The 288,017-nt window shown below is 38.7% G+C and overlaps 2 protein-coding genes, 1 long non-coding RNA gene and 1 pseudogene across 16 annotated transcripts; 2 read left to right on the forward strand and 2 right to left on the reverse strand.

The window, feature by feature from the left end:
- The first annotated feature begins 12,813 nt into the window (after window positions 1-12,813).
- On the forward strand, window positions 12,814-240,668 carry LOC309628550 (centrosomal protein of 78 kDa-like). The gene is given in 27 exon segments (XM_082391713.1): window positions 12,814-14,354; window positions 18,329-18,372; window positions 20,068-20,102; window positions 20,497-20,599; window positions 27,401-27,854; window positions 27,857-27,901; window positions 30,992-31,141; window positions 31,144-31,160; window positions 31,252-31,324; window positions 32,387-32,490; window positions 34,512-34,686; window positions 41,732-41,845; window positions 43,611-43,684; window positions 43,975-43,987; window positions 43,990-44,051; window positions 44,055-44,079; window positions 47,599-47,734; window positions 48,923-48,939; window positions 48,942-48,971; window positions 50,392-50,522; window positions 59,614-59,679; window positions 59,683-59,691; window positions 60,907-61,073; window positions 61,897-62,068; window positions 62,391-62,438; window positions 62,985-71,151; window positions 238,348-240,668. Coding segments are annotated over 26 exon segments (3,297 nt in total). The 5' UTR covers window positions 12,814-13,885; the 3' UTR covers window positions 63,549-71,151; window positions 238,348-240,668.
- On the reverse strand, window positions 125,519-132,312 carry LOC309628570. The gene is made up of 2 exons (XR_014244548.1): window positions 128,272-132,312; window positions 125,519-125,807 (listed from the first exon to the last, which is right to left on the reverse strand). It is a non-coding gene; the product is annotated as an uncharacterized lncRNA (long non-coding RNA).
- Window positions 136,791-188,418, forward strand: CD55 (CD55 molecule (Cromer blood group)). 13 transcript variants are annotated; one of them, XM_082391316.1, is made up of 12 exons: window positions 160,866-161,213; window positions 162,027-162,209; window positions 163,624-163,815; window positions 164,207-164,306; window positions 166,265-166,350; window positions 170,150-170,338; window positions 174,039-174,152; window positions 174,741-174,824; window positions 178,347-178,367; window positions 183,185-183,257; window positions 185,285-185,390; window positions 186,272-188,418. In XM_082391316.1, the coding sequence occupies exons 1-12, from the start codon at window positions 161,114-161,116 to the stop codon at window positions 186,284-186,286; spliced, it is 1,263 nt and encodes a 420-aa protein (XP_082247442.1). In that variant the 5' UTR covers window positions 160,866-161,113; the 3' UTR covers window positions 186,287-188,418. The 13 variants fall into 13 exon arrangements, 10 of the variants coding, with proteins under 10 accessions (XP_082247446.1, XP_082247445.1, XP_082247447.1 ...); XM_082391319.1 differs by having other exon boundaries at window positions 160,859-161,213; window positions 174,039-174,824; XM_082391317.1 differs by lacking the exon at window positions 174,039-174,152 and having other exon boundaries at window positions 160,865-161,213.
- On the reverse strand, window positions 164,313-166,256 carry LOC309606334 (DNA-directed RNA polymerase II subunit RPB11 pseudogene; annotated as a pseudogene). The gene is made up of 2 exons: window positions 166,240-166,256; window positions 164,313-166,076 (listed from the first exon to the last, which is right to left on the reverse strand). The product of its transcript is annotated as a DNA-directed RNA polymerase II subunit RPB11 pseudogene (transcript).
- Window positions 240,669-288,017: the final 47,349 nt, after the last annotated feature.

Genomic DNA, 288,017 nt, shown 5'->3' on the forward strand with positions numbered 1-288,017 from the left:
CTTTTTCTTCCTTCCTTCCTTCCTTCCTTTCTTTCTTTCTTTCTTTCTTTCTTTCTTTCTTTCTTTCTTTCTTTCTTTCCTTTCTTTCTTTCTTCCCCCCCCCTTTCTTTCTTTCTTTCTTCCTTTTTTGTCACACAGCATGTGAGATCTTAGTTCCCTGAGCAGAGATGGAACCCATGCCCCCTGCACTGGAAGCGCAGAGTCTTATCCACTGGACCACCAGGAAAATCCCAGGGGTGTATGTGTAGTTTTGAATTAGAGTTTTCTCCGGATCTATGCCCAGGAGTGGAATTGCGGGACCCTATGGCAGCTGTATCTGTTCCTGCACGTCTCACATCAACCACCTGCACTCCAACCCTTGCTCTCAATGTCATCTTCGGGGAACCCAACCTGCGACAGGGACCTTGACAAGAACAAATGGCTCAGGGAAAAGCTACCTGCACAGGGAGGAGATAGAGGCCATTGCCCCTGGGGTGCGGCGGGTAGAGTGGGCACAGAGATTTGTCATTTCACCCCCGATACTCATCTCAGCCCTCCTGGCTGCCCCACTCTAGGTCACCTCGGGATACAGAGGTGACCCGGTTAGAGTCCCTGCCTGTGCAGGAATCTGGGGGCGTCAGCGGGTCTGAATAATATTAGTGCAGGGTCTCCCCCGCGGCACTGGGGTTATTCGGGGCGGGTCATCCTCTGCTGAGGGCCCCTCCGGGGCACTGTGTGGGGTTTAGCAGCATCCCTGGCCGCACCCATTTGATTCCAGGGGCCCCTCCCCCCCAGTTGAGACAACCACAGATTTTCCCCACACATCACGGAAGAACTGGGTGAGGCGGGGGCGGGATGGCCCTGGGCAAGGACAGCTGTGTTGAAGCAACCAGCCTGGCCCAGGGCAAGGTCTGCCCCAATCCCGTCAGCGCCTGCATTTAGAACTGCCCCTTTCCTCTCCCACCTCCCCTGCCCTGCAGTGGTCTCCGAGACATCATCCCCATGTAATAAATCACACCTTCTCAGTTTACTGTTTGCTGCCCTCGCTAGAACGTGAGCTCTTTGAGGACAGGGATGCTGTTATGTCCCCAGCACCTAGAAGAGTGTCTGCTGTGTAGACACTCTTCTGAATACTTGCTGAATAAAGGAATTGAATAAAGGGATGAGTGGATGAATGAATGAAGGTTACAATGGAAGGAGGGGGGAGATTCCCTTTCTGGCTCTCGGGGGTTGGGAAATCAAGTGAAAGATCCATCCTAAATAGGCTGACCAGCCTTCTGGGGTTCCCCGGGACTAAGGGTTTCCCCAGAGTTCCAGCGCTCAAACCTGAGCGGTCCTGGGCAAACTGGGGGCGGGTGTTGGTCACCCTATCTAAACACAGTAACAATTCCAGCTGCAATAGCAATGGCCAATGACCTCTACGGTCTTATTGACCATGCACAGTTCTCTACCTGGCGGGGAAGGGTGGGCCGGGATTGGAATTCTGGTGATCCAGGGCGGGTGAGGGCACACCCCGGGCTTGTGGAGGGGAGTCCAGGAAGGTTCTGGAGGAAGTGACAGTGACACAGGAGGGAGGGAGGAGTCTAAGGAAGAACGTCCCACATGACAACGTGTGCCAATGGCCCTGGGCCCAAGGTCACACCTGACCAGGGCTTGCTTTTTTTTTTTTTCTAATTTACTTTTTCCCACATGGATATGCAATTGTCCTAATGCCATTTATTGAAAACTCCTTAATTTCCCCACTTTCTGTCATATCAAGTTCTCATATATGTGTTTCTGGACCTTTATTCTATACCATAGAGCTATACGTCCCATCCTTGCACCACTATGGCTGTTTCATCACTATAACTTTATTTTTTATTCATTTATTTTTTTTGGCCGTGCCGTGCGGCATGTGGGATCTTATTTCCCTGATCAGGGATCGAACCCGCGCCCCCTGCAGTGGAAGCTCGGAGTCTAATCACTGGACCTCCAGGGAAGTCCCCAGGGCTTGCTTTGACATCCATCGAATGGTGGCAGGTGGGCACGGGGAGCAGCTGTCTGTGAGCCATCCTGTGTAGAAATGCAGGGTGGAGGGGAGGACAGATGGAGCGGGAGGGGAAGAAGAGGAGGAGGGAGGGAGGGAGGGAGCGGGCGAGAGACAGACAGAGCATGAAAGCTGAAAATAGCTCCTAGTGCCGGGAGCCTTGGAGCCGGAGCCTGGAAGCCAGGGTGACTGGCTCTCCTCCCTGGTGTGTGTGTGTGTTGGGGGGTGGCTCTGGGCTTCTCAGGCTGGGAATGGGGTGCACAGAGCAGGGACGGAGCAGGGACCCTTCTTTTTGGGACCTCGTGGGCCATCCTCAGCTCACAAAGCTGAGCCACTCCTGGCCCTACGAGTGGGGGGCTTATCCTCCCTGTCCCCTGGATCATAACCCCTCACACACAGCTTCCCCGTGTGTGTTCCCAGCAACCAAGAGAATCTGTTTTTAAAAGATTTGGGGGAGGGGGGTAAACATACTAACAAGAGCAGAATGGATACTTTTTCAGAATGTGAATGGCTCTGTGTAAGCCCACCCCCAGGGTAACCACAGTCCTGACCTCTAACACCCTTGACGAGTCAGCCTTGGCCTGGGCTTGCGGACCCACGGAAGCTTCCTCATCCCCTCCTTCAGATCCCGTCTCTGCCTCGGTGTCTTTGTGAGAAGCACCCGGGGAAGTGGGACTGCTAGGCTGTACTGCTGCTAGAATTCCACCTGGGCTCCACCAGGCTCCAGCCCCCCGCCCTGTGCACCTAACTGACCCTGAGGCACCTCAACTGGTAGGAGCCGCATCCCCTTCCCTCCTGGGACTTGTGACACTTAAGGGAGACACCGAAAGGACAAGCCTTTGGCTCCCTGGCTGGCAAAGAGCAGGTGCTCAATTGTCATATGTGTCCGTATCAGTGAGGGTTCTCCAGACAAACAGAATCCATAGGGTGTGTGTGTGTATATACACACACACGTACATATGTACACGCATACAAAAATATACAGCTGTGTATATATGCAGTATGCATACACACATATACACATATAGTATATACAATACACACATACATATATACACACATATAAAATGCATAGTTTGTATATATACAGTATGCATACACACATATACACATAATATATACAATACACACATACATATACACTATACATACACACATATAAAATGCATAGTTTGTATATACAGTATGTACACATACGTATAACATATGCAATATACACACCTAGGTACATATATATCATACATACATACACACATACAAAGATATTTAGGTGTGTATACAGACAGTATACATACATACACATATAATATATGCAATACATACACGTACATACATATAGACACACATATACACCTACATATAAAAGCATATAACATAAAAATATATATGTACTGTATATATAAATTCATCGTATATATACATACATATATCATATATATAAGATATATACACATACATATAGACAATGTATACACACACATACACACCTATATGTAAATATGCGCATGTACATACACATATAAATACATACGCAAGTGTGTATATAATAGTATATACATATATACATATAATACCTAGAAATATATACACATACAGGTATACAACATATATACACACCTATATATAAATATACACTGTATACATACATACATACAGTGCACATATACTGTATATATACACACACCCATATATCAATATATGGGTGTGTGTATATATACAGCATGTTCACATTTATAATATGTATACTATATATATACACATACATACATGTATATATACAATATATACACACAAATATATAAGCTTGTATGTATACTGTATATAGTATTTACACATATACTACAAACGCACGCACATATAAACATATGTGTATACATATATATAATATGTATACACACATATACAAATTAATAGGCTTGTATATATTCAGTATTTTTACATATATAGTTTTGTTTTAAGGGGTTGACTCATGTGACCGTGAGGCAGGCAAGTCAGGGCAGGACTCTGGGCTGGAGACACTGGGAAGAGCTGATGTCCCAAGGCCATTGGAGGGACAGTTCCCTCTTTCTACGGAACCTCATTTTTCTCTCCAGTCCTTCAACTGATGGACGATGCCCACCCACGCCACGGCATTGACAATCTCCTTTACGCAAAGTGGACCAATTTCAGTGTTCATCTCTTCTGAAAAATACCTTCCTGGCCACATCTGGAATAATGTTTGTGGTTGCCGGGGCCCCACGCAGTGCGCACATGAGATTAACCATCCCCGTGGCGATGATGACACTTTATTTTCTCCCTTGACCATTGTCACTACTATTCCAATTAAAATGGCAGTGCCATGAGGGCAGGGCATTTCCTTTTTTTCCAGTACTGAGCTTCCAGGGTCTGGTGCCTAGCATAGGCTAAACACACGGCATTTTTGTGAACAGAAGCCGGGATTCTGGCTGTCATATTTAATGAGGAATTATAGTCTTATTATTGGGGGGGGGAGGTGTCACGGTACGTCAAGGGCGGGAGCCAAACCTGCCACCCCAGGGGTCTTCCCGGGTCCCCACTTCGGGCCGGTGGGGGTGGCAGGGGGCAGCCGAAGACGTGCGTGCGTGCTTGCGTGCGTGCGTGAGAGCGGGCGAGTCCACGGGGCGGGTGGCGCGCGCGCCGCGAGTGAGTGGTTCAGCCGGGCCTTGGCTCATTGTGCTCGCCTCACGCTGGCCCGAGTTGGCGGCAGCGCTGGAGGTCCCGGGCCTGTGAGCACAAAGAGGGAGCCGGGGGCTGGACGGGAGCGCGGCGGCGGCGGCGGCGGCTGAGGCCCAGGCCAGGCCCCCTCCCCTCAGCCTCCCACCCGCCCACCTGCCCCGCCCCCGCCGGCGGCGCCCCGCCCCTCCCCAAACCGCCAGACTAGCCTGGTGCGGGGGCCGCGCGCGAAAACATGGGGGAGAAGTTGGGGCTGAGGCTGGGGTCACCTGTGGGGGCCGAGCCCGCCGTTTACCCGTGGCCACTGCCGGTCTACGTGAGTGCCGCCCGTCCCCTCTTCCCGGACCCCGCCCCTCTTCCCCCACGGCGCGCGCTGAGCCCACCGAGAAACGGAGCGACTCGCGTCGCCAGACCTTCTTTGGAGTCCCCCTTTCCGCCCCGCCGTAGTTCTCCGCGGCTGTTTCCAGCCCCCGCGCGCATAGTGGGCAGAAGGGAGCCGGGGCCAGCCGGGGGCGCAGACTCGGCCGCGGGGACCCCGTGCTTCCGAGGGGCGCCTGAGCCGGGCTGCCGTTGGCTCTGTAGGGCTGGGGACCCCGGTCCCCCTGGGCCTGGACTGCCGGCGGGCTTGCCCTTCCGTACTTTATGATCTGACATGTAGGGTTTCTTTTTCCTGGTAGTTTATTCTTAGCGCTGTCAACGTGCTTAGCTTTTTTATTTTTGAGGACACCCTTTCCTCCCTCTCTCCAGTCTTTTGTGTTTTTGTTTTGTTTTGTTTTAGTTAGGCATTTTGTCCCTCTGATCTTGAGTGGGTGGGCTGGCTGGACCCTTGGAGAGGAGGCGTTGTCTCCCCTAATTTGAGTGGGTGGGCTGGCAGGCCCCTTGGAACGGAGGCATTGTGTCCCGTAATTTGAGTGGGTGGGCTGGCTGGACCCTTGGAGAGGAGGCATCCTGTCCCCTGATCTTGAGTGGCCTTTGGAAAATGACACGCCAAACAGAAATTTACACAGGCGTCTGGTGATTCCAGAAATGCAGGGTGTCCGGGCAGGTGGGAGCCTGGCCTCTCGTCCCCTGTGGCGGCGTGGTGCGCGTGTTCTTGTCTCAGGGTTTACGTTTGGGCCCCGCAGCCCACCTTCAGGAGGGAAAGCGCAGCGGGTGCCTTGGGCCAGCGCCTTTGGGGCGCCCTTTCGTGCGCTCGGCTTGCGGGGGACTGGCCTCCAGGGGCCCCGGCGGGGAAGCCCGCGCGACCCACCCCTCGCGCGGGCTCCGTGTGTGTCAGTTTGTGGAAACCGTGTCGCGGCCGGGAGCGGGGTCGGGACGCTGGGACCACCTGGGAGCCGTTGTTGACTCTGGTCCCGGTTCTCCGCAGTTCTCCGAGGTCGGAGGGTTTCCAGCCCGCCACTGCGCACTGGCACTTTCTATTTTTGCTCTTCCTGTGCCCGGAGGCGCGGCTGAGCCTGGGCTCTGGCTTTTCCGGTTGGGTAACTCTGGGTGGCCCGGGTGGGCGGCCTGAGCATTGGGCAGGGCGGGGAGACATCCCAGGGGTGGGAAACTGAAAGTGGGGACAACCTTCAGAACTCCAGCTGATCCACTTGCCTCGCCTCCCCGGCCCTCTTACTGCACTTGTCATGTACGGGTTGTCTGGCCGGCGCATTTTTCAAAATGTAATAATTTGTTTATCCTTAGTAGCCGTGAAGCATAGTTCACTTGTAGTGCACAGTTGTAGGAGTTTTGACAGATGATTGCCGTCAGGTGGCAGAGCAATCCCGTCATCCCATTTGCTGCCTTTTGGCGCCAGCGCGCCTCTAGCCTCTTGGCCACTAATCTCCTCTCTGTCCCTAAGGTTTTGGCTTTTCCAGAAAGTCAGATAAACGGAATAACAGCATGTAGCTTTTAGATTCTGGCTGCTTTGGCTCAGCAAAACCTATGCGAGGTTCATCCCTGGTTTGTTTGTTTTTGTTGTTGTTGTTGTTGTTTTAAATATTTATTTATTTAGTTATTTACTTGGCTGTGCTGTGTCTTAGTTGCGGCACATGGGATCTTCATTGCCGCGTGCAGTATGTTTTAGTTGTGGCGTGCGGGATCTAGTTCCCTGAGCAGGGTTGGACCCCGGGCCCCCTGCATTTGGAGCGCAGAGTCTTAGCCACTGGACCACCAGGGAAGTCCGTCATCCCTGTTGTTGCAGGTATGAGAAGTCACTCCTTTTTCTTGCTATGTTGTATTCCATTTTCCGTTTGTCCATTCACCAGCAGGTGGCAGGACTTGTGGGATGTTTCCAGTTTTGAGGGGATCAGGAATAAACCTGCAGTAAACATCCCAGGGCAGGTTTCCATGTGAACTTGGGTTTTTACCTGACTTGAGAAAATACCCAGGAGTGGGACTAGGGTCTGTGCTAAGTGTATGTTTAACAACCCTTCTGCATCTTAGAAATTGGTATTTTTGAGTATTGGAAGAGTTTAGAAATCCACTGTGACCCAGCACCCAGGCACTTGAAACGAAGTTGAAAGTTCATCTGGAGATGGTCACGTTGTCCCCATCACTGTCTTTTATTCGAGGCAGAGCAAGGCCACAGATTTGTAACCCTTGTAAGGGAGGCCTCGTGTGCCCAGGCCCTGGCAGGACCTGGCTTTCTAGTGGTGGGTGGTTCTGAAGTGGAGAGTGTCTTTCCCTTGCTGGCCGGACCTCGCTTGGCAGGGTGCGGGGTGTGCTGCCTGCCTGGCCGGGCGCTCTTTCTGCCGGTCAGCAGCCGTTCCTGGTGTGTCTGTCCTACTACCAGGCAGGCGGTCAGGGGCCCTAGTGAAGTGCTCAGCGAGCCGCAGCCTTCCTAAAGTTTTGTGGGTAACGTCTGTTACCCTCCCATTTCCCTGCTGAGGAATTTTGCTTTCTCATGGGAAGTGAGGGGGCAGTACTTTATAAGAGTTCATATTTTGTGATGACTCGATGCTGAATACATTAAGAAAATGGGCTCCTTCCAGAAGTTTAACTTCTGAGAAGGTCAGATTACTCATGTGACCGCACGTTTGAAATGAGTGAGCTTGTTTGTTCATTGATTCATTCATTCTGCAAGCACCTCCTGGATATTTACAGTGAGTGTTCCAGGGGGCGCTGAGGACAGTAGACAGTATTCTTTTTTTTTTTTTTTTTTGATTTTTGAATTTTACTTTATTTATTTTTTTATACAGCACGTTCTTATTAGTCATCAATTTTATACACATCAGTGTATACATGTCAATCCCAATCGCCCAATTCAGCACACCACCATCCCCACTCCCCCGTGGCTTTCCTCCCTTGGTGTCCATACGTTTGTTCTCTACATCTGTGCTGTGTCTCTACTTCTGCCCGGCATACCGGTTCATCTGTACCATTTTTCTAGGTTCCACATACATGCATTAATATACGATATTTGTTTTTCTCTTTCTGACTTACTTCACTCTGTATGACAGTCTCTAGATCCATCCACGTCTCGACAAATGACTCAATTTCGTTCCGTTGTATGGCTGAGTAATATTCCATTGTATATATGTACCACAACTTCTTTATCTATTCGTCTCTCGATGGGCATTTAGGTTGCTTCCATGACCTGGCTATTGTAAATAGTGCTGCAGTGAACATTGGGGTGCATGTGTCTTTTTGAATTACGGTTTTCTCTGGGTATATGCCCAGTAGTGGGATTGCTGGATCATATGTTAATTCTATTTTTAGTTTTTTAAGGAACCTCCATACTGTTCTCCATAGTGGCTGTATCAATTTACATTCCCACCAACAGTGCAAGAGGGTTCCCTTTTCTCCACACCCTCTCCAGCATTTGTTGTTTGTAGATTTTCTGATGATGCCCATTCTAACTGGTGTGAGGTGATACCTCATTGTAGTTTTGATTTGCATTTCTCTAATAATTAGTGATGTTGAGCAGCTTTTCACATGCTTCTTGGCCATCTGTATGTCTTCTTTGGAGAAATGTGTATTTAGGTCTTCTGCCCATTTTTGGATTGGGTTGTTTGTTTCTTTAATATTGAGCTGCATGAGCTGTTTATCTATTTTGGAGATTAATCCTTTGTCCGTTGATTGGTTTGCAAATATTTTCTCCCATTCTTAGGGTGACAGTATTCTTATTCTCAAGAAACTTATGAACTAAGGACGGTAGGTGATCTATAAACACAGAAGTTCAGCTGAGGTGTAGTGCCCCGTATATGGGATCAGCTGAGGTCCCAGAGGGTGGGGCTGCCAGATTTGCCCTGGGGGAGGTGTGGGTGGCTTCTCTGAGGAGGGGACACCCGCAGGAGGAAGTGCAAACAGCCACAACCGCCTGTACGCGGAAATGTCCAGCCTCCAAGATGGGCTTTTGCGCAATTGACAAATAGGAGGGCGGGGTGCAGGGCGAGTTTTGTTCCTTCTGTGACTGAGAGTTCCCAGATATCCACTTATAGCTCACGGTGGCATTTCTAAAGCAGGATGGCCCTTCTTTTGGTGGGAAAACCGGGTCTCAGCTCAGGAGGAAGCAGGTGGTATCTTCGGCTGCCTGATGGCAGGGCAGGAGCCAGCGAGGGTGTGCAGCGGTCCTTCCCCTCCGTGACTCACTGAGGCTGTGGGCGTGGAGCGGCCCCAGCGTGACTGTCCCCTCCTGCTTCTGGCTTCCTCCTGAGAGCCCACGAGTCTCTGATGAATGCCCACTGAGCAGTCACGCCCTTCACTCGACTGTGAGTAGTAGCTGAAGTGGGCGGCCAAGTGAGTCATCCCTCCCTGTGACTCAGAAAATATTTTCTGATCTGACCTCTGCTGGTGTGAGTCCTGCCTAATCTGAGCTCAGGTGGAAGGCAGGTTAACCCTTTGATGACGTTCCGTGGGTGAAGTAGCCTCTTTAAAGAGGAAGGGATCACCAGAAAAGCCTGGTATTCCTTACGTACGTGGCTGTTAGCTTTCGTACTTTGGTCTCTAACATCCAAATGCCGCCTGTATGCTTTGTTCCTGGTGGGAGGAGCCAGAGGCAGCCTGCCCTTTGGATATTCACTAGGCAGGAGGCGGCAGAGCTGCAGGGGACCCGCCCCCAGTCTACCTCTAGGAGCTGCGTCCTTTTTTCCTTAATTAAATTAAACTTTTTATTTTGAGATGATCATAGATTCTTGCACAGCCGTCAGAAATAAGTCGGACACATCCCACGTTCTCTTTACTCAGTTTCTCCCCATGGTGGCATCTTACAAAGCTACGCACCGATGTAATGATTCCATTGGTATTGGTACAATCAAGATACAGAGTGTTTGGTGTCCCTTTTGAATTCGGGGACCTGTAGGGTGCGACTGGCTGTGTCTGTGCATCCCTGGGTCCGAGGCCCGGCTCACGTCTCCCAGGAAACCCCTCTCCTCCCTCTTTCTTTCTGCCGTGTCCTCGTCTCGTGGTCCTGGCACTCTTCCCCCGTGCGTGCGCCTTGTCTCCCTGGCTGTGGGATGACAGTCCTGTTTCCTTCCTCCCACTCAGGGTGCTGCCTGGAGGCCTCTTTGGCATCTTCTCTGTCCCTTCAAGCTGTCCCTGCCGTTCCCACCAGCCGGGTCTCCTGCCGAGGCTGTTCACAGAGGACGTGCCGCGTGTCTGTCCGCGGTCCTCCGCAGCTCATGCGTGGCTCTGTAGTGCCTCCCTCACCGCCCGCCTTTCTCTTCCTTCCCGGACTCTCTCTCCCCACCCACGGCCGCTGTCGCGGTGCCTAGCCTGGGGCTCTGTTCCTCGGCGCACCCGTGTGGGACCGGGCCCTCTTCCTGTCCATGGCGCCTGGCAGGGCTGCCGAGTCACAGGTTCCCGTGAGCTGCAGTTGGGAGGTCGGAGGCTGTGTGCTTCACTGAGTATTGAACTTGGATGACGATGCCTCCTCATCTCTGAGGGGCTTCCGTTTGAATCCCCTCAGTTAGTCATGGGGTGTGCGGCCGATGCCCGGAAAGCACGTCAGACTCACACCAGGTGCACAGGCAGCCGGTGTGTGAGAGAGGTTACCTCTGAGAACGCTGGTCCTTTGAAAACCTGATGCGTCTTTTCCCAGGTGGGGAAGGGGTTTTGCAGGCTGTGTGCTGGGGGGTGGGGGGCCGCCACGGGGTGGTGCCCATGGGGACGGTGGGAGTCGTGGAGCTCGGGGCGGGGAGCTCTCGGGAAGGATTTCCACGTCGCGTGGTGGTGGTGGCTCACGTTTCCTCTGGTGTGCAGGTGGCTCCCTGGCGTCTGCTCTGTGCTCACCCTGCGCGCTGAGTGAGGCTCCCACCGGGGAGGAGGTGCTGGGGCCGCAGGACACGCTGGGCCCACACCTGGTCTGGGACAGACACCAGGTGAAGGGGCGGGACAAGGGGAGGAGGAGCCGCACTGGGTCTTGTGGGTTTTGTGTCTTTTTAAATAACAGCTTTGTTGAGATCGCATTCACACACCAGAGAACTCACCCATATGAAGTGTACAATTTAATGGCCTTTACTATATTCACAGAGCTGTGCAGCCATCACCTCTGTCTAATTCCAGAACATTCTATCAGCGCAAAGGGCCCGCAGTGCCTTGCCCCAGTCCCTGACACTAGGAACCCCCTCTCTGTGTCTGTGGATCTGCCTGTTCTGGACGTTTCCCATCAATGGAATCACACACTGTGTGTCCTTCTCTGTCTGGCTTCTCTCACTGAGCATCGTGTTCTCAGGGTCCGTCCACGTTGTTGTGCGTGGCAGGGCTTCACCCCTTTGCATGGCTGAGTGATGCTCCCGTGTGTGTGGCCCAGGTCGTGGGGTCTCGAGGCCCCTGGAGAGGCATTCGTTTGGCTTGGTCCTGGGGTGGGGTGATGCCAGTTGCACTGATACGGTGCTAACAGGACCCCTTGCTGGAGTGGGAGACAGCTGGAAGGCTGAGGGTGCGGCTCGCCTTGGCCTTTGAGACCGCGGGGTGGAGGCCGTGCTGCCGCTTGTCGCTCGGGGAGCACCGGGAGAGTCCTTCTCCAGCTGTGCCCCCTCGGAAGGGCCTCCTTCGTCCCTGGGCTTTCCCTCCCTTCCCTTCCCGGCCTCGGACTCGGCCTCAGGCCGGACTGCTCTGTGGCAGTAAAGTATTTTCTTTGGTGAGGGCGAGAAAAGTTCTGGTGGTGAACTTTTGGTCGTCGTGTTACCCCGTCCCACTGGGGTCACTCCACGACGGCCCCTCCACGCGGACCCCGGCGTCAGGCGCTCAGCACTTGCAGCGGCTCCTTGGGTGGCTGGGTGGCCTGGGCTCTTACAGGTGGGCTTGTTTGGATTGAAGCAACAGAAATGGTCTTGTCACCCCTGGAGCCCCCGTGGCGCCCCGTCCTCCTGTGGACACACCCCTGCCCATCCTGCAGAAGGACGGCTGCCCGGACAGCAGGATGTCCCGGCCGGTCCTGGCTCTGAGCAGACTGGCTTCCGTGAGCTGCGGACCCAGGCGTGGAGCTCAGGGTCAGGGGCAGGTCTGGAAACGCTCCCGCAGGTGTGGCGCTAGGTGAGGTGGCACACGAGCCACGTGCGTGCCCTCCTGGGAGCCACGTGATGAGTCAAAAGGAGGGGACGAGGTACGTTTTCATAGCATTGTATGTAAACGAGTTTTCAATGTGCCATTTAAAGAATTACTGAAGGGCACTTTTACTTTGTGTGTGTGTGCGCGCACGCTCTGTCTTAGAAATCTGCGTGCATCTTGTGCTCACAGCACATGTCACTGGAGTGGGCCAGCGCATACCATTGCCCCTCGTCCAGGTGGCCAGGGGCCGCTGTGGGCACAGTGAGGCTCTAGACCCCTCTCCCTCGTGGGGGCTCCTTCCTTGGACCCTGGTCATCGGGGCCCCTGTGTGCACAGCGGGTCCCACCCGCCCGGGTCAGGGCCACGGGCCCACCGTGTCCTGCACTGTGTCCATGCCCTGGGAGCCACAGGCCCACTCCCTCTTCTCTCTTCCTCCTCCAGCTGGACTTTGGCCTCATGGAGTCCCATCAGCCCCTTCCTGTTTTCCCATGTTGACGGTTCCTTGCAGTGCCGGTCTCGCGGGCAGTGTTTTGCGACGCGGCTCGGTCCTGAGACCAGCCTGGTTTGTCGCCTGGCCCTGCGGGGAGAGGGCCGGGTCCGTGATGGGAGGAGAGCCTCCTTCCTGGCTCTCTCCTTTGCATCGCTTTACCAGGCGGTTCCCATCCTTGGCCTGGCTTGTCCTCCGGTACGGTCCTGGAGCCAGGCAGCACCCCCTTGCTGAGGGCCTGCGGACGTCCGGGGCGGACTGTGGACGGGACCCGTGTGATGCTCCACAGCCAGTCTCTCTGCCACCCCCGCCCCTGTGTGAGATGCACTCATTTTCAAGTGAAAACCTGTTCGCTTCTTGAATACTCAGGCCCACCGCAGGCGCTGGCCCTCCCCCTCCCCCTTCACCCCCTGCTCCCTCTCCCTGGTGAGTGGGTGCTCCGCAGCGGGGCCGCAGGCTGAGAGGTGAGGCTGAGCGCCTTCGCTGGGCCTCGGGGCCCTCTGCTCACCCGCCTGGCTTTCCTCCCAGACGCAGAGCCTTCTGTGGATTTTCCACTCTTCCAGCCAGATCTCTGCTCTCAAAGCCCTGCCACTGGGAGAGGCAGAGAGACAGCCGGCAGACCTCCTGCCGTGTTCCATCTCCCCTGCCTTTGACCCTTCCCGCTGTGCTTCTCCACTTTGGGAAACAGTGCGTGCATCCCACCCTGGCCGCTCTGTCCCACTTGCCTTGGTCCCCACCCCAGGGCTCCGGAGGTGTGCAGAGCCGCGGGGAAGAAGGCAGCGACCCCCAGCCCGCAGGCCGTGCCCCCTGCAGCCTGCTGGGGAGTGAGGACCGCGGGCAGAGGCCCAGCGTGCTCCCCCTCGGCACCTCCTGGGCACTCGTGCCCTCAGCAGATGGTGATAGAGAGTGTGGTCCCTGCTTGCTTCAGGCCGGTGGTTCTCTGAGCGGGGCCCCTGGGCCAGCAGCTTCCCCACCAGCTGGAACTTGTTAGGAATGCGGGTTCCTGGGACCCAGACCTGCTGACTCTGAAAGTTTGCGGGTGGGCCCCAGAACTCCACTGTGACCAGGGATTCTGATGCTTGTCCCGGTGTGATGCCCCTGCCTCGGAGGCCCCCTGGGTCCCAGCGTCTTCCTGCTGCAAGTGGGAAGAGGAGGACGTAGTCCACGTCTTATCTCCTCCCTAGTCTCTGCCCCCTGCCTCTCGCCGGGTCCTCCAGGGACGATGTCTCCAGATGTCATGCCCCTGTCACCGTGAACCAGCCTGCGTGCTCAGGGGTTGGCCGTGCCCTGGCAGTGAGCACCCAGGAGGCCTCCTGTCCAGGTTCCTCACGCCGGGCGCAGGGCCTGCGGGGATGAGCGGGGGCAGAGCCAGACCTGCGGGCGTCCGGGTGGAGTTCCTGTTCCCACACCTGTCCTCACGGTCAAGGAGGAGGCAGGGGCCTGCCGAGTGGGACAGCCAGGCTCCCCCGCCCCGCGGGGAGGGGAGGGGGTGGACAGGACGGGCTTGGTGGCGGCTCAGGCCTGATGACAGCCTCCGGCTTCTGCACACGGTGCTTTTTCAGGTGGGAACGGTTGTGCTTATTGCGGTTGTTTTCCCAGGATCCCGGAGTGAGGCCGCCGGCTCTGTGGTGAGCAGCATTCCGCTAAGCCTCTGCGCGGCTTCCTGCGGAGGCTCTGACACCGTTAGTGAAAAGAGCCTGGGTGAGTCACTGACTCAGCAAGCAGCCAGCAGCGGGCCGGGGCTGTGGCTGGGACGGGGAGGCCGGGCGTCCCGTGCAGCGAGCCCAGGGCTGGCCTCAAACCCCGGAGTTCCAGGGCTCCCCCGGGGGAGGAGGTGCGGGTGCTCCTAAGTGCGGGCTTCCTCAGGGCTGTTGTCAGTCGGACCTTTCTGCGTCGGCTTCTGGCGTCGCTCTGTTCTGAAGGCCTGTGAAGCAGAAGAAGAGGCCACAGCCGGAAAGCTGTGAGAGCTTCTGAATCATCGATGGTGATCAGGGCATCTTAAATCATACGACTCAGGACGGTCGCTGGAAGCTGGCCAGTCCCTAAAGCAGCATCCTCAGATCGTAGGAGGCACGTCGTAAACTGTTTCCTTCCTTTCGTTCTGGTTGTAAAGCTTGGGAAAGCTTGAGTTCATCTCATCACAGATGAGACCACATTCCAGGCCCCTGTCTTCCCAGGTCAGCGTGATGCAGCCTGAGACGCGGTGGCTCAGCCAGGGCTGCGGCCCGCGTGCCGTGAGGGCCCCTGCTGCCCCTGCAGGAGGAGCGTCTCTGGGGCGCGTCCAGCCTCCTGGGGGCGCCGAGGGAGGGAGCGCAGCCTGAGCCGGCACGGGCCTGCCACGCGGCGCATGCTCAGGCACACGCGCGTGCTCACGGGGTCCTTTCAGAGCGCGCACGCTGTTTTGTAACTCCACAGTGGTGACCGGAATGAGACACTCCTGGGTACTATCACGTCCTCCTGTGGCTCTAGGACTTGTTCTTACGGGCCGTGCTTGCAGGGTAGTGTATTGGCCTAAACGCAGACATGAATTTAGCAGCTTGAGATGACGCACACTGATGACCTCCCATGGTTTCTGAGGGCAGGGATTAAGAGTAGGCAGGCTAGGGGATTCCGGCCGAGGGTCCCTCAGGAGGCTGCAGTAGGGGCTTCAGCCGGGGCTGCCCCATCCGAAGGCCGGACCGGGTGGGATGCCTGGCTTCCAGGAGGCCCCTCCCGTGGCTCCTCTGCACGTGGGCCCCCGCAGGGCTGCTGAGGCTCCTCAGTGCACGGGGGCCGGCTCCCCTCAGGAGGAGTGTGACGGGGGAGAGCGTTGGTGGAAAGTTCTAGACCCTCCTCCTCATCCTGTGACTACCTCAGCACCTTGTACACTGTGCTGTGTGCATTCGTCTCTGAGCAGACCCTGCGGGACAGCGTGGTGTCTTCTCTGCTTTCAGTGGGTACAGGAACCCAGGGAATTCTGGGCTGCCAGGACTGTCTGTCTGGAATCACTGAATGTTGTGGACCAGGAACAGAGTCTGTCGGCCACGTGAGTGTCTTAGATGCTCAGTATTTTCCTGCTGAGGTGGAGGTGCTTTTAACAATACCTTGCATTTCCTCCTGTAGATTTTGTTGTTGTTTTTTGTTTGTTTGTTTTCGCCACGTCGTGCAGCTCGTGGGTTCTTAGTTCCCCAACCAGGGATTGAACCTGGGCCCTCGGCAGTGAAAGCTCAGAGTCCTAACCACTGGACCGCCAGGGAAGTCCCTGTTGTTGTTGTTGTTGTTGTTGATAGCTGTTTTGAGGTGTAATTCCCATACTCTTCACATAATCCACCTAAAGCATGCCGTTCCTTGCTTTGTAGTGTATTTGTTGAGTGCAGTCGTCACTACTACCAATTTTAGAACATTCCATCACCCCGAGAGGAAACCCCATCCCCATTAGCATCCCTCCTATCCCCCTCCCCAGCCCCTGACAACCAGGAGCCCACTCCTCTCTGTGCACTTGCCTGTTCTGGACGTTTCCCATCAGTGGAATCACACCCTGTGTGTCCTTGTCCGTCTGGCTTCTCTCACTGAGCATCATGTTCTCAGGGTCCATCCACGTTGTAGCGAGGGTCAGTGCTTCACTCTTTTTCATGGATGGATAATATTTCAGTGTGTGGAGGGACACATTTGTTTATTCGTTCCTCTGTTGATGGACATTTGGGTGGTTTCCACCTTTTGGCGGTTGTGAATCACGCCTCTGTGAACGTTAATGTTCGGGTCTTTGGTGTGGGTTTTTTTTGGCTGCGTTGGGTCTTTGTTGCTACACGCGGGCTTTCTCTAGTTGTGGTGAGTGGGGTCTAGTTTTTGTTGCAGTGCACGGGTTTCTCATTGCGGTGGCTTCTCTTGTTGCGGAGCACAGGCTCTAGGCACGCGGGCTTCAGTAGTTGCAGCACGTGGGCTCTGTAGTTGTGGCACATGGGCTTCGTTGCTCTGCGGCATGTGGGATCTTCCCAGACTAGGGCTCGAACCTGTGTCCCCTACATTGGCAGGCGGATTCTTAACCACTGCGCCACCAGAGAAGCCCAATATTCAGGGTTTTGTGTGGACGAATAGTCTCATTTCTCTTGGGCAGACACCCAGAAGAGGAATTACTGGGTCATTTGCTAACTGTTTAACCTTTGAGGAGCTGCCAGAGTGTTTTCCAAACCCAGCTGTCCTCACTGTTTTCTGCCGTTTGCCAGGAGGCCTTGGGGCCGATTGTTCCCATCAGAGGTTCTTCCCCAGGGTTTCTGGGTCAGCAGTGGTGCTGATGTTGCAGGTCGGTTCCCCCGTGTCAGGAACCACTGGTCTGCAGGGCTGTCCTGTGCTGGACCGCGCGTGCTCCATCTCCCGCCCCCGGCCTTGTCTAAGCAATATGAGTTCAATGGATATTTACTACTCCGTCCTTGGTAAGTTGGAGGATATTATTAAGAACGATAGAAGATTGTTTTCTTCCTTTGCCTTAAAAAATAAGATTCTGGGCAAAAGGTCACATATCGTAATTCTATTTACAAACGTCCAGAACGGGCAAATCCACAGAAACAGAGAGTGGATTAGTGTTGTCAGGGGCTGGGGAGGGGATTGGGGCGCGTCTGATAATGGGGTGATGGGATGTTCTGGAACTAGATAGAGGTGATGGTTGCCCAGCTCTGAATGTATTAAAACCCACTGAACTGTATACTTGAAGCAGGGGCCCATTCTGTGTGAATTATATCTCAGTAGGGCTGCTGTTGCAAAGATGAGGCTTAGGACACAAAGGGTGTTTCCGGAGTTGTTTGACCTGTTAGGACCGCTGCGCCAGGGCGGGGGGACCCTGTCCTGGGACCCTCCGGGCATCCGTGTCCTGGCCCGTAGGGGCTCTGCCCGCATTGCCGTCCTCCACTGTGAAGCGTGGAAATGGTGGCCTGGTCTGAGAGGGGCAGTCGCTGTCCCGTGGCAGGGCTGGTAGCTCTGGGCCTGACCATCTCACCTCCGGCTTCAGCCCTTGCTCTTCGTGGCCCCTCCTCTCGCTGTGCGTCCTCTTCGAGGCCCCTCCTCACCGCGATAGGAACCTTCACCGGCGGGGCGGAGGTGCAGTCTGGAGTTACAGACCGTCCACACGATGCGTCGTCCTCACTTGGTTACTGCGGGGTCTTGGGTTAGCTGGCCGCCAAGACCCCGGCGAAAGGCCGGAGCGACCTCCGACGTGCTCCTCTGGGAAAGCGGCAAGGCCAGCCCGCCGGGCGCAGTGAGGCCAGGAGAGTGCCGCTGTGGCCGGGAGGGAGGATAGCTGCTCACCCGCTCCCGATGGTTGCAGGAGTGGTGTTTCTCCATTTTATAGATGGAAACCGAGGCCTGCGGTGGTTCAGGGACTCAGAGGCAGGCCTGTGGCTTCCAGGCTGCAGGAGTGCCCGGGGAAGTCCTGGGGAAGGAGAGTCAGGGGCTTTGAGTCCGTCCCGGTCCCTTCCCCGCAGCCCGCTGGGCGGCAGGGCGCTGCAGGAACAGGCGCTCCCGGAGCCAGCGTGTCCCACGTGGCAGGACATGGCCCCAGCGCTGGGGGTGGAGCTCTCTGGTGGGTCCTGCGGGTCGGGAAATGAGGCGGGGAGCCCCGGGGGCTGCAGCACCCGCCTCCTCTGGTAGCTCTAATCACTGGAGCGGGGAGGGACGGCTCTGAACCCTGTCCTGTTGTCTTTCAGGACAAACCCCACGATGCTGCTCACAAAATCAGCGAGACCATCCGGTGAGTGTGGCGCCTGCTGGGGCGGGGCCTCGGGGTGGGCCAGTCCTGAGTTCCCAGCAGCCCCCAAGCCGTGCGCTCCCCCATTCCTCAGTGCTGATCTGTGTCAGCATCGTCAGAATCGAGGAGGCTTGGGAAGTGGGGCTGTGGGGTCAGGGGGTCAAGTCCTCTGAGTGTGACCCAGGACAGGTATTGGTGCTTCGTGAGCTGGCTTCCTGTGGAAGAGGCTGGAAATCCTGAGTGGCCAGCTTCGCGAGGGACCCCTCCCCTCTCCCCTTATCATCTTGCTTTACTCTTCTCCCGTGGGGTTTGGTGTGACCTTTGGGTTTGGGCCGCTCTTCCCTCTGTGAGCCTGCCCCGTGCTGTGCAGAGGAGGCCGGCTGCCCGGGAGGCTGACCCGGGTGAGGTCTGGGAGGAGGGCCGCCTGCTGTGTTCTAGTGGGCTGTCTCCTCACGTGGGACCTGAGGGTCTGCGACGGCCTCCAGAGTGCCCTCGGGGGCCCATGCGTGGAATCCTGCAACCAACCACTCTTGGCTTTATAATGTTCCACGTGTGTGACTGTGGCCCTGGCATCTCGCTGCATTGTGCCTTAAAATCCTTAGCTGTGTAGCCACTGCCTGGGCCACATGCCATTACATCTGCTTGAATCTGGGGCGACCGGGCTGGCAGCAGTACAAAAGGCTGTTTGGTACATAGGGGTGGTACTCCCCCCTCTCCGTCCTGTCCTTCCTTCGGGAGGCGAGCATTTATCAGTTTCTTCTGCATTGTTTCAGGTTATATGTATGTATATATTACTGTAGTATATTAGTATAAAATCTATCTTAGGGTTCTCCAGAGAAACAGACCCAGTGACGTCTGTGTATATGAGATTAATTTAAGCAACTGAGTCACAGGACTTCAGGCTGGCGAGTCTGAAATATGCAGGACAGGCCAAGAGAGGCAGACCCAGGGAAGAGTTGATGTTGTAGCTCAAGTCTAAAGGCAGTCTGGAGGCAGAATTTTATGTATACACATACAGATGAATTCCGTATAATATAGTACAGAGGGGTTCTGTGTAGTTTACCCAACTTTCTCCAATGGTGACGTCTCACATAACTGTAATAGCAAAACCGGAAAATGGACATCGGCATAATCTACAGACTTTATTCACTGTGCATGTATGGTCACGTGTATGCACGCATGCATTCTTGTAACCTCCACCTCAAACAAGACGTAGATCGGTTTCATCACCACAATATTTTTATCCCTCTTAAATACATAAATACAGATATCCTGGAGTTGGCAAGTGTTGTGAACTTAGGGAAGTAGTGTACTAAGATGTTCATCAGAGAAGAGCTGGTGTCCAGTTTAGGTTGTCATCATCACTTCCTGATGTGAATCCCAAATTACTACTTTGGTTTTTTTCTAGTATTAACAAATTCCTGACATGAGGTGGATCTTTGACTTACGTAGCATCACTAGATGACCTCTAGTGCACAGACATGCGCCAGGCCAGCTTCTGGGCCTCTCTTTGTTTTGAGGGTGGTGGGACATCAACACCAGACTGAAGGTTGCCCAGATCTCCCCCAAACCCAGATTACCCCCCAACGCCTGTTTTTAACCACATCAAATGTATTTATTTAATACTTTGACTCATGCTTTTGGTTTTGATCTTCTTTTGAAAGATTGTTTTTCTCTTTTTCCCTTCTCTTCACATAGGAGGAAAAGAGACGTAGAGTTACATCCAGAGAACGGTAAGAATAATAAAGCTTTTTGTTCTGTGCAATATGTAATCTTGATGACTGAAATTACTTTTCTGATATCTTTTAAAAAGAAGACCTTTATAGTGAGTTGCCAGGGTGACCATAGATAGCTTAAGGATGCTGGGTTTGCAGTCAGGTTATTAACCTTGTGATTCAGGTAGAACTGTCTTACAAAGAGTGAATTGGGGGCAACTGGAAGTTATCAGAACTAGATCTAAAGGATGTATTAAATATTAAATGTTGAGGTAATATGTGCCTTTCAGGGCTCCTGAGATGAAGATTGATTTGGTGGGGGGCGGGGGTAGGAAGGAAGACCTTTTGAAAACTGCCTCCACGGGAGGAGTCTGTGAAGGTCATCCTTAGGGTGTGTGATTTTGCTTGACAGAGTTGCTGGACCACTCCCTGCAGAAGAACCAGGAAGAGTAAGACCAGGAACAGACATGGAAGAAGAAGAAAGGGATGATAAAGTAAAGCCTGGTCACCTCCAGGTTTGTCACTTCCACCTTAATCTCAGAACCCATTTGGTTCTAGGAAGGGGGGTCAGGGTGTGGGGAGCGTGTAGAAACAGAATGACTTCCACTAATGATCAAAATGACCTTGGATTTAACTAAAATGCTCTTCAAACTCATTTTTCTGCTGGTTCCCTATGTGGAAGGTGTGTTATGTGGCTCTGGTGATAGTAAATCAGCGGTAGGCCTGGAAGTCAGCTGGACCTCTGCTACTTGATCAGTCAGTCACAAAGCTTCAGTCTGTCCCCTCTCCTGCCTGCGTCTCCTGCCCATGAGGTCTTCGTGAAGGTCTCATTTTCAAACACATGAGGTGCTAAAGTGATCTAGTATCGTCCAGGTATAAAGTTGCATTCTTAACTGAGATCAGACCAGTTCTTTCCCCAGACCTCCAGCTCCTTTGTAAAATCAGAGTTTCAGGTTCTATGAAATACAGATGTACCCACTGAACCCCCATGGGAGGGGGTAGGAGAAGGGATTAGGGATCTGATACTGCAAGCTTTACCATTAGACAGCACTGCCCTGTATGACAAAGGGCTGACATTGGTCGGGCACAGGTGGTAGAACAATATCACGTCCCTTTTGGTTTTTTTTTTTTAAATCATTGTTTTTGTTTTTGTTTTTTTTATTAATTTATTTCTTTATTTTCGGCTGTGTTGGGTCTTCGTTTCTGTGCGAGGGCTTTCTCTAGTTGCGGCAAGCGGGGGCCACTCTTCATCGCAGTGTGCGGGCCTCTCACTATCGCGGCCTCTCTTGTTGCAGAGCACAAGCTCCAGATGCGCAGGCTCAGAAGTTGTGGCTCACGGGCCTAGTTGTTCCGCGGCATGTGGGATCTTCCCAGACCAGGGCTCGAACCCGTGTCCCCTGCATTGGCAGACAGATTCTCCACCACTGCGCCACCTGGGAAGCCCCCTTTTGGTTTTATTAAGACGTTGATTAGAAGTTTCAGCTCAGCAGAGGGGCAGCACCCTGGGCAGGCACTGGGCCTCCACCATCTATGGATCCTCTCCTCCAGCACCCAGGCTAGGTACTCAGTTACCAGCACCCCAAAGGGCAAGAACTGAGCTCTGCCAGGCTGGCCTTCCCAGAGGGCAAGTGTAAGCAGCACAGCCAGGAATGGGAGCAACAGGCTTTGCTGGGTTGTCCAGAAGGAGGGCGATGTCTGGTTTGGCACGGCTGGAGTCAGCGCTAGCCTCCCCTCGGACACGAGCACTGGGCCCCCTGGTCTCAGGCTCACACAGGCCTCCAAAGCCCTTCCCTCAGGATGATGCTCAGACCCTCCACCCAGCCCACCTTCCCGCCCCAAACACCAGCAGGTCAAGCACCACTCAGAGAAGGGGGCCTTTAAAGGGCTTTAGAAAATCTTAGAATCCGGATATGGCAGCTACTGTGTCTCACTTGTAGCTGAGAGCTCTGCTCCCAGAGCACAGGATGGCCGAGGGGGGCGAGATGGGAGGGTCTCGCTGTGACCCCCAGGCACTGCTGGCCTTTTCAGCCACATGCCTGCCTTCCTTGGAAATACATTTCATTAACAGCCAAAGGGAACACCCTGAGAAACAGGAGGAATTATTGGTTCGTTTCAACCCTTAGCAACAGTGAGTTTTCACCACCGGGTATTTCGTCTGCTCTCTGCAATGCGCTGGAACTTTCCTTTGGACTAAATGTGCCTCAGCTGTCCCAGGCACCCGACACACTTGGCGACTCCGCCTGACCCGGGAGTGCCCTGGGCCCCAGGGACAGGGTCCCTCCTTCCTGACCACCCCCTCGTGGGAGTGCTGAGGCCAGTCAGCCCCCAGCTCTGGGGGCTCAGGGTCCCCTTGGAAGTGACTGCGAGTCAAGCTCCCCACCGACCCCCTCTGCCCTGGTCTCCCTCCCGCCAGGGCCACTTTGTGCGCGGTGCCGTTCGCCCCTCCTCAGGGGTGAGGAGACCCAGGCCGACTCAGCTCCACTGACCTGCCGGTGCCCGGTGCCTGTCTGGGATATGGCCAAACAGCCTGTAGGTGTCAGGGAAGCCCTGAGGGCGGGCACCCTCCCGCACCCTCACGACGCGGTGCTGCTCCCGGTGGAGCCCACGGCCCGGGTGGCAAGAGGCGCGACAGGGGTGGGAAGGAGACGGGGCCACGGGAAGCCCACGCCGGGCCAGGGCGCAGAGGCAGGAGGCAGCTAGGGGCCCGGCCCAGCCGCGAAGCCCGTGCTTCCACCCAGCCTAGGCCCGAGCGGCCCTCAGACCTCCCTGCCAGCCCCTGGGCTCGGGATGGGTGACGGGTGCACCGAAGAAGCCGTACCGCTCGAGCCGTCCGGAAAGGCCGGCCCAGGGGTTGTGCCTGTTCCCGGCATGGGGCGAGCACCGGGGCCTGAGGGTGTGGAGCCGTCTGGCCGCAGGTCACAGGCTTTGGCTGTCGGAAAGGAGGGCTGCGATGGGGCTGTGCCGACAGAAGGGGAGGATGGAGCCGCCGACAGTCCCCGTTTGCCAGGCAGAGCTTCATCGTGGACCCTGTTCTCCGCAGCCGTGCGCAGCAGGGACACCCAGGCCTGGCGAGTCTGCGCCCCACCCAGGGCCGCTGGGTTCCTGCGCGGCAGCCCCGGCATCTCCTGCCGAGAAACCCCAGAGACCGTGCTCTGTCCCCCGAGCCCACCGCAGCGCTGCAGAGCCCAGGGGGACTGGGGCTTCACCCCAAACTTGAGGAAGCCACACCTGGGGGCCGCGGCACAAGCGCGGGTCCCACCATCCCCGCAGGAGCAGACCCCGCGGAGGGTCTATCTTTTGGAAGTAAATTTAGAGTAACAGGTTTTACACACAGAATCTTAGAGCTGGGAAAATCCTTTGTGTCATTCATGTAGCTTCATAAGATTTTTTTTTTAATGAGAGGATGGATTTCCTTGAGCAAGAGTGAATTTCCAGGAATGGGTCCCTGGATACCAAGGACTGTTTTGGGGAAGAAAGACGAATCTATTCTGTGAACGCCTTATAGAACTTATTCTATATTGTAGTTCTGTCTGGAAACACATGTACCGTTGATCTTTGTAGCAGCCCTTAATATCCTCAAGAGAAGCTCTCATTTCCCCATTAGTACTTGTTATAGATGGAATATTTGGGTCCCCCCAGCATTCACATGTTGACACCCTACCTCCAATGTGATGGTATTAGAAGGTGGGTCTTTTGGGATTTGATGAGGTCATCGGGATGGAGCTCTCAGGATGAGATTCTTACCCTTGTGAGAGTCATGAGAGAGCTGGCTTTTTCTCTCTGCTCTCTGCCCTGTGAGGACACAATGAGAAGTGGACAGTCTGCAACCCAGAAAAGAATCCTCACCAGAAGGTGATGATCCCGGCACCTAGATCTAGATCTCAGACTTCCAGCCTCCAGGATTGAGAAATACATTTTTGTTGTTTACAAGCCCACACCCCGCCCCGTTTATGGTACTTTGTGACAGCAGCCCAAACTGACTTAGCACTCTTTTCTTCAAGTAAATGAAAGAATTTGTGGAGCCCATCCATTTTATGACACAATTTCCGAAATAACCAATATTGTGTCTATACACTCTGATTTGTCAACTTTTTTATTTATCAAAATTGTTATAAAAGAAGTTTCCATATTTTTTCCTAATAAATTGTTTCCAATCCATGTTGTCACTATAATGGTTCTATGATATTAATAATTTGAGCCCTAATACCCTGCTTAAAATAATCATTTATTTGTCTTATGAATAAGTTCAGGGTTCAAATGCAAAAGTTTTAAAAGGATATACTGTGTAAAACATCTATGTCACCCCTCTGAAGGAAAGAAGGAGGGAAGAAAGGAAGGAAGGAAGGAAAAAACATTGAATTTGCCCTCAGTTTAGCTGCCACTTCCTAAGGGAAGCCCTTTCCAACTCCAGACCCCCAGGCATCACAAATAAGCTCTCATGGGACACTGTCCATACTGTTGCATGGCATGTTTCCTGAAAAGCTGATTCTGAGACAAAGACAGACTTTCAGGAAGTTTCTTGGGGTGTGTATTTTGGGATAAACATAGAATTACCATATGACTCAGCAATTCCACTCCTAAATCATTAAAAACAAACACTCAAACAAATCTGCATACAGACATGTTTATAGCAACACTATTCACAATAGAAAAATCATGGAAATAACCCAAATGTCCATCAATGGATGAACGAATAAACAAATTGTGGTATATACCTACAGTGGAATAGTAATTCAGTCATAAAAAGGAATGGAGCAATTAAATATCAAACAATTACACGGCCAAAAACATTCTTTAAAGAAATGAAATACTAATACATTTTACAGTGTGGATGACTCTCGCAAACATCATGCTAAGTGAAAGATGCCAGCCACAAAGGTCACACATTGTATGATTCCATTTATCTGAAATATCCAGAATAAGTAAATCGATAGAGAAAGAAAGCAGACTGGTGGTCTTCAGGGCCTGGCAGAGAGAGCGAAGTAGTATCTTCTTAATGGGTACAGAGTTTCTGTTTGGGGTGATAAAAATGTCTGTGGGAAGAAAAAAATTTTTAATTGGAAAATGATTGATTAAAAACAGAAGTCTGTGGGGTATTTCTTGGTACTGCCTTTCTCAATTTCGACAGTAAATGGTCAAGTACACAGTAAATGGTCAAGTGCAGCAGCCATGGTTTGAGAAAGAAATGATGACCAGGGCTCAGAACACTCACTCAGGGACGAGGGTGAGGGTCACCCCACCAAGTAAGCCATCCATTTTAGCAGAGATAATATCCAAGGATGAGGGGACTTGAGAATGGATAGCACAGGAGGGAGACAATGACTATCAGTTGTGGCCTTGAGGCCACCTACAGTAACAGAGGCTAGAGTTCGACCCATTGACGCTCCTTTCACTGGTAGTTCATCTCACTCACCCTCTCCCCTAAAAACGATCCATGGAAACTATGAAAGAGTTGTTTCCAGAACTTATGCAAAGACGTTGATCCAAGTAAAGGCAACAAAAGCAAAAATAAACAAGTGGGGCTATATCCAACTAAAAAGCACAACAAAGGAAACCAACAACAAAATGAAAAGGCAACCTACCGAATGGGAGAAAATTTTTACATATCATATATCCTATAAGGGGTTAGTATTCAAATTATATGAAGAACTCATACCAAAAAAATAGAAAAAATATCCAACTAAGAAATGGGCAGAGAGTCTGAATAGACTTTTTTACCGAGAAGATACAGAGATGGCCAGCAGATAATTAAGAAGACACCTAAAATCACTAATCAGCAGAGAAATGCAAATCAAACCACAAAGAGATGTCACCTCATACCTGTTAGAATGGCTAATATCAAAAAGACAGGAACTAACAAGTGTTGGCAAGGGTGTGGAGAACAGGGAAGCCTTGTGCACTGTTGGTAGGAATGTAAATTGTTGCAGCCACTATGGAAAACAGTATGGAGGTCCTCAAAAACTTAAAAATAAAACTATCATACGATCCGGCAATTCCACTACTTGGTATTTGTATGAAGGAAACAGAAACACTAATTCAAAATGAAATCTGTACCCCCATATTCGTTGCAGCATTATTTACAATATCCAAGACTTGGAAACCCTTGTGTTCATCGATGGATAAATGGATAAATGACATTAGGCATATATATATTCCAAATTTTATATATATATATATATATATATATATATATATATATATATATATATAAAATATATATATATATTATATATATATATATATATATATATATATATATATATATATATATATATAAAATTCAGCCATGAGAAAGAAACAAATCCTGCCATTTGTGACATGAATGGACCGTGAGGGCGTTATGCTAGGTAAAATATGTCAGACAGAGAAAGAAAAATCCTGTATGATCTCACTTTATATGGAATTTTAAAAAAGCTCATAGATACATAGACTGGTGGTTACCAGAGGCAGGGGGTGGAGGGTGGGTGAAATGGGTAAAGGTGGTCAATATGTACAAACTAGCAGTTATAAAATAAGTCCTGGGGATGTGGCTATAGTTAATAATATCGTATTGCATATTTAAAAGTTGCTAAGAAAGATCTTAAAAGTCCTCATCACAAGAAAAAAAGATTTCTACCATGTATGGTAATGGATGTTAACTAGACATACTGTGGTGATCATTTTTTAAATTGAAGTATAGTGGATTTACAGTATTATACTGTAATAGCAATATATTAGAACACAGTGATTCAATATTTTTATAGATTATACTCCATTTAAAGTTATTATAAAACATTGGTTATCCTTATAGCTTATTTATTTTATGCATAGTAGTTTGTGCCTCTTAATCCCCTCCCTTACCCCTATCTTGCCCCTCCCCCCTTTCCTCTACCCACTGGTAACCACTGCTTTGACGTCTATATCTGTGAGTTCATTTCCTTTCTGTTACATTTATTCTTTATTTTTTAGGTTCCACATAGGAGTGATAACATACCGTATTTGTCTTTCTGTGTTTGACTTATTTCAGTAAGCATAATAGTGTTGCAGCAAAAATAGAAATGAAGTTTTTCCTCTCCTGAAAATAAGGAAAGTAAAGGGGACAGTGAACAGGCTAGAGAAGACACATAAACTGGCCTGAAAGGGTTAATCGATCCTAGTTTTATTTAAACTGTTACTAATCTGTAGTGTCTGTAACTAGGTTTATCTTTCACAAAGCTAAATTACATTCTGTTCCTATCACTCCCTAGCTGTCTATGTAAATGACATCCTGCATCTGGTGCTTAAGCTCCCTGCCCTCTCTTGTAGCCAATCACCCTGTGTAGCTGTTTGCATTTCAGGAAGCAGATGGCAGGCAGATAACGCCGAGGCAAATGAACCCAATTACCGGTCCGCCGTACCCAATTACCGGACTGCCTGACGCCAGCGATGCCGGTTTTGAAATAATGCAAGAAGAAGAAGAATGCAGGACTTTTACCACTTTGCTCCTTATTGTGACTCCCTGGACTGCGGTGGCCGCCCGAGGGGCGGGGACGCCAGCTGGGATCTCCAGGCGTGTGTGGGCATCGTGTCTGCAGCCAGCGTCCCCGAGGCCACGCTCGGCCCATAATCACTCAGTGAAGCTGCGCCACGACAGCGCGGCCGACTTTTTCTGGCACTGTGAGGACCTGTGCGCATTGCAGGATTCTGTGCCTCTGCCCGCCTTGCGCGCCTCCCTGCGGGAGGGCCTGCTGGACTTCAACGCCGACCGCCTCCGCGGGGTGGACTGGGCGCCGCCCCTGAGCACCCTCTGTCCCCGATCTGTATCCAGAGCTTCTTCCAGCCACGACTTGGCGAGACAGGTTTGTAGTTCCCGCTTCCAGGGGTTTTCGTGTGGGCGCTGCGAAGCGGGGTTTTAGATGGTGCAAGGTGGAGGTGGGCACTAGAACCGGTGCCCAGTGCCCGGGTGTGCGTGCACTAGACGGGGCGTGCGGCCTAGGACTCCTGCCAGCTCGGTGACCCCGGCCGAGTGCTTTAAGTCTTCTAGGTCTCAGTGTTCTCATCTGTAGCATGGGCTGAACAGGACTCACTCTCTGTGGTGGTTACAAGGTCGCATTCTGTTAATGCTTGTAGACTCTACAATGTAGAACACTTAGCGCAGTTTGGAGCATCGTTAATTGTTTGACAGATGTTACCTGGTCTGTTGAACGACTTTGCCTGGTACACGCCAAAGCGTTTAGGAAATGGATATATCCCAGCTTCATTTCCTTTCCATTAAAACAGGGCTCAGGAAAAAAAAAAATCTTTTTTTCAATAGTCGTATCATATAGTGGAAAGAGCACTGGTGTGAAGGCAGCTTAGGGTTTGAATTCCAGGGCTTATGCTCTCTGTGGCCTGGGCAGGTTACTTTTGAACTACAATCCCCACACTTGTAAAATGACATGAAAAACCACTCTTTCTGTGGGTTCTTAGAATTAATTAAGCAGGTTATGTGTGTATAGTATCCTGGCACTTGAATGAGTTGTCAGAACCAAGGGCTGCTGGAGACGATGCTTCTGCCCTAGGTAATCTCCCCTTCTACTGGGCGGCAGGTAAACACAAGCACAGTAGTCAGTGCTCTGGAAGAAGTGAGATCTGGTGCTACAGAGCACAGAATCTTTTTTTTTAATTTAATTTTTATTTTATATTGGAGTATAGTTGATTTACAATATTGTGTTAGTTTCAGGTGTACACAAAGTGATTCAAAGTGATTCCGTTATACATATATCCATTCTTTTTCAGATTCTTTTCCCATACAGGTTGTTACAGGATATGGAGTAGAGTTCCTTGTGCTATGCAGTAGGTCCTTGTTGATTATCTATTTTATATAGAGTCGTGTGTATATGTTAATCCCAAACTCCTAATGTATCCCTCCCCCCACCTTTCCCCTTTGCAGAGCACAGAATCTTAGAAGGGAAAGTTCAGGGTAGGCTTCTTGGAGGAGGTGCCATCCTTTCTAAGGATATGTAGAAGCTCCTGGGGTGGCAGGAGGGAGCAGTGTGTGTCAAAGTTTGAGAAATATAAGAAAATATGGCAATACTAAGGTACAGGACTGGAACTCCGGGTTTGGGAAAGAAATGAGAGTTGATACTGGAAACCTAGTGGGGTCCAACAGAAAGGGGCCTTGTTTATCCTGTCAGAAGTTTAGATGTTTATCCTGAAGGCTGTGGGAAACCCTAAAGAACAGTGAGATGGACTTCTGGTTTAGAGACTCACTCGGACCTCCATGTGGAAAGCACTTGATTGGGTACAGGGTGAATTGTAATCTAAGGGTCCCACTTAAGTTATAAAATGTTGGACTGGATTTTGCAGATCCGAGAGAGAATGGGTGGGGCCTGGTGACCAGTTAGAAAAGGGAGGGCAGCAAGTGTGGGTGACAGTTTACAGCTGCATCTTTTTGTGAGATACAGAGCACAGTACGAAGGGATTGGCGGGGGGGAGAGGATCTTACTTCATCTTCAGTGCTTTAGAGGGACCTGGTAGACAGGTCTGGGCCCAAGGTACAGATCTGGGCTTTTTGGGAGGACAGATGTTTGAAGGCATGGGAGAGACTTAGGTTACCCACAAGAAGATCCAAAGAATCATAGGTCTGAGGGCTTTTTAAATGGGTATATTGAGGATGTTTATAAGCTGAAAGAAAGTAGCCAGCAGAGAAAGGGTGTGAAGATCTAGGAGAGGAAATGATTGTTATTTGTTTTCAAAAAGCTGAATACTTATCGTGTGGCTGGCCCTTTTCTAGGATCTGGGGTTCTCGCCATGAGTTATCTCTTCTGCAAGGACAGTTCAACTCATCCCCGGATGAAGAGAAGTCAGATTATTCTTTGCATCCCATTCAGGTGTAAGAACTGTTCTGTACCTCTGAAGGGACTTTACTTAACCAGGGTAGTAAGTTAGAAATCAAAAGAAATTAGAGCTGGAAGGGACCTTAAAGGCCACTGTACTTAATTTTGCCTAATATTTAACCTTGATTGTAAGAAAAATTTATTGCAGAGCCCATTCTCTTCAGAGTTCCTTCACTGAACTTTATGTCTTTCATCCAGTGGATCTAGCTTGTAGATTTTGGCCTCCTCCTTAATTTGCTTCTTCATCCACATTACATTTTGCCTGGACTATGGCAGAAGCTCCTGGGTGGTTTCGTGGCCCCTGGACTCAGTTCCTCTAAGTTCATCTGCCTACTCGGGTTGAGTGATCTTCTATCATGAAAAGATACGCCTAAAATAATGCTGCTAATGACTTGCCCACACAGAGTTAGTGCATACTAGCCCCCCAGCGTGTGCTCTGCACAGAGACGTGTAGTCTGAACTGTGCTCTGCCAAGCCTCCTGGGGCTCTTTGGCCCTGAGGAAGGAGAGCTTTTTGTGATCACTCCCTTTATCTAATTGGTCCTTCAGCAGCGGGGCACCTTTTTCTAATCAGCGGAGGCACCCTTACTCAGCCAGTGGTAGCCCCAGGGCTCATCACCTGTGGGATACAAGCCATGCTGTCTCCCAGGCTTGATTCGACCAACATCTCTATTTTCTGTCCCTTCTCACACTTGGACCCCTGGCGTTTAGTTATCCCCACCTGCAGTATTTACAGTGCGCAGCAGGTGTCAGGCTTGAGTGTCTTTGCACCTCCTCCTCCAACTCTGCATAGCCTCATCTTTCTGGATTGTGCTTCAGGGTTATCATGAAGCCGTCACTTAGATATAACTTTTTGCCTCCATAGGAACCTCTGTGCATAAAGGTTATGGTTCTTTATCTCATGTGATTGAAAATTTGAGTTTATACATGTCCCTCCTTAATGAGGCTTTAAGGGCAGTGGTCGTTTCTAATCCTTAGCACACAGCAGATGCTGTTTTTTCTTTTTAGATGCTTTTTAACGGTGATAAAATGTATGGTTTAAATCACTCATTTTACAATAATTTTGCTTTAGGTTCTGACAGAAATAAAGTTTCTGGAAGTTGTGTTCCTGCAATAAGAAATAAAGATGTGACCTTCCAGTTGTGTAAAGCTCTTAAATGCTGTGAAAGTGCGTCAGGTGTGCTAAGGAACCTGGAGCTAAATGGGCTAGTTGTGAGAGAGACTAAACTACGTTAACAAAGGTAAGCCTTCATTGTGTCCTGCCAACATTTGATAGTTGCGTTTGTGTCAAACTAAACGGTTAAAATTTTAAACTCTTCCTCCCCATTAAAGGGATTGAATAAATCGGCCACTTTGGGGCACCTGTGTCTTGCGAATTGTCCAATTGGAGATGGAGGTTTAGAAAGTGAGTTTCAGTCTTGTTTAAGCCTCTTCCCATCAGACTGGTCTCGTGATTTCCTACACACCATGTTACTTGCTGTCTACCTTTTCTTGGTGGTGTTCATGCCTGGATTGTCTCCTGTACCTGCTCAAACCTTGGTCCATTCTCATTTGTACCATGGAAGTTTGTCATGCTGGATACTGTCAGAATTAATTTTACTTAAGTTTGTGTTAAGCTGCAAAGCGCACATTTTGTATATTTTCTGTTTTTTGTGTTTGTTTATATTTTTATGGTTTCTCTTCAAGAAATATTATGAGAAGGGAAATAGCAAGATGTAAAGAGCAAAAAAGTCATCATTCTCTTTAAATTGTTAGAACATCTATCTGCAATCATAATTATAATGCACTGTGGTATGTGTTAAAATAGGAAATATATGTAATGTCCCGTAGGAGCAGCAAAGTCAGTGGTGTTAGTGGGGGTGTGTCATGGAAGTAATCACAAAGCAGGTGACTGTTGGTTGGGGTCCTGGAACATTAGTGTGTGTTCCCTGTGTCCAGTAGTGGCCTGGAGGGGTCAGGAAGCCTGCCTTTCAATTTGAGGGAAGAGAGGGTTTGAGGTCCTCTCTCTCATATTGCTCTAATATACTGCATAGCACTTCATAACATACTGGGTTTATAGTTGACATTTAAATCACTGATTGATCATCAAGGTTGGGATGTATCATTGGAAATGAAAATAGGAAGAGTCTTATGCTTTTCAGGTTTTTCCTTTTTTTCCTATGTCTCAAAAGGTACCTAGTACTTTACTGAGTGGTTGGGAATAAAGTTTCCAGTATTCAGTGTATTCACTTTTAGTATCTAAAAAGAATTAAACTGTTTCTGTAAAGTGGAATAACACTTTGTTACTGACAAGTTTTAGAATGCATCTGTTCATCAATTACCTGTTTGGGAAGATTGTAGTTAATGATTTTAAGAATGTGGCTATAAACTTCCAATTGACCTAAGAAAAGCAAATAAGTTAAGACTGACAAATGTATAGGCTCTTCATCTTATTGTGTGTGTGGTTTTTTTTTTTTTTTCCTTTCAGTTATTTGTCAAGGTATAAGGAACTCTATCACTCTTAAGACAGTAGACTTCACGGGCTATAATCTGAAATGGCAGGGAGCAGATCACAAGGTCAAGATCTTAAAGGTGATTTTATGTTTAAACTTCCATGAAAACATATGTGATTGAAGCACATTAACATATTGATACAAATGGCAGTTAATTTTTCTCTTTTAATACATGTGAGTGCAGCTTTCATTTTGTTGAAAGAATATGACCAGTTTTCAGTTTGGGATTCTACCATTTAGTAAAGATAGTCCACTTAATTTTAGAAATAAGAGATTTAATATATAATACATAATAATACTTTTATGTATTTTTAGTTACTGAAAACTTTGATTGTGATACTGTGAAGAAAGTATGCCATTATAGTCTTCAAGACTTAAATGAATCAAGTGTTTATTAGCTGCTGTAGTTTATAAAGTCATAAAAATCACTACATCAGCAATTTGTAAATACAGTTTTTAAAATAATGCCTTAACAACTTTACAGTGGTTATAATGACTGTATTTAGGCCTAAAGTTATTTAATAATTTGACATGAAGCCTTTTTAATAGTTTGATGGTGCAGATCAGGGATAGGTAAACTATGGCTGGTGGGCCAGATCCAGCCCGTCGCCTGGTTTTGTAAAGAAAGTGTTTTTGGAACATAGTCGCACCCTTTGTATACATGGTAGTTGTGGGTACTTCCACCCTACACCAGTGGGGCAGAGTAGTTACACCAGAAACTGTAAAGCCCAGAAAGCTGGAAATGTTTAGATTTAGATTTGAAAAATTGAAAAATTCTTTGAGCCTATACAGGCAAGTCCATTAACCCCTGGGGTAGAAAACAGTCAAGAACTTAGGTGCCAAAGCCAAATGGCCTAGGTTCAAATTCCCTTTCTCCCTTTTCATAGCATTTGACCATGGGCAAATCACTTAAGGTCTATGCCTCATTATGAGGTTTAAATGAACTCATTTGTGTAAATAGTTCCTGGCACATACTAAGCACTGTGTAAGTGATTGGTGTTATTTCTGCTTGGAGCTTTTATAAGTTATTGTTAATAGAAAAATGACACTAATGATTTTCCTTTTAGAGTATCAAAGGCACTTTGAGTCTTTTATTTTTTCAAGAATGTAATAAGACTTTTTCCATTTAAAGTCAGTGTTCCCTGTTACCCAAATTTATTTTATGAATATAAAGAATTGAATGTCTTTAAGACAAGACTTGTGGTTAAATGTCAAACCATTATTTTCCCAAGGCACATCAAACTGGCTCTGCATAGTCCAGGCCTCTAAAGTTTGTGTGCATACCCTAGGTAGCATGTGAGATCCATTTTGTAAATATAGTTTTTAAAATAACGCTTGGGACTTCCCTGGCGGTCCAGCAGTTAAGACTCTGCGCTCCCAATGAAGGGGGCCTGGGTTCGATCCCTGCTCAAGGAACTAGATCCCACGTGCCTGCCGTAACTAAGAGCCCACATGCCACAACTAAAAGATCCGGCTGCAACTAAATATGCTGCAACTAAAGACCCGGCACAGCCAAACAAACAAACAAATAAATAAATATTTTTTAAAAATAAATAAAATAATGCCTTAGGAGTTAGGAAAAGAAAATATTAGAACCTATTTAGCTTTGTATCATTTAAAAAATATCTGTGTAGTTTATAATGTACATACATTATATGTATAGAACTTCATGTATATAATTTGCTAAAAGCTAAGATGCATATTAAAAAGTTTTCTTAGGGGTTGCCCAGTCAGGTGTTTGGAGACCATTGGAGGACAGAATGATGAAATTTAGAGCCTCAGCAATGATAGAATTTAGAACCAGTTCCCTGACTTAGAAGATAAGGAAAATAATTCATAGACTGTAATTGAGTTGTCCAACTTTACATAACTGTTCAGAAGCAGGTCATCCAGTGGCTGGAATCTAATCACTGACCGACTAGAATCTGGGTCACTGGACTCATAAACCAGAACTGACTGTTTAATTTCTCAGGTTGATTCTCCTGGCATATATGCTTGTTATGTGTGTGTGTAAATCTCTGACATAATAAGCCATACTCAGTAGGCACACCCTGTTTCCTTATTCAAGCATCGTAATTTCATCCCATTAAATCTTTGAAGTATCAGACTACCAGAAGGCATGAAGAAACCTGGGCTGAGAGTCTTCATTCCAGGAGACCTGATCTTGACTGTATGGCTGGTTTGAGGCGCATCACTCTGAACTGCAGCACGCTCATTGGTGACCTGGGTGCAAGTGCTTTGGCAGAATCTCTTAGTGAGGATTTATGGCTTAGAGGTAAATTCTAAAATTGAAAATATTGAATTTTTAATATGATATATGCTTAGCTTTTGGCATGATACTATTGTGATAGGATTTTTTTAAAGCCTCATTTTACTGATAGCTTTTATTTTGCTTTTAAACTTTCTCTAAGAGTTGCATATATTCTTTACAGAAAATACAGAGTAACAAGAGAACAATTACCTATAATCTTAATACCCAGACATAATCACTGTTCATTTTGGTGCATACACTTTCAGTCTTTTATTTTTCTATAAATATATTTGTACACTTAGGGATTACAAAAATAGAATTGTAGTATACTTGCTATTTCATATTCCTGCTTTTTTCACTTAATGTTGTATCATGTAGTATTCCATCATATTGATGTCCCATAGTTTAATCAATTCTTTGCAATTAGATTTAGACAGTTTGCTTTTCCCTGTCAGAAACAATGTGAATACGTTTTATATACGTTTCTGTGTCCATTGGGATTACTTCTGTAGAATAAGGTCCTAGAAGTGGAATGACTAAGTGTGACATATTTTTAAGACTTTTTTTTTTTAATACTGCAAGTTCTTATTAGTCATCAATTTTATACACATCAGTGTATACATGTCAATCCCAATCACCCAATTCAGCACAGCACCATCCCCACCCCACCACGGTTATCCCCCCTTGGTGTCCATACGTTTGTTCTCTACATCTGTGTCTCAACTTCTGCCCTGCAAACTGGTTCATCTGTACCATTTTTCTAGGTTCCACATACATGTGTTAATATACAATATTTGTTTTTCTCTTTCTGACTTACTTCACTCTGTATGACAATCTGTAGATCCATCCACGTCTCAACAAATGACTCGATTTCGTTCCATTGTATGGCTGAGTAATATTCCATTGAATATATGTACCACAACTTCTTTATCCATTCGTCTCTTGATGGGCATTTAGGTTGCTTCCATGCCCTGGCTATTGTAAATAGCACTGCAATGAACACTGTGGTGCATGTGTCTTTTTGAATTATGGTTTTCTCTGGGTATATGCGCAGTAGTGGGATTGCTGGATCATATGGTAATTCTATATTTAGTTTTTTAAGGAACCTCCATACTGTTCTCCATAGTGGCTGTATCAATTTACATCCCCACCAACAGTGCAAGAGGGTTCCCTTTCCTCCACACCCTCTCCAGCATTTGTTGTTTGTAGATTTTCTGATGATGCCCATTCTAACTGGTGTGAGGTGATACCTCATTGTAGTTTTGATTTGCATTTCTCTAATAATTAGTGATGTTGAGCCGCTTTTCATGTGCTTCTTGGCCATCTGTATGTCTTCTTTGGAGAAATGTCTATTTAGGTCTTCTGCCCATTTTTGGATTGGGTTGTTTGTTTCTTTAATATTGAGCTGCTGTTTATCTATTTTGGAGATAAATCCTTTGTCCGTTGATTCATTTGCAAATATTTTCTCCCATTCTGAGGGTCGTCTTTTCGTCTTGTTTATGGTTTCCTTTGCTGTGCAAAAGCTTTGAAGTTTCATTAGGTCCCATTTGTTTATTTTTGTTTTTACTTCCATTACTCTAGGAGGTGGATCAAAAAAGATCTTGCTGTGATTTATGTCAAAGAGTGTTCTTCCTATGTTTTGCTCTAAGAGTTTTATAGTGTCCGGTCTTACATTTAGGTCTCGAATCCATTTTGAGTTTATTTTTGTGTATGGTGTTAGGGAGTGTTCTAATTTCATTCTTTTACATATAGCTGTCCAGTTTTCCCAACACCACTTATTGAAGAGACTGTCTTTTCTCCATTGTCTATCTTTGCCTCCTTTGTCATAGATTAGTTGACCATAGGTGTGTGGGTTTATCTCTGGGCTTTCTATCTTGTTTCATTGATCTATGTTTCTGTTTTTGTGCCAGTACCATATTGTCTTGATTACTGTAGCTTTGTAGTATAGTCTGAAGTCAGGGAGTCTGATTCCTCCAGCTCTGTTTTTTTCCCTCAAGACTGCTTTGGCTCTTCGGGGTCTTTTGTGTCTCCATACAAGTCTTAAGATTATTTGTTTTAGTTCTGTAAAAAATGCCATTGGTCATTTGATAGGGATTGCATTGAATCTGTAGATTGCTTTGGGTAGTATAGTCATTTTCACGATATTGATTCTTCCAATCCAAGAACATGGTGTATCTCTCCATCTGTTGGTATCATCTTTAATTTCTTTCATCAGTGTCTTATAGTTTTCTGCATACAGGTCTTTTGTCTCCTTAGGTAGGTTTATTCCTAGGTATTTTATTCTTTTGGTTGTAGTGGTAAATGGGAGTGCTTCCATAATTGCTCTTTCAGATTTTTCATCATTAGTGTATAGGAATGCAAGAGATTTCTGTGCATTAATTTTGTATCCTGCAACTTTACCAAATTCATTGATTAGCTCTAGTAGTTTTCTGGTGGCATCTTTAGGATTCTCTATGTATAGTATCATGTCATCTGCAAACAGTGACAGTTTTACTTCTTCTTTTCCAATTTGTATTCCTTTTATTTCTTTTTCTTCTCTGATTGCCGTGGCTAGGACTTCCAAAACTATGTTGAATAATAGTGGTGAGAATGGACATCCTTGTCTCGTTCCTGATCTTAGAGGAAATGCTTTCAGTTTTTCACCATTGAGAATGATGTTTGCTGTGGGTTTGTTGTATATGGCCTTTATTATGTTGAGGTAGGTTCCCTCTATACCCACTTTCTGGAGAGTTTTTATCATAAATGGGTGTTGAATTTTGTCAAAAGCTTTTTCTGAATCTATTGAGATGATCATATGGTTTTTATTCTTCAATTTGTTAATATGGTGTATCCCATTGATTGATTTGTGTATATTGAAGAATCCTTGCATCCCTGGCATAAATCCCACTTGATCATGGTGTATGATCCTTTTAATGTGTTGTTGGATTCTGTTTGCTAGTATTTTGTTGAGGATTTTTGCATCTATATTCATCAGTGATATTGGTCTGTAATTTTCTTTTTTTGTAGTATCTTTGTCTGGTTTTGGTATCAGGGTGATGATGGCTTCATAGAATGAGTTTGGGAGTGTTCCTTCCTCTGCAATTTTTTGGAAGAGTTTGAGAAGGATGGGTGTTAGCCCTTCTCTAAATGTTTGATAGAATTCACCTGTGAAGCCATCTGGTCCTGCACTTTTGTTTGTTGGAAGATTTTTAATCACAGTTTCAATTTCATTACTTGTGATTGGTCTGTTCATATTTTCTGTTTCTTCCTGGTTCAGTCTTGGAAGGTTATACCTTTCTAAGAATTTGTCCATTTCTTCCAGGTTGTCCATTTTATTGGCATAAAGTTGCTTGTAGTAGTCTCTTAGGATGCTCTGTATTTCTGCAGTGTCTGTTGTAAGTTCTCCTTTTTCATTTCTAATTTTATTGATTTGAGTCCTCTCCCTCTTTTTCTTGATGAGTCTGGCTAATGGTTTATCAATTTTGTTTATCTTCTCAAAGAACCAGCTTTTAGTTTTATTGATCTTTGCTATTGTTTTCTTTGTTTCTATTTCACTTATTTCTGCTCTGATCTTTATGATTTCTTTCCTCCTGCTAACTTTGGGTTTTGTTTGTTCTTCTTTCTCTAGTTCCTTTAGGTGTAAGGTTAGATTGTTTACTTGAGACTTTTCTTGTTTCTTGAGGTAGGCTTGTATAGTTATAAACTTCCCTCTTAGAACTGCTTTTGCTGCATCCCGCAGGTTTTGGATCATCGTGTTTTCATTGTCATTTGTCTCTAGGTATTTTTTGATTTCCTCTTTGATTTCTTCAGTGATCTCTTGGTTATTTAGTAACGTATTGTTTAGCCTCCATGTGTTTGTGTTTTTTACGTTTTTTTTCCCCTGTAATTGATTTCTAATCTCATAGTGCTGTGGTCAGAAAAGATGCTTGATATGATTTCAATTTTCTTAACTTTACTGAGGCTTGATTTGTGACCCAAGATGTGATCTATCCTGGAGAGTGTTCCGTGCGCACTTAAGAAGAAAGTTTAATCTGCAGTTTTTGGATGGAATCTCCTATAAATATCAGTTAAATCTATCTGGTCTATTGTGTCATTTAGAGCTTCTGTTTCCTTATTTATTTTCATTTTGGATGATCTGTCCATTCGTGTAAGTGAGGTGTTAAAGTCCCCCACTATTATTGTGTTACTGTCGATTTCCTCTGTTATAGCTGTTAGCAGTTGCCTTATGTATTGAGGTGCTCCTATGTTGGGTGCATATATATTTATAATTGTTATATCTTCTTCTTGGATTGATCCCTTGATCATTATGTAGTGTCCTTCCTTGTCTCTTGTAACATTCTTTATTTTAAAGTCTATTTTATGTGATATGGGTATAGCTACTCCAGCTTTCTTTTGATTTCCATTTGCATGGACTATCTTTTTCCATCCCCTCACTTTCAGTCTCTATGTGTCCCTAGGTCTGAAGTGGGTCTCTTGTAAACAGCATATTTTTGTGTCTTGTTTTTGTATCCATTCAGCAAGCCTGTGTCTTTTGGTTGGAGCATTTAATCCATTCACGTTTAAGGTAATTATCGATATGTATGTTCCTATGACCATTTTCTTAATTGTTTTGGGGTTGTTTTTGTAGATCCTTTTCTTCTCTTGTGTTTCTCACTTAGAGAAGTTCCTTTAGCATTTGTTGTAGAGCTGGTTTGGTGGTGCTGAATTCTCTTAGCTTTTGCTTGTCTGTAAAGCTTTTGATTTCTGCATCGAATCTGAATGAGATCCTTGCTGGGTAGAGTAATCTTGGTTGTAGGTTCTTCCCTTTCATCACTTTAAGTATATCATGCCACTGCCTTCTGGCTTGTAGAGTTTCTGCTGAGAAATCAGCTGTTAACCTTAAGGGAGTTCTCTTGTATGTTTTTTGTCGTTTTTCCCTCACTGCTTTCAGTAATTTTTCTTTGTCTTTAATTTTTGCCAATTTGATTACTATGTGTCTCACCGTGTTAATCCTTGGGTTTATCCTGTATGGGACTTGCTGCGCTTCCTGGACGTGGGTGGCTATTTCCTTTCCCATGCTAGGGAAGTTTTCGACTATAATCTCTTCAAATATTTTCTCTGGTCCTTTCTCTCTCTCTTCTCCTTCTGGGACCCCTAATGCGAATGTTGTTGCATTTAATGTTGTCCCAGAGGTCTCTTAGGCTGTCTTCATTTCTTTTCATTCTTTTTTCTTTAGTCTGTTCTGCAGCAGTGAATTCCACCATTCTGTCTTCCAGGTCAGTTATCCGTTCTTCTGCCTCAGTTATTCTGCTATTGATTCCTTCTAGTATTGTTTTCATTTCAGTTATTGTATTGTTCAGCTCTGTTTGTTTGTTCTTTAATTCTTCTAGGTCTTTGTTAAACATTTCTTGCATCTTCTCGATCTTTGCCTCTATTGTTTTTCTGAGGTCCTGGATCATCTTCACTATCATTATTCTGAATTCTTTTTCTGGAAAGTTGCCTATCTCCATTTCATTGTGTTGTTTTTCTGGGGTTTTAGCTTGTTCCTTCATCTGGTACCTAGCCCTCTGCCTTTTCATATTTTCTATCTTTCTGTGAATGTGGTTTTTGTTCCACAGGCTGCAGGATTGTAGTTCTTCTTGCTTCTGCCTTTTTAAGACTTTTGATACACATTGCCAAATTACCATCCAGAAATGCTATGCCAATTTGTAGTCCACCCCAACAATGGATGTGAAGCCTGCCTCACACAAACACTGGCTTGTAACACTTTAAAAAAAGTGTAACACTACAAAAGTGAGTACCTCTCCCTTTTTCATGCAAGTGGGATTACTCCAAATGTCATAACTTTTTTCAGTTAATTTAGTGTGAGCACCTTAGCAAGTCAGTAAATTTGCATCTACTGCATGATTTTTTGTGACTGTTCAGTGTTCCATTATATGAATATGCCACAGTACACATAGCTTATCCATTCTTGTATATAAGCTATGTCCAGTTTTTCAGTTCCAAATAGTATTCTGATATGTATCCTTGCCTATATCTCTGACTATTTCTTTTGGTTAAATACTTAGAAAGAGAGTTGTTGGATCAAAAGGGTGTACACATTTTAAAGGCTTGGCTTAATCTGATAGGAGAATAACCACATTTTGTTTTATTTTGTATTCGTTTGATTTACTGGTGGGTTTACTGGCTGTTTGTATTAATTTGGCTACTTGGTTAATTATACCCTGTGTCCATTCTTCTGTAGTGAGAGTTTGTAACGGTTGTATCCTATCTTGTCAGATCCATATTTCTGACTTTCGATTTCTGTGTGTCGTGGGGTGTTGAAAGTCTCCAGTTATTTTAATGTGATGGTCCACACAACACTTTAAAAAATGACTCATGATACTTGCCTTTCATGTAATATGTTTTAATACCTGTGCTTTTGTGATGATCCCTTTTGTTTAAATGAGTAGGTTGTTCCGCCTCAGAACTACTAGAATTCATGATCATTTGTTCTAGTTTTTGTCTGACCTTTTACTGAGAGAGTTCTTGACCATCATACTTTCATGATAGGTTTTTAGTATGTATTGTGTATTCACACATTGTTAGAATTTGTTATTATTTGTATCCCCTTAGACTTGTCTTTTTTGTACTAAACTAACAGTTATTACATTTCTTCTCTTTCGTTTTCCCCTTTTAACTAGTTTCAAGTGTGATTTGAAGCTCATGATCATGATCAAAAGAATGCAGTGCATTTCTGAGCTCCACCAGTTTTTGCTTGTGAGGTTTACATGCCACTGCCGCCCTTCCTAATTATGAACTGAGATTCATTTTGTGATGTTTTTTGCTCATAGGTTATATACAGTTATTTTTCAGTTCTATAATTGTAAAATATGTTGGATGATTTAATGGTACTAAAGGCAGGGTTATCATTGCACATCCAAAAAGAGGTTTTAGATTGGATTATGCATTGTGTGTGTGCATATACGTTTCTGTTTTTTTGCATACCCAAAATTACAAACCTGCCATGGCTGGTCTTGTGCAGGGCTCTTCCACACGTGAGAAAATGAGTGTTGTCTATATGTGAAATCTGTATAGACTTCGCAAGTGACCTTTTGTCTTTCATCGAAAGCACTTGACCTGCAGCAGTGTGGCCTCAGCAGTGAAGGAGTAAAGGCTTTACTAAAGGCCCTTGAAACCAACAGAACTCTGGTCATTCTGGATATAAGAAAAAATCCACTTGTTGGTATGTGGTCACTTTTTTTTTTTTTTAATTGATGAACACATAGCAAAACAAAAAGAGTTTGTCCACGTATTGACAGTTTTTAAAACTTAATGTGTTTAACTTTCCTCATCATATACAGTTGTCCCTTGAACAACGTGGGGGTCAGGGGTGCCAACCCCTACGCAGTTGAAAATCTGGATATAAGTTTATAGTCAGTGGTTCTGCATCTGTGGATTCAACCAACCTTGGATCGTGTAGGACGATAGTACATAGTTATTGAAAAATATCCGTGTGTCAATGGACCCGCGAGGTTCAAACCCATGTTGTTCAAGCGTCAACTGTACTTTTCTAATGTTGCACTTCCCTTATGTTTTTAGCAGATGATGTACTAATTAAAGGGAGTTATACCTTTAAATTGTTCTTATCTCTACTCTGAATAGAGGTGAGCCTAGATACTAAGCCTGCTTCCACCAAGAGCATTATTTCCTTCTCGTGCAACCTGTGACTTCTTGCAAGGAGTACTTTATTCATTTGTCAGTTTCACAAGTAATTTTTTTAATACCTTCTGTGTGCCAGATACGGCTCAGGCACTAGGGATAAAGCAGTGACCCAGACAGGCAAAAGTCTTGCCCTCATGGAGCTTACATTCTAGTGAAGGAGTTCAGATAGAAATGAGTAAACAGATAAGTAATATAATTTTAGATAGTAGGAAGTGCAAAGATATCTTAATGTAAGGAGAGTGGGGGGGGAGCAGGTAGGACTCCATTGGATAGGTTTGTTAGGGGACAGCTTCACTGGAGAAGTGGCAGTTGAACAGAGACCTGAATGAAGAGAGGAGCAAGCCATGGAAGATCTGGGGTAAGCACATTTCAGGACAAGGAGGCAATGCGTATGCAGGCATGTAGGCGGGTGGAGTATTTAAGGAAAAGCAAGGAGGCCATCGTGGCCAGAGTACTGAGTGAAGAAGAGTGTGGTATGACATGAGTTCAAGGAGCTAGCCAGGGGTCTGATCTTGTAAAGTCTTGAAGGCCAGAGTAAAGATGTGGATTATACTAAATGAGTAGAGGGTTTTGAACTGGAAAAAGGCATGATCCAAATAGTATCTGAATAAGATGACCTGTTATAGAGAATAGACTCGGGGTGGGGGGGAGGGTTAAAGAAGAGAAACAGGGAGACCAGTTAGTAGACTGTCACAGTGGCCCAAATAAGAGATGTTTATGGCTTAGCTTAGGTTGGAAGTTTGGAGCAAGTGAAAAGTGGTTGAATTCAGGTTGTGTTTTGAGAGTGTAGCTAACAAGAATTGTGGATAGATTAGATGTGAGGTATGAAGGAAATAGTAACAAGGAGACAAGTTGTTGATGATTATGTGTGCAACTGGGTGGTATCACTTAGAAGAAGGGGGCTGATGGGAGGAGCAGCTTTTGAGGGAATATCAGGACTTTGGTTTGATATCTTAGATGCCCTTTAGGCATCTAAGTGTCTGGACAGTGCTCAGACTGTACTTTCTATCCAGAGGTATCCAAAGCCACTTTAGATGCAAAATGTTTAAAGTTGACCTTTGCTGCTGCCAAAATAGTAGCCACTGGGGGCAGTCTGCAAGATGGCATGGTAGGTTTCTGAGGAAGAAATTAGAATACACAAAGGGGGAAATAAGTGTATAATTACATAATGAAGATTTCATGTTTAATTTTATGGGAAAAGCAATAATTAGTTGGCTTTTGGTTTTAAACGGAAATAGCCACTCATTGGGAAATAATTACTCTAATTTCAATTTATTTTACTTTAGATCATTCTGTGATGAAAGCAGTTATCAAAAAAGGTCTCCAGAATGGAAGGAGTGCCAAGTCAGAGGTATATAACGTGTTTTAGTTCTCTCAGAAGAATTTCTCTTTAATGGCTTGTTGTTTTTCTTTCTTTCTTAAAAGAAAATTATCAAGGTAATTTCTGCCATCTTAAAACTAAGTTTTTAGTCAAATCAAATGGCTTTTCTGTTTTTGAAAATATTGTGTGATGCTTTAATTTAGGTTCCCAGAAATGCAGATTGAAAACCTTTTATTAACTTAAAGTATCTTAATTTCCAATTAAGATCAAACCCTCATAAGTTACCTGTAACTGAAATGGCATATTTATCATTTCTGTCTCAGTACTAGTGGATAACTTCTCCATCGTGAAGGAACCATCCAAAGCTGCTAGACAGAAAAAGAAAACTATAATTTTGGGAAGTGGTTGAAAAGGAAAAGTTACTATTAGAATTGGTAACTCTTGTTTTTAATGCTACTAGAACTTATACCCCTTATGTTTTCCGGTGTGCTAAAATTAAAACAGCCAATATTAACCGCATGCATATTAGGAGGCCTAGAATTATTTTGATACTTATGAGAATTTATAGAATATAGATATAATAAATGAATTTAAAGAGATGTTAATATTAACCATATTAACCAACATTATTGTTTGAATTTCATAAAAAGTTCGTTATTTTGAAAATATTTCCTGGTTGATGATTACTTCTAATACTTTGCAATTGAAACTTGGGGTGCACTTTGATGATAATTTTAGTAGTGGTGCTTTTGAGGGATGATTTTTTTTTTTATATGAAGAATTACCTTTTGTGCTGTATGAAACAAAATTTCTTCCCAGTTCCAAACTTCCCATTGTTCCCTGCTTCTTTCTTAGGAATTCTTACCTAAATTTTTGAATCAGATAATATCTTGTTTCTCTCAATGATAAAAAAAACTTGAAATATGTATTACCCTTATAAAAGACTTCTACAGACAAGTTTATTGACCTAGATGGTACATTTTGGAAAAACATTTTCTAAATGTTTACTGTAATGTATATTTAAATTTCCAAATGATAGTTAACCCAGGATTTTACAACTAAGCCTAGAATTTTGTTACCAAATGTAATAAAAAGCTTTTAAAACCCTCTAACAATCAATGGTATAAGTTTCACATTCTCCTGAATATATAAATTTGGTATACTTCACTTCTCCTGATAACGTTTGTATTGTTTCTAAGAGACCTTAACTTTTAATTTTCTGGAATATATTATCGTTAAGTCACAAATAGTCCTTTTTTTTTTTTTTTTTGGTGATAAGAATGAATAGCAGGAGCAGCATTTGTTAAACCAAATCTAATATGAAACTGACTCTTTCTTGTGAGTAAATTTGAATTTTGAAATAGTAAAACAATAAGGTTTAATATAAAGCAAAATAAATTTTTTATGTTTATGATCTGCCAATTTCCCAGAAAAAGTTTTGTGGTGACTTTAGTTATATACCAGATATATTAAAATCACCAATGGACAGCACATATTTTACTCAGGTGCCATCTGAAAGTTTTAAAAGTTTGTTGACATAATATCACTGAACTGTCCACTTTAAAATGTTTGAAATGATAAATTTTCTGTTTTGTGTATTTTACCACAATTTTTTAAAAATGTGTTGTTTCAAGATTTTTAGGTTTTATAAAGGTATTGTATTAGCATAACAATGAAAAATTTAAAAGACCATCTCTAATCTCATTATCCTATCAAGCATTGTTTACATTTTTATTTTCTCTTCCTGTTGTCTATAAACATCATTCCATATAGCTTCAATATAATTTGCCATTCTTATCTTTTCATACTAAATTTAAATTTTATGATTCATAGTTATACTTTTTAACATTGGATTCAGAAGATTTCATTGAGTTGGTCCAGTTTTTAAATTGGTGAAACATTGGAAATAACCTAAAATAAACTATTGTAAACATCTTCATAAATACAACTTTTCTTTTTCTTCTTAAAGATGTATGTTTTTGATTCTCCATTAATCAACTTGCTTGGACAATAGTGTATTAAATAGAAGTTGTTAAGAGTGTTTATGAAGTCAAAAAAAAGCTTATGATTTGTCTGCCAATTGTTATTTCAAGACAGTGATATTTTAATAATCAAATAGTACATACAAAGAAGTTAAGATTTGTGGTATTACACTAATTACATATTATCATTAAAAATTTATATGATATGTAAAGCATTCTTACAATAGCTAAGTTGCCTTTTGCTATAATATTAGAAATGGAAATATGTATAAATAAAACATGTATATGTAAAACATATTAGGAATTCTGTAATATTAGTACCTGGTGGTATATAATACGGCATCATGGAATGAGAATAAAACAATTAAAATTTTTTTTTTATTTAGTGTGATTAAACAAAGTGGAAATGTAAGTGAAGTATACAAGCTGATTGAGCTATTTTAAGAGTAATTTTATTTCTTGGGCTATTTTTTGTATTTGCCTCAGTTATTTGGAGACATAGAGGTAAGCCAAATCAATAGCTGGGTATATACTTAGATCCAGGTGAGTATAGGGGTAACATAATGGTGTGAATTGTGTCACATTTATATTGTAATTATGTATGCCTAAAAAAGATGGGAACTTTTATTAGAAATTTTTTTTATCTCCTAACACGAAAAGTGTAATTAAAAAAAATTTTAATACAAATGTATTTGCATTAGTTTCTGAAAGTAAAGGAAGGGTATACACATACAAACCACATGCATACAGACATTTTTTTGGGAGGGTAATTAAGTTAAAAAACTAAATAAAATAGCACAAAATGAACTGAGCTCCTATATATTTTTAAGAGGCATGTTAAATCACACAGGATCATGTGTTGATTATCAATAAGCTACACTCTATGAAATAGTTATCCTATATTACCACATACACTCCATTTTACACTCCATCCTAATGCTGCTAAAATGTAGTAGAAAGCAGCAGCATAGCACAGGGAGATCAGCTCGGTGCTTTGCGATGACATAGAGGTGTGGGATAGGGAGGGTGGGAGGGAGGTTCAAGAGGGAGGGGATATGGGGACATGTGTATGCATATGGCTGATTCGTTTTGTTGTGCAACAGAACTAACGCAGAATTGTGAAGCAATTATACTCCAATAAAGATCTATTAAAATAAATAAATTAAATAACATGAAATATAATAGATTTGAAGGATAAATATAACCATTTTAACCTATGATGTTTGTTTTCAGTAAATTCAAATTAAATATTTAAATGTGAATTTTAATATATGGCTTGTTCTAAATAAAATATTAACACATAGGTCTAGTTTTTGCAACCAAATATTTCATATAAAGATACTTACCTCTTTACTACTGAAATATAGGATAAGTCTCCACATTTCACTCTTTTATCCAGTGGGTTTCATTTGTTTTTTTGTGTGTTTTCTATATGAAATCAAAGGAGCAGTGAAGGTTGACAGGCTTATAGGAGAGTAACATTGACTCACCTACCACCCAGCAACTTGCAGTCTTATAACTTTTATTGTTTTTACATAGAAAAATTCATCTTAAATTGAAATTTTGGTCTAATTCTGAAGATTCTGTTTGGCAGAAGTCATGGGTATACCTGTGTTTCGCTATCCTTGAGATTCAGAAATGCCAAAGGTGTTCTAAGATTCAATAAACTTGAGTGTTTCTGTATGATACATAAAATGTATCATACTTTGGGATATTTAAAAAATTTATTTTTCCATTTCTGCACATCTCAATACTTTTCTTTTAGTTAAAATAACTTGTTACTGTAGAGAACTTATATTTTTAAAAAATGCTGGCTTATGTAAAACCTTTTTACAAAACGATCTTTTTTTAATGGCCTTGGCATCATTGTACAGTGCCTGTTTGATTCCTTTCAAACTGTACACGTTTGAGAGTTGCTCTGTAGACCTTTGGTGCATCTTGATTCCTTCTTTCGTGCTTTGTCAAACATAGGATTGGCCACAAAGAAACCTGTAAGTAATGGAAGGAAACACTCTGCTGGTAAAGAATGTTATGGTCCTGAACCTCTACCACCTGGTGTGTCTGGTTTCCTGCCGTGGCGTACTGCAGAACGTGCAAAAAGCAACAGGTAATATGTTTGCATTCCCTGTCTTTATAGTCGCTCAGATTTCTTTATTTTGGAACTTCTATTACGTGGGCGGTCTCTGGTGCTTTCTACAGAGGTAAAAAGATAACTCACACATGGCTTCTGCCTAATGAGCCCTCTAAGGAAGAAAAACAAAAAGTAATTGGGAGTTTCAAGTTGTTTCTCAAGTGTCACAACAGAGGTAACCCCGTGGGAGTCATGAGGAGACTAAAATTATCTCCAATTGTGCAGGTGAGAAAAGTTTCACTAAAGGCAGGTGTAGTTGAGCCAAGCCCTACAGCACAGAAGTAGGAATTTGGATATGTACGAATGGGAAAAAGATATTTTAGACATGGGAAGTAGTTTAATGCAGAACGGATGAGAAATCTGCATTAGACCTATTCTAAATCAACTGGCTTATTAACTCAGTAAATCAGATTTAGTGATTCAAACTAGCTTTAGCTGATTACTTATCCAAGGGATAGCTGTTCATAGTAATTTTTGTCATAGAACAGTCAATAAAATTGTTGAATTATAGCTTTAGGCTTGCTAAGTGAAATAGATTGCTCTAGATGATTTTCAAGTGACTTACTTGGTAGTATTCATGAAATTGGGGGTTAACAGTTGCTTCAGAAAACAAAGAGAATTGATTTTAAATAGTACTTGAAGGAGTTACTGTGTAAAGTATCTGTTCAGTAGCTCATGTTAAATGGATGTTTATAATCCATGTTGGACAACCAACTAATTTTTTGCAAATGGTAATGTGAATTGCTGTTGCATAAACTATAGTGTTGAATCCCCAGTCTTTGCACTTGAGTTTAACAACTCTGTGGTTTCCTATCTTCTTGGTGAGACACTTAATCTCAGGTCCATCCTCGTCACACAGAGTGGTAAATTAGAGAACGATTAATATCACCATTTAAAGAAGTGAGACTGAAATCTCAACCATCCTGAACATAGGAACTGAAGGGGCCTCTCAGCAGTTCAGAGAGTTATCACCAAGCCAGTCGGCTGAATTCTGTTCAGTTTTCTCTGTAGCAGAGCCCTCCAGGTCCTTCTTTTGAGCTTATTTATTTTTATACACAATTCTGTATGGATACTGTACATAATACTAAATAGTTGTATTAACTGGATTTAACTGGTGATGTATTTACATCAAGATCTAACTTGGTTTTGTTGATATCCTTTTAGGGGCTTTCCATTCATCAAACTCGTGATGTATGTAATCAGGTGCAGGTATGTAGCTATCATATTTATGACATGTAGGGGTCGAATTGGGAAAGGTGGGTGGTCATTCTTTTTGCTTTTTAAACTGACAGAGCCTTACAAGAAGCATTTCCCTCTCTGAAATAAATCCATGTAAAACTTGTCTGGTTGCTCTCCCAATGCAACTGTGTAGTTGTGTGGATTTCGCACACAACTGGCAGCCTTGTGGTTATGTCTGTAAACAAGGAAGCCTGTTCTTCAGTCCGCAAATCAGCTGTTACCCAGTGAAACGAACTTGACTGCCATTTCTGACCCCTCACATGGAGCTGTCATACTCAAGAACGTTCATATGTTTTCAAGAAATGTTGTTTGCAGGCTATATGTACAAATTCCTGATCCGAAAGCCAATATAAAGCAACATCTCCCAAACCTCTGCTCTCTCACCAAGGCCACACACATTCCCTCGCTTATGGCCTCATGGCAAGCTAATACTGTCAGTATCAGATTCTCCTTCCCAGTGGTCTTGGGAGACTGCATAGTTGCTCTGTGAAAGGCACCACTGCTGAGATTGAGAGAAGAGCACCTTGGGTGTCAGTCCTGCCCTTGCATGCCCAGAGGGAGGGGTGTGCGCCTCGTTCTCCTGTTGGGAATTTCCCATGCTGCAGGTTTGCTGCTTGTTGTGAAAATGATGTCCTAGTGACTTGTCTTCTGCGTAGTTATATAATCCCAGCACACTTCTGTATGATCTGTAGACTTTTATGGGGTTGTGGCCAGGTCAATTTTTAAATGTTTGGAAATGTCCTATGGAACAACATTGCAGTGGCAGTGACGCTTGACAGGAGAATTGTATTACTCTTACCCTAGTTTTGGCTTACGGGTGACGAGAAGATGAAATTTTTGATGGGTCAGTTTTAGTTGTGTATGTGTATGTGATTTATTTTTTAAAATTCTAACGTCTGTTATTCACAGCTTAGATATGTTGACTTTCTGATTATTCATCAGTCCCTTTACTGATGTATTTTCCTCCGAAGAACTACATTTTCTTCCAGACTGTTTTCGTCTGATGGTAAAGAATACATTTTTCATTTGCAGTATAAAGTTGATCTGAGAAAAAATGTTTACCTTGGCTCTTCACTTGGCTTCTGTGAAAGAAACTTAATAAAATAATATGGGCAGTTCCCATTACTAATCCTAACCATGTACAACAGAGGTCTGTACAGTAACATAGCAAAAATAAGTTACTGTACTTTTACTTAGTCATTGCCTGTTTTAGACTAAGGAGCAGTGAGAGATATTTATAAATAATGATACCTCAGATCACTTTTGTTAAATGTCCTCTAATATTTGGATATTTGGTATCTGGCTTGTGTTATCTTTTATACAATCTTGTCTTCTTTCTTTGCACTTCAGTTTAACAACTCTGTGGTTTCCTATCTTCTTCTTGTGACACTCAGGTCCATCAGAATTTCCTGTGACTGTGGCAGTAGAGAGTCCTTCCTCTTCAGAAATCGAAGAGGTCGAAGATTCCTCAGAAAGTGTTCAGGAAGAGCCAGAGAAAATTAGTTTGAAACAAGAAGCATTGCAGGTACAAAGTTATCACTTTAAAGCTATAGAGGAGATTATTTTTCAAATGGAAGCCTGATTGCAACACTGCACAGCTTGAGTGAGGGTTCTGTTTTCTCCTCCCATCTGCATTGTATCCCCTTGAATGGTTCCTTAAGCTTAGACCAAGGTGAATGGTGGACATTTGAACTCTAAGGAATAAAAATCAAAACATGTCGTTAGTAATATAGTTTCCTTTCCTTAGAACCTTAGGATATTCAATTTAGGGAGAACCTTAGTGATCATAAGATAAAGAAATTGAGTTCTGAATGAATATAGTCAGCTGATTCAGTGCTCTTGTTTTACAAATGAGAAAATTGACAGTTCTAGTTGAACTCTCTTTTTATAAGAGGAAAATATGGCCTCATTTTAAATAAAAGTAAGGTTGAAAAAAGTTTTGATGTTAATATTCTCCTTTCCTAAAATAAAAAACATCAAGAAGCTACATTATATTCCCTAATAAACCTGGCATCTAATGTGATTCCATACTTTTGTTTGTATGGACAGAAAAGAAAAATTGATTTTCATAAGAAACTTTTGCACCTCAAAAATAATATATTTGTTTTATTTCAACTTTAATGCAGAGCTGAACATTTCTAGTAAATAAGGGAATACCATTTGGGGGACCTTGTCTTTGTGCTACAAAGTCCATGTTTAATTTTTAAAAATTATTTAATATGATTCTCTTTTCATATGAAACATGAAACTTGACAGTTTTCAGAACTAATTATCCCATTACTGTAGGACTATGGTAATTACTCTTTGATTTTCAAAAGAGAAAGTTAGATTTTTATGTTTTTAATTAAAATTAATGATAATATAGAGAAATTTTAAGAAAACTTAGAAAATTATGAAATGTTACAGTAGGAGAAATCTATAGTTCATGTAGAGTTACCCCCTTTCGTTTTATAAATGAGCACCTACAATTTGTAGCACATAAGTGGTTTCTTAGTAAATTGCAGAGTACAACAAGACCCTAGAGCATCTAAGCCGCATTCCTTGTTATTTTAGATGTGTTGTATTCATTTCCTTCATGAGTAGAACAGGAGATTGTATTTCTAAAAGCAGTGATAGACTGGGGAAGACCAAGAACTTTAAACACTGGGACCACAGAATAGCAGATTCAGAATGCACTGAGAACCCTTGCAGCTCTTCTCCGTTTTGACAAGACACTACAAGGATGGTATCAAAGTGTTTAAGTACATAAGCCAACAACAGTCAAGAGATTTCAACATAGTTTTGAAAGACAGAAGACAAGTGGAAGAGTGTGAAACTGAAGCAGTAGAACAGAGGAAAAGCATCACCTAGAATATGCACAGGGACCACCTGCAACTGAGGAGGATTCTGACCCCACCTGCAGAAGTAGCCCCATGCTCAGGTGCGCATGTAGGAGAGAGGGTGGAGTTAGTTAAAAGTGTGACTGAAATAGGGGAGCTCATTGAAGGGTTGTGTTTGGAGGAGTGGACTCCCAGCCCCGCCCTCACGCTCCTGAAATGAGATGATTTCATTTTGAAAACAGTGAAACTGGGGAGAACTAGGGCAGCTAGTGTGAGTTTTTACACCCTAGAAAAGAGTGTTTGGGGGGGATCCTATTACAGTCACTCCCCACTTCTTCCTGCATAAGAAGCCAATCAATCGTTGACTTCAGGGAGCTTTCTGCGCTCATTCTTAAATAGAAAATAACTGTCATTTGCCTGATAGCTGAGTAAAGCTTACAACATGAGAGAGGGGGAAAAAGAGTGAAAACATATCCTGGTAGGACCAGGGACAATTTAGGGAACAAAATAATTTAAGAAAAAACCCTAATTAGTATCCTGAGAGAGGTTTAAAAAGAGCTAGCAACTATAAAATAAGACTAGGGTGTTAATTAAAAAGAGAATGGTCAGAAAGCAAGAGAGGTGTCTTGGAAATGAAAATATGGTTGCAGAAACAAATTCAGTAGGAATTTTAAAAATTTCTCAGTATATAAAAAAGAACAACACATGGAAAATGTGATAGCAATATGTTAGAGAGGCTGCATCTGGGAGATCCAACATGTTACTATTAGAAACTCCAGACCCAGACAAAAAATGGAGGGAAGCTGTCAAAGGGCAACAAAATTCCCCACAGCTGAAAGTAGACATCAGGCCTCAGATTGAAAATAGTTACTCAAGTTTTGAGCAAGATGAACAAGAATAGACTCATACCTAGGCACCCTTCATTGTGACACTTTAAAATACTGAAAAAATAAATTAAAATAGAATAAAATACTGAGAGGATACATCCATTCCAGAGAGAAAAATACTGGTCACCTAAAAAAAAAAGTTAAAATCTGACTTTATCATAGTTGTCATCAGCACCATGGATGCTGGAAGGCATTAGAAAGATACCTCCAAACTTTTCCAGCACATAATTTTCACCCTAGGGTTTTGTATCCAGCCAAACTATCAGTCATAAGTGGAGGCTGAATGAGATATTTTGTACACAAAGAAATTTGAAAAATTTACCTCCTGTGCTACACCTTAAGCTATTTATAGAAATAATCCAGCAAAATAAGGCAATAAACCAAGAAGGAAGGTAATAGGGGATTCAGTGCAGAGAGCAGCTAGTCTAGATTGGAGAGGCTTCTATTGATTGTGTGATTGAGAGCTTAGAAACACCTTGAGGCATATTGTACTTACTAGGTATTAGGCACTGTTGGAAGGGAAGAGGGAGAGGAAGAGGAGAAGGAACTTGAACTCCAGAGGAGAAAAGCTATACTGACATAAACATGAAGCAAACTAAACTATGGTTGATTTTTCACCTACTATTGGTGAGGAAGAGAAGAATCCACTTAAACTTGACACTATAGATGCCCCCGTTTTCAGTGACACACAGGGGTAATGACCACCTATCTAATTTGTTGTCCAAACCAGAACTTGTCCAAACTCCTTACACTTCAATAGTGTAAGGAGGCGCTCTAATGCTGTAACATCAGGACAACAGGTATAAACTGGAACAGCCCACGGTGGCTTGGGGTATGTGGTCACCCGCACAAGGGCAGTGACACTGACACAGTATGGAATGAGGTGTAGTCTGTACACAGAGTCACAGTACATCTGCAGTGGGCAATATTAATTTAATTGTAAAAATGGCAATACTGTCTTGGTTTGCAGCTTTTATTGTCAACTTGCCTGTAATAACAAATAACTAACCTAAACTATACTTAGTATGTATTAGTATTAACTTGGTATGTACTGAAATGTATTGTGTACTAGTATGTACTTAGTATATGTTAGGCTCTAAGTGTTTTTGCATATATTAACTCATTTAATCCTCTGAATAGCCTTATGAGGTTGGTGCTAATATCATACCCACTTTTGAGAAAAGGATGCTAAGACAGGGAAGGAACTTGCCCAGGCTGTACCGAATTTAGGGTTGGATCGAGGCTTTGAGTTTAGGCTCTCTGCCTGTTCTCTTAAACCTTACTCCGTACTGACTCTCAAATAACAGAAGACTTAACTGCACATAGAACAGAATATAAATTTCAACTTTGACAACGTAAAAGCTAGGTTTGGAAGGTAGACAGGAGGTAGAAAAAAGGGAAGATGGTATGAATGTCCTCATTTTACAAAGCGTGATGTTGAGAGAGTTTATACTGGATCAACAGTGTAGGTTTTTAAGTATATCACTACAAGTCAAAGAGATCATGAGCAGTGGAATAACTAATGATGACATAACTTTACTGAGCAGTGTGGACATAGGAAAGAGTGTAAAGGAACTAAACCCTTACTTAGTAAATTAGAAAGTGAACAGATAATGCCTCAAATTTAGTCAGAAAATAGTCATGTAAGAATATTACTTGGAAATGGAGAAGAATTCAAAATAACAATAGTTGGACCTCCCTGGTGGCGCAGTGTTAAGAATCTGCCTGCCAAGGCAGGGGACATGGGTTCGAGCCCTGGTCCAGGAAGATCCCACATGCCGCGGAGCAACAAAGCCCATGCGCCACAAGTACGGAGCCTGCGCTCTAGAGCCTGCGAGCCACAACTACTGAGCCCACGTGCCACAGCTACTGAAACCCACGTGCCTAGATCCTGTGCTCCACGACAAGAGAAGCCACTGCAATGAAGAGTAGCCCCCGCTCGCCGCAACTAGAGAAAGCCTGCACACAGCAACGAAGACCCAACACAGCCAAAAATAAATAAATAATAATTAAAAAAATAAGAATAAAAAATAACAATAGTTGACGTAAACCTCATAAAAAAGGAAATCCAAACAGCCAGTAAACACAGAAAAGTGTACAACTTCATTAAGTAATAAGAGAAAAGTGAGCCAAAACCAATGAAACTACATGCCAATCAGATTGACAAATACATAAATAAAGTCTGGTAGTATCAGGTATTGTAGACCTGGAGTACTATGGGAATCTTCTACCCTGCTTATACTGGAGTATAAATCGACACAACTACTTTGGAAAGCATTTAGCACTCTCCATCAACTGAAGGTATATAAATAGCCTGTGACCCAGCAGCCCTCACTGCTGCCCTGTGTAAATGCACCATAATAACCGGTACAGCAGGATTCCTGTCCATGATTTGCATTAGCACAAACTGAAAACAACCCAAATGTCCATTAAGAGTCAAAAATTAAATAAATTATGTGTATTCGTACAGTGGGAACACTATCAAGCAATAAAATTGAATGAACTAGAGCTACAGGCTGCAATGTGGATGAATTTTTTAAACCAATGTTGAGTGAAAGAAATAAGATAGAAAAGACTTCATATACTATGATCCTCTACATAAAGTTAGATGTTGACAAAACTAAACTCTTTTGTTAGGGATGCATGCAGGTTAAAGGAAATGATTGTCGAGAAATGAGGATGGTGTTTAACCGGGAAGAGGGAAGGAGCTTGTGATGAGAAAATGATATGGGGGGTTTTTGAGATGCTGACAAGTATCAGTACTTTCAGATTCGAGTAGTGGTTATGTAAGTATTCTCTTTTGATTTGTCACATTGACAGTTTTGTCCTGTGCACTTCTCAGTACACATATCGTATTTTACAATTAAAAACCTGCATACAGAATCGGTTGCTTCTTGAGTGCTGGATGTGGGAGTGGGATGAGACTATTTTATTTTAAGCCCTTCACTACTGCTTGCGTTCACATGTTCATTCATTCAGCATTAATTGAACATATGCTGTGTACCAAGCACTCTTCTAATTTTATATGTGATTTAACTCATGTAATCCTCACAAGAGCTCTGTGATATGGGAGCTTATCTCCATTTTATAGATGAGGAAGTTGAGGCCTAGAGTTATAGAACTTGTCCAAGGTTATCTAGCTAATGGGTAGTGCCAGGCCCATTTGCCTCAGAGAATCTGAACTTTTACAATATAATCTAAAAGAGAAATTTAATTACTAATTATAAGCAAAAAAGTTGCACATTAAAGAAGATGACAAGTTTTCATCTATCCAGTTAGAGAAAAACACACAGTCTGTCTTTCACACACGTATATCTTGTATTGGCAGGGATTTTCCTTATTAAGCAATTATTTATTGACCGTCTACGTTGTGCTAGGCACAGGTGCTGGGGATAAACACTTAATAAAATACACCCCCTATCTTCAAATAACTTGCACTCTAGGTGAGGAAGTAAGCCAACAGTTATAGTAGAGGTTATATACCAAGTGATACATCGCTGATGGCAGTATAAAATCTCAGAAATCTTTTGGAAAGCGGTTTGGAGATAGGTACCTCAGAGCCTTAAAAATATTCATTTGCTTTGATCTCAAACTCATTTTTATGCATTTATTGTAAGAATGTTAGTCTCAATATGGAAAAAAGCCTTCATGCATAAAAACAGTTATTTTGTCTTATAATATTGAAAAGTTGGCAAGAATTTAAATGTGTAAAATGGTTAACCAGTAAACCCACTCAGTGCAATATTTTGTAGCCCACAAAAAAAAAAATCAAGGTTATGAATTCCCTGATTATATGAGAAATGATTGATTTCAATGTTAAATGGAGAAAAGTTGAACATAAAATTTGATATCCAATATGATGGGAGCTTTGTCCCAGAAAAATCACCCTAGCCAGTGTACAGAAGGGAGGAAGGAGAGCAGATGACAGGAAGGAAAATTATTCCAAAGCCTTATCATTAGTCTTACTTAAGTAATAGAATATCAAGCAATTTTACTTTCTAACTTTTTTGGTTCCATATTTCCATGTAAGGGACATGAATTATTAATACTTTGTAGGAGAGGGGTACACTTTTTCACAAAAATTTCACAATGTGTTCTAATTCCCTCCATTAAAGGGAGAAACTATTTCATGTAATTGCACTTTGATGTGCTATTTAGAACCAGTCAGGAATTTTAGTCTACTTTCCTCTGACTGTGGTGAGGGTTTTTTGTTTGTTTGCTTATTTGTTTAGAATTTCTTTGAAATCAGTTTTAGAAGATTGATTAAACCATTATATTAAAAGTAGAGGAATTTTGCAATTTTTTTCCCTTTTTCCCCATTGAAAACTTGACTGGCTTTAGTAGTGAAACATTAAAGAATTTGAAGTTCTTAGACTCTCAATTTTTTAAACATGTTCTGAATATAAAAATATATGTTCATTGAGCAAATCTTTGAAAACAGTGAACAACTTATTGAAGGAAATAAAAGCCACCTCTGCATGTACACACACCTAATCTGCTCTTTTGTCTTAAAAAAGTATCAAAAATATTTTGCCATGTCACTAAATACTCTTCTACATCAGAGAATTTGATTAAGCTTATGCATCATCTCCCAGGAGAAACGCACAGATATATTTTGAATGTAGAACTCCTGAAGCCCGTTCATTAACTCTGGTTGAGACCTCTTGTCATTCTTTTCTTAGTGGCTTCACAGCGCATTCCTTCATACGGTGAGCTATTTTTATTGAAACCAATCCCAATTTGGAGGCTCTTAGCTTTCTTCTAGGGTTTGGTTATAAACAATCTTATGACATCATGTTGGTAGATAAATCTTTGCCCACATCTTTAATTTTCTTAGGGTAAACTCCTGATGTAGGATTGTTGTTAGGTACCAAAAGCTACTCTCCAGAAAGTGATACCAGTTCCTCTCCCAATGATGGCATATAATAGAGTTCCTCATTCTTTAAGTGATTGTTCAAAGCAGTTAAAATGTATAAATATACCTTACTGTTTTCATAAGTATAGATATTCTGATTGTTTATCGCTGCATAAGAAACCACCCCGAAACAGTGGCCCAAAACAATGACAATCATTTATTTTGTCCATGAACCTGGAGGTTGAGTAGAATATTAATTCTTTTACTACACTCTCACTGACTGAAAACAATACCTATTTGACTAGCTCACAGTTCTGCAGGTCAGAAGTCCAGGCACAGCGTGACTGGGTTTCCTGCTCAGATACACATGGGAACATGTGGGTTCCCTCCTGAGAGTGTTAAAGCACGTGAAATTTAAGTGTAAACATTGAGCCCCAAACGTTGGATGTTCACCATAGTTTGTGTGGGTCACAGAGCTGAAATCAAGATGTCAGTCTGGCTGTGTTAGCATCCAGAGGCTCTGGGAAAGAATGCCTCCAAGCTTCTTTGGCTTGTTGGCATAATTCAGATTCTGCAGTTGCAGGACAGAGGTCCCCAATTCCTTGCTGGCTGTCAGTCGGGGGACGGTCTCAGCTCCTAGAGGCCTCTCGCTTGCCTTCCCTGCCGCAGCATTGGACTTCTTCAGAGCCAGCAATGGAGAGTCTCCCTCTTGTCCCTTTTGTACTTCAATTCAGGAAGAGTTCAAGTCCTTTTCATGGGGTGCCCGAGTAGGTCACATCCACCTAGAATAATCTCCCTATCTTAAAAAATCAACTGATTTTGAATCTTAATTCCGTCTGCAAAATCCCTTCACTACAGCACCCAGATTTAGGGTTTGATTGTTTAAGTGGAAGGTTTGTGTACTTCAGTAAGTAGGAGTCTTAGGGGCTCTGTTAGAATTCAGCCTATTGCAAGCAGTGTCCCCACTTCAAGGACCAAAGTGTCTTAGTTCCTAAAACTCCTAAGAGAGTTTATCAGTGTTCATTTTATTTGATTGACCTTGGTGAGTGGGAAGACTACCACCTCCGTGAACAGGAATGGCACCCAGCTTCCTGAGTCCACAGTGTGGCTCTGCTACTTAGTGGTGTCACCTCGGCTGTGCTGCTCTACTTACTCTACTTCTCTGCCTCCGTTTCCCTCATCTGTAAAATAACATGGAGTTAGTGATTGTTCTTTCCTCGTAGGTTTTTTTTTTTAATAAATTATTTTATTTATTTATTTTTGGCTGCGCTGGGTGTTTGATACTGCTCACGGGCTTTCTCTAGTTGCATCGAGCAGGGGCTACTCTTCGTGGTGGCGTGCGGGTTTCTCATTGCGGTGGTTTCTCTTGTTGCGGAGCACGGGCTCTAGGCACGCAGGCTTCAGTAGTTGTGACACGGGGGCTCTAGAGTGTAGGCTCAGTGGTCGTGGCGCATGGGCTTGGTTGCTCTGCGGCACGTGGGATCTTCCCGGACCAGGGCTCGAACCCGTGTTCCCTGCACTGGCAGACGGATTCTCAACCACTGCGCCACCAGGGAAGCCCCCCTCTTAGGGTTTTGATGATTGGATTATTTAATGCCCAGGGAACTCCAGGAACAGTGCTTGACTGTAAATTGCTTTAAAAGTGATTACTTTTTAAAAAAATGCTTTTGAATCTGCAATTATGCAATTCAGGTATATTAAGCATGTTCATTAATAGGACTTCCTACTATAAAGAGACTCACAAATACAAATAGAAGTTTTCTTTCTTGGTCTTAACTATTTATTTCTGACTTGCTATGTTATATGCATATGCCTTTTATGGTGTGCTGCCACAAATTTATGTTGGAAAAAGTGGAATTTAAATAAATCTTTATTATGCTAATTTGATAGATTTTGATAATTCATTTCACTAGCATGGTATGATATTACCAGTAGCAGACTAAAACCTGAGTTCACTTCTGGCTCTGCCCCCTAAATCTTGATGAGTCCTATAGCTGGAAAGGCTTTTGGATATTATACTACGAATTAGTTATAATATTTACTCTGTTTGTTTAGGAAAAACTGGAGGAGTGCCTAAAGCAGTTAAAGGAGGAAAGAGTAATAAGACTTAAGGCTGATAAATGAGTCAATGAGGCAAACAATTTCTTATACTTTTGAGAGTGTTTTCGTTTTATTTTGATTTGATTTTAAGCCATACACACATAGTTTGTAAACTTTAAAACTGTAATATGTTGCAAATTGGTTGTATCATATGGACTTTTGCATTTACTGGTATTTAGTGATCATATGATCTATATTCCAGAAAGCATGTTTTTAAAAATGTGAAAATCTCGTTTTGTGTGTGTGTGTGTGTGTGCTTTCTTATTACATTAGCTTATTTTCTGTTCATGATTCTTTGATTCAAGAAAGCACTTTTTGTGCATATACTGTATATACAGTAGCATAAAAGACATGATGAGACTCTCCTGGCAATGAATTAGGAAAGTGAATCATTTAAATAAATTTAAGATATTGGAAAACTTCTAAGAACGCAATGAAAGATAAAAATATATACTATAAGAATTTCATTAGGTAATGTGCATGAAAGCAGGGCATAATCTAGAAAGTTCTATATAAATATACTTTATCATAGGTTGAGCGTAGGGAGAAATTTTTCAAAGTGCATCCACTGGATTGGCGGACACTCATTCAATAAATGTTGAGCACCTGCTTATCTAAGGCAAAAGGGGCATCATGAACATAACAGCCTTTCTGAGAAATACTAGAGTTGAGCTTATAGGGGGTTTTAAGTGCATAGGTGGTGAGCGGAAGGGGAAGAGTGCACGGGAGTGAATATTTTCAAGAAGCCAAAGAAAATATTGGTGATCGTACATTTAATAAATTGGGTTGGGTATGATTTAGGACTTTTAAACGTAAGCATTAGATATTTTGCTCACTAAAGTTAATTCTTAACATTCATCAGAGTTGTAATATGTTTTGTTCAAATCAGATTCTATAATTCACTTTCTAATTTAAGGGAAACTTAAAGCAGGTAATTTTCTAATGTGGAATGAGGCTCCATTATGAATTTAACCAGTTAGAAATGGGATCTTTTGTGAAAGATCATTAATAAAACGGTAACTTTGGTTTATTTATATACCACCTAAGTGTTATATAGGAAACTTTGTTGGGTGCCTGGGGGTTTTGGTTATTATGTGATATGGTCTCTGTCTTTACTGGTGGAGAGTTAGGTTAATTACAGATTAATTACATTTTGAGTGTTTTAGTTTTGTTCCTTGAAACTAGACAAAACTACTTTTGATGACAATGAGAAAAATCATGTCAGGCATTTTCAGTCTTCTTTTATAGCTGGAACATGAAAATGCCCAGTTAAGAAATATAAATTTCTCTTTGTCTGAAGGCCTTCATGCCCACTCATTGACAAGCATGATCCTGGATGATGAAGGTGTTTTGGGCAGCACTGAGAATTCTTTTCAGAAGTTCCATGCTTTCTTGGATCTCCTTAAAGATGCTGGGTTAGTTCATTTCTCTTCATGGCGTTCTTCTCTTTGCGACTATAACGGTAGTTTGCTGAGGAACTGGAGCAATTTTCATCACTTACGTGGCCATATTTAGCCAAATTTAGGGGAATTATAGGTAATATAGTTGACGTTTTAAAATGAGGAATTAAATTTTTTAAGAAATGCAAATAGGGGAGCCTGCTTTGGTAGAGTGGGGAGCCCATTATAAAAGAGTAACCTGTAGACAGAGTAATTAGTAGGTATAGTTTTTTGTAAAGACTAAATTGAAGGCAGTTTTCATTGAAAATATTCGGGAATGGATAAGAATTTTCCTATCTTTCATTTATTTTGCTTGTTTGATAAGTTTGAATTAAAGTTATTTTTGTCTTAGACATAAAAATTATTATTAATCTTCAGGGAAGATATAGGTCAGTGGTTCTCAACCGGGAGCAATTTTGCTGAAAGAGGGAAGTAGAGATTACTAGTTGATGGAGTGGTGTTTTGTCAGTGAATGAATTGGTGTTGGGAAGGAAGGAACAAACACATTCTTGGAAACTGGAGGAAAGGTGGTAAAGAAGTGTGGGAATGGAGGTGTGACAGGCAGTGGACGAGGTGCGTGGTACTTGTTGAAGCTGCTAGTGAGACAGTGGGATGTCTCCTAGAGGATGAATCTGGAAAGGGTTGAGAATTTGGGGGAGAGAGAGGCTTGTAGTCCGGAGTAGGATGTTGGCTTTTAAGATTTTAGAAGTATTTCATGATTGTAGGTCTGGGGAAATCTAAACTGCTCTTATGTGATTATAATAACCTTTGTCTTTTCTCCTTTCCTCCTCTGGTCCAGGCTTGGGCAGCTGGCCACAATGGCTGGTATAGATCAGTCAGATTTTCGTTTACTAGGTCGTCCCCAGATGAATTCTACTGTTAGTAGTCCACCTAAAGAAGAAAAGAAGGCACTTGAAGAAGAAAAATCAGAATCAAAGCAGAGTGCCCCAGTACAAACGCAAAATCTCCAAGTAAGTGGACAGGACAGCACTTAATGATTCTAAGAGTGATTAGCAAAAAGGAAATGACCAAGTCAGAGAGAAAATAATAATGGTCAGTCTCTAATAGTTCACATGCTCGGGAGCTAGAAGACTGTGGAGTCCTCTCCAAATCTGAGATTAGTAAATGTGGGCCCATTTCATGATACTGTATTGTTGTACATAAGAAAACTGGAAGTTCTTTAGAAAATTTATGAGTTAAAGCAAACTCTCCTTAATGAAGAAAGAAAACATTACAGAAAATATTCCAAATTTTAAATTGAATAAATGTCTATTCTATTCATATTTTATCTAGGTTTCTATTTGTATGCAGTCAGCTTACAATGAAGGAACACTAATGAAGGTACACGTATTGACAGAATTTTTAAAATAAGTAATCTTGACATAGCTAATGCGTAAGATATTATAGTGACTCACCTGGTCATGGGAATGAGAGGGGAAACATGTCAGCTTTTCCTCTAGCCTTACTTGGAGCACCCTTCGCCCACCTCAGCCAATCTCAGACTGGTCTTGGGAACTGACAGCTTGAGAACACAGTCTGGTCACAAACTATATACTGTTTACATATGCCTGGAGGATAGAAAAGAAATTAATTTTCTTACAGAGTAGGGTTTCATTTTTAGTGAGGGAAAGGAAATGGGTAATAACTACCCCAATCACCAAAGTCTGAAAATGTAGCGGACATAGCCTTGGATATATAGCTAGGTTAAGTTGAGAATCACTTGGCAAGATAGAATTAGAAAAAAACTGGCTCTGAAATCTTCTGAATAATCAATTACTGTGTTAATAATAAGATCACAGAATAACATTGAAGTTTTGAACTCTACTGTTTAATGGTTGGCTTTGTTCATCACTGAATTTTTGTCTTGTCTTTTGTCTTTCCCTCCAGTTTCAGAAAATTACAGGTGATGCTGGGCTTCCTTTGCCTCTCGACTCCTTCCATGTCCCAGTCTCTACTCAGGAGGCCTTAGAAACTTCCAAAGACAACCTGGGGGTCCCAGTCACAGAGCAGCGGCAGGAGTCTTTTGAAGATTTCATTGCTAGAACATGTTCTCCTTCAGCAGATGTCATTTCTGGAACTGGAAGTCAAAGAAAAGAAGAGGAATTATCTAGAAATAGCAGGTCTTCTTCAGAGAAAATGAGCAAAGCAGGTGAATATACCAAAAAATACTCTGCTAAGAAACAACCTGGGAAGGACCTGCATTCCTGCTCTGACTCACCTGTAAAGCAGAAAATCAAAGGAATTGGGCAAAATAATTCTTTGCTTAATGAACCAATTAGAAGTGAGTCTTCAAAAAAACACATTTTTGTTAAGAAAGAGAGTAGAATAGTGACTGTTTCATCAAAGACAACTAAAAGTAAACTCAATCTACTAGAACATTCTGAAAGTGATACTCTTGGATCTGATTGTGAATTTCAAGAAAGCATCCATACTCCATCACACCTAACATAGGTATAAATCTTTTAAAATCTTTTAAAATTATGTTTTTGCCTTCAAATTTTAATAAATGACATGTTTTTATTATAGCATATGGTGTTTTAAAATACTTGACTGGAAGCCATTAGAGAAAGATTTATCTATACTTTTTATTAAATTGAAAGTTTTGGTGTATTTTTCCTTGTGACACTTTGCACCATTCATTCAGCTAGTGTTTACTGAGGGCTTCATATGTACCATACTTTTCTGGGTGTTATTGCTTTCAACAGTGAACAAAATAAAGCCTTTACTCTCCTGGACCTAACACTCTGTGGTGGGAGAAAACATAAACAACAAAACAGGGTAAGGGGTAAAAAGAGATGGGAATAATAAATGGAATAGTTTTACCATTTGGTTAAATGTCAAACTATTATGAATCATATGGCCAGAAGCCATTGACATATTTTAATTCACAATAACCAGAGAGCATCAAACATTTACCAAGGCACTTAACCGTGTTTATGGATTACAGCAACACTATGAGGTAGGGAACTATTACCATCCCCATTTTATAGATGAGGAGTCTGAGGAGACATTATGTGAGTTACCCAGAATTACACAGCTATAAGTAAGTGGTAAGCTGGGATGTGACCAGAACCCATGCTCTTTTTTTTTAATGTATGGACTTTTTATTTATTTATTTATGGCTGTGTTGGGTCTTCGTTGCTGCGCACGGGCTTTCTCTAGTTGTGGCAAGCGGGGGCCACTCTTCATTGCGGTGCGCGGGCTTCTCACTATCGCGGCCTCTCTTGTTGCGGAGCACAGGCTCCAGACGCGCAGGCTCAGTAATTGTGGCTCACGGGCCCAGTTGCTCTGCGGCATGTGGGATCTTCCCAGACCAGGGATCGAACCTGTGTCCCCTGCATTGGCAGGCAGATTCTCAACAACTGCGCCACCAGGGAATCCCTAATGTATGGACTTTATTATGTTTCATTTGTTTCTGATTTATGTGATTTTTTTTTTTAAAGATTTTTTTTGATGTTGACTATTTTTAAAGTCTTTATTGAATTTGTTACAGTATTGCTTCTGTTTTTTGTTTTGGTTTTTTGGCCGCAAGGCATGTGGGATCTTAGCTCCCCGACCAGGGATCGAACCCTCACCCCCTCCATTGGAAGGCGAAGTCTTAACCGCTGGACCACCAGGGAAGTCCCCCTTATGTGATTATTTTTATGGCACTTTTTTTAAATTTTATTTTTTATTAACATATAGTAGAATTACAGTGCTGTGTTAATTACTGCTGTACAGGAAAGTGACTCAGTTATACATTTATATACATTCTTTTTCATATTCTTTTCCATTACGGTTTATCACAGGATACTGAATATAGTTCCCTGTGCTATACAGTAGGACCTTTTTGGTTTTCTTTAAATACATCCACTTTTTAAAAATAAATGTATTTATTTAATTTTTTATTTTTGGCTGCATTGGGTCTTCGTTGCTACACGCGGGTTTTCTCTAGTTGCCGTGAGCGGGGGCTACTCTTCTTTGCAGTGCGTGGGCCTCTCATTGTGGTGGCTTCTCTTGTTGCGGAGCACGGGCTCTAGGTGCATGGACTTCAGTAGTTGTGGCACACGGGCTTCAGTAATTGTGACTCACAGGCTCTAGAGCACAGGCTCAGTAGTTGTGGTGCATGGGCTTAGTTGGTCTGCGGCATGTGGGATCTTCCCGGACCAGGGCTCGAACCCGTGTCCCCTGTATTGGCCGGCATATTCTTAACCACTGCACCACCACGGAAGTCACATGTAGGACCTTTTTGTTTATCCATCCTGTATATACACCAGTTTGCATCTGCTAATCCTAAACTCCCAATGCAACCCTCTCCCACGCCCTCCCCCCTTGGCAACCACCAGTCTATTCTCTATGTCCTTGGTTATGTTTCTGTTTCACGGATAGGCAGAACCCAGGCTCTTAATTACTTTGTTATCATGTTTCCTTGTTAAGAGAAGAAGGGTTTAAGGAAGGCACCGGGAGAGAAGCCAGTGAGCAGTGAGCAGTAGAAGTACAAAACAGTGGGGCTGTCAGAAAGCACACCTGTCTCCTTCCCCCATCTGAGCAGAATTTTTAAACAGCAGAGTATGTAAGAGCATGTGATGACACATCTCTGGATTAAATTATGTCTCCCTGGTAAAACATGCACAGATAAGTCTTTAGTTCAATCAGACTGAAAGGTGAGATCAGAGAAAAGCTAGAGTGTCAGATTTCTTCTAAAAGGTCCTGCCTGATTGTTACTAAGAGGACTGCTAGAGTACTAGTTAGTTCGTTAGTCATGGATTGAGTGTTAGAGGAGTGAAACAATGAGCAAGATGTAGCGTTGGCCCTTTAGCAGTGGAGTGAGAGGGGAAGACGCACAGCAGATGTCTCATCCTGCACGTGACATGCTGTGACGGGCATATTCAGGGCGTTTCGTCAGTGTTTGTGGAAGAAGAGGGGGAGCTGTGAGGCAAAGAAAAGTCATCGAAAGAGGCAGTCCCTAAGCTAAGTCTTAAAGGACTCGTGAATAACTGGTGAGTCAGCCGGTGAAGGGCAAGGACACTCAAGGCAGAGAAGACAGCGGATGTCCAGAGCCGTGAGTGTGCGAGGGGTGTGTTACGGAGCCACAGGCACAGGCTCTGGAGCATCAGTGCAGTGTCACCAGGCAGTGGCAAGCGCCCCTAAAGGAGGCAGCGAGGAGGAGAGCGGGTCTTAGCCATCCATGTGTGTGGAGCTGGTTTCCTCAGAAAATAGCTAAGAATGGAAAGGACAAGTTCAGGTGGCATTTTAGACCACTGACGTCAGTATGGATGAGGAATCTGAAGAAGCCTGGAGACAATTATGCCCCACTCTTCTGAGGAGCAGTTTTTTATTTTCGAGTGGGACTTTCATGCTGCCACCTCCTCTCCTGTCCCTACTGAAAGGTTTATAGGCCGGCAGAAGGGAGAACCTAGCCTAAGTAAAGTTAATCAGGTTTCTTTACTGTACAGCTTCTCGGGGCTGCTGTAGGCTAATGTTCATTCTGGATCGTCACAGCAGGCGTATGGTACACAGCCATCCTCAAAGCTATTTGACTCTAGAGTCCTTTTTTAATAGACGTGTGTAACAACTGGTTCCAGCAAACAGCAATTTGGTAACTTCTAGACCAGGTAATAGAAAGGGGTCTGAAATAAGGTATAGATGAAGGGAGGAAAGAAGTTCTAATTTTATTTAGGAAATTACAAGCAAGACTTGATCTTGGGAAGTAAGGAAGAAGTAGGAGGCGGAGGCTGAACCCCCATCTGTGTGACTAAGGTTGGGTGGTGGTATCATTGAGTTTGGAAATAGGGGATAAAGAACTGAATTGGGGAAAAGACTTTAGTTCTGGACATGTTGAATTTTAAAGCACCTGTAGAATTCAGGAGACAAACTGGTAGATAACTGGAACTGCACGTGAAGACATGGAAAGATAAAAATTTGAATGTCATCAGCACTTAGCAGTCATTAAAATCATGAAAATGGATGAGATTTCAGAGAATTGTGAGTACTGACAACGTTTAAGTAATAAGCAGAGAAAGAATTCTGAGAAGGAGAGAGGTGATAGAGTTTCAAGAAGGAGGAAGTAGATGACAGTGTCATCCTTCAGAGAATGTAAGTGTCCATTGGATTTGGGCAGTTAGGTCTCCAGTGACCTTAGAGCAGTTCAGTGAAGTGGTGGACAAGAAAGCCAGATTGCAATAAATTGAGGGTGTAGGGCTGCCTGTAGGGGCCAGGTGGGGCTAGTGAAGACAGTGGGAATAGGCTGCTCTGAAGGAGTTTGGATGAAAAGAGAAAATAATTAGCAAAAAAGAATTTTTTAGAATGAGAAGGACTTATATTTTATATGTTGAAATGAAGGAACCGATAAAGGAGATCCTGAAGATGTAGATAATAATTTAGAGAACTGGGGAAACATGGACATATGAATAAGAAAAAAACCTTGCACAGTATATAAAACTCACTTGTATCCTTTGAGTTGGATGGATACTGGTAAGTTTGTGAGGAAATAAAGGTAAGAAGACATAGAAGTTAAATGAGTTTATACTTATAGCCTCAGTTTTCTTTGACACAGTTTTTTCAGAGACACATATATACACATACATAATTACAGTTTTAAAATTCTTTCATAGTTACATGTTTTATTAATCATGTCTGAGAAAAGTCCTTGATTTTCATTTTGTACAGCATTATCTTGTAAGGACAAGATACAGTGACAACTTCCAAGCTTTTTGCATATCAGAGCTGAAACTGAAAGTATCTCCATAATTGAATTTTCACTTCTTATTTGTAATCAGTTTATCCTTAGGAGGATACTTCATAGTGTTTGATCACAGATGAGTTTGGGCATTGCTATCACTCAATAATGTTAAGGATCTGTCAGGTTCTCTCCTATACTATATATTAATTTTTTCTCCATTTAGCAAATATTTATTGGCGGCCTGTGGGAATAAGATACACCTAGGTCCTCTTTCCTTGGTATATTCAGAAAAGCCTCTGAAACTAAATTTTCACGTCAGGCCATACTAAGGCCTGGCATAATAAGTTTTCATCGTTAACAGTTTTTTTGTGTTTGTAGGGTTTTTTTATTTTTATGAAGCAAGGATAAGACACTGTCTTAACTCAGTGGTTGTCCATTGATGAATAAGTCAAAGAAGACATAGATGAAGCATGGTATTTTGAATATCCTTTCCACAGAATAGGGCCATCCTGAAACTCTGGTGAGATGCTTATCATTTTCAGATTTTGGAGTGGCAGAGAAAACCCTATTACACCTTGAATTATCTCTAGAAACATGAATTCAGCCAAATAAAAACAGTGCCTCTGCCTACTGAGGCTGTCAATTTCCATCTTAACAAAAGTGAACATTTCTCCTTTAGATTAAAATCAAGAAAATCCCCTCTGTCCAGGATGCAATAATGGGGTACCAGAAAGAGGAAAACTGAAGGTATTCCCTCTTTACACCTGAACAGTGAATTCATTCTGATATCAAATATTTGTTATGATTCTGCTATGACCAGGTGCTTCATTGTGTTTAGAGATCAAGTTACTGTTCATTCTTAGTAAGTAAGAAAAATCCATGTTTTAGGACTCTGAATAGTAACTTTATATATTTTATATATATATTAAAAATAAATATATATATTATATATAATATATATTCCACCTATTCAACAAAATTGTAATTTTCATCATCTCTTACGAATGATGAACTGTATTTACTCTTTGGAAAGGGCTTATAGAGAATTAAAGTCTCCATATACTTTTTATATAAGACCATGGAAACCAAATTCTCAACTGGGAGCAAACTTAGGTTTTGCTATGAAGGTTTATGCTTGCCTGGCCTTAGAGTGGTAGGCCAGGAACTCAAGGTGGAGTTTTCTTCCTCTAAGTTACTTTCATTGATGCCACCCTGAAAAAATTTGGAGGGAGTATTTTTTGAAATAGCTTTATCTCAGTAACCCTTTAAAAATGCTTCAGGGTATGGGGAACATAACTGTCAAAATGTTCAAGCAACTCTTGTTGATTTAAGTGTAATTGATCAGGAGCAATACAGGAGAGAGCTGGGGACAAAAGACAAAAGGCCCGAGGCTATTTCATGTATAGTTTTTGGCTTATTGTACAAAACAGAGAAAGTCTCATACACTCACACAGCCAAGGTCCCCTACTGTTCTCTCATTTTAACATAAATAAAAGAGAGCTAGTTTCTCAATAGCAGCATTCTATCCTTAAGTGGGTACACAGTGATATTCTAATGGTCTCTGGAGCAGGGAATAATTCCGTGGCAGCTCTGACCTCCAGTCACCAGGTTCTCTGTAACCAAGGACTATAATCATTATTTCGATTTCTATTTAGCATCTCAAAATTGAAAGGATTCCATGGACAACAAAACAGTAAGTGATTCATGAAGTGTTTTAGTATGGATAAAATAATAAACTATAAAAATACAAATAATCAGTAAAGCTTTTTCTTTCCGGGGAACTATATTCAGAAATTAATGCAAGCATCTAAGGTGCGCATGTGTGTTTTTTCACCCATGATCATGTTTGTGTGTGTGTGTGTGTGTGTGTGTGTGTGTGCATGCATTCCACTGCTACAGGAGACATGCAAAATAATATCAGATTTGCTACTATATGAAGTACTGGTTTCTCCCAAGAACTGTGTGCTCGCAGGGTTTGTTCAGGAAGGTGAGTGCCCTACCACCACATCGCAGTCATATCTCATCACCTTTGGCAGGAATAATTTACACTTTAACCTTACATGCAGGCGTATTAAATAAGTATTACTCATCAGAACTTGCTTATTAATAAAACAAGCTGAATTAGCCACTGCAGAATCATATTTGGAAATTCAATGACAATTTTACATTTTTAATAAAGGCTCAGAAATATTATTGCAGAGCAGGTGGTACAGAAAACTGTGGTCAAATTTGACATTCATTAATAATTGAAGTGTGGAACGTGACAGGTGAAAATTGATATTGATTTCTTTCCTCTGATATTTGGAAGAGTTCTAAAAGGTAAATAAAATGAGATAACAAGACATATCAAGTCTCACTGATTTCTTTGATCACCTCCTCCCCACATATCACTCCTTCGCCTACCATATTTTGAATAATTCAATGCCCATAGTCTTTTCAGTTCAGTGCATTATAAAACACACTCAAGCTGGGTTTCAATCATATTAGACTGAAAGCTGAACTTTTTATGAAGGATTATTTAAAACAAAATGCGTCTTGAGCCCAACAGCCTTTGAAACCAAACAATCCTGGGAGTTCAGTAAGGAAATGTCAACACTGTGGAGAACTTTTGGATTCAGAAAATTCAGTAATCCTATTTGATGTATGTTAACCGTATCAATGTTAACAACCTTCTGCTTGATTTCAGCATTGATTTGAGAGCTGAGTTACTACTGGTCTTGTATTTTAAATAGTGTGAAAGCACTGAGAGAGTTGTTCTTGGGTTGAACTTGACCTGCCTCTGGGAATGCTCTCTGTTCTATCCATCTTGAAAAGCTTTATTCAAGTGCATTTCTCTGCCTTCCTTCTTCTCATCTGCACCCCTTGGGAAAACGAAAGATGCTCAAATATAGATGTTAACACTGCAGATGCTCTGTTTGGCAATGGTGTCTTTCAGCTTCCCAATAAAGAATTATATTGCTGACCACCCATTTGACTGAAAAGTGACTCATTTTACTGACAGATATCTGGATTGAGATGCCAAAAGAAATAGGTCATTTCAAATTTCCTTTTTAATTTGAAGTCATAGCTTTGTGTTGCAACACTGCTTGTTCAAAAGTTAGATCATGAAGGTTCCTTCCTATGACCTCCAAATAATTAATCAGAATGTTCTTCAATCGGCTATACAAAAAGCAAGCAGAATATTCCTAATTATCAATCTTTCTCTTGAGTCAAATAGTTCTTGTAATTTCAAGGAAGAGAAACTCAAATGTAAAGTGTTACAATAGCCAAGCATACCAGCACTGTTATCTAACCATTCAGCAATTTTCTCTGCCAAGTCACTCTGAACCTTAGACTACTGAGAATGTTTTTTTAATTAATTTTTAAGGTTCTCCTCTTTTGAGTTAAAAAATGGTCACAATTTTATAAGTAAAATTAAAGAAAAAACACAAAATAGACCATCTGAGATATTTCCATTAGGCATTATATATATATAAATATATATACATATATATACATAATTTTAATATATATACATGTATAAATGCACTGGGATAAATCTCCATCTTCTGTGTCAGTCGGACATAGGTCCATTTTCTTAGGAATAGGGAACTCCTTTCACAATGGAAGTGAGGAAATTGGCTGGACCATCCTTCTTGAATATAATTCCATGAAGCCACCATTGAAGGTTGTCTGGATCTTAGTTCCTTCTAGCAATCCACTACTCCAACAGTGTGTAGTTCATCAAATTCAGGTCTTTCTGAAGCCAGGCTAGAAATACAAAGTGAGGTGGACGACTAAGGTAACTGACCAAAAAGGAGGAGGAAGCGAGCAAAACAATTTCCCAATTTCATTTTTTCCCATATTCTCTGTGCTTTACAAGGGAAAAAAATATTTGTGTCTGAGTTCCTTTCATTCTTAGCCATTGTTGGTTCAAAGTCTGAGAAAAAAAAAAGGTAGAAACAAAAATATGGAGTCCAGAATTCCGTTAGCTCTCTTGCGTGCAATATCACAACTTAAAAGCCCTTCCAAAATGAAGGGATAAACTTTTAAAAATATAGCCCAATCTTTTCAATCTAAACAAGTAAACACTAAAAATATATTTTAGAAATCCAGCAAACACACTAACCACAGTCAAAGCAAAGAAAGGCTTATGGCTTACCAAATGACAGTGGCTGTCTACAAGAGAGATAAAGAGTACTCCAAAATTCTATCTGACCTGGCAGAGCTCAGCACAGCTACTATTCTTCTTTCCTAAAATCAAGGCATAAAGAAATTGAATAAAACTTGCCAAAATGTCACCCGCTGCCTCCAAAAGCAGATTAAAGAAGGGAGTGTCCAGAAATCAGGATGAAGAAAACTACTTAGAGAAGCCCCTTCTCCTATCAGTGGACCACCAGGGTTTATCTGGGTAATAAAATGATAATAGGCCTTTTTGTCATCTTCTTTTTATAATTTATACATTTAAATTTCAGTTAACATTTTAAAAATATCCAATCAGAATGACAGGCATTTCCAGAAGTATCAGTTTTTTTAATCCTCACCCTTTTACAAATGTGAAAACTGAGGCTCAGTATAGCTGTCAAGAAATTTTCCTAAATCATTGAAGCTGTAAATTTGGGACCTAAGTCTAAATCAGTTTCTCATTTTATCTTGGCTAACTTCTTAAAATTCTGTTCAGGGACATGGGGAGGGGGAAGGGTAAGCTGGGATGAAGTGAGAGAGTGGCATGGACATATATACAGTACCAATGTAAACTAGATAGCTAGTGGGAAGCAGCCAAATTGCACAGGGAGATCAGCTCGGGGCTTTGTGACCACCTAGAGGGGTGGGATAGGGAGGGTGGGAGGGAGATGCAAAAAGGAGGGGATATGGGGATATATATATATATACGTATAGCTGATGCACTGTATACAGCAGAGACTAACACAACATGGTAAAGCAATTATACTCCAATAAACATGTTAAAAATATATATATATGAAAACTATACTATAAAATAGATACAGTGATAATATATCTGAGAGGTAGAATTTTGGCTGCTTTTTAATCTATTTTTGGATTATTTGATTACATGATTTCTCTATAAAGAATATGAATCCCTTGTGTAATAAAAGTTACTCAAAACAAAAACAAAAAAAAAACCAATTCTGTTTAGGAAGAGAGGATAGAATGAAGGTTTGAGCATAGAAATCATCTAGAAATCACTGAAGATACTGGGCCCGTAGTGCAGTTTTATTTGTAGTGGGTTTGGCTTACATTCTTATATTTAGCTTTATTTCTATACAACTATCAAAGAAAGAGAAAGAAGTTGGGTAATATTTGCATTTGCAACTAATCAAAGCAGAATTGCTTCTAGATTTAACAAAAAGATCGTTTTGTGATCTCAGATTAACATCTTTATTCTTAAATGGAGCATAAATAACATTTATTGGCTAAGATTATTTGCAATAAACAAGACTGTTTACTGTTTACCACCTAGCAGATGACTATTTGTAAGTCTCACTGAGTGTGCTAAAAGCTTATACTGAGCTCTCATTTTACCAGAGTGAATTTAAATTAACTTCAGCAGCCAGAATTAATGAAACCGTGTAAATGATGCAAAGATATTCCACAAGGTATTCTGTTTTAGTTAGAGATAGAAAATGTGAGTCATTAGAGGTTTTTAAAAATGTTGCATTCTATTACTTTCTCAAATTTTAAATCTAGGAATATAGATGAAAACTAAAAAATGTTAGCCACCTTAGTTCAGTTTTTAATGTATATCAGCTCTGAATTTATATTGAGTGAATAGTAAAGAGTCTGAATGAAGAACATAATCTGGAGGCATTCAGGTACAAGTCATAAATTTTATTAGAAGTTGAGTATCTGTTAATTAGCAGGCAGCTATATAACTTAAGTATAAAGCCACTACAATTCAAACATTGTAGCATTACTACATGAATGAACACATATACAAATTAAACAGAAAAGAATATCCACAAATAGTTCTAAGTATGTCTGGGAAGTTTGATTGTGATAAAGTCAAGTTATAATCTTTAAAACTGATGCCTAGAAAAGTACACACCCATTGAAAACTAAAGTCTGTACCTCACAGTACATACCAAAATAAATTACACCAGTTGCACATGTAAGAAGCTTGCAAATTGCCATTTTACCCTAACAAGATGTGTCTTTTACAAATGTTTTCTCCTGCTCTGTGGCTTGTCTTTTCATTATCTTCTTAGTGATTTTCACAGAGCAGAAATTTTCTATTTTAATGAAGTCTAGCTTATCAATTCTTTCTTTCATGGATTATGCCTTTGGTGTTATATTTTAAAAGTCATTGCCATACCCAAGGTCATCTAGGTTTTCTCCTATGTTATCTTCTGGGAGTTTTACAGTTTTGTGTTTTACATTTAGGTCTGTGGTTCATTTTGACTTAATTTTTATGAAGGATATAAAGTCTGTGTCTAGTTTTTTTTGGTTTTTTTTTTTTTACTATGGGCATCCAGTTGTTTCAGCACTATTTGATGAAAAGACTATCTTTGCTCCATTGTATTGCCTTTGTTCTTTTGCCAAAGATCAGTTGACTGTATTTATGTGAGTCTATTTTGGGGCTCTTTATTCTGTTCCATTGATCTATTTGTTCTTTCACCAATACAACCCTGTCTTGATTACTGCACCTTCATAATAAGTCTTCAAGCTGGGTAGTGTCATTCCTTCAACTTTGTCCTTCTTCATTGAGGTCACAGCTAATCTGGGTCTCTTGCCTCTTCATATGGACTTTAGAATCAGGTTGCCAATATCCATAAAATAACTTGCTGGGATTTTGATTGGGATCGCACTGAATTTCTATAGATTAAGTCGGAAAGAACTGACATTTTGATAATACCGAGTCTTCCTATTCATGAACATGCAATATCTCTCCACTTATTTAGTTATTCTTTGACTTCATTCATCACGGTTTTGTAGTTTTCCTCCTATAGAGGTTGTACTTATTTTATTAGATTTATACTGAAGTATTACATTTTTGGCAATGCTAATGTAAATAGTGTGGGGTTTTTTTAAACCTATTCCACTTGCTCATTATTGGTATATAGGAAAGCAATTGCCTTTTGTATATTAACCTTGGATCCTGCAACCTTCCTATAATCACTTATTAGTTACAGGAGTTTTGTGTCAACTCTTTAAGATTTTCTACATAGATGATCATGTCACCCGTGAACAAAGACAACTTTATGTCTTCCTTCTCAATCTGTATACCGTTTATTTCCTTTTCTTGCCTTATTGCATTAGCAAGGACTTGCAGCACAATACTGAAAAGTTATAATAAAGGAGGACATCCTTGCCTTGTGCTTAACCTTAGTGGGAAAGCATTGAGTTTCTCTCCAGTAAGTATGATGTTAGCTATTGGTTTTTTTGTAGATCGTATTTATCAAGTTAAGAAAGTCCCTCTCTATTCCTAGTTTACTGAGAGTTCTTCTCATGAGTGCATGCTGGATTTTGTCAAATGCTTCTTCTGAATGTATTTATATGTTTTTTTTTCCTTTTTTGTCTTGGATGGATTATATTAATTAATTTTCAAATGTTGAACCAGCCTTACATACCTGACACAAATCCCGTTTGGTCATGCAATATAATTGTTTTTATACTTTTTTGGCTTCAATTTGCTAACATTTTGTTGAGAATCTCTGACACAATTTTTATCACATTTCTACTATAAAAGGTTTGGGATTCTAACGAATTTAAGCTATTAATTAGTCTTATCAAATTGTGCTTTTTATTCAAAGATACACCATAGCAGAACCCTGAGGGAATGGATGGTGAATGGTAAGGCCTGAATTTACACTTCTTTTATTCTTTATACCCTGATCCCGTCTCTCAACAAGTGTTTATGGCTGATGTTTACTTTTTTGGAAATTAGACATAGCTCACTCCATTCATTCATTCAACAGATTCTACAGCAGAAGGGAGGCTTCTAAGGAGATAGGGTGTATTAGTGGGGCTGCAGGTTGTTACAGGGAATCCAAGCAAGGCCTCATAATGGAGACGGTGATATTTGAGAAAAGACCTTAAAAAGTGAGTGGATGAGTACTGTAGATAGTAAAGAGAACAGCAATTCAGGTAAAGGGAAGAGCAAGTGAAAATGTCTGCCTACTATACTTGTTGAACATCAAGGACTAAAGAGTATAAGGTGTTTGGAAAAGAGTGAGCAAGGAGTAGAGGTGGAGGAGATGAGATCAAATATATAATGTGGAGGGTAATCATGTAGCAACTTTCCAACATTTTAAGAACTTCAGCTTCAACTATGATGAAGGGGAAGACACTGAAGTCACATAATTCTTCTGACTTAGATTCTCAAAGGGTTCTCCGGCCACTGTGTTAAGGACACATTTCAGAGGGATAATAATTAAGATGACAGACAATGAAATCTTAATCCTGAGTGGTAACAGTGGAAAAATCAAGAAATTGTCAAATTCTGGTTCTATCTCAAAGATAGGGTTGACACATTTTGCTTCTGTATTGGATGTGAAAGGAGAGAGAAAGAAAATTCAAAGATGAATCACATTTTGTAACTGAGCACCAGGAAGAATGGAGCTGCCTTTTTCTGTTTTGGAAAGTATACAGGGAAAGCATGAGTGACTAAGTGTGTATTTGATGGCAAGGTATATTAAGTTTGGGATGTCTATTAAATGACAAAACAGAGATATTCCGTTAGTAAGCAGTCTTGTTAGGTGGACCCAGTCCGTAAAGGACAACCATCAACCTACCTAATCTGCTCAATTTGAAGACCCATAAAGGACTTTGGGGCATTAGTGTGAAGAGGCTTTCCTTTTGCGTTTGTGTGTATGTGTGTTATTTGCTTTGACACTGTGGTTAGGCTAAAGTAGCACTATTCTGGGCTTTCATCTTTGGCAACTTTTTTCTCACCAAGAAGCTTTTTTATTGGGTTGACGCCAAATGAGTATTTGCCTGACTCTTCATGTCCTGATTCTTTAACTATTTTCCTAGATTGGACAGCCAGAAATTTGGTAAGTATTTGTTCATTTCACCCTTCAACGTGGACACACTTGAAGCGAAGTGAACTCCCACCACACTGATGGTAGACTCCATCTGAGCATGCTCAAAAGGGCACAGAAGGTTGTCCACGGGGAGGGTACTATCAGAGGCTGATTGACAGTATCTGTGTTGTAGACCAACTTAAGGGCAAACACATATGGTTCTTATGCTTTCCTGCTCCTGATAATAGGCAATGGCAGGTTCTGGATCACAATGTTTGAACCCAGCAGGAATAGTTTTGCACTCTATGTGGCATGACTATGATAAGGGGTCTATATCTTATCTAGCATGTATCTTCTTTTTTATGCTACACAAATACAAGGTTGTCACTTTCTGAGACAATAAACTTTCTCTGGCTGGGACAGATTCAAAGCAGATGCCAAGTTAGAAACATTTCTGAATTAGGTGATTTGGGTTCCATGCCCAGGTTAAAAAAACAAAAACAAAACTTTTTCTTCTTGGTTTCACATTTAAACAATATGAGTTAGTCTAAACTATATGACCAAAAAATAGAACTACTAAAATAACAGGCCCTTATCATTATTATTTTGATATAATAAATAATAGAGGGATATTGTTTTACTAATAATTACCAGCATTTAGTAACGACAAGCCAAACATTAAGCCTTTAGGAAATTTGTGAACTCCTTCATTTCTTACAATACCTCTGTCAGATTGGTACCAGTATTTATCACCATTGATGAAGAAACAGGAAGACACTGAGGCACAGAGAGGTTAAATGTAACGTCCATAATTGCCCTAGCTGCTATGCTAGTCTGCTTCATCAACCACTATCACCACTATCACATTTCTTTAATTGGACTTTAGATTCAGATAAACAATTTTTCCTGGTTGCAAGGAAATCATTTAACAAGCCCAGATTGCAATGCTTGAAATGCAAGTCTGAGCCCAAATCTGAGAACCCTAAACCATGTGATCACTAAAAATACTGAGTATCAATTCTGAGCTTTCTAATATGACTTTGCATTTAAAATAACAAGTCCTATTAGGAATAAGTGTACAAATGGCATTCTAGGAGGGAAGATATCCAACAGGTGTTTTAAATTCCTTTAGTGGCAGTGAAAAAGTATGAAGGCATTTCCTGCAATACTAAATGAGCTGATTTGCTTTTGGTGGGTAAACACTGAACTTTGTTTACAAAACTTAACCTGAAAGTATTTTCTAAGTAGCCTGCTATTACTCTACTCAAAGTTAGCCTTGTTATCTCCTTTAACAAACAAGAATGCTAAGACAGTCTCAGTTAGTATAGTACGGATAAATCATTTGCAGTCTTGGGGAAACTTGTACCTTAACGAGTGTCTTCAATTTGGGGAAGACATGAATTCACAATTGCCATTCTCTATTCATATTATTGCCATATAAACTAATTCCAGCAAAGAAAGCTATAGTTAGGTAGATCCTTTCATAAAGTGATGCAGTCACTCAGGAATACTTTATAACCTAAACCGACTGGACAGTCAGTAACCAATGAATTATCCTAATGCTGATTCATCTGACAGGTCCTTTATTCCAATGACTTTCACTGCTATCCTTCTCTTTTCTTTTTGGGATTAAGAACTATGCATAAAGTCTTACTTACTCTAAGGTTCACCTTGTACCTCTCTTGTCACACAACTTGTCACTTTCCCCATCATATGGCACCAAAGGCCAAAAAGAAATCTGAGTACTCTGCGGTTGTGGCACAGGTATTTCTAAAGAGATGAACACCTGTTCAAAAATCACTAATTCGAGAATAAATATATGGGGAAATGAACTGGGGACGTGACTGGAATCAACTGAAACTGTGAGAGGCCAGCAGGGCAGATATGTGTGTCTGTATGTGTCTTAAAGAATAATGTTCTCTATGAGAAAAAATGCTTTATTGCCCCAAACTTTAATCCAATTAATATCTGGGAATATATTTCAAGACCACGTGTATATATGTGTATATACATAATGTTAGCATTGTATATTATTTGTGTTATGTTCTCCCTTCTATTCATGGGAATATGTTGCCTTTAACTTTTAACCTTTCTTGTTGATTTTGTACATGGATGAAGGTTCACACAGTAAGATAAATTCAAGGATTTCTTTCTCCAATACTATTGATATGAATTCCTATTACTTAATTTCTTTTTGATAGATTTTCAGATGACAGTCCAAGATAGTTCTGCCAATGGAAATCACAGGACTACCAAATATGGAAAAGACTTTGGAACACTTACAGTGTGTTTTCATGGTCTGCATCAGAATTCTACAGAAGGCTTTTGGCTGAATTGGCAGTGAAATGAGAATGGAAAGTTAGTGTATCAGTTATTTTTCAGTGTGGTATTTTTTCTTTTCTACTATTCTACTATGTATTAGAAATTACGTAAAAATCAGGAGAAGAGAAATGGTTAAGAAAAAATATAATCTGTCATGTTAAAGACATTCGGCACTTACCTAGACTCACAGGTAACATGAGAGAACATGAGAGCTGGCTTGTGAGAGCTAACCTTGTTCCAATTGCCTCACTGTCTTGATGAAAAGCTTTGAGGCTCAAAGAAGGAAGTGACCCTGCCAGAAGCATACCATGAATCAGTGATGAAAGGGAGACTCCTTGGCTTCTGTAGAGCCATGCCTCTGTGCACAAGGTGTTAAAGAAGCATTAATTAAATGCCCCTTTACCTAACAACGTGGAGCTTAATCATAGGGTTTGGGCTTCTTCTCTCTTCTTTTCTTTTGCTTTCTCTTTTACATCCTTGGGGACCTTAGTTTTAAGTTGCTCTCTTGAACTGGATTTACAAGACATTTATTTTCATTAGCCCTTATTTTTTTGCATTGTAGGCTGAATTTTTAAGAAGTTGGGGAAGGATACTGAACTGCCAAAAGTTAACAGATTATTGGCAAAGAAATAAAAATAATTATAATGCCAATTTCCCTGGGTATTCCCTGTGTACTTTAGGGGTAAAAATAGTATTTGTAAAGTGATTTCAAAATGTGCAAATATTACCTGTGGTACATAACCTACTGGTTAAGAGCACTAACTCTGAAATTAATTTGCCTGGATCTTTTTTCCCCAGCTCCACCATTTATTAGTGGTGGGACTTCAGGAGCGTTACTTCTTTGTGTTTCACTTCCTCGTTGAAAAACAAGGGCTTAATAACCTCACCCATTTTACAGAGCTGTGGCGTGGAGTTAATACACGTACAGTGGTTAGGAATCCATGCCACTCTTACGTCTTTAAAATCAATCTTACTATTGTTGTTGCTACTATTATTATTTTGTTAGCCGTCCTTGAAAAAGTTTGCCAGCAGTACTCACTTGCTTTTCTTTTTGTTGTATATTCTCTACATCCCACTTAAGCGTTCTACCAAACCCTAAAAGGCTCTTTTCAGATATTTTACACCTCTTTACTTGTTTGTCACAGCAAAAGTAAAAGGAGTGTGGCTCCCCTTGATTGAACAAACCAGAACTTTGGTTTTCTCCCATTCATACACATTGGTGAACAGATGTGAAAAAAAGGACTCCATGGGGCTTTCAGTCTGGAGCCAAACATCCAGGTTCTGTGTAACTTGACACTATTATGCACACATGTTGGTCCTTTAGGACCCAAAAGAATCTCAACTAAGCCCATCATTATTTCAGGAATATGAAGAATGCTTTTTGTGAAGTAGATGAACATAACAGAAATACAAGAAAAGGCAGAGGTGTTTCGTATCACAACTTTTTGAAAAATGCTCAGAGCTCTAAGATGTAGCTGACAATTCCCCCATCAGCTAATGCTTTCAAAATTACCATAAATTTCACCATAAATACATTTTTTCAGCAATGGCAATAACACCTTTACTATACTGCTCAATTCCTCACAGTGTCAGCATTAAGTACATTAAAAGGGTAAGTAAAAATATCTGTCTGATTGCTTCTGACATAACCCCGAGATCTCTTTTATTTCTGTACTACATCAATTATAATGTGGAACATTAAGACAAATTATTTCTAAACACTAACAAGCAATGTAGCAACAAGTGGCAGACAATCAAGGGGAATTTTGCCATAGCACGGTGCTTATTTTGTTGCAAGCAGGAATGCAAACCCAAAGGATGTAATTTAGAGGAAACTCTGTCCTGTCTATTCTCTAGGAACTAGAACAAGGAGACGGAGAGAAGATGATTCTGGGTAAATCAAACCGTTTTCTCCTAATTACGGCTGAATAATAGGGAGCAAACTCCCATGGAAGGTTGTGATCTGCTTGAAGAAAGCTAGGAGGTTGCCCTGGCTAGGGTCTTTCATATACAGTTATTCAAGCTCAGACTTGATCATCTGTCAGGGATGCTACAGTAGGGAGAGTTTTGCCATAGCTGTGAGACTCAGCAAGATCACTTCCAACTCTAAAACCTACAATTTTAATTTAATCACAAACACCAGCCATCATTAAGAGCAACCTCAAATAACTCCAAATCTGTTCATCTACTCACATATTCTTTACACAGTCAACAGACCTCGAGTGATTACTACATGCCAGACACAGTTCTAAGATACAGAATAAGGGATAAGAAAGGTAACAACCTCTGTCACTGTGGGGCTTGAGTTCTTTGGGAAGAAGTTCATCTAAATACAAAGAGACACCAAAGATAATATTTGTTTTTATTATTATTCTGTGAAAGATGTAAGGTAATCTGATAAACTGGGACTAAGTTAGGCTAGTAGGACAATCAAGGAAAAAATATTTTTAAGCGATGAGTGTCAAAGAATAGAAAGGAATCATTTATGGAAAATTTTTCTGGAAATAATATTTCTAAAACATGGGAACAACAAATACAAGGGCCCTGAGGCAAGATGAAGCTTAACTACAATCGAGGAACAAAAAGAAGCTACAAGGTTATGTCAGGAGATAATCACACAAATTTACACCAGCTGGTCCCTAACTTCAAGTCTACGTGGATATATTCTTGAGGTGAGTTAGACATATATATCATCCAAAAAACGAAAAAAAGTTGACTCCAAAATTACCCTGGAAATTCTGAGTGAGACTCTTTACAAAGGCACAACCATATTAAAGATCACAGCCATCATCCTCCAAACTCCCTTCTGGCCATCACTAGCAGGCATTTGACGGGGGTGTTTAATATCCTCTCTAAAATATTGGGCAGGAAGAACAAACATCCTAGCATGTCTGCACCGTGCACCTAGGGTCTCACAATTGAAAAGTAGCTGGAGCTCACTCTGCTGATGGCTTTTCCGGGTTTTTTTTACCTTTTATTAAGAGTCCCATCTCTTTTAAGAACTGGGATATATTTTTTGAGGGAAATAAACTATAGGAAAATTCAACTGACAGAGATCATACTGTATTTGACTTTTCTGTTCTTTGCTACATTTATTTGTTGAGACAAACATCTGTTCTTAGCCTTTTTGTAATGGCTCTGTTAAATAGAACGGACACACAGTACACTGCACATACTTAAAGAACACAATTTAAGTTCTGAAATATGCATATACCCATGGAACTGTCAACACAATCAAGAAAGGGAACATATCCATCACTTGCAAGTGTTTTTATGTCTCATTCATAAAGCTCCTTTTTTTCCCTCACATTCCACCCCTCCACATCCCCAAGTGACCACTGATATGCTTTCTATCGTTAGAGATGTGTTTGCATTTTTCTAGAAATTTATATAAATGGATTCACACAGTGAGGACTCTTTTATCTGGCTTCTTTCACTCAATGTAATTATTTTGAGAGTAATTCATATTTTTGTGGGTATCAATAGTTTATCACTTTGCTTTGCTGATAGTGTTTCATTGTATGAGTATACCACAGTATATTTATTCATTCGCCTGTTGATGGGTGCCCGAGGTTGTTACAATTCTGTCTATTAAAAATAAAGATGCTATGACGATCCACATACAAGTCTTTGTATGAACATATGCTTTCATTTTTCTTGCATAAATATCTAGGTGCAGAAAGGCTGGATCATACGGTAGGTGTATGTTCAACTTATAAAGAAACAGCCAAACTGTTGACTGAAGTGACTTTACTATTTTCCTTCCCACTAGCAGTGTAAAAGACTTCCAGTTCCTACACTGCCTCACCAATACTTGGTGTGCTTGGACTTTTCTAATTTTAGCCATTCAATAGGTGTGTAGTGGTAACTCCTGGGGCTTTCATTTTCATTTAGCTAATAATTGATTACATTGAGCAACTTCATGTGCTTATTTGCATCCGTACACTTCCTTGGAAGGATCTCTTTTAAAATATTGTTACCCATATTGTTAATTTAAAAATTTTTTCTAATTACTGAGTTTTGAGAGTTCTATACGTGTTAGAGACACAAGTCTTTTCAGGTATATAATTTGTAAGTATTTTCTTCCAACCTGTGGCTTTTCTTTTATTAATAATGGCTTCCAAAGATGAAACCCAATTTATCACTTTTTTTCTTTTATGGATCTTGTTTTTGGTGTCATCTCTAGGAAATCTTTGCTTAACCCAAGGTCAAAAAGATTTTGTCCAAGTTTTAGAGATTTATGTTTTGTTCTACATTTAGTTAATTCTTTATATGGTGTTAAGTAGGAATCAAAGTTCATACTTTTGCATATGGCTATCTAGGCACAATATCCATGTACTACGTGCTTCTAGCACCATTTGTCAAGAAGACTATCCTTTCTCCTCAAAATTGGCTTTGCACCTCTGTTGAAAAATCAATTGTCCTTATATGTGTGGATATGTTTCTGGGATCTACATTCTATTTGACTGACGTATTATATCTGACTCTTGGTTATAATATATTCTTTCACTGATTTCTTTTCACTTGCTCATGTAAATAGTCTCCCAGTAATATGGCCTTACCATTTGACTGGACATACCTAGGTATACCTGAAATGCATTTGATAAATCGATGGAACTTGCACTCAAACTAGGGTTACTTTCCAAAAACACTTAAAATGTTGAGGTGTAAAAACGATGTATTCTACAGCCTTCCTGCCTCAACCAAGTGTATGTTAACACATCCCCACGAGCTATTTTGCATGTGTATGGGGCTGTAGAGTCTGGGGAGTATGAGAGTGGTATGTGCTGTCTATCCCAAAAGATCATCATACAAGGCAAAGGAAACATTAAGGAAATAGATAAGAATAGTCAAATGCCAAATGTTAAAATATTTCTCATGCGTTTTAAATATTTACATTGAGATAAATAAGCAAATTATTATAAAATAAAATACAAAATTTTAGAGAATATTTCAAAATGCTCTTTTTTGCCAGATGCAACAAGACACTAGGAATAAATAGAGGAATTTTCTGGAACCAGCTTGTCTTTCCTTTTTTTATCACCATCGAGTGATGGGGTTGTATTTTATTCAGTCTATTGTACATGTGGGTGTGAGTAAGCTGGAACTTGTCTGAAAAAGAGAAATGAGCAAAGAATATATGTTGTCAACTTGTCTAAAACATTTTTTCATGTTCTGACTCATTTTTCTTTGTATTGGCATTTCAAGGGATTTCGTTTTTTAATTTGACTATTAAAAAACCTTGATAACTTCAGTGAAATCCCATGAAGATAATATAAACAACTGTAATGGAAAATGAAAAGATGATAATAGCAACCAGCACTGTGATATTTCTTGTCAGTGTTCTTTACTATATAGAATAGTAACAAATCCCATATTAATTTGACTTTTTGAACTTTGGCCTTTACTTTGGTGGAAGAAGTTCCTTTCACTTTGCTTATTATCTGTTTGCAATGAAAAACAATTAATGACCATACTTTGATATGATCATCTTAGAGTTGTATAGAGGGAGGATAGTTATGCAACTATTTATATATCTATGGGTTCAAGGAAGTTTAAAGGCTTGATATTTGAATCCTGTGGAAAGTAGCCTCCTTTCCCACACAGAAATGAACATATACATGTACTTAACGTAGTTTAAAATAAAGCAACACCTGTTCTTAGAGGCACCTTCTATTCCAGGCATGTTTAGGTATAGGGAAGGGGAACAAGAGCTATAAAACATAATTCTTGTCTATAAGGAGTTTACAGTTTAGAGGGCTTGAGGGCACTCAATGACTCAACGGGGATGAGCCTGATGCAGGTGGCTACAAGGTCACCCTTGGATAAACTCTGCTTTAGGAAAGAGCAGCCTACTCTTATTCTGTTAAACTCTTTAATGCGGTGTCCAATAAACCTGAATATCAAGCTCAAACACCACTTTAGAAATGTTTCCAGGGGTGCTAACAGCCATCAAGTTAATATGATTCCTACACACTTGACACAACTCACCAGAGGTCTTGAATTCGGTGAGCATATTGACTTCCTTTAAGAAAGATCACCATTGAAACTTCGAATGCTAAGTTCTAAGAGAATGAAGTAAGTAATAAGTGATATTCAGGTTCAGAGGTGGAAGAGAAAAGAGGTCTCACCTTGAGTAGAACATTTTGTTGTATTCTCCAAAGTGGCAAACAATAAGGAGAACACTAACCAACTAAGGCTCTCAATAAGTTTAGAAATAAGATGAAAGCCTAAGATGGAGGTCAAAATGTCCCCTAGATTGAAGTATACACTTAGGCTAAAAGGGAAACTATTGAAAAAGATGTAGAAAATGCTAAGTATTTCACAAAAAAATTATTAGAACAAAAAATCTATTAGAATAAACCAACTTAGCAAAGTTTATTTGCAGAATATGAAATCAATATACACGCATCACTTGCATTTCTGTACATTAACAATGAACAATCTGAAAAAGAAATTAGGAGAACAATTCCATTTACAATACCATCAAAAAGAATAAAATACTTAGGATATAAGCTTAACCAAAGACATGAAAGACTTGTACACTGAAAACTATAGCATTATTGAAAGAAATTAAGGAAGACATAAATAAATGGAAAGACATCTCATGTTCATGAACTATTGTTAAAATGTCCATGTTACACAAAGCTATCTACAGATTTAATGCAATGCCTATCAAAAATCCCCTATTTTTGCAGAAATAGAAGAAACTACTCCAAAATTGATATGTAACCACAAAGGACCCTCAATAATCAAAGCAAACTTGAAGACCTCACACTTTCTTTTGAAATGAAGTTTTCTTGTTATTGTGGGTTAAAAATCCAAAGTCCTAAGTGTCCATAAATTATCCTCCTAAATTGATATTTTGGTTCATTCTCAGTGACAGGGCTTTCAGTACCTGAGTGGCATTGGGGTTCCTTCAATATCTCTAGCTTGGACTCCTGTCACTGACATGGTGTGGGTATCTCAGAGCCTTGGCTGTTTCACCAGTTGATCAAGTCCCGCATGAACCATGCTCAGAAGGGCCCCACGCTTGCTTGGTGTCATGCTCTGCTATTGCTGTCTTGAAATTCTTACTGATTTTATCTTTGAACTTACGTTTTTTTTTTGTTTTTTTTTGTTTTTTTGTTTTTTGTTTTTTGTTTTTTGTTTTTTTGTTTTTTTTTAAACATCTTTATTGAAGTATAATTGCCTTACAATGGTGTGTTAGCTTCTGCTTTATAACAAAGTTAATCAGTTATACATATACAATATGTTCCCATTTCTCTTCCCTCTTGCATCTCCCTCCCTCCCACCCTCCCCATCCCACCCCTCTAGGTGGTCACAAAGCACCGAGCTGATCTCCCTGTGCTATGCGGCTGCTTCCCACTAGCTATCTATTTTACATTTGGTAGTGTATATATGTCCATGACACTCTCTCACCCGGTCACATCTCACCCCACCCCCTCCCCATATCCTCAAGTCCATTCTCTAGTAGGTCTGTGTCTTTATTCCCGTCTTGCCACTAGGTTCTTCATGGCCTTTTTTTTTTTTTTTTTGCCCCTTAGATTCCGTATATATGTGTTAGCATAATGTATTTGTTTTTCTCTTTCTGACTTACTTCACTCTGTATGACAGACTCTAACTCCATCCACCTCATTACAAATACCTCCATTTCATTTCTTTTTATGGCTGAGTAATATTCCATTGTATATATGTGCCACATCTTCTTTATCCATTCATCTGTCGATGGACATTTAGGTTGCTTCCATGTCCTGGCTATTGTAAATAGAGCTGCAATGAACATTTTGGTACATGACTCTTTTTGAACTATGGTTTTCTCAGGGTATATGCCCAGTAATGGGATTGCTGGATCGTATGGTAGTTCTATTTGTAGTTTTTTAAGGAACCTCCATACTGTTCTCCATAGTGGCTGTATCAATTTACATTCCCACCAACAGTGCAAGAGAGTTCCCTTTCCTCCACACCCTCTCCAGCATTTATTGTTTCTAGATTTTTTGATGATGGCCATTCTGACTGGTGTGAGATGATATCTCATTGTAGTTTTGATTTGCATTTCTCTAATGATTAATGATGTTGAGCATTCTTTCATGTGTCTGTAGGCCATCTGTATATCTTCTTTGGAGAAATGTCTATTTAAGTCTTCTGCCCATTTTTGGATTGGGTTGTTCGTTTTTTTATTATTGAGCTGCATGAGCTGCTTGTAAATCTTGGAGATTAATCCTTTGTCAGTTGCTTCATTTGCAAATATTTTCTCCCATTCTGATGGTTGTCTTTTGGTCTTGTTTATGGTTTCCTTTGCTGTGCAAAAGCTTTTAAGTTTCATTAGGTCCCATTTGTTTATTTGTGTTCTTATTTCCATTTCTCTGGGAGCTGGGTCAAAAAGAATCTTGCTGTGATGTATGTCATAGAGTGTTCTGCCTATGTTTTCCTCTAAGAGTTTGATAGTGTCTGGTCTTACACTTAGGTCTTTAATCCATTTTGAGTTTATTTTTGTGCATGGTGTCAGGGAGTGTTCTAATTTCATACTTTTACATGTACCTGTCCAATTTTCCCAGCACCACTTATTGAAGAGGCTGTCTTTTCTCCACTGTATATGCTTGCCTCCTTTATCAAATATAAGGTGACCATATGTGCGTGGGTTTATCTCTGAGCTTTCTATCCTGTTCCATTGATCTATATTTCTGTTTTTGTGCCAGTACCAAACTGTCTTGATTACTGTAGCTTTGTAATATAGTCTGAAGTCAGGGAGCCTGATTCCTCCAGCTCCATTTTTCGTTCTCAAGATTGCTTTGGCTATTCGGGGTCTTTTGTGTTTCCATACAAATTGTGAAATTTTTTGTTCTAGTTCTGTGAAAAATGCCAGTGGTAGTTTGATAGGGATTGCATTGAATCTGTAGATTGCTTTGGGTAGTAGAGTCATTTTCACAATGTTGATTCTTCCAATCCAGGAACATGGTATATCTTTCCATCTATTTGTATCATCTTTAATTTCTTTCATCAGTGTCTTATAATTTTCTCCATACAGGTCTTTTGTCTCCTTAGGTAGGTTTATTCCTAGATATTTTATTCTTTTTGTTGCAATGGTAAACGGGAGTGTTTTCTTAATTTCACTTTCAGATTTTTCGTCATTAGTGTATAGAAATGCAAGAGATTTCTGTGCATTAATTTTGTATCCTGCTACTTTACCAAATTCATTGATTAGCTCTAGGAGTTTTCTGGTAGCATCTTTAGGATTCTCTATATATAGTATATGTCATCTGCAAACAGTGACAGCTTTACTTCTTCTTTTCCGATTTGGATTCCTTTTATTTCTTTGTCTTCTCTGATTGCTTTGGCTAACACTTCCAAAACTATGTTGAATAATAGTGGTGAGAGTGGGCAACCTTGTCTTGTTCCTGATCTTAGTGGAAATGGTTTCAGTTTTTCACCATTGAGGACAATGTTGGCTGTGGGTGTGTCATATATGGCCTTTATTATGTTGAGGAAAGTTCCCTCTATGCCTACTTTCTGCAGGGCTTTTATCATAAATGGGTGTTGAATTTTGTCGAAAGCTTTCTCTGCATCTATTGAGATGATCATATGGTTTTTCTCCTTCAATTTGTTAATATGGTGTATCACATTGATTGATTTGCGTATATTGAAGAATCCTTGCATTCCTGGGATAAACCCCACTTGATCATGGTGTATGATCCTTTTAATGTGCTGTTGGATTCTGTTTGCGAGTATTTTGTTGAGGATTTTTGCATCTATGTTCATCAGTGATATTGGCCTGTAGTTTTCTTTCTTTGTGACATCTTTGTCTGGTTTTGGTATCAGGGTGATGGTGGCCTCGTAGAATGAGTTTGGGAGTGTTCCTCCCTCTGCAATATTTTGGGAGAGTTTGAGAAGGATAGGTGTTAGCTCTTCTCTAAATGTTTGATAGAATTCACCTGTGAAGCCATCTGGTCCTGGGCTTTTGTTTGTTGGAAGGTTTTTAATCACAGTTTCAATTTCAGTGCTTGTGATTGGTCTGTTCATATTTTCTATTTCTTCCTGGTTCAGTCTCGGCAGTTTGTGCATTTCTAAGAATCTGTCCATTTCTTCCAGGTTGTCCATTTTATTGGCGTAGAGCTGCTTGTAGTAATCTCTCATGATCTTTTGTATTTCTGCAGTGTCAGTGGTTACTTCTCCTTTTTCATTTCTAATTCTATTGATTTGAGTCTTCTCCCTTTTTCTCTTGATGAGTCTGGCTAATGGTTTATCAATTTTGTTTATCTTCTCAAAGAACCAGCTTTTAGTTTTATTGATCTTTGCTATTGTTTCCTTCATTTCTTTTTCATTTATTTCTGATCTGATCTTTATGATTTCTTTCCTTCTGCTAGCTTTGGGGTTTTTTGGTTCTTCTTTCTCTAATTGCTTTAGGTGCAAGGTTAGGTTGTTTATTCGAGATGTTTCCTGTTTCTTGAGGTAGGCTTGTATTGCTATAAACTTCCCTCTTAGCACTGCTTTTGCTGCGTCCCATAGGTTTTGGGTCGTCGTTTCTCCATTGTCATTTGTTTCTAGGTATTTTTTGATTTCTTCAGTGATCACTTCGTTATTAAGTAGTGTATTGTGTAGCCTCCATGTGTTTGTATTTTTTACACATCTTTTCCTGTAATTGATATCTAGTCTCATAGTGTTGTGGTCGGAAAAGATACTTGATACGATTTCAATTTTCTTAAATTTACCAAGGATTGATCTGTGACCCAAGATATGATCTATCCTGGAGAATGTTCCATGAGCACTTGAGAAAAATGTGTATTCTGTTGTTTTTGGGTGGAATGTCCTATAAATATCAATTAAGTCCATCTTGTTTAATGTATCATTTAAAGCTTGTGTTTCCTTATTTATTTTCATTTTGGATGATCTGTCCATTGGTGAAAGTGGGGTGTTAAAGTCCCCTACTATGATTGTGTTGCTGTCGATTTCCCCTTTTATGGCTGTTAGTATTTGCCTTATGTATTGAGGTGCTCCTATGTTGGGTGCATAAATATTTACAATTGTTATACCTTCCTCTTGGATCGATCCCTTGATCATTATATAGTGTCCTTCTTTGTCTCTTATAATAGTCTTTATTTTAAAGTCTATTTTGTCTGATATGAGAATTGCTACTCCAGCTTTCTTTTGATTTCCGTTTGCATGGAATATCTTTTTCCATCCCCTCACTTTCAGTCTGTATGTGTCTCTAGGTCTGAAGTGGGTCTCTTGTAGACAGCATATATATGGGTCTTGTTTTTGTATCCATTCAGCCAGTCTGTGTCTTTTGGTGGGAGCATTTAATCCATTTACATTCAAGGTAATTATAGATATGTATGTTCCTATTCCCATTTTCTTAAATGTTTTGGGTTTGTTATTGTAGGTGTTTTCCTTCTCTTGTGTTTCTTGCCTAGAGAAGTTCCTTTAGCATTTGTTGTAAAGCTGGTTTGGTGGTGCTGTACTCTCTCAGCTTTTGCTTGTCTGTAAAGGTTTTAATTTCTCCATCACATCTGAATAAGATCCTTGCTGGGTAGAGTAATCTTGGTTGTAGGTTTTTCTCCTTCATCACTGTAAGTATATCCTGCCACTCCCTTCTGGCTTGCAGAGTTTCTGCTGAAAGATCAGATGTTAACCTTATGGGGATTCCCTTGTGTGTTATTTGTTGTTTTTCCCTTGCTGCTTTTAATATGTTTTCTTTATATTTAATTTTTGACAGTTTGATTAATATGTGTCTTGGTGTGTTTCTCCTTGGGTTTATCCTGTATGGGACTCTCTGTGCTTCCTGGACTTGATTAACTATTTCCTTTCCCATATTAGGGAAGTTTTCAACTATAATCTCTTCAAATAATTTCTCAGTCCCTTTCTTTTTCTCTTCTTCCTCTGGGACCCCTATAATTCGAATGTTGGTGCATTTAATGTTGTCCCAGAGGTCTCTGAGACTGTCCTCAGTTCTTTTCATTCTTTTTTCTTTATCCTGCTCTGCAGTAGTTATTTCCACCATTTTATCTTCCAGGTCACTTATCCTTTCTTCTGCCTCAGTTATTCTGCTATTGATCCCATCTAGAGTATTTTTAATTTCATTTATTGTGTTTTTCATCGTTGCTTGGTTCCTCTTTAGTTCTTCTACGTCCTTGTTAAATGTTTCTTGCATTTTGTCTATTCTATTTCCAAGATTTTGGATCATCCTTACTATCATTATTCTGAATTCTTTTTCAGGTAGACTACCTATTTCCTCTTCATTTCTTAGGTCTGGTGTGTTTTGACCCTGCTCCTTCATGTGCTGTGTGTTTTTCTGTCGTCTCATTTTGCTTATCTTACTGTGTTTGGGGTCTCCTTTTCACAGGCTGCAGGTTCGTAGTTCCCGTTGTTTTTGGTATCTGTCCCCAGTGGGTAAGGTTGGTTCAGTGGGTTGTGTAGGCTTCCTGGTGGAGGGGACTATTGCCTCTGTTCTGGTGGATGAGGTTGAATCTTGTCTTTCTGGTGGGCACGTCCACGTCTGGTGGTGTGTTTTGGGGTGTCTGTGGCCTTATGATTTTAGGCAGCCTCCCTGCTAATGGATGGGGCTGTGTTCCTGTCTTGCTAGTTGTTTGGCATAGGGTGTCCAGCCCTGTAGCTTGCTGGTCGTTGAGTGAAGCTGGGTCTTGATGTTGAGATGGAGATCTCTGAGAGATTTTTGCCGTTTGGTATTACGTGGAGCTGGTAGGTCTCTTGTGGACCAGTGTCCTGAAGTTGGCTCTCCCACCTCAGAGGCACAGCCCTGATGCCTGGCAGGAGCACCAAGAGCCTTTCATCCACACAGCTCAGAATATAAGGGAGAAAAAAATAGAAAGAAAGAAAGAGGATAAAATAAAATAAAATAAAGCTATTATAATAAAAAATAAGAAAAAAAATTATTAAGAGTAAATGTATTCAGAAAAAATTTTTTTTAAAAATAGATTTATTAATTTTTTATAGTAAAAAATTAGAAAAAAATTTTTAAGAAAAAAATTTATTAAGAAAAAAAAATTTTAATTTTTTAAAATAAAAAATATGAAAAAACTTATTAAAAAAATTTTTAATTTCTAAAAATAGAAAATATGGAAAAAATTATTAAGAAAACATATATTAGGAAAAAAATTTTTTTTTAAGTAAAAAAAAAAAAAAAAAAAAAAAAAATGGACGGACCTAACCCAAGGTCTAATGGTGAAAGCAAAGCTATACAGACAAAATCTCACCCAGAAGCATACACATATACACTCACAAAAAAAAAGGAAAAGGGGAAATTAATATATCCTGCTCCTAAAGTCCACCTTTTGAATTTGGGATGATTCGTTGTCTATTCAGGTATTCAACAGATGCAGGCACATCAAGTTGTTTGTGGAGCTTTAATCTGCTGCTTCTGAGGCTGCTGGGAGAGATTTACCTTTCTCTTCTTTGTTCGTACAGCTCCCAGCATTCAGCTTTGCATTTGGACCCGCATCTGCATGTACGTCGCCTGAGGGCGTCCGTTCCCCGCCCAGACAGAACAGGGTTAAAGGAGCAGCTGCTTCGGGGGCTCTGGCTCACTCAGGCCGGGGGAGGGAGTGGTACGGAGGAGGCGGGGCGAGCCTGCGGAGTCAGAGGCATCGTGACTTTGCAGCAGCCTGAGGCGCACCGTGTGTTCTCCCGGGAGGGGCGGTGTGGAGAGTGACCTGTGCTCGCACACAGGCTTCTTGGTGGCGGCAGCAGCAGCCTTAGCATCTCCTACCAGTCTCTGGGGTCCGCGCTGATGGCTGCGGCTCGCGCCCGCCTCTGGAGTTCCTCTAGGCGGCGCTCTGAATCCCCTCTCCTTGCACGCCACTAAACAAAGAGGCAAGAAAAAGTCTCTTGCCTCTTCGGCGGCTGCAGACCTCCTCTTCGGCTCCCTCCCGGCTCGCCGCAGCACGCCAACCCCTTCAGGCTGTGTTCACGCCGCCAACCCCAGTCCTCTCCCTGCGATCCGACCGAAGCCCACGCCTCAGCTCCCAGCCCCGCCCGCCCCGGCGGGTGAGCAGACAAGCCTCTCGGGCTGGTGAGCGCTGCTCGGCGCTGAGCCTCTGTGCGGGAATCTCTCCGTTTTTCCCTCTGCTCCCCTGTTGCTGTGGGATCCGCGCTGATAGCCGCGGCTCGCACCCGTCTCTGGATTTCGTTTAGGCAGCGCTCTGAATCCCCTCGCCTTGCGCGTCACGAAACAAAGAGGCAAGAAAAAGTCTCTTGCCTCTTCGGCAGCTGCAGACTTTTTCCTGGACTCCCTCCCGGCTAGCACCAAAGCCCGAGCCTCAGCTCCCAGCCCCCGCCCTCCCCGGCGGGTGAGCAGACAAGCCTCTTGGGCTGGTGAGTGCTGCTCGGCGCCGAGCCTCTGTGCGGGAGTCTCTCCGCTTTGCCCTCCGCACCCCTGTGGCTGCGCTCTCCTCCGCGGCTCCGAAGCTTCCCCCCTCTGCCACCCGCAGTCTCTGCCCGCAAAGGGGCTTCCTAGTGCCTGGAAACCTTTCCTCCTTCACGGCTCCCTCCCACTGGCGCAGGTCCCGTCCCTATTCTTTTGTCTCTGTTATTTCTTTTTTCTTTTACCCTACCCAAGTGCGTGGGGATTTTCTTGCCTTTTGGGAGGTCTGACGTCTTCTGCCAGTGTTCAGTGGGTGTTCTGTAGGAGCAGTTCCACGTGTAGATGTATTTCTACTGTATCTGTGGGAAGGAAGGTGATCTCCGCGTCTTACTCTTCCGCCATCTTGCCCCTACTCCTGAACTTACGTTTTGTAAGTAAAGTTTATGGGACAATAAAATATATGCATGAGCAGAGGAGACATGTGCAATGTGTGTCTGCCACCATTCCTGCTGCCCCATTCACATCTAGTTTTCACCCTGCTTATGGAGTGCTTTCCATGACACGCTTTTTTGGTACCCATTTGGAGTCTTACTGAGTTCCACCAGAACTCTGTGCTACTGGTCACATCCAAGACTAAGTGAAGGTGTTAACAGCTCTGGGGGGCCACGCTTTCCATTTGAATCTGAACTTACTTCTAACATAGAAAGAAAGTAGCTGTTTTTTAAGAAACAAGAACGTCCAAGGAATCTTATCATATCCTTTCTTACTCGTTTTACTTCCCAATATTAGCCAAACAGTTCTCCTGAAAAAGATGACATATATGAAAAAGAGAAGAGAAAACAACCCACAGAACCCATTTAGGGCTCACCCTAATCTAGTATGATGTCATCTTATCTCAATTCTATCTGGAAAAAGAATTTACTTGGGCACATTCACAGGTTCCAGGTGAACATGAATTTGGGGAGGACACTATGCACCCCAGTACAAATACTTTCAACAACACTTTTTCTTTGCAGTTTGAACAAGAGGCACTATATTTTCATTTTGCACTGGAGCCCACACATTATGTCACTTTTTACTGTTAGAGCCCATGTTGGAAAATGGGGCTTCATGACATAGCCAAGTGAGTCTGTCAACTGAATTCTAGAATTATCCAGACTTACCCACTTTGTTGCAGCAAGTTGGTTTCAGGCAAACCCATGTGAAAGGGGCATGTCCACAGTGGAGCAGAGAACTTCACTCTCTATATCGCCAGACTCACTCCCAAGATGAAGAAAAGAGCTTAGCAAAGCATGGCCAGTTATTCTTCCTAACTTTGCCAGTCAAGTAGGTCACCTCACCCAGCCAGTGTCAGTGAATATAAGAGCAGGGAGGTTAAAAGTTATACTAATCAAATTCCCTTCACATGCTGGTACCATTAGGAATGAGAAGGGAAATTGTCACTAATGCTCCCCTGTTTTTTTCAATCTCTTAACCCACTCAACTATGCCTTTAAGCCTATAATTAATGGAATATGGCTCTCCCTTCAGGAAAAATAGACCTTTACCAGGACAGTCCTGCTCACACTTTTATGGGGCTACTCATTTGAGTGGCTTCCGGGAACTGCTGGTGGATGACTTAGAGTTTCATCCCAGAAGTCTCTGATATGGGTGAGAAATTGCATTAATTTAAATTAACTCACATCCAAAGATCAGAAACAACTTTTTGTTCTACCAGCCATCCACAGCACAGCTAACCATAAAAATTTGATGAGGTTAAATGACAAACTAAGATTAAATACATAAAAGCATCCAGTAATACAATTCAGAAATCATAGAAATGTTGCAAATTTAAAAGTACACCTTTGCCAGTATCAAATTCTTCACAGAGAAATTAAAAGGGCACACATTAAACGCTCTTATGAATTAAGGTCCCAAAGTATTAAAGCCCAATTTTGAAATCAAGTGTCCTTGGTACTGTGGGTTAAAAATCCAAAGTCCTAAATGTCCATAAACCATCCTCCCAAATGTACATTTGGTTCATTCTCAGTGACAGGGCTTTCATTGCCTGAATGGGACTGAGGGCTCCTTCAGTATCTGTAGCTTGGACTTCTGTCATTGACACGGGTGTGGGTCTCTCAGGGCCTTGGCTGTTTTATCAGTTTATCAAGCCTCTCATCAACCATGCTTTTAAAGAGTCTAAAGAGTTACTAAGATACAATTTGATTTTACAGCACTATCCCCAAAATTTGAAAACAATCTCAAAAGCAAGCCAATCCCCCACTCCTAGAAGAGTGAAACTAGGCACATTTTTGTTCCCAGAATCCAGTACAGAATTTGACCAAAGAACATAGCAGAAACTCAATGGCATTTGAGAGAAAGATAGTCTCTTTCATTTTAGCCTCACTAGGATGTCCATTAGTCTATGCCATTTATTTGAAATTTATGACCTGAGAACTTCTAACCAGGAGGAATCTTTTAGCCTGACGTTGATTTGTCACTATGAATTTGCCATGTGCAGTGCACAGCCCTGAGCATCTGTCACACATGGACTCTTGAGTTACCTTTCCTCCTTGATGACCTTGTGGTTCACACTGCAGTACTGAACTGATCATGGCTTCTGTCGAGTGACATTACACCTCCAGTTCTGATGCGTAGATTTGACAGTCCTATGCCGCCATGGCCATTTTCACTGCCTCCTGCTATGGAACTGCATAGACCAAAGGCGGCTGCCTTTAAGAGAACATTTCTTTCTCCAACATAATTGACAAATCCAGTGTCAGCTTGGGTCCACATGTAAAGGGAGTCACTTGAGCCTACGGTAGACCATATGTGTCAATGCCGACAAGTTCTACAAAACACGTTTTCCTTACAATTGAGTCTTTGTCTCAGTCAAGCCTGCTTGGGAAAAACTGTACCTGAAGAGTAAGGCAAGGTGGACGGCTGCCTGAGACTTTCTTGCCCTGTAAACTCTTGCACACTCTCAAGTCAAGTGCCAGGTAAAGGTCTCTGTATACTAAAGACCCTCCAGGTGCCTTATTCATTCCACTCCAGGTATTGCTCAGTCACCTGCAACTCCCTAATGCCCCTTTTCTTTATGTCAGATCTTTACTTAAGTGGCTCTAAAGAAACAGCCACTCTCCCACGCCATAAGCTGCAGCCATCAGCCAAAATCAAAACATCTTAAGGCTGGTGTAGTGGCTTGGATGGTGGCCCCCCAAAGGATATATCCATGTCCTAATCCTTGACTGTTACCTCATTTGAAAAAAAAAGGTTTTGCAAATGTCATTAAGGATCTTAAGATGGGATTTCCATCCTATATTATCTGGATGGGTCCTAAATAGAATGACAATTGCCCTTTTTATACAAGAAGGGCAGAGGGACATTTGAGACAGACAAAAGAGAAGATACAGACACAGAAAGGGGGTGATGTGAAGACAGAGACAAAAACTGAGTGATGTGGCCTCAAGCCAAGGAAGCTGGCAACCACCAGAAGCTGAAAGAGGCAAGGGATAGAATCTCCCCTAGAGCATCTGTAGGGAGAGCAGCCTTGCTGACACCTTGATATCACACTTCTGGCCTCTACAACTGTGAGATAGTAAATTTCTATTGTGTTAAGCCTCCAAGTTAATTAGTCTCCCAGCAAGCACGGAGGACACTTATACAGCATGCATTAAACCTTTTCTAGGCTTCAGCAGTTTACTGCACAAAGCTAAATATTTTCAAACAGTCAAAGGTCTCAACATCCCACCATACATTAAAGACCGAGGCACTAGACTACTTTCCTTGGCAGTACCAAAATATTTTCCACATGGACATTTTCCTCTCCAAAATGTCTGCTCCTTTCTTTTTATTTCTCAGTGTTCCCAGGTAATGCACTAAATGTTAGGGTCTTTTAATTACCTTCCAGCAAGTACAATGCCTTAATTCCATTTGGTTTGGAATAAATTAGGAAATAAGATAAAAGAGAAAAGATGGAGGGCCGAATATTCCTGTTACTGTTGAGAACCCTGGCTTGATAATCCAGTTTCAATGAAATGATCACATAACGGAACCTCAGAATTGGGCAGATTTACTAACTAGTAATACACAGAATGAGAGAAACAGAAGACACTCACTCACAATCTCAAGGGAGAGAACAGAATTAGTCAAGGCAAGCATGCTCACTTAATTCTTTTCAAGCTTTCTATATAAGTCACTTGATCACCCTGGGGCAGAGTCAGTAAAGAAGCAGGGCTGAAATGACCCTAAGAGCTCTCTTGACAGGACTGAAACATCAGGAGCAGGAAAGGAATATTCCCTCACTCCCCACCACCACCACTCCCAGCAGTAAAAAATGATCATCCACATTGACACTGTAAAAGAAATCAGAAACTACGCTAACTCTGATTCACTCTTAGTATACCAACAGCTAATCAGGAGCCTTGTGCAAAAGCATCTTGATTAGTTGCTAATAAAACTCTTTAGAAGCAGACCCCTCCACATGCCTCAAAGGGAAGATGCAGACCTGTATGCTTCAGGATTTTCTCACCAAAACCCCACACAATTTCTTTACTATTCCAGCCAAGTATGGCCTAGCCCTACCCTCATACCTGTTTTTCTTGGTTTAGTAATACAGAAACATAGATTGGAAATAAAGAAGAGATATCAGGTAGAAAGATATAAAATAGTGGGGAAAATAATATAAGTAAAGTCAAGTACCACCACCATTTACTAGAAGTGAACTTTCAGCACCAACATTAATATTTTTTCCTGTTATATCTGTAAAGTGATAATAAGTAATATGTACAAAACAATTTTCAATTTAATCAAATCTCATTTTTATAACTAACTACTTCACAACAAGTAACATGCTAAGGCAACATCAATAGATGAAAAACGTAGTCCCTGGCCCCAAGGAATGTTGCCCAGGAGACGACAGAGATATGTAAAAAATACAATTACAATACAGTGTAGCGAGTGCAACAATCAGGCATGCAGAAGTGCAAGGGTAGCAAAAAGGAGCGTGTGATCACAACACTAAAAAGAAGACTGCACAGAAGACATAATATGTAAACTGAGTTTTGAAAAATGAAGTGGGTTTCCCAGGTGCCCCTTAGGGAGAAAGGAATTCTTGGAGGAGGGAAAATGAAGACAGTGAATTGTTCATATAATCCAGAAGTGAAGTAGGCAATGGCAGGAGAAATAATTGGACACAGGCATCATGAATACTTGTGTGTCTGCATTTTAGCAAGTGTGAGTCTGCGTAGAACTGCACTGACTCAACCCCTCCCTCATTGTGTGACCTTGGTCAAGCTACTTCACCTCTTTGTGTTTCCTCATCTATAAAACGCGTATAATAATAATGCCTACCTCATAAGGTTGTTTAGGAGAATTAAATGAGTTAAAGTATTGCCTGACACTATAGTAAATGCTTATACACACATTCCATTAAATATTTAAATTTATTGAAAAAAAAATAGTTCTATACAAGGTGAGGAGTCAATTCTCTTTCCCCCAGATACCCATACATATACCCACTTTCCTTAATTTCCAGCCACATGGTGATAGAGGGGCACACTCCTACTTTGTGAATTATTCCAAGTTATCTTATGGTCAATGAAATTGATTGGGAAGGATGAAAGTCTTCCAATAGATTACCTTAGTTCAATGCTGTTTTGTTTAATGAGTCAGAAAAACACTCTCTCTTCTTCTCTCTCTCTCTTTTACCATCGAAGATTGCAGTTCATCATGTGGAATTAAACATGGACACTTTAGATATACTAGTGAACAAAAATTGTTCAATGCTGTGGTCGAGTATGAATGTCAGAAAGGATATATTCTGGTTGGAGAGGCTAAAATCTCCTGCACTCTTTTACAATGGTCATCACTGGCTCCTCAGTGTAAAGGTAATCCCAGTTCCCTGGGACAGAATAGCACTAAGCTGATAGAACAACTGTGGAGCGGTTCAGAAGTGATTCTGAGAGAAAGCATCCTCCCAGGCAGAGGCAGAGTTGTCATGAGCATGTGCTTGAGCCTGAGTGAGGTCCACTGGGGTTTAATTCCAAATATCCAAGAAATAGCCCCCTCAGATTCTTATACAGCCTGGAACCTTTCATGAGAAAGTTGACCGATGGGGTTGACCTCTTTATTGGGAGAGCAGCTATTATAGCAGAATAAGGAAAGTGTTCCTAAAGGTTACTTACATCATTTCACTCATAATAACTCTAGGAGCTGAGTTGCTGTCACTGTTTTCATTTTACAAAGGGGAAAACTGAGGCCAGAAGAGGGGTCCTTTAGTGCAGAAATAAAGAGCTCAGAACAACCCCTGGGTTTTCACTCTGGCTCTGCCACTTAAAAGCTGCTGTGCGACTTGGGGCAAAGCATTAAGCTTCTCTGTGTCTCAGTTGCCTCATCTCTAAGATGGAGATAGTGCCTCCCTCACAGAGTTGCTGAAAGCTTACATGAAATAATGTGTGTAATGTGTTCAGCATGTAGGCGACTGCAGCCAGAGCTCAAATAGTTGCCAGCGTTGGTAGAAGTAGTAGTAGTAGTGGATCAATAGTGTAGAAAGAAAAGATAGAATTCAACAATATTTTTTTATCCCTTTTTAATGATATTATCAGTGTTAAAATGTGTTCTCTCTGAGACACTCAAGATGCTAAGAAAATATGTCTTGATTACAGCTCTGTGCCTAAAACCAGAAATAATAAATGGAAAGCTGTCTGTGGAGAAGGATCAGTCCTGAAACTGTCACCATCAAGTGTGACCCTGGCTATAAGATGGTTGGTTCCCAGAATATCTCTTGCTCAGAGAAAAAATCTTGGAGTCTGGATGTGCCCAAGTGTGAGAAGGTGAATAATATTCAATGAATTTTATGTTGTATGACACTTCAAAATAAATGATAGGAAAATGGGATGGCTCATAAAATAGGAAAGAAATAATATGTCCTAAAGAACTATCTCAGTTGTGGGGTTAATTTATAAAGTGTTTACTGGCTCTTTCCACCTTATAACAGGTCTTTCCAGGTATGTGAACATGAGAGTCTTATTCACCAGATATCTAGCCTTTGGTTTTTTTCTCCAATAAATGATGTGCTTTTGCTCCATTTCTGGTTGGTCAGCTGAACTAACATACTCGTTGTTCTTTTGGATGTTTTTTTGGGATTCCCTTGCTGCTTACACTCTCTCTATGCTTGACACTGATATTGATTATTACTTAAGTACAGATATGGATTCACGTCTCAGGGAAATATTTTGCTAGGATCCAAAGTATTTTTCTGGAATTTCCTGCCCATCAATAAGTCCTGGGGTTATCCTTCATCTTCCAGTCTTCCTTCTGCCACAAGACTTCCTGAAGAAGCACACCCTTTACAAGGATGGGGAAACTTTCTGAAATCACACTATTGGTTTCTTCTTTCAGGTAGGCACTGAAGATTGTGAGATAGTCTTGAAAGGCCAAAAACTCTTACAGTGTCTTTCAAGTCCCCAGGACTCAAAAGCAACCCTGGAGTTACATAAATTGTCTTTGGAGATTGAAAAACTGGAGCGACAAAGAAACAAATAGAAAATTTCTTGAGGCTTTCTCTTGGATACACACTCAAGAAACAAGTTTCAGTATCAACATACTTCACTATACAGGAGAGTTCTTGCCACACTTGCACAAAATACAGTATCTTTTACCTTGCTAACTTTTACAGTTGTGTCTTTCTTATTATCCTTTGAATAGCTGTAGAATCTGTAGTGATGCTCATTCCTGATGCTGATAATTCATATCGTCTCTCTTTTTGCTTCCTGACCAGTCTGGCTTGGATTTATCAATTTTATTGATACGTATTTTATGGCTTAGAATGTGACACTTGTTAAATGTTTCATGTGTTCTTGTAAAGATTGTGTGTTTTGCTGCTGAGAGGCACTTCCTATAAATGTCAGTTAGGTAAAGTTCGTTGTTAATATGGTTCCAGTCTTCTCTTTCCTTGCTGATTTGCTGTCTACTTTTTCTATCAATTATTGGGAGAAGGGGTATCAAAATTCTCATTGTAGGTTTGTCTATTGTTCCTTGCATCTTTTAGTTTTTGCTTCATGTATTTTGAAGTACTGTTATTAGGGGTATAAATGTTTAGAATTTGTATGTATTCTTGATAAATTGATTCTTTTATTATTATGCAATAAACTTCTTTATCTTTCATTATGTTCTTTGTTCTCAAATACATTCAAACATAATTTGTCTGATATTAATATAACCACTTAAACTTTATTTTTCTGTAAATTTCTGGAATAAATTCTGAGAGACAAAAGTGTGTAATTTTCACTAGCTACACTTAAAAAGTAAAAATTTGAAATTAATTTCAGCAATATATTTTATTTAACCCAAGTTTGTGAAATATTCTCATTTTGACATGTAATCAATGTAAAATGCATTTGAAGTGCTCAATAACCACATGTGGCTAATAACTGTCATATTATACAATGCAATTCCAGATTTTCCACAATGTGGATGTTAACAAATATTAAAATAAAATATGTGTTTGTGTTTCATAATTCTAGTGATTGTATTTGACCTTTTTTAAGTATACCTTAGAATCTGGAAGCCATAAAGAAGAAAATTGCAAGAATGCAATGCCAGGTACAAGAGAGGAGGATGTTTACCTGTGAGTAAGTTATGAAATATTACACGAATGCTAATACTTGAAGTTAAGGAGTAATCGAGATTAAAATAACTCAATGCTCTAATTCCTCCAGCTCTTGAAAATTCACACCGTAATGGTGTGTTACCCAGATTTTAAATACTGAGTTCCTGATTCGGAAACCATTTCTATAATTTTGTACAAAAGTGGCAGACTTTTATCCCAAGCCATACGGAACAGCTGTTTTGTGCTATAGACACCAGTGCAGATTTGGGGAACTAGAGATGTTGCAGGACATGACTCAGGCTTCTGAAGGGTCCTGGTAGGAGTGGGATGAGTATATTAAGTGAGTACACCACCTCTGATCAGACAGCTATTTAGAGGAAGCCTCTTGTAACAGATGGCAAAAAATGGCCACAGGTGTTTTCTGTCCTTGTATCTATATCTTTAATAATCCCTCCCATTGGAGGTAGAGGCTTTCTTCATCCCTTGAGTTTGGGCTGCTTTGTCATTTGCTTTGACCAATGGGACAAAAAATAGCAAATATGATATAAGCAGAGGCTTGCAAATCATTTTGTGCATTAGGAACCCCCTGTTGCTGTTCTTGGATCACTGTGTCCACCACTGGGTGAATAAGTCCAGGCTAACTTGCTGGCTGTTGTAAGATATATGCTTCTTCTTTGCCTCAGCTGATAGCAGACATGTGAGGCCATGGCAACTAGTCAGTCTCCAGCCAACTCACCAACTGACCACAGGCACATGGGAGCTAGTCTAACTGAAATCAGCTGAGCTTGAGCCATACCAGAAAAACTGCCCAGAAGAATCCTTGCTTATAAATAGTTGTTTTAGGCAACTACATTTTGGGATTGTTTTGCAGAAAAAGCCAATCAAAATACTCTTCTAATGTGCCTGCAGTTTGTTAAGCTAAACCACAGAAAGGATTAAAGTTATCAACTTGGCAGTTATGTCAATTTGTCAACCCAAGGCATCTTGCAGGGCTTATTATATGTGGGACAGATTCAGCTTACAAAGGACTGATCTAGGCTTTGACACATGAAGTAATTCACTTTTTGTTGTTTTGATGAGGTGGCCCTTGGTCTGGCCTTTGTGATAGACTACTCAAGGAAAAACGACAGACCTTGGAGGAAGAGGCTGAAGTACTCACCTGATGCATTCTTTCCAACACATGGGAGTAAACCCCAACGCAGGACTTGAGTGGGGATGGAAAAGAAGGGTGACAGAAGGCTTGTTCTCCTAATGCTGCTACATACCCTCTGATACCAAGAGCTTCTCTCTGTAAGGGTGTGAGAGAAATGCCACAGTGAGAGTGCAGACTTCTCCATGGTCCTAACAAATCAGGTCAAGCAAGGAAGTAGGAAACAAGAAGGGTTTCATAGATGCTACATGCAATACCTTGGGAGAGCAGTGGTTCAGGGTGAGGACGAGGGAGATAAGGCTATGTCTCAAAATAACAATTATAGAAATATTAGCTCAAGATGACAGAGTAGAAGGGTATGTGCTCACCTCTTCTTGTGAGAGCACCGGAATCACAACTAACTGCTGAGCAACCATTGACAGAAAAACGCTGGAACCTACCAAAAATGATACCCTGCACCCCAAGACAAAGGAAAGACCACAGCGAGACAGTAGCAAGGTCAATATCATGATAGAATCAAATCCCATACCCACCAGGTGGGTGACCAACAAACTGGAAAACAATTATACCACAGAAGTTCTCCCACTGGAGTGAAGGTTCTGAGCCCCATGTTGGGTTTCCCAGCCTGGTCTGGCAATGGGAGGAGGAGTCACCAGAGAGTCTGGCTTTGAAGGCCAGCAGGATTTAATTGCAGGACTTCCATAGGACTGGTGGAAACAAAAACTCCACTCTTTGAGGGTACACACAAATACTTGTGTGCACCAGGACCCAGAGGAAAAAAGCAGTGACCCCATAGGAGAGTGGGCCAGACCTACCTGCTAGTATTGGAGGATCTCCTGCAGAGGAAGGAGGCAGCTGTGGCTCACTGTGGGGACAAAGACTCTGGCAGCAGCAGTTCTGGGAAGTACTCATTGCCATGAACCCTCACAGAGGCTGCCATTAGCCCTGCCAAACGGCCTGTAGGCTCCATTGCCAAGTCACCTCAGGCCAAATAATGAACAGGAAGGAACACAGACCCACCCATCAGCAGTCAGGTGGACTGAAGTTTTACTGAGCATGCCTCTGCCCACCAGAGGGACAAGACCCAGCTCTACCCACCACCAGTCCCTCCCATCAAGAAGATTGCACAAACCCTTAGATAACCTCATCCACCAGAGGACAAACAGCAGAAGCAAGAAGAACTACAATCCTTCAGCCTGTGGAATGAAAACCACAATCACAGCAAGTTAGACAAAATGAATTGGCAGAGGATTATGCCCCAGATAAAAGAAGAAGATAAAACCCCAGAAAAACTAATTCTTTTTCCAGAAAAAGAATTCAGAATAATGATAGTGAAGATGATCCAGGATCTTGGAGAAAGAATGGAGGCAAGGATCAGGAAGATGCAAGAAATGTTCAATAAAGACCTAGAAGAACTAAAGAACAAACAATCAGTGATGAATAACATAATAACTGAAATGAAAAATACACTAGAAGGAATCAATAGCAGAATAACTGAGGCAGAACGGATAAGTAACCTGGAAGACAGAATGGTGGAAATCACTGCCACCGAACAGAATAAAGATAAAAGAATGAAAAGAAATGAAGACAGTCTGAGAGACCTCTGGGACAACATTAAATGCACCAACATTCCCATTATAGGGGTCCGAGAAGGAGAATAGAGTGTGAAAGTCCTGAGAAAATATTTGAAGAGTTAATAGCTGAAAACTTCCTCAACATGGCAAAGGAAAGAGTCACCCAAGACCAGGAAGCACAGAGAGTCCCAGGCAGGAAAAACCCAAGGAGGAACACACCGAGACACATAGTAATCAAATTGACAAAAATTAAAGACAAAGAAAAACTATTAAAAGCAACAAAGGAAAAATAACAAATAATATACAAGGGAACTTCCATTAGGTTATCAGCTGATTTCTCAGCATAAACTCTACAGGCCAGAAGGAAGTGGCACAATATATTTAAAGTGATGAAAGGGAAGAATCTATAACCAGGAATATTCTACCCATCAAGGCTCTCATTCAAATTTGACAGAGAAATCAAAAGTTTTACAGACAAGCAAAAGTTAAGAGAATTCAGCACCATCAGACCAGCTTTGCAACAAATGCTAAAGGAACTCCTCTAGGCAGGGAAGAGACCACCAACTTAAAACAATCTTGTACACATATAGACTGCTCTATCAAAACCTCATGGGAACAGCAAACCCAAAAACTACAATAGATACACACACAAAAATGAAAAAGCAACCCAAACACATCACTAAAGATGGTCATCAAACCACAAGAGAAAAAAACAAAAGAGGAAGAGAAGAAAAAATAACCTACAAAAACAAACCCAAAACAATTAAGAAAATGGCAGTAGGAATATACATATTGACTATTATCTTAAATGTAAATGGATGACCATAAGACATAAACTGGCTGAATGAATACAAAACAAGACCCATATATATGCTGTCTACAAGAGACACACTTCAGACCTAGGGACACATACAGACTGAAAGTGAGGGGATGGAAGAAGCTATTTCATGCAAATGGAAATCAAAGGAAAGCTGGAGTAGCAATACTCATATCAGAAAAAAATAGGCTTTAAAATAAAGATTGTTGCAAGAGACAAAGAAGGACACTACATAATGATCAAGGGATCAATCCAAGAAGAAGATATAACAATTGTAAATATATATGCACCCAACATAGGAGTACCTCAATATACAAGGCAAATACTAACAGCCATAAAGGGAGAAATTGACAGTAACACAATAAGAGTGGAGGATTTTAACACCCCACTTTCATCAATGGACAGATCATCCAGGTAGAAAATCAATAAGGAAACACAGACCTTAAATGACACGTTAGACCAGATAGGCTTAAATGATATTTATAGAGTATTCCATCCAAAAGCAGCAGAATACACATTCTTCTCAAGTGCACAGGGAACATTCTCCAGGATTGACCACATGCTGGGTCACAAAGCAAGCCTCTGTAAATTTAAGAAAATTGAAATCATATTAAGCATCTTTTCTGACCACAACGTTATGAGATTAGAAACCAACTACAAGGAAAAAACTGAAAAAAACACAAACACATGGAGGCTAAACAATATGCTACTAAATAACCAATGGATCACTGAAGAAATCAAAAAGGAAATGATAAAATGCCTAGAGACAAATAAAAATGAAAGCACAATGATCCAAAGCCCATGGAATGCAGCAAGAGCAGTGCTAAGAGGGAAGTTTATAGCAATACAATCTTACCTCAGGAAACATGAAAAATCTCAAATAAACAACACGTAAAGCAACTAGAGAAAGAAGACAAACAAAACCGAAAGTTAGTAGAAGGAAAAAATCATAAAGATCCGAGCAGAAATAAATAAAATAGAGACAAAAAGAACAATAGCAAAGATCAATGAAACTAAAAGCTTGTTCTTTGTGAAGATAAACAAAATTGATAAACCTTTAGCCAGACACATCAAGAAAAAAAGGAAGAGGACTCAAATCAATAAAATTAGAAATGAAAAAGGAGAACTTACAATGGACACCACAGAAATACAAAACATCATATGAGACTACTACAAACAACTGTATGCCAATAAAATGGACAACCTGGAAGAAATGGACAAATTCTTAGAAAGGGAAAATCTCCCAACACTGAACCAGGAAGAAACAGAAAATATGAACAGACCAATCACAAGCACTGAAATTGAAACTGTGATTAAAAAACTCCCAACAAACAAAAGTCCAGGACCTGATGGCTTCACAGGCAAATTCTATCAAACATTTAGAGAAGAGAAAACACCTATCCTTCTGAAATTGTTCCCAAAAAATTGCAGATGAAGGAAAACCCCCAAACTCATTTCATGAGGACACAATCACCCTGATACCAAAACCCGACAAAGATACCACAAAAAAATGACAGGTCAATATCACTGATGAACATAGATGCAAAAATCCTCAACAAAATACTAGCAATGCCAACCCAACAGTACATTAAAAGGATCATACACAATGATCAAGTAGGATTTATTCCAAGGATGCAAGGATTTTTCCAATATCTGCAAATCAATCAGTGTGATACACCACATCGACAAAATGAAGAATAAAAACAATGTGAACATCTCAATAGCTGCAGAAAAAGCTTTTGACAAAATTCAGCACACATTTATGCTCAAAACTCTCCAGAAAGTGGGCATAGAGAGAACCTACCTCAGCATAATAAAGGCCATATATGACAAACCCACAGCAAACATCATTATCAATGGTGAAAAGCTGAAAACATTTCCTCTAACATCAGGAACAAGACAAGGATGTCCACTCTCACCACTTTTATTCCACATAGTTTTGAAAGTCCCAGTTATGGCAATCAGAGAAGGAAAAGAAATAAAAAGAGTCCAAATTGGAAAAGAAGAAGTTAAACTGTCACTGTTTGCAGATGACATGATACTGTACATAGAAAATCCTAAAGACACTACCAGAAAACTACTAGAGCTCATCCATGAATTTGGTAAAGTTGCAGGTTACAAAATTAATATACAAAAATCTGTTGCATATCTATACACTAACAATGAAAGGTCAGAAAGAGAAATTCAAGAAACAATGCCATTTACCACCGCATCAAAAAGAATAAAATACCTAGAAATAAACTTATCTAAGGAGACAAAAGACCTGTACTCTGAAAACTATAAGACGCTGCTGAAAGAAACTGAAGATGACACAAACAGATGGAGAAACATACTATGTTCTTGGATTGGAAGAATCAATATTGTCAAAATGACTATACTACCCAAGGCAATCTGCAGATTCAATGTAATCCCTATCAAATTACCAATGGCATTTTTCACAGAACTAGAAAGAAAAATCTTAAAATTTGTATGGAGACACAAAAGACGCTGAAAGCAATCTTAAGAAAGAAAAAAGGAGGAATCAGGCTCCCTGACTTCAGGCTATACTACAAAGCTATAGTCATCAAAACAGTAGGGTACTGGCACAAAAACAGACATATAGATCAATGGAACAGGATAGAAAGCACAGAAATAAACCCACACACCTATGGTCAATTAATCTACAATAAATGAGGTGAGACTATACAATGGTGCAAAGACAGTCTCCTTAACAAATGATGCTAGGAAAACTTGACAGCTACATGTAAAAAAATGAAATTAGAGCACCCTTTAACACCATATGCAAAAATAAGACCAAAATGGACTAAAGACGTAAATGTGAGACCAGACACTCTAAAACTCTTAGAGGAAAACATAGGCAGAACACTCTCTGACATAAATCATAGCAATATTTTTTTCAATCTGTCTCCCAGAATAATGGAAATAAAAACAAAATTAACAAATGGGACCTAATTAAACTCAAAAGCTTTTGCACATCAAAGGAAACCATAAACAAAATGAAAAGACAACCTGCAGATTGGGAGAAAATATTTACAAATGATGTGACCAACAAGGGATTAGTCTCCAAAATTTACAAATAGCTCATGCAACTTAATATCATCAAAACAAACAACCCAATCAAAAAATGGGCAAGCAACTATACTCCAATAAAGATTAATTTAAAAAAAGTGGCAGAAGACCTAAATAGACATTTCACCAAAGAAGACATACAGATGGCTAAGAGGCACATGAAAAGATGTTCAACATCGTTAATTATTAGAGAAATGCAAATCAAAATTACAATGAGATATCACCTCACACCAGTCAGAATGGCTATCATCAAAAAATCCACAGACAATAAATGTTGCAGAGGGTGTGGAGAGAAGGGAACCTTCCTACACTGTTGGTGGGAATGTAAATTGGTACAGTCTCTATGGAGAACAGTATGGAGGTTCCTTAAAAAAACTAAAAATAGAGCTACCATATGATCCTGCAATCCCACTCCTGGACATATATCTGGAGAAAAACATTGTCCGAAAAGATAAGTGTACCCCAATGTTCATTACAGCACTGTTTACAATCGCCAAGACATGGAAGTAACCTAAATGTCCATTGACAGAGGAATGGATAAAGAAGTTGTGGCACATATATATATGATGGAATATTACTCAGCCATTAAAAAGAATGAAGTAATGTCATTTGAAGCAACATGGACGGACCTAGAGATTGTCATACTGATTGAAGTAAGTCAGACAGAGAAAGAGAAATATCATATGATATCACTTATAAGCAGAATCTAAAAAGAAATGATGCAAATGAACTTACTCACAAAACAGAAACAGAGTCAGAGACTTAGAGAACGAATTTATGGTTACCAGTGGGGAAATGTGGGGTAAGGGATAGTTAGGGAGTTTGGGATTGACATGTACACACTGCTATGTTTAAAGTGGATAACCAACAGGGGAACTCTGCTCCTTGTAAAAACCTAAATGGGAAAAGAATTTGAAAAAGAATAGATACATGTATATGTATAACTGAATCACTTTGCTGTACACCTGAAAATATCACAACATTGTTAATCAACTATATTCCAATATAAAATAAAACATTTTAAAAAAGCCATAGTCCTATTTAAAAAACAATTGCAAAAATAAACAGATAAATAAAACTCTTCAGTTATAAGGCAAAAAAACCCACAAAAAAACCAACAATTACATTTTGTCTTCTTCCAATTTCTCTGAGAGAGACTGTGTACTAGATTTGTTGAATAACGAATAATTTTTTGGAGGGAGGTAGCCATGGATAGAGAAAAATTTTATCAGAAAAAGTCAGTCAGACGAGATGTGGACTGCACTTACAAGGATCATATCTCTGAAGCACGGGCCTTTGGAAGGGGCCCAGAGTGCCCAGCCCAGCCTTGGGGGAGGAATGAACCAGGGAGTCCACATGATGCCTTTGAAGCTGTGCAGCATAGGAATAAATTTAACCAAGGAGGTGAAAGACCTGTACTCTGAAAACTATAAGACTTTGAGGAAAGAAATGGAAGACAACACAAATAAATGGAAGGATATATGGTGCTCATGGATTAGAAGAATCAGTATTAAAATGTCTATACTACCCAAAGCAATCTACAGATTCAATGCAATCCTTATCAAAATAACCATGGCATTTTCACAGAACTAGAACAAATAATTTTAAAAATTGTGTGGAACAACAGAAGACCATGAGTAGCCAAAGTACTCTTGAGAAAGAAGAACAAAACTGGAGGTATCATGCTCCCAGACTTGGAACTATACTACAAAACTGTAGTAATCAAAACAGTATGATCCTGGCACAAAAACAGACCCATGGGTCAATGCAACAGAATAGAGTCCAGAAATAAAGCCATGCTCATAGGATCAATTAATCTATGACAAAGGAGGCAAGAATATACAATGGAGAAAAGACAGTCTCTTTAATAAATGGTGTTGGGAAAACTGAACAGCTACATGCAAAAGAATGAAGCTAGACCATTTTCTTATACTATATACCAAAATAAACTCAAGATGGATTAAGGACTGAAATGTAAGACCTGAAACCATAAAATTCCTAGAAGAAAACATAGGCAGTAACCTCTTTGACATCAGTCTTGGCAATTTTTTTTTGTATATGTCTCCTTAAGTAAGGAAAACAAAAGCAAAAATAAGCAAATGGGACTACATCAAACTAAAAAGCTTTTGCACAGCAAAGAAAACCACTAACAAAATTAAGAGGCAACCTACTGAATGGGAGAAGATATTTGCAAATGATATATTTGATAAGGGGTTGATATCCAAAATATATAAATAACTCATACAACTCAATTTCAAAAGAACAAAACAGAACAAAAACACCCAATCCGATTAAAAAATGGGCAGAGGACTTGAATAGACATTTTTCCAAAGAAGACATACAAATGGCCAATAGGTACATGAAAATGTGCTCAACCTCACTAATCATCAGGGAAATGCAAATCAAAACCACAATGAGATACCACCTCAGACCTCTCAGAATGGCTATTTTAAAAAGAAAAGAAACAAGTGTTGGCAAGGATGTGGAGAAAAGGGAACCCTTGTACACTGTTGGTGGGAATGTAAATTGGTTCAGCCATTATAAAAAACAGTATAGAAGTTCCTTGAAAAATTAAAAATAGAATGACCATACGATTCGGCAATTTCACTTCTGGGTATTTATTCAAAGAAAATGAAAACGCTAATTAGAAAAAGATATATGCATCCATATGTTCATTGCAGCAATATTTGCAATAGCCAAGATATGGAAGCAACCTAAGGGTCCATCAAATGATGAATGGATAAAGATGTGAGATATATATATATATGTGTGTATATATATATATATATATATTATATATATATATATAATATATATAATTAAGCCACAAAAAAAAATGAAATCTTGCCATTGCAGCAACAGGAATGGATCTGCAGCAACAGGAATGGATCTGCAGGGTACTATGCTAAGTGAAATAATTCAGACAGAGAAAAACAAATACCATATGCTTTCAGTTATATGTGGAATCTAAAAAACAAGACAAATATAGTCAGTAACACTAATAACTTTGTATGATGACGGATCGTAACTGGTCTTATTGATCATTTCATAATTTATAAAAGTATTAAATAACTATGTTGCACACATGAAACTAATATAATATTGTATGTTAATTATAACTCAATTTTTAAAATCCTTTATAAAAATAGAAGAAGCAGCTGCAAGAATTTGATGTGGTCCTTCCCTGGACCACAGGGAAGTTGGGAGGAGCTAGGTTGGCTTTCATAGCAAACAATCGCCAAATTTCAGGGGCTTTACAAACAAGATTTATTTCTTGCTATCACTGCATACCCATCTTGGGTTGGCAGGGAGAGCTCTGCTCTGGGACCTAAGCAAAAGAAACTTCTGCTGTAGGGGGAAGGAACAGGACAATCACGCTGACTCGTTAAGAGTGCACATTTTACTGGCAGAAGAAAGACACTTTAAGGGACCTTTAAAGGGAAAAAAGAACTATCCTACTCTGTGTCTGGAAGGAGAAGAGTCAGAATCATTGGTGAACCACACTAATGACTACCTTAGTAGGACTACAGAAATTTCCAGCAAATTCTGTAAATCACATATGCTCATTCTTTTTGGGTTTCTTGTGCATGCCAATCAAGGGCAATTTCTTAGCTGGTCACACATGAAGCAGAGACAATTTTAACAAAAATAGATGGAGAAGCACAGTCAAAGGGAGTCAGGAGGATGTATGGACAAGAAGATTCAACAGGAAGGGTGTGAACTGCTGTTTAGGCCAAGTTTATCTGTAAAAGCAATAAACTGAAGATAATTCAAATGTTTATCAATAGAGGACTCATTTCAACTATAGTGCACTTATAAACAGTGTACTTTATTCATTCACTTATTCTCCGAATATTCATAGAATGCCAACTATGTGCCAGACACTGTCCCAGGCTATGAAGATAGAGCAGTGAATATCAAAAAGCCATTAAAGTTAAATGTAGCTATTAAAAAGAAAGAGGTGTACTCATATGCACTGATGTGGAAAGATATCTAAAATGTATAAAATGAAAAAAGCATGTTGCAGGACAGCATGTATCATAGGATTCCATTTGTGTAAGAAATTCTTATACATCTATATATATTGCATACATATATACACAAACAATCTTATAGCGATTATCTCTGGGGTATGTATTTGGGAGATGGTTAGGAAGAGAAAGCAGTTATTTGACATTTTGTATTTAGGTAATGTGAGCATGTTTATATATATAATATATAACAATAATCATAATTTTTATATAAGCTTATAAAATAATAGTAATAGAAAACAGTATAATTCCAAAGACCAACAAAAATTACACTTGGCTGCTAAAGAAAGTAAAGACAAAGAGAAGGCAGTAGCTGAAGCAGGACGTCAGGTTAAGGGATAAATTGCTGATAGACAGAGGTGGCATAGAGGAGACTGGGATGGGAGAGTAGCCCAAGTTTCTCTGTGATAAAGCCATAGAAGATGAGATTCAGAGCTCAGGCAGAGAAAGTAACCTCAGATAGGAAGGTGGACATCTCCATTTAATGAGGGGAAAAAGGAAAGAATAGATGGGGATGCTGCTTGGTTGTATATGAGACGTCCTTTATTACAGCTTCTGTTTTCCCACTGAAGTAAGAAGTAAGCCCACCTCCTCAAACAGAGGGAAGAAGTAGGGAGGTCTGCATTTCAAGAAAGGTAGAGGAGGATTAAAAATATTGTAGAAAATGTAAGAGCGACCTTATTGAAGAGGGAATTTCCAGAGAGTCAGAGTTGAAGGCCCGGGTGAAGTTGGTGTCATAAATTTATAGTGGCACCATTCTGCTTAATTTTATGTTTTTGTTTTTCCCCAGAGCTCTGTTGGCATAGAACAACTGAGCCCTGATTCATTTAAGCATAGGATTTTGTTAGATGCATGTGATGAAAGGACAAAGGGGCAAACAGTTTAAGATACTGATAAAAAATTGAAATGTGCACCACTGACTCTCCATCTGAAGAGGGGTTGAGGATGTTGCTAAAAGATCTCAATAGCAGGAGACTATTCAGAATGAACAAACCAGAAAGACAAAAGGTTGTGGTCACAGAATGGCATATTTGAATTCTTCATTCTTTAGGTGAAACAGTTCTGAGTAATGACCAAGTCTAGGATGGCCATTGGAGAGGGTGCTGAATGTCACTGAGTGAGGAGCATGTCACTGCAGATACAGAGCTTGAGGAACTGAGAGGCCAGGTCCTGGCTCACGTCATTTCCTGACCTTATATCTCCCAATTTGGGAGCCAGGGCCAGGGAGCAGAGGTGGAGATAGAGTGATGGCAGGGAAGGAAGGTGAGGCATATTTGGCAAAGCATAATTCAGGTATTCCTGAGTCCCCTGGACATACTGCTATTTATTGCCACTCAATCCCTGTGTGGTCTCTAATAATGAGATCACTGGTCCCCTGGAGATCAGGGTTCTCTGCCTTAGATCCTGCCTCCTGGGACCTGAAATTCCATCACTGGCCTGATTGATCATTGCTCCAGGTCCTCCAAAGGCGAGGGCTCAGATATTTTGCTACAACTCTGTTTCCTTTATCATGCCATTTACTAGGTCTAGTTTGTGGCCATAGTGTATTTACAATGGGGTACCAAGAGAGGATCAAGCCTACTCCCTCCAGGAGGTAGCAACACTTGAGGACCGATTAGCAGAGGTTCTGCTGGACATGTTTTCCCTCTCTCACGGGTTCTGCTTTTCACAGCCCTCCCAACCGTCCCAGGGCTGCCCCTGTTCCAAACTTCAGAATTTGTACGAGAGCGTAATCTAAAGTCATTGTAAGGCTTGCTATGCAATTTCTATCTTTTGTGAGTAATATGGGTTCTTGGGATGATTAGAAGATATGATATTTTTAGTGTCCAGCCTGGTGGGGAAGGTGGAAGAAATTAGTGGTTATCCACGTGGAACCAAACATTCCTGCTGCTAAAGACCACAGAATGGTTCTGAATACTATTTGGGAGCATGTCTAACCAAGGCGTCTTAGCTAATGCTATTATTGCTTTTTTCTACCAAAGTAAAGAGGATCATGGTAAGCCATATTTGATGACTGCTTGCCAGAACCCATCTAGGGATAATCCAAGCAATTAGGGTGCGCTTCGAAAATGCTGAGCAGGACCCAGTGGGTCTCTGGTGATGTACTTACTACTGACATCCTTCAATTCACATTAACTTGTGACACGTGCACCCAGGCCAGGAATGCATTTGCCTACCCCTACCCATGTGTCCCAGGAAAACCATCACATTAGATTTCACAGTAGAACAAATACCCCTCCAGCCTACAATACCATTTTAGTGGTGTAGCTACCAGAGATGCACCCAGTAGCCTCAGTACTTGACCACAGTTTGCTATTCAGCTTTGTCATGTGGAAGGCCAAATAGCTGAATGTCTCTTGCAATGTAATTCCTGGCATTCCTGAAGGCCATATCTAATCACAGCTAATCAGAGTAACAGTGGTGGTAATGTCTAAAAAGAATGTCATTCAGATTTATAGGCACTACAGAACATTCTCTCCTAAGTATAGGTAGGTATTCTAGATGTAACTCAGGGTGAAAAGTCTGCTTGTGTGCTTTATACTAAGATCCTATCAGTCAGTTGAAGAATATATATATATATATACCATAGAGGTATTATCACAAATACACCCTGTGATTATTGATGATTGTTAAAGCTATTGATTGTTTATTAAAATTTTTTTTAACATTTAAATAAGTAGAGGAATAGTTTGATAGTTAATATAAATATTGAGAGTACATTATACAGATGACTTTATGGAAAACATAATTTTTCATCCAACAAACATCTCATAAATTAAGTAATTAATATATGGGCAGAATACAAGGCAGAATAATAGATTAAATTGTATCAAAGTGATCCTTTTTATAAAATTGCTTGATACAGTGGCACTCATTGTGTTAAACAAAATGACTTTTAATAGCTGAATTGAATTATTTTATTTCATTTAGTCCACTACATTTTAAAGAGCAAGTTCTATAAGGAGCTCACCAAAACAAATAGAGAGGAGAATGTCAAAGCTGGCCACTTCAAATGTGACAAAAAAAGAAAAATTCTAAATCATATGTAACATTCATGATATATTATCATCAATCTGTATATAATCACTTATTATAAGACATATGAAGGGGAGAAGAAATTGTTAAGGAAAAATGAAGTAGCCCCCAAATATCTTGCTCTTCTTCTGATGTCAGTTGAAAGTGAAGACCTACGAAGTATCACAAAGAAGTGGTTCAGTCAGCATAGATAGGAGCAATCGAGCAGCTGGCAGTGCTGATAAATTCTTGTTCCTACATGAGAATATCAAACTTAACAAATTTGACTATTAAATATTCATAATGTATTTGAAATAATTATGAAACTGATTTGGGTTAAAGTCTAATTTTTTCCTGCAGCATCCAATGCATTCCATGATACTGCTAGTAAGTGTTCGTCTCCCATTTGTTCAAATATTATACTTTAATACTTGGCCATTTGGCATTAGCGCAAAATGTATGTTTGATGTATCCTTAGAGATGCACTTTGCAGAGTGGTACACTTCTAACTTAAAACCAAACTTCCAGCTTTTCCAGGCATAGTTCATTCTGCTTCCAGGGGCCACCTTGCCATTTGGATGACTTCAGCTCCCACTGCTCAAAATCTACATCAAAATTCATTTTAAAATCTCTCTTCAGGGCTCTCCACATCTGTGTTCACTAAACAGGGTCAGACAAAATGTATGAACAGATCCTGGAAAAATAAAGTCTCCTAAAAATATTTCAAACAATAGTTGATGACTATATCCACAAAATTGACCTTTGTAAGTATGACTGATGATAATTTTTAAATAAACAATACTGTAATTTCAAATAAATTGCTGTGCTACATTCAATGTAATGTTAAGAATACAGAATCTGGAATCCACTGTCAATTCAAATTATGGGTCCTCCATCTACCTGCTGTGTGTCCTAACATTTTTCTGTCTCAATTTCCTTATTCATAAAATGAGGATTTAAAAATTATTTACCTTATAGAGTTGTGGCTACTAAAGAAACAAATATTTATAGACCACCTATTCTGCACTTTTATAATGAAGTGAAAAAAGCAGACAAATGTTGCTGCCTTGTGGAATTTATATTCTGGAAAGAAAAAATAGAGAATAAGCACAATAAGCAAGTAAATAGGAAGAAAAATAGGATGATAGATGAGTGGGCACCAGAGTCAAGCAAAATTGATTTCAGGTCATTGAGAGTTTTAAAGTTAAGAAAAGGTAGTTAGTGACAGGTTATAATGGAGGGACAAGGTCCAAGAGGAAGACAGAGAAGGGAAATAAGAGAAGTATGTCCACAAGAGCTAAGAGTGCCATATAAGAATATGGTTATAGACAGGAATAATCTGAAGAGGAATACGTTGGGGTTACACTGAATGCCTTCCACCTAGGTCAAGTGGGATGGGAGGTTATCCAAGGGTGGGTCAAGTGACTGGTGTGGAGCTATGCCATCTCTACATTCTCCAACAAGAAGTCATGAGATGGCTGCTGTGGACACTACCTTAGAAACCGAGCAGATGACTCTAGAAAATGCATAACCTCTGTCTCTAAAAGGGGGGAAAAGATGAAGAAAAAACAAAGGATTTATATTACAATTCTAGAAAAAACAGACGCATATTTTTAGTTTTTTGCTCCATAAAAGTGGTTTTCCTTCTAACCCTTCTCTCTCCCTCTTCCATTGGCTCCGACCATCTCTGATAAGGAACTGTAAGATGGCAGTCAGGACAGAGGGGAGAATACACCCAGGGGTTCTGATTGACCTTCCTTGTGTTGCTGTTTTCCTTGGCCTTACTTTCCTGTTGTTACATACTGACCACTACCCACCCAGTGTTAGCTCCGATTTCCTTCCTGGATGGTCACCATTATGTTGATTCCACTACAGTACTGCTCTGGTCACAGCTCTCAGTTTCCATCCTGCTAGAGGCTCCTGCTCCATACAGTTTCTCATCAACAACCCCACCACTGAGATCTGCAGTTCTCTTCACTCCAAGTGGATGAACATTTCCACAGGAAGTGTCACATCTTGTAGCCCAATTTAGATAATCCAGCCTCTAAGCAATCATATTTCTTTTGATCCCTGAAAGGGAGCCTAGCTTTTTAAAAACATCTAGCCCCTTCTGTCTATGACCAAATTCTCCTACAGACTGAGTCTGAGTGAGGGATCTTTGTGATATACCCCCTTGTGATAGAACTTGAACTTTCCTCCTACCTATGAGCAATGTTCCGGGCAGTGTTAATCTTTTTTTAATGTAGATAGTAAACCTAGGCATCCAGGAACCTTACGCTCAGTTTCCATCAATTCTTATGGCATTGACCATAAAAGGACTAAATGGTTTGTCTGGATGTCCCAGAGTTCCTACAAAAATATATAAATCAGGTCCCACTATAACTCCTGATACAAAAGATATTTAAGCAACAATCAAAGTCCAATGGGAAATGGATGTTAATTAAGTATGTTAAGGTATGCTAATGGCTATGACAAATAAGCTCTTAAATTTCAGTAGTTTAATAAGTTGAAGCTTCTTTCTTCATTTTGTAAATTCCTAAAAGGTCATTCCTGGTCAGCTTTCCTCCAGGCAGTGATTTGGGGACTTGGGCTCTTGCTCTTGTGTCTCCATCATCTTCAACAGGTAGTTTCCAAAGTCACCCTATTTATCTGCATCAAACTGTCAGGAGGGAAAAGAGAGAATATAAAGAAAGTAGGCTCACGTCTTAACCACCTTTTCTTGGAAGAATTATACCTCACCTATGCTCATATTCCCTTGTCTTTAAAGCTGTCTGAGCAGCTGCTTCATAGCTAAAACTGTTTTCTAAGAAAGAGGATTACAGATCTTTGGTGGGCAGTGAGCCTTCTCTGCCACACTTCCAGTGAGTCAGATTTTCATGGTTCTGGATCTTTCCTGAGGAGTACTGAAGCCTGGGCCCAATTGCAAAGTACATAGATGATACTAAAAGTGTTCCAGAGTTGGAAAATGGCAGGGCAGTTATGGCAGAGGGTGGGCAGGACTGCCTACTTGACATCTCCACTTGGAAATCTCATAGGCATCTCAAATTTAATGTGTACCAAGAGGAGTTCTTTACCTCCTCTGTCTCCCATGCCTGACCCGTAGATATTGTTAAAAAGAAACAACAGGCCCCAAATGGAGTCAGCTGTGCTAAGCTCTGTGTCAGTAAACCAAGTCTTAATACTTAACCTAACTGCATTTTCAGCCCCGTCCAGGAATGTGACTTTTAACCAGTTAGTCTTGAATTTCCTGGTCAGTACTAGTGAGGTAATCTGCCTTCCCCCAAAGGAAGGTGACCTTGTCTGAAATAGTCCGTTCTTTTCCTTATGATTTCCTTGTCTCATGCACCTTTTGACTATAAAAGACTTCCATTTTGTACAGCTCCTCAGAGCGTCTTTCTGTTTAATAGATGGGATGCTGCCCGATTCATGAATTGTTGAATAAAGTCAATTAGATATACAAATTTACTCAGTTGAATTTTGTTAACACTACCGAATCTCTCCCCTTCCCATCATGACTATAATATTATATACGAATGTAATATTATCACTTGCCCAGGGCCCAAGTAAGAATCTCAGGAACCACCCTTGATTTCTTCCCTGCTTTCAGATTCTCAATTTAATCTAGTCTTATATTCTGTTGAGTCTACTTCCAAAGTACATTTCTATCTCTTCCGCCATTTCTCTAGTCCAAACCATCATTATCTCTGATTTATAATAACTACAATAACCTCCTAACTGTTCTTCCTACTTCTACTCTTGCTCTCTTTAACTCATTTTCCACTGAAAAACCCAGAGACCTTTTTAAAATGCAAATTTTATTCTATTAATCTGCTTAAAACTGCTAATGACTTTCCATTGCACCTAGAACATATTTCATAAATTTATTTATTTATTTATTTTTGGCTGTGTTGGGGCTTCGTTGCTGCCTGCGGGCTTTCTCTAGTTGCGGCGAGCAGGGGCTACTCTTCGTTGCGGTGCAAGGGCTTCTTGTTGCAGTGGCTCCTCTTGTTGTGGAGCACGGGCTCTAGGCACATGGGCTTCAGTAGTTGTGGCTCAAGGGCTCTAGAGCGCAGGCTCAGTAGCTGTGGCACACGGGTTTAGTTGCTCCGCTGCATGTGGGATTTTCTGGGACCAGGGCACGAACCCGTGTCCCCTGCACTGTCAGGTGGGTTCTTAACCACTGCACCACCAGGGAAGTCCTAGAACATATTTCAAACACCATAACATGGTCTACAAAATCTTGCATGATTAGAATCCTATCTAGTCCTCCAACCTCATTTGGAGCCACTTTCTTGCTTGCTCCTGCCACACTGGCCTTTCCCCAGATATACCCAACACTTTCCTATCTCAGGCCCTACATTCATGTTATTCTTCCTCATTCATCATACATTAGCTTAAATGCCACTTCCTCAGAGAGCACTTTCATTACCCTCCCAATCTAAAGTGGGCCTTCCCCCATTATTTTCTCTTAGCACTTTTCATAAATCTTAATTTGTTATTTTGTAATTACAAATTTGTTCATTTACTTGTTTAATATGTCTCTCCTGATAGACTGCAAATTCCATGAAGGCCGAGGTCATGTCTATTTTCTTCCTCAATCATATCTCAGCATTTAGTGCATAGAGAATGTTTAAAACATATTTGTTGGAAGAATGAATGAATAGGCGGATTATGGGAAACTATTGAACTACCCGGATTCAGGGTTAAATTGGGAATTGTGCAATTATAACAGACTGAATGAAAAAAATTTTGATTGAAAGATTCTGGTGAGAGTCAAAAGTTGGTTCAGTGGTTATAGGAAAATGGAACATGTGTGGATAAAGATAGAAGACAGCAAGGCAATTGTTCAATAGGAGAGTATGGAGATGGAGTTCAGGGGTTTTGAGATGATTAGGGTCAGAGTGGAGACATGCTGGTGGGAAGTGCAGAGCCGATGAAGATCAGCAGAGCTGGAGAAACAGGAATTGGGGCATAAAGATGTCAAAGAGGCCAAAGCAGTAGATACAAATAGACCTGACACATAAATGTTTTAAAAAGGTTAGCTCACGAAATGAATGATAGTAGCAGGAATTTGGATGGAAAATAAAAATGGGAGAGCAAATATCATCAATAAAAGCCATGTGGGGGAATTCCCTGGTGGTCCAGTGGATAGGACTCTGTGCTTCCACTGCAGGGGACTCAATCCCTGGTTGGGAAACTAAGAACCTGCATCCCACATATTGTGCAGGGGGGCAGCCAAAAAAACCAAAACCAAAAGAAAACAAAACCATGTAAACAGTGGGTTAACATTCTGGAAGTTAGTAAGTGTAATGATCAAGGGTTGGAAAGACTTCTAATAAAAATAGATTAATGGGTTGAAAGGCACAAAAGGATAGAAATTTCTCTTCCATCAAAAAACAAGTGGGAGTGGAAGATGGGGATTTCACAAAGAAAGGCAAGCTGGGCATGAAGTAATATCAAGATAGCTACGTTTCTGTTAAGATAAGAGGCAATCAAGGTGAGCCTAACAAGGCCAGCTGTGGGTATAGGCCTAGTAGGAAAGTCTGACGATGGAGAGCAGAGTTGGATTATTTTGACGGGAAAGCAGAGGTGATGGTTTTGGTTTGTTTGTTTGTTTTAGGTTGGGTAGTAGAAGTAAATAGCAAGGATGAAGGAAATTGAAGGCTTAAGTAGTAGGCCGGGAACAAAATTCGGCACAAGGGCAGGGAGGAACAAGCTAGAGCACATCTTATTGGTAAAGGGGGCTGAGGTGGGTGGCAGGAAGGTACCAAATTGATAGCTTTATTCATGTAGGCATAGTTTATTCCAAATAAACACTCCTGAATTTAATTAGACATTCAAGAGCTGAGCAAAAAATGTTTTCTAGACCTGTTTCCTTTTCCAATAAATAGAAAACATTTTGTTTTTGTCTGAATTCATGTTTATGAACTCGGTGGAATCAATAGGTCAGAAGTCCATATCCTGCTTTTCTCAGGCTTCAGAGGCCAAATGATAAAAGTGGAGCCTTTAGTTTCAGCTCATTCACCATTCTTTTTAAAGAAGAGGAAGTTCTGGCCATAAGTCAGCAGGTTCCTTTTCCTATTCATTAGCTTCCTGACATTCATCATGAGGTTAGAATGACTGAACTTATAATGACAAACATTAATGACCAAATATCTAATCCTCTATTTTGGGAACTTGAGCTTGTCCATGGCAAGCCCAGTTTCTCCCAACTATCACCACATATCTTGTCATTGCAAAGACTCATGCAACCTTATCAAATATATTCAGGGTCTGTGTAGGTTTGGGCAAGCTGATCACATGAGACCAGCGTAAAGGAAAAACTTTATTGATGGAAATCTTATGCAGATAAATCAGTAGTTGTCATTGTATATAAACAGTATAGTGTTGGAAAAGTCATCAAGCCTCTTTGCTTCAATAAACACTCTAATGACATGAACCCAATGATAAGCTACTGGGACAGAAAAAACTTGGTAGTTTTCAATGTTAATTCAGGGGTTGGGGATAGCTTATTTGATTTTTATGGGGGAAGTACAGCTCTTGAACTGCCCCTATCTCCTCACCCACTCTCATTGTATGGACAGGGGAATGCTATATTAATTAATCATTTATGGTATCTTATATTATTGGACTTCTACAGGATGAAGGCATCTTCTGGTGTGTGGGAGTAGGAGTCTCTCACCTAAGGAATGGAGTCCTTCATGGCCATCAATCACTTGACTAAAATAGTGTTTCTCTGGTGTAGGGGTGGAAAGATTTTCCTCTACCCTTCTAGGTTTTTCTGGCTGGTCTGCGAATTAAATTGACGTGAGACAGCTCAATAAGAGAAAATCAAACAAAAGTTTAATAACATGTATACATGGAAGAGACACAGGAAAACTGAGTAACTCATCAAAAGGGCCTAAGCCCTCAATTTAGATACCATCTTCAGCTAAAGACAAAAGAGAATGTTGGAGGTAGTGGTTTGGGACTTCAAAGGGGACAAAGGCAATTTATATGGAGACGGAAAAGCAAACATTTGATAAACAAATGTTTGCTGGGCTTTGCAGAGACAATGGGACACAGAGTGGACTCTGATCTCTCCCACCACACCTAGCCCATATTCTTTGCAGATATCTCTGGTAATAGCTCTATTCCAAGAACAGGTCCTTTATCTAAATTCTTTTAGGCAGTTAAAGGGGAAGAGGTAACAAGAAAAACTTCCTGAATCTTCTATTTCTTAAAAATAATCAGTCTAAAGTAATCCTCATGCCAAAGAGAACATTTTGGGGTGGCAAATTTTGCTGCCTACAAGGATCAGAACATAGAAGGAGGCCCTGCTGGTGCTGGTAGAGAGGGGAGGCAGAAGCCCTGGGGACGGAGTGGAAACCCATCTCTCTTGATCTTGACCACAATGTAGTCAAGGTATCTAGAAGGTTATCAGCATGTTCAAATGATTTCGTCCATAGGAAGCTGAGCCAGAACTTTGTAAGTCAGAACACAGGTAGAAGGCTATAAATTTGTGTCAGCCATTTAGGGTTAAGTAAAACCGTCTCAGATAGGGTATAAAATAGGACAAGTTCTATAATTCCTGGATGCACACCCGCACATATAAAATTAGAAAATTGTAGTCTATATGCCACAGAGTTTTCATGTATTTTAGGTTCCTTTACTGTTTTGGTTTTAATTGGCATTTAGAAAAGACTTTTGTGAAAGTTCCACTCTGTCTTAGCTGTGCTAAGGGGGAAACAGAGAAATGAGTTTGTGTCCACACTTTGGCCAAAATGAAATGGCACAGAGTTCAAGTAGGGGTCAGTGTAGGGTGATAGAAACAACCAAAAGCTGAGAGCCTAGAGCAGAAGGTAGATTGGGAGGAGCAGAGCCACTTGCCTAGCTGTTGGACTCATTTGAAAATTCTCTTATAAAACGAAAGGTTAGAAGTACTGCATTTCCTTTTACTAATGGATTTGGCAGCTCCTTTCTAGGCAAACCCAGAACTCTAAAGTGAAAATATCATCACAGCCTTAGGCAAGACTTATTACTGACCTTTAGTTGTTTTCATTCCAGGATACTAGATCACCAAACAGCTGGGTGAGATGATCTCGCCCTTTAAAAACAACCCTAAGTGATTTGTGCAGAAATATTTGACCTCTTAGATCTGCAGGAGACATTTATGACAGAGCTGGTCTTATTAATACTTATGGTCAGTAGTTGCTTACCTTAAATTTAAAAATACATTTTATTTTTCACCTGGACTGGGCTAATGCTGGAATTTCTGTCATTAACAATGCATTTGTGTTGATCATCACTGCTTTTCTGCATCTTCTTAAAAGGATTTTTTCGCACAGAGAAAAGTTATTAAGCTCCATTTGTTTGTAACATGTTTTCTGAAGTCAGGAATAATAGTAAGCAACTGGCCAATTTGTGGTGGAGAATGCAATGGAATCAATCAGGGCAGGGGGCGAGGAGAGGGGGAGATATGGAAACATGAGCACAGGAGGCACACTTAGGACAAATGACCTATGTCTTTTCTGCTTACAATTGGTCATAGTTGTTTTTTCTGGCCAGATTTCCTTTCAGTTTGTAAATAGGCATGACCTTTAGGATTGTAATCGAAATGTCATAGGGTGAGTATCAGTTAACAAACTTTTAATCCCAATTTTCATCATAATTTATGTAACTTCACTGTATTATCTGTTTTACTTTGTATTCAATGACACTGTAGCTGGAAAATATGTTCTGTGCCCTCCTTCCTCTGAGGGTTGTTGCCAGGTTGAAGGATGAGAGTGGCGAGAGCAAACTGAGTGTTTTATGTTAAGAATATTACTGGCCAGCCCTTCCCAGATGATGACTGTTTGATTTTACTGCAGTGAGTCTCATGAAGACTGATAGCCAGAACCATACAAACAGCTTACTAGTGCTGTACTTGTTAAAAAACAAAATTCAACTGAGTAAACTTAAAGATCTAATTGACTTTATTAGGTGATTAATGAATCAGGCAGCATCCTATCCAGCAACTGGAAGGGTGCTCTGAGGGGTTGTACAAAACAGAAGGTTTTTATAGGAAAAAAGATGGGGCAAGGGAGCTATAAGCAAAAGAAAATAATTATTTTTATTCCAGGACATGTTTTTGGGGTGAAGAGATGGGAGGGGTTTTATCATGTAGATTGCTTCTTACCGGGCAGGGTTGGGGGGGATGGGGAAGTGGGGGATTGGAGGGTGGGGGGATGGGAATGAAGAGGGCCCAGGCAACAGATTACCCCATTGGTGGACCAGAAAATTCCAGAATGGCTGATCAAGATTATATTACTGGGTAAGGTTGAAACTGCAATTGAGTCAGGTATTAATTCTAAGTTTGGTATCATGGATTTTAGCACCATTGACACCATTTGGGGCCTGTAGTTTTTCTTTTTAACAGACTCTAGAGTGTAAAATGTTGGGGGAATCAATTTAGTCTAATGGGACTGCTGCAAGAGGAGAAGGGAGGAAGAATCCTTTATTCATCAAGCAAATATTTAATGAGTGCCTAATACAGGGTTATTGGAGCATGTGTTACTAGGAAATAAAGGGAAAGTTAAAACAAGGCCTCCTCCCTTTAACAATTCAAACTCCACCTGGAGAGATAAGACGTCAGTAGCAGAATAACTAAGTAGAAGGTCAGAGCTGTTTTGGTTAAATGTCAGTGCCATGTATAGGAATTCAGGGCTGAGACAGAGAGAGAGACCATTTTAGCTGGGAGGCTTTGCGGAGGTCGTGGTATTTCAGCCATGAAATTTACACTTAGTAATTGCCTCTGTCCATTGAGCTTGCCTAAGCATTTTGAATGTTGCAATTTTTCAAGACACATATTAACCAAGTTCAGGATGGAACAGAAGCCACATGGTACTCCCACAGGTCAGTAGGATTGGGAGAAGAGAATTAACCAGAACTGACATGAGTGTTTTACATTTATTGAGTTCTGTTGAGGCTCAACCTCAGGAGAAAAACGGATTTTTCTTCTGAGAGGGATTCAGAACAAAGCAAAAACCTGTCTTTGTGACTCTGGGAATATAATACAGCTGAAGCTTTTCCATCTCTGCTTTATCCAGCCATGCCTGGAGCTCAGCCAAAGGCATGTGAAGACACTCACAAGTGTCTAGTGCCATAGTTGGGAACTGAGTTCAGACATTTCTCTCCATTCTTTTCAGGATCCTGCCTCATGTGAAGCTGTGACAGGATCAAGCCTGCAAACAAGAACAAAAGTCAAACTCTTCAGATGTTGGAAAAAAATATGCAGAAAAGGAACATTTCTACCACACAAAATTTCAAAATGTGGTGGGCACAGGGATTGGAAATTATAAGGATGTAGAGCATGAAAGGAATTTGAAACACCAGAATGATGACTAGTCCAGTGGGGAATGACTGTGAATTACCTCTTACTCCTAGGACAATGATTGCAGGTAAGGCTGTCAGATGTATCTTAGTTCTTATCTGTGTACGTGTCTTTTAACTTCCCTTTTAACTTTCTCTTAGCTTTAATAAAGAAACCACATAAAGGTTTGAGTTATTCAGATGGGTGTGATATGTACCCAGCATGGTACATTTTGTAATCATTTTCCCGTAAGCAGGGGGAATCTCCCTCTCCACCTTCACCAGCAACTCGTATTTCTTTCCTGTACTGTTACTGGCATGCCCCAGAGGCGTGTGTGTGCCCAGAACTCACCAGCTTTAACATCGACTGAGCCACTATGAGATGCCTGGTTTACAGATTCTAGCCAGAATCTGCCCTCCCTAGAGCTTTGCATTGTAAATATTGTGGTAAGGAATTTCCCAGACACACAGTAAGATGTTTCCAGTTGAGAGAAAAACGTTAACTGAATCAGTGAAATGGAAGGATGTGGCCCTTGGTCAGTAGGGTTTTTGTGGCTCAGAGTCAATAGCAGTTTTCAGCTTTCTAGCAGTAAGACTGTTGATTCTAAAATATAACTTCATAAAACATTTAATACACACACAACATGGGTGTGCATCTCTTTCTTTAAATTCCCTCCTACAGAGTGCTTATTTTTCCTTACTCATCCTCTTTTGGATACAGGGGAGCAAAATTTGCCACCCCAAAATGTGTCTCTTTGGCATGATGATTATTTTAGGCTGATTATTTTTAAGAAACAGAAGACTCAGGAAGTTGTTTGTCTGTTTTACCTCCCCCTTAACTGCCTAAAAAACTTTAGATGAGGAGCCTGAACCAGAAGAGAGCCATCACCAAAGATAACTTTGTTGTACATAAGAAAGACTTCTCCAAGTGGCATGGCAAACATTTGTTTACCAAACTGCATGCTCTTCCCATCTCCCAGTGAACTGTTTTCCTCCCCTTTGAAGTCCCAGATCCCTACCCACATCTCCTTAGCTCAGAATAGCATATAAGCCTCAATTGCCTCATTGTCCTTTGGGGCCTCATATTCTTAAGGAGCCCCTTCTGTACAAGATTAAATTTGATTTTCTCCTGATAATCTGTTTTAATCATTATACCAGCCAGAAGAACCAGGAAGGGTAGAGGGAAATGTTTCCACCATGAATACTGGTGTATCTATTTTAAAAAACTATAAATTAAAAATCAAACCCTCCCCATGAATTAAACATAAAATTCGCAGTTTTTTTTTTTTTTTAATGGGAAGGATTTTTTTCCCACAGATTTTCATCTGGTTTACAAATGACAAAGGACTTGCTCAGCATAATTGTTGTCTTTGGGTGGGCTGGTCACATTCAGGGATGCCAGAGACAGGAAGAGGATGCTATTTCTGCTCTGAAATATATTGTATTTTGACTCTGCATCAGCTATGCTTAAATTAACAGGAAAATGAATGTTTTAGTGTCTTTAGCGTCTATAACTTTTTTCCTGCTCTAAACAAATAACGCCTCCAGATTTTGCAAAAACTTTCATCTGCAAGGCAGACGTGTTTTTTTGTGGAATGGAGAGAGTTTCCAAAGTCATTTAGTGTCAATAGTATGGATGATAGCATTGGTGTTGTCACCTGGTGTTCGTATAAATTGCATTTCTCTCTTTGGTAAGGACTAGATGGATTTGGGCATTACAAGATGATCTCATCGTCGCATTGTACCATCCTGTGGTCCCAGAGTAATTGCTATATTCCTTCTCCCGAGAAGACATCCCCTTCCAAGAAAAAAATAAGTTCCCTGCCAACTTTCCCATATTTCCAGAAATCTAGGGGGTGGGAGGATCCTATAAACCACAGAACAGTGTATAGGCTATGATGTATCCAAGGACTTTTTAGAAACTGTTAGTTAATACCGGCCTTATATCTTCAGTGGTCTGGAGTAGAGGTCTCTGATCATCAGCTAAATGCCATGATGCTGAAGATTAAGAGGATTCTCACATTTGTGAGGTCAGCAGTTGTATTAACATTGCTGCTTCAATCCCCCTGGACACTTATACACAGATACGGTGCATTTGTGTCCATGGCAGGAACTAGAATCCATGTATCAGCCTCAGCTTAACTGAAGACAAAAAAAACTTCTTCTCCCCAGCTCAGGCTACTGCTGAGCAACCTTGGAGCACCCCAAGAGCTGAGGCAGCCAGCTGGGTTAGGCATGCCATTTGGTACATGCACCAAGGGGACTCTGCAGAGCACCGCTGCCTGTAACTCCCAAAGTGAGAGTCCAAGAGGGAAAGGGGAAATAAAGAGATCTCACCTGAAGTACGTTCCAACCAGTCAGAGCTCCCTTTGGAAGAAACAAGTTCAAAATGTCCCTGGGAGTTACTGAAGTAAAAAGAGTAAAAAAGAGTCTAGTGATTACCCCATGAGGGTGTGGCAAACATGAAGGGAAGGTAAAATTTGGGTGAAATGCTCTTAACACAGCCAAGGTCATTGCCCAAATAGGCAGTTATCTGGAGGAAAGTTTTACAAGTGTGGTCTGTTTGTAAATGGGGGATTTAAAGTTTAGCCTTTTAAAAAATTGTTCCCACTGGTGACTGTCTCGTGAGCCAGAAGGAGCGTTGCCAAGCAACAAGAGAAACAAAGGCAAGTTCCAAGTTCATTAAAATCCACAGCTGCCGGGCTTTGCTCTACTGTTCTCCACCCTAGTGGAAGGGATAGACCCAGTCAGAACCGATCCCTTTTCTCTCTCTCTGCCCTCTCCACCCCCTCCTCTGAGCTCCCACAGCTCTCTGTTCACACTGTTTATTTTAGCACTGAATACATTTTTGCCTTGTGCCATAGCTTTTAGTACGTCTATATGTTTTCCAATTAGATCACTGGCTTCTTTCAGGCAGGACTTTTGTCCTATTTGTCTTCTTACTAATTTAGTGCCCAAAACTATCTTCCTGTACATAATAAGTTTACAGTAAATTGCATGTTAACTGCATATAATTATCTCTGCCTATTGAATTTCTAGCCTTCTTTTAAGGCCTATCACTAATACTCCCTTTTTCAAGAAGCCTTTTCTTAACTCTGATGTGCTGTCCTTTCCCTCTGACCTCCTATAGAATCTTTCTTGTACCTCTTCTATGAAACTTATTTTGCCTTCTATTAAAGTCATTCCAGTTTGGCTTTAACTGTGTGCTCCTTCGGGGTAGGAACCATGTTTTCCTTGGCTCTGTATCCTTGGATACGAAGACTTGAACACAGCCTTGCTCATTCATTTACTCACTCATTTGGCAAATATAACTGAGCATCAATTATGTGTATTCTGTTCTAGGGCTGAGGGTATAAAGCAAATTAAATAGACATGGCTTTTATTCTCATAGAGCTTAAGGTCTCAAAGGAAGAATTTTGACAATTTAATAGGAAATTAAACCTCAGTGCTTTGACGAGGTTTAGAAGCCATGAGATCACTTGACCTGATTCAGGGAATTTGAGATTTCCATGAGGAAGTGATATGCTGAGAATTCAAGAATAAAGAAATTGCATGTGCAAGGGTCAGAAAGTGAGAGAGAGACTAATATATTTAAGGAGATGAAGGATGTTCAGAAGTTCAGATTGGCTCAAATGAAGAATGATTTAAATTTACATCATAATTTTTCCCTCTAGATAACTGAAATCTATAGGGACAAGACATAAAAAGCGGGAACCCAGGTTCATACATAATGGCTAAACTAGCAAAAACTCACATAGTCTGACTCCCAGATCAGTTCTCTTTCCTCTAAATATTTCTATTTCTGCATTTCTTTCAATGTCAAGCCTCTTTTTCCTTATCACACTCGTGGAAACCTGTTGATCAGAAGATAAACATATGCAAGCACTTGATGTAGTTTATGTCACCTTAAGTCATTTCATATATTTCTGCATTCTAGTTAAAGTGTTGTCTCTTGACTGTTCATCCTTAAGAGAATTACTTAAGTCCAAGATCACATGTGGAACTTTGCCATAAGTAAGTTGGCAAGTAAGTAAAAATGTGGGGAACAATTTTATAGTCTTTGAGCACATAGACCTGAATGAGACCTGGGCGAAGCTGACTTCAGGAAATCTGCATTTAGAAGGCTTTTGTTTTGCCCATCTACAAAGTTTCAATTGGGAAGGAGGAACTGAGACTATAGGTAGTGTTAACCAAAATTTGAGAAATTTAGACTTGATTGAAATAAAAAGGTGTTGGTTTGGGGTTTGTTGGGACTGCAGGCTGGGAGACTCAGATTCAAGACACACTTGAACTGTGTTCTGCCAGACTACAAAGTGGGGGAGGCTTATAAAAGGCAAAATCTGCAAGGTTACAGTTAGTTATATGGTTTGCTTATCAAGAATTATAATTGGAGCTGGTAAGAATTAAGGGTGCTTGTTAAGTAAGTATTGGTTGGCATACAACATGGTTCCAAGGGAAGACTTTGAGATCTTAAGGCTGCAGCTGGCAAGTGTTGTTCTGAATACGGCTGGTGGTGTCCTTGGGTCTGGTACAGTTCAAAGAAAGTTCAAGTTCTCAATGGTGCAGAGATGTGTCTGAGACCAGGTCTCCAATGGTCCTTCAGAGTCCATTTTTGTATGCCTGAAGTGTGATTACTCCATTATAATTTCAATTTGTCATCAGTAAGGTGACCATATAATTTATCATCCCAACTGCAACACTTTGAGAGTAAAATAGAGAACTCATAATATCGATAACCATGCACCAAGAAAACAGGTGCAAACTGGGACTGCCCAGGTAAGTTGGGACATATAATTATTCTATCTATAACCAAAAAAATTCATAGATTTAGATATCTTAATATTCAGCATTTTTCTTTTCTTTACCCTATTCTAGGTCACATTTTACAGAAGATGCTCTGAAAATAGTTGATGTTCAAAGAATGTTAACTATAACCTAGAAAATGTCCCCTTTCCTCATGCTTAGCAAATTGGATCTCTCATCTCTAATTACAAAATCTCTAAATATTGGCCACTCAAACTTTTAAGAATTTTCATGAGTATGAAATAATAAGCAATACATATACTGGTTTCTCCTACTAGTTCCTGCTGACATTTGGTCTTTGACTCCAGTTTCTGACATAGAGCTTGTAAAAGTCTTGTAATTTCCTGAGTGATAGGAGCAACTGACACAGAGGTCCTGACTCCCTTGGATTGCCTGAGTGATAGGAGCATCTTTTGTTCTAATGAGGTGACTCTTGGTGGGCTCCTGAATGGGGGCTGGTCACCAAAAAGACCAAGCCATGATTAGAAACTTGGAACTTTTAGCTCCACCCACCATTCACCAGAGAGAGGAGGGGACTGGAAATTGACTTAATAATCAATCATGCCTACCTGATGAAGTCTCCATAAAAATCCTTATAGTATGGTGTTCAGGGAGCTTCCAGGTTGATGAACACATCTTTGTATCAGGTGGGTGGGCCACCACAACTCCACAGGGACAGAAATTCCTGTGCTTGGGCCCTTCCAAACCTTGCCTTAGGTATCTCTTCTTCTGTCTGTTCATTTGTATCCATTAAAATATTTTTTGTGATAAATCAGTAATAGTAAGTAAATTCTTTTCCTGTGTTCTTTGAGCCACTCTAGCAAATTATTGAACCCACAGAGAGGGTCCTGGGAACCTCAGATTTGTAGCTAAGTCAGAAGTTGTGGGTAACCACTACTTGATATTGGCATCTGAAGGGGTAGGGACAGTCTTTTGTAATTGAGCCCTTGACCTGTGGATTCTGCATTAACTCCAGGCAGTGTCAGAATTTCTTGGTGTGGAAAACCCACCTATCTGGTGTCAGAAGTGTTATGAGTATGAGTAGAGGAAAACAGTGAGTTTTATCCCAGGCAGTGGGAAAGTGATAAGATCACCTAACATAAGATCTACCCCCTCAGCAAAGTTTTAAGTATATAATACAGTATCATTTACAACAGGCACTATGCTATACACTACATCTCTAGAACTTATTCATCTTGTATAACTGAAACTTTGTACCCTTTGACTACTGCCTTCCTGTTTTCCCCTCCCCCCAGCCCCTGGCAACTACCATTCTACTCTCTGCTTTTAAGAGTCTGACTATTTTAGATCCCTCATGTAAGTGGTATCATGTAGTAATTGTTCTTCTGTGTCTCGCTTATTTCCCTTAGCATAACGTCCTCAAGGTTCATCCATAGCAAATGGCAGTATTTCCTTCTTTTTTAAAGCTGAATAATATTCCATTGCATGTACAGACATCTATATTGCTTCCATGTCTTGGCTATTGTATATAATGCTTCGATGAACATGGAGAACAGATATCTCTTCAAGATAATGATTTCGTTTCCTTTGGATATATACCTAGATGCAGGATTGCTGAATCACACAGTAACTCTACAGTCATTCTAGGAGGTATGAGGTAATATCTCATCATGGTTTTGATTTGCATTTCTTTGATAATTAGCAGTATTGAGCACCTTTTCATACACCTGTTGGCCGTTTGTATGTTTTCTTTAAATAAATTTCTATTCAATTCCTTTGTCCATTTTTAAATTGAGTTATTTGATTTTTTACTATTGACTTGAGGGGGTTCCTTATTTATTTGGGGTATTAACCCCTTATCAGATATATGGTTTGCAAATATTTTCTCCCCTTTCATAGAAGCCCTTTCATTTTGCTGATGGTTTCCTTTGCTGTGCAGAAGCTTTTTAGTTTGATGCAATACCGCATGTCTATTTTTGCTTTTGTTGCCTTTGCTTTTGGTGTCATATCCAAAATCTTTGCCAAAGTCTTTAATCAATTTTGAATAGATTTTTGTGTATGGTATAAGATAAATTGTCCACCAGTAAAATAATAAAAATACTGGGAAAATGTACATAAAGGATGTTTTATCTTTGCCTTATTTACAATAGTGAAAAACTGGAAACAACCTAAGCATTCAACAATAGGAGAATGATTAATAAGTTACTGACAACTTAGAAATGGACTATATTTTAAAAGTTTTTATTCATATAAGAATGTTCACAATATAATATTAAGTAAAAATAATATGAGAGAAAAAAGTCAGGAGGGAATACACCAAGATACTGAGTGGTGACTTCCGATCGTTCAGTTAGAAGTTTTTTGTCTTTAATTTATATTTTACTCAATGTCAATAATATGAAATCTATATTAGTATGTAATATGTGATTTGACACTAATTATTTTCTCTTTTTTAGAGGTAATTCTGACTAACAGGACAATTGTCAAACTTCTAGAAAGCCAAACACTCATAGATTATGCTTTGTATGCATCTTCATATCTTTTTATAACAAAACTTTGATTGCTTTCTGCCCAGCAGATTAAAAAAAAAGTGGTCAGTATTTGTGTAGGACGTAGAGCAGAAGAAAAAGAAGATAGCAAGTGGGAGAAAGAGAAGTTTGGGCAAGTCCAGGTGTTGTTGTGCATGTGATGTTGTAGCTCTGGCAATCTATTTGGGAATCTGAATTCCCATCAATTCAAAGTTCACTGCACAAAGCTTTGCACATAGTAGACAATCAACAAGTATTGAATTAATTAAAAGTGTAGGAGGTTCATATTTCACCTACTCAGACTATTTGTTCTGTAGAGGTTTCTTCAGGTGAAGTTTGCCTGTAATTTAAAAAGCAGCAGCTAAAAAGGAGTTAAAATTGTAGAAAAATCTGAGAAAGGTATAAAGAGTCTTTTCCTGGAGGATTTGCCATTTAAAACTGCAATTGTTTTTATTGCCAGGTATCCTTGGTGGCCAGTGCCTCGTGAAAGCTTAGAAGCTGCATAAAGCAGGGTTCAAGCGCTCCCTGAGGGCATGGCTTGTAGTTTTCCACTCATTATGGAATCAAACCTTGAAAGCCAGTGCCCAAGCTGAGCCCACTGCACTGCCCCGCCAGAGAGAAAGAAGAGGTAAGAGGATCTGAAAAGTAGAAAATGGAAGACATTTGGACAGTTATTAAATTTAAGGAATCTAATTGTTAAAAAGATTTATGCCTCATTTGGATATGAAGAGAAGAACAGTAGAACATATGGCAGAGCAGTAGCTAGGCTGAGGAAAGGGGTAGAAGATAAGGCTGAATGAAATTTCCTGTGGAGTATCCTTGGAGGTATAAGATGCACGATAGTTTCCTACTTCTCTCACTTTTGGTTTCAATAATATCAAAAGGATCTTTCCTCCTTTACTTCCTCCTGATTTTTCCTGCACTTATCTCCTAGGTCCCTGAGACAAATGCAGTGTTTGTCATAATTATGTCTAACACTTCCAAACCACTTTTAACTTAATCAATCCTGTTTGCATGGAAAGAATAAAGGCCTTGGAGCCAGAAAAATTTGAGTCTGGTTCTCCTCCACTACTTCCTAATTGTGTGTTCTTGGGAAGTTGCTTAACCTCTCTGATTCTCAGTCTCCTTGGATGGAAAAGGAGGATCAATGCTGCCCACTTCTAAGGACTATACAGTAGCCCAGTGCCTGGTGCCATAGTAACCACATAGTGAATTTCAGTTGTTAGTATCTGCTCAACAAAATAATATATTTCAGGCTCTTTATTTACTTAATATATGCTATATACTTAACATATAGGTCCTTGCTTTCAAAATCAAGGTAGAAAAATGCAGTGCAACAAACAAGCCTAGGCAATTTAAAAAAGTGATTGAGGGGCTTCCCTGGTGGCGCAGTGGTTGAGAGTCCACCTGCCAACGCGGGGGACGCGGGTTCGGGTCCTGGTCTGGGAGGATCCCACATGCCGCGGAGCAACTGGGCCCGTGAGCCACAATTACTGAGCCTGCGCGTCTGGAGCCTGTGCTCCGCAACAAGAGAGGCCACGATGGTGAGAGGCCCGCGCACCGCGATGAAGGGTGGCCCCTGCTTGCCACAACCAGAGAGAGCCCTCATACAGAAACGAAGACCCAACACAGCCAATAAATAAATAAGTAAATAAAATTAAAAAAAAAAAAAGTGATTGAATAACAGTAAATAACATGGGGATCCAAGGATAAAAGAGATGATAGGGATGAGCCACTCTCCAACCTCCCAGTTCATTTGACCCTCAGTACAGTTCTGTTATGGAGGCAGGGAAGTGATAAATGTGTTTGACAGAATGGAAAACTGAAGCACAGGCAAGTCCCGGCTGCATTTGTGATGGATTAAGAAAATTCTGAAGTTTTTTCCAAGGCTGTATTTCTACTATTCTTTGTCTTTCCTAAAGTAAGACTGCTCGTTACTAGGAGATTTGATACTGGCACTCACATTTCTTGATTCTAAGCCCAGGACTTTGTACCTAAACCAGAAGTGCTTGGGAAGTAGGAGAATCTTGCTTCAAAGGAAAATTAAAATTCCAGCTGTGGAGAAATGTCCTTTTTCCTTTTCTACTGACATCATTTTCATATAGGCTTAAAATCTCAATACAATGACTCTGGCAATGTGTGTTTAAGTGTGCTCATGCCTGAATAACAATTTCCATCTTCGGACATCAAAGAACTTTCACTCTGTTGTAATTACACCTTCTTCCTATATGATCATGTTTGTTCAGTTCTCTTTCAAACTCCTCCACACTCAAGCTTTCCCCATACCAAAAGAAACAAAGTTTTCTACTTCTTGGTCTTACTTCCTTTCTTTTTAGTTGTTTACTCTATTAAAATAAGTCAATCTTGCTTTCCAAAAATAAATATTTAAGTTGAAGTTCTATTCTTCTGTCAAAAGACAAAATAGACATCCTAGTAGAAGAACCAACCACATGTTTAGAGTACTAACAGTAGGAACCCAGGATTTATATTTGTGGGTGCATCAGTGTATATATGAACATATACTATGTTTCTGGTGTACTTTATGGTTGACTTCTTTAGACTCCAATTTGATCTAAAGTCCAAAGTGGCCTCAACTCCCCAAAGACCTTGGGGCTTTATTTTGTTCCAAGAGACAATGCCATAGCAATATCATGTTTGCCTGGTTACAGAGACTTCCACAGAGACCAAGGTATCCCTGGCAAGGTTTAGCAGGCACTGGATTTGAAATAAGTACAGCGTCTCTATAATTTGGTTCTGACTGCTTTTGTTCAATGAGTCTGTCAACAAGGATGTATGTTGTACCTCCTTATTATGTGGATAAAGGAAAATATACATGACTAACTTTTTTAAATGGATAAATTACATTTGCATTAAAGGTAAAAATTGCTTTTGGGTGTGCTATGTCATCTTTTACAAAATTCATTACTTTATTATAACTATTAGATGATAAGCATCTTGATATGTGGAACTTGTTGTTACTGCCCTCATCAAGGACCTAGAATAGAAATTGGTACAGAAGGGATGCTACATAATGTGTGATCCACATAAATGTTAAGAGCAATATGACATATCTATCAAGATGCTAGATACATGACATAATCCACACTTATTCTGCTAGTCATAAGTAGACCAAGGACTTCAAGTCTAAGAATAAATGGACATTATAGAAAGTCCACTAGAACTCCAAAGGGACTATATGAGAGACTAAGGAAAAGGTGATGGTCAGAGATTGCCTGAGTTTGTCAGAAGAAAATACAAAAATACCCAGTACACAACTTAGGCAAAGTCAATATCAAGATGGTCTTTGTTTACATCTTCTTCTTCTTTTCTCTCCTCTGTTACCTCAAATATTTATTGAAATCTTATTATCTCTCGAGCTCTGTGCTAGGTCTTAGATTTCAAGAGCAAGCAAGACAGACATGGCCCCTTCCTTCCTGGACCTGACAGTTGCTCCTTCTCGTCATTTCCACCTATGTATTGCCTGGAAGCTGGAGACTGGATCCCATGGCCAGACCAAAGCCCAAAAGTAGGGAGAGGACTGACTCGCAGCCCTATAGGACAAGGGGCCAAAGCCATTAAATGGGGTCTGTCAATGAGAGCACTTCTTGTGAATACTTTGACCTTTTCCCTTGTTTTCTCTTGGATTATGGTTACATTTATGTTTAGCCAAGAGTTTTGGTTGTTATTGTTTTGATTTGCTTATCTTTTTAATTTCCCTTTACACAGTAGGACCTCTTTACCTACCACCAACTTGTCAGAAAATTTGATGTATCAGGATAACTTTACATGATAATGTTGCAAAGAATAAATGGATGGAGAATTTTTTTAAAAAGTGTGGCCTGTCCTATATTTACCCCTCTGCTGAAATCCAGCATGACTTTGAAGAGGCTGTGTCCATGTGTTCCAGGTGGTGATTGGCAGCAAAGAAAGGTTTTCTCCTGGTGGGTTTAGGAGAGGTGAGGAGAAGCAGACAGTGGAGTGAAGCACCTTCCAAGGGCTCAAGAGACAAAGCCTGCCTTCTCCTGAAACACTGGTGAAGTGAACCTTAAAGTGTGTTTCTCTAATTAGGGAAACTCCTCCACTGAGATTTAGAGAGAGATATGTTGGGAAGAGGGTAGATACTTGAGAAAAGTGGGAAAAGTGTGAAATAGGTGAGATAGAGGATGTCAGAGAGATTTGATGGAGAAACACAGTCCAGATGATTTAGTGGCCATTGGGTTGTCTTTATTTTCTCTAGTAGATTGCCTGAGGATTTAGAAATGGGCTGCACAGGGGTTCATCCCCTTGGTATTTGATCAGGCAGGTACAATGGTAGAACAGGGTAAGAAAGTTAAGGGTATTGAAAAGAAAAATGGAGAAGTGATGGGTCAGAAAATCTCAATCAGAAAGGAAGAAATGAAAATATGAGTTGAGAGAGGGATAGAAAGTAGAGGAATCTATGTATTGGAGGTCTCACTGAGGACAAAGAATGGTAGATTGAGAGTAATTGATTAAAGGTTATGTTCAGAGTCTGATGTCTAACAAAATATTTTTGGAGCTAGAACAATTCTAGGTGAAAAGCTCCAGGCTGTGTCTATGGAAATGGGTGGCTGAAATAGGGGAAGTTATTTAAAATAAGGAAATAAGTGTCTAGGATGTTAAACATGGATATGATGACATCCTGAAAAATGGGTGGATGTTGGATGGAGAGAAAACCTCTGAGGATGCCAAAGGCTTCAATAAATAAAGAGCAGTGGTGAAGAGAGGTCAGGAGCTGACAGCAAGCAGAAGGCATGGAATAGTATTGCTCAATGGAACTGTTTCCATAGAGGCTGGATATTTTTTAAAGAGATGGTGGAAGAGAAAGAATCTGAAATTGACAGTGTGGAACAAAAATATTATTTACTAATAGAAACCACAGAATTGGCAAGGCTGAGTTGGCATTTTTAACTTTTTCTTTTAGAAAATTTTAAATAGGAAATGAAATAGCATCTTGTAAATGGCATGTATTTTGTTCTCTTGCTTGTATATTTTCTGTGTCATGTTTTCTGCCTCTTGAGTTTATCCTAGTTTAGGCTATCTTAAAACGGATCTGTTCTGCTCTGTGTCTGGTAGAAGAGTTGACTTGTTTGCAAAGTAAACAGCCCTGTAGTATATTATGACAGAGCGCATCATGTACCACACCCAGATCCCTGTGACTCACAATTCCTAGGAAAGATTGAGAGATATTTAATCACTCATTTGCAGCTAAGTGATTTGATACTTTATTATTATAAGTCCATGAGATGGTGGCTACTATGTGCACAGCCCCTGACAAAGAGAGTTAATGAAAGGAAAGAGAATTGAATCAAATCTCTGTCCTTGGCAACTTCACTCATTTATCCATTTATTCACATGTCTATTGAATGTATCTTCTACGTCATACACCGCTAGACAAACATAAAGTTAGTTGCTAGAAACATAAAGGTGTTTAGTTCCTAATCTTTATTCTTGAGAGACCATGGTTTGGTGGCATCAGCAAATATAGTTGACCATATAGCAGCATGGGTTTGAACCTTGTGGGTCCAATTATATGTGGATTTTTTCAATAAATGCTACAGTACTGGTAGGATACCTTCAAGATGGCAGAGGAGTAAGACGTAGAGATCACCTTCCTCCCCACAAATACATCAGAAATACATCTACATGTGGAACAACTCCTACAGAACACCTACTGAACGCTGGCAGATGACGTCAGACTTCCCAAAAGGCAAGAAACTCCCCATGTACCTGGGTAGGGCAAAAGAAAAAAGAAAAAACAGAGACAAAACAGTGGGGATGGGGCCTGCACCTCTGGGAGGGACCTGTGAAGGAGGAAAAGTTTCCACACAGTAGGAAGTCCCTTCACTGGAGGAGGCGGGGGTGGGTGGGGGGAAAGCTTTGGAACCACGGAGGAGAGCGCAGCAACAGGGGTGCAGAGGGCAAAGTGGAGAGATTCCCGCACAGAGGGTTGGTGCCGACCAGCACTCACCAGCCTGAGAGGCTTGTCTGCTTACCCGCCGGGACAGGTGGGGGCTGGGAGCTGAGGCTCCGGCTTTGGAGGTCAGATCCCAGGGAGAGGACTGGGGTTGGCTGCGTGAACACAGCCTGAAGGGGGCTAGTGCGCCACAGCTAGCCATGGGGGATTCTGGGAAAAAGTCTGGAACTGCTTAAGAGGCAAGAGACCATTGTTTCAGGGTGCACAAGGAGAGAGGATTCAGAGTGAGCTCCAGAGATGGGCGTGAGCTGCAGTTATCAGTGTGGACACCAGAGATGGGCATGAAACGCTAAGGCTGCTGCTGAAGCCACCAGGAAGCCTGTGTGCAAGCACAGGTCACTATTCACACCTCCCCTCCCAGGAGCCTGTACAGCCCGCCGCTGCTAGGGTCCCGTGATCCAGGGACAACTTCCCCGGGAGAACACAAGGCACGCCTCAGGCTGTTCTAACATCATGTTGGCCTCTGCTGCCGCAGGCTCGCTCCACATTCCATACCCCTCTCTCCCCCAGCCTGAGTGAGCCAGAGCCCCTGAATCAGCTGCTACTTTAATCCCGTCCTGTCTGAGTGAAGAACAAACCCCCTCAGGCGACCTACACACAGAGGTGGGGCCACGTCCAAAGCTGAACCCCAGGAGCTGTGCGAACAAAGAAGAGAAAGGGAAATTTCTCCCAGCAGCCTCAGGAGCAGCAGATTAAATCTCCACAATCAACTTCATGTACCCTGCATCTGTGGAATACCTGAATAGACAATGAATCATCCCAAAGTGAGGCGGTGGACTTTGGGAGCAACTGTAGACTTGGGGTTTGCTTTCTGCATCTAATTTGTTTCTGGTTTTAGGTTTATCTTAGTTTAGTATTTAGAGTTTATTATCATTGGTAGATTTGTTTATTGATTTGGTTGCTCTCTTCCTTTTTTTTAATATATAGATATATATATTTTTTCCTTTTCCTCTTTTTTGTGAGTGTGTATGTATATGCTTCTTTGTGTGATTTTGTCTGTATAGCTTTGCTTTTACCATTTGTCCTAGGGTTCTGTCTGTCCATTTTTTTTTAATATAATTTTTAGTGCTTGTTATCATTGGTGGATATGTTTTTTGGTTTGATTGCTCTCTTTTTTCTTTCTTTCTTTCTTTTATTAATTTAAAATTTTTTTATTTTTAATAATTTAAAAAAATTTTTTATTTAAATAACTTTATTTTATTTTATTTATTTCTTTTTTCCTCCCTTTTCTTCTGAGCTGTGTGGCCAACAGGGTTTTGGTGCTTGGCCCAGGTGTCAGGCCTGAGCCTCTTAGGTGGGAGAGCCAAGTTCAGGACATTGGTCCACAAGAGACCTCCTGGCTCCACGTAATATCAAATGGCAAAAGTTCTCCCAGAGATCTCCCTCTCAAAGGTAAGACCCAGTTCTATTAAACGACCAGCAAGCTAACACTGCTGGACACCCTATGCCAAACAACTAGCAAGACAGGAACACAAACCCACCCATTAGCAGAGAGGCTGCCTAAAATCATAATAAGGCCACAGACACCCCACAACACACCACCGGATGCGGTCCTGCCCACCAGCAAGACAAGATCCAGCCTCATCCATTGGAACACAGTCACCAGTCCCCTCCACCAGGAAGCCTACACAACCCACTGAACCAACTTAGCCACTGGGGGCAGACACCAAAAAGAACGGGAACTATGAACCTGCAGCCTGCAAAAAAGAGACCCCAAACACAGTAAGTTAAGAAAAATGAGAAGACAGAGAAACACACAGCAGACGAAGGAGCAAGGTAAAAACCCACCAGACCAAACAAATGAAGAGGAAATAGGCAGTCTACCTGAAAAAGAATTCACAGTATGATAGTAAAGATGATCCAAAACCTTGGAAATAGAATGGAGAAAATACATGAAACGTTTAATGAGGACCTAGAAGAACTAAAGAGCAAACAAACAATGATGAACAACACAATTAATGAAATTAAAACTTCTCTACAAGGAATCAATAGCAGAATAACTGAGGCAGAAGAACGGATAAGTGACCCAGAAGATAAAAGAGTGGAAATAACTACCACAGAGCAGAATAAAGAAAAAAGAATGAAAAGAATTCAGGACAATCTCAGAGACCGTTGGGACAATATTAAATGCACCAACATTCGAATTATAGGGGTCCCAGAAGAAGAAGAGAGAAAGAAAGGGACTGAGAAAATATTTGAAGAGATTATAGTTGAAAACTTCCCTAATATGGGAAAGGAAATTGTCAATCAAGTCAAGGAAGCACAGAGAGTCCCGTACAGGATAAATCCAAGGAGAAGCATGCCAAGACACATATTAATCAAACTATCAAAAATTAAATAAAAGAAAAAATATTAGAAGCAGCAACGGAAAAGCAACAAATAACATACAAGGGAATCCCCATAAGGTTAACAGGAGATCTTTCAGCAGAAACTCTGCAAGCCAGAAGGGAGTGGTAGGACATATTTAAAGTGATGAAATGGAAAAACCTACAACCAAGATTACTCTACCCAACAAGGATCTGATTCAGATTTGAAGGAGAAATTAAAAACTTTACAGGCAAGAAAATCTAAGAGAATTCAGCACCACCAAACCAGCTTTACAACAAATGCTAAAAGAACTTCTCTAGGCAGGAAACACAAGAGAAGGAAAAGACCTACAATAGCAAACCCAAAACAATTAACAAAATGGTAATAGGAACATACATATCACTAATCACCTTAAATGTAAATGTATTAAATGCTCCAACCAAAAGACACAGACTGGCTGAATGGATACAAAAACAAGACCCGTATATATGCTGTCTAGAAGAGACCCACTTCAGACCTAGGGACACATACAGACTGAAAGTAAGGGGATGGAAAAAGATATTCCATGAAAATCAAAAGAAAGCTGGAGTAGCAATTCTCATATCAGACAAAATAGACTTTAAATTAAGACTATTACAAGAGACAAAGAAGGACACCACATAATGATCAAGGGATCAATCCAAGAAGAAGATATAACAATTGTAAATATTTATGCACCCAACATAGGAGCACCTCAATACATAAGGCAAATGCTAACAGCCATAAAAGGGGAAATCGACAGAAACACAAACATAGTAGGGGACTTTAACACCCCACTTTCACCAATGGATAGATCATCCAAAATGAAAATAAATAAGGAAACACAAGCTTTAAATGATACATTAAACAAATGGACTTAATTGATATTTATAGGACATTCCATTCGAAAACAACAGAATACACTTTCTTCACAAGTGCTCATGGAACTTTCTCCAGGATAGATCATAACTTGGGTCACAAATCAAGCCTTGGTAAATTTAAGAAAATTGAAATCGTATCAAGTATCTTTTCAGACCACAACGCTATGAGACTAGATATCAATTACAGGAAAATATCTGTAAAAAATACAAACACATGGAGGCTAAACAATACACTACTAAATAACCAAGAGATCACAGAAGAAATCAAAGAGGAAATCAAAATACCAAGAAACAAATGACAATGAAAACACAACGACCCAAAACCTATGAGATATGGCAAAAGCAGTTCTAAGAGGGAAGTTTATAGCAATACAATCTGACCTCAAGGAAGAAAAAAGAACTTAATAAACAACCTAACCTTACATCTAAATCAATTAGCGAAAGAAGAACAAAAAAACCCCAAAGTTAGCAGAAGGAAAGAAATCATAAAGATCAGAGCTGAAATAAATGAAAAAGAAATGAAGGAAACAATAGCAAAGATCACTAAAACTAAAAGCTGGTTCTTTGAGAAGATAAACAAAATGGATAAACCATTAGCCAGACTCATCAAGAAGAAAATGGAGAAGACTCAAATCAATAGAATTAGAAATGAAAAAGGAGAAGTAACAACTGATACTGCAGAAATACAAAGGATCATGAGAGATTGCTACAAGCAACCATATGCCAATGAAATGGACAACATGGAAGAAATGGACAAATTCTTAGAAAAGCACAACCTTCCGAGACTGAACCAGGAAGAAAAAGAAAATATAAACAGACAAATCCCAAGCACTGAAATTGAGACTGTGATTGAAAATCTTCCAACAAACAAAAGCCCAGAACCAGATGGCTTCACAGGTGAATTCTATCAAACATTTAGAGAAGAGCTAACACCTATCCTTCTCAAACCCTTCCAAAATATAGCATAGGGAGGAACACTCCCAAACTCATTCTACAAGGCCACCATCACCCTGATACCAAAACCAAACAAAGATGTCACAAAGAAAGAACACTACAGGCCAATATCACTGATGAACATAGATGCAAAAATCCTCAACAAACAGAAACAAGAGCAAACAGAATCCAACAGCACATTAAAAGGATCATACAGCATGATCAAGTGGAGTTTATCCCAGGAATGCAAGGATTCTTCAATATATGCAAATCAATCAACATGATACAGCATATTAACAAATTAAAGGAGAAAAACCATATGATCATCTCAATAGATGCAGAAAAAGCCTTCAAGAAAATTCAGCACCATTTGTGATAAAAACCCTCCAGAAAGTAGGCATAAAGGGAACTTACCTCAACATAATAAAGGCCATATATGACAAACCCACAGCCAACATTGTTCTCAATGGTGAAAAACTGAAACCATTTCCACTGAGATCAGGAACAAGACAAAGTTGTCCACTCTCACCACTATTATTCAACCTAGTTTCAGAAGTTTTAGCCACAGCAATCAGAGCAGAAAAAGAAATAAAAGGAATCCAAATCAGAAAAGAAGAAGCAAAGCTGTCACTGTTTGCAGGTGACATGATACTATACATAGAGAATCCTAAAGATACTACTAGAAAATGACTAGAGCTAATCAATGAATTTGGTAAAGTAGCAGGATACAAAATTAATGCACAGAAATCTCTGGCATTCCTATACACTAATGATGGAAAATCTGAAAGAAAAATTAAGGAAACACTCCCATTTACCACTGCAACATAAAGAATAAAATACCTAGGAAAAAACCTACCTAAGGAGACAAAAGACCTGTATGTCGAAAACAATAAGACACTGATGGAAGAAATTAAAGATGATACAAACAGATGGAGAGATATACCATTTTCTTTGATTGGAAGAATCAACCATGTAAAAATGACTATACTAAACAAGGCAATCTACAGATTCAATGTAATCCCTATCAAACTACCAATGACATTTTTCACAGAACTAGAACAAAAAATTTCACAATTTGTATGGAAAAACAAAAGACGCCAAATAGCCAAAGCAGTCTTGAGAAAGAAAAACAGAGCTGGAGGAATCAGGCCCCTGGACTTCACACTATACTTCAAAGCTACGGTAATCAAGACAGTACGGTACTGGCACAAAAACAGAAATATAGATCAATGGAACAGGATAGAAAGCCCAGAGATGATAAACCCACACACAAATGGTCACCTTATTTTTGATAAAGGAGGCAAGAATATACAATGGAGGAAAGACAACCTCTTCAATAAGTGGTGCTGGGAAAACTGGACAGCTACATGTAAAAGAATGAAATTAGAACACTCCCTAATGCCATACACAAAAATAAACTCAAAATGGATTAAAGACCATAGTGTAAGGCTAGACACTATAAAACTCTTAGAGGAAAACATAAGCAGAACACTCCATGACATAAATCACAGCAAGATCCTTTTTGACCCACCTCTAGAGAAATGGAAATAAAAAGAAAAATAAACAAATGGGACCTATTGAAACTTAAAAGCTTTTGCACAGCAAAGGAAAACATAAACAAGATGAAAAGACAACCCTCAGAATGGGAGAAATATTTGCAAATGAAGCAACTGACAAAGGATTAATCTCCAAAATTTACAAGCAACTTATGCAGCTCAATATCAAAAAAACAAAAAACCCAATCCAAAAATGGGCAGAAGATCTAAATAGACATTTCTCCAAAGAAGATATACATATTGTCAACAAACACATGAAAGGATGCTCAACATCACTAATCATTAGAGAAATGCAAATCAAAACTACAATGAGGTATCACCTCACACCGGTCAGAATGGCCATCATCAAAAAATCTACAAACAATAAATGCCGCAGAGGGTATGGAGAAAAGGGAACCCTCTTGCACTATTGGTGGGAATGTAAATTGATACAGCCACTATGGAGAACAGTATGGAGGTTCCTTAAAATCTAAAAATAAAACTACCATACGACCCAGCAATCCCACTACTGGGCATATACCCTGAGAAAACCATAGTTCAAAAAGAGTCATGTACCACAATGTTCATTGCAGCTCTATTTACAATAGACAGGACATGGAAGCAACCTAAGTGTCCATCAACAGATGAATGGATAAAGAAGATGTGGCACATATATACAATGGAATATTACTCAGCCATATAAAGAAACAAAATTGAGTTATTTGTAGTGAGATGGATGGACCTAGAATCTGTCATAGAGAGTGAAGTAAGTCAGAAAGGGGAAAACAAATATCGTATGCTAAGACATATATATGGTATCTAAAAAAAAAAAAAAAATGTTTCTGAAGAACCTAGGGGCAGAACAGGAATAAAGATGCAGACGTAGAGAATGGACTTGAGGACAAGGGGAGCGGGAAGGGTAAGCTGGGACGAAGTGAGAGAGTGACATGGACATATATACACTACCAAATGTAAAATAGATAGCTAGTGGGAAGCAGCCTCATAGCACAGGGAGATCAGCTTGGTGCTCGGTGACCACCTAGAGGGGTGGGATAGGGAGGGTGGGAGGGAGATGCAAGAGGGAGGAGATATGATGGTATATGTATATGTATAGCCGATTCAGTTTGTTATACAGCAGAAACTAACACACCATTGTAAAGCAATTATGCTCCAATAAAGATGTTAAAAATAAAAAAAAAAAACACTACAGTAGTACATGATGGTTGAGTCTGCGAATGGTTGAATCCATGAACCCTACAAGGTCTGTCTGGCCATCGTCAGGGTCTGAGCTCTTATCCTGGGAGAGACAGGAAACCACTGGTATGTCTAAGCTGAGAGAGTCTGTGCTTGCTATGCTGAGAACATACTTCTACAGAGTCAGGACAGACCAGGAGACCTGAGAGGAAGCAGTCACCCAAGCTAGAAATGAAGCCTGCTCGGACAAGACTATAAAGGGTGGAGGTGGGGAGATGGAGTTAGATTTGAGATGTATTTGGATGTAGAGACAACAAAATTTGCTGATAGATTCTACGCAGGATGTGCAAAAAAGTGAAGCATCAAATAAGACTCCCAGGATTTTTGGCCTGATCTGGAAGGATGTGGTTGTCATTAACTACGATAGGGAAAACTGTGATGTTGGAGGTGGGATGAAAAATAGGAGCTCGGTTTTTTACCTGGTAGGTTTGAAATGCCCATTAGATCTCCAAGCAGACTTGTCAATTAGACAATTGGGTAGATATATTTAGAATTCATGGGAGTGATTCAGACTGGACATATAATTTCAGGAATCATACCATTTAGACTAGATGTCATCAAGGAAGTAAGTGTTGATAGAGAAGGGAACAGGTCAAAGGACTGAGCACTAAATCAATGTCTTTAGGACTGGGGGAAATTCAAAGGAGGCAGCAAAGCCAACTGGGAAGACACAACCAGAGAAATAGAAGAAAAACCAAGAGAATGTGGTATCCCAGAGAAGAAAGTGCATTAAGAAGAAACAAGTGGTCAACTGTGCCACGTGCTGCTGCCAGTGCCAAGAAACAACCATTAAGAAATGTGAGCATCACTAATGACCTGGATAAAAGCAGTTTTAGTAAAGCGATGGGGGGAGGGGCAAAATCCTCATTGAAATAAGTTCAAGGAGGAGAAAAATTAGACCCAGAAATTACTTACAAATCTTTTGAAGAGCCCTAAGGGAAATAAAAAATGAGGCAGTGGGACTTCCCAGGTGGCACAGTGGTTAAGAACCCACCTGCCAATGCAAGGGGACACAGGTTCGATCCCTGGTCTGGGAAGATCCCACATACCATGGAGCAACTAAGCCCAAGTATGCCACAACTACTGAGCCCACATGCTGCAACTACTGAGCCTGCATGCTGCAACTACTGAAGACTACACACCTAGAGCCCGTGCTCTGCAACAAGAGAACCCTCTGCAATGAGAAGCCCACACCACAATGAAGAGTAGCCCCTGCTCGACGCAACTAGAGAAAGCCCGCACAGCAACAAAGACCCAACGCAGCCACATAAATAAATAAATAAATAAATAAATAAATAAATAAATAAAAATGGGGCAGTGGCTGAAGGGAGAAGTGGGTCCAGAGAGGACTTCTGTTTCTTTGAAAATCAGAGAATTAACAGTATGTGTGTATGTTTGCAGGAAAGATCCAACTGAGAGAAAAAACTGATGATGCAGGTGAGAGGGGAGACAATTGCTGGAAGAATGTCCTAGAGTAGGAGAGGTAAAGATGGGATACAGGGCCTGAGTGGAGGCTTGGAGCCTAGACAACAATGCGCACTGAGTCCTGGGTCCAGCATGCAGGCCGCCAGTTTGCAACATCAGCACATTTTATCTGCTTATCCTGAAAATATACTGGACATTGTGGGTCCTTCACAGCAGAAAAGGCTTTCTTTGGAAACATCACCAACGTTCAGATTTTCCTCATTGTAAACATTGCCAAGATAAAGCTGCTGCCCATAATTAGTGGGACTTTGAGGGAATCATGTGCTCTGGAAATAGCTGAATTTGGGTTCGAAATGAAGAAATAAAGCTTGAAGTGATTTCAAATTGCATCATCCACACTAGAACTACTTACATTTCTTTTTAACATTTTGGTCTTAGTCCACCAGGAACAGATAGCCACATAATTTCAGCCCCTAGATTAAAACCACTGACATCTCTCCAAGAATCTGATTTGTCTTTTAAATGCATGTTGATATCATCACAGAAAAATTCTAAGTTTGGGGACCTCCTCTTGGAAGCTTGGACTTGTCACATATTTGAAATGATAAAAACTTTATTTCTGAAACAGTACTTCAGTTAGAAGTAAAAACATTAGTGCTCTGTGCGCAGATTGAGCACCTGTGATCCTTGGCAGCCCTTCTGTATTGGCTGCTTTGAGAAGGAAGGCTCTCCTTGGGTCAACATGCCCCATTACTTTATCCATGGTGAATAGCACTTTGTCAAATGATTTTATTAGGAAACGTGACTAGAACCTGAAGATTTTCTTTAATAACTCACAAGTTAATTGGCTTTGGAGGACATGTATTGACACACTTTGTTGCATTTGAGGTAATATTTTGGATAAGAAGAGCCTACTCTCTAAGCCATTTAAAAGGAAACAACTAATCCAGTTTGCCTTACTTGCCGGATGTTTCTGTCCTAAAAACAAAGAAGATTTTTAAACTCTTGCCTATTTTCTCTATTTTTAATTGATATATCCAGTTTTCTCAAAGTTCCTACCCAGATGCTAAATAAATATTGGCTGATAAAGATGTTTCTGTTCTTTAAGTGATAATAGCATCACACGAAATAGTTAAGCAGTAAAAGAAAAAAAAAGATATATACGCACACAATGACTTCTGGTTTAAAATGATGAAAAATGAATATTCATGTTTATTACTACTCTTTCCCAAAATGCCACTAAAGTGACAGGAAAGGAATTTTTAAAAATAAATTTATTTATTTATGAATGATTTATTTTTGGCTGGGTCGGGTCTTCATTGCTGCGCGCGGGCTTTCTCTAGTTGCCGCGGGCAGGGGCTACTCTTCGTTGCAGTGCGTGGGCTTCTCATTGTGGTGGCTTCTCTTGCTGTGGAGCATGGGCTTTAGGCACGTGGGCTTCAGTAGTTGCAGCACGCGGGCTCTAGAGCCCAGGCTCAGTAGTTGTGGCGCACGGGCTTAGTTGCTCCGCGGCATGTGGGATCTTCCCAGACCAGGGATGGAACCCGTGTTCCCTGCATTGGCAGGTGGAATCTTAACCACTGCACCACCAGGGAAGCCCAGGAAAGGAATTTTTTTTAAGGCAGAAAAACACAAGAGAATGACAATGGGTGAGGAGATGCACACGGGTGTCCGAACGGTAACTAATTTAGCAGAGAGTAGGAAGCTAAAACCTAACTGCCTGCAGAGGGAGAAGCTGGCCTGTTTATGCTGAAGAACCTCACAAAAGCTGAGAAACTGGAGGCACCAAGAACCTCTGAAGATGGGGGAATGAGGGTTTGGACTGAAATTAGGAGAATGGGTTGAAAATATACGTGAAGTATATAGACCTCCAAGGATCCTTCTCATATCCAGAGCATCCAAGTGACTACCTTGGCAGGAGGAAGCGGGTATTAAGTGGAAAAATCAAGGCAGAGTAATTCTCGATTCTAAGATAACAGAAAGCGAAAGAAGAGGGGTAGGAAAGACAAATATTAAGATCCCAGGATGTTAGTAGCCAGGCTTATACCTCTCTGTTCCATCCCAGGCAAGGCTTTGTAGGATTTCTTTCTAGAGAAACAGATAGACCTAAGAGAAAATATTTTCAGACAATAATATATGGAGCTACTTCCTACTCTCAATAACTCTACAGTCAAGCCAACAAGGAAACCAACCTGGACCATACACACACACAGAATTCTGTACCAACTTTTTGGAGCCTTAATCTTCAATATTAAAGGAAAATTATGAATCATAAGAGAGCTGAGAAAAGCCTCCAGCATGAGAAACAGAGGCCAAAACTAAAAAAACAGAGACAAAAAAAAAAAGCAACTCAGAAGACACATGCAGACAGTGCAAGCAGTGGAAGAGTTACCCACCACCAAAACAAAACAAAACCTGCATAATTAATATCATCATCTATAAAAAAAGATATTATATCTATGAAACGAGAAAAGGATGCTGGTAAAAGCAAAAGAATATTCAGAGACTAAGTAAGAGCTAATGGTAACTGAAAAGATCATAGCAGTAATAAAAGTTCAATAGAAGGACTAAATGATAAAATTGAGGACATCTTTAAGGAAATATAACAAAAGGACAAAGAGATAAAAGATAGAAAAAAAAGACACAAAGTTTAGAGAACTAATAGGAATCTTAGGACTAATAGTCTAACTAATAGGAGTTCAAGGAAGAGAATACAGAAAAAAATTATCAAAAGAATAATATAAGAATACTTCCCAAAACTGGAGGATATGAATTTCTAAATTGACTTGTCCAGCAGAGTGAATGAAAATATAAAGGCGGTCTCATTAACAGAATAATCAGCAAATACATGTACATCTTTACTCATCATTCTCTAGTAAAATATTTTTTTACTAAGAGTTGTGGAAGATATAAAGAACTATGAAACATAATCCTCACACTAAAATAATAGCCATGACAGCTAATTTTTAATTGGTGTAAAATGCACACCAAGCATTGTTCCAAGTACTTTAAATTAACTCACTAAATTCTATGAGTTAGATACTATTATTATCTACACTTTATAGATGAGAAAACTGAGGCCCAGTAAAATGAAGTAACTTATCCAGGTCATAGAGCTCGTAAGAGATGGTGCCAGAATTCAAACCCAAGTAGAAGGCTTGAGAGTTGATGTTGTTATCCACTGTGTCACACTGCTTTATGTCCTAGTTGAGAAGAACAAACAGAACTAAATGACCTTATGAGATTTAAAAGAGTTCAACATAATGCTAGAAGAGATGTCTCAAATGCATGTAAGCATATTTTAGGGAAAATAAGTGTATTACTGTAAGATTCAGAGGAGAGTGAGAACCCTTCAGGCTAATGGTCAAGGAAGAATTTACTTGGATCAAGCTGGGCAGGGAGGGCATTCCCTGTGAATGAGTCAGGATGTGGAGGTGGGAACTGGATGCCAGAGGTCAGCAAGGAAGGTGATTTGACCAGGGCATTGCAAGTTTTGTTCATCCACACACGAGACCAGTGAGAACAAGGCAGGAAGGACCTAATGTCAAATTACAAAGGGCCTTGACGGCAGGCTAAGAAAACTGAACTTGATCCTGTAGAAATGGGTAGTCATCATTGAGCAGGTGGGAGCTTAATCTGGACATGGTACCCATAATCAATGGATAGGAGAAGAGGAAGTGGGAAGAACAGGGAAGGGCTTATTGTGACAGGCTGGATGAGAGTTTTCAAGATCAGACTGGGGTTAGTGAGAGTGCTAAGAAAGGGCTGGATTCTGGATGGGAAAAACCATCAAGACTTGCCAAAAAATGTTGGATTTTGTCTTCTCTACCAAGGAGAAATTTTTTCAAACTAGAAAGGATGGAACTGATATGATTCAAATGGAATTAAATTGCAAGAAGTTCAAGTAAATAAGTTCAGATCACTAGATTCAAACAAGTTACAACCCAGAACAATCAAATACTGAGCAATTATGATCTTGAATCAGTTGATAGGATTTCTTTTAAAATGAGTGTAAGGATTTCTAGAATTAATAGTAATGTATGCTCAACAGAGAAAATAAATTAAAATAGAAAGAAGAAAAAATCAGTAAGCATACCCCACAGATATATCCTTAGCTGACATTTTGGTTTATTTTTTCAATCTCTTTTATATATAACTTTGTTTTCATGTTGATACATAGTCAGATTGATGATCATAATATGTATAGAATTTATAATTTTTATCTTGCTTGAATAACATTGTAATAAAACATTTCATATTCTGTTACAAATTTATTTGTATATATAACTGAATCACTACATAACATTCAGTATTGTGGGTATACATACCAAAAGGTATATAACCAAATATCATTGGATATTTAAGTACTTTAAAATAAATTTTTTATATATAAGTATAGTATCTTTTTGCTTAAAGTCTTTTTTTCTGAATTGTGAATTACTTCCTTAGGCTAGTTTTCCAGATAAAGATCTTTAGGAGAAACAAGAGAGTATGAAATGAGCAGCCAGTTTAAACATAACTTCTATTTAGGTGGAGGTGAAAGAGTTAAACTGCAAAACCTTAGTGAGACAACAAAATGACCGTTTGTTTTAACCACACTGCTGCCCCTGAAGGACAACTGATAATGACACATGGGAAATAGCTCATAGAAAACATCCAAGTAGGCACAACTATGGTCTGATAATTAACATCAGAAGCACACTCTAGTTGTGCCTATATTTATGTGTTTTTATATTGCATTTACATTTACAGGTATTTACTAAGTTAACTGGGAAAATGAACATGTACGTTCTTAAGTGTGGGTATAATTATTCTCCTAATTCATCCTACTGTTGTTTAAAAATCCTGAATTCATGGAAACAGTAAAGATTATGGAAAAGAGATATCTGATCCAGTTAGTACTCACTGACGCTTAGAGTGAAAATCATGTGCTTGGAGTGGTGCCTGCAGGAGTTGCCGTTTCATTTTGCAGGACGTATATTGTGACCTGTGAGTGGTGTGATGGACCAAGTGAAAAATCTGTAGTCAGATGATTTGGGTTCAAGTTTCGCCCTGATCATTACCACATGTATGATTTTGGACTAGTTAGGTAATCCTTGAAACTCACTTAGGGGAGGATCATAACACCTATCTCAAGGAGTGGATGGAGGACTAACTGAGATACCAGTGAAGAGCACCCTAGAGGCAACGAGACCCTCCAAGCATCTGAATTGTTGCTGTCATCACATCTGTCCCCCACATTATGCTGGCACAGGGTTTAGTGGGGATTCACTACATGGGAGAAGTCATTGGAGGAGAGCCAGAAACTCTCCTCACTAGCTCTGAGAAATCAAGTTAGTGGCTTGTTCTCACAGCTCCTCAGATGGAACAGTAAGAACAAGCAGGGGTCAAAACTGTACAGTTAATGGAATCTTCCTGGTTTCCCTTTGATGGTAAGTCACGCTGGAAGTTCCCACGGATGTTCTGGTAATGGTGAGCCCTCTGATTTGACCCTGGACCTCTCAGAATATAGTAAACAACCAGGATTATACTACCCAAATCAGAAGATTGATCCAACATGCTTAAAATTTTTTTGTCATGTTGTCAATTTTCTCATATATAATAACTCAGTTTTTTGGAAGTCAGCAGAGGCCACTACTGTTGTTCATTATAGGCTAAGATTATTGCACAGCCAAGGTTAACTCTACTTAATTAAAACTGATCTACTAAATTAGGGGGCAAAAAGGGAAGAGGTACATTTGATTGTGCTGTCCTCGATATAATGACTTACTTGGTCTTTTGTTGCTAAAGCCCACCAACTCCAGAACTGAAAACTTTGATCTCATTTTATGGTTCTTAATCAACTTTATGGAGGTGCAATTTACATAAGCCAAATGGAAACATTTAAAGTATTCAGTTTGATGAGTTTTGACAAATGCAAACATGCATAACCACCACCCTGATCGATACACAGAGCATTTTTGTTGCCCTCAGAAGTTCCCTGTTGCCCTTTTACAATCAGTCCTCCTACCCCTTTGCAGTGCCCACTCTAGACAGCCACCAATTTGATTTCTATCACAGTAAATTGATTTTGTATGTTCTAGAACCTCGCACAAATGGAATCATATAGTATGTACTCTTACGTGTCTAGCTTCTCTTGGCTCACCATGTTTTTGAGATTCATTCATGTTGTTGTTTGTATCACTAATTTGTTCCTTTTCAATATTGAGTAAATATGGAAGTACCAATGTATGCAGGCACTACAATTTGTTTATCCATTCCGCTGTTGATGGACATTTGAACTGTTTCCAGTTGTGGCTAATTAAGAATAAAGCTGCTAAGAACATTTATGTGCAAGTCTTTTGTAGACATGTTTTTATTTTCCCTGGGTCAATACTTAGAATTGGAATTGCAGGGTCATAAGGTATCTGTTTAACTTTATAAGAAGTGACCAAAGTGCTTCCCAAAGTGGTTGTACTATTTTACATACTCATTAACAGTGTATGAGAATTCCAGGTGTTCTATCCTCACCAATAAAAGGTCTTTTTAAACTTTAATCATTCTCATGGGTGTTTAGTAGTAGCTTATTGCTTTTTTGCTTTTGCTTTTCATTTCCTTGATGAATAATGATATTGAGCTTTTTTTCCCCCTGTGCTTATTTTGGCCATTCCAATACCTTTTTTTTTTGTAAAATGTCTTCAAGTGATGAAAGCAATAGATGGCGAGACACCTAAACCTGGGTGGATAAAGATACCATTCTTTGAATGAAGCAGGTTTGAAGTAGAAAGAGAGGTGATTGATTGAATATAAAACTGAGCTCACTTCCGTATAGTTCTCAAATAAACTCAAAATCTTCTTTATAGTTCTTTTATCCTGGAAAATTCTTTCCTCTCTTTTCTACCTAGTGAAGTTCTAATCTGATACAGAGGTCAGGGAAGATTTACCTAAACTATGAATTACGAGGGAGAAATGGCCAAAGGTTGAAATAATGTTTTCAGTCCTCATCTTACTTACTATATCTGCAGTACTTATTAAACAAGTCAATAAATTCCAGGGTCATAAAGAAGATAGACCGGTAAATACAACTTAACTACAATTTATTCAGTGCCTATTCTGTGCATGGAATTGCACTAGGGAATAAAAGATAAAATGATAAATTAGATCTTATACTTGCCCTCAGTAAGTTCAAATCTCCTTGCAGTTTAGACTTGTCCTTCAATTAGCCCATATGTGGCAGAACGGACTAAGAAAGTACCAGCAGGGAGAGGCCAAGTGCTTCGAACCACAAGGATTAATGTGTAGGAGAGGGGAAGAAAGGATACCATGGAAGTCTTAGAGGAGGTGGTAATAGATGGAGACCTTGAGGAAAGAGCATTGACTGATTGCAGTTAATGCTTGTTTGAGGTAAATTGCCTTCTTTATAGCAAACTATTTGGCTTTATACGAAAAAGTGCAATTTATCCCAAGGAAATGCTCATCTTTAGGTAATTGGGTTTTATTTGACAACTAAAAGAGAAGTGGTAGGAAAATATTTACCCACTAATGAATACTTCTGAGAAATATCAAGGAACAGTTAGCTTTAATTATATACCAACAAATATAAAGTAATGTGTAGTGGAAGTAGCATAATTTTAAAGCTACTTAGACCTGGATTCAAACCTTGGCTTTGCCGTCTGTATCCTTTGGTCTGATCATTTTCTCCTCTGAGCCTCAGTTTTATCATGTGAAAATGGACGTAATAGTAGTTTACTCATGGCACTGCTGTGATGGTTAAGCAGTGAGGTTAAGCCTCAAACTAAGAGTAGCACATTATGTGATCCTTAAATACAAATTTCTTTCTTCTCTTCTTACCCTTGTGCAATTCTAATGAGCTCAGATTGAAGTTCTGCTTTTTAATTTGCAAGATCATAAATCAAGGCAAACAAAACACAGATGGGACTACAGGGGAGGAAGGGAAGGAGGACAATGTTTAAACAAATCTGGATCTTTGTAAATGACCTAATCTTTGCCAAAGAAGAAATTCTACTGGGTGGGAAAAGAATAAGGAGGATAACTGAATGATCTCAACACTATTAGCATCTCCTTTATATTTCTTTTATAGATTTTTCAAACTGTCTGTCATGACATGCTCTTTTTTATAAATTACATGAAAAGTGGGCACATCCTGGTATATGAAGTGTTCATTCATGCCTGTCATTGCCCTCAATTGTTGCCAATATTTATTGAGTATTTATTGTGGGTCAAACAATATACCAAATGCTTTACATACATCATCTCATTTGTCCATCACAAAAACCCTATGAGGTAGGCAACATTATCACACCTGAGTTATAAATGAGCAATTTGTGTCACAGAGCGGTTGGATACCAGCCCACACAGAAAGTAAGGGAGCAATAGAGTCAGTATTTGAGACTAAGTCAGTATGACTTCCAAGCCTGCCCACTCAGTCTTTGTGCTATGTTGTCTCCCGTCACACACTCATACACACACGCTAATACACATACACATATACTCACACACACATGAACATACTTACATACCTACACATGGATGTACATACACCACACATACTCACACATCCACATCCTCTCAGATGCACAGCCACACACACATTAATACACATAAATACATGCACATAGACATATACTCAAACACACACACACCTCACACAAGTTTCTGGCTCCTGCCACGACCTCCACTTTGGCAAAAATTCATGCTGTCTCACAAAATTAGGGCTCGGCAAAGAAACATTTGCTTATGTGAGTCAAGCATCACACTTCCATTTGGCTGCTGAGCCCTTCCTCACACACAAGGAAGCCAGAGGCAGGGCAGGATGCCATTGTGCCAGGTGAAAATGTCTCACGGTATTAGGCCACTTTTACTGGGTACTGCTAAACCTGTACCCAGTGGAAAAAAAGAAAGCTATATCTGATGTAGTAGACTGATGCCTTGATTAGTGAATTCCTGGAGAATAAACTCCCTTTATAAGAAATGGAAGTCTGCTCATTTGTTTTCACTTACTTTTTAAGAATACACTTTACTTATTCTGCACAGCACAGCTGCTCTGGTTTGCAGCTGCATGACAAAATACCTCAATAAAAAGTTTTTATTTGTGTTGGCCATCTTAAGACTGCTTGGGGATAATTCTAGGCTGAGTTATGAATGCAAATATGAAACAGACTGATTTCCTAGAATTGAGGAACTGAAAGACACTGAAAGACTGGGGTACTTTGGTACTAGGTCTGACGTCGTGGTCAGGGAGGTTTCCCAGAGGAGGTGATGCTGAGCAGTGTAACAAAGAGTTAAGATCCTAAGCCCCAGCTCCACCCCTCATAAGCCAAGTGATTTGAGGCTAGTTACTTCCCTAAACACCAACTGTCTCACTTATAACTAGGGTGATAATATTTGGCTCATGGTTTTGTGTCTCTAGGCTTTCGGGAAATTACGTTCTCCTCTTCTCTTTCCACTATCCTCTCCTTCCCCTTTATTACTTGTACTCTAATGTGGGGGGTGGCAGGGAGGGCGGGTAGCAAGGCTCACTCCTCTGGCCTCTTTGAGTTTCTGTTTACACTCCTTCCCTTGGTTACCTCGCCTTCAAGCCATGTCTCATCCACGCTCCAGCCTAATCTCTCCTACATTTTCATCTCATGCTGTACATCTCCAAATGGACACCGTGCCCAGGCATTTTGTATTCAACAAGTGCTCAGCCAAATTTTTATTTCTTCCCTAAATTACCTCTTGACTTTGGAATAGATAATTCTTTCAAATAGGGCCTCTAGTCTCACAGACACCAAACCACTGAGCCGGCTTTAACGCTTTTTTTCCTTGTTCCTTATCAGTCACCAAATTCTGAGTTCTTCCATTGAAATGTATTTGGTTGGAGCAAACATAGAAACTGAAATGGCTATAATAATTGTGTCAGTGGTTTTTCAGAGGAACAAGATTGCTTCCTTAATATAGATTTATTATTTTAAAATTAAAGATGTTTCTGTCCTCCAATATGAAGTCAGTCACTGGACCATTGCATAGTGAGCTAAATTGAGTCTTTACTCACAGTCATTCCCACTGCAACATCTTATACACAACTGCCAAATTAACCTCATACTTCCTGCTTAAAATCTTCAACTGGCCTCCAATGCTTCTGAATAGCATAAAATGTGGAAGCCTTCTGTTTAAGGCTCTCTCAAGTCTGTTGCCAGCCTATCTTTCAGCCTTTTTTTCCATTAGTCCAATTCATTTCCCCAAGCTCTCCCTAAAGGAAACTCCTTACTATTCGTGGAATCAAATGAGCTTTTCCTGACCCCAAACCTTTGCTCATACCATTCTTATCTTTTCTCATATTTTCCCTATTGCATTGATATTCATTTGTCATATTTAGCTGAATCACTAGGCCGTTAGCCTCCTCCACCCCAATTGACATGTTCCTTTTTCTCTTTTCTGAACCTCCATACTACATTGATTGTGGCATGCTCACAGTATTTATCATGTAAAACCTCTCTCCTAGGTTACAGATTCTGGAACACAAGTATTGGCCCTTTTTTAGTGTGCTTCTGAGTACTAAGTGGTCCTCAATTTATTAAAAACCTTTGATGTAGTCATTGGATGGTTCCTGGGACAGAGGTGGGAGCCGTGTTTCCTAACCTCTGCCAAAATCATAGATCTATTTTGTTGAATGTTTTTCAATTTAATTATATAAACATTGTTTTGGAATTGGAGAGCTCTATAGAGACTATTTTAGTCCCAAACTCTTTCTTAATCAATGGGTACATGAGTCCCTGAGAATACATAGCTGGTTTTTGGTAGGTCAAGTATGAAGGCTCAGCACCACTGCTGACACCAAATGCAGCTGGGTCTCAAATCACCTCCCCAAATTGCCTAATTCAGTGTCCTCCACACAGAAGAAACCTTTGCTGACTGATTCCAACAAAAAGAATGTAGTGTGGTAGGGTAAGATAGGTAAGTGTACTTTTGGGAATCAGACAAACTGGATTTAGATTCTGGCCTGGTCACTTAGTAGCTGCACAGATGTGGGTAAATTGCTTACTTACACAGCTTGTTTCCTCATCTATAAAATGTGGACAGTTATCTCCACTTCATGAAGTTGTATTGGAAAAATTGTATATAATGTATATGAAGTGACTGGAACACAACAAATTGAGGCCAAAACAATCTTCAGTAAATTATGTTTGTATATTTAATTTTTCTTAATCATGTATAGATTTTTGTCATAGAACCTTTTTCTAAATTGAATAAATGGATACTGGATTTCTTTTTTTTTTCTTTTTGCAACATTCTGAGGAAATGTTGAAATTTCCTGGGAGTGGTATTACTAAAAGTGTTACTAAAGAGTCCACCCAGTTATTGCTCATAAAAGTTCCTTTAAATAACGTATTATCAACTAAGTAGTTTGGAAGGTAAATGCTTAGAGCATTTAGTGTGGCTAAGCTGGGTGAGAGACATAATTTTTTTTTTTTTAATATTTGCAGACCTCATTGTTTTCTTTGGATAAAAAGCTATTATATTCACTTAATAAAAACTTAGAGAGCTCTAAGTTAAGTCTTAGGCCTCAAAGTGAAGTCTTCTAACAGTTCCATAACTGGACTTGGCCTTCAACTATTTTTTATGATGCCACCTTGCCTTTCACACCAATTCTGTGAGCTCAAGCAGGAATGTACACTACCTGCCTATGATGGTGTGGCAGAAGGGAGTGGTAGTTAAGGTCATGGGAGGCTCTTTGGAAGAATAAATGAAGACCTGGTATTACTTCTAAAACACTGCTGGGCCCTGATATACTTTGTGTTTTTATGTCAAATATGGGAGTAAAAATAAGGTGTTTTAATATCAAATATGAAGATCATATTAGATGGTTTTAAAAGCACCTCCCCTACCCCCCTTCTAAACTCTAGAATGTTTTAATACTGATAGGTCATGAAAGCCTATAGGAGTTCCTTTCCTGGAATCCGTACAGGACTGGTTCCAGCACTGGGTGACACAAGGTTCCGTTCAGTACAGTAAGCATGAGTTAGAGAAAATGCTGTCATCAAAACTGTTGTTTTCCTCCTTATAAAGCTCATACAAACCAATAAAGAGTGATCAGGAAGCATTTTGGAAAGGATAGGAGGCATGGATTCCACAGCTGGTCTGTGGACCAAGGCATAATTCCAAGTTAGGGATTCCATTTAATTAGGTAAAGTGTTTGAGGGCATAGGAAACCTAGGCTAGGACTCTGCTAACCAGATCAGGTAAATTGCTTAAGGGAAACATGTACTTTGAGTCACTCTCCTTGAAGATGAGTAAGTGGCCTTCTCATCAATGTCCTTTAGTGTTTTTGACAGAGACAGTCCTGGGCTGCGTGGATCTTCACTCTGACCAGCACCATATAGCTCTGTGGTTCTCAACCTGGCTGCAAAGTAGAATTACCTGGAGCGCTTTAAATAATCCTGATGCCCGGTCCTATCTCCAGAGATTCTAATTTAACTTGTCAGGTTTAGCTTGACATCTGGATTTTAAAAACACTGCCTCCCCTGCCCACCCCACCCCCCCATACACCCCATGCGATTCTAAGGTATGGCCAGCCTGGCAAACCCCTGGCATATACTTAAGGTCTTCTAACAAACCTTCCTCTTAAAATCCACCATCCTACCATTTAGCTTTTTAGCTTTCTGGCGCTCGGTTTTTGTTTTGTCATCTTTCTCCCGGCCCGACACACAGGCATACTCCACAGGATGGTGACTTTCTATCTGCAGTCACACTACAATAGTCCCTAAGTAGAATTCAAGAGGTGTCCTTGGTATATAAGAAGAACCCTGGAGACGAAAGCGATTCTCATGCAAACATGGTAAAAACAATATTCACTCCCTGCTGTGTTTCTTGACCTGTTTTCTGGGGTCGTTTCCCACTTGCTGTTTTCGTATTACAGAGTTTCCTAGGAGACATCACACTGTGGTGTTTATTCTTCCATCCTCCTGTTGGCATTTGACAGACCTCCTAGTTGAAGACACCACTTCCCTGGGTGGGCCCTATTTCTCAGCTCCGGGAGCAAACAAATTCCACCGCACCTACAGCCCAGCTTTGCAGCACTCAAGTGCGCTTAATTTCCACTTAAACTAATTCAGATTGCCGGGGAGCAAAGCCTGCGCCACTTAACCATTCTGCTCTCTCTTCTGTTCCCCCCATTTTTTTGTTTACTTAAGAAAGCAGATATTTACATTTCCACTTGGCGGCTCATTGCAGCCCCCCCGCCCCTCCCCCCCCCGCAGCGTCCAGCGCCGGAGAGCTCCTCTCCTTGCCCAGGATCCCTCTTTCCTCTGCTTGGGTCCCCTGAGGCCAGTGACGATGGAGCCCCCGCCCTTACCCGGCCCAGCACCTGGTGTGAGCAAAGCCCTTCTCCACCCACCTCTTTTGGAGATTCAGAGCCCTGGCCCCGCCCAAGGCGCTAATTTAACTCGAATTGCAGAACTACCGGGCGCTGCTCCTACTTCCAGCTCCTGGCTCGAGCCTGCTTGGTCTTAACCTCAGAGACCGCGGAGCCCCGAAGCAGGATCCCCGTCCCCGCGCGCTATGAGTCCCGCGCGGCGGAGCGCCCCCGCCGTGCTGCGCCTACTGGGCGGGCTGGCCCCGCCGCTGCTGCTGCTTCTCCTGCGTCCTCCGGCTGCGTCGGGTGAGTGGGGGTCGGGGACCCCCCCCACGGGGACCCCCCACCCCACCCCTCAGGCTAAACCTTTAGGCAGTGTGGGAGGGGCAGGGCCCGTCTCTACAACAACCGAAAAGTCGGCGGACCAGGGTAGCTGAGGAGTGTCGGCATCCCTAATTGTTTCCGTAATCCTCTACCTTTAAGGATCAGCGCTCCTACTGGCACGATCCCTGGGGACGGGAAGAAGCTCTCCGCTGCTAGCCGGCAGTTAGGAAGCTTGCTGTGCGGGACCCCAGCTGGCAGGGTTTTAGGAGTGAGGCGTGGAGGGTAGAGGGAGCAAACACCCGGAAGCCGAAAGGTAGGGCTCGAATAGAGTGAATCCTCAGCATCTCCTTAAGGGTGGAAGGCCAAATAGTTGACCACTCTCACCTCTCAACAGGGTCCAGTCGTGTACAGACGTGGCGCTACAAGTTTGCGCGTCATCTCCTCCAGGTGTAACGTTCCAAGGGGGCGTCTGTCTTTATTGTGTGCCTCGCAACATTATGTATGTGAAAGTCTAAAACACTATATATATTTTATATATGTATATATATGTGTGTGTGTGTGTATATATATATATATTAGATAACGAAGGGCAGGAATTTATTTTCGACTATTTTAGTTTTGAATTAATTGACAGACAGGAAGCCTAGCAAGTTCTCGGTATGTCAGCTGAGCATTGGATGGAAATGTTATGTGGGCATAGAAAGCCATTGCTGCTTCCCTTATTCGTCTTGGGAAAGGAATGCTGCAATGAATTGAAAAGTGGTATTTCCTTCAGTTCTGTTTTTTCCTCCCTAGGTGACTGCGGCCTTCCCCCAGATGTACCTAATGCCCAACCAGCTTTGGGAGCTCTTACAAGTTTTCCCAAACAAAGCACAGTAACATACAAATGCAACGAAGGCTTTGTAAAAGTTCCTGGCAAGGCAGACTCAGTGGTCTGTCTGAATAATAAATGGTCAGAGGTTGCAGAATTTTGTAATCGTAAGTTTTTCGTTTCATTTTAGAAAAGTTATGGGAATGGAATGTTTCTTAAGTTTAATTTTATCCTTCTTTGCAGTGACTGGTAATTGATAGTTTTCTAGCATTATTAATCGCCAGGTTATACCTGTTGGCACTTCACAATCTAGCTAATTGACGGCATTGCTTTCTGGAATAGGTCCTGCCCTTCGTTAACTTTTTTTTTTTTTTTTTTCCCTTAACACTGTAACTCTTGAACTGATTAATAGCAAAAGTAAACAATAGGTACTGTTTAGGGAGTAAATTATATATAACTATGTTTGGCAATTACCTTGAGACACATAACAGAGATCCTCTGTTTTCTTGAATTTCATTTTGTAAAGTAGGACTTACCCAATATAACTCTGTAGTGATATTTTTTTAAATTATCAATTTTTATCTCAAAATCTATCATTATAGGCATAGCCCTAGATTAACTTTGACATATACAAGTAAAGATAAAGGTAAGACTTGATTCCTGCCTTTGAACAACTTGGAGCAATGGAAGCTACAGTAAAGATAGAAACTGCCACAAGTATTTTTTGAAATCAGGTGTGAGATCAGCTTTAACTTTTTATCTATCCATGATACAAGGCAGGAGGTTGAAGTACATAAGTCTTTGCACATGTATCATGTTTTAGAGTTTATGACTCTTCTGCATATAGTACTTCATCTAATCCTTCCGACAACTCCCTGAGGTGAGTTAGGGACTTATCCACATCTTACAGTTGAGAAAGCAGCCCCCAGTTAAACAACTTCCTTGAGATCAGGAGCTCCCTTATGCAGGGTGGAAACTTGAGTCTTTTGACTATAAATCCAGTGCCCCTTCCACTATACCATGCCACTATAAATTCACATTTGCCTGGATGTTTACAGTTTGTAAATACTTTCAGGTACACCATTGGCTCATCTGATCCTTGTCCCCATAGGTTGTTCTGAGGATTAAATGAGTTTATATGTGTAAAACATTTAGAAGCACTCAATAAATATTAGCTATTATTGTTAACTATTATCGTTGTCTAGGACACTAGCCCAGGGATCTGGAAATACCAGTTCTCATCTACCCCTGTGCTACATGGGGCAGGGTAAGGGAACTGGCATTAACTGAGTCAGTTCCAGAACTATGCCAGGTAACTTAAATGAGTTATATTTTCTAAATTGTGGGCATAGTGACTTCTATGTACCAAATCTACTTCACAGGCCTCTAGTAACTAGGAAATGAAAATTTATATGTGAATATGCTTGATACACTGTCAATGCCATAGTGACATTAATATAAATACCAAATATGTACAAAGAAGTATAGAAAAAGGAGTGATATAGGACCAGATAATTAAACATAGGTTATAAAATAAAGTGATATTAATTTTTTTGTTGTTGCTTTTGTTAATAATTTTAGGTAGCTGTGATGTTCCAACCAGGCTACTTTTTGCATCTCTCAAAAAGTCTTATACCAAACAGAATTATTTCCCAGAAGGTTCCACTGTAGAATATGATTGCCGTTTGGGCTACATAAGGGACCATTCTCTCTCAGGAAAACTAACTTGCCTTCAGAATTTTACGTGGTCCAAACCTGATGAATTTTGTAAAAGTGAGTATAATTTTTAAAGAGTATTCTTAATCATATGGTGTTTGGGGAAAATAGTGTTTCTTCCTTCACTCATAGTGGAAGTCTATGTGTACATGTTATTATTTAGAATGATTCTTAAATGAACCATTGGAACCATTTTATTTTAAATTAGGGAAACTAAATACTTGTGAGCTACAAATATTACTTTACTCACTGATTTCACATTTAATTAGTTTAAGGTTACCTAAAATGAAATAGTGTATAGTCTAAATATGTTGCTTTCTTGAAACTGATAAAATGAAGGTATGATTTAAATAGTCTAAAGATAAGTAATATCAATGGTTCAGATGATGAATTTGCATAGATGTGCCTGAAAATTTAATTAAAAAAATCAATTTGTATTCTCTTCTAGAAAAATCATGTGCTAACCCTAGAGAAATAAAAAATGGTCATGTCAATATAACACATGACCTATTATTTGGATCGTCCATCCATTTTTCATGTAATACAGGGTAAGTTTGGATATATGAAACACTATATTTAACAAATGGAAAAACAAATTAGGATTTAAGATGGAAGCTTTTAGATTTGTGGCCAGTGTTTACAAGCTAGTAGCAATAAAACCACCCCTCTGTTCAAAGATCCTTTATCATGAACTCATCACAGTTAAATTTAGTAAAATGGGGCAAGAAAGGAAGATTTCTTATAATACCACCAAAATTCTCTCAATGGTTAGATTTCAGTACATATGTGATTCATTATAAAATTTTAAGTGTGATTTGTATAGGACAAAACTTGTGATAAGTTGATGATCCTTGGAGAAATTAAATCCTTTCAGTGTTAAATATGAAACCAATCTTTACCTAAATAATGAATTTGCATTTGCTTTTTCTGTATGCGAACAATCTGTTATAAAATATCATGGGTTAAAAACAATTATTCCTAGTGTGAAAATATCATTCTGACCTAAGATCTTTTATAAGTTCTCTATGCAGGGAAAAGGAACTTACTCATTGAGTATTGTCAATGTCTCAGGTGCTGCTAAAACCTGTATACTCATTCTCTCATTTAATATCTGCAAATTGAATTATGATATTTTATTCTGTATGTGTATCCCTGTTCTTTATAAAACTATCAGTATCACTTGTCTCCTGTACTAAACATAGATGTTTGGATCACTAGTATCATTAATATTAAATCTGGGGGTACTTTGAACCCTTTAAACCCATTCTATTATTCTATGGCATCTGTAGTGATCTTTTAGAACTCAGAAATATAAAATATTTAAGCATCTGTATCTTTTAAAAATGTTTTAAAACACTTTACTATTTTCTAACATGTGCCCTACCCAAATCAAAAATATTTTGCCTTATACTTTTTTATTCTTTTTTTTCTTTTTAGTCGGTGAATATTTTTATTAAACTCTACTATGTAAGAGAAGCCTGGGGAGAGCTGCCGGGAGGCAGGCCCGGCAGCTGAGGCTTCTAGAGTAGAGACTCCCGGAAGCACATGGGTTTTCAGTTTCCTTCTGCTTGAGACGCTGCCTGGCAGCCCCAGGTTCCCAGGTTTTGTCCAGAATGAGTTTGTTCCTGCCACCTTCTCAGACAGAAATCTGGGTCTCTGGGCCAGTCCTGAAATGAGGCCCCTGAGTGGCTTTGGAACAGGTCCGCAACCTCCACTGAACTGATGGTCCATTTGCTTTGAAGTCACCTCTGCTTCAGCCCACAGCTGGGTCTTTTCCTGCCACATTTTATTAGGAAGATAAAACTATGTACAGGCCACGTCGGTGTCGGGGGTGAGGGGCTCACTGGAATTTCTACAAGGAGGCCCACAGCTGGAAGAAGTTCTCTTGTCCACCTGGTGCCTGGAAAAGGGCCAGGTGCGGCCCACTACTCAATTCCTTCTTGCTTGTCTTTGATGGCCACCTGGAATCACTCTTCCAGCAGGGAGAGCTCACTAATGAGATCTGTGATGGCATTGGCGAAGGCCTCCTGGGGGCTCTAGTCCCTCTGCATGCGGATGATGATCTTGTGTTCCAAGGTGGGGGGAAGGGTGTGCTTTGTAGCCAGCAAACAGCACCTGTGGGTCCATAAGCAGCTGCGATTTAATGATGTTTCCTAGAGTGGTCTTCCTTGTTGACGGTGAACAAACAGGCATTGGGTACCTTGGTGTCCTTGTTAATGGTGATCTTCTTTTTGCCCTCAAAGAGCAAGAACGACTCGAAAGTGGGAGGGGCATTCACCCTAGCGTCGCAGCCGCCTCCAAAGCCGCCCTTTTTTATTCTTTAATGTCACCCTTTTAGATATAATTTTTTCTTTTCCTTTAAACTGCCACATGGACTTTTATCAACTATTGTTTTGTCTCTATCTACTGGTGTCATAAATATTTTAAGATGATATTCTGGAGAATTTAAGGGAAGTCAAATATGTGTGAATGGAACTTAACTTTTTTTCTTCCCTCATTGTTTTAGGTACAAATTAGTTGGTGCAACTTCTAGTTACTGTTCTCTTGCGGGAAGTACTGTTGAGTGGAGTGATCCGTTTCCAGAATGCCAAGGTAAGACTGAAAAATTCTAAGCACTCAGGTGTGGGACTGAATAATTAATAATAAATTGCTTTCTGCTCTTTAAGAATAACCCACAGTATGTATTTGTAGTACCCTCACCTTCCAATGTGTGTGTGTTTTATCTAATTTAAAGATCTCTATTAGTAATGCTTCTTAATTTATTAACTGTGCAGATAAAGGATTAAAAACAAACTAAGGTTTATATTGTGCTTGGTCATCTTACCATTCCTTCTAACAGTCAAGTAAAATAAGTATGGGTTTTTTTCCCCCATAATTTTTAATTTTATGGATTAAAATACTGTTGACCAGAGTGTGTGTATGACTTGATCCCGTATGCCAAAATAAGTGGCAAAAGAAGGCATTTAACCCAGATCTCTTGATTTCAAACCCATAAGTCTTCTAACACCTAGTGTTACTTATGTGTTCCTTTAAGGATTATTAACTGAGGTAGTTATGTAGAAGTGTTTTAAAGTGGTATTTTTTTTATCATTAGAGAAATAACCTTATATAATAAAGAAGAAGTATGGTTTCTGCACTTGAAAATCTTATCTTCTCAAGGGGGGAATAGGACACAGAGATAATTTCCTAAATGGATATATCAAGTTAAATGTATGTGCATTAGAGACATATGTCTACCTGAAAATTGAGAGGAGTAAATATATGTAATATTCTAAAAAGTAGGCTTTATTTCTCTCATTGTCATTAAAGTTATTGCTAAGTGCAAGTTTTGGGGGTTATTAGGAGCAGGAAACTAGAGTAGATGCAGTGTAATTTATCAAGCATTTATTGACTGACACTCTATGGTAGGGAATGTGTGGAGTCAACTGATATGAAGACAAATAAAATGAAGCCTTGCCAACCAGGAGTTTACTCCAGCCACACCCATCTGGCGCCCCGCCCTCCTATAGCTACTATTTCTCCCTTTTTCTCATTATTATTTTCAAATATCCGTCATTACTACCCACCATCACCTTTCCTATTTCCACCATCCAGTAAGGGATGCTGTAAATGATACTGAACCAAATATGGAAAGCAAGCAGGAGCTGGACCATATCTTTTTCTAACACAGGCAACAACTTGTCACAAAGCCTGGACAAGCGGTCTCCCAGTTGAGGCCAATATCTTTACAAGCAATTGCTGTCATGAGTGTCAGAAATGTGGACACCAAGCACATATTCCAGCACAGAAGAGCTTTTGCACTGCAAACCCACTTTCTTTTTGTGCTTGCCCACGGCTAGGCCGGGTCCTACTCTCTGTCTGGTATCTTCAGCTCTGTGGTGAACATACTGATGTTCATACTTTCCTCTTTGATTCTTTTATCTGTCTCTGCAACTCAGCAACCACTGACATCTGAACCCTGCAGGAAAGAGCCCTTTTTCCTCAGCAACCCCAGTGTCTTCAATTATCCCTATTAAAGCCCTACTTCTCCTAGGGTTGATTTTCCACATAACTTTTCTGTTTTGACAATACCAAAAACATCAAGTGGAAAGTATAAATTCTTAAGCAATGAGCTGTTTTACCTCAAGTATGCATCCCTGGCCTCTATCAACACATGAGACAGCATTGATGTCCATGTGTGGATGTGGATATGGAGGTGTGGATATAAAGAATGAATGAACAATGGACATACTCAAAAATTATCCTTGGTTATACATCAATCAAGAGTGATAGTTGTTCATGTCTGAACAAAGCTTCAGTATCAGAAAGATCTGTTTTCCTCTCTCTCTGCCAGTATTTTCTTTTTCAAAAATAATTTTAGTAGACTGCTAGTACATGCTAGCCTGGAATCAATCCCTGCTATATAATATCTGTCGTCCTGGGCCCCTCTCTTTATCTTCTCACTTCTAATCACTAAATCATTTTCCTTTACTCCTTAATCTATTTCTCAAACCTGTGTTTTATCTTCCACCTATAACACTTTTAATATAGTTTATAATCCATTATCTGGACTATTGCAATAAGGGCCACGCCTAACATTTTCAGGGCCCAGGACAAGGGTATAAATGGAAGTCGCTGGCCTAAGACCCAGCCTTTCTCAAGTCAGCGCCCCCTTCTTGCACTGTGAGGGGTCTCTGATGCGTGTAAATGGATAGCTCGGCCTACACACCCAAGTCACGTCCCCTGTAACCCTTATCCCTACTCCACTGAACTTTGGCCTAAAGGTGAACACATCCACAGTATAGACCATCCTCAAGAATATGGACCAGGAGAAGACTTGAAAGGGGTGTTGGCACAGGGAGTTCTGGGTGCCAGTTCCTGGAGCATGATTTAGAATGGGGTGGGGGAGGAGCTCTCATTGAACATATCCCCTCAGCCTGCAGATTCCCCATCTAGTAGAGAGAGGCCCAGCCAGAGGAGGGCCAGAGCATGGCCTTTTAAGATGTGGGAGCTAAGGCAGGAGTCCCATTTGCTCAAGTTCAAAAGTGATACTGATTGCAGTGGCCTCCAGCCTCCATTCTTACACTCCATTAATGTTTCATCTATACTCTACCCAGTGATCCATCTAAAACACGAATGTGACTTGTCTCTTTCCTTCTTAAAGCTTATTAGTGTCTCTTCATCGTGTACAAAGTCTAAACTCCTTCATATAGTGTACAAGGCTAGACATGGTCTACCTGCTTCTCCATGCTTATGTCTTGCCCTTATCCTTTGCAAACTTCTGTAGCTGTCCAGATACCTCAGACTTCTTCATGCCCCCCATCATTCCTTGTGACACTGCCTCTGCCTGGAATGTCCTTCAGCGCCTTTTTGGCTTAGGTTTTTTTTTTTTTTTTCTTAAGGGTCTATTCTTGTAGTTCTCTTAGAAGATTTCCCTGACCCCCCAGGCTGGTTAACTGTCCCTCTTCTCTCTTTCCACACCACTGTGCATGCTTTTGTGATAATCCTCACCATTTTGTATTGAAATGATCTCTTTGAATGTCTTTTTCCACTGTATTTTAAGACAGAAGAACTGTACCTTATTCGGTTTTGCACTTCTATTTATAGAACAATGCCGGGTATGTATTAGGTGCTCAGAAAATGTTGGAACTGAACTGATGGTAATATGTGTTGTCATCGCCCACCCAGCCCAGTGTAAATCAGATTAACTTGTTCTTGTTCCTTGCTTTGATCAATGGCCTAAAAGTAATTCGTAAATTGCTAGTATTCTCTGGGTACTTAAGAGTATTTGTGTAATATAATTTGATGTTCACATGTGATCACATTGCTTTCCTGCTTAGGAAAAAAAAGAGAGAAAGGAAAACAACTTCATGGCTCCAGAGAATGTGGAACCATTTAATTTTTTATCAGGGCAACTGCCAGGGAGAGGCTTCTTTTTATAATATAACAAGCAATACTCTGCTTGTATTTGTTTTACAAATTCAGCTGCTTAGTAAGATTTACTTTAAATAAAAGGCCAAGAGTTAACACATGCTTAAAAAATTTTACCCTGAAAGTCAAAGTCTAATCCTGACATTTAAAATCTTTTGCTCTATCCAAAATTCCTGTTTCCCAAGCTTGCCACTTACATTCCCAACTCCTTTCATTTAGCATCGTTTCTCCTTGGAATGAAAAGCAGAGCCCTCTTCTCTGCTCTAAGAAGAAGGGTACATCTTAGGTTTAAACTCAAGACCATTTACTCCCTAAATGGAAATCTCTGCCTTGCTTTCATCTCACCTCTGAAATGAAATGTTTAATTTAGAAGAATAAGTTTTTTCTGTAAATAAAATCTTTAACAAATTTTAGTCTTACTTGTTTATAAAAATACTTTGCCAGTTTAATTAATTTAAAATATGTTGGGATTTTTTTAAAGAAATTTTATGTCCAGAACCACCAGAAGTTGACCATGGAATGATTGAAGAGAAACAAAACAGTTACGCATATAGACACTCTGTAACATATAAATGTATGAAAGGCTTCACCCTGCATGGAGAGAGCTCTATCTATTGTACTGTAAAAGATGACCAAGGAGAGTGGAGTGGCCCCCCACCTGAATGCAAAGGTAATCAGTTTGCAGAGTTATATTTCTGATTTATTCTTGCCCTTAGGTCTATATATGGGCATCTGAGAATCTATGAACTCCCTGAGAAATGAATGTAAAATGTTATACATATGCGTATTTGCATTCTTCTGGGGGATACAGTTTTTCATCAGACTCTACAAGGGGTCTATGACTTCCAAAAAGGACGAACCACTGATGTGGAGAACATATGGTAACATATAAATAAATAAATATACACATGACCTTTATGAATATGTATATACACACACACACACACATACACATTATATGTCTCATGTTTTTAGTGAATTAGCTTAAATTTGCTGTTTCTTACCATGTTACTTTCAGTAAGTTAATATAGATATCTCTTTGTTTATACAAAGAGTGTATAAAGTGGTTTATTTTATTTAATTGGGAGAGAATCTTAGATTGAACTAAGGGATCTAGATAATGATTATATATGTGTGACAACGCAGAGAAACTCTTGCCTACCTGTTGACTTCATTGAATTATATTATATTTGTTTTCTGCCTCCAGAATTTCTGTCTTATTGAGAATGCTCTCTTCTTCATCTTTCTAGACCTCTTCTTCCCTCAGTGCTTTTTGATACTTAGGCTGTACTCTCAGAATCTTTAGAACTGCTTTTTAAGTATATTTTTGAAGAGATATTTAGAAGATCAATGAAGCTGGGTTATAACATTGCACAGGACCAGGAGGTGGCATTTATTTAAGCAGTGTCATGTTTGAATGCCAATATAATTCAAGCAAATACTACTTTTATAATTATACTTGAATTCTATTAGCATGAATTTTTAAATACTATTGCTTATTAATAATAGTTTTTTCATATAAATGGTATACATAAATATAGTGAAGTAATATTAAAACCATGTCGATGATTGTATAAAATGAGAAGTAAAAGTCTCCTCCAGTCCTACTCTCAGAAGTAGCCACTGTTTACAAATTTTTGTGTTTTATTCTAGAAAATAAATATACATACACATATTTCTTTTTTTAAACCATATTCATTGTATGGATATATTATTTATTTAACCAGTCTCCTATTGAAGGGAATTTAGTTTCTGTTCTAGTTTTTTAAAAAATTATTTTACAAAAGGTGCTACAGTAAATATTATTGTATATCTGTTCATTGTACATGTGTGCAAGTACATTTTTTACAATAAATTCCTTGCAGTGTAATTACTGTATATCAAAGGTATATGCAACTAAACTTTTGAAACATTAACAATATTGTTTCCAAAGAAACTGTACCAACCCAATTTACTGTCCCACCAATACTGTATCCTTGTTCTCTGCACCATTAATGAAAATGGTTATTATGATATGAAGATGTGATAGTATAAGTGGTGAAAATTTCATTTAATTGAGAGTAAATTTTGATATTTTAAAATTTAGCCATTTGATCCACTTCATGTTTACTTTCCCCTGTTTTATTAAATCATCAGTTATTTAGAGCTTACAGCTCTATGGTAATGCCCAAGGAAGTCATGGCAGGCCAGTGCTCCCATGACAATAACTACAAAACCTGGGTAGATTTTTTTTTTTAAATCATATTTTAAAGGCATAGGTTGTTCCCTCAGGGGAACAACTAGGGCTGAATGAACTAAAATTCCTGGGGGTAGGGAGTGAAGGCAAACCATTCTGAGGCCCATCTGGGCTGAGGATCCATCTTGACCCAGATAAAAGACCATTGCCAGGAAAGAGAGACTCTAGCAAAGCTTTCAATAGTTGTGGTGAGCTAGGATAATGCACTGGAAATTGGAAGTCCTCAAATGCTGACCCAGTTTTTCCCAAGAGCCATTTGCTGATTTCTGGGAGTGCAGGTGAGACTGGGGAGCTAGACCCCAAGCTTATGGTATTTGGACAACAAACCCATCACAGGAAGAGGCTTGTATCAAGCATACAGCCAGTGTCCTCCTTACGACATTTAAGCTCATTTTGAAGCTGTGTGGGGAAGGAGGCTACGTTGCTGGACTGGGGCACTGCTGAAGGACAGACTTGGCTCTCCTGCAGTCTCTCAGGGCTGAGGAAACAAAGATCCACCAGGCTGTCAAATCAAAAACCCAGAAGGTCCACTTCCAAGGAGCAGAGACAAGAGCAGAAGTAGACTGAGTCTTACAGAATCAGTCCCTCATAGGCTGAGTCCCTCATAGGCTGAGGATGTGATCACTTCAAACCAATCTGCCTATCAGAAAAGGAGACCCTCCCTTTGGTGGATCATATCATCTGAATTGTATGGCATATAATAAAAAATTATTAGATATGGAAAGAAGCAAGAAATTATAACCAAATTAGGAGAAATGAAAATCAAATAAAAAAGATCTGGATAATTGAGTCAGCAGACAAGGACTTTAAAATAAGTGATTAATATATTTAAGATGCTAATGGAAAAGATAAATAGAGAACTTCAACAGAGAATTGGAATCTATAAAAATAGTGTAAAATAGACATTCTGCAATGGGAAAATATAATATCTAAAATTAAGAGCGCAATAGATAGGTTTAACAGTGATTTGGATGTAGCAGGAGACAGTATTGGGAACTGAAAGAAAGGTTAATTAAAACTGGAGAACAAAGAGAAAAATGAATGTAAAATATAGATCAAATTTAAGAGACATTTGAGACATGTTAAACTTTTCTAACATATGATAAAAAAAGAGGGGAGAGAGAGAGAGAGGGAGGGAAAAAGAAGAAATACTCTAAGAGATAATGACTGAGAATTTTCCCAAACTGATGAAATACATCAACCAACAGATTCCAAAAGCTCTCAAGACTCTAAGCAGAATAAAACCAAAACCACTTCCAGGCACCTCATAGCAAAACTTTGGCAACTTAAAGCAATGATAAAAGCACTAAGAGACATTGTTTTCAATTCTCGTTTTACAAATGAGAAAACAAGCTTAGAGAAGTTGACAACAGTCTCTAGTATGTGGTCAAACAGGCTTAGGCACTGCTCACTACTGCCTTATGATGGAGATTGCATAAGCAACCCAAAGTCAAACAGGCACTGAAGACCTAAAATTTTAATGTTAGATTTGTGACTCTCAGAATAGGATCTTCACAGAATTTTCACTTCAGATATTTATTATCTCACCTAAAATCCAAAGAGGAACTAAACTAACCTATGTAAAGTTGGTAACCAACACAAGAGGAGAAAAAGGGCGTTATTTTTTTCTAATTGAATTTATTGCTTTAAAAAAGAAGTGAAACAAAACAAGTTCCCAAGGTCACTAACATGTCCTGAAAGCTTTGGAAAAAGTAACTATGTTGTGATTATCTTTGTTGGTTCAAGGTAGCATCCTGCCGTTCTTTGGTCTTGGCATGAGGGAAAGAAGACAATTTATGAGAAAAAGTATCTTTATTTGGGTTGTGTCACAGAATGAGATCACTGCCAACTCTGACTTTGGTTTCCTTCTTCACATAGAAAACAGTTTTAAGAACCTCAACACTACTTGGGTGTAAATTCACTTTAGTTGCCTAAAGGTATAATTTATTTCAAAGCAAAGACAATATAGCATTTCAATTCTTTGGGAAATACATGAGAATACTTGGTTTCCTAAAAATCATATTTAGTTGTTTGTGGGGAAAGAGAAGAGTCATAGAGCAAACAATTGGTTCCTAAATTTTAACTTGGACAGCATTATTTAGCTAATTTTTTAAATAACATTTTTCCTCCACAGAAACTTTTCAAATTTACAAAGTCACACCAGCAGTTCAGAAACCCACCAGAGTACATGTTCCAGCTACAAAGGTCCCACCAACTCCTCAGAAACCCAGCACTGTAAATGTTTCAGGTACAGAAGCCCCACCAACTCCTCAGAAACCCACCACTGTAAATGTTTCAGCTACAGAAGCCCCACCAACTCCTCAGAAACTCATCAAAATAAATTCTTCAGCTACAAAGTCCCCAATAGTTTCTCAGAAACCTACCACTGTAAATGTTTCAGCTACAGAAGCCCCACCAACTCCTCAGAAACCCACCACCATAAATGTTTCAGCTACAGAAGCCCCACCAACTCCTCAGAAACTCATCAAAATAAATTCTTCAGCTACAAAGTCCCCACTAGTTTCTCAGAAACCCACCACTGTAAATGTTCCAGCTACAGAAGTCTCATCAGCTCCTCAGAAACCTTCCACAGCAAATGATTCAGCCACAACAGCCCCAAATTCCCCCATATCAAACACTGTCTCTACAGCAGCTCAGAATCCCATCATGGCAAATGCTTCTGCATCACAGGCCACACCAACAACCCAAAGATTCACCATGGCAAAATCTTCACTTACACAGAATCTTAGAGCAACACAAAAGTCCACTGCTCTACATACCCCAGTGACCAAGAGTCTCCATGCAACACAAAGATTGACCTCTGCTCATGTTACAGCAACAAGGAGTCCAGCTGTTCCCAGGGCAACAACACGTTTTCATGCAACAAGCCCACCTAAAGGAGGAGGAAGCTCTCCTTCAGGTCAGTTGACTACTCTGTTCAGGTTTCCAAGTATGGATTTTATGTGCTATGGTGGAAATTTCAAATTGATTGGGATTATAAGATTATATAGTCTCTGGTTTATTGTAGGCAGAGTTTCTTCATACTGATGTTCTGACTTTCTTCAGAGGCAGACTTGGATTGTGCTAGGGCACACCTTTAAGAAAGAAACAGTTTGCAGTAATATAGAAAAATGTTGTGGCTCCATAAAAGCAATGCTAAATTAAGGTCGGTGAAGAAATTCTGTTTTTTATGTTAGCTTTAGGGAGTCACTGAATTCCTCAAGACCCCTCAAAGAACCAAATAGTATAATCCTTAAGGTTTATTTCTGGGTCTGATTCATTGACAGAGACCCATCCCTCAAGCATGCTAAAGGAACTCTCCAGATTCCCTAGAGTTGCTAATTTGGTAAAGCACCTTAATAGTGTCTTCTAAGTAATTAAAAACAGAGTTCTTTGAAATAGTTCATATTAACTCTTTAAATGACAGTTTTCATGAAAGCAGAGTAAAATATGCTGTAGATTTCAGAAAAACCTGTTGAGTGAATGAAACCCCTCTTACTAATTAATGCTGTTTCAGACCACCTGGATGTCTTCTTGTTTTATAACTTGCTTAATGTATATCTATATTAATAGACATTCTTGTTCTCTAATAGAGATATGTGCTTTTTGTTTGTTTGTTTGTTTAGTTTTTTGGAAAATCTCAATAGGACTGAGCCAAGAGATAATTTTTTGAATTATTTTAATTTTTCATTGATGTCAACACACAGAAAACTGTGTAAAATATACATATAAGGCTTAATAACTTTTCTAAAGCAAATACTGGTATAACCACCACATATGTCAAGAAATAGAGCATCGGCAGCCCCTCACTTTCCAGATGCCCTGTCGATTCTGAACTCTATTCTCTGACTTCTCCAACCAGTGAGACTGTGGCTTTCTGCTCCCTGCACCAAGTGGCCTAGGGATTTCCCCCTGCTGCATCCATGCAAATCTCACTCCCTGCAGCTTACCCCCTGCCTGAGCTCTTCAGCTTTGATTAGTTTCTGTCTGAGTTACTTTGCTCTTCCATGCCTTCAAATCATTGTTATTGTTGTTTTTTTAATATTTTGTCCAGATTTCATAATTGCCATGCTCAAGTTCATTTGGCTATTACCCAGAATCTTTAAGAACTTAAAACATTACAGGTATTATTGTTGAAATTTCCTTTGTATGTTTCTTTTTTCCTTTAGGTAAAAGGCCAAATACCCACAAATACACAAACTCTCACTCCATTGAGTTCCCTTCTTTAAAAGGGGAACTTCAATTCCTGCCTTCTTTCTTAAAAAAATTTTTATTGAAGAATAGTTGATTTACAATGTTGTGTTAATTTCTTCTGTACAGCAAAGTGACTCAGTTTTATATATATATATGCATATATATATCTTTTTCATATTCTTTTCCATTATGGTTTGTCACAGAACCTGCCTGCTTTTGATCACTCTTCAGTGGCATCAGATAGTTGTGTTTTTTAGAATCGTGTTTTATATATTATGACCATACTTTCATAATGATTTCATACATTTAATAATGGTTATCTTGAGGCCTATTTTGCCATTACCTGAATATTTTTAGGAACTTAAACATTACAGATCTTACTGTTAAAGTTTCCTTGCACATTTCCCTGCTCCCATTTCTCTTGCTCTAAGGCAATCACTGCAAGCTTCCTCTCTGTGTTTTTATTCTTATGCTACATGTATGTCACCATAAGTAGTATATATTATTGTTTTTTTAAAATTTTTATTTTATATTGGAGTATAGTTGATTTACAGTGTTGTGTTAGTTTCAGGTGCAAAGTGCTTCAGTTATATACATACATATATCTATTCTTTTTCAGATTCCTTTCCCATATAGGTTATTATAGAATACTGAGTAGAGTTCCCTGTGCTATACAGTAGGTCCTTGTTGATTATCTATTTTATATATAGTAGTGTGTATATGTTAATCTCAACTTCCTAATTTATCCCTCCCCCCAAACCTTTCCCCTTTGGTAACCATAAGTTTTATGTTCTAAGTCTGTGAGTTTGTTTCTGTTTTGTAAATAAGTTCATTTGTATCATTTTTTTAGATTCCACATATAAGTGATATCATGCGATAGTTCTCTTTCTCTGTCTGATTTACTTCACTCAGTATGAGAATCTCTAGGTCCAGCCATATTGCTGCAAATGGCATTATTTCATTCTTTTTTATGGCTGAGTAATATTCCATTATATATATGTACCACATCTTCTTTATCCATCCATCTTTTGATGGACCTTTAGGTTGCTTCCATGTCTTGGCTGCAAATAGTGCTGCAGTGAACATTGGGGTGCATGTATCTTTTCGAATTAGAGTTTTCATCTTTTCTGGATCTATACCCAGGACTGCTGGATCATATGGTAACTCTGTTTTTAGTTTTTTAAGGAACCTCCATACTGTTCTCCAGAGTGGCTGTACCAATTTACATTCCCACCAACAGTGTAGAAGGGTTCCCTTTTCTCCACACCCTCTCCAGCATTTATCGTTTGTAGATTTTTTGATGATGGCCATTCTGACTGGTGTGAGGTAATACCTCATTGTGCAAGTTTCCTCTCTGTTTTTGTTCTTATGCTACATGTACGTCACCATAAGTAGTACATATTATTGTTTTGTATATTTTTTATAATTTAAACAGTATGTCATATATTTCATTACTTAACTTGACTTCTTGCACTCAGCATTGCTTTTGTGGCTTATATTGATATACTTAGATTCAGTTCATTAATTTTAACACATACGTGGTTACTGACTTCTTAAAATTTTATGGCATCTCTGGGCCTAAAAGTTTTAGGTTGAATACATCCAATTTTTAATAGGGCAAGGCAAAGAGAAACAAGTTTCACTTTATATTAATTTGTTATAGAGCTAACTTTGTAATATTTTTTTCTGCAAGAGTACAAGATAATTTAACAAATTTAACCTAAACCTGAATCAATTATTATGATAAAAATGCAAACAAATATTTGGGATCAAATTTCTCTCATATACAATTAATTTACCCTTTAAATATTATTTACTTTTTTTGCTCTTATTGAAAAAATAATAGTAGCTACTACTTACTGAGTGTGTTCCATAGTGTCATGTACCATGCACCTTCCATTTGTTAGTATTATTCCTTACAATAACCTTGACTTGCCATCAAGTCATACAACCAAATTTACATGGTGTTTGTTTCAGTATTCAATAACTCTTTATCGTATTTTATGTTTATTGTGTTGACTCTGTTTAATAGAGATAGCACTGCTTTATATGTTACTTGATTAAGTTAATAATGTATAATTGTTTTCATCAATTTATTTAAAATTATTTCTTTTAGTTATGAAAATCTGAGTTACTTTTGAACTTTCAAGTACAGTTGTTGATAAATTTATATATTTGTTAAATTGCTAGCAAATCAATGCTTTAAAATATTTTTATTTTTGTAATTCTTTCCCTTTTTTTTCTTTAGTTGCTAGCATCATTGCATCGGGTAAGTGTGGCTCTCTGGCAGTTAACAGAACTTGTCCTCGCTTTTGGACGTGTTATCTATGTTCCTGGAAAATTATATTGTCTTTTAAGTGTCTTAGGAATACTATTAAAATACAGTGTTTATGGGTGCCAAAGAGAAAACAGGTAAATGCATTTTATCGATGTGTTTTGTACTACCATCAGGTACTTGGTATGTTCCTAAGTATTCCCCACCATGTTCTTGTTCCAAGGTAATTTTAGGACAACTTCAAATCATTTGGCCAATTGATCAAGTATTATTGCGTGCCTGTTGTCTCAATACATCTCATTCTAGTGGCTAAAGAACCACAAGAGGAGAGAGTTATCAATACAGTTTCTATCCTCAAGTATTTTATAATTAATCATAAACTACTCCTTGACCATTTCTAGATGTCTGTCTTATCCCAAGTAAAACAAAGGGTCTTACCTTTGGTTATATCCTCTTTATTTTCCCTTCCCTGTCAATGGTTTAAAGTTATCTTTAAAAAGTATTCTGTTGCTATAGGCATGAGGCCAAAAACATACCTGTGTTGCAGCATTTGGTCTAGTCCTTGGTTTTCTAGCATTTGGTCTAGTCCTTTTCTTGTTCGTAAATAAATTATTTGATGTTATGCATTAACAAGAAGATTAATAAACTCCTAAAGAAGATGGTAAAAGAAATGTTTGTTAAGAAGCAATACAGATAAATAGGCATATATTGATAAGTAATGTCTAATGGAAAATATAAAAAAGTGAATTTTTTGATCTATGTGTTAATAAGCTGAAGTCTCCTATCTTATGCATGCATGAATTAGCCAAGGGACTATAAAACTGAAAGCAGGTACTTGTTTTATTATTTTCATTGTTATTTGTTATAGTTTTTATATTTTAAATGAACCTCTTTTAAGCTAAAAGATTTATCTTGAAAGATTCCAACAGTTGGAATTCACTTTGTTCATTCTATATTTTAAACAAAAATAAATGTATTCTAAATGAAAATCTCATGATTTAATGATTTGATGACATTTTTAATAGATGAGCTTAAAAATTTAATAGGTCAGCTTTTTCTTACAAGCTCAGTGACATTCAATGAAGGTTTGAGGTGCTTATTATTTTCTCTGAAATTCTTTAAGTGTATACTGCGTGTTTTCCCAGAAACCTTCCCTTAGGGTTAGGTTTAATTCCAACATGTGCTCAAAAATAAAGAGGAACTCCTTCCCTCTTAGACATATGACAATATTTTTCTTTAGGATCCTATACTTGTAAAATATAAACCTGAAAATTATTGATATTTTTACTTCTTAAATGTATTCTGTGAATGAGGTCACTTTTCTCATTTTAAAGATAAACTCTATTGCAAGGAAATTGCTTTTATTGATTACACTGCAGTGCACATGAATGATACAAATGATATTAGAACTTTGCAAGTATTTAATATTTTTCCTATTTAATTCTGCTGAGAAGTAGAGACTGACGGCTCTTCCCAGAACTTTCTTATCTGCTATGTCAGTGAAGCCTGCATTTTGATTTTTAAAGCTATTCTCTGCTGGCTCTGTATCAGTGTTTTTCAAAAAAATTTTTTTTCATTATTACCCTCTCCCCCTCAAGGAGCTTTTAAGGCATTTTTTCTTAATCATCCCTATGAAATATTAATACTACAGATGTAATATAAATCTATTTATGTACTGTATGCACATCTGTACTTTATACATAAAAAAGTGAGATTTTTTTTTCCCCTCTAGGGATGATAGCAACCCCATTGAGAATACATGCTCTATATAGTTGTGGGGTTTTTGTTTTTGTTTTTGTCAACAGTGTCATATAAAAGAAAGACTTGTGCTTTGGAGTCAGTCAGACCTTGGTTTCAATCCTCTTTTGGATTTTTTTTTTTTCATTTAGTAATAATTCAACCCAAGTGATTTACTTAATCTCTCTGACTCCCAATTTTCTCATTTATGAGATGGTGATAATGATTCCTATTTAAAGTCTTGGAAGCTTAATGAGATAACGGATGTGAAAACTACTAGCATAGTGCTAAAAATTGAATAAATCCTAGCTCTAAGAATTCATTTTTATTTTATCACTATTTTCCTAAGATGGATTTCTGATAATTTTATCATTCTCTCTGGCCACACCAAAGAATAAGAACAGTCCTTTATTAGAGCAATATTTGTGTGTTTGGTGTGTGACAAGGACTGTACTGAAATATGCCTATGTATTATTTCATTTACTTCTCACAACAATCCTATAATGTAGCTATGTCCCACTTTTTAGCTGAGAGAACTGTGGCTTTGCAAGATTCTTAACTTGCTCAAGGTCACACGGCTATTAGGCTCTTAAATAGACGCAGATGACTAGCTTCTTCAGCACTAAGTACTTGAAAGGATAGAAAAATTCTTCTCCTAGAGCTGCACAACTCAAATTTGACAATTAAGATAGTCCTGATTCTTTACAAGTATTGCTTTTTTCCCCTCCATTGCTGAAATCCTATACTGTGACATTCAAAATCCCTTGTGAGAAATAATAAGTCAATTGGAGGAATATTAAAGAAAAAATTAGAGAATGCTCAGTGAAATATCTAAAATACTCTTTCTTTTAAATATCACATGCTTATTGACATATTTTTATGTTAAATAGGATTATAAGGAAGAACAAAACCTATTCATAGCTTTCTTAGTTTTTCATAGTATATAGACTGTATTTCCACTTTATGAGATGTATAAGTGAGACCTTTCGAAATGACTGGATGAATCCACATTTCTTCAGAAAAGGAGACAAGCCTCATTTGATAATACCAGATCTTGTAGTTAGGTTCTGACTTGGGTTGTTTGGGAATGGAGATGATACTCTATATATTAATGTAATACCCATCTAATACAAATTTTGTTTGAGTAATCTCAGGTATTTTTATTGAGAATATTGTGAACAGTTAAAATCATGCCGTGAACCAGGGGTTAGGTTAGAAATAAGTTTTCTCTGGTGATAAACTGTTTGTCTTATTCATTTTCAGTCTCAGTTTTCTAATCTGCGAAAAGAATATCATGCAATGCAATTTAATAAATATTTACTGAACACTCTTTACTATTTACAAGTACCATGCCAGTTATTGGAGATAATGAGATAATAGGTGACAAACTGCCTTGCATTGTTTTAAGTACTGGGTAAATATGATTCTACATAATGGGGAACATTACTAAACTACTCCTTTCACTCCTTTTGCATTTTCTAAAATTATGTAATTTTCCTACCTATGATCTCTTCAATGAATAATTAAGGACATTGGAATCATAATCATAATTTCATTTATAATTTTATATATATTTTATAGTTTTCATGTAGCTCAAGTTGTGCCAATCTTAAATTAACACTGATTCACCTTTGGGTGAATGTTAAGGTCACTGCCTTTATACTTTAAAGTTTTCTTTGTTTCTAATTTGCAAAATAATACTCTCATTAATTATTAATTATTGCAGAATCATTTATTTAGAATTATATTTCTCAATTTCTGTAGTTTGCACTGGTTTTCTGTTAAAACATCAACCTCCACACACTTTCTTCCTGAATCACTTATATGGACTGATAAGTGTTCTAAGAATATTCCTAACTTATGTCATCCAGACATTCTGGATCACTTTAAAATTTTCTATTTTCATTTATCATTCAAACTGAAAATGGGATTTTTCTGCATCATTTGAAAATGGTAGGATTAATGGGAAGTGGTGAAAGGAAAAGAAACCCCAAATTTTTGAGGAGCCGTGATTTATTTTATGAGTACAGTCTTTTCAAACTAATGCTATGGTGCTAAGGGATCAATTAAAGAAATTGATTGGGTAAAATAGTGTAAAACCTTTGGTGGAAACAGCTGTTTTTAAAATTATGTATCGACATGGCCATTCAGTTGTGCGACATCTGTAGTATTTTGCTGATTTGGAACCAGATACACTTGTTAGTCATATTACCTTCAGTTGCTTTTCTAGTGTCATCTATAATTTTCTTTGTAGTACAGATCAAAAGAGTAGAGTTCAAGGATTTGGAGGGTGGAGTGGGGAGGTAAAGGGAGACCCAAGGTGGTGAGGGGAAAGGGCAATGGGTGGTTTTAAGAAGAAAGTTTATGTGTAAAAGTCAAGGTATAAAAGTTTTTTGCTGTTATTCAACTTATTTAACCAATTATTTTCTGTTGCTCAACTCAAAATAGTGCATTTAATCTTGAAAGTAAATATTAGTTTTCCTAAAAGAAATTTTATCTGCAACAGACTAAACACTGAAAAGCATTTCGATAGGCAAAGTATGTTTTACTCTCGGTGCTCAGATGATGATACCTTTCCTATGATGGAGAAATACCTACATCTCTGTTACCTTTATGAACTAAGTAAATGGCCTTCCCATTAACCACATATGGACGCTTCACCTTTCTGAGGCTCAATTTAATTATCTACAAAATGAGCGTGAACTCCAAGATGCCTTCTAGTGCTGAAATTATATAATACAGTCATCATATTTAAATCAATGATCAAATCATTTAAAATTAAGCATGGTGGGATTGAAACACTTTAGAATTCTCTCAAACCTGTCAAATTTTATTTGAGCATTGTGATAATTCATTCTAAATATTTCATCTTTCCTTGAAAGAAAACAGGATAAATAACATGCAGTTTTTACTGTCAGACTTGTGACATAAGCAAGCAAGCAAAATATAATTCATGTCTCCTATTTTTTCTTTAACTTGCCTCATAATCAATATGTTTGTCACTGTGAACTACTGTATATATAATTGTTCATGTTTCTATATTAACTGTCTTATCAAATTCTTTCCCCCTCAAGGATGTGTTGCTGGTACTATAATAATTGGTACCATAATTCTAGTCAAAATTTTCTGGGGCAGTGGAAAATCAGGGTGAGCAGAAATTCTGATGATTTTAAAAAATTTATTCTTAGCTTCTTTCCAGTAAAACTTGACACTATGCCAGTAGATAACTTTCTTAGCTTAATTGCATTTTTTTGATATGCTGTCTCTTTATTCCTTTTGTCTATGATTACTATCCTGGATGAACAGACTTTTTGTCTTAAAAAATTTTTAGATTTCTCATTATATACGAGGACATTGATTTGAAAGCCAAAGTCTCATTGCAATCTATTAATCAACTCACCTTTTTCTCTACTCAGTACAATTTATGAGAGTACCTGTGTGTTGTACAGAAGTGAAAAAATTTAGAAAGAGAAACTCTAACATATTGTTAAATTGCCTGTGACTAGGCCTATTAATAAATTGCATTTATTAACAGATGACAGTCTAGCCAAAATCAGCCCAGTGGTTAAGAGGGCAGGCTCTGGAACCTGACTGCTTGATTCCAATTCCGGGTCTACTATTTAAATGCCATGTGACTGTGAGCAGCTTAACCTCTCTATGCCTCAATTTTCTCGTTTGTAAAAATGGGGGAAATATAGTACCTACTTCATGGGATTGTAGTATCTATTTCATGGGATCAAATGAATTGCCATCTGTAAAGAGGTTAGAACCTTACTTGGCACATGGTAAGCACTCAGGTGATAAAACAACAACACACAGAAAAAAAAATCAGTATTTGAAACATCTGATCTGCATTGAATTTAAATGTGTTAAGTATAAAGTCATGATTGGCTCTGATGTATCCTGTAGACAGAGTATTATTTAAATTGAGTCTCTTCTGTTTTGTAGATTTTGTTGCTCAGAAAACTAATTGTGGAGTTCATATAAACTTGAATTCTTTCTGAAGTGCCCTAATACCTATTTTTTCATTACTTAATTAAGAACAACTATATTTTAATGCTGTCACTAAATTGCCTATTTAAATTCTTTGGATGATGTGAGGTATCTACTATTTACCCTCCATGGCTCTTTCCCGTCTCTTTAAATTAACAATATTATTTAAGCCTATTATAACCTAAAGTATGTAAACGTTCTTTAAATCACTAAATGGTTCAGTCTTTTACTAAAAATATTTGACCATTAGGTCCTGGGTTGTTTTTTTTTTTTAATAGCTTTTACAGATATTTGTTTACTGCCAATAAAATATTCTAGATGCTATAAGAGCAAATGTAGTAAAATATAACTTTCTCTTCAGATTTTTCAGAAACTTTTAAAGAATGTGGTTTAGAGCCCAGCATAAATGAACAGAATTCTAAGTCATATAAAGTGAGTTAAGTTGGTACAGAAGTCTCAGCAAAACTACTCTGGAAAAAAGAATAAACCACCAATCTTCTCTACTTCCTTACATTTGGTCCAGCTCTCCTTTTGAATTGGAGCATTATTAATTTACTTCTAAAACCATTGCTCTGGGGCTTGGTAGATGAGGGGGGTGGAATGTGATGAGTTGGCTCCCTCTTGGCTCTCTCTTGGCTATCATTAGTTTCTTTAGATACTTTGGTAAAATAATAGACCATCATATTTTTAATAGAATGAAAAGTGCTGAAATGTAGAAGGAAGGAATATTTGTTTTATATTTTATTGGGGTTTTGCAGTAAACCTAATCTATTTCTGAATCAGAGGAAATTCATGCAAACCTCTAAGAAAGAATTTGCCTTTTTTAATGTGCACTTAAAAACACTCCACTTGCCTTATTTTGGAAGTATAAGATGTTGAGGGTAAGAGCTAACTTTATACATTCCTGGTTATTCTCTCAATTTCATACTGATTTAATTAAAATTTGATCTTAATGAGACAGGAGAAAAAGTTAATGCATGTGAAGGTGTAATGTACCTTCACCTGGTGATCCTTTGTGTTTGCCTATCAAAGGATTTATTTACGTCTTTTAGAAGTGTTGGATATATATGGTAAATTTTAGTTTATGAAAAGAATGTGATTGTAAGCAAATGCTGATACTGCTTTTTGAGTGAACTTAAACTTTTATAATTCAATCAGTATTTTCCTTCTCTACTATTCAGCTCTTACTACACACATGAGAACAACAAAGCACTTAATGTTAAGTTTCATAATTTAACTGTGACTGGTGATGCTACGGAAGTAAGACCTTCTAGTAATTTACAACAGGTATATGGTTCAATAAAATCAATTTCTGTATCTTGGAAAATGTCCATTAACACAATTAGCTTGATATCTATCTGTGACTATTAAAGGACAATAGAGGCTTAAACCTCTGTTATTGTCAGAATTGTTTTTCTTTGTTGAACGAGTGACTAACACATTGAATCTTTCATTAATATGACATGTCTTCAGTCTTCCACTCTTCAGCAGTATACTCATTATCTCATCCTGTGCTTTGTACTCAGTTTATTGAAATGATTGGATGCTCACAATGCTACAAATATCTGGAAAAAACAAAAGGTTGATACATTAGGGCTTACAAATAGGAATGCCTTCATTGTGACTACTTGCATCATGAGATGATTGGCCCATATTGTATTTGCTTCTCCGTCTTGCTTGGTGACTTTTAAAGTTTCCAGTGTTTAAGAAATATTAAATCTATTTTAACCTGTCTTTTCTAAGTCAAGTTTACAGATCTTATCTGTTTTACGTTGTTAGGCAAAATTATCACACAAAACTAACTTAATATGTATGTACCCGTGAAACCTTCTAGGTGTCTTCTTTTGATTAAACTTTCTTCTATTCCAGGGAGTTTTCACTGACTTTTAATCTGAAAGTATCTTAGTTGAATCCAGCTTGGCCACTTAATCTCAAGAAACTAAAAACTTAAGTGTCATGTTTTAGTTGGTATTGCTATAGCTACCGAACTCTATACTGTGCTGGCCAAGGTTGTCCATACTCTATAACTTACGAATTTTGCATTTGTTTTGCACCCCAAATTAACCAACTAATTCTTTTTCATGGTTTATCACATAGTAACTAAAAAATTAATGTTTATCACCAGTAAATACAATTATTTTGACTTAAACTTTTTTTTTAACTTTCAGGACATATATGTATGACATTGACAGTTTTGCTTATGATGCTAGTAACCATTGGCTAACTGAGCCAAAGAAGAGTTGAGAAGAAAGTGCACATGAGTACACAGAATATTTCTAGTTTTGTAGAACTTTCTGGTGGAGTGGACACAGTATATGTGGTAGTGTTCTTCGTTTTGCGTGTTATCTTGTCTTTAAGATGCATAAGAATGTCCACGAAGCAAGGAAAAACGAATCTGTCCTGGAATCACGTTCTCAGCACTCCTAAGACTCTTGAAAATAGAAGAACTCACAAGATAGAGAGTGATTACTTTCATAAAAGTGTGGGAAAGTGGAGAGATTTGTTGATACTTAGAATGTGAGCAAGAAGAAAAGGAAAAAAGTGAATTTTTTTTCACCAAATGTGTAATGTTATTTTTACTTACAAAGGACACAACAAATTAAAAACATTAATTGGATATTGAAAACAAATAAACCACTCTCTTCTAAGGAAAATTGCCCAAGAGTGATGAAACATTATAAAATAATCCTTCCTGACAAAAAGGCATTTTCATCTTTTCTTTTTCCATTAAAATGAGTCTGAATCAGTTGGCAAAATTTTTTAAAGGAAAAGCATGCTGATCACCCAAGAATGTTGAGTTTCTTGGGTTATTTGGTGACAAAGGAGGAATACAGAATGAAGGAATAATTCTTCCTTTGTCATACAAGCACAGATAGTGAATTAGCTCCTTATTTGTCAGATAGATCAGCTATAATTTTGTTCTTAAGACAATTAAAAAAAAAAAAAAAAACAGCCCCGTGAAAGGGTGAAAGGTGTCTTTATTGACTTAATGTCTTTAAAGGTCTCCAGATATAATATTAATATAAGAAAAGATTCTATATTTCTGAAGTGAGATGTTCATATTCAAATTGTAAATCTTATTCTTTTGTAATATTAAACTTAATTTATATTTATTTAGATTTTACATGTATACCAAAAAAGTTCAAGAAGATACGTAAAGAAAAATTTGTTTTCCCTAAATAGAAATAATTGATCACATTTTTGTCTCAGGTGGTATTTGACATTTATTTTCTTAAATGTAAATAATTTACTTATAAATAAGAGAGTCCCTTCCTGCCTTTCATAAGTAGTTTAGAATGCTGCCCTTTGGTTATCCTAGTGTGAATCATTTTCAGTTACTTTTAATGTATCACTTGTTATTGACTTACCAAACGGCAATCACATCAATTTCTAGATACTTAATATGCTCTTGTCATCTTGCCAATTACATGTTGTGTTGGAATAGACTAGAATATATACATAACTAAATTTAACAATAATTATTTTGTCATATTGCTTCATCTACTTTGTTGTTAAAGTATTTTAAAATAAATTCCATTAGCATCATGGCATTTCACTATAAATACTTAAATATGTATTTCTAACAATAGACTTTTTTTCCTACCTAACCACTATCATCACAACTAACAAGATTAATGGTAATTTCCTAATAGTTTCTAATTTTAGGAAATTCTTTTAACTTCCTTAAGAGTTCTGCAAATAGGCGCACATCCATCTATTAATTCATTCATTTGTTAATTAGGAGGGCCTACTCTGCTTACTCTGTGACAATCTGCTGCTTCCTGGGGTAGTAGCAAGGATAACACTGATTCAGTTACTCAGAAAAATACATGAGAGCCCACTATGTGCGGGTTATAGTGTTAGGTGCTGAAGCTACCAAATGACTACCACACAGTATCTACCCACACGTTGCTTATAAGACCAAAATGATAACACCTATTGAGAGAAAGAATGTAGAGTTGTAAGTGTTACACTTTTACAGAATATACAGAGTGCCTAATTTGTCTTTGCTAAGTGGTTGAGTGGTGGGCTGAGAGCCATTCAGGACAGGATGAAAATTGACAAAGGACAAGTAGATGAGATTCACATGGCAGGATTGGGGACTGCAAATAGTGCAGCAAGCTCAAAGTAGGAAAGGCTTGGAGAGAGGACTATGGTATGTCATGTGTTTAGTGTAAAAGTAAAATTATAAATTCCAAATAGTTTATTCTGCTGTGATTAAATTAAAAGTTGGAATCAATGGTCAAAATTTATGGTAGCAAGAATTTTAGATATTGGGAAACATTGAACTTTGACAATAAAATACATTGAGTTAGCCTTTGTATCTTATTACTTAGATAAGGGTAAAAGCTGAAAAAATATCTAACAACCAGTTACCTTGAAGAAAATAATAATAGGAACAGGTATGTTAGGGGTAGTGGGATTTTCTTGTAGGACTTATTATTTGTATCCTGTTATGAATAGTTCTATATTTTCCCAAGGTAAGCTCTCCTATACTATTTTACTTTATTAAAAAAAAAATTATTTATTTGGCTGTTCTGGGTCTTAGTTGCAGCATGCGGAATCTTCATTGCCTTGCGTGGGATCTTTAGTTGCTGCATGCAGGATCTTTTAGTTGTGGCATGCAGGATCTTAGATGCAGCATTCAGGATCTGGTTCCCTGACCAGGGATTGAACCTAGGCCCCCTGAACTGGGAGCGTGGAGTCTTGATCACCAGCAAAGCCCCCTAAATATTATACTTTAATTGCCAAGATTGTATTGCCTTTACTCTAGAGACTGATAATTATTTGTTGTAAGAAATTATACTTGCTCACCACAGAAATTTGCATTTTATAATTGTTAACCCACAATTACTATCAAATGTCTTGGAACACTTGAACATTAGTAGTTTTTGTCTTATCACACCCTGAGACTGTTTTTTGGTTAATGCCCAAAGTGGAAATGCCTCATTTTCCACCCACCCACCTTGAGTATTCCCTCCACCCCCTTGCCTAAATTAAAAACAGCCTCTTCCCTAAAGTTGATGCTTCCTTTGCAGCCCATTCCAGTGGTGGCTGGTTCATTTTCAGGCTTCAGATGCCTCAGTGTTGAGAGGTGGTGGTGGTGTTTTCCTGGCTTCCCCTTGTCACTACTTGCATCTCAGGTCTCCTATACATTCTTTAAAAAGAGTAATTGTTCTTTTACTCCGGTAGGGTAATTAATTTACTAAAATGTTAAAATTTTTTCCCTGTAGTTTTTCCTCTCCCAATTCCAAGCAGCTAGCCAAATTTTGGTCTTCCTTGCCATGGGAACCTCATGACAAAATGGAAGCAGAAAACTTAAAGAAGTTTAAAGACGGCTCTCTTCCTTGTTTTTTGTTTTTTCTCTGAAATCCTATGCTTTCATCATAGACTAAGCTGTGGAGAGGGAGGTAGAAGCAGAACCAGGAAGAGAGAAGGTTCCTGTAAACAACAAAGAGGACAGATGTTGCTCACAATCTCAAAGTCTCCAAGCCAAGCATCCTGAGGGTTTCTGGGGTGGGGAGGTAAGGACCCAGAGATAAGTGATGGGAATGCATCTTTTGAAGTTGCATATTTTGAAGTTAAGTTTAGCAGGATTTGCTAAAGCATTAGGTGTGCAGTTAAAAAGAAAGGAGTCAAGGATGACACCAAGATTTTTAGCCTGAGCAACAAGAAGGAAGAGGTTGCCACTTACAGAGCAGGGGAAGACTTTGTAACAGAAAGATCAGTTTGTTTTTTTGTTTTTAGACATGGTAAGTTTGAGATACCTTTCAGACATCAAAGTGGACATGTTGTATAAATAGTCAAAAATACAAGTCTGGAGCTCAGAGAAGGTGTCCAGGCTTGATATATTTGGGAGTCGTCAATAGGAGAATATGTGTCAGGGAACCCAAGAAAGAAAGATGAAGACGAATATTCAACTTTCAGGTTTATAATATGGAGGCTATTGGTGGCCTTGTCCAAAATTTTTTCAGTACAGTGGTTGTGGGTAAATGCCTAGATTGAAAGAGAAATCTTACTGACACTACATTAGTCAACTGATCAAAAGTAACATTACCAATAATGGGACAAATAACATGAAGTTGATCCTGATAGAACACCTTGAGAAGAACTCAGCATCATTTGGGTGTGGTATTCCTGCTAAAAATATATAATCTAGATCAAGTTATAAGAAAACATCAGAAAAAACAGTTTGAGGGCCATTCTGCAAAATAGCTAGCCTGTATACTTCCAAAGTGTTAAGGTCACGAAAATCAAGTCCAAAAAAAAAAAGGAGATGATAAAGATAAGTGCTAAAATCTTTGAGATAGAAAGCAGAAAAATAATAGGAAAAAAATGAAATCAAAAGTTAGGTCTTTAAAAAAATCAATATAACTGATAAAATTCCATTTTGGTTGATAAAGAGTAAAAGCAGAAGACAAAAATTACCAGTATCAGACACAAATTATAAAGCCTGACCCAATAAGAATACAAAACTTGAATAACCCTATATTAATTCAGGAAACTTGAGTTTTCATTTAAAATCTTTCCAAAAAGAAAATCTTATGCCCAGATGGCTTCACTGGTAAATTCTAACATTTAAGGAAGAAATTATACCAATCCTACACAAACTCTTTCAGAAAATAGAGGGAGAGAGAATACTCCCAAACTCATTTTATGAGGCCAAAGACATCAGAAAAAAGAACTATGCACCAATATCCCTCATGAAAATAGACACAAACATCCTTAACAAAATTTTAGCAAAACAAACCCAACAATATATAAAAGAATATGGTGCATCATGATCAAATCGAGTTTATCCCAGGAGTAAAAGGTTGATTTAACATCCAAAAATCAACCAGTGTAATTCACCATATTAATAAAATAAAGAAAAAACCATATGATCATTTCAATAGATGCAGAAGAAGTTTGATAAAGTGCAACACCAATTCATGATAAAATCTCTCAGCAAGCTAAGAAAAGGGAAATTTCTTAATCTAATTAAGGACATCTTTAACAAACCGACAACTTTCATTGTACTAAACAGTGAAAGACTCAATGCTTTCTACCTAAGAAAAGGAACAAAGAATGGATATCTGCGCTACTACTTCTATTCAATATTTTACTGGAGGTTTTAACTAGTGCCATAAGGCAAGGAAAAGAAATGAAAGTCAATGAATTGGAAAGGTAGAAGTAAAGTTGTCTTTATTGGCAAATGATATGATTACATAGAAAATACTAGAACTAATAAATGAATTTAGTAAGGTCACAGGATACAATGTTAATATACAAACAATTATAATTTTATGTACAAGTAATGAACAATTAGAAAAAGAAAATTTAAAAATAATCCATTTCCATTAGCATCCCAAACATGAACTATTTAGAAATACATTTTACAAAACATATGAAAGAACTCTACAGAGAACACTATAACACTTTGCTGAGAGAAATTATAGGTCTGAACAAATGATATATCATTTTCATGAATTGGAAGACACAATTATAAGATGTCAGTTCTTCACACATCAATCTATAATTCCAGCAGGGATTTTAAGAAACTGATCCTAAATCTATATTAGAAATATACATTTCCTCTCTTAACCCTCTTTCAAAGTGTTATTCTTAAAAACAGGTCAGAAAACTAAGAACTGTATTTCTCAGTTTCCACTGAAGCTGGGAGTCTGGAGGAAAATGACATCTACCATGTAAAAGCAGTATTTGGGGGTCAGAATGAAGGCATAGGCCAAATTCCTGCTGCTTCTACTTCTAGAAAGCTAAGAGCGGACACAGGTAAATGTTTGTGGTGGCCATTTTCCACTTTCCTTTATCTAGTCACAAACTTCATGGGAATAAAACTCTGTTGTGAAAGATAGTGGTATAGCAGCAGCTTCCTGAGCTCCAGCTCATGACTTCAGTGATGTGGCTTTGAAGTCAATAGTCCAAAAATGGTTCTCTGACTTCTAGCCTTCCCAGCTTTTTTTTTTTTTTTTTTAAAGAAACAAAGGGATTTGTGTTTTCTGCACTGAAATGTGGCTAATCCAATGTTCCACAAGTCTTAACTATTTTATATTAATCTGTTTCTTCTTTGCTATGAAGTATGGTCTTCCAATCCACTGATTCTCTCTTAAACTGTGTCCACCATAGAGGTAATACAATTAATTGAGATTGCAATTTGAAATGATTCCATTATCCATTTCCAAGTTTTCTAGTTGTTTTATATCTAACAGTCTGTGCTTCATACCTGCCCTATTTTAGTTTAGTTATTAATGCATGTTTATACTTCATTAATTTCCCAAAATACTTATTTTGGTGTTTTTATCATAGTTCTTTATTTTAAAAAATTTCACCCATAGTGAATTCCTGTCTAAATGTTGATTTCCATTGGCTGTTTCCTATAACATTACATTTTTTAACATATGTTACACTTGTGATTTGCAATTTTTTAAAAAAGATAGCCTCCCTTGATCTAACAGCAAGAAGGAGTTTCTCTCTCTAAATTTCTGAACACTCTTTTTATGGAAAGTTAAAATGCATTTACTTTTACTATTTTTTTACTTTTTAGTTGAAGTTCACAGCATGTATAACACCTTAAAATACAATTTATAAAAGTTGTTAGATAAATTGAAACAACAACAAATTCTGCATACTACATTACAGCATATCCAATGTCCTTCTAGATAAATACTAAATTTGATATGTTACTCTATTTTTTTAAATTAAAGTTTTTATTTTGAGATCATTGTAGATTGACAAGTTTTTTGAAGAAATAACCCAGAGAGATCCCCTGTTCCCTTTACCCATTTTCCTCCAATGGTCACATATTGCAGAACTATTGTACAATATCACAACCAAGATATTAACATACAATCTAATACATCTTATTCAGATTCTTCAGTTTTACTTGTACTAATTTGTTTGCATATTTATTTAGTTCTGTGCAACTTTATCATATGTGTAGGTTCACATCTTTAACACCACAATCTAGATACAGTACGAGTTTCATCACTACAATGATCCCTCCTGTTGTCCTTTTACAACCACACCCATCTCCCTCCTGCTACCCCTCCCTGCCTCCTCATCCCTGACCCATGACAACGACTAATTTACTTTCCATTCTACAACTTTCTCATTTCAAGAATGTTATATAATGGAGTCACACAGCATGTAACCTTTTGAGATTGGCTTTTTCATCTGAGCACTTTCTAGAACTGCAGTCTATGTTTGAAGACTGCTTCTAGTACTTTGTCAAGTTACTTACACATTCCATGCCTGAGTTTTCTCACCTGTACAATGGGCATAACAATTTCTACCTCATAAAGTTGTCTGTAGCATGGAGTATTATCTGTCCCAAGGCAAGTTGGTCCCACCATTGTTGTTGTTCACTTGACTCATTTGCCACGTTGGATTGTGGGCATCTTTTGACCTCCTGCTACAACCCCTCTAAGAAGACCCTGGCCATTACTGTCTTCTGAGTCATTGTTTGGGGAATACCAGAGACTGGGTTGGCCTGGAAAAGACTCTTGAACTGAAAAGTTTATTGCTATTTAGAAGAAAGCACTAGAAGAATATGGCTCCTGCATGGAGCTGGCCATGTCTTGCTAGGGAATACTCTCAGAGGAAGGGATGCCATGGAACACTTTCAGAGGAAAGGATGTCGGGAACATCCGTCAGAGAGTTGCTAGGAACTTTCCATCAGAGAAAGGATGCTAGGAACAATCTCAGAGGAAGGGATGCTGGGAACAGGCTGCCAGAGAGGCAGCAATTTTTTAAAAGTGGATATTTGTTTTTGTTTCATTCTCTTATAGATTGTATTAATGTTATAATTCTCATCCCTTCCATTTCACAGGTTTTACTTGGACACATTTTGCTAGGTGACTTCTCAGTATAAGAGGCATAATAAACTTCCCCACTCCACTGATGTTGAGATAAGCTATATGACTTGCTTTAGCCAATGGAATGTTATCAAACATAATGGAAGTAGAGGCTTTAAATGTCTTACTTGATTTGGCATGGCCTCTTCTGATCCTGTAAGCAACCGTGAGAGGAGTGTGCACCAGTTGTCTGCATGAGAGAAGGCATGGGAAAGAAACCTGAGCCAGACCTGAAGCTAATCCTAGCAAAACCCCTTCCAACCTCCTGCTGATTTCCAAACCTAAGAGAGAGGAAAATATTTGCTTTTGTAAGCCACTAAGGTTTTACAGTTATTATTACAGCAAATATTGACTAAGAAATTTATACTTAGAAGTGAAAAATCCTAAAATGTGTATCTATTAAAGGAGGCTGGAAAAATGGCAACCCTGCAGTGGTGAAACATTAGATATCACTCTTGCCTGAGATACTTTGGAAGGCAGATATATACCCATTGAAATTGTGGCCCTGAGCAAAGAGGTTTCACGGCAGAATTTTAATAGTATAAATGCTTCCTATTTTTACGTTTGATAAGAGACAAGGGATAAACTCAGAATATAACTGACCAGTGTGCATATAGAACTGGAAAAGAATATAGAGAGCCCAGAATGTCCAAAACTTTCAGGGTAGGAAAATGGAACTAGTTCTCCTCTCCAAATAACAATAATAGAAGCTAAAATTAAGAAAAGCTTGGATTTAGAGTCAATCTAAGACATAGTCACTGGGCAAAGACTAACTCAAGGGTGATGTCGTCACACTTTGTTAAGACCTCTGAAAGGATTAAGGTAGTGGCTAGCAGATGGTTTTAGCTTTTTGAAAGGAGTCTGATGGCATGGACACAAAGAAACCTGGTTCACCCAAAGTGGAGATGATTAAGAATAGATATTTCAAAAAGAATCATGGAAACCTTTGTCACACTGGTGTTCCATACTGTCCATTAGATCAATCTATAAATATGTAAAGTGGTGCTGGAGTGAGATTTCTTGTGTTAAATGATCTTTCACGGCACTTCCAACTCTGCTGGCCCAACTCTGCTGATATCTACCTGTGGAATATCAGTAAGGGCTTAGGAATCCTGTATGTTCTGATTTCTACATTGCTCTAGGTCTCATTGTAGCCAACACCATTTGTCACTAGTATTGTGGATCTGCCCCAGGGAGGTTCTTCCTTGTTCATTTTCTTCCATGGCCACTCCAAAATGACCATGAATGGAGGTTAGGGGCTATGTTTTCTTTGGGGGATGTACAGCTTTCATAGCTCAATTACTGCACATGAAATTTGAGGCACCCAAAGTTTGAACAGTTGAAAGCTTTCCAAGTCCAGGTTCTTCATTTGACTATATAATTCCCTCAAAAACTCAGTAGGCTTCTGATCTATTTGCTTCTAGTGTGCACCATGGGACAGTTGCCACAGCCAAGTAATTTACTAGAATTCTCAAACCTAAGTTGTTTCTTTGCCTCCTAGCCACCACGTCATTCTTTCACTTGTTTCTCCAGGTTCTCATTCGGAAGGGTTTATTTCCTTGTGTACTTGGTTGCCTTTGATCTTGCTGCTCATTCCTCTTTGTAAAATTACTTATTAGGATTCCCCAAAGCAAAGAGTGGAGATACTTCCCTCCAGGGATAATTTAGTTTTTCATCTACCATTTTATTTGGCAATATCGTTAAATTACGTTTAGAGCATGGGGTTTCCTGACACACCCAGGTCATGGGAACTTGGGCTGTGAATCCTCACAATGACTGGGCAGTGGCCACAAATTCTCGGGGTTAAGTTTTTATATTTCTATTCCTTTTTAATTTATTCTGCTTCATGCAATGCTATGGCAACCTTCCCTCCAGTCTTCTGGAGTTGGGTTCAGAAAAGGCAGTTTTACTTTTGGTTCATTCGAAGCCTGAGGGTAGAATACTTTGCATGTCCATTGCAATGCTGGGACCACCTCTGAAAAAACTCTCCACCTTGGATGGGTCCTAGGCATTGACTTCTGTTCCTCTTACTCCATGAAATTAAAAATGATAAACATAAATTTCCTGGTATCAGTAAATTACCCTAGGGCAAATTTAATTTTGTTACTGGTATTTCCCCTGTCTTTTCTCGGTTCAGTTTTTCTCCTAGAATTTTCTCTAGTAATTTCCAATCTATTTTGTTGGCTCATCATGGTTTTTAAGGTAATTTTTAATTTTTTTAAAGCAGTTATCTTGGTTGCTTTTTAGAGGGTGATTAGTCCAAATGACTTAGGTCACCATTATAGAAAAATAGAATTCCTAAGCACAGTATATAATTTTGTCACATAAACCTATGAAAGATGAAATGCTGAAAGGTTAAAAAAAGGATATGTCAGTATGATACAATATATGTAAATTTAAAATAATAAGTCAAAGAAAAATATATGTGTAGTTCATGAATACTTTCACATATATAAAAATCTTTAAAACTAGACTCCAAGGGTAAGGACTTATGATGTAAGGAACACAAAGGAGAAATAGAAAGAAATATATGGCTATTGTGACATTTGCTTGTAATTCTAGATTTTTCCTGGTAGGCAAGAACCTGATTTCCTGTAGCCATGATAATTTATTGATTCCAGGTATTCTGTATTGTGAATAAAAGAGTCGAGGGTAGGGGCAAGATGGCGGAAGAGTAAGACGCGGAGATCACCTTCCTTCCCACAGATACAGTAGAAATACATCTACACATGGAACTGCTCCTACAGAACACACACTGAACGCTGGCAGAAGATGTCAAACCTCCCAAAAGGCAAGAAAATCCCCACATACCTGGGTAGGGTAAAAGAAAAAAGAAATAACAGAGACGAAAGAATAGGGACGGGACCTGCACCAGTGGTAGGGAGCCGTGAAGGAGGAAAGGTTTCCAGGCACTAGGAAGCCCCTTCACGGGCGGAGACTGCGGGTGGCAGAGGGGGGAAGCTTTGGAGCCACGGAGGAGAGCGCAGCCACAGGGGTGCGGAGGGCAAAGCGGAGAGATTCCCACATGGAGGATCGGTGCTGAGTAGCACTCACCAGCCCGAGAGGCTTGTCTGCTCACCCGCCGGGGCGGGCGGGGGCTGGGAGCTGAGGCTCGGGCTTTGGTGCTAGCCGGGAGGGAGTCTGGGAAAAAGTCTGCAGCTGCCGAAGAGGCAAGAGACTTTTTCTTGCCTCTTTGTTTCGCAGCGCGCAAGGAGAGGGGATTCAGAGTGCCGCCTAAACGAGCTCCAGAGACAGGCGCGAGCCACGGCTACCAGCGCAGATCCCACAGCAACAGGGGCACAGAGGGAAAAACGGAGAGACTCCCGCACAGAGGCTCGGTGCCAAGCAGCACTCACCAGCCCGAGAGGCTTGTCTGCTCACCCGCCGGGGCGGGCGGGGGCTGGGAGCCAAGGCTCGGGCTTTGGTCGGATCGCAGGGAGAGGACTGGGGCTGGCGGCGTGAACACAGCCTGAAGGGGTTGGCGCGCCGCGGCTAGCTGGGAGGGAGCCCTAGAGGAGGTCTGCAGCCGCCGAAGAGGCAAGAGACTTTTTCTTGCCTCTTTGTTTCGTGGTGTGCAAGGAGAGGGGATTCAGAGCGCCGCCTAGACAAACTCCAGAGACGGGAGCGAGCCGCGGCTATCAACACAGACCCCAGAGGCGGGTGCAAGCCGCGGCTAACAGCGCGGACCCCAGAGACAGGCACGAGCCGCGGTTATCAGCACGGACCCCAGAGATGGGCAGGAGATGCTAAGGCTGCTGCTGCCGCCACCAAGAAGCCTGTGTGCGAGCACAGGTCACTCTCCACACCGCCCCTCCCGGGAGCCGGTGCAGCTCGCCACTGCCAGGCTCCCGTGATCCGGGAACAACTTCCCCGGGAGAACGCACGGCGCGCCTCAGGCTGCTGCAACATCACGCTGGCCTCTGCCACAGCAGGCTCGCCCCGCCTCCTCCGTACCGCTCCCTCCCCCCGCCTGAGTGAGCCAGAGCCCCCGAAGCAGCTGCTCCTTTAACCCCGTTTTGTCTGGGTGGGGAACGGACGCCCTTAGGCAACCTACATGCAGAGGCGGGTCCAAATTCAAAGCTGAACCCTGGGAGCTGTAGGAACAAAGAAGAGAAAGGTAAATCTCTCCCAGCAGCCTCAGAAGCAGCAGATTAAAACTCCACAAACAACTTGATGTGCCTGCATCTGTTGAATACCTGAATAGACAACGAATCATGCCAAATTCAAGAGGTGGACTTTGGGAGCAGGATATATTAATTTTTCCCCTTTTCCTTTTTTTGTGAGTGTATATGTGTATGCTTCTGGGTGAGATTTTGTGTGTATAGCTTTGCTTTCACCATTAGTCCTAGGGTTAGGTCCGTCCGTTTTTTTTTTTTTTTTACTTAAAAAATTTTTTGCCCTAATATTTGTTTTCTTAATAATTTTTTCCTTATTTTCTATTTTTAGAAATTAAAAAAAATTTTTAATAAGTTTTTTCATATTTTTTATTTTAAAAAATTAAAAAAAAATTTTTCTTAATAAATTTTTTTCTTAATAATTTTTTTCTTATTTTTTACTATAAAAATTAATAAATCTATTTTTAAAAATTAAAAAAAAAATTTCTGAATACATTTACTCTTAATAATTTTTTTTCTTATTTTTTATTATAATAGCTTTATTTGATTTTATTTTATCCTCTTTCTTTCTTTCTATTTTTTTCTCCCTTATATTCTGAGCTGTGTGGATGAAAGGCTCTTGGTGCTCCAGCCAGGCATCAGGGCTGTGCCTCTGAGGTGGGAGAGCCAACTTCAGGACACTGGTCCACAAGAGACCTCCCAGCTACACATCATACCAAATGGCGAAAATCTCTTAGAGATCTCCATCTCAACATCAAGACCCAGCTTCACTCAATGACCAGCAAGCTACAGTGCTGGACACCCCATGCCAAACAACTAGCAAGACAGGAACACAGCCCCATCCATTAGCAGAGAGGCTGCCTAAAATCATAATAAGGCCACAGACACCCCAAAACACACCACCAGACATGGACGTGCCCACCAGAAAGACAAGATCCAACCTCATCCACCAGAACACAGGAAATAGTCCCCTCCACCAGGAAGCCTACACAACCCACTGAACCAACCTTAGCCACTGGGGACAGATACCAAAAACAACGGGAGCTACGAACCTGCAGCCTGTGAAAAGGAGACCCCAAACACAGTAAGATAAGCAAAATGAGAAGACAAAAAAACACACAACAGGTGAAGGAGCAGGGTCAAAACACTCCAGACCTAACAAATGAAGAGGAAATAGGCAGTCTACCTGAAAAAGAATTCAGAATAATGATAGTAAGGATGATCCAAAATCTTGGAAATAGAATAGACAAAATGCAAGAAACATTTAACAAGGACGTAGAAGAACTAAAGAGGAACCAAGCAACGAAGAAAAACACAATAAATGAAATTAAAAATACTCTAGACGGGATCAATAGCAGAATAACTGAGGCAGAAGAACGGATAAGTGACCTGGAAGATAAAATAGTGGAAATAACTACTGCAGAGCAGAATAAAGAAAAAAGAATGAAACGAACTGAGGACAGCCTCAGAGACCTCTGGGACAACATTAAACGCACCAACATTCGAATTATAGGGGTCCCAGAAGAAGAAGAGAAAAAGAAAGGGACTGAGAAAATATTTGAAGAGATTATAGTTGAAAACTTCCCTAATATGGGAAAGGAAATAGTTAATCAAGTCCTGGAAGCACAGAGAGTCCAATACAGGATAAATCCAAGGAGAAACACGCCAAGACACATATTAATCAAACTATCAAAAATTAAATATAAAGAAAACATATTAAAAGCAGCAAGGGAAAAACAAAAAATAACACACAAGGGAATCCCCATAAGGTTAACAGCTGATCTTTCAGCAGAAACTCTGCAAGCCAGAAGGGAGTGGCAGGATATACTTAAAGTCATGAAGGAGAAAAACCTACAACCAAGGTTACTCTACCCAGCAAGGATCTCATTCAGATTTGATGGAGAAATTAAAACCTTTACAGACAAGCAAAAGCTGAGAGAGTTCAGCACCACCAAACCAGCTTTACAACAAATGCTAAAGGAACTTCTCTAGGCAAGAAACACAAGAGAAGGAAAACACCTACAATAACAAACCCAAAACATTTAAGAAAATGGAAATAGGAACATACATATCGATAATTACCTTGAATGTAAATGGATTAAATGCTCCCACCAAAAGACACAGACTGGCTGAATGGATACAAAAACAAGACCCATATATATGCTGTCTACAAGAGACCCACTTCAGACCTAGAGACACATACAGACTGAAAGTGAGGGGATGGAAAAAGATATTCCATGCAAACGGAAATCAAAAGAAAGCTGGAGTAGCAATTCTCATATCAGACAAAATAGACTTTAAAATAAAGACTATTATAAGAGACAAAGAAGGACACTATATAATGATCAAGGGATCGATCCAAGAGGAAGGTATAACAATTGTAAATATTTATGCACCCAACATAGGAGCACCTCAATACATAAGGCAAATACTAACAGCCATAAAAGGGGAAATCGACAGCAACAAAATCATAGTAGGGGACTTTAACACCCCACTTTCACCAATGGACAGATCATCCAAAATGAAAATAAATAAGGAAACACAAGCTTTAAATGATACATTAAACAAGATGGACTTAATTGATATTTATAGGACATTCCATCCAAAAACAACAGAATACACATTTTTCTCAAGTGCTCATGGAACATTCTCCAGGATAGATCACATCTTGGGTCACAAATCAAGCCTTGGTAAATTTAAGAAAATTGAAATCGTATCAAGTTTCTTTTCCCACCACAACACTATGAGACTAGATATCAATTATAGGAAAAGATCTGTAAAAAATACAAACACATGGAGGCTACACAATACACTACTTAATATCGAAGTGATCACTGAAGAAATCAAAGGGGAAATCAAAACAACCTAGAAACAAATGACAATGGAGACACGACGACCCAAAACCTATGGGATGCAGCAAAAGCATTTCTAAGAGGGAAGTTTATAGCAATACAAGCCTACATCAAGAAACAGGAAACGTCTCGAATAAACAACCTAACCTTGCACCTAAAGCAATTAGAGAAAGAAGAGCAAAAAAACCCCAAAGCTAGCAGAAAGAAAGAAATCATAAAGATCAGATCAGAAATAAATGAAAAAGAAATGAAGGAAACAATAGCAAAAATCAATTAAACTAAAAGCTGGTTCTTTGAGAAGATAAATAAAATTGATAAACCATTAGCCAGATTCATCAAGAGAAAAAGGGAGAAGACTCAAATCAATAGAATTAGAAATGAAAAAGGAGAAGTAACCACTGACACTGCAGAAATACAAATGATCATGAGAGATTACTACAAGCAACTCTATGCCAATAAAATGGACAACCTGGAAGAAATGGACAGATTCTTAGAAATGCACAACCTACCGAGACTGAACCAGGAAGAAATAGAAAATATGAACAGACAAATCACAAGCACTGAAATTGAAACTGTGATTAAAAATTTTCCAACAAACAAAAGCCCAGGACCAGATGGCTTCACAGGCGAATTCTATCAAACATTTAGAGAATAGCTAACACCTATCCTTCTCAAACTCTTCCAAAATATTGCAGAGGGAGGAACACTCCCCAACTCATTCTATGAGGCTACCATCACCCTGGTACCAAAACCAGACAAAGATGTCACAAAGAAAGAAAACTACAGGCCAATATCACTGATGAACATAGATGCAAAAATCCTCAACAAAATACTAGCAAACAGAATCCAACAGCACATTAAAAGGATTATACACCATGATCAAGTGGGGTTTATTCCATGAATGCAAGGATTCATCAATATACGCAAATCAATCAATGGGATACACCATATTAACAAATTGAAGGAGAAAAACCATATGATCATCTCAATAGATGCAGAGAAAGCTTTCGACAAAATTCAACACCCATTTATAATAAAAGCCCTGCAGAAAGTAGGCATAGAGGGAACTTTCCTCAACATAACAAAGGCCATATATGACAAACCCACAGCCAACATTGTTCTCAATGGTGAAAAACTGAAACCATTTCCACTAAGATCAGGAACAAGACAAGGTTGCCCACTCTCACCACTATTATTCAACATAGTTTTGGAAATGTTAGCCACAGCAATCAGAGAAGAAAAAGAAATAAAAGGAATCCAAATCGGAAAAGAAGAAGTAAAGCAGTCACTGTTTGCAGATGACATGATACTATAAATAGAGAAACCTAAAACTGCCACCAGAAAACTACTAGAGCTAATAAGTGAATTTGGTAAAGTAGCGGGATACAAAATTAATGCACAGAAATCCCTTGCATTCCTATATACTAATGATGAAAAATCTGAAAGTGAAATTAAGAAAACACTCCCGTTTCTGAGCTGTGTGGATGAAAGGCTCTTGGTGCAACAAAAAGAATAAAATACCTAGGAATAAACCTACCTAAGGAGACAAAAGACCTGTATGCAGAAAATTATAGGACACTGATGAAAGAAATTAAAGATGATACAAATAGATGGAGAGATATACCATGTTCCTTGATTGGAAGAATCAACATTGTGAAAATGACTCTACTACCCAAAGCAATCTACAGATTCAATGCAATCCCCATCAAACTACCACAGGCATTTTTCACAGAACTAGAACAAAAAATCTCACAATTTGTTTGGAAACACAAAAGACCCCGAATAGCCAAAGCAATCTTGAGAACGAAAAATGGAGCTGGAGGAATCAGGCTCCCTGACTTCAGACTATATTACAAAGCTACAGTAATCAAGACAGTTTGGTACTGGCATAAAAACAGAAACATAGATCAATGGAACAGGATAGAAAGCCCAGAGATAAACCCACGCACATATGGTCACCTTATCTTTGATAAAGGAGGCAAGCATATACAGTGGAGAAAAGACAGTCTCTTCAATAAGTGGTGCTGGGAAAATTGGACAGGTACATGTAAAAGTATGAAATTAGAACACTCCCTAACACCATACACAAAAATAAACTCAAAATGGATTAAAGACCTAAGTGTAAAGCCAGACACTATCAAACTCTTAGAGGAAAACATAGGCAGAACACTCTATGACATACATCACAGCAAGATCCTTTTTGACCCAGCTCCTAGAGAAATGGAAATAAAAACACAAATAAACAAATGGGACCTAATGAAACTTAAAAGCTTTTGCACAGCAAAGGAAACCATAAACAAGACCAAAAGACAACCCTCAGAATGGGAGAAAATATTTGCAAATGAAGCAACTGACAAAGGATTAATCTCCAAGATTTACAAGCAGCTCATGCAGCTCAATAACAAAAAAACAAACAACCCAATCCAAAAATGGGCCCAAGACCTAAATAGACATTTCTCCAAAGAAGATATACAGATGGCCAACAGACACATGAAAGAATGCTCAACATCCTTAATCATTAGAGAAATGCAAATCAAAACTACAATGAGGTATATCATCTCACACCGGTCAGAATGGCCATCATCAAAAAATCTAGAAACAATAAATGCTGGAGAGGGTGTGGAGAAAACGGAACACTCTTGCACTGTTGGTGGGAATGTAAATTGGTACAGCCACTATGGAGAACAGTATGGATGTTCCTTCAAAAACTAAAAATAGAACTACCATACGACACAGCAATCCCACTACTGGGCATATACCCTGAGAAAACCATAATTCAAAAAGAGTCATGTACCAAAATGTTCATTGCAGCTGTATTTACAATAGCCAGGACATGGAAGCAACCAAAGTGTCCATCATCAGATGAATGGATAAAGAAGATGTGGCACATATATACAATGGAATATTACTCAGCCATAAAAAGAAATGAAATGGAGGTATTTGTAATGAGGTGGATGGAGTTAGAGTCTCTCATACAGAGTGAAGTAAGTCAGAAAGAGAAAAACAAATACACTATGCTAACACATATATATGGAATCTAAGGAAAAAAAAAAAAAAGGTCATGAAGAACCTAGTGGCAAGATGGGAATAAAGACACAGACCTACTAAAGAATGGACTTGAGGATATGGCGAGGGGGAGGTGTGAGATGTGACAGGGTGAGAGAGTGTCATGGACATATATACACTACCAAATGTAAAATAGATAGCTAGTGGGAAGCAGCCGCATAGCACAGGGAGATCAGCTCGGTGCTTTGTGACCACCTAGAGGGGTGGGATACGGAGGGCGGGAGGGAGGGAGATGCAAGAGGGAAGAGATATGGGAACATATGTATATGTATAACTGATTCACTTTGTTTTAAAGCAGTAACTAACACAACATTGTAAAGCAATTATACTTCAATAAAGATGTAAAAAAAAAAAAAGTCAATGCTTTGATGTCATTTCTCTAATTTCATTTTTTGTTTTCAAATTCACATATCTCATGAGAGGGAAAAACGGATATAAGAATTTATTTTTGCAAGTTAACACTCCTTTTAATAAAATATTAATTTCAGTACACAATTTTATTTTAGTTTTTTTAATTTCAATTGTATGCTAGAAATCCTTATTCATAATGGAGACATGTGTCTCTCTGAGCTCATTATGTGCAAGATGTGCTTTGTTCATTCCTTCATTCAATGAACCTATTGTTGATTAGTTACTATGTAACCAAATACTGTGAAGAATAGAAAGAAACAGAGTGGGAGAGAGATAAAACCAGGATGATAGAAGAAAGACTTGAGCTTTTGTATCATAGAATGCAACCAGTAGTTTTAATGGTAGTGCAATTTGTTCATGCTAAACACTTTTATAGCTAAGAATACAATTTTATTTCAATCTCAGAATTAGTTCAGCTGCACGTAAAATAAAACAAAAATAACAATGGCTTAAGTGTGACGGAAATTCATGTATTTCTTAGATAAACTGACTTTCAGCAAACTGACTTCCAGGTTGAACTCAAACCTGGTACCAAAATCATTAGAGACCGCAGTTTTTTTTGCCTTGTTTCTCTGTCATTCTCAAACTTAATTTCCACTTATGATCCAAGATGGCTGGTGAAAATCCAAAGATTATGTCTGCATTGCAAAGACAAGAAATTAAGAAAGAACAGAAAACGTACACACCTCTTCCTTTTAAGGTCACATTCTGGAATTAACACATACCAGTTCTCCTTATACGCAATTGACTTCTACTTAGTCAGAAGTTTGGTAGATACATTGTCTATTGCAGGTGGCTCTGTACTGATGCAAAAGTAGAGAATTCTACTCAAAAGAAAGAGGAGGTAAATGGTTATCGCATCCGTCCTGTATCCAGTTGTTTTCACGAGTGTTTTGAACTTTAGAATCACGTATTTTCTTGAAAGCTCTATTAGTGCTACGCTATTATTTTACTGTGTTTAGAGTTGCAAAGGGGTAATTTGTTTTGAAATTTGATTATTGGAGGATAACCCAATCAATTTGCCTGGATGTTTATAGTATGTTTTTTTTACTCAGCAAATTTGAAAATAATGTCACCGTATGTGGTTTATTTTCATTAAGCTTTCCTAAAACACAATGTCCATTACTAATTTTCATAATAAGGAAGTGGAATTAGATATAAAGTTCACAGTGGTGATAAATTTGTTACAGAATGTGGAAGAATAATCTCTGTGCCATGGAGCTCTTTACTGAGTTTGAATGAATATTTCCAAGATCTTTGATTTTCTGCTAATCTTGGCCAGGCAAATCGTCTTCCTTTTCTATACACAGTTCTTCTCCAAAGAGAATAAAATTAGTTGATTCTGTTTCCATTCCAAAAATTATACTTAAGTTCAAGATTTGTGAGAACACAAATGTACACCTATGTGACATAGATAAGAGTTTTGTGGATTGCAAAATACTTTAATGATACATTTACAGACATTTTAAAGATTTATACCCATCCATTATATATGGGTATATTTCTACCTTAAATCTGAGTCAAGATTTATTTTCTCATTTTGAAGGGGGAGTCATCATATACTTGCCATTATGTATGACAATCTGTAGCTATGCTTCATTCTCACCCATCTGATAATACAGAATTTTTAGGGTCTTGTCCTTTTTTTTCATTGTTTTAATGGGAATTTGGTAGGGGATTGTGAGGCTTCTGAAGTCTTGATACCACTTTACCTGGTGATCAAATAATTTTTTCTCTTTTAAATAAATTTAAATTTTATTAATAAACTTAGCAGTTACATATGGTAGTAAAAAGTAGTGTTTTTTAAATTAATTAATTAATTTTTATTTATTAATTTGTTTGGTTGCACCGGATCTTAGTTGCAGCCCACTGGTTCCTTAGTTGCAGCATGTGGGCTCCTTAATTGTGGCAGGCGGGCTCCTTAGTTGTGGCATGTGAACTCTTAGTTGCGGCATGCATGGGATCTAGTTCCCTGACCAGGGATTGAACTCTGGCCTCTTGCATTGGGAGTGCAGAAGTCCCAAAAGTAGTGTTAATACTTGAAATTATTTATTCTTTAGGAGATATGCATCACTGACATATGCATTCCTCAGATCCTTGTTATAATGTCACCACTGTGACCCTTTCACTGGCGTCTACTGCTTATACATGAAGAACATAAACCAATCATCAAGGTTTATAAAAATTAATAATTTACTAAAGATACATTATCCTCTCCTGTTATCCAAGTGTAAGTTTGTAAAAATGTAATATTTCACCTTGTGTAACACAATTAGAGAAAACTTGATATTTGTCATTAATGAAACTATACAATATATTTTACATAATTAAATATATGTGGAAAGAACACTGTCATATAACTGTATGTGATGGACAAAATATCACCCTTGCACAATCACACAATGGCATGATTGCTTTCTTTCTGCTCCAGACTCACTAAAATATAAGCTTTATGGGGGCATTGTACTGTTTTTCATTATATGTCCATTGCATAGATGGAGCCTGACACGTATTATCACTCAACACACATCAGCTTAAAAAATGAACTCTTTGGAAATGCAAATTTGAAATTTTAGGAAAAGATTTCAGTAAAGTATAAATGACTAAAATTGACCCAAGAGGACAGAATGCCTCAAAAATGCCAAAAAATTAATCAGAAACATTGTTAAAGATCTGTAATTTCAAAAGGCACCAGTTTCAAGACTGGATCGTTTTTTAAGTGAGTTTTTATAAGATATTCATTCTATTATTCAAAATATTCCAATCATATAAATTTGGAAAGCTTATCATTTCATTTTATAAAGTTAACAAAAGACAACCAACACATCATTAATATTGCATGAAAAAAATCCCTGCAATTGTAATTTTACTTATGAATAAAAATGCAAAACATTATTAAAATAGAATAAACATTATTAATATAAGTACAAAATGGTATAAATACAGATGAAATTAGCATATTTAATTCTACACTGTATTAAAAGAAAGCTCAATCATGATCAAACATGGATTATTCTGGGGCATCAAGGATGGTTCAATAATATGAAATCTCTCAAAACAAACCACTGGAAAATCTGGGGATTTGGAGACCTTCACTGGGCTTTCTCCCTCTTCCTTCCCAACTCCAACCTAGTTGCCTCGCCTGAGCCAATGGCTACTGTAAGCTCCAAACAGTTAATTATTTTCTGAACTTGTGATTGCTTGAGGTTTTAGCTAGAGATATATTATAAACCTTTATTCCCTGTCTTGAGCAAGGTATTGAAGAAGATATTTGGTGCCTTGAGACAAAGGAACAAAAGCCATAAAACCCAAGGAAAAATGTGATGTTCAGTGATCTAATGCAGGGGTCCCCAAGCCCTGGGCCCCTGACCATTACCAGTCCACACAGCAGGAGGTGAGCGGCAGATGGGCTAGTGAAGCTTCATCTGTATTTACAACCACTCCCCATCGTTCACATTACTGCCAGAGCTCTGCCTCCTGTCAGCATTATGGTGAGTTGTATAATTATTTCATTATATATTACAGTGTAATAGTAACAGAAATAAAGTGCACAATAAATGTAATGTGCTTAAATCACCCTGAAACCATCCCCCCCCATCTGTGGAAAAATTGTCTTCCATGAAACCAGTCCCCGGTGCCAAAAAGTTTGGGGACCGCTGATCTAATGAACTACCTTAGGAAGACTGATATTTACTCCATGTGATTTTTCTAGACTCTTTAGATCCCCAAAAGGTCAAGAAGGCACTAAGGAGGTAGGCTGAATCTTCCCTGACTCTCAATAAATATAGACTCTTTTGGAATGTAAGTTTTAAATACTGACTTTGTGAGACTTTAAGGATTGAGGAAATCTGCAAAAGAACAAAGTAACATTATTCCCAAAAGTCTCATCAGCAGAGAAGGACAGAGAATAAAAGAAGGAAGAAGAAAGAAAAAGAAGTGTTCCAGAGATCTCATCTAGTTTATGTAAGAAGAAATTTGGGCTAATGCAGCTGTATGGAGAAAGATACAAATCATATATTTCTGATCTTTTTTTTTTTTTTCATGTAATGTCTGAAACATTTATATTAACATATTTCCATACATATTTCCATACAAATTTCCATACAAATACAAATATAAGATTTTTAGAAATTTCATGTAATGTCTGAAACATTTATATTAACATATTTCCATACAAATAACCCAATGAAAGTTTAGTATTAGTTGTTTTGTTTGTTTTTTATACTGCAGGTTCTTATTAGGCATCAGTTTTATACACATCAGTGTATACATGTCAATCCCAATCGCCCAATTCAGCACACCACCATCCCCACCTCACCGCAGTTTTCCCCCTTTGGTGTCCATATGTCCATTCTCTACATCTGTGTCTCAACTTCTGCCCTGCAAACTGGCTCATCTGTACCATTTTTCTAGGTTCCGCATACATGCATTAATATACGATATTTGTTTTTCTCTTTCTGACTTACTTCACTCTGTATGACAGTCTCTAGATCCATCCACGTCTCAACAAATGACTCAATTTCGTTCCTTTTTATGGCTGAGTAATATTCCATTGTATATATGTACCACATCTTCTTTATCCATTCGTCTGTTGATGGGCATTTAGGTTGCTTCCATGACCTGGCTATTGTAAATAGTGCTGCAATGAACATTCGGGTGCATGTGTCTTTTTGAATTACGGTTTTCTCTGGGTATATGCCCAGTAGTGGGATTGCTGGGTCATATGGTAATTCTATTTTTAGTTTTTGAAGGAACCTCCATATTGTTCTCCATAGTGGCTGTATCAATTTACATTCCCACCAACAGTGCAAGAGGGTTCCCTTTTCTCCACACCCTCTCCAGCATTTGTTGTTTGTAGATTTTCTGATGATGCCCATTCTAACAGGAGTGAGGTGATACCTCATTGTAGTTTTGATTTGCATTTCTCTAATAATTAGTGATGTTGAGCATCTTTTCATGTGCTTCGTGGCCGTCTGTATGTCTTCTTTGGAGAAATGTCTATTTAGGTCTTCTGCCCATTTTTGGATTGGGGTGTTTGTTTCTTTGATATTGAGCTGAATGAGCTGTTTATATATTTTGGAGATTAATCCTTTGTCCGTTGATTCATTTGCAAATATTTTCTCCCATTCTGAGGGTTGTCTTTTCGTCTTGTTTATGGTTTCCTTTGCTGTGCAAAACCTTTGAAGTTTCGTTAGGTCCCACTTGTTTATTTTTGTTTTTATTTCCATTACTCTAGGAGGTGGATCAAAAAAGATCTTGCTGTGATTTATGTCATAGAGTGTTCTGCCTAGGTTTTCCTCTAAGAGTTTTATAGTGTCCAGTCTTATATTTAGGTCTCTAATCCATTTTGAGTTTATTTTTGTGTATGGTGTTAGGGAGTATTCTAATTTCATTCTTTTACATGTAGCTGTCCAGTTTTCCCAGCACCACTTATTGAAGAGACTGTCTTTTCTCCATTGTATATCTTTGCCTCCTTTGTCATAGATTAGTTGACCATAGGTGCGTGGGTTAATCTCTGGGCTTTCTATCTTGTTCCATTGATCTATGTTTCTGTTTTTGTGCCGGTACCATATTGTCTTGATTACTGTAGCTTTGTAGTATAGTCTGAAGTCAGGGAGTCTGATTCCTCCAGCTCCATTTTTTTGGCTCAAGACTGCTTTGGCTATTCGGGGTCTTTTGTGTCTCCATACAAATTTTAAGATGATTTGTTCTAGCTCCGTAAAAAATGCCATTGGTAATTTGATAGGGATTGCATTGAATCTGTAGATTGCTTTGGGTAGTATAGTCATTTTCACAATGTTGATTCTTCCAATCCAAGAACATGGTATATCTCTCCATCTGTTGGTATCATCTTTAATTTCTTTCATCACTGTCTTATAGTTTTCTGCATACAGGTCTTTTGTGTCCCTAGGTAGGTTTATTCCTAGGTATTTTATTCTTTTTGTTGCAATGGTAAATGGGAGTGTTTCCATAATTTCTCTTTCAGATTTTTCATCATTAGTGTATAGGAATGCAAGAGATTTCTGTGCATTAATTTTGTATCCTGCAACTTTACCATATTCATTAATTAGCTCTAGCAGTTTTCTGGTGGCAGTTTTAGGATTCTCGATGTATAGTATCACGTCATCTGCAAACAGTGACAGTGACAGACTCCTTCTTTTCCAATTTGTATTCCTTTTATTTCTTTTTCTTCTCTGATTGCCGTGGCTAGGACTTCCAGAACTATGTTGAATAATAGTGGTGAGAGTGGACATCCTTGTCTCGTTCCTGATCTTAGAGGAAATGCTTTCAGGTTTTCACAATTGAGAATGATGTTTGCTGTGGGTTTGTCATATATGGACTTTATTATGTTGAGGTAGGTTCCCTCTATGCCCACTTTCCGGAGAGTTTTTATCAGAAATGGGTGTTGAATTTTGTCAAAAGCTTTTTCTGAATCTATTGAGATGATCATATGGTTTTTATTCTTCAATTTGTTAATATGGTGTATCCCATTGATTGATTTGCGTATATTGAAGAATCCTTGCATCCCTGGCATAAATCCCACTTGATCATGGTGTATGATCCTTTTAATGTGTTGTTGGATTCTGTTTGCTAGTATTATGTTGAGGATTTTTGCATCTATATTCATCAGTGATATTGGTCTGTAATTTTCTTTTTTTGTAGTGTCTTTGTCTGGTTTTGGTATCAGGGTGATGGTGGCCTCATAGAATGAGTTTGGGAGTGTTCCTTCCTCTGCAATTTTTTGGAAGAGTTTGAGAAGGATGGGCGTTAGCTCTTCTCTAACTGTTTGATAGAATTCACCTGTGAAGCCATCTGGTCCTGGACTTTTGTTTGTTGGAAGATTTTTAATCACAGTTTCAATTTCATTACTTGTGATTGGTCTGTTCATATTTTCTCCTTCTTCCTGGTTCAGTCTTGGAAGGTTATACCTTTCTAAGAATTTGTCCATTTCTTCCAGGTTGTCCATTTTATTGGCATAAAGTTGCTTGTAGTAGTCTCTTAGGATGCTTTGTATTTCTGCGGTGTCTGTTGTAACTTCTCCTTTTTCATATCTGATTTTATTGATTTGAGTCCTCTCCCTCTTTTTCTTGATGAGTCTGGCTAATGGCTTATCAATTTTGTTTATCTTCTCAAAGAACCAACTTTTAGTTTTATTGATCTTTGCTATTGTTTTCTTTGTTTCTATTTCATTTATTTCTGCTCTGATCTTTATGATTTCTTTCCTTCTGCTAACTTTGGGTTTTGTTTGTTCTTCTTTCTCTAGTTACTTTAGGTGTAAGGTTAGATTGTTTACTTGAGATTTTTCTGGTTTCTTTAGGTAGGCTTGTATAGCTATAAACTTCCCTCTTAGAACCGCTTTTGCTGCATCCCATAGGTTTTGGGTCGTCGTGTTTTCATTGTCATTTGTCTCTAGGTATTTTTTTATTTCCTCTTTGATTTCTTCAGTGATCTCTTGGTTATTTAGTAACGTATTGTTTAGCCTCCATGGGTTTGTCCTTTTTACGTTTTTTTCCCTGTAATTCATTTCTAATCTCATAGCATTGTGGTCAGAAAAGATGCTTGATATGATTTCAATTTTCTTAAATTTACTGAGGCTTGATTTGTGACCCAAGATGTCACATTCCTGGAGAATGTTCCATGCGCACTTGAGAAGAACGTGTAATCTGCTGTTTTTGGATGGAATGTCCTATATATATCAATTAAATCTATCTGGTCTATTGTGTCATTTAAAGCTTCTGTTTCCTTATTTATTTTCATTTTGGATGATCTGTCCATTGGTGTAAGTGAGGTGTTAAAGTCCTCCACTATTATTGTGTTACTGTCGATTTCCTCTTTTATAGCTGTTAGCAGTTGCCTTCTGTATTGAGGTGCTCCTATGTTGGGTGCATATATATTTATAATTGTTATATCTTCTTCTTGGATTGATCCCTGGATCATTATGTAGTGTCCTTCCTTGTCTCTTGTAACATTCTTTATTTTAAAGTCTATTTTATCTGATATGAGTATAGCTACTCCAGCTTTCTTTTGATTTCCATTTGCATGGACTATCTTTTTCCATCCCCTCACTTTCAGTCTGTATGTGTCCCTAGGTCTAAAGTGGGTCTCTTGTAGACAGTATATATATGGGTCTTGTTTTTGTACCCATTCAGCCAGTCTATGTCTTTTGGTTGGGGCATTTAATCCATTCACGTTTAAGGTAATTATCGATATGTATGTTCCTATGACCATTTTCTTAATTGTTTTGGGTTTGTTTTTGTAGGTCCTTTTCTTCTCTTGTGTTTCCCACTTTGAGAAGTTCCTTTAGCATTTGTTGTAGAGCTGGTTTGGTGGTGCTGAATTCTCTTAGCTTTTGCTTGTCTGTAAAGCTTTTGAATTCTCCATCAAATCTAAATGAGATCCTTGCCGGGTAGAGTAATCTTGGTTGTAGGTTCTTCCCTTTCATCACTTTAAGTATATCCTGCCACTCCCTTCTGGCTTGCAGAGTTTCTGCTGAGAAATCAGCTCTTAACCTTATGGGAGTTCCCTTGTATGTTATTTGTCGTTTTTCCCTTGCTGCTTTCAATAATTTTTCTTTGTCTTTAATTTTTGCCACTTTGATTACTATGTGTCTCGGCGTGTTTCTCCTTGGGTTTATTCTGTATGGGACTCTCTGCGCTTCCTGGACTTGGGTGGCTATTTCCTTTCCCATGTTAGGGAAGTTTTCGACTATAATCTCTTCAAATATTTTCTCGGGTCCTTTCTCTCTCTCTTCTCCTTCTGGGACCCCTATAATGCGAATGTTGTTGCGTTTAATGTTTTCCCAGAGGTCTCTTAGCCTGTCTTCATTTCTTTTCATTCTTTTTTCTTTAGTCTGTTCCGCAGCAGTGAATTCCACCATTCTGTCTTCCAGATCACTTATCCGTTCTTCTGCCTCAGTTATTCTGCTATTGATTCCTTCTAGTGTAGTTTTCATTTCAGTTATTGTATTGGTCATCTCTGTTTGTTTGTTCTTTAATTCTTCTAGGTCTTTGTTAAACATTTCTTGCATCTTCTCAATCTTTGCCTCCATTCTTATTCCGAGGTCCTGGATCATCTTCATTATCATTATTCTGAATTCTTTTTCTGGAAGGTTGCCTATCTCCACTTCATTTAGTTGTTTTTCTGGGGTTTTTTCTTGTTCCTTCATCTGGTACATAGCTCTCTGCCTTTTCATCTTCCCTATCTTTCTGTAACTGTGGTTTTTGGTCCACAGGCTGCAGGATTATAGTTTTTCTTGCTTCTGTTGTCTGCCCTCTGGTGGTTGAGGCTATCTAAGAGGCTTGATGGGAGGCTCTGGTGGTGGGTAGAGCTGACTGTTGCTGTGGCGGTCAGAGCTCAGTAAAACCTTAATCCACTTGACTGTTGATGGGTGGGGCTGGGTTCCCTCCCTGTTGCTGTGGCGGTCAGAGCTCAGTAAAACCTTAATCCACTTGACTGTTGATGGGTGGGGCTGGTTTCCCTCCCTGTTGGTTGTTTTGCCTGAGGAAACCCAACACTGGAGCCTACCCGTGCTCTTTGGTGGGGTTAATGGCAGACTCTGGGAGGGCTCACGCCAAGGAGAACTTCCCAGAACCTCTGCTGCCAGTGTCCTTATCCCCACGGTGAAACAGAGCCACCACTCGCCTCTGCAGGAGAACCCCCAACACCAGCAGGTAGGTCTGGTTCAGTCTCCCCCAGGGTCACTGCTCCTTCCCCTGGGTCCTGATGCACACACTACTTTGTGTGTGCCCTCCAAGAGTGGGGTCTCTGTTTTCCCCAGTCGTGTCGAAGTCCTGCAATCAATTCCCACTAGGCTTCAAAGTCTGATTCTCTAGGAATTCCTCCTCCCGTTGCCGGACCCCCAGGTTGGGAAGCCTGACGTGGGGCTCAGAACCTTCACTCCAGTGGGTGGACTTATGTGGTGTAAGTGTTCGCCAGTCTGTGAGTCACCCACCCAGCAGTTATGGGATTTGATTTTACTCTGATTGCACCCTTCCTACCGTCTCACTGTGGCTTCTCCTCTGTCCTTGGACGTGGGGTATCCTCCTTGGTGAAGTCCAGGGTCTTCCATGTGTTGAAGTCTTAATTCCCAATGTGATGGTATTTAGAGATGGGGTCTTTGGGATATAATTAAGTTGTGAGGGTGGAGCCTATATTTCTGATCTTGAGAGCATCATGTGAACAATGAAAGGGATGAAAACACACAACTGATCTTTGAAAGAACAAGTGAGATGAATTTATACAAAAAAAAAAGAAAGAAAAGAAATGAAAAAGTTAAAAAAGGAAATAATGAAATAAAATAGGTAACAACAAAAATAAGTTAGAGGCATTATATAAAATGTGAATGGACTATCTTATCCTTCCATTAAAGCACAAAGACTGATGGTCTGGGCTAGAAAACAAAACTTGTCTACCAGGGACATGGTTAAATCAGTAAAGAAAGGTGGAATATAAAAAGATGGGCAAATATAAAATATCGATATAATAGGAACATTTTATGAAAAAAACACTCATAAATATGTAGATATCAAACTACATAGCAGCTGTCTAAATATATAAACAAAATTATTAGTAATTCACTAAATTTGATAAAATACAATTATAATGAGACTTCAATATACCTCTGCCAGAATCAGATATAATAGACAGAAAGAAACCAAGGGCATAGAAAAAGAACCTTATATCACTCAAAGAGAGAATGTGATGGTTTTCCTTTACTCTAAGACACTTTGATGCTGGTGTTTTCTTGACTTCTTGATCTTAGCAGAATGTGTGAACTGAACGTTTTACACAATTGCATCACCATTGCTATGGGCTGACAGCCATAAGGAGTTGCACCTCAGTTCCAGAGAGGTAAAAATGTGAGAGAAAATATGTTTCAGAATAAAAAAATGTTTTTGTTTTTCATATGTCCATAAAACTTTTGTACATGGACATCGTATAGTTGGTCACGAAGTGTGTTAACTTTTTAAAAAGGTTACAATAATAAATATGAAATGATAAGAAGAAAGAAGGTGATCAGCAAAATCTTTACTTGGAAATAAAGAAACACACTCTTAGATCACCCTTATATTAAAGATAAAATTGAAAAATGAACAATTTAAAAAACAGTGAAAAGAAGAACAATTTTCACCAAACCATGTGGAACACAGAGAAAACTGTTTTTGCAGGCCTTCGTTATTAAGAAAAAGGATAGATTAAAGTTAAAGTTGGTGAACGTTTGGTAATGCGGGGAGAGTGGCTCACCTGGAGAGGGCATGGAAGCTCCTTACCCTTTCACCATCCCTTGTACATGCTTCTCTCCCATCGAGCTGTTCCTGAGTTATATCCTCCTATAATAAACCAGTAATCTACTAAGTAACACTGCTAGAGGTGAAGCAGGATGAAAGTGGAAAGCAAAGTAAAAATTACTATATCCCAATACAGGAAACTGTGAAAAAACAAAAAGACTTTAGTAGCCACAATGATCTCCATCATGCTAAAAACTGAGGGAAGAGCATCTCAGGCAGGGGACATAACAAACATTGTGGTAGGCTGTGTGAGACAACAGCCTGCTCCTCCCACCTTATATTTTGACAAATAGCTGGCCTCATTTAAAGATGGACAGGATCTCCGTAGCAGTCCAGTGGTTAAGACTCCATGCTTCCACTGCAGGGGGTGTAGGTTCGATCCCTGGTCAGGGAATTAAGATCCTGCACACTGTGCGGCGTGGCCGAAACTAGGAAAAAAAAAAAAAAAGATTAGTAAAGATGGAAAGGAAAAGCAAGCAACCTAAGCCCTCCAACTCCATCAAAGAAAGATCAAGAAAATAGTGGAAAAGTTCAGATAAATATAATTCTTTTGAATCTTAAAGAAATTATAATGTGATCTCTGAAAGAGAGCTCAAAAAAGAGATTTTTAAGCCAAGAGACAACATTTACAGAGAATGATATAAGCAAAATGACAGAGCTTTGGGTAAAAAAGGAGATAAATAGAAATGAAAGCTTCTTTAGTCATAATAAAAAGTGGACTAAACACAATGAAAAATACAGTCATAATTGTAATAGTAGCTAGACTTGAAAAGGCATGTAAAACAACATAAAAAGGTCATAAAAAAGGTACTGTGATTGAAAAACAGTACGTGAGAGATGATAGACATGAAAGACAAAAAGAGATCTAACATATGCATACTTGTTGTTTCAGAAGAAGAAACAGAACAGGAGTAAACTTTTTTCCAAATGTTTAACAGGAAAAGAAGAAACCCTAAAATAAAAACTAGTCTGAAAATCAAAAGGGCAAACTGTGTCCCAGGAAGAATATTATAAGCCTAATCAATTCCATGAGACATTCTGGTAAAATGATTTCAAGTTAAGATGAACATTTTAGGCAATTAGGAAGAAAAGCAAATTATGTATAAGGAGGAAAATCAGGCTGGCTTCAAACTTCTTCACAGCTACCCTTTACACCAGAAAAGAGTAGCCTAGAAGTTCTAAGAGAAAAAAGTATTGTTATGGGTTGAAATGTGTTCCCTTATAACTTATATATTGAAGTCCTCAACCCCAGTACCTCAGTGTGACCTTATTTAGAGGTAAGGTCATTACGGTGGAACCTAATCCAGTATGACTGGTGTGCTAAATCAAAATGCAAAGTTTAGACACAGCAACAGGAGAGACGACACAGGGAGAAGCTGGCCATCTACAAGCCAAGAAGAGAGGCCTAGAACAGATTCTTCCCTCACAGTCCTCAGATAAAATCTATCTTGCCAACATCTTGATCCTGGACTTCTAGGCTCCAGAACTATAAGACAATAAATTTCTGTTGTTTAAGCCTAAATAAATAAACAAACAAACAAACTCAGAATTCCTCTGTAAAAATTAAACAAAGGACAGCAAACTAAACCAGAAGTTAACAGGAGAAGGAATTAATAAAGAAAGTATAACATTTTAGTGAAGATAGATATAAAGCAATATTAAATAAAAACTATGGCCTCAATCTAAGAACAATAGAAAACTTTAAGGTAAAGATTAGAATCCTAAGAGTAACACAATGAATACAGACATTTTTGACAATGGGAAAATTAAAATAGATTTAATGAACAAACTCAATAGAAAAACAATAGGGGATAATTCTTTGTTACATAAATGATGTATAAATGGTTAGTGTCTATAAGCCAGGAAAAGCTTGTAGAAATTGACAAGGAAATGACATGAAACCCAATGGAATGGAAAAGCATGCAAATAGGAAATCTTTAGCAAAGCAAATTAAATTGATCAAGAACACATGAAAAGATGCTCAAGTTCACTAGTAGTCAAAGTAAAGAAAATTAGAATAACAACACTTCATACCTATGGGATTGGCAAAAATAAGAAGTGACATGATACCTACTTTGGCAAGGGTATGAGGAATTAGAATAAACACTAGAAATGAAGGCACATTTTAAATTTACAAATTACATGAGAACATACCTAGACAATCCAATTAAACTTTACTAAAGTATATTGGATTAAATAATGGACTTGATATTAGGTAAATATTGACAATAACAAGTTATTAATAGATGTGAAAATGCAAAAATAATGCCACACATAAGAGTGGCAATTATTCTAAAATATCTAAGAATGTGGGTACCCAGAAAGATTCAGGACTATGTGAAGCAACTGTTAACATTTCATTAAAAATTATAAAAAATTGAAAAAATGAAGATAAATCATTCCCTCCACAAAACTATCTAAAAATTAAGAAGTCTTCACAAATTTAAAAGTAAAATAAATGCAATCCCAAATAAATTTTCAATGAAGTTTTTGTTGAACTGGACTGGAAAAGATAATCAAGCTTTGTATGTGTGAAATAAATTATTGTATTATTAATCATCTGAGGAAAATTTATTATTTCAGGAAAAGTATCAAAATCAGCTTTTTAATAATAAGCTTTACCAGGTAAGGTTGTTATTTTTAACTCCAAGAAATTATACTAAATTTTGTTATTTCTCTAAACAAAGTAACTTTTAGAAATGAAGCTAGTAAGTACATTGCTGAGTCATTACATAAATTGATGTAATTTATGAACTAACATTAATTTTCAATTTACATTGGCATATGACATTGTACCCAGATATTGTAATTGGAGTAATACATTAGAGCTACTTAATTTGTAATATGGTCTAAGATTCACAGGACACAATTTAGAAAGATACTGGTTATGTAAATTATTAATTAGTTTAGTTGAGCACTTATGGTAACATCTACGGAAATTCAGATAGTATTATAGATAACTTATCAAAGACCTATAAGCTTTATTTAATTTAGCCTTTTTTTAATTAAAGAAAAAAGCCTTGGCATATACTAAAATCAGTACCAACTATACAATTTGCAGAGCCCTGGGGAAAATGAAAATTCAGAGCTTCTTGTTCAAAAGTTATTAAGAATTCCAGGATGGTTATAGCAGAACATTAAACCAAGTGTGAGACCCTTCTGAGCACACTTCCCTGTGCAACTGTATAGGTTGCATGTCAACGAAGCCAGCACTGAATAAAATGCCATGTTTGCATGATTTTACACTGTGAAGCATCAGAGAGAAGATATGTAGCTTTTTTTTCTTATTCCAAATTCACAAAATAATTTATTTATCGAAGAGTTTACCTTTAGTGTATTAATGAACTTGGATCATAATTCTTGCTTTAAAACACTTATTTCAGAAGTTTTCAAAGCCTTTAAATACATAAATTTAGGTTAAAATTTAACTTCTTTTCTTTTACAGAAAAAAAGGATATTTTCCCCTTAGACATTTTCATGGTTGAACATTTATTGGCTATTGTCTTTTTGATATCTTTATCTTTTTAATCTTGTTACTATGTACAGACAATGAAGCCATTAAAACAAAATTAGATTTCCCTTTTCCTTATTCAGATACTTTTTAAAAAATAGAAGAAGTTTTAATTCTAGAAAACAACTTTTTGATTTGCCATTTAGATATTTTATGCATACTCTGGGTATTTTTCTTTTTTCTTGTCAAAGGTGTGTTATCTACCTTTAGCTAGATACCGTTAACTAAAAGGTTTAACACTCAATTGAATAACAACTTTTTTGAATAAATTTGGAAGGTATGATTTCCAAGGAGAAAGCAGCTTCGAGATAAAATTCTCTGATTATTAAATTCATTATCCTATTTCATATATGAAGATTACAGTGACCAGGTGATTGCAGAACCTTGACTATTCCCCAGTATGTGAGTTTTCTTATAGGAATGTAACATAGAAAGACTAAGAAAGTCTTGCCTAATTTCTTTATTTTTTCTTTATTTAAAAAAAAATTTTTTATGCAACAGGTTCTTATTAGTCATCCATTTCATACACATCAGTGTATACATGTCAATCCCAATCTCCCAATTCGTAACCCCCCCCACCACTGCTTTCTCCCCTTAGTGTCCATACATTTGTTCTCTACGTCTGTGTCTCTATTTCTGCCCTGCAAACTGGCTCACCTGTACCATTTTTCTAGGTTCCACACATATGCGTTAATATATGATATTTGTTTTTCTCTTTCTGACTTACTTCACTCTGTGTGACAGTCTCTAGATTCATCCATGTCTCTACAAATGACCCAATTTCCTTCCTTTTTATGGCTGAGTAATATTCCATTGTATATATGTACCACAACTTCTTTATCCATTCGTCTGTCGATGGGCATTTAGGTTGCTTCCATGACCTGGCTATTGTAAATAGCACAGAAATGAACACTGCGGTGCATGTGTCTTTTTGAATTATGGTTTTCTATGGGTATATGCCTAGTAGTGGGACTGCTGGGTCATATGGTAATTCTATTTTTAGTTTTTTAAGGAACCTCTATACTGTTCTCCATACTGGCTGTATCAACTTACATTCCCACCAACAGTGCAAGAGGGTTCCCTTTTCTCTACACCCTCTCCAGCATTTGTTGTTTGTAGATTTTCTGATGAAGCCCATTCTAACTGGTGTGAGGTGATACCTCATTATAGTTTTGATTTGCACTTCTCTAATAATTAGTGATGTTGAGCAGCTTTTCATTTGCTTCTTGACCATCTGTATGTCCTCTTTGGAGAAATGTCTATTTAGGTCTTCTGCCCATTTTTGGATTGGGTTGTTTGTTTTTTTAATACTGAGCTGCATGAGCTGTTTGTATATTTTGGAGATTAATCCTTTCTCCGTTGATTCGTTTGCAAACATTTTTCCAATTCTGAGGGTTGTCTTTTCATCTTGTTTGTAGTTTCCTTTGCTTTGCAAAAGCTTTTAAGTTTTAATTGGGTCCCATTTGTTTATTTTTGTTTTTATTTCCATTACTCTAGGAGGTGGATCAAAAAAGATCTTGCTGTGATTTATGTCAAAGAATGTTCTTCCTATGTTTTCCTCTAAGAGTTTTATAGTGTCTGATCCCACATTTAGGTCTCTAATCCATTTTGAGTTTATTTTTGTGTATGGTGTTAGGGAGTGTTCTAATTTCATTCTTTTACATGTAGCTGTCCAGTTTTCCCAGCACCACTTATTGAAGAGACTGTCTTTTCTCCATTGTGTATCCTTGCCTCCTTTGTCATAGAGTAGTTGACCATAAGTGCGTGGGTTTATCTCTGGGCTTTCTATCCTGTTCCATTGATCTATATTTCTGTTTTTGTGTCAGTACCTTATTGTCTTGATTACTGTAGCTTTGTAGTATAGTCTGAAGTCAGGGAGTCTGATTCCTCTAGCTCCATTTTTTTCCCTCAATACTGCTTTGGCTATTCGGGGTCTTTTGCGTCTCCATACAAATTTTAAGATTCTTTGCTCTAGTTCTGTAAAAAATGCCATTGGTCATTTGATAGGGATTGCATTGAATCTGTAGACTGCTTTGGGTAGTATAGTCATTTTCACAGTATTGATTCTTCCAATCCAAGAACGTGGAATATCTCTCCATCTGTTGGTATCATCTTTAATTTCTTTCAACCGTGTCTTATAGTTTTCTGCATACAGGTCTTTTGTCTCCCTGGGTAGGTTTATTCCTAGGTATTTTATTCTTTTTGTTGCAATGGTAAATGGGAGTTTTTCCTTAATTTCTCTTTCAGATTTTTCATCATTACTGTATAGGAATGCAAGAGATTTCTGTGCATTAATTTTGTATCCTGCAACTTTACCAAATTCATTGATTAGCTCTAGCAGTTTTCTGGTGGAATCTTTAGGATTCTCTATGTATAGTATTATGTCATCTGCAAACAGTGACAGTTTTACTTCTTCTTTTCCAATTTGTATTCGTTTTATTTCTTTTTCTTCTCTGATTGCCGTGGCTAAGACTTCCAAAACTATGTTGAATACGAGTGGTGAGAGTGGCTATCCTTGTTGTTCCTGATCTTAGAGGAAATGCTTTCAGGTTTTCACAATTGAGAATGATGTTTGCTGTGGGTTTGTTTTATATGGCCTTTATTGTGTTGAGGTAGGTTCCTTCTATGCCCACTTTCTGGAGAGTTTTTATCATAAATGGGTGTTGAATTTGGTCAAAAGCTTTTTCTTCATCTATGGAGATGATCATATGGTTTTTCTTCTTCAGTTTGTCAATATGGTGTATCACATTGATTGATTTGTGTATATTGTAGAATCCTTGCATTCCTGTGATAAATCCCACTTGATCATGGTGTATGATCTTTTTAATGTGTTGTTGCATTCTGTTTTCTAGTATATTGTTGAGGATTTTTGCATCTATGTTCATCAGTGATATTGGCCTGTAATTTTCTTTTTTTGTAGTATCTTTGTCTGGTTTTGGTATCAGGGTGATGGTGGCCTCATAGAATGAGTTTGGGAGTTTTCCTTCTTCTGCAATTTTTTGGAAGAGTTTGAGAAGGATGGGTGTTAGCTCTTCTCTAAATGTTTGATAGAATTCACCTGTGAAGCCATCTGGTCCTGGACTTTTGTTTGTTGGAAGATTTTAAATCATAGTTTCAATTTCAGTGCTTGTGATTGGTCTGTTCATATTTTCTATTTCTTCCTGGTTCATTCGTGGAAGGTTATACCTTTCTAAGAATTTGTCCATTTCTTCCAGGTTGTCCATTTTACTGGCATATATTTGTTTGTAGTAATCTCTTATAATCCTTTGTATTTCTGCAGTGTCAGTTGTGATTTCTCCTTTTTCATTTCTAATTTTATTGATTTGAGTCCTCTCCCTCTTTTTCTTGATGAGTCTGGCTAATGGTTTATCGGTTTTGTTTATCTCCTCAAAGAATCAGCTTTTAGTTTTTTTGATCTTTGCTTTTGTTTTCTTTGTTTCTATTTCATTTATTTCTGCTCTGATCTTTATGATTTCTTTCTTTCTGCTAACTTTGGGTTTTGTTTGTTCTTCTTTCTCTATTGCCTTTAGGTGTAAGGTTAGATTGTTTATTTGAGATTTTTCTGGTTTCTTGAGGTAGGCTTGTATAGCTATAAACTTCCCTCTTAGAACTGCTTTTGCTGCATCCCATAGGTTTTGGATCATCGTGTTTTCATTGTCATTTGTCTCTAGGTATTTTTTGATTTCTTCAGTGATCTCTTGGTTATTTATTAACGTAGTGTTTAGCCTCCACGTGTTTGTGTTTTTTACCTTTTTCCCCTTGTAATTCATTTCTAATCTCATAGCATTGTGGTCAGAAAAGATGCTTGATATGATTTCAATTTTCTTAAATTTACTGAGGCTTTATTTGTGACCCAAGATGTGATCTATCCTGGAGAATGTTCTCTGCGCACGTGAGAAGAAAGTGCAATCTGCGGTATTTGGAAGGAATGTCCTATAAATATCAAGTAAATCTATCTGGTCTGTTGTGTCATTTAAAGCTTGTGTTTCCTTATTAATTTTCTGTTTAGATGATCTGTCCATTGGTGTAAGTGAGGTGTTAAAGTCCCCCACTGTTATTGTGTTACTGTCAATTTCCTGTTTTAGAGCTGTTAGCAGTTGCTTTATGTATTGAGGTGTTCCTATGTTGGGTGCATATATACTTATAATTGTTCTATCTTCTTCTTGGATTTATCCCTTGATCATTATGTTGTGGCTTTTCTTGTCTATTATAACATTCTTTATTTTAAGTCTACTTTATCTGATATGACTATTGCTACTCCAGCTTTCTTTTGATTTCCATTTGCATGGAATATCTTTTTCCATTCCCTCACTTTCAGACTGAATGTGTCCCTCAGTCTGAAGTGGGTCTCTTGTAGACAGCATATATATGGGTCTTGTTTTTGTATCCATTCAGTGAGCTTGTGTCTTTTGGTTGGAGCACTTAAGCCATTCATGTTTAAGGTAATTATCGATATGTATGTTCCTATGACCATTTTCTTAATTGTTTTGGGTTTGTTTTTGTAGATCCTTTTCTTTTCTTGTGTTTCCCACTTAGAGAAGTTCCTTTAGCATTTGTTGTAGAGCTGGTTTGGTGGTGCTGAATTCTCTTAGCTTTTGCTTGTCTGTAAAGCTTTTGATTTCTCCATCGAATCTGAATGAGATCATTGCCGGGTAGAGTAATCTTGGTTGTAGGTTCTTCCCTTTCATCACTTTAAGTATATCATGCCACTCCCTTCTGGCTTGTAGAGTTTCTGCTGAGAAATCAGCTGTTAACCTTATGGGAGTTCCTTTGTATGTTATTTGTCGTTTTTCCCTTGCTTCTTTCAATAATTTTTCTTTGTCTTTAATTTTTGCCAATTTAATTACTATGTGTCTCAGCGTGTTTCTCTTTGGGTTTATACTGTATGGGACTCTCTGCGCTTCCTGGACTTGGGTGGCTATTTCCTTTCCTATGTTAGGGAAGTTTTTAACTATAATCTCTTCAAATATTTTCTCGGGTCCTTTCTCTCTCTCTTCTCCTTCTGGGACCCCTATAATGCAAATGTTGTTGCGTTTAATGTTGTCCCAGAGGTCTCTTAGGCTGTCTTCATTTCTTTTCATTCTTTTTTCTTTATTCTGTTCCGCAGCTGTGAATTCCACCATTCTGTCTTCCAGGTCACTTATCCATTCTTCTGCCTCAGTTATTCTGCTATTGATTCCTTCTAGTGTTTTTTCATTTCAGTTATTGTGTTGTTCATCTCTGTTTGTTTGTTGTTTAATTCTTCTAGATCTTTGTTAAACATTTCTTTCATCTTCTCGATCTTTGCCTCCATTCTTTTTCTGAGGTCTTGGATCATCTTCACTATCATTATTCTGAATTCTTTTTCTGGAAGGTTGTGTATGTCCACTTCATTTAATTGTTTTTCTGGCATTTTATCTTGTTATTCATCTGGTACAGAACCCTCTGCCTTTTCATCTTGTCTATGTTTCTTTGAATATGGTTTTTGTTCCACAGGGTGCAGGATTGTAGTTCTTCTTGCTGTCTGCCCTCTGGTGGATGAGGCAATCTAAGAGGCTTGTGCAAGTTTCCTGATGGGAGGGACTGGTGGTGGGTAGAGCTGGCTGTTGCTTTGGTGGGCAGAGCTCAGTAAAACTTTAATGCATTTGTCTGCTGATGGGTGGGGTTTGGTTCCCTCCCTGTTTGTTGTTTGGCCTGAGGTGACCCAACACTGGAGCCTACCTGGGGTGTTTGGTGGAGCTAATGGCAGACTCTGGGAGGGCTCATGCCAAGGAGTTCTTCCCAGAACTTCTGCTGCCAGTGTCCTTGTCCTTACGGTGACACACAGCCACCCCACGCCTCTGCAGGAGACCCTCCAATGCTAGCAGGGAGGTCTGGTTCAGTCTCTTATGGGGTCACTGCTCGTTCCCCTGGGTCCTGATGAGCACACTACTTTGTGTGTGCCCTCCAGGAGTGGAGTCTCTGTTTCCCTCAGTCCTGTCAAAGTCCTGCAATTGAATCCTGCTAGCCTTCAAAGTCTGATTCTCTAGGAATTCCTCCTCACGTTGCTGGATCCCTAGATTGGGAAGCCTGACGTGGGGCTCAGAACCTTCACTACAGTGGTATAAGTGTTCTCCAGTTTGTGAGTCACCCACCCAGCAGTTATGGGATTTGATTTTATTGTGATTGCACCCCTCCTACCATCTCATTGTGGCTTCTCTTTTGTCTTTGGATGTGGGGTATCTTTTTTGGTGAGTTCCAGTGTCTTCCTCTCGTTGATTGTTAAGCAGTTAGTTGTGATTATGGTGTTCTTGTAAGAGGGAATGAGAGCATGTCCTTCTACTCTGCCATCTTGAACAAATCTCCCTAATTTCTTAATTTCTTATTTTTTTCAAGTTTTTATAGTCATCTTAGTTTATAACTTAGTTTACAGTTATAAATGTTTATGTAATATATATAATAAATATCTATAAAGTTATATGTAACTTAGTTTATAGTTATCTTTAGATAACTACTTAGTGACTTTTAATACCAATTAAAATAGAGATTCTGTTGTTTAAGGGAATATTTTGCCTTTAAATTTCAGAATTATTTAAAACACACATACCAGTCTAGATAAAATGAAATCTTCCAATCAAAACCTGTAAACTGGAATTATTTCATTTCTTGAGAAACACAGACAGCCATAGTGCTTCATCATCAAAGGCAGGACTCTCTTTTTTGGTGTTCTGGGAATCTCCCATTCCTCAGGGTGGATTTGGTTTTGCTGGGAATAAAAGATATACAACTGTTGGAAGGAGTGATGCTTTTTAAGAAAAAGGATACAAAACTGTGAATTCAAATGTAGTTACTACCACCTTGGAAAGGGTCATGCAAGGAAAGACCCCTGGGCATTAGCTTAATTGATGAAAATAGTCCATAAACAATCTATAATAAAAATAGAAAAGAGTTTTATTTGAGCCAAACTGAGGACTATAGCCTGGAAGACAGCCTCTCAGATAACTCTGAGGAACTGCTCCAGAGAAGCATGGTTTTTAGCAGTTTTGTATCTTGTCAGAACAAAGAACATTAAACAAGTCAGGGATACATTCCTTCAAGGTTTCAAAAACAAAAAACAGAAACAAAAAAACAGAACAGATCAGTATGTACACACAGCAAGTCAATACGGCCTTGGCACCTGGAAAGGGAGTCTTATTGAAGGAGTACTTGCCTTGGCGTCCCAGGAAAAAGGGCATTTAACCTTTAACATGGACATTATTTCTGGTCAATGTGCCCTTTTCCTAATAATTAAAGCAGATTACAATACATGTTTGATAGGCCACAACCTGGCTGTTTTAGTTGGCATAAAATTCAAGTTAACTCATGTATAATCCAGAATGTCTTCCCCATACCTCAATATGTGAAAATATCTTTTATCAGCTTCAAGCATAAATCTTCCTCTGGCCACTCCCCATCTCCATTCATGTTGGCTTTCACAAAGGGTAGAGAGGAAATGACCCTTAAACAGTGACTACAATTTTTTTCCACAGAAAAGAAAGAACTGTATATATTCAGAACAAGTTTAGGTAAGCAGATAAAAGGTCATCTTTCTGCTTGCCTGCTTGACACAGGTTCAAGAGTGAAGCACACATTCAGAAGAAAAAATACACACAGCTTTCCTTTTACACAGCTCCCCTGAGCTTCCACTTCTGCTAACCAGATCTTCACCTGCGTTGCATTCTCACTCTCCAGATGGTGGCAGTTTCTTGTGGTGAGGAACAGCCTCCTAGTAAAGATAGGAGTTCACCAGAGCTTCAGCTCTGTACTCCTAGTCTACCTGTAGTGCTAGAAAACTTTGTCTCCTGAAGCTATAGGTCTCACAAAGGAACAAACTTCTTGCCCTGAAGTAGATAATTCTAACCTAATCAGCTCTCAAACACAGAAATATCTATTCCTAAAAGACGACATTAAACACTCTTTCTCTTATCCTGATGCTAGCAGATCTCTTTCACTTTGTTGGGGAGAAAGAAAATTTTCTCCATCCTTCTACTTTTTTCTGGCTGGTCTAAGAATTAAATTGACATGAGACAGATTAACAGGAGAAAATCACACAAAAGTTTAGTAGCATATATACCTTGGAGAGACCCAGGAAAACTGAGTAACTCACTAAAATGCCTGACCCTCATCTTAAATACCATCTTCAGCTAAAGGTCAAAGAGGATGTTGGGGTAGGGGTTTGGGCCTTCAAGGGGGGAGTGGGGAGGGAAGGCAATTTAGTAGGGATGGAAAAGCAAATGTTTGCTGGGCCAGGCAAAGATAATGGGACACAGAGAGGAATTTTAACAAACAGACGTTGCTAGGTTCCTCCCTGTCTATCATGCCTAGTACATACCATAGTTATCTATGGTGATAGCTCCCTTCCTGGAACAGGCCCTCTATCTACATTCTTTTAAGCAGTTAAGGGGAAGGTCAAAATTCTTCCTGAGACTTTTGGGCCTCAAAAACAATCAGCCTAGATTAATCCTTATGCCAAAGAGACAATTTGGGGTAGTGAACTTTGCTCCCCTAGGACCTCATTAAGTAAAGCAATAAATTAATTAACAATTACATGCTGAATCCATCTATACTGTGGTTCCCTACAAGTAAAATGGGCAGAAGCTACAAAAATACAATCTCTCAGTGCTTCTGCTTTCCCACAGCATGGTATCCATAGATTTTCTCAGCAGATACCTCATTTAAGGTGGTTCAGAAGAGTTTACAGTGAAAAGGTAGAGGAAGGCAGGTTCTTTTAAAAGCATTCCCACTGGGTTTTGTCCTCTGCTTCAAAATACCAATTGTTATTTTTTAATGGAAACAAGACAAAGACTTTTAAAAAATCTGTGTTTGAATAAAGAATCTAAAGCTATAGTCTCCCAGGCCTTCCCTAAGTCACAAAAGCCTGGCTCAAGAATTAACGATTCAAGGGATGTGAACATGTAGTGACAAAAATAACAGTTGGGCCAGGAGAATTAATGCTAAAACCCCCACCAAATGGATGATGTTAACTACTTGATGACCATGAGCAAGTAGTCCTCAGACCTACTAGAGCCTGAAGATTGATAATGTTAATGCCTGTGACACTATTCTGTCACTTCACCATCAGCCAAACACAGAATTTTGCACAAGCTAATCACACACCTTCTGACTCCCTTCCCTCAGCTTGCCTTTAAAAATGTTTTCTTAAAACCCATCGGGAGTTTGAGGTTTTGAGCTGCCCAGACTCTTTGCCTGGCACTTTGCAATAAATGTTTCACTTCCCTTCACCACAACCTGGTGTCAGTATATTGGCTTTACTTCATACAGGCAAGAGGACACCAAGATTGGTTCTGTAACATAAGGGCTTTCCTATGGTTCCACAAAAAAGAAGTAGAAATGGGATACTTTATAGCAGTGCTACTTATCATCATGCTCTGCTGCCTCTAAAAGTAACTCCCAGTTTCTACCCTCTTTTTTCTCTACAGAAGTTCAAAGTTGTGGCCACTATCAAGATTTTAAATTCATTTTAAAAGAGAAAGAAAACAATAATTATTATCTAAATATTGGCATGGGTAGTCAATATTTTATTTGTTCTAGTCCAATAATATCATCTCATAAATTATGACTAAAATAAATTAGCAAAAACTACAATCCACTTAAGTATCTTTTTAGTTGGTAATAGATCTTGGTAATTTAGCATATTTGTGAATTAGGTACCATCTTAAAAATGACGAAGCTTGCAGTTTTTTAAATTATCACACACACATATTTTAAACATTTTCCTGACCAACTTTTACACATGTATGTATCTTCCAACAGAAGTTTTAAAATTATATATTTTTGTCCACTATACCGTCCACTTGTCCCTGGAAAAATAGATACATAGATCTTAAGAAGCAAACAAGATTAGTGCATTCTGTTTAAGAATATATCATGATTATTTCTTTCACCAATAGCTTTCACTTTTCATAATTTTATATATTTCATTGTATATGTGTATTTCTATTGAATTAATCTTTCATTTTAATAACGTATTTTTCTCATAAGGAGAAAGAAATTCTTAACATTGCTTTTATGCATTTAAGCTAAGTCTCATAAGAATTCATTTCAGATGCTTAACTATTCTCATTACAAATTTGTATCAAAGTGAATAGAAAAAGCATGAATGACTTCTGAACTGCTTTCGCACCTCTAGCATTATTATAGCCTGCCCACCAATGTATGACTCTTTGAGGTTTCATTATTTATATATTCCATCACTTTATTTTCTTATTTATTTTTTTTAATGTCTATTTGATGTGTAGAAGTGAATACAAGTTTATTAAGAAATGATTTGAAGAGATTCGCTTGATTTAAATCTTGTATTAGATCATTTCAAGATAATTAAGTTTGTTGTCTTTTAGTGGCAAATTCAAACATCTGGAAATTTTCTCAAATTTTGGCTAATAAATTCCAGACATTTTCCCTAGCATTACACTGGTATTATCTGTCCAGATTTTAGTGAATTTTCAAATAGATGTTTCTAATGGAAACCATTTTTATCAAGAAATAAATATAAAATTTTATGTTATGTTAATTCTAATTCTACCAAAATTATTAAATTATAAGGAATTTTACATTTGAAGTAATTAAATAAAATACAAATTATATTTATGTCAAATAAAATTTAGGAATAGACTCGGTTCTACGAGGGATCTTAATATATGATTAAGGTATCATATATTATGGTGTGGAAAATGTGGTTTATTAAATTAATAATGCTGCAACAATGGTCGACTGATCGAAACAATAATGTTGCTTTGTAATTTTTCCTAAGATTTATATTCTCATTTTAGTAGAATATGTGCTGTGATAAGTGTTCCATAAACCTGGGTAGCAATGATAAGATCATATCAATATTTTTTTTGAAACTGTATTAAACATTTTACCTGAAAATGCTTCAGTATTTTTTCTATTTAATCATAGTGTTAAAGTTATGATGGTTTATTTTAACTTGTTTCATTTATTTTATCCACATACTGAAATAAAGTATTTTTTCAGAAATTTTGTTATTTCAAATATTTTAAGGTAGAATTTATTTAATATGTGTTTTTAATTTTTCTTTTTGATGATCACAACTTTTCTCTGAACATGAGTTTTAACAGAACATTTTTGTCCCGTTTTGATGAAATATATGAGTATTTCATTTTTAAAGACAAAACTTTTGAGTGACATTTTCTCTCAGTTCTTTTCCTCCAAAGAGCCTTCACACAAGATGCTAGTTTTATTCTGTAGATTTCAGTCTTAATGACTGTCCTGTATTGGTTTTATATAATTTCAAATCCACTTATTTATAACTTAAGTGGAGTTGTTTTAATCCACTTGTTTATGACAAATACAAAAAAAAAGTCGTTTTTAGAAGTAAAGTTGTTTTGTTATAAGCATGAGGTCAGGATGTTATCATCCTTTCTGTTGTCGTTGATAAGCACTTGCAGGTCAGATGTTGAGGGGCCCCTCTGGGGGCTTAAGAAGAAAGTGTGGGGAAATAACTATGACGAGGGTACATTTAGACTGAAGATACAGAGATTTTGTGAGGAGTATCCTAAACTTTGGGTCAGGACAAAGCTACCCTTTGCTGATCTAGCTCTCTGAAGATCTTGAGACATTTGCTTCTGCTGTGACCAGGCTACTTTTGGTGGGCAGTGGTAGTAAACCATGCAACCGTTTCAGGGAGAGAAAGGACATCTGTTCCTGCCCGGCGAGGCACTTAGGCAGTGGCTCAAGCCGTGTGACAGGTCCCAGTGAAAACCCTGGAAGCAACTTAGGGGGCCTGCCAACACTGGCGCGTCGGTTCCCTAGCAACAGTGCTCTAGCAACAAGGGACTTTTATTTTTGCTCTGGCCGCTGGACGTCGGTTCTCGGTTAGAAACCAAAACTCTCGAACTAAATTTGGACTTTATTCCTCTCATCTCCCCTTGCCTGGAACAATAGTGTGATGAATTTATCATTGGTTTGGAGTATGTTATTTCTTGATTGACTTATTATTGTATGCTGCTGGCTTGTGAAATTCCCGCAGTGAACCTGTGTTAAACTATTGGCAAAAAAACGATCTCAGTCTCTGAGCATAATTTGCCTCTCACCCAAACAAAACAGAGACCTTTTATGATCTGCCTGCCTGCCCTTCTGTTCTACCCACACCTTTCACTTCTCTCTGTCTCTTAATTTATGCTGCATCAAAAGCACACTTTCACATCCCCCACGCACTGTTCCATACAACTTATCATTCTTTGTTATTGTAATTGTATGTTTTGCTTAATTTTATGTCTTATCACTCAACTGTAAACTCCATGAAAGCAGGAACCATATTTATACTACTGAGCATTGCATTTCCAGCCCTTTCAATGTACTGGTCCATTAAAGGTGCTTAATATATATTTATTTAAGAAAAATAAGCAAATAATGACAAAATGAACATATATATATATATATTTGTGATGTGATATTTATCCTGCTTTATTGTTGACTGAAAATGATAGTTTTATGGTTGAAATTATTAGTCTATTTAAATTCTTACAATGGTAAGAATAACTATTTTATAAGTTAGTTTTGTGAGTTATAAACTATTTTATAAGCTAGTTTTGTTAGTTACAAACAGTTATAGGTTCTGAATTCTACTGCTGGTTTCCTGATAAATGTTTCTTGCTTTATTTTTAGGGTTATCATGCTTCTTTTACAATTTTTTCCTCAGATTTCCTCTCTTCCTCTGCTAGTATTAAGTGTTAATCTAGAGGGCAGAATCAATCAAACAATTGATGAGGATTCAAATGAAGTGCTCACAGAGTTATTAAAGAAGACATTTTTGTTTCTTCCTAGCTTTTAGAAATATTCTACTTTAGAAGATGAGATAGTTCTCATTAAAAATATCACTGAGATGCACTTTATAAATTACATTTAAAGGAACACAACATAATAAGAATGTTCAAAGCCCATTTGAAACTTCTGTGGAGGTTTTATCTCAAACTCTCTCTCCTTTTATCACATAGTGGCAAGTAATCCTCCAGCTTTACAGCAGATTTCCTATAGATGTCCTAGTATACCCATTACTTTTATATTTAATAAAAAACCAAATAGAATCAATTGCTAATATTTTCTTTTTACACATAATGCTTGTATATTTACAAAATTATCAGACAGTGACAAAGGATTCTGTAAGGCAGTGGTCCCCAACTTTTTTGGCATCAGGGACCTGTTTTGTGGAAGACAATTTTTCCACAGACTGGGGGTGGGGGAGGGATATGGTTCAGGCAGTAATGCGAGCAATGGGGAGTGGCGAGTGGCAGATGAAGCTTCACTCACTCGCCCACCGTTCACCTCCTGCTGTGCAGCCCGGTTTCTAACAGGCCGAGGATCGGTAGACGGGTAGAGGTCCATGGCCTGGGATTTGGGGACCCCTGCTGTAAGGTACTCAGTAATTCCATAAGTTGGCTGTTATGAAACCCACCGCGTCAGAAATACTGATGCCTTGTTATAGATTCAGATAACTTGTATTAAATTTTCCAGTGGTGGTGAGGAACAGAATCTGAATTTGTAAAAGATCACAGGTGACTCTTACACATAGCCAAGTATGAGAACCACTGTTTTAGACATAAGTATTAATATATGTACAGAATGAGTAGCTAGATGTTTAAGTGTCTTCTGTTAAAGTCTGAAATATTCTGGTACATACACCAAGGGTCCATCTACCCCAGTCTCTGGGTACAAGATGCGGAATTATAGTACATTAGTATTTATGAAGTTACTATAATTGAGTTTGAAACCAAATTTATTTAATTTATATTTTTCTAGATTATTTCCCTTATGAGTTTCCTATTTCTCTAGTTTCTGCAGAATTCTTTCTCGCCAAACTTTTGCAATTTTGTTTTTAACTTGGATACTCCTAGCTAAGTGGCATAGAAGAAAATATCATCTTAAGCAAATTCATTCAATAAACCACAATCAAAATTTGAGTAAAATGTCACTTTAATTGAAATAGGCTATTTCCTAAAATCTTACATTTATTAGTTTGCTTAAAATCTTAATGAAATAATAAATAAAAATAGTATTTCAATCATATAGTTTTTAATATTTAAAAACCCAAGAAGAAATTACATCAGAAATTTACATATAACACCAATGCTTTACAATTATTGGGTTTTATTTTTCCTGACTTCTTCTTATAATAAAAGAAGCTTAATAGGTGATTTTGATTGTTTTAGTTGTGGTTTTGTTAAGACCCATTTTTGGTGGGTTACAGAAATCAACTCAATAAAACTTAAAAACAATTGAGCTCATGTGTGTGAGGGGATATTGTAAGGGTTAGGGGTCACATGGACCCCATTGACAATCATATAGCTGTCTTCAAACAGTGGGATCTGGTACTGGAAAAGCAGCCAGAGCTCTCTCTCCAACTCTCCTGTGTGCCTGCTTTTTTTTTTTTTTTTTTGTCTTAGCACAGATCCTCCTGCTACTTTGCCCATATATGGCAGGAGACACAACAACCAACAGTTCCCAGGTTTGGCATTTGTTTCAGGAGACACACCCAGACTGAAGGTGGAATCTCTTCGACCCAACCAAATTTTAGGGAACAGATGAGGCACTGGTCAGTCAAGGGCCAATCAACCCTTAGGTCAGTCTCTTTGGCCAGAGACATGAGGTCGTGATGCAACAATATTTCATCACAACATCCAACCTGGTGACTTTGCGGATCAGCTATGTCAGTTTCCAGGGAAGAGGATTGCTGGGCAGAAGATTTAATAGGTGTCATTTCCAAAGCCAACTTAATGCATGTGGATAAAGGGTATTTTTTTTTTTTTTAAGTTTCAGGTACTATTTCATTATTTAATGCACACATTGATGCTGAATTAACTTTTAGACATAAAACTTTAACCATGTTACATTTACTTTCAGAATATTCAATGATTTGAAGAAGATTTCTCTCCATCTGTTTACTCCTAGATTCTCCACAATTTTTTATTGCCGAATATGCCTACTATGCTATTCTTGGGTAATTTCATATCTCCTAGTGGCAGAAAAAGATGGCAACATTGTTACTACTCCCAGTGCAATGGCTCTTTAGAACCTGTTTATATTGATATAGATCTTCTTATCCCTGTGTTTCCCTAATATCATTTATTCATTGTTAATTATATCATTATTCATTACATTGGTTATCCATTGTACTATCCATGATGTAGACTTAAAATCTAAAAGTTGAGAGTTATGTTTTATTCAGCAGGAATTTTTAAGACTTCAAGCCTGGGAGGCAGTATCTCAAGTAACCCTGAGAGAACTGCTCCGAGGAGGCCAGTGGGGGGAACTAGGTTATATAGTTTTGCAACAAAGGGCAGGTAATGAGGAACATCAAAAGATTATTGTAAATTAAAGAAAACCAGATATCCCAAGTTAAGGAATTTAGTGCTTTTCTATGTATGGGAAGATGCAAGAGTCTGGGCTCACCAAAATCATTCCTTTGATATGCACCTCAAATATCTGGGGCCAGTATCCTGTATTTTCACATCCTGAGTTTCCTCAGGGCTCACTGTAGGAAGTGGCTGAAGTCTGATGGCTGCTAGATGGCAGGTATTCTTTCCTTCCTGAGTTTCTGCTCACGTTGGAGGGCTGCAATTGCTGATGACTGTGACATCCTTTATTTACTGATATGGCGGGAAATATTCCATTTCTCAATGAACACTGGCTTTCAGTGACTCTCCAAGGTCATCAACCTTATAATATTGGCTTCATTGATGATAACTACAAATGCAAGTGTTATCCAGCCAGGAAAAATGTAAATAATACTTCATTTTCTAGTTGTGCTATATTTAGCATTTGGAATTTATTATATGTCTTAGCCTTGGACTTTTTACGCCATAATCACTGCGTTCTTAGAATGGGATCTTTTTTAATGTGGACTGCATCCCTGCCTTCCATCAGCTGGAGTGGGAGAAGTGAAAAAGCAGCCTATTCCTATAAGAATGCCTATCTCTTCTCCAGAATGGCCTAAGACTGTCCAAGGATAGCACAATATCTCTATATGGGTTGGATGCAAGAGAGAGAATTGAGAAGAAGATCTCATTGGCTTTGTGGAGCAATAATCTAGAAAGTTCTGAGGGAAAGATGGAAGTGGCCACCCCTGAATAATGCCTTACACATGGACCAGTGGAGGAAGTGGGTGACTGTTTTGGATGCCATAAAGGGGGGAACAGAGGATAAAGGACATTGGCTACCACTCTCACCATCCTCAGGTGCCATATTCCAGAGGTTGGAACAAATAGGTGAGAGCTGTCACAGGGTCCCATACACATTCATAAGCCGCAGGGTTGGTGGTAGTTGGTAGCCCAGAACTCTAAACTGGAAATATATAAATAATCTCCAATAGATCTAATACAAAAAATAACACAGGCTCAGCTTCTTTAATGCAGTGTTATTGAAAAAAATAGTTACATAAAAACTATACCAAAAATAATTGGATCTTTACTGATTAAGGAGGAGTTGCAGGATTTAGTAGCATCTCAATGGTCATTTCCCTGTGGGAGTGTCAAATTATCACTTGTAAGATGGCTGCTATGGACTGGTTTTGTCCTCACCAAATTCCCAACCCCAAATGAGATGATATTTACAGATAGGGCCTTTGGGAGGTAATGAGGTTGAGATGAGGTCATGAAGGCAGGGACCTCATGTGCGATTAGTATCCTTACAATATGAAACCCCAGAGAGCATGAACCTCCCTCTCTCTCTCTCTTTCTGTTTCCCTCACTCCCTCTTTACTGTATGAGGACACAGTGAGAAGGTGGCCATCTACAAGCCAGGAAGAGGGCTCTCACCAAAAACTGACCATGCTGGATGGCACTCTGACTTTGGCTTCTACCTTCTAGAAAGGTAAGAAAATTAATTTCTGTTGTTTAAGCAACTCAGTCTATGGCATTTTGTTATGGCAGCTCAAGCTAATACAACGGCTAAGTATAGTATTTACTGTTTATACTGTATTAGTTTACAGACGACTAGATAAATTCACTTTAAGTATATTTTAAAGGGACATTTTATATATTAATTTTTAAACTGAAAAGTACAGTTGACCCTTAAACAACATGAGTTTGAACTGTGTGGGTCCACTTATGTGTGTGTTTTTTTCACAAAATACATACTATCATGCTACACGATCTGCAGTTGTTTGAATCCTTGGGTGCAGAACCGCAGATCCGGAGGGTTGGCTGTAAAGTTATATCAGGATTTTCAAGTGCGTGGAGGATCCCCAAGTTGTTCAAGGGTCAACTGTATGTTGAGATCCTTAGCAGTGTTACTTTGTGCAAGGTATTTAACCTCTCTGTTCCCTCATCTAGAAATCTTATAGTAGAACCTCACAGGATTTTTATGAGTATTAAATTTGTCAATATTTGTAGACTGCTTAAAATAGTGCCTGGGACATAATAAGCTATAACTATATCAAAATAAATATAATAAAAATAAAGCACATTTCTAAAGTTATTTATATGTATGTTACTTGATTAAATGTTATCTTTTTACTGCAGAAAAGTTTAGGCCTAATGCCTCCAATGTTTTTCTCCTTTGGCCTTTTCATGACTATTAATTACTGGATTGCTGCTAATTAATATGTTGTTTTTCTTTATGTTGTAATTCAGCAATGACACAGAGGCCTTTAACTATAGATTTCCCTCTTCCTCATCTTTCTTAAAGGATAGAAAGCATTTATACTAGGACAGAAAAACATTCTCATTAATAATTTAGGTTTTTCTACACAGCTATGTGTATGTATTTTATTTCTCCTCTCATCAAAGTGTACTATTTCTTTAGCCAGTGATGCTATAACACCATTTAATAAGTCAGTATTTTTACTTGGAAGGCAACATTTTCAAATAGAGAAAATATTTTAAGACTTGCTCGTCTGAGTACTAATTTCTTGATCCTATATAAATAATGGTTGTCTTTGCAAACACAGTGGCTGCAATGCATGTACTTAACATTTTCATCTCTTCTACAGAGGGTTTTGCTGTAGTTTTATTGCTGTAGTTTTAGAGATAGCACGTTTAAAATATTAGGAATGTTATCTTGATTTTTAAATTTTTTTGAATTTTAGGGACTCCTCCCAGATTTACATATGCATTTAGTCCTCTTTTTTATACTAATACTATGGAAATTCCATCGTATTCAAGAGGCATTATTGCCTTTCTATTAAAGAAATAGGCACATAAGCTGATCTTGATCAACTTTCCCTGGGTCATATTCAGAATACATCAGGGTTATCTTCAATATACTCATTTCACTTCTCAGGAAATATGCAGATCCTGAAACTAATCTGTTTCTAAAAGACTAGAGCCCCTATTTAGAAATCATGCATTTCACTTGGATACCCCATTCCCCACCTTTTAATTCAGGGAAGAAAAAACAATCATCTTCAGTGATAGAATTCCATCAAATGCTTGTGCAAAGTGGAGGTTATGGTTATCCTTTTGCCCAAAGAAAAAAAGGGAAAGAGATAACTCACTCTGAAAGTGGGCAAGTAGAGGCTGGCGTTGCAGAGGACTGTTCTATCCACAGGTTCCTAATCACTGCCAGGATTGAGCTTTGGGGAACTAGAATGTAACACTTGATATTTATCCACCAGGGGGTGGCAGTGTCCTGCTACTAAGCAAAGTATCTGGGGAGGTCAGAGGTTAGTCTACCGAGCTCCAGAGCTCCACTGCTGTCCACTCACAATGCAAAAACAAAACCTCCGTTCTGGGCCCTCACTTTGCCCAAAGAAACCTGTTGCCTGCCTTTAATCAGACTAGGGTTCAAATCAGGTGAACTATCCCACCAGAAATGCAAAACTTAGGAATTTAATAACCCATCCTCAAGTTCGAAGGCTTGTAGACTTCATCATGTCATTAAAAAAAAAAAAAAAAAAAATCCAACTGGATCCAAACTCAGTAACAAACAGCAACAGGGAGCGATGGAAGCAGACAGTCTTCCCTCTGAGCCCCAGATGGAGGTTGATCTTACCTTTGTCAGCATACACCCCACCTCAGCTTAATCATTCAACCCTCAAACAGTTGGTAATTTAAAAGAGACATAGACTCTTAATTCTCTTCTTGAATAAGGAATTCAACAAAACTCTGGATTTTACTTTGTCTTTTGAATAATAGGAATAAACAAAATTTCAAAGTTCTTCCTTAACAATAAGACTCACGGGCTTCCCTGGTGGCGCAGTGTTTGAGAATCTGCCTGCTAATGCAGGGGACACGGGTTTGAGCCCTGGTCTGGGAAGATCCCACATGCCGTGGAGCAACTAGGCCCGTGAGCCACAATTACTGAGCCTGCGCATCTGGAGCCTGTGCTCCGCAAAAAGAGAGGCCGCGATAGTGAGAGGCCGTGATGAAGAGTGGCCCCCACTTGCCGCAACTGGAGAAAGCCCTCGCACAGAAACAGAGACCCAACACAGCCATAAATAAATAAATAAATAAATAAAATTAAAAAAAAAAAAAAAAGGACTCACAAATACCTATATCTTTGATAAAACAGATACATGAATTTGAATATTATAACCAGGGCTAACATTATTAAAATAACCAATCAGAAGCCCATACTTTCAGGGGATATGTTACAAACCATAGGATGACTTTTATATAATATGGTTCTGAGAGTCTTTGTAGGAGAGCTGATGGGAAATACATTTTAACCAGGTTGGCTTCCAGTTAAGCAGCCAATCCAGGCTTTCCCCTACTGAAAGTCCCACTCAGAGAAAAAGGCCTTTCACTAAGTTTAGGTAATTTGTGATAGGACAGTATGCCACACTGCTCCCAAGAAAACAGAATTATTTACTGAAGGGGAGAAAAAAAAAAACCCCAATGTAAATCAAGACAAAAGAACTATTCATTGTAGGAAAATTATTGAGACAAAAAGCACTGTGTTGTCTTTAGGTTTTAGGAAAACTAGGAATCATCTAGACTTATAATTTCTGATAAATGTATAATTTATCTTTTTTGATGCCTCAGAAAGAGGAACAAGTGAAATTATTTATCTTCATCATCAGAAGTACAGGAATTATACTGAATTTGAGAGTTATTGTAATTTTCACAAGTCATTGTTTTATATCTTTAATTATTTAAAACAAGATTTTTCAAATTATCATATTGTATAGCTAATGCATATGTTCTTTTCCATATGCAGTTATTAGAGGGTGATGTCCTTTTTTCCTTCTTTTGAAGAGGAAAGTGAATTTTGTCAGTTATGATTATGTCTCCATCTAGTGGTGGAAATATATTTCAAGTACTTGGACAATAAGGAAACATCTTATCCTTATTTCCCATATTTCCACACTGTGAGACATCTGCAGTGCTGAATAAATAAGAATTACTGTGGTTGTTATTGGGTACATATCATTAGGGTCTCCACAATTTCTCTTGCTGTTATAAGGGAGGAAATACTATTTTCTGCTGAGTGATATCTTTATTTAAATTTTACTTTCTTCCGTTCAAATAGTAGCATCAAGTTTTTGAAATATTCACAAGGTGTTTCCCTAAAATATGTAAAATTCTAATCTAAAAACATATAGTAAAGATGCTGGCACTTCTTATTTATGTGATGAAGTCAATTAGGTATATGGCCATTGTATCAGCTCTGCCTTGTCCTAACCTTTAGAGCTAAGGTTTGTTATTAACACTTTTCTTAAAAATAAAAAGTTCCAGGTATAAAATTTAAATACTTTTGTAATGACTCTCCCTCATTTACCAACTGAATCTTTCTGAGCCTTCATTTCTTTACCCATAACAATGTAAATAAACACTTGACAAACCTACAGTACTTCCTGCATTTACACACATGTTCTCAACTCTTCCTACAACTTTGCCAGGGGGGTAGGAAAGGTATTTATGACTCTGTCTTATGATGAAGAAAATGTGGTGCAAAGAGGTCTTATAACTTATCCAACCTCAACAAACAGGTAATGGCAGAGATGGAAATTTATGGTAGATTTCCAGATTCAAAATTCAGTACTTTTTACAAGACCTCTCCCCACTTGACAATTATAATGATTAAGTGAAATAATATTCATACAAATGCTTAAGCCCAATAGGAACATAAGTTATTGTAAAATTACATAATAAAGAGAATGATGAGGTCCCTGAATGTAAGAAGGTTATGGGCAGATAAGATAGAAAAATACTTCATAAAAGTATATATGTCAAGTTGAATTGAACTGACCATTAAAATAAAAAAACTCCAGAAATTTGAGAAGCTTTTAATACATATAATTTATACAAATATATATTTTTCTACCACCCCACTCTTTTCCTATAACCATCTTCTTAAAATTCTGTTGGGTGGATTATTGGTAGGTTAAAATTTCTGCCATAAATTGGAAGAGTGACTAGGAGAAGATGCTATATAGCTCAGTAGACATTTGTTTATAATAGAAAAAAGAAAGAAAGAGAGAACAAAAGAAAGAACAAAAGAAAGAAAGAAAGAAGAGAAGAGAAAAAGAAAAAGAAAAGGAAACAAGCTAAGTTGATTGTATATATAAGGCACTGTATGTAAGAAGTGTGCATGTGGGGACTGGAGGCTGGCTGTAGAGAAGAGTAAGGTCAGGTTCTTTCTCTTGAAAAAGTTTTTGTTTCCTTCCTCCTATACTTCCCTTTCACATTTCACTCTATTCCCATCAAGGGAATTGTGACTTATATACAAGTATGTGACAATAGAAATGGAGGAGAGAGATAAAAGCTGAGTCACATCTTTTTCTGTTCCCATCAAGTTTCATGGGAACAACTAGTCTAAACAGCTAGTCTCCAAATTCACTTGGAGGTCCTTGTACTTAGCAGTACCTTAGGAACCTGCTGTATGTGGTTGTAGAAAAGTAGATTCTGAGTACATGCTCCACGTAGAAGGGTAACTGAATTGCAACCTCAATTTCTCTTAACTTCTGCCTCCTGGCCCCCTCCTTCCCACCCCTTGTTCCTTTTAGAGATAATGAGATGCAAAACCCAAAGATCCAATCTCAAGCTCAGTCTTTCTTGTCAGCCATTTCTGAAAACAGAGGGGACTGGAATTACTTGTGGCCCTAATAATCCAACCAGGCATGCTCAAAGCCAATCACAGATTTTTATTTTAGGACTAAAATTGAGTTTGGAAACCTAGACTTTCTTCCTTCCTATCACAGGTAATAAGTACAGGCTAGCTCACATTTTTTCTGCCCTTGGAAAGGTCCCATTATGTCTGGACAAATGACTTCTCAACCAGAAGTTAATATTATCTTGTCTATCACACATAGGCCAACTCGGAGCATGTTCTCCAGCCCAGAGGAGCTGTTGGTTGTATCTGGAAAAGACATTAACTAGGTGTCAGGAAATCTAGTTCCAGCCCCAGCTGTCCCTGACTTGTGTTCACCTACCTTTCCGGACCTTAATGCCTTCTCTTGCAAATTGAATGAGTTAAACTAAAGACTCTCAAAACTTTCTTCTAGCATTAGTAAGCTGATTCTAGTGTTTAATAGAGAGCTGGAAATGAATCCCTGCCTGACATTTGCTTCAAAAGCCCCTGGTACTGGAGTGAGTCAATTCTCTTAGCAATCCTTGCAGAGAATCTGCTGTAAAAATAACTGAAGCAAGCTTGGTATGAGTTCTTCCAAAACAGGATCCTTCCTTTCCTTTACGTTTAACATTTTATTTGTCAGCAAAGTTAACCTATTTTTTATAAGTTTATAATCTATTATAAACTTCATAAGTTTATAACCTATTTTTATAAGTGCCAAAAGGATAGACTCAAGTTCAGGGATGTCTTTATCTGACTTTGGAGAATCACTGTCATCATTGCTGCTTTTCCTCTTTCTTAATAAACTCTAAATTAAATTTTAAAATTACATGTAAATCACAGATATTTGATTGCATTTAGCTTTTTTCCAATATCAGCTGAATTTTTTCTTTACGGGCTCTTCTAGATTCCCTCTCTGAAAGAGGAGTCACCTGTGGAATGAAACATGGCCCTCTGCTCTCAATTTGGCAACAGGCCCATCAAGTCTGTCATGCTTAGTACTGGGGCTGCCTCGCTCCTAAAACCTGCCCTTACTCCTTACTAGTTGCCCCTCCAGGGATCCTGGATCCTTCTGGAGAGAGGTTTCCTAAGATCCTGATATAGGAATCAGGCACGCAAATAAATCACCCCCCTGCTGTGCTCCTAAAGTTTCTCAAATTCCTATCATGCCCCCTGCCCCCAATTCTCTCTGTATCCTCTTTAGGTAAATTGTCTAAAAAATTATCCAGAGTCCCAAGTTTTCCAAATGATTCATTTTTTGCAGAAAGCAACAAAAAGTTCCTTCTTCCTTAAGGGAAGTCTGGAGCAACTCAATTGCATTAGTTACCAGCTAAGTGTCTCTAGGGATTTTCTTTAAGCAAAGAGGAATAAGGTACCTCTAACTACTGAAGTCTCCAGCTAGGAGGTCAACTGGAGGCCCTTTCAGTCCTGCACTGCATAAGCCCTCTGGGAGACCCCACCCCTTGTGGAGCTACAGGCAAGTGTGAGACTTCAAAGCTCCTACAGCTCTCGCCTCCTCCTCACAGAAGAGTCCCCTGCCTCTGCATCCCATTCTGCTCTGGCTCCAGATCCTGAGGCTGTCCCTGAGTGGTCCAATGACAGGTTCCCAAGGGTGCCACCACCCACTCCTTCCGGATCCCCCACCCCCATTTGCAAAGTTTTGTTTCTTATGCTGTTTACTAGATGTTTATTTTATCATTCTCTATGTATCTTTGTATATCTGAATTACTTAATGATAACCAAAAAAATTTCAGAGGATTGGATCTATTTTGTCACCTTCTACCTTAGTGAATTGAAACATTGCTTCTATGAGGAGATACTATTTCTTACTGAGCTTTTTCTACTGCTATATTTTCTTACCAGCTTAATAGAGAAAACTTTAAAAATAGCTACTAGTTTAGGGATCATTTACGTACTTAACTAATTAACAGGAATCTTGAGTCAAATAAAAACAATAAAATTTCATTTTAAAGAAATTGAACTTAATACATACAAGTTTTTAATAAACTTTTAGAAAGCTCTCTTGTGTTCTTTTCAATAGATACTTATTCCACACTGTATTCGGCGGGTGTTGCATTAGGAGTCTTAGAGTGTACAAATTGAAATAACATGCTCCATGCCATTTAAGTAACTTATAATCAAATAAGGAGATAATAAATTCATGCACTAGCATCTAACATTATTTTTGGAACAAAGCATGGGATAAATATACTTTCATCAAGAGTTAAAAGCTATGATTCTGGAAATTGAGAGGGGGTATGATGCTCTTCTTAATACTCCGCATACATCAAGGTGATATGGTTGATGGGACTGACTTTTGCAACTTCTCATCCCATACAAAGTAATTAGAAAAACTGGGTACAATAAGTGCAAATTAGCTTTGAAAATACATAGCTGAACTTGGAGTTAAGAACGAGAGATCCCTAGGTAGAAGAAATGAATAGAATATTCAAAATCAATGTAGTGAGCAAGAGCTAAACCCAGTGACCCATAGAGGAGATAGAATGAAGTAAACCCCTATGGGGACCATGGTTTTAACACTTACCAGGATTCTGGACTTGAGCCCAAAATCCCAGACAACATTGGCACCTAGAACTGGGCCCTTTCATACATCTGAGAGCCAGTCTATAAAATGGAAAGTAGAATACCCTGCCCACCAAGTGAGTGAGGCAGCAAAGAAGCAAAAGGGAGGAAAAAAAGAAATAGAAAACCTGCCTCTAAACCTTAGAGTGCTGTATGAATTTGCATTTTCTTGTCTATATGGAAAACCCCAACTGATAAATTCTTATAAACACTGAAACCCGTGGGGTCTTGGCAAAGTCAAATATGCTCCTGTCCCACAGGGAAACCACAAAGTAGTACACTGCATTACTGTGGAAACAACTCCCACTGAAGAAGAGTTCCTAGTAAAAATGTATAACTCAGTAGAGGAGACAAAGAACTAGGGGTGAGGGTGGTGGGGGTGGGGGGGGAGGGAGAGAGGGAAAGCAAGAGAGAGAGAGAGAGAGAAAGAGAGAGAGAGAGAGCGAGAGAGAGCAATGAACTAGAGAAATCCCATGTATTATCTATCCCAGATAATAGAAAAATGTGAGTATGCCCTAAGCTAAGAATATTTATGATGTTCAATGAGAGGTAAGGAGTAGAAATTGTATTGCAAGAACAAGACATAATGAAGAGGATCAGACATGTTTAAAAAAGAGCAAAACAGAAATTCTAAAAATTAAAAATATAATAATTCGTACTTCCATATCTGGCCAGAGAGAATAACTAGTACCAGACTTACCCTGCTACATAAACAACAAGTAAGTTGAATAAAATATAGAGAACAATTGTTTTTAGACATTAAATTACAGCCTGAGAAAACGGAAACAAATTAGCTGACCCCTACAATTGCTCTGGCTTCTATGTGGTGACATATTTTGCATCACAACAGAGAGAGGGAACGCCCAAGCAGAGCACAGTTAGCTCAGAGAATTTAAGAGAAGAAGTCAGGGTTCAGGGAGGTTGAAGTGACAGGATTTTTCTGAGAAGAGTGAAGAGAGCAACACACAGAAAGAGCTCCATAAATTCCCTAAGCATCACCTTGCATCAGACATTGTAGAAGCAGCAACATAGGACTGTGATCCTTGAGAGAAGGGAAAGAGACAAGGTGAGCTTCCCCACAGGAACAGCTTGCTACCTGGAGATGGTTGCCAGGCTACAGTACTGGGAGCCAGCAGTCTCACTGGTTGACAGGCAGAGACTGGAGTTTGGTGTGGGCAAGGCAGCTAGGATTTGCAGGGTCAAGTATCAGACAGAAAAAGAGCTGCAAAGAAATCTACAGAGGGGGTACTCTCAAGTATTTGGCTGAGTGCTAGCTACACATGTATAACAAATTACCTGAGACCAGAGAAACAACACCAGAAAGACAAAGGCAGAACATTCTCGAAGCTCAACAGACTGGGGATAATTTGTGTTCTCACTGGAAAAACCTCAACACATGGGCCATCAGGTAGAAACCTGAAAGTGTATTATTGCCTTACCGTTAAGGCCAAATTAACTTGAGTAAAGACTGTTCTGAATCAAGTTAACAAACTTTAGGAACAGGGAAAAAAAGAAAAACCAAAAAACTAATGTTTCTTTTTAGGATTTTTTTTATTGTGGTAAAATATACATGACACAAAATTTACCATTTTAACCACATTTAAGTGTACAATTCAGTGGCATTGTACACACACATTCACCATATTGTGTGACTGTTACCAAACTCAGGTTCAGCTGCTTGCCACTCAAAAGCCAATAATCAAGGGGCAAGTGTTGGTAGAAAGGAAAGTTGTTTTATTCAGAAAAGCTGGCAACCTAGGGAGTAGGTGGACTCATGTCCCTAGACCAAAGATTCTGCTCAACCATGACAATTTTTAAAGGGAAGGAGGGGGAAGAATCTCAGTGAATCATCAAGGCAGGCGGTCAAGATCTGCATCATCTTCCATTGTGTACAGGCTGACTGACTCCTCATGATCTTTCTTCAGATGTCTCATCTGAGTGGTCTGCCTGCAGGATTGCTAAGGTGGCTGCTGGGGGTAGAGAGAACTACTTAATTCTTCATTCCTACTTCTTTTAATCTAGGGAAAAAATCAGCAGGTTAGGAAAAGTATTGTGTGCATTTAGTAGAGCATAAGTCAGGAGTTAGGGTAAATGTTACCTATTGATCTCAGGGTTTTTTTTTAAATGCTTTAAAATTTTTTTTATTGGAGTATAGTTGATTTACAATGTTGTGTTAGTTTCTGCTGTATAGCAAAGTGAATCAGTTATACATATACTTTTTAAAATATTCTTTCCTATATAGGTCATTACAGAGTATTGAGTAGAGTTCCCTGTGCTATACAGTAGGTCTTTATTAGTTATCTGTTTTATATATAGTAGTGTGTATATGTCAATCCCAGTTTTATAATTAAGGTTTAAGGGGAACAGAAATGGAAAATGTCAACATGGGTCTGTAGCATCTCTTTGCTGACAGTTTCAGTTGCCCACTTACATACATGGGCAGAGCAAGCTACAATTATTTTGATGCCCACAAAAATATAGATTATTATGAACAATAAGGTTAATTTCATTCTCTTGAGGTCAGTTCTTGGCATTTTGCTAGCCATAGATGGAGTGGCTTATGTCATGGTTAGAGTCTGGTCATCATGCAGTTAGCTTTTTTCATCTTATGGCAGTTACAGTATCTGTAAAACAACTCAAGAATGTGCAGAGTCTGTGACTCTATTGTCCTAATTATTAACTGCTTGAGCCTGCTGTTTTGTGAGTCTGGGAGGCCTGGGAGACTTCAGCTTTTCTACAAACAAGAGACAGGGGATATAGAGGGATCTTTTTACTTGGGGAAGGAGCTGCACGTTTCTGCTCAGTTCCATAACTATCACCACTATCCATTTTTAGAAAATATTCATCATCCCAAACTGAAACTCTGTACCCATTAAACAATAACTCCCCATTCTCCCTTCCCTCTAGCCCTTGGTAACCTCTATTCTATATTCTGTCTCTATGAAGTTGCCTATTCTAGGTACATCATATAAGTGGAATCATACAGTATTTGTCTTCTCATGTGTAGCATTTTCACTTAGCGTAATCTCTTCAAGGTTCATCCATTGTGGCATGTTTCAGAATTCCATTCTTTCTTAAGGCTGTATAATACTCTGTTGTATATATACACTGCTTTTTAAAAATATCATTTTCTGTTAACGACCATTTGGATTGTTTCCACATTTTGGCTATGGTGAATAATGCTGCAATAAACATTGGTGTACAAATGTATATTGGAGTTCCTGTTTTCAATTTTTTTGGGGGTGTGTCCCTAGAAGTGGAATTTCTACATCCTATGATAATTCTATGTTTACTTTTTTGAGGAACTGCCAAACTGTTTTCCACAGGGGCTGTACCATTTTTCATCATCATCAGCAATGCATAAGGGTTCCGTTTTCTTCACATTCTTCTTAAAAACTACTTAAGTCAATTTAATTTTTAAATCTTCCCATCGCAGCTGGTTGAAAATTCCTCTTCATTTCTTCCTGTACCCTCCACACCCACCCCAGGGCTGTATTGAAGTCCAAGGGAGACAGGGTGTAGGGGTTTGGGCCCTTACATCACTGAAATGTTCTTTGCTGCTGACTGATACCTTCAAGGTTGGCAGCTTTCTGTCACTTCCACCACCTTTACGACATGGGGCATTCTTGGAAGGCAGGGAATCCCAGGGTCTATAAGTTCTTCTCCCTATATATAGCATGCAGACATTTCCCTCTGAGGTCGCACAAGACCCCAGCATTATCAGAAAGCCCATCGTGGTGCCTGGTACTCTGAAATGAACAGATCCTCTCTTTCAATCTCTAGACTTCATTTTGCTCTCTGGGAGCAAGTTTCATCCCCTCCTTTTTTTTCTTCCAAATCCCCAGTTTCTCTTAAAAAATTTGCAAACTTTACACCTTCAAATGAAAGACCGGAAATCCTGCATATAACTTCTGCTTTCCTGCCAACCGCATACTTTCCCAGAAGCAAGGAAGCCCAGGGTCAGTCCGTTACCTGATCAATTGAATAGGGGAAGGAAATAGGGAGATATGGGGGATGGGGGCATCATTAATACTTCAAAGTATTATCCAGACAAATAAACATTTAGATTTAAAACAAAAATAAACACTTATACATACTCTTGGAAAAAATTTGAGAAATTCAGTAAATAGAAAGAAAAAATACAAATTATTTATAATCATAGCACCTAAAGTTAACATTTTGAAAAATAATCTTCCAATCTTTTCTCTAAACATAGAAATGTGCTTTACAATTTTAAGTTCATACAGTATATATGTTACCTTTCAACATATTAGTCACCGTTTCTTAAATAAATAAATAAAATACGTTAAGCTTCTATTTCACATGATTTCCAGAAATCTAGTGCCCTCTCTACTAGTTCTGAGATTTCTGAATGACAGAGAACCTGCTTCTGGTCATTTATTTTTCACCCACTATTTCTGGTTTTATCTAAACACTATGTGTTGTCCAATATGATAACCACTACCCACATGTGGCTACTTACATTTAAATTAGTTAAATTTAAATAAACTGAAATTTCAGTTCCCCAGTCACACTAGCCACATTGCAAATATTCAATAAGCACATGTGGATAGTGGCTATTGTATTAACACAGACCTAGAGCATTTCATCACTGCGGAAAGTTTTATCGGACAGCACTGCTCAGGATCAACTAACTCATCTCACTTCTCCCCTGCAACTGCTACCATTTCCTCTCATCACCTAGCTCTCACTCCCACATTCCCCAGAACACCAAAAACACATTGCTGCTGGATGTAAAAAAACAAAAAAAAAAAGTATATTTATAAAAGTTTAGTAATTTCAGAGGAATACTATTGCAAAAGATAAGAAAATAACTTAAAACCAAATAATGGGTGTCACTGTTGCTCAAGTTCACTAACCTGCAGGCCCAGTGTATAAATCCAGGCAACTAGTTAACCAACCAACTAGTTAATCAGTTCTGCAACTGATGGGTAAATCATCATCATCTTTTAATCCAAATGTTAACTGGTTTTGAGTATTTATTATTCTCTTCTAATTAAAAACTGTATGTAAATATAAATATATACGATGTAAAGTTAAAAATTAAGATCGGGACTTCCCTGGTGGAGCAGTCGCTAAGAATCTGCCTGCCAATGCAGGGGGCACAGGTTCGAGCCCTATTCTGGGAAGATCCCACATGCCGCAGAGCAACTAAGCCTGTGCACCGCAACTACTGAGCCTACACTCTAGAGCCCGCTAGCCACAGCTCGCCACAACTACTGAAGCCCGCGTGCCTAGAGCCCGTGCTCCACAACAAGAGAAGCCACCATAATGAGAAGCCCGCGCACCACAACGAAGAGTAGCCCCCACTCCCCACAGCTAGAGAAAGCCCGCGTGCAACAGTGAAGACCCATAGCAGCCAAAAATAAATAAATTTATTAAAAAAAATTAAGATCAAGTATTCTTATGAAATTAGATGTTCATTTTTATTACAAAAGCAACTTTTCCTTAGTCCCTGGCCTGCTGCTATAGTGCTGACCTTCTTTTTCCTTCTCCTCTCTTTCCTGAGTAAGTGCTCCAACTTTCTTTTAGGCTGCCAATGCACAAACTTAAAACTCCTGTTACATAATATGCTGAACAATTTAGCTCCTGATTTCTAAACCTCTACATATATAGACTGGCCCATAGCCTTCTCTTTCAGACCCAGAGAGTCTCCTTTATCAAAATTTCCTAAGCAAAAGAGTAGTTGTTCCCTAAGAATTTTGCCATTCTTCTAAAATGCTGAAGCAGCCACTGGGAAATTTGTTTTTATAACTGACAATTTTTCTTTCTGCTTCATGCTGCTTGTTTCACTTCTCAATATTTCATAAGTATTTTCATAATTATTTTGGTAGATGTCTGTAATATTCCTTGGCTATATCCTTTACTTAGCTATCTGTTGTTGGATACTTAGGTATTTTATTGGCTTGTTTTAATCTTATTACACATGCAGAAATTAGTAAATTTTGCACATACTTATGATGATTTCTCTGACCTAGGTTTTTAGAAGGAGAATTATTTGATCCAGAATAATTTAGCAAATATTCACTACCCTCCCACTGTAGATGAGTTTACAGCCCTATGCTCCACACCACCCACCCCACCTCCATTGATGTTGGGTTTGGCCAAGCTACTTGCTTTGGCCAATGAAACTTTAGTACATGTGACACAAGCAGAAACCTTAAATGTGTTTCAGCAGTTGGGCTTGCCCTCTTGCACTTCAATAATCTGCCATGAAAAGAGCACACTCTGTGTAGCAACTGACCTTCAGACTTGGCCCTTGAGTCCAGCCCATAGCTTAGCGCCAGCCCAGCTGACTCCTTCTAAAGCAGAGCCAGCCAGCTGAGCCCATCCTAGATCAACCAAACTACAGTCTACCTGCACAAGCATGAGCATGAGAAAAAAATACTGTTTAAAATGGCAATGACTTTTAGGATAGGTAGTTACATATGATTTATTGCAGTGTTAACCAACTAATGTACTTTTCTTATTATGGTTTGCATTCAGTAACAAGGTTTCCAAAATGTTCTAGAGTCAGGAGTTCTAGCTGGAACTTATAGTTCTGATTCTAGAAAACTCAAAGGACAAAACCTTTACCATGACTAAAGAACTTTTTATTATACAACCAAGACCAAAATATAAACTAATCTTACCTAAACGAGACTAACATATTATAACTCAAGACATTAACTTTATAGTTCCAAAATCTTGTGGAATTCAGCTTTTAAACCCCAGGCAAGAGTCACTGTGATGATTTTCAAATGCATATTCTTAAAGGTTTTACCACTGGGGCACAATAGTAACTGTCCACAAGGTAATACCTGGGTAACTTTGCTGCAGGCTCCAGCTGCTCAGCATACACTGACCAAAGCTAAACAACTCCAAGCTTAGGAGATCTATAAACAAACATAACATGTGCCTCTTGCAACAGTGAAGGAAATAAATATATTTCTATTTTTTCATTAGCCCATGGATCTAATTTTAATGGAAATGAAGGAACTCTAAGGACTGTATCGTCCATTGATTGATTCTAAATGCACTGAAGAGCATGAAGGAAGAAAATGATAAGTTAAAGGCTTTACATTCTCAATTCAAGATTAATATAGGAACATGAAAAATATTTTGAATGCCATGAAAAATGTTATCTTTTATAGCCAAAGAGTCAAAATTTCTGAAAAACAAACCTACAATCAAATTCTAAGGGTAGCCAAGTTACAGTGTAATAAGAAACATTTATTTTGAAGAAGTTCTAATGAAATTCCCAGAGAAATTATACATACTGATTCTCATCAAGACCCACCTCTATCAGCTCTCATTTCTTCTAGACCTATAACCATTTCTAAATTCTATGAGTTCTCAGGGCTTGGGTAAATGTGTGACCTGGGAGGAGGTACCATATGCATGGAAAGAATTTCAAGTTTTTTCTAATTTATATTCACAGACACCTGGGAAATATGAATGGGAGTGTGTCCTAACACTGTTGGTTCAGGGTGGAAAAAATATAATGTAATATTTTGCCAGATTTCACATTGATGCACTAACAAGAAATGCTGAATTTGACGTATTCACTTAGGCAACTGGGAGTGGCTCTAACAGTTTGCTCCATTGGTTGACTTAAACCTAGACTTAAAGGTGGCCTATGCTGGATAAAATTGAAATGCCAGAATTTCCTTGGTCTATTGTAGAGGAAGGTGTCTAAACACTAAGGACATTTCTGCTTCCAACAAAGACAGAAGAATAGGAACCGGATTTACCCTTCCATCTCTGACAATCAAAAATGGATAAAATATATAAAATAATAATTTGGAAGACATTGGATATCACAGAACAAAGAACAGTGATCCCTGTGAGGTGGAGCGCAATGAACTCCATGAGTTGAGGAGATAATATTGAGTTTCAGGAGACCATGGGACCAAGGATGGTAGAGTTCATAGGACAGAGACAAAGAGGAGAGAAATACACAAAAAGAGAACTCTAGATATCTGTAGAGGGTCACCTGAGTGTTCAGCTGAGTAACAATCAATATATGCATGTGAGAAAAGTACCTGTCTCCAAGGAAAAATCCACCCCCCAAAATTAGCTGTAACAGGGCCTGCTGTTCACAAAAGGACAGGAACAGTGTCTGTTCTCATAGGCTTGAATTTTGAACCTCAAAATTCATGGGGCATTATGTAAAGTACCAGAGTGCTTTTAGCCCTGAATTGAGCACTGCTCTGGTCCCATCTAAAAAAACCTTAAAAATAAGATGCAAAAGCATCAAATGGTTTTTAAGTAAGTAAATTGCACCCAAGAACAAAGCTCAAGAATATAAAGAAGTACAAAAATATCTGCCACCCAACAAGGTAAAATTCATAATTTCTAGCATCTAATAAAAAATTACCAGCTATGCAAAAAGTAAGAAAAACAGTCCATAACAAAGAAACAAATCAACCAATTGAAACATACACAGAATTGACGCAGATGTTAGAATGAGCAGACAAGGACAGTAAAACAGTTATTATAGCCGTATTTCATATGTACTAAAAGTTAAACAAAGGTATGGAAGGTATTTTTTTAAAAAGACCCAAGCTGAACTGCTGGAGGTGAAAACTATATCTGAAATGAAAAATATAGTGGATAAGATTAACAGTAGATTAAACATTGCAGAAGTGATTAGTAAATATGAAGACAGCAATCACAGCTATCCTAATGAAATACAGAAAAAGGAATAAAAGGGGGACAGAGTATGTTTAAGCTGTGGGATAACTTCAAGTGACCTAATATACATGTAATTTGAGTCTTCAAAGAGGAGAGGAAAGGAGGACAGAAAAGAAATATTTGAAGAAATAATAGTCAGAAATTTTACTAATTTTATGAAAAACATAATGCATATATCAGATAAGCTCAATGAATCCCAAGCACAAGAAATATGGGGAAGAAAACCACACCAAGGCACATCATAATCAAATTACTCAAAACCAATTATAAAAAGAAAATCTTAAAAGTAGTCAGAGACAAACACCTTATGTACAGAGAAATCATGGTAAGGCTGACAGCAGATTTACTGTCAGAGACAATGCAAGCAAGAATATGGCACAGCAATGTCTTTGAAATACTGAAAGAAAAACCATCAATCTAGATTTCTATACCCAGTGAAAATATAGTGAAAAATAAAAGCTTTTTCAGACATACAGAAGCTGCAAAAATTCATCACCAGCAGACTTACACTACAAGAAATATGAAAGGAAATTCTTTAGGCAGAAGGAAAATAGCAAATGGAAATATTGACCTATACAAAGGAATGAAAAGCACCAGAATGGTAATACATTTGTAAATATGTCAGTTTTCTCCTATTATTCAAATACTAAGGGATATTGGAATTCTGAAATGGATTATGTACAAGCTATTCATCTGTCACATATTACATCCCATGGGAGAATCCAGAGGAAAATACTTTCCCAAGAGTTTGAGAAATACATTGGTGAGAGGAATTTCAAGATTCTTTAAGTCCTCTGTACTACATTTTCTTCGACGGCCGGAGATGACAGTAGGAAATTCTGCCATTTTTCAATGGCAGCATCCTGAAGTGTCTCTTTGAATTCAGTGGGGGTAATTGAATCCTGAAGTGGTAAGGACCAAGTGGTATCTCTTATTCAACAGAGACAAGGTGGTTATTATAATTAAAATCAATGTCAAAGCTGTAATAAGAATGGTTGACCCACAGATGTCCTTGGCTTTGGCTAATTGATTAAGGTTGTCCCTTTAACTGATATAGGTGAATGATGAGTGGAGTTTTTGACTCGGGTCTATTTCAAAGGGAGCTCATGTGGTCCCTGGACACATTTCATAGATATTTTCCAATTCTTGAATGCATAGTTGCAATACACATACTCAACAACTGGCAGAATCCAAATATTGTTTCTTTAATTGGCATATTGAGGGTTATTCTGAAAAGAAAACCAGAGAAATGACTAGTGGAAACCCCTAGAACTACTACTATTATCAAAAGAGTAAACCAAAGCAATCTCACTTTCCTTGAAGAAATTGCAGAGATTAATGCAACCATCAGAGAATTGAAAGAACTGGAGATTATGATTTCTTCATCATCATTCAACTCACCTGTTTGGCCTATGCAGAAGAGAAATGGTCATGAAAAGGATATTGGTTTATTATTAACTTAATAAGGTGATGACTCCAGTTGATGGTGCCAGTCAACACAGTCCATCCTATCTGCTATGTAGTTGTTGATCCAGAAAATATTTTTCTTTTTACCTGTTAGTAAAAACCACCAGAAGTAGTTTGCTTTCACCTGGAAATGCCATCGATACACCTTTTCTGTTCTACTTATTATTACATCAATTCTCAATCCTTCTGTCTTAATCTAGTCTGTAGGGATCTTGATCATCTCTCCATTCCAAAGAATATTACAGCCCTGTGGCATAACTTAGGAACAAAGAGAAAGCTAGGAGGATAGTGGTAGAAGGCAAGGCTCGGAAGATTGGCAAGGGCCAGACAATTCAGCTTCTTTTAGAGGATTTCAAGAATGTTAAGGATTTTGGTCTTTAGATTAAACACAATGGGAAGTCTTTAAAGATTTTAAAGCTTGAGGGATTGATAAAAGATGGCAACATTCTTTTAAAATTGTTATTCAATAACAATAAGAAACTTATTCTAGCTGAGAAGAACATGAGAATTGCATTTTGAAGAGACCACTCAGTATCTTGTCAAAAATGGATTAGAATGGTGAAGCACAGGAACTGAGGGGAAATTAATTAAATGACTAGTATGTTAATTCAGGTTAGAGATGGTGGTGGCTTAGAATATGGTGACAGAAGATATGGAAAATGTGAATTGATAGAAAAGAATAAAGAATAGATGAATCTCAAAGAAGGATTAACTTTTGGAGTGTGAAAAGAGTCCAGTATCATGGATGAATCTGAGATTTTTAAGTTATGCATCTGTCTGCATTGTGTAACTATTCAATGACATTAGAGATATTGCAGAGAAAAATAAACTTTGGAAGGAGTTTGGTGTTTGACATACTGAGACTGAAGCATACATATGGAGATGTGAAATAAGATATATAGTAGGCTTATTAGGTTTAGTAGACTCTTAGGCTTAGAGAGAGATGTGAGCTACATTTAGAATTGTTAAAGTTATGTACCTATACTTGGTAATAGATGTATTTGCCTGTAGATATGTAATAGAATGTGAAGAGAGACCAGGCTTGAGTCTTGAGAAAGTCCAACATTTAATTAACAAGTAGAGGAGGATGAATCTGCAGAAATTTTTTTTTTTTAAATTATAGAAAGTTAGAATGGCCAGAGAGCTAGGTAGAAAACCAGTAAATAATACTACCCATGGAAACCAGCGGGATTGTTCCAAGAAGAAAAGTGAGGTTAATAATGTCAAAATCTGCCAAGAACTGAAAAGTGTCCATTGGGTTTGGTAGTATGGAGGTGATTGCTAACCTCAGAGGCCAAATTAAAGAAGATTGAACATCAGTCAAAGTATTGAAAAGAACAGGGAATCTATAACTCTTTTAAGAGGTTAAAACATTTGGCTCTGAAAGTGAGGAGAAAGGTGGAAAGTGAGGTGAGAGCCAGAATGGGGTCTGAGTATCGAGGTAAAAAATAGACTTTAAAACATATTTATGCATGTTTAAATGTCATTGGGAATGATCCAATGTTAGGAATCACTTTAACATGCAGAAAAGAGAGAGGAATTATTTGGTTGTGTAATGTTTATGAAAAATCAGGAAAGAGTAGAATCCAAGACTCAGGTGAAAAGATTGACCTTAAATAGGAGTAGAGACAAGAGAGAAGGAAAAGATGAGTGCAGATGGAGGTTCATAGAACTGGTAGCAGGAAATTGGGAAAATGTATTTCTGATGGCTTCCAAGTGAGAAAGCAGGAAAGAGGCAGTATGTTGGAAGGGTGAGGGGTATAAAGAAGATACAAAGTAATCACTGAGAAAGTGAATTAAGAAGAAAAAAATAATTGTAAGGTTGCTATGCAAGGTGGAAAACCGATTTGAAATTGGTTACCCTAAATTTATCTGCCATTGCAACCTGCAGTTGAAGGAGAACATTCAGAGAAAGAGGAAAATAGGGCTGATCCAGGTTTGGGGCTTTCTAAACACTTAAAATAAGAAAACGAAGAGGCAAAGGAGCATTTGTTATTGGCAGGAGTGCTATTGAATTTGAGCTTTGTAATCTCTAGACTGATTAAGGAACTGGAGAAAGAGTGGGCAAGTGGATTAGGAGAATAGGGAAGGGCAACAGAAAGTCCTGATGAGGTCAAACAAAGGTCAAGAGTGAAATAAGTAAGCTGAATATAGAGGAGATTATGGACAGAGAACAGGATGTTTGAATTAGCAATTTTGTGTGCAATATTGAGGTGCAGTATTATGATGTAACAAGGTCTAGTGTATTACCAAGGAAGTAATTTGTTGGGAGAATCTACTTGAAACCACGCTAAATTTTAACCTCACTCTTCAAAGTCAATATAATGACAATTATCATTTTTAACCCTGACATTTGGGGTTTATATTATAAAAATATAATAAATCCACTAGGGATAGCTCTGCATGGTCAGTCTCTGAATCCATTCTCATAGACTTCATTTACATGTCTTCACCTGCTAGCAACTGTAAAATTTTATATTTAGAGGGCATACTTCCTCTCCATGGCATTCAAATTTCTCTTACCCATTTACCAGAGTTTCCTAAGTCTGTGGTTTCACAACCTTGGCTGATCATCAGTATCACCTGTGGAGCTTTTTAAATTCATAAATTCCCAGCCTGCCCAAGGTTAACCAGATTCAGTAGTTCTCAGGTGGGGTGTTGGAATCTGTATATTAAACAAAAGCTACCCAAGTAATTCTGACAATTCGCCAGGGATGGCAACCATTGCCCTGTGGGATGGGGGAAGTATTCTGCCTCTGACTTATCAACTCCTCAATACAAACTTCTGGAGCTAGACATGTCAAGGGAACCAGGTGGAATTCCACAGACTTTAAAATAATGGAGCCAAAATTTACATTTCATGGAGCTAATTTATGTATTTTGAATAATTTAAAATATTAAGACATTCTGTAATTTTGCCTTCTGGTTGTCTTTAAGTAAGGGGAAGGGGATATTTCACAATTTCTCTATTATAAGAATAATACCCAGATAATAATTTTATTGTAACATTACTGTATAATAACAGTGTGATAGACTTTACTGTAAAATGGTATAATTATTTGTGATATCGATTTCAAAGTTTTCTTTTTAAAAATATTCCCCTCCATATCTGATTTTTGGAGACTGAAAAAGGAGAGAGGACTTGGGAAGCTGTTGTAGAAGACTACATTAGAGATAATGGTGATGGAATCTACAAAAGTAGCAAAATGAATCCAAAGAAGACAAAAAGTTGAAAGTGATTTATGAGCTAGTATAGAGACAATTTGGGATTAGGGATAGTTCATTCAGATTTCTACTGGAGTTCTAAAACTAACTTTGTATGAGTTATATCTTTAAGTGCCACAAAGTAGAAAGCGTCTTTATTTTGGTTTAAAGGTTGTAGCTTTGTCTTATTTCAAATTACATGATTATTCCTAATATTAGCTTATTTTTTTAACCAAAAACAGAGACTTAAAACCAACTTTCAAAGTTGCCACAAACACTCTTAACTCTTCCAACTTAAGAAGGACCAGAAAAAGAAGAATTGAGAAACAAGTGCAATGTACCTTGGTTCCTATTTCCTATGGGAAGTCTTATGAGAGTTTAAGCTAAAACCCGTGGGGGAAAGGAGGAAGTGAACTTAATTATGCAAGTCAGATCACCAGAGAACAGCTAGAATAAAACAGTAACAAGACTCACCAACTCCAGGTGGAGGAAATTAAACCCTTTTAAAGTCCACATGTAAGGAAATAGAGTTCAACACTACAGGGAAGCATATACATGATCTATGAGGTTGTGCTTAAGTTAAACTCATTTTATTTTTACCTTAATCCTTACAAAATAATTATTCCTTTCAATTGATAGTTCATTCTAAACAGAAGCATGACTTTGGCTCTCTGGGTGACTTGGAAGAATTACTTATGGCTTGTGTATAAAATGTGTGATTGATATGAAGTAAGAATGAACAGCCAGAGCTAGTTGAAAGGATGAGGATCCAAAATAATATTGACCTAGGAAAAGTTTAGGCCAAATGAAGCATGAAGAATATTGTAAATATAACTATAAATACTGGTACTTAATTTTTAAAGCATCTCCAAATGTTCAAATGTATAAGTTCAGTATGGGAACTAACATGACTTAAGAGCAGCACATATTAACTTCAGGATTGTATCCAACGGCGAGTGAAGACAATGGTACTAGAACTTGAATCCATAATATCATTAATTAAAGAAGCAAAATACTTGCCTTATATAAGAGAAAGACATAGCTGGTGTCAAATATGTGAAGTAGCATTAGATTCATTCTGTGTAGTTCCAAGTGGCAGGACTCAGAAAGGCCAATGGGTGAAAAGAGCAAGTAAGCAAATTTTGTCTGTCTGCCAAAATAAGTAAGAAGAGAATGGCTTAACAAATTTCAAGCCAAGAGGGAACTAGTAAAGCTTTTTGGGGATAATACTAACACAGAAAGTCTTGCATAAGGTATAAGAATAAAATGTTCAGCGGCCTTCAAAAATTGTTCAAATATTGGTGCTAAACTGACTACATGCAAACAATCACCTGGGAGATCATTAAAAACAAAAGTTCTAGATTCTTCACCTGGGGCTTCTAAGTTATTTGGACTTAATTGGATTGTGGCACAGGAATCCGGATCTTTAACATGCTCTTGGGTGATTGTGATGAACAGCCATGTTTGGAAACCACTGAATCATATTTTTTTCAAAAGTCTATTTCAGCTCTTAAATTCTATAATTCCAAATACTTAAAAAAGATCATACTATTGGCCAAATGATCTAATGAGATACTCAGTGAGGTTAAGATTTAATTTATATTTATTAATTTGTCATTGGTTAACATATATGAATGTCCTAAATAAACATGACCTGAAAGAGAATTTGGAAGAATTAAGAAGCAAAACCAAACACTAGTTTTTTTTTTGCTATCTAGTCATTCCACTAGATCATTTAAGAACATAGATGTTTGTTAGATGTCATGGAAGCCTTGGAGTCAAATATAATACTCCTTTGCAATCCTGCAGAAAGCACCAGTCTTTCTTAGTTTGATGTAGGGGTTTTCCAAAAGGGAGCAAGGGATCTTTTGTCCAAATAGTCAACTGTATTGTCTACTATCGCTGCTCATTTAAAAAACATATTAGAAAGAAAGCTGTTATGATTAAAAGTTTCACAAAGCACAAATGTTCTTTAGTCAGCATGAACATAAGCCAGTAACACTTAGAAATTGTTTCTGCAATATCTGTTTTCTACTCCTGGATTCTTGTCCCACTGTGTGTACTCAAACATGTGGCAACCAGGACCTTGGACAGTAATTTGTTTCCTCAGAACAAGGATACCTGAACTGAAAAGGCTGGGATAAAAGCAGAGTTTTATGGGTGAGGCCGTAGACCTATTTTCAATAGGTCAGTCCTGAAAGTGCTAAGAGACTTAAAAATCATAACACACAAGAGTTGCAACAGCCCTTAAACAGTATAGAGTGCAACCCCCTTTAAAAACAAGAAAACAGATCCAGAGAAGGACTGTGACTTGACCTAATTCTTTCCCTTAGATAGTAATAGAACTGGGACTGGAATCTGAATCTCCAGTCTCAGGCCTGTTGAAAAAGAAAATCCAAGATGCCACTCTGAGGAAAAGGAGCCCCATATAAATGGAGAAGTCGTGATGGGAGATGTAATTAACACTTGATATGCTCTGTGCTGACAACCAGAACTGGATAGTGATTTGCTCTGCATGTAGAAGGCAGGTAAATAGGATGACAATAAGGGGCAATCAATAATTGTGGTAATTTAAAAGCCAGCCAAAGAAAAGAACTGCAGGCTAAATGCAGGTTATTGGGATGAAAATTTAATCTGGGATCTCTGGATTAGCGTTTATAAAATGTCATTTATATCATAAATAGAACATGAGAAATAGAAAGAGAACTAGAAACTTAAGAGTACAAAGAATACAATCCTGCAAAGAAAGAGAATTAGATGCATACAACACACTGTGGATTCTTTGGGGCTGGAGTGGGAGAGATAACATCTAGAGAGAAAGCATTGGAGTTCCCTGTACCACCACAGTAGTATCACACCATTCACACTAAAATACAGTTCTAGAGCAATTTTAAAATTAAAAATGAGGTAAATGTTAGAAGGATCTTCAAATAAATTAGTGTCTAGGAGGGACTATTAGGAAAGAATATTCTAGAAGGAAGTTAGGATTTTGATTCACCTATCAAATTGGAAAACAATCAGGTATTATAAAATGAGACTTTGTAGAAATGCTACAAACCTAAAACTTAACCAGCTCTCATTCAATCTTTTTGGATAGGAGTATGGAGTCATAGTTAAATTGGATAAATGGTTAAGTAAATTTTGGAATATGTTTGGTGAATATTATTTGACTATTAAAGTGACACATATGAAAATTTTAGAAATAATTCTTTTAAATGTAAGGCCTAGGATAAGTGAAACATATATCACAAGTTTATTGTGAGGATTAAAATAAATAATTGATGATAGTAATTTTAAACAGTAAAATGGCATTAAATATAAAATATCATTATTATGACTACAGGAAAAATATTTTGCATTTGGATAAAGATTTTAAAAGACCATAGAATATATATAGCTGTTTTTTTAAGAAGAATGGTCCTAATTTTTCATAAAATTGTTCAAATAATAAGCTTTTGTTTTAAACAGTTAAATTAAATTCTTTACCAAAAGTGAGAACTCACATATAATGTAAACTTCAGGGGCTTCATAGATGGAAATTAATGGATAAAATTTAGTTTTATCAAACCATAAAATCTTTAGGAGGAAACACTCAAAGAAATCATGTACTGCACTTATAATGATCTTATCGAAAGTGAAGGAATTGTAGAATTTTTTAGTGAAACATTTTCACAGTATAGAATTAGAAAGTGGACCAGATAGCTAATGACTGGGACAACAAAGTTGACCCCCAAACTCCAAACTGGTTTGGAAAATCTGCCAAATAAATGACAAGATCCAGAGTTTTGTGTGGGATAAATGGCAACTTCCCAAACAGGTGGTGTCAGAATCACAAGGAAAGAAGTCTGTATGCATTCTTGATTTAGCTAAAAGAAGTCTTCTGTCCTCATCTCACCTGAATCCTACCACAGTTAGCACTCAAACAGAAGTATCTGGATTGTCTTAATTCTACCATAAAAACCCTATGCAGCTTGGCGATGACTAAGGACATTCTCTTTTTAAAAATGCTTCTCTAAGTCACAGACATCTTGATGTTTCAAGTTTTTAAAATTACCTGCTTCTTTCATTAGCCCTCATCTTGATTTGTGTTGCCCCAGAAGCAAATCTGAGTACAAGTAGTCTGAAAGGGAGGCGACTCCAGGAAATACTAATAGGAGTATGAGAAGATGAGACATGGAAGAGAAAGAAACCAAAAGGGAGCGTTATCACACTCCAGTCCACTGGGGAACTCCAACAGTGAAGAACCCACCTCAAATTTATCCCAACCGAGGGGCAGATAAGGCGGGATGCTTCTCCATCAACTCCCAATTTGTCATTAGTTGAGAATTGCTTAGGGGAACATGGCTTTCAAACAGTTCTGACTTGCCCTCTTTGGGCCCAATATTCCTTCATAGTGAGAAAAAAGTCCATAGACAGAGGATCCCAGTGTTTACAGTAAACAGCCTTAGGTGTGTAGAGGTAAAACAACAAGGGGACCTCTAGCTATAGCATCATCTGCTACAGACCTTTTCATATAGGACAAAAGATATCCCTCAAGAAGAGTCTCTGTGCTTCTGCCCTTCTCTCTATATATGAATTTACTCAGAGACCTAATTGTTACTTATCACTTTACACCTTTTCTGTGTTGCAAAATTTTAATCTGTATTTCACATTCTGTCTTTCCCTCAAACCCTGGTTCCACATCCCTGGCTGTTGATAGCATAAATACATTTGGATATCACCATCAACAAGTATCCACAAATATTTTCTGAGCCCTAGCTATGGTGCCAGGCATTGCCTAGGTAGTGGGGATATGCCAATAAATAAACTAAATTTGTCTTCGCAGATTTTAAAGCCTGAAGATGAAGAGAGGTATATAGTCAAACAAACAGGTGATTTTAGGGTGTGAAAAGCCCTGGGATACGGGACAGTCCAGAGTGCTGTGGGAGATGCTGGAGGGGCATACGCCTGGGTGTGAGGAGTCAGGAATGCTCCTTGGAAGAAGTAAGGCCTGAATTGAGACCAAAGGATGAGTAGACGTTAATGATCCTTGTCAAGGCTGTTTTCCCAAGACTCAGCTCAGGGCCTAGAGCAAATTCCCAATTAATGTTTGCCAAATGTGTGAATAAGGAAAAAACACTTCAGGCAGAGATAAAAATATATAGGGGACTCAGTGTTTTGAGAGAAGTCACTTTACATTTGGGCAAATGGTAGTAACATTGTATGGATAGAAAAGGGATGAATCTCCATATGAGATGAATAATACTGATGATAAAAGAAAACTATTCATTCCAATAGATAGAAATGTGATTGCAAACTTTTAAAAGTGCATTTCCTTCCTATGCATTACGCACTTCCTTCTAGCTCCAATAACATTGAGACTAGTTAAGCAGTAAAAGAGAAGGATCCCCAGGGGATGTGAGCTCTAAGTTTGAAACCTGAGAGATGAGTAGTTGTCCAAAAGAGGGAAAGTGGTAATAGTTGTGGAAAAGGAGTTGGAAAAATATCCTAGGCAGGGAATACCTTGTTCAAGGATGAAAGCTCAGAGATTTGGCAACTTAAGGTGGTAAGGCAAGTGATTCAGTAGTGTGGAAGTGAAGACAAGAGCAAAAAGCCCAAAGGACCCTACTCATAAGTCTTACAGGTCTTGTTAAAATGTTTGGACTTTACTTGAGGAAAATGATGAGTCAAAGATTTTATATGGAGCCATGTGATCAGTTAGAAGGAAAGAGTGAGGTGTTGAGAAAATCTGACTGGATGGCCACCCAGACAAGGTTTCTCATGGTTACTATTTGTATCTCCACATTCCAAGGTCTAATCTTTGACTTCAGAGTTTCAGAAATTGGCTTTCATCAGCATAAGGAGAATGGATTGTTCCTTGGTGGATAGTCTCACACTAACAGAACTTCCAAGGAACTTTTTCTATCAATTATATAAATTTTCCAGTGACCAGTATATTCACGTCTCCTACACGGAATATCACCTCCTTTCTCTGTATCTAAGTCTGGACCTCAGAAAGTTACTTCATAATTTAGAATCAGAGAAAAGAGACAAGTCAAATATATTGAGAGATATTTTACCCCAGCCTGCAGCTCTCAACCCTGACTGTACATTAGAATAATTCAGGGAGGTTTTTTTTTAAATTATTGATGTCCCTTTTAGCCCAATTAAATCAGAATCTCCAAGAGTGAGCCCCAATTTACTTTTGTAAACCTCTCACATGATTCTAATGCACAGCCATTGACCTAGGCCCTGGTATAACTTGATGAGACAACTCCTCTACTGAGTAGATGTTCACACCCTTCCAAATTCAGTGTTTGCTCACTGGACAAGACAGGATACATATTGACAACTGGTCTCTGACCCCAGGTTTTCTAGCTTCTGTTGCAAACCACCTCTGTTCCATTGACATATACCTTCTTTTTCACTTTAAAATATTTCAAACATAGACTAGAATAGAAAATAGAATAATGAATAACTGTGAATCCAAAACCAAACTTTGTCAAATCTAACTATTTTGTACATTTGCTTCAGATTTTTTGTAAAATTACAGATATGAATTTTAGTCCCCTATACACCCTTGTCCAATCCAATTTTCCTCCTTCTCTGCTTAGAGGTAACCATGATCGTTAAAGTGGTATTCATTATTTCTAAGCATATCCTTTTACCAAAAATGGATGCATTTTTAAACGGATGCAAAAAAACAGAACTGTTTTGTGTACTTGTAATTTTTATATAAATGGCATCATCCTTCACGTAGCCTGCAATTTTCCATCATTGATCAAGAGTATGTTTTGGAGAATTATTTATTTTAATACATTTAACTTCAATTCAACCATTTTCACTGATGTATAAACTATATGAATTTATATAAATGTAGCTTCCATGCTAGAGTTTCTCTTGGGTATATATCTAGAAGTAGAATTACTGGGTCAATATATATATATATATATGCATCTTTAACTTTCCTTGATGTAACTAAATTATTCTCCAAAGAAGTTCTAATTTAGTCACCGACCAGCCGGGTATGAAAGTTCCATTTGCATCACAGCCTTATCAATGCTAGATATTGTTGCCAATACCAACTTTAAAATTTTGCCAATCTAATGAGTGTAAAATAATATGGGTTTTAATTTGTAATTCCTTTATTACTAGTGAGATTGATCATCTTTTCATATATATTGGCTATACAGTTTTCCTTTGTTAGGAAACAAGAGTCAAATATTTTTATCCAGCATAGAAAAACTTAATGATATTCTTTAGGAGAAAATATTTCAAAAATATATTCATCAGTGGAAGTGTAGAATAAAATACCCATTTGGTCATGAATTATTACAAATAACAGAATTATAGGAGAAATATATAAATAGTATATTGTCGTATAAAAGCAGAAAGTGGAACAATATGTAATTAAATGCTTTATGAAAGAAAAGGATAGGTATAATACAATGGAAATTATTTAAAGGAAGAATTCCTCTATCTCATTGGCAAAGAAGATTGACCTTTCATTGGTTTTATGAACCCCACATTTTATCTACCAGAAAATTCAGTCTCATTATGGATCAGGTAAATACAGGGGATGTGCACTATCACTTTCAACAAGATGTAGTGCTTCCTAGAAAGGAGAGGAGGTTTCAGTAATACTGAAATCTTTTGGGAGCTAAAACGTGTAGGTTCATTTTGTTATTCATAGATATTTAAAGCTATCCTTTGGGATCATTTCTAATAACACAAGAATGAGATTTTTGCCTGTTTTGTCTAGCAATTACAATAATGCCTGGCCCACACCATTTGTTCAATAAGCATTTGTTGGATGGATGAGTGAAAGAATGACAAAGTAAATGAATAAATTGATGCTAACTTGTAAAGATATCATTGTCCTTGCCTGTGATTTCTTTCCAAAAATAAATTCTATCTTCATGTCAGAACCCACAGGAACATGGCTCTTTAATGGCAGCAGAAGGGAACTGTATGTGATAGTGGGGTTGACCAGTTCTCTTGGAGACTCGGCATTTAAAACTCTTAAACCTCTAAGGACTTATAGCCCCTTCAACTATCAGAAAAGCAAAGATAAGTACAAGATAAACTGAATTACACTTAACATGAAGATAGCGTTTGTACGTAGATTTTTCACAAAACAGAAGTCTCTTTAGGAAGTCTTACTATAGAGAAGCAATGGCCATTATGTTTTCAAAGAAACTGCAGCCTAGATACTAGCAGCCTTATTCTCCACCACTGTCCACACCCCTGGAAAGGTAAATGCTACGGACACCATTGTTATCCTTTCATTTTATCAATTCTACAGCAAAACATTAAGTTCCTTGATAACTACTCAAAATTCTTCAAGACTTTCTCTTCTGTAATATGTTAATACTGGTAGAAATAGTTCATAAACAGTAAATACAAACAGTAAATACAATAAATACAGACCCAGGAGAAAAGAACTGAAAGCATGTTAGCCATGAGAAAAGATGTTATGGAAGGAAGAAACCATGTGAGGTATTATTACATGTTGAAACTAGGGAACCAACTTCTGACTCAGTGGAAGAAGTGTCTTTATTTTTCCAAACAGACTTCAATGAAGTGGGAGAATCATGACAAAATTTACTCACAATCAAATGAATTTTTAAGAGTTGAAGAAATTAATGTTATAGGTTAAAGGTCAATGTTAAAGGTCCAAGGAGAGAGTGATGCAATGCAGGAGCAATTCTGAATGAATGCAATAGAAGGGAGAGATAAACAAGCAAGCAAGCAACCACCACCACAACAAAACCATTTACTGAGGCTTAAAACAGTTCCAGCATGTGATTGTGCAGTTTGCTCCACTCAAAGCTAAAGTAGAGGCTGAAGTCTGGTCCAAGCCACGTTCCCCAGCACAGGGCTCTTTTTGCCTAGAGTGGTACAAAATATGTTAACACATTTTCATGACTGCTGTTAAACTTTCAAAATCACCAACCAAAGAAGTAACAAAGGATCCCAAGAGGAAAAACTGCATGTCTAATCACTTTGCACAAGCTCATATTTTATCACTTATTCTACTTCTCAAAGTGTTTTGGAAAGTAAAATTTTAGATGTATGATTTACAGTAGACCAGGGAATTATTATCTATAACTTACGGTGGCTGAAAATATCCAAGATGCTAAAAGATAAATGGTTACTAAGAGGAGGAGGGAATATGCCTAGATGCAGTTTTGTTCATTAATATTTTCATGCAGTATTTAATATTGTTGCATGAACTGTCCTCTAAAACTTCTGAAGGAAGAAAGATTTTATTTTCTATTATTTGCTCTATATACAGTGGAACTTGAAATGACTACTAATTACCAGTTAAAATTATAGGTTAACTGGCAAGAATTTATAGACTTTCTGGGAGATTTACAGTTTGGGGAATGACAGATTGTCTAAGTTTCCTATTTGCTGTCACTGCTGATTTTATGGATCTTTGTTCAATAAAAAACAGAATCAAAAGTGAGATTGTATACATTGTGTGCTTTAGTATATTGACTCTATTGTCTTGTGATTACAAGTTGTAGACCCTTTATGAACTTTGACTTTTTCATCTACTTGCTATATGTGCAGGTGTTAGCTATCTATTTCTACCAAATATGTATAAAAATGCCATAATCCCAAATTGTTTTGTATTACCCAATGATCTAAGAAGTTTAAAAAGGAATTTTTCATAATCTCTAGGTCCATGCCAATGGCATTATTTCATTCTTTTTTATGGCTAATATTCCATTGATAGACGTACCACATCTTCATTATCCATTCCTCTGTTGATGGATATTTATGCTGCTTCCATGTCTTGGTTATTATAAATAGTGCTTCAATGAACATTGGGATGCATGTATCTTTTTGAAATATGTTTTTTTCTGGATATATGCCCAGTAGTGGGATTTCTGGATCATATGGCAGTTCTATTTTTAGTTTTTTAAGGAACCTCCATACTGTTCTCCATAGTGGCTGTATCAAATTACATTCACCAACAGTGCAAGAAGGTTCCCTTTTCTCCACACCCTCTTCAGCATTTATTGTTTGTAGACTTTTTGATGATGACCATTCTGACTGGTGTGTGGTAATACCTCATTGTAGTTTTGATTTGCATTTCTCTAATAATTAACAATGTTGAGCATATTTTCATGTGCTTTTTGGCCATCTGTATGTCTTCCTTGGAAAAATGTCTGTTTAGGTCTTCTGCCAATTTTTTAATTGGGTTGTTTGTTTTTGATACTGAGCTGTATGAGCTGTTTGTATATTTTGGAGATTAATCTCTTGTCAGTTGCTTCATTTGCAAATATTTTCTCCCATTCTGTGAGTTATCTTTCCATTTTGTTTATGACTTCCTTTTCTATACAAAAGCTTTTAAGTTTAATTTGGTCCCATTTCTTTATTTTTGTTTTTATTTTCATTACTCTAGATAGTGGATCCAAAAAGATATTTCTGCAATTTATGTCAAAGAGTATTCTGCCTATGTTTTCCTCTAAGAGTTTTATAGTATCCGGTCTTACATTTAGGTCTTTAGTCTATTTTGAGTTTATTTTTGTGTGTGGTCTTAGAGGATGTTTTAGTTTCATCCTTTTACATGTAGCTGTCTACTTTTCCCAGCACCACTTATTGAAGGGACTGTCTTTTCTCCATTGTATATTCTTGCCTCCTTTGTTGTAGATTAATTGACCATAGGTGCGTAGGTTTATTTTTGGGCTTTCTATTCTGTTCCATTGATCTATATTTCTGTTTTTGTACCAGTATCATACTGTTTTGATTACTGTAGCTTTGCCATTTGCAGCAACATGGATGGACCTAGAGATTATCATACTAAGTGAAATAAGTCAGACAGAGAAAGACAAATATCACATGATATCACTTATACGTGAAACCTAAAGAAATGATGCAAATGAATTTGTTTACAAAACAGAAACAGACTCACAGACTTCAAAAGCAAACTTATGGTTACCAAAGGGGAAAGGTGGGGGGAGGGATAAATTAGGAGTTTTGGATTAACACATACACAGTGTTACATATAAAATAGATAATCAACAAGGACCTACTGTATAACACAGGGAACTCTACTCAATAATCTGTCATAACCTATATAGTAAATGAATCTGAAAAAGAATGGATATATGTATATGTATAACTGAATCACTTTGCTGTATAACTGAAACTAACACAACATTGTAAATCAAATTTACTCCAATATAAAATAAAATTAAATTAAAAAGGAGATCTTTCGAATTGTTTATAAAATTAAGGTTTTATCATGTTTATTGTTGCTGTTGCTTTTTATTGTTTTTGAGTTTAGAGGCATTGCTTTTATTTTAATTTTCAGATCCTATGAACTCAAGTGAACATACTGATTTAGAGCTTTTACAGAGGTGTTAAAATTGCTGTAATAAGCTTATCAACTTTTTATGTATATCAGTATTCTTGTCATGAACAAATTAAAATTTTCACTGGGTTAGTTATACTATTTGTCATATTAATTACTAATTTTACAGATTATAGATTTTGATGGAAATTCAAAACTACTTCACTTGATTACTCTTTGTCGTATTTCCAAAGTTGAGAATAATTCCTTCTACTTCCTCTTAATACACAAACTGAACTCCAACTTATAAAAATTTGCTTAGAATACCAAATACTCTTGGGCTTATAAAGATGCCTTTTTAAACTCATACTTTGTTCTTTGTTCTTTGTAAGCTTGTATATATATTTCAACTAACTACTGATAAACTGTATAATTTGGCACTGTCTTTCCTCAATCTTCAAATCTTCAACAAAAAGTTTAAAAAATATACTTGATTGCTGAGTGAATTAGGGAAAGTGATTTTTTGAAAAATAAAATTATGTCTTAAGTGTTTGGAATTTAAATTAGTGTTATCAGTAAATTAGTCTGTTAAAGTTCTTTTTAAAGTGAACTCTCTGCAAGGAACATCAACTGAGGATTTCTTCACATGTCAGGCAGAAATGGGAGACAATGAGTGGTGAGAGTCCTGTGTCTTCTTGAAACCAAAGATCTTTGTTTAAATGAAAATTTGGATAAACCCCAAGTAAGAGAAACAAAGGAACCATTAAGAAGGTTGGAGAAGTCTGGAAGGAGTGTGAAAGGACACCTTCCTCCACTACTTACTGTCCCCTCGCTGCTCTTCTTAATCAGGCCTCCTCAGGAGGCAAGATAGGATGCCAAAAAGGACAGCAGTCAGTCTCCTTTCATGGGGCCTTCACGAGGAACATTCAGGGGTTCTGCACTTCTGAAAACTGTAATTGGTCAAGTCTTTGCTTCAGTAACCTATAAACACAGGATCACAGGATATAAGTTAAATATAGAAAAATATGATATGCAAATTCATGAGTTTTGCGGGTAGGTAGATCCAAATGGTACCAAAATCTCTTCTGCCTTGACTTTAAAGGAATGAAAACAGAAATGGTGATGAAATGAATGTCTATAAAGAGTTAGGTAGCCTGCAAAGTCCCTGTAAATGTCCCTGTCCCCTAGCCTCCTGACCTCCCCACACCATTATCACCACTAGCACCACCACCTGGCCTCAAGGTTCTGAATTAGAAATTGATGTTTGACCACTTTCGTGGACAGTTCATTCATTGATTAACATTATGTGATAGAAGTATTCTGAAGCAACTTAGTATAGGAGGCGCTTGTTTTAAACTGACCACTCACTGAAATAATCAAGCAGTTTGGGAGGGGGAAGGAATTGTCCTAGCCAGAATATAGGCACTGATTCTACTCAGTCTGAAACTACATTCATTCTGCTTTCCAAAAAGGAAAGAACATTCTTCCTTAATGTGACTCCTGAATGAACTTATTTAACTATTGAGGTCCAGCATTCCACACACCCAAGCCAGTGTGGAAACTCCCCAAAGGAGCAGTTCCTCTTCTGCTTTTTAAATGAATTGACCATATCTTTTTTCCCCAAGAAATCCCTAGGGATTCTTTCTTTCTTTCACACATTACTTTTTGTTGTATTCAAGAGACCACATTCCAAGCAATGTTAATGTTAATTAATTAGATGGTAAAAACATTGCAGTTCTTTTAAAACTCCATATTAATGTCATGATAGGATTAGTGTCATGATAGATTTTTTTTAAACACTATTTTAAGTTGGGAAAAATTAAATTTCATGGAGAATGATTTTCCTCTCTTGTAGCTATCTGGGTGCTCTCTATCATGCCTATACACCCAGTATACATATGTGTTCTTGGCAATACCCCAGGAGGTTTGCGCCCCAGATCCTGTCACCACTGAACATCACAATATGCAGATGTGGTAACCCCACTCTTATAATGGCAATTGCTCCATGCTGGAACCAGGTGCCCATCCACAACCTATGGTAACCTAAGCGTAAATATAATTTTGTCATAGGAAAGGGGGACTGGAGATTGTTTATGATGACTTGAAATCAATCTCCTTTATAATTCATCAGAAGTTTGAAAGTTCCAAAACTGATCATAGTCATAGATAAATATCTTTGGGTAAATCACAGACTGGGAGGCATTTTGCGAGGGAGTTCTGGGTTGATTCATTCAACAAACTTAGCATGACTTCTTGATCCATCTGCAGTAATGACCCTATAGATTTCTCTATTGTGGATTTTCATATGAATGGATCATATAATGTGTGAAATTTTGTGACTGGTTTCTTTTGCTTAGCATGTTTTCAAGGTTCATCCAACTTGTAACATGTATCAGTACTTCATTCTTTTTATGGCAGAATAATATTCCATTGTATGGGTTGCTTATCCATTCATCAGTTGATTGACATTTGGATTATTCCCACCTTTTGGCTATTAAGAACAATGCTACTATAAACATTCGTTTACAAGTTTTATTATGAACACATGTTTTCATTCTCTAGGTTATTTACCAAGGAGTGGAATTGCTGGGCTTAATCATTTGAGAAATTCCCAAACTGTTTTCCAAATAACTGCACAATTTTATATTCCCACCAGTGGTGTAAGAGAGTTCTGATTTCTCCATATTTTTAAAACACTTTTGTTATCTGATTTTGTTATTTTAGTCATCCTTGTGAGCCTTGATTTCTGTTCTCCGTGGCTCAAGAAACTTTCAGAATCAAAGCTCAAATTCTCCCACACCTAACTGGCTTCCCTCTTTCTCTTTTATTTTGCCCTGATAATTTCACTTACATATTCTGATTACATATACTTACACGGTTTTTCTAAATAGATAAATAGATCCATATCCATACATACACACACACACACTCTAGCACTTAGAATTGTTTTCAGTAGAATGATTTGTCTAATTTACCTAGGACATAATATAACTGAAAGTAGAACTTTGTTCTTTTGTCCATTTTTTATTGGGACTTTTTTATGATTGATATGTAGGAGTTCTTTACATATTCTGCATAATAATCTTAATTTTAGTTATATGTGTTGTAAATGTCTTATGTAGTTTATCTTAATTTACTCTTAATACTGTCTTTTAATGAACAAAATTCTTAATTTTAATATAGTTGAATTCATCAATCTTTTCCTTTAGGGTTTTCATTTGTATGTCTATTATAAGAAATACTTCTTTACCCCAAGGTCATAAAAATACTGCCATATATTTTCTTTTAAATGTTTTAATGTCTTTCACATTTAAGCCTTTATCCATTTGGAATAGATTTAGTCTGTGAGGTTGGGATTCAATTTCATTATTTCATTATGTGTAACTGACTGTCCTAACAGTATTTATTGAACAGCCCCATCTTTCACCAGTGATCTACAGTGCCACCTGTGTCATATAGCTCTCTTCTATATATGACGTCTTTTTCTTTTTTTCTCATTAATTTGTCTGTGTATTTATAAATACCACACTGTCCTAAATATTAAGAATTTATGTCTTGATACCTAATAGAACAAGTTTCACCAAGTGCCACATTAACTGTTTCTGTCATTTTGCTTTTCTTATATATTTTAGAATTACATTACCAAATTCCTTGAAAACTGTTGTTAAATTTTGACTATAATTGCATTTAATCTATAGATCAGTTTGTAGAGAGCTGATACATTTTCTTTATCAAGTTTTCCTACCCATGGATGGGCTTACTTATCCACTTATTTAGGGCATATTCAACTTCTCTGAATAAAATTCTATAATTTTCTTCAAAAAGATTCTTCACATATTTTGCTAAACATAGTAAGCGTCTTGTCTTCTTTGGATTTAAAATGGGATACTTCTAATAGTTCACCATAAAAGATGGTATTAACTGTAGGTTTTTTGCAAATACCTTTATCAGGCTAAGGGAGTTCCTCTCAATTCTGATTTATTTAAGAGGGTTTTAAAAATATATATATAACTTAAATTTTATTAAATACTTTGATTGTGAGTTTATATTTGGTTGATCTTAATCTCTGAAAAATCTGATAGCCTCCACCAAGTATGCTTCCTCTGAAGGAATGTGTTTCCTTCAGTCAGAAGCTGGAGGATCACAATAACCCCCTTTTAGGTTACTCAGCTTAATTCAAGAATTTTAGATGGGGCCTTCCCTGGTGGTCCAGTGGTTAAGAATAGGCCTTCCAGTGCAGGGGACATGGGTTAGATCCTGGTTGGGGAATTAAGATCCCACATACCGTGGGGCAACTAAGCTCGTGTGCTGCAACTACTGAGCCCACGCTCTCTGGAGCCTGTGTGCCACAAGTAGAGAGGAAAGCACACCACAACAAAAGATCCAGCATGCCACAGTGAAAATCCCGCATGCCGCGACTAAGACCCATTGCAGCCAAATAAATAAATAAATAAATAAACATTTTTAAAAAAAGAATATTAGATCAAATTACCTACCTTGTGCAAATCCCTACACTCAAACCTTAGTCTCTTGATTTCAGTAAAACTTGACATTTGCTCTCAGGGAATCTGCCTTTTGTGAATGCCTATAATTCACTGTTACAGTTTCAGTTCCATTTAGATTTTTTAAATTGGCCCCACAGGCAAAAACATATGTATTCTGGATTTTGTTTATTAATAATAATTAGAAAATCCTCCCAATGCATACCTAGTGTCTTAACTGTAGTACAGGAGGAAAACCCTGTGCAGCATCCTCATTCCTCCATTGGATTCATATATTGTTTAAATTCAACAAATTTCTATTGAGTGTCCACTATGTACCAGACAATATTCTTGGAACTAGGGGGTTTGGTCATGGAAAAACAGAGAGACAAAAGAAATCCTGCCTTCATGGGTCTTACATTATAAACACAGATAAACAAGATCATTGTAAAATATATAAAGCATTCAATAGGGTTAAGTACTAAGGAGAAAAAATAAATAAATCAAAGGGAATATGAATGGAAAAGTAGGTAAAAAAGTGAGATAGGCTATCCAGGGAAGACCAGACTGAGAAGGTGTCTTAGAGTAAGACTAGAAAGAAATGAGGCAGCTGGCCATTGGGATATTCAGGAGAAGAGTCTTCTGGGCAGAGAACACAAGACACTCTGTTGTCACAGGACCTTAGTTAGAGCATGAAGCGTCTATTCTAGAACAGCAGAAGTCTTTGCGATCAGAGGGGAGAAAGAAAGGGAAGTTAGCAGAAGATGTACTCAAAGAGGTTAAAGAGAACCAGATCATATAGGGCCATATCGTTTTTACTTTGAATGAGACAGGAAATTATTGGAGGGTTTGGAGCAGGAAGAAGTAATTTTTTTTCTGCCAAAGGTTTAAATAGAAGCACTGCAAAACACTAGACACTCGGCACACTTACCAGCTGAGAACTTGGGTTTTGGTGTTGGTGAGAGGTGTTTATTTGCAAAAGAATATACTTTGGAAATCCAGGAATGAGCACAAGAGTAAACACCAAATTTATCATGGATTTACCTGTAAAATCAAGAAAATGATACAAGTGCAAGAACACATAGATGAATTACTTTATAACCTGGGTGTATTGTACATAAAGCTTTCTCACTATGGCTCATAATCCAGATACAATAAAAGAAAAGATTGATCAACTTGACTACATAAAAGTAAAAGAAAATGTTTACAAGGCAAAACCAACATAAACACACATCACTTGCACACCCCTCAGAAGGGCAAAAATTAGGAAGCTGGATAATGTCTAAGACTGGCAGGGATATGGAGGCAGAAGAAGCCTGATTCAGCTGTTGGTAGGACTGCAGACCAATGCAGGGGGGCCAATGGTAGCAGTGTGTATGGTCAAATAATACAGGCACACTGTAACCCAGTAACTCTGCTGCGAGGTAAATTTCCCAATGAAATTCTTTTATAATTCCATATGGTACATATATAAGGATGTTCCTAATGGCATCGTAATAGCAGAGAGTTAAAGGCAGTCTAGGTGCCCAACATCACAGGGAGTAGGTAAGTGAAATGTGGTACATGCAGCAGTCAGAAGTAACAGATTAGATGCACATTTAGCAAAATAGGTGGATATTAAAAACATAGTGTTGATTGAAGAAAATAAATAGAACAAGGCCTATAGGATGATAGCATCTATGTAAATTAAAAGCAGATACCCATAAAACTATATATTTTGCAAGAACATATGCAAATAAAGGGATACACATCAAACACATTAGAATGGTTATTTATGGAGAGGAAGAAGAAGCATGAGAGTGAAGAAGGGAAATAAAAGCAAATGTCACGGAGTCTTCTGAGGCTCAACTATAGGTAATTCTCCTTTCCTCCTAAATGTATGGGAGGATAGCACTTCCCTGCCCCCCTCCACTCTTTACTTGGGCAATGTCATGGGGTTAGTTCTATCTTAAGAGTTGTAGGTGGAATTCATGTGTGCCAGTTCTAGACCAGAGCATTTAATTTCCGGAGGGAGATCATCAAGTGCTCTAGTCCCCTACTGCAAATAATCATGAAAGCACACATTGAGAAGAAACTTCCATCAGCCTGGATCTCTGAGTGAATACAAGGAGCTGAGCACTCCTCCAGCTCCTAACCCACTAACATGCATTGGACAGGTAGTTTTAGTGAAAGATATACTTTTGCTGTTTTAAAATTCTGGGATTTGGGGGTGTTTGTTACTACAGCATAGTCCTAGCCTATTCTGATTAATACAGGGAATAATCAATTAAATAAAATCAGAGAAGGGTCTTTCAGGGACCAATGATGCTGAAGAGCATGACTAACTCAAATGTATACACCTGAGCTTTCCCCTGCCCCACCCCAAGTGAGATGGAGAAAGAAGACAAGGTAATTGCCTAAGATCACACTGCCTTGAATTAGGGCATGATAAAAACCCTCAAAAGAATGAACAAGAATAAATGCTTCACCAGCCTAGAATTCAATGAAGTTTTCACAGAGTTCCCTGTGCCATTTCCAGAGACAGGATGGAGACTTGTAGGCTGAGGAGTATCGCTACCGGTTTTCTCAAGGATGAAAATCCATCTTATCCTACAAGGGCTGAAGAGTGAATCCAAGTTAGCCTGAAGTTTCACCCCATTCAACCTTAAAAAAATAAATAAACAAAGTCAAAATATTACTGACTAACTGGGAGAAAATATCTGCAAAAACTGATAGAAAAGTGGACAAAAGCATGAACAGAGAATTCACAAGAGAACAAAAAATTAAAATTGCTATTAAACCTATCAAGATATGTTCATACTCATAATAAGAGAAATGCAAATTCAGAGTACACTGAGATACAATTTCTGACCTATTAGTTCGGCTAAAATTAAAAACTACGATGACAACATATTTGTTTAATGAGACTGTGGGGAAATAGAGTGCTCTTATGCAACCCAGGTAGAAATGTAAATTGATACAACTCTTATTGAGAGAATTTGGCAATATCTAACAAAACAAAATATTTGCTTTCTTTTTAAACCAAGAATCCCACTTCGAGGAATTTGCACTGAAGATGAACTTCCAATAGTAGAAAAATAAATATGTACAAAGTTATTTTTTATAGCATTATACAGAATTGCAAAACATTAAATACAACCTAAATGCCTATATATAGGAAAATGCTTGAATAAACTATGGTTATCTACATGAGGTCCTGTAAGCTATGAAAGAATGAAGAATATCTCTGAACTTATGAATTCCAGCATATCTCTTAAGTGGGGGGAAAAGTGCCTAAACTATGCTTTTTTTATGTAATAAAGAGAGATAAGAAGACATACGCGGTCTGCCCATTTGGGCAAAATTTAAAAGATAGATAAGCCAGAAACTGCTGAAATTGGGTACCCATAAAAAGTGGGTGGAAAGGAAGAGGACAGAGTAGAAGTGGTGGGCAAAAGGAACATGTTGCTTATCATATCTTTTTATATAATTCTGACATTTAAAACTATATTAATGTTTACTGATACAAAAAATAAAAAAATAAAAAAGGATGTGGAAAGAACTAAAATGGAATACAAAGAAAAACAAATACATCTATCTGTATAACATACCCACACTGCAGGGAGGAGGTAATTAATCTACGCAATTTTTGGACAAAGCAATGTTATTTTTATGCTCTCAGGCTAAAGGCAAAACAAAAAAATTTTAAACTATAGGTTTGATTTCCACCATGGTATAGGATTAGCAATTCCAAAACTTCTTTCTGTGTATTCTAAGACTGAATAAATAAGTTAATAGATTGTGGATAATGTGAACTAGGTATCTCACTGTTGGAAAGGGAGTTAGTTACAAATAAGGAAAGAGGGAAGGTTAAAATAACATCCATGGTATTGGCCTTGAGTTTGAAGAACTGATAAGAATTCATGACTTAGACATAAATATGAATAGAAATAGATTTAAATAGGTATAGGGATATATATACAAACATATATTTCCCAGCTCTGCTTTCTGAGAGAGTCTAGAAGCAATGTTACTCCAATGGCAATGAACACACTTAGTATCCAGATCATGGTTTTCAAATACCTTTCTCTACTAAAGGAACCAGAATCTGGTTCCTTTAGAATCTGGAGAAATGGCAAGTTCTAGTGCTGGGTCTGGAAAAACACAAGGTGAGCCTGGGACATCTTGTTTTGCCAGAAAAGAAATGTTCAAAGAATGAGGACAACCAGTCAAAGTGACACAGGAGCTACTTTGAGGGCTCCCACCAGCCATATCAAGGACAATCAAAATAAATAATGATAGTAATAGATTATGACCCATTAAATAAATGAAGTCTATATTGATATAGATATTGAGTCTGTGTTGATACAAATAAATGGGAGAGAAGGGAAATCTTTTCTTTATAGTACAATGTCAACAATAAATATTGAAGTAATGACTGAATGAGAAAAAAATACAGTTTGGCAACCATCATGGTAATAATCGATTCAGGCAAGAATCATAAAAATACTAAAACTAAAATTAGTGGGTGAAAATTTGATGAAAAATGAGATATCTACATAGTTTTAAAGAATCTCTTCATAAAATGCTTATTCATTACAAAAGGAAAATATTAACTTTACACTAGAACAACTGATCAGACACCACTTTAACTAAGTGATCAAAATTAACACCATCAGTAACAAGACAAATAGATAATATATACCTCCTGATATAATGTACTGAAAAGGACATAATATCCCTTATGTGATGTTCCTGAAAAAAATGCATAATCAGAATCTAATCTGATGAAGAAACATCAGACAAAACCAAATTGAGGCAAGTGCTCGCCAGCCTCCAGGATGGCTCTGAGTGATCCCTGCTTCCTGTTATTCTCATCCATGTATAATGCCTTCTCACACTGAAAAGGGCTGATCTGTGTGTCTGTATTAGTCAAGGTTCTCCACAGAGAAAGAGATATAGAGACAGAGACACAGAGACTCATACACACAGAGAGAGAGAGACAGAGACAGAAAAAGTGACAAAGAAAGAGAGTCAGCGGCAGAAACAGAGATTTATAATAAATAACTGGCTCACACAATTATGGAGGCTCATAATCCCCAAGATCTGCAAGGTGAGTTGGCAAGCTAGCGACCCACGAGAGCCAACAGTGTAGCTCTAGTCCAAAGGCCAGCAGGCTTGAACCTCTGGAAGAGCTGATTTTCAGTTCGAGTCTGAAGGCAACAAAAAAGCCAATGTCCCAGTCTGAGGGTAGTCACACAGGAGGAATTCTCTCTTACTCAAGGAATGGTCAGCCTTTTCTTCTATTCAGACCTTTAACTGATTGGATAAGGCACATTAGGCAGGACAATGTGCTTTACTTAGTCTACTGATATTACATGTTAATTTCAAGGATTCCAGTCCAAGATCATGACCTGGGAAGCTCCTGAACTTACCTCCTCCCGTGGACATGCCAAAACACTCATCTCCCTGTCTTTCTCTGAAAGAGGCCTATTTCCATATCTTAAAAGATATAGCCTGAAGGTCAAGCTTCTATTTTAACACATATCTCGAGGTGGATTGCAGTCCTCTCCAGAGACCAGGGACACTTGCAGGCACTATCTTCATGTTCTCCCCGTGGCCAGCACCAGGTTGCCGGCGTCACCCTGGAAAGAGCTTATGTACACATCTGGCATCCTGGCTTTTGCTATGGCCATCCAGGGGATGTACCCCTTGGATAGCCTGGTTCTGGTGGCCAGCGCTGCTTGAGGTCCAGTTCAACAGGACTGTAATGAACAAAGAAACACTTCTTAATCAGCTATCCCTACCCCAACCCTCCAGGCTTAGTCCACAAGGAGCAGACAGAAATGGCCGTCTCCTAGTCTTTCCATAAAAGAGGTCTATTTGCCTGCTTTAAAAGGTGCTGCCCAAGTGTCAGGCTTCTAATTTAGCAGACATCTATTAGACTGTGATCCTCCCTGGAGACCAGGGACGTTAGTAACTGTCATCTCCATGTTCTCCCTCTGGCTTGCTCCAGGTCACCAGTGTCTACCTGGAATGAGTTTAAACACATGTCTGTCACCCTGGATTTTGTGGCTGCCACCCAGGGGCCTTTTATCACCTGCTTCTGGTGGAAAGCAGGGCTTGTGTTCATGTTACCACAGACTGTAGCAAACAATGAAACAGTTCTTAACCAGCTATCTCCCCAGGGCTCAGTGCAGGGGGAGCAGACAGAAATGCCCAGCTCCCAGTCTTCCCTTGAAAGAGGTCTACATACACACTTTAACAGCTGATTCCTGAGGTTCCAGCTTCCAATCAGCATGCTTCTAGGTGCTGACTGAGATCCTTCCCTTTGGGACACTGACAGATCTTGACACATCCACATCTATTGGGAGCCTCTGAGAACAAAGAGGTGGCTTGGGCAAAAAGTTTGAGAAACAACCAAGAGGTAGGGCTGGCATGAACAATATGATTCATTTTCTACATAAAACCACTCTGTCAAGACTGGAAGAGGTACCTGTTTTCTCTAATGCACAGAAATCAACAGAGAGAATAAAGAAGACGAAGGAACAGGAATATTTTATAAACAAAAGAATAAGATAAAACTCCAGAAACAGACCTTAATGAAAGGGATATAAGTGATTTACCTGGAAAAGAGTTAAAAATAACGATCATAAAGATGCTCGCTGAGATCAGGAGAACAATGCATGAACAAAGTGAGAATCTCAACAAAGAAAATATATGAAAGAACAAAACAAAAATCACAGAGTTGAAGAATACAATAACTGATATGAAAAATTCAACAGAGTGGTTCGACATCAGGCTAGATCAAGCAGAAGAAAGGATCAGTAAACTAAAAGCAATTCATGCAATGAGTAAAGAGAAAAAAGAATGGGAAAGAACAAAGAAAAATTAAGGGATCTGTGGAACACCATCAAGTGGATCAATATTCACATTATAGGGGTCCCAGAAAGGAAAAAGTGGGAGAAAGGGACAGAAAGCTTATTCAAAGAAATGATAGCTGAAAACTTCCCTAACCTGGGGAAGAAAACAGACATCCAGATCCAGGGATCCCAGAGAGTTCCAGTTAGATTAATCCAAAGAGACTTATACCAAAATACATCATAACTGAATGGTCAAAAGTTAAAGACAAGGAGAAACACTTAAAAGCAGAAAGAGAAAAGCAATGTATTATGTATAAGGGAACCCTCGTAAGACTAGCAGCAGATTTTTCAGCAGAAACTTTGCAGGCCAGAAAGGAGTGGCATGATATATTCAATGGCTGATCAAGAATATTGTGTCCAACAAAGTTGTCCTTGAGAATTTAAGGAGAAATGAAAAGTTTTCCAGATAAGTAAAAGTGGAAGAAATTCATCACCACAAGAACAGCCTTATAAGAAATATTAAAAGGACTTTCTCAACCTGAAATAAAAGGGTGCAAATTAGTAATAGAAAAACATATAAAGTTATCAATCTCACTGGAAAAGATAAATATGTAATTAAATTCAGAATACTCTAATGTTGTAATGGTGGTGGATAAATCACTTATAAATCTAGTATGAAGGTTAAAAGATAAAAGTAGTATAAATAACTATAACTACAATAATTTGTTAATGGATATAAAAAAGGTGTGAATTGTGATATCAAAAACAAAACATATGGGTGGGAGAGTGTGAAAATATAGAGCCTTAGTACATGCTCAATCTTAAACTGTTATGAATTTAAAATAGGCTATTATAAATACAAGATGTTTTATACAAGCCTTGTGGTAACCACAGCACAAATACCTATAACAGATGTACAAAAGGTAAAGAGAAAGAAATCTAAGCATAACACTACAGAAAGCCATCAAATCACAAAGGAAGAGATACAGAGAAGAAAGGCACAAAGGAATTACAAAACAGTCAGAAAATAATTAAAATGACAATAGTAAGTCCATACTTAACAATAATTACTTTAAATGTAAATTGACTAAATTCTTCAATCAAAAGACATAGAGTGTCTGAATGGGGGAAAAAAAAAGAGCCAACTCTATGGTGCCTACAAGAGACTCATATCAGCTTTAAGGGCACATACACAGTGAAGGAAATGAATGAAAAAATATATTCCATGCAAATGGAAACTAAAAGAAAGCAGGGGTAGCTATACTTATATTAGACAAAATATATTTTTAGTCAGAGACTGTAAAAAGAGACAGATGGTCAATATATAATGATAAAGAGGTCAATCCAACAAGAGAACATAATATTTGTAAATATTTATGTCCCTAACATAGGAGCACCAGAATATATAAAGCAAAGATTAACAGAGCTGAAGGGAGAAACAAACAATACAGTAATGGTAGGGGATTTCAAAACTGCACTTTCAGCAGTGTATAAATCATCCAGACAGAAAATCAGCAAAGAAACATTATACTTAAATGACGTTAGACCTGATGGACTCAGCGGAAATTTATATTACATTCCATGTAACAGCAGCAGAATACACTTTCTTCTCAAGATGGAACATCTCCCAGGATAGATCATATGTAGGCCAAGAACAAGTTAATAAATTTAAGAAGATTGAATTGATATCAAACATCTTTTCTGACCACAAAGACATGAAACCAGAAATCAATTACAAGAAGAAAAACTGAAAATTCCATAGGTATGTGGAAATTAAACATGCTACTGAACAACCAGTGGGTCAAAGAAAAAATCAAAATGGAAATTAAAAAATATCTTGAGGCAAATGAAAATGGAAATAAAAATACCAAAACTTATAGGATGCAGTAAGTGCAGTTCTGAGAGGGAAGTTCATAGTGATAAATGCCTATATCAAGAAGAAAGATCTCAAATAAACAATCTAACCTACACATCAACGAATTAGAAAAAGAACAAACACAGCTCAAAGTCAGCAGAAGGAAGGCAATAATAAATATCAGAAAGGAAATAAATAAAAGAGAGACAAAACAAAAAACTAGAAAAGATCATTGAAATCAATAACTGTTTTTTGAAAAGATTAAAAAAATTGACAAGCCTTTAGCCAGGCTCATAAAGAAAATAGAGAGGACCCAAATAAATAAAATAAGAAATGAAAGTGGAGAAATAACAACGAATACCACAGAGATACAAATATCATAAGAGAATACTACAAAGCGTTATATGCCAACAAATTGGACAACTTAGAAGTTGACACATTTTTAGAAACATACAACCTTCCAAAATTGAATCAGGAAGAAACAGAAAATCTGAACATGCCAATCACTAGTGGTGAAATTGAATTTGTAATTTAAAATAACTTCCAGCAGACGGCTTCACAGGGGAATGCTACCAAATATATAAATACCTACCCTCCTCAAAATATTCCAAAAATTGCAGAGGACAGGGCACTCCCAAGTTCATTCTATGAGGTCATCATGATCCTGATACCAAAACCAGACAAAGACATCACAAAAAAGAAAATTACAGGCAATATCTTTGATGAATATAGATGCAAAAATCTCAGCAAAATATTAGCAAACCGAACTCAACAAGATATAAAAAGGATCATACACCATTATCAAGTGGGATTTATTTCAGGGATGCAAGGATGCTTCAATATTCATAAATCAGTCAATGTGATACACCACATTAACACAAGGAAGAATAATCACATTATCACCACAATAGATGCAGAAAAAGCATCTGACAAAATTTAACTTCCATTCATGACAAAAACTCTCATCAAAGTTGGTATAGAGGTATATATCTCATATATGTTGGTATATATTTCAACATAATAAAGATCATTTATGGCAAACCCACAGCTAACTTCATACTCAATTGTGAAATTGAAAGTTTTTCCTCTAAAATCGGGAACAAGACAAGGATGCCCACTCTTGCCACTCCTATTTAAACATATTATTTGTTTAGCAACAGTTACAGCAATCAGACAAGAAAAAGAAATAAAAGGCATCCAAATTGGAAGGGAAAAAGTAAAACTGTCACTATTTGCAGATGACATGATACTTTATATAGAAAACTCTAACATCTCCACCAAAAACTATTAGCGCTAATAAATGAATTTGGTAGAGTTTCAGAATACAAGATTTATATACAGAAATTTGTTGCTTTTCTATATACTAATAATGAACTATCAGAAAAAATAAGGAAACAATCCCATTTACAATTGCAAGAAAAAGAATAAAATAGCCAGGAATAATCTTAACCAAGGAGGAGGAAGACCCATACTCTAAGAACTATAAAACATTCATGAAGAAATTTGAAAATGATACAAGGAAATGGAAAGATGTCCCATGTTCTTGGATTAAAAGAATTAATATTGTTAAAATGTCCATGCTACCCAGAGTAATCTACAGATTGAATGTAATCCCTATCAAAATACCCATGACATTTTTCACAGAACTAGAAAAAAAATCTTAAAAAAAAATTATATGCCAAATCTTGAGAAAAAAGAACAAAGCTGGAGGTCTCATGCTCCCTGACTTCAGACTATACTAAAAAGCTACAGTAATCAAAACTGCATGGTACTGGCACTAAAACAGACACATAGGTCAGTGGAACAGAATACAGAGTCCAGAAATAAACCCACACACATATGGTCAATAAATCTACAACAAAGGAAGCAAGAATATACAATGGGGAAAAGACAGTCTTTTCAATAAGTGTGTTGGGAAAATTGGACAGCTACCTATAAAACAATGAGAATAGAACATTTCCTGACCCCATATACGAAATATACTCAAAGTGGATTAAACACCTAAATGTAAGACCTAAAACCATAAAACTAGAAGAAAACATAGGCAGAACACTCTTTGACATAAATTGGAGTGATATGTTTTTTGGATCTGTCTCCTAAGACAAAAGAAATAAAAGCAAAAATAAACAAATGAGACCTAATTAAACCTTTTGCACAGCAAAAAAAAAAAAAAAAAATCGACAAAATGAAAGGACAGCCTACTGAATGGGATAAAATATTTGCAAATAATATGACCAATAAGAAGTTAATATCCAAAATATATAAACAACTTATACAACACGATATTAAAAAAAAAAACCCAATCACAAAATGGGCAGAAGACCTGAATAGACATTTTGCCAAAGAAGATGTACAGATGGCCAACAGGCACATGATAAGATGCTCAACATCACTAATCATCAGAGAAATGCACATCAAAACCACAATGAGAAATCACCTCACACCTGTCAAAAAATCTACAAGTAACAAAAGTTGGCAATTATGTGGAGAAAAGGGAACCCTAGTAAACTGTTGAGATTGTAAATTGGTGCAGCCACTGTGGAAAACAGTATGGAGAGTCCTCAAAAAACTAAAAATAGAATTGCCATATGATCTAGCAATTCCACTGTTGGGTATCAATGTGAAGAAAATGAACACACTAATTAAAAAAGATACATGCACCCCAATGTTCATAGCAGCATTATTTACAATAGCCAAGATATGGAAGTGCCTATCAACAGATTAATGGATATCATTTCAAACATTTAATGCCATAAATTTCTCTATACATGCTGCTCTAGTTCCATCCTACAAATTTTTGTATATTATGCTTTTATTATCATTCAGTTTGAAAATTTTAAATTTCTCTTGAGATTTTTTTCTTTGACACATGGGTTATTTATAAGTATTTTTTATAGGTATCTAAACATTTGGAGATTTTCTGGGTATCTAATATTTATTGATTTCCAGTTTAATTTCATTGTGATCAGAGAATATATTTTATAAGGTATCAATTATTTGACTTTTTTGAGACCTACTTTATGGATCAACATGTGGTTTATCTTGGCAAGTGGTACATGTGTGCTGAAAAAAAAGAATTGATTCATTGCAGTTGGGTTATTTAGCAGTTGTTTGGTGTTGTGTTCTTTGTTTTCACTTTTGTGCTTTTCATTAAATGCATGCACATTTAGAATGTTTGTTTTCCTGATGATTGTTTCTTTTAATATTATGTATTGTCCCTCTTATGCTCTTGTAAAATTCTTTGCCTTGAAATCTACTTTGTGTGATATTAATGTAGACATGCCAGTTTTCTTGTGGTTACTGTTTGCATGTTATAACTTTTCAATTATTTTACCTATCTTTGTCTTTATAATGCATTTCTTGCAGAAAACATATGGATTTGCAATAAACTGATTTTCTAAGAAAAAATAACAGATGAATGGATAAAGAAGCTGAGTAATATGCCATGGAATATTACTCAACCATAAAGAAAAATGAAATTCAGTCATTTGCAGCAATGTGGATGGACCTAGAGGGTATTATGCTTAGTGAAATAAGTCACACAGAGAAAGACAATTACTCTATGTTATCACTTATATGTGGAATCTAAAAAATGAAACTAATGTATATAACAAAACAGAAACAGACTCATACATATACAGAACAAACTAGTGGTTACCAGTGGGGAGAGGGTGGAGGGGGAGGGGTGAGATAGGGGTATGGGATTAAGAGACACAAACTATCACGTACAAAATAAATAACCTACGAGGATACATTGTATAGCACAGGAAAATGTAGCCATTATTTTGTAATAACTTTAAACAGAATATAATCTATGAAAATATTGAATCACTATGCCATACACCTGAAACTAATATAAAATTGTAAATCAACTATACTTCAATAAAAATAAAATAGAATAAAGTAAAATGAAAAATAACTATACAAGACACACAAAAATGCAAAGATATTCTGTGCTCATGAATTAGAAGACTTAATATTGCTACAATATCCATACTACCAAAAGTGATCCACAGATTCAATGCAATCCTAATTAAAATTCCAATGGTAGTTTCAACATAAATAGCAAAAATAATCCTAACATTCATATGAAGCCACAAAATACCCCTAATAGCCAAAGCAATCTTGAGAAATAAAAACAAAGCTGGAGGCATCACACTTCCTAATTTCAAACTATAAAGAGAAAAATTCAGCTTTTTTCTTTCCTGTGTAGGGAAAAACCCAGTTCTTCCCAACTATGTTTTTCTTTCCTGTGTGTCTCCTTTACTTTTAATAGAACACTCCTTCTGACACTTCTGGTGACCAAATGTGTGGAGGATTTTCCTCACATCAAGCAATTCTCTGCAACACCTGCTGAGGTCCTACACTACAATTCTGACACTACCTACACAGAGATTGAATTAGATCTCACAGGTTAGGGGCTCAGTACCACAAAACTGCCCCCTCACCTCAATTCAGATGCCAGTCAGAAGCCCAGTTTATTTCCTGTGGCCGTGACCAACCGACTATAGATTGGAGGTTACAAAGACCCCCTCCTTGAGTTTGATCAATTTGCTAGAGCAGCTCACAAAACTAAGGGAAACACTTCCTTACATTTACCAGTTTATTAAAGGATATAATAGAAGATACAGATAAACAGCCAGATGAAGAGATACATAGGGCAAGGTCTGGGAAGGTCCCAAGTGCAGGAGCTTCTGTCCACATGGAGTTGGAGTGTGTCACCCTCCTGGTGTGGATGTGTTCACCAGCCTGGAAGCTCTCTAAGGCCATGCTATTGGGATTTTATTAAGGCTTCCTCATGTAGCTATGGTTAATTATTAACTCCATATCCATCCTCTCTGGAGGATGCGAGGGGAGGCAAAACTTCCAAGCTTCTAATCATGGCTTGGTCTTTCCGGTGACCAGCCTCAATCCGGAGCCCACCCAGAGTCATCTCAAGGGAACAAAAGATGTTCCTCGTGCTCTTATCATGGGAATTTACTAGGGTTTTATGAGCCCTGTGTCAGGGATGGGGTCAAAGACAAATATCAGAACAAGAGATCTTCCTAGTACTCTTAACAGTTAGACAATTTCAAGGGTTTTAGGAGGTCTGTGCCAAGAACAGGGGGCAGAGACCAACATATATATTTTATAGTATCTCCTATGAACTATATTACAAAGCTATAAAAATCAAAACAGTACAGTATTTGCATAAAAACAAACACATAGAGTAATGGAATAGAATAGAGCACTCAGAAATATACCCACACATATATGCTTAATTAATTTACAACAAAGGAGCCAAGAATGTACAATGGGGAGAGGACAGTCTCTTCAATAAAGGTTGTTGGTAAAACTGAACAGCCACATGCAAAAGAATGAAACTGAACCCCTATCTTACACCATACACAAAAATCAACTCAAAATGGATTAAAGACGTGAACATAAGACCTGAAACAATTAAATTCCTAGAAGAAAGCATAGGGGCTCGGCTCCTTGACATTGGTCTTGGCAATTTTTTTTTTTTATTTGACACCAAAAGCAAAGGCAACATAAGCAAAAATAAACAACTATGACCACATCAAACTAAAAAGCTTCTGCATAGCAAACATGAAAAAATGCTCAATATCATTAACTGTCAAAGAAATGCAAACCAAAACCAAAATGAGGTATCACCTCACACCTGTTAGAATGGTTATTATCAAAAAAGATAAGGGAAAGCAAATATTGGAGAGGATGTGGATAAAAAGGAACTCATATAAATTATAAACTGGTGCACCTACTATGGAAAAAGAGTAGTTCCTCAAAAAATGAAAAATAGAACTGCTATATAATACAGCAATTTCACTTCTGGGTATATATCAGAAGGAAAAGAATCACTATCTTGAAGAGATGGATAAATGAATAAGGAAAATGTGCCATATATATACATATATATATATATATACATATATGTGTATATATATATATATGTATATATATATATATATATATATATATATATATATATATATATATTCAGCCATAAAAAAGAATGAATCTTGCCATTTTTGATACCATGGATGAACTTTGAAGGCATTATACTAAGTGAAACAAGTCAAGCAGGGAGAGACAAATACTGTATGATCTCATTTATATGTGGAATCTAAAAAAACTGAACTCATAAAAACAGAACAGACTGGTGGTTGCCAGAGGTGGGGGGTGGGAATCGGAGGAAATGGGTGAAAGTGATTAAAAGGCACAAACTTCCAGTTATAAGATAACTAAGTTCTGGGTATACAATGTACAGCAGAATGACTATAGTTAACAATACTGTATTGTATATTTGAAAGTTGCTGAGAGAATAGATCTTAAAAGTTATTATAAGAAAAAAATTGTAACTATGTGAGGAGATGGATGTTAACTAAACTTACTGCGCTAGTCATTTGCAATATG

The sequence above is a fragment of the Balaenoptera borealis genome (genome assembly GCF_965194805.1).
Source record: "Balaenoptera borealis genome assembly, chromosome: 1".
Lineage (NCBI taxonomy): Eukaryota > Metazoa > Chordata > Mammalia > Artiodactyla > Balaenopteridae > Balaenoptera > Balaenoptera borealis.

What these genes read in the sequence shown, in the direction of transcription:
- CD55 (XM_082391315.1), top strand. Translation starts at nt 161,114, where the DNA reads ATGAGTCCCGCGCGGCGGAGCGCCCCCGCCGTGCTGCGCCTACTGGGC. An exon ending in TCCGTTTCCAGAATGCCAAG is followed by an intron (nt 166,351 to 170,149) that starts GTAAGACTGAAA and finishes ATTTTTTTAAAG; the next exon opens with AAATTTTATGTCCAGAACCA. An exon ending in AGGAGGAAGCTCTCCTTCAG is followed by an intron (nt 174,825 to 178,346) that starts GTCAGTTGACTA and finishes TTTTTTCTTTAG; the next exon opens with TTGCTAGCATCATTGCATCG.